Raw genomic sequence first — 288,358 nt, 5'->3', positions numbered from 1 at the left:
ATGATTCAGGTAAAAATAAGAAAATGAAAAAAAATGAAGATAAGTGTTTTTCACATGATAGCGACGGTATGCTAAAATATAAAGGGTGTCGTTTTGCTGATTTCATTATAGAGAGCATAAAATAAATGAGCAAGCTCTTATCAAAACATGTTTTAAACCATTTCCAACCAGGATTGTTGTTGAAATGGTACTAGCATTGTTGACGCGTCTTGCATCTTCATTTGCCACCTATAATCAACACCCTTCCTCATGCAAAAAGCTTAACCTAATAATAAACTGTGCCTCACTTAAAGGGCAACATGTAAACATTGTAAGACAGCTACAAAATATTTTTTTGCTAATCAATCGAATAACCACATTTTAAAATAATACGACGAATTATATGATAGCTTTTCACCAGATGTCACGTCGGGATGAGCAGTCAGATTGTGTGCTTCACAGTTCTGAGGTTTGGGGTTCAAATCTTGACTCCAAAACCCCCCAAATATGTCTGAGGTTGAGTTGAAGACTCATTGTCCATCTGTTATATGTTCCCCGCGGCTGTAGCTGTCAGTCCAGGGTTTACCCCACCTCTCGCCCAAAGTCAGCTGGGATATGTTTCAGCTCACCCACAACACTAACGAGGACAAGTGGTATAGAAATGGGATGGGTGGATGCACAATAGCTGAGGAAGTCCTAAGCTTGACAGGCCAAATAGTTTGCTGCACAAGTTTCATAAATCATTCAGTTAATGCAACAACAAGAAGCACTACTGTATGAGTCGTTCTGAATTTTGGAAATCACGGTTAAGTAAATAGATGGTGAATTAGCCTTTTTTAAGAGACGTTTACAGCGTTAACAAGTAGTTGTGTTGCATTCTCAAGCCCACTTTTCAAAAATGGGGATGGTATGGATCTGCCACATGGCTCCTCCCATTGATGTATAGTATGCGCAGAGACCATCTAAAAAGAAATGAGAGAGTGGCTAAACAGTTTATTGGTAGGTATCAGGGACAAGGTTGATGAGAATAGGTGGAAACAAAACAACCCCAAAAAATCCAACAAGCAAGACAGAACACAAACCACAAGAAAACAAGAGATAAAGTGAAAGAAAAGAACATATAATCGAGACAACAAGACACAGATCATGACAGTGTAGCTGTGTCTATTTGAATGGATACCTTTCTTCATAAAATGCCAGCATCACACATTTACTTTTCCAGCAGGCTGCCTACTGACTGCTTATTTTAAATAAAAATCCTTACTTTCATCAATAACAATCAAACAGACAGCATTAAAAAAAAGTAAATCATATTTTGGAGATTACATACAGCACTTCAATTTCCATGAATCCAACTGCTCCTCAAGTTTCATATACAGATTCACATCAACATCTACAGTAAAGTTTATTCCCACAACTTGGGAAAAGCATTGAATACGATGACAGTGGCTTTACTTTACTATTATTTTGGCAGTATGTCATGGGAATAATCCCCTTTTTAATTTGGGATGCATGTACTGTAGTTCAAAGTGCAGTTCCAGGAATTCTGTAGAGATGGACTAATCCCTCAAAGAAACATATACTTAATTGGATATTTGGTTCACATCGACTACTCTACCTTGCACATTCTAGGCTTGTTATAATTTTGAAAACGTGCAGAAAATTATCTCATTCTCTTATAGAGACCTAAAATATACAGAATATTCAATTTGGTTTAAGTTGCTGCGCATCAGTAAGGAGATCAAATCGATTGAAAACTGTGGCCATCTCCATTAAAATGCCAGAAAAAAAGCCTGTTAAATATTGCATATTTGGATGTAGCAGAACATTAACTGAGTTTAGTACTGCTATAAATAGGAAGAGTGTGTGCTTGTGTGTCTCTCGTCAGAAAAAAATGGTTAAATTAAGTCAGAGTGCTGAAATGATGGAAGTAAAATGAATAGCTTGGATGGAGAATGCAGATGGCATGTACTCCTCCCCACCTCATTCCCTCCTCCACTGTCCATCCAGCACGATATTGCTCTCACCCTACATTTCCTGCCACTGGCCCCTAAAAACAGTCCGTGCCATTCTGAGATGAAGCTTTTAATTGCATTTTCATGTAGGTGTTTTCTGAGGGTGTCATTCCCCAGGCAGAAGGGAGAGTGCTCCGAGACGAGTTTTACATGTGCACAAGCACAGTCAAGGCCCACTAGGGGAAGTGTGTTGGAGTGGAGAGGTACTGGAAGTGCAGACCTCCCTGTAGGGACACTTGAAAAAGCCGTTACAGCCACAGTATAAATAAATGCATGGCAAGAGCATTTTTCCTCCTGGATGAAAAGCCTTTAACATTTTAGTCATCATAAAAGCAGAAATTGTTCAGTGGCATTTAACATGCAGATGCTGCTATTATTTCTACAGAGATCATTTCTGGCTTTTCAAATTGTAAATCACAACGTCATTGAATCCTAGCAACTTATTTCACGTCCAAAACGTGTGAATGTGTGTGTGTGTGTGTGGGTGTGTGTGGGGGTGTGTGTGTGTGTGTGTTTGGGCGGGGTGGGGACGGTGGTGGTGGCGGGGTGGGGCTTGGGGGTTTTCACCAATGGTCCACCTGTGAATATTGAGCCACTTTGTTTCTGTTCAGCAACTGTTGTGTCATATGCCCAAAAATTTGTTGTAGACCCAAAACTGTGACATGAAACTGGTGTTTAATTCCATCCATCAACGTTCTTCCGCTTATCCAGGGCCAGGTCGCAGGGGTAGCGGCTTAAAGAGGGAAGACAAGACTTTCCCTCTCCTCAGCTACTTTTTTCAGCTTTTATATATACTGTATACAGGGGCAGGGTAGCCATTGGGAATTTCAGGAAAATATGCAAATATTTCTGTAAGGCTGGTGTATTTCCAGGCCGGTCCTGGCAATCAGCCGTACCGTCCATGAACCCCACCTCCCCAATTTAGCTCCACTAAACTTGTAATGCTTGATCACCTGTGTTCGTAGAAAGCATAACAAAATCAAAGGAAAATACTGTAACATTTGGCACAAACTGTATCTACAATAATACACATATTGTTGAGCTAGAAAGAACATTACACATCAAGTGCGTAAGAATTCTGAGTGTCTATGGCTAACCCAACATGCCAAAGCAAGAATTTCCTTGGGGACCATAGTATATACATCACAGCAATTCTTAGTGAGCAAATTATGCCCTTGGGAACTTTAAGCATTATAGGAATGACATTAAAAGAAACTGTGGAACAATGTCAAGCTTTTCTAATAGTAGTCTTGTTGATACAACTCTTGTATGAGATAGATGGTTTTAATTTTGAGGGGTTCTGTTAGCCTTTGGATTGTATTGGGAAAAAAAAAACATCATCGTATGATGTTGTGATTCAATGGCATGTAACAAATGGAACAAACATTTTTTATCTACATTTGAGTGACAAAATCTGCTTTATAAACACTTTAATCCTAAGTAGATGGTGGATATTCAATGTGAGGAGACAATGGTTGTACCTGAGAAGTGAAGGGAAAGCAATCACTCCTCAAAATAGTTTGAGCGGTATTACTTGTAATGGATAAACAGTGGCTGAAAAAATCAACCAGCCAGTTTCCCACCCATTGATGTGAAAGAACAGCTTCGGGGTGTACATCAATGTGACATCACAGATCATACACGGGATCTCTGCAGGCTCATTTCTAAAGCTTGTATACACTGAAGACCCAAAAACTGTGCACAGCAGTTTCCAATCTCAAGATCTGAAAGAACAGAAGTGGGCCCATAAGTATCCGTGGAGAGGGAATACATTTCAAATTCTGAATACAAAGAAGAGACGATTGAAGAAATGTTGGGAACAATTTGTTCTGTTTAAAATCATACTGACAGGAAAGTGTTCTGATTTTTTTCAGAAATTATAAGGTTCACAGGCATACAAGACATTTCATGACTTAGCTTTTAATGACTCTGTTAGGATGATCGCTTTAAGATGAGATGATTAAAATGGGTGTGCAACAGTACTGCAAACACTACAATAAACATGTTGCAGTGTTTTAAATGCTAAAGGCTATACATTTGCATTCTAGCTCTATAAGACTGCAGGTCATGCATTGGCACTTTGTGAAGCAGCAGCAGTGGGGAGCAGGTTATGGCGCTCAATATTTATTAACAGTTTTGCACTGGAGTCAATCTAATTTATTTTAACTGACTGATTGCCAGTATGTGGAAGATGATGATGGATCCACCGATTAGTCTAGTTAGTTTCTTAGATTTGTAAGGAACTATTTAATTTTAGCTGCATCATGGACTCTTAAACTGTGTTGTAAACATCCCGCCAGTGATAGGATCTGAAGTTGTTACTTGCAAGATAAATAAGCAAGGGGTTGTTTGAGGATATACATTTCCCTCTGAAAGTATTGCGAGAATGACGGCAATGCCTTTATTTTTCCTGTAGAAGTTTCACATCAAAAGACGATAATGATACGGCAACATTTTCAGATTTTATTTCCAGGAAAAGTGGTACCTTAACTTATGAGTGACCCACTTACAAGTTTAACGAGATACAGGCAATCACTCGGCTGATATTTTCAATAATTTGAGAAACAAGGTCTCGATGGTGGCAACAAATTTAACTCACTTCATAACAAACAGCAATCTTGCATATAGTGAAGCGTTTTTCCAAAAACAAGCTTCAATTTTTTTATTACGACTCTCATTTGAAGAACCACACATTGTGTATTTAAAATAACCAGTGGTATCGATGTTGTCTTATAGCCATTTTAGCAATTTGAACACAAATGGTAGCAATACAAGGAGACAGAAAATGAAACAATACTCACAGGCCTATATAATCTTTATCCTTTGTGAAGAACGATGAATATTACTGCAGTTTATTGTGGCACTTAGTTGAAAAACTCTTCTTCGTTTGTGCCTTTATGTATGTATTCTAATTCCTAGTGGCCAAAGCGCACACACTAGAAGCACACTGTGGGGCTCGCATTTCCATTAATGGTTGCTTTGAGACGTGAGCGTGGTCATGGAATTACATTTGCATTTTACAGAGCCCCTCAGGAGCCCCTAAGGGGGCATAGAAGAAAAAAAAAAATAAAGTTTGGAGAAGTTTGGGAGGAAAAAAATAAAAACAAACTTTGCAAGATCTCACATTAATTTTTATTTGCATGAATGTACTTCGGAGTCAACTTTCAGGTAAATAAACAAACTGTCCAAGGTGCAGGGGCTTCTCTAGTCACCCTTTTGGTAGACAAACTCAGGAACTCACACACTTTTAAAGCGGATGAACTGACTCCTTTTATTTATTTTTCGGTCACTGTTAGCTATTTCCACGCCATCCTTGTACCTCACTCTCCAGATATGAACAGCCGATTTATGCTGCACAAAACATTTACGATAATAGTACATTAAATTATGTACAGATGAAGTTAAGACTTAGTACACCGCTTCTGCTCTGAATTTGAATGAATGAGGGGAGCTGCTTCCATTGGCCAGGAAACAAGTCAGCTGGGTTCACTCCCACCACAGGACAAACACCCCTTTTTTTAATCTGCGCTCAGCTACACCAAACGAAAGCACACCCATGTGCGCATTTTTAAAAACAAAGTGGGGAAAAAGATTTGTGGGCACGGAGACGGTGGCGATAGCGCTATATTGTCAAATAAGAAAATAATTCCTATACACTTATGAGATTGTGATGCATCAGCTTTATATATACTGTCATTTTTATTCAAATAAACATTGACATTTCTGGATCACTAATTAATTTGTTGCAATGGATGACCAGATCTTAATGGAGTTGAAACCACAAATAGATCAATGACTGTGGCTTCACAAATGCCTACTCTTTACAGATCCAAATATGCTGGGACGTTTGCTAACACAAAACATGTTTTAAGTACAAACACAATTATTTTCGGCCCACCTTTGAGAATAACTTCAATTCTGGCACGACTGCTGAAAAACATGTGGTTGATCAACCACATTCGCTGGAATTAATCATGAATTAAATGAACCAACCCTGAGTGCACTCACTGCACTAGGACAGCTTGCAGAATAAGTAAAAGAATCATCTTCCCACACCAATTTTCGTTTAATGGTGTTTCCAAAGAAAAGTGTATTTTATATCATCATCATCATCATCATCATCATCATTTTCATTGTCAATAAATGCAAAAGGGAGGGAGAACCCTGTGACCAGATGTGCGGTTCTACAGCTCGCAGACCATTTAATGTAATTGAAAATGAGGGTCTGCATGGATAATGGATTTTCTGCTTCGTACACCCTGTAACCAAGCATACCTCTAAAGACAAACAGACATATTACAGAGTTACAGAAATGAAATTAATCTGTGATATTTTTGGGGAAAGTCAACAAAGTAGATGCCACATTTTGTTTTGATTTAACTTTTCCCGAGTCTGTGGCAAACGAATAAACCACACATCCTCCATAAGATTACAGTTACATTGTTTTATGAATCACTCACCTTAATCCATAGGAGACATCCGATTTGCCGACGTTGACTGTAATGGAGGGAAAATGCTCAAATTCGCCCTGTTTGTCAGTATGCATGTACCATGCATCGTGTGGGCCATGTGTGTGTGATATGTTGTTACTGTCTTTTCCATCTGGTGCTCCAGATACAGCGAGAAGTTGGCTGTCCATCACACCATTACTTGAAACATTTACCAATGTGTGCTTCAGTCACACTTATTACGGCCTCCCTGTGTGGAGTTTGCATGTTCTTCCCGTGCTTGCGTGGGTTTTCTCCGGGTACTCCGGTTTCCTCCCACATTCCAAAAACATGCATGGTAAGTTGATTGGACACTCTAAATTGCCCCTAGGTGTGATTGTGAGTGTGGATGTTTGTCTCTGTGTGCCCTGCGATTGGCTGGCAACCAATTCAGGGTGTACCTCGCCTACTGCTCAAAGACTGCTGGGATAGGCTCCAGCACTCCCTGCGACCCTTGTGAGGACAAGCGGTTTGGATAATGGATGGATGATTATTTATTTGTTCAATATGGGCAATGTAAATTGATGAACAGTTCAATCGTTCCAAAAAAATGTACTTCTAATGCACTTCTATTACAGTCATAAGGCTGATTTCCATAGTTAGTCCACCTGCCAAAATGTACAGTCTGACTTAATAAGAGAAAAAATATTGCGATTTGAAAACATCACATTCAAAGACTAAATATAAAAAAATAACATATTATCATCATCATCAAAAACAAGACCAATACGTTTACAGTGTTTGGATTGTCAGTAAAATTCCAAGAATACCCGAGTATATTCATCATGAAAAAAATATACAGTTTTTTATACAGTGTCGAATACTATTGTTCGGACTTGCAAATAAAAAAAAAGGAGCAATCTCCTAGGCAGACGGAATAATGAATAATAACATGCTTTGTGTCATTAAGGTGCTATTGTTTGCTGTACTCAAACTCTATGCTGTCTCTGACAATGTGAGCAACTTGGTCACTTATGTTCTCTGCCTCTCTGGAAAGTCTGTGCCTACATCCGCCGCACAAGACTCCAGCACTGCATTTTGTTGTTTTGATCTCACACTCCCTATGATTTTTCCCACATGAAGCAGGCGATCTTACAAGAGTGTGCTCTATATGAAATAATGCTCCTTCCTCTCAGTGTTTGTCAGGTCGTGTGTGCGACTCCCTTTGATGCTTGCTCTGAAGAACACTGAGACATACACTTGTTCTTTTTTTGTCTTAGACAGATTTAAGTTTTTTTTTTTTTTTTTTAGTTTTCCTTTCACACAGAGTGCACTTTCCCCTCTGTGTGAGAGGGAACAAACGTTGCTCAATGTCAAACAAATGGTAATAAATCTTTGTCGCATTTCTGGATATTGTGAAAGGGTGCTGCAATGTTTTCTGACTTCCCATTGTGTTTCTCCAACAATACCAATTCTCAAAAACAGGGTTGTACTTCATTGTTTAATATTACACTGTTTTCATCAGTCTCCAAATGTCTTCTTACACTTTTGTGAAATGTGTAAAGTGAGGGATTAAAACACATTTAACAAAGAGCATTGCAATGATCTCATGAAGCAGTACAAATCTACACAACTGCTGTCAGGAACTGAGAAACTTTTGTGGTGTTGGCAATCAAAACCAAATAAACAAAAATATTAATCATGAAAATTGACCATTTTTGATAGAGTTACTATAATGGATATCAGTTGACTGATGCAAGCGGTTGTAATATGGCCGGTCGCTGTGTAGCAAAGGACCACATACAATAATGATGCCAGCAATTGAGACGTCAGGCTCATTTTCGTTGTTGGCTGTATTATATATATTTTTTCCATATTAAATTGATTGAACTTAACTGTGTCGGCGTTGTTCGACCTCCGTGGGGCATGTTGCAGGTAACACTTCAAACACGTTAACACATGTAAGACGGCATCACCCCGATACAGTTACCAGGGGTCGAAAAAAGAAAGCCGCTCAACATCAACAACTTATCCCCGCTACTTTTAAGCACCCTGGAGATGTGAAAGCAGTCAGAGCCAAAAATATTAGTAGCAATCGACACACACATCAATGCGCCTATATGCTTTAGTCGAGGAGCCGGGCTTCAAACATTTATTAAACATGCTGGAGCCCCGTTACAATGTTCCATCCCGGGCGCATATTAGCATATACAAGAGCCGTGTTGGAGCATGATCTGTTCTCTGCTGAGCCGTAACTCTTAATATGAAGTCAAAAGTTACTAGTTGGCAAGTGCTACCTGACTTTATCTGCAACCTCATTCTATCTATACAAAAAAGGGTGTTTTCCTGTGTTTAATCTTTTTATTATTATTATTATTATTATTACTTATTATTATTATTATTATTATTTGAGGTTTGTACCGAACCGTTTTGTAAACCGTTACACCCCTAATATATATATATATATATATATATATATATATATATATATATATATATATATATATATATATATATATATATATATATATATATATATTCAAAATTCACCTTTTCATCTAAAAGCAAACACGATAGAAAACAACAGAAACACATTTTCTATAATTGTTTTCTCTTTTGGCACTTTTGTGACGGAAGTGCAATACACACACACACACGCGCACAGGCACACGCAAACTACATGTACCTACCGTAGTCAATAATAGACATCCTCTTCAGGTATTACATGAGGCATAAAGTGCACAACCTGTCAAATGAAAATAATTGCACTCTTCAGTGTCTTTATTTCCCTCATGTATTCCGACTGTATAAGTGATGAATTGACTGTGAAGCACAAACAAGCCGTGCCTTCTCAAAGGGGCTTCAGAGAGGTGCCAAGCTGTTTTCTTTTCACGTTGGGAAAAAAACACACTCTGGTGTTACTAGTATTTATTTACTTAATTTTTTCAAATTATAAGTAACTAGACATTGTTTTGATATGTTTTCTTTATTAAAAGTAAACATATAATTCTTCTGAACAAGAATTATATGGCAACAATAGATCTTACAATAATTACAAAAATTAATTTCTATTAAAGGTGAGTTATGTTGGTTATGTTTCCAACCTTAAAAGTGTGCTTGTTTGTAACAATTACTGAATGCATTCAACAGAAAGGAAAGGAAAAAATATTCCTTTCAAATAGCCCAAGGATGGCACTGGAGGCAGGCGGACCACTTATTCCACAATATTTCATTCAAACACACTCAAGGAAAGGCAAAACAAATTAAATATTTGTACTTTTTTTTTCCAAAAGACTCAAATGTGGTTTTCCAGTTGGATGAATATTTTAAGCAGAATGGCTTTGATCGAGTGCATTTGAGAGTAGGTGCATGCTGCATCACAGTACGATGCTTATGTCGGGCTCCATGCTTGGAGCACTTTGGAAGCCGAGTGGAAGAGAAGCTCAGAATGGCCACCGTCCAGCTGAGATAATGGAATTGGTATGTTCTCCCTGAGATGTGTTTCTGGCTGGAGTTAATTCCGTTAATAGCAGCGACTTCAATATTCAAACCCTTTGCTGAGGTAGGTAGTAATCACAGAGCACAAGAGGTGGCTTTTGTAAGGTTGGTGATTGATATATAATGGATTGGGAAGTGACACACAAAGCTTTCAATTTTTCTTGAACCAGCTAATGTGTAATCATAAAAAGTATTGCCTCTTTATATTTCATTCATGATTGGTCTATTCATGCAAGGCATCACAGCCCAGCGATGACAATTTTTATTGCACATTTTTATAGTCAGTGACTTTTTGCTAAAAGCCACTCAATCAGTCGTTTGGTAGCCACTGCAATTGTTTTGACGTAAGCCTAATTTTAATACACTCTATATATTGCTCATGAAAGAAAATGTAATTTAAGAAGTTATGCTACTGTTTATGGGCCATTCTCCCTGAATTGGTTAAAATTTAGACTTGGAAAATGTGTGAAATTTGTATATTATTTCAGAAAACCTTTTACTGTATTCATGTTTCACCACAACTAAGGGGCACATATACAGTAAAAGTACAGTCAATTTTCAAATAGTATTTTCTAGTGTTTGCCTTATATCTTGCCTGTCCTAAAATTTGTTGGTTGATAATTCAATGTTGTTAGTACGTCAAATTTTCTTCTAGTCAGGATTTCTCCAGCCCCGCTCTCTGTAGTTACTTTGTATTTTCGTTGATACAACACTTTTACTTTTCAATGTCTGTGTCACCCCTGCTATTGGGTCCAAATCCGGCTCCTCACGTGACATGGCAATTATATTTTTTGCAATTAACATTTAAGTACAAAAACATGAAATGTTGTGACCTATACAGGAAACGTATATCTCTCAAGGTAGACTCTGCTTTAAAAAATAAAAAAGCAATAGAAACACAAAATTATCCTTTTTTTTTTTTATTTTAAAGTGATAGGTTCAAAGATTGCTGAAAAAATTAACAAAACCGAATCAAAGATTGTTTCTCGCACAATGATGCAAGCACAGCAGGGCAGATTTGGACATGCCACAGTCACTTTTTCGGGGGGTCGATTAGACCTAAGCGTTGTTGGTGTCTGTCTTCACTAGAGGTGTTATGTGGCGAGGAAGCCCGGCAAAACAACTCCATCTCTCTCTGTTTTTTAGAGACAATAGAGATAGAGACATCCGGTGGTCTTGTCCTTTCTTCCATGCTCTTCTGACTTTCCTTTGCTCTATGCTGGATAATTCATTGGTAGACTTCAGCTTTCCTTCTTCCTTCCATCTCTTATTTCTTTCTCTTGCCTTTATTAAATATTCTTCGGATTTCACTGGGTCATTCTAACCCTTCGCCTCTACTCTGTCTCTGCTAGGCTTTTTGGGATTTTGGTGTTTTTTCCCTTCAAATAAAGACAAAATATGAAATAGAATATTGTTAAAATCAGAAAGATCTATATACGACATATGTTTTTATGTATTATTTAAAGCTTACTTTATTCAAAAATAAACATCATATTGTCACTACTGAAACCATTATGTCACAACTGAAACCTTTCTGTATGTTTCGGTAGTGACTGTTTTGGTAGTGACGTTTTATGATAGTTGTTAACAATGCTCATCAATGCTAGGCACAATGTGGCTAGCACACACAGTTTTGAGCATGTGTCCAGAGATAGAAAACATAACATTTAGCATCAAATCAAAAGTGCTAATTTTATTGCAGAAATGAGGTGTTTGGTAGTGACGGTCCTTAAAACCACATGCTGATTTTCAGACTTTGGAGGGCACATACTTAATTATGTTGTAATTACTCGCCATGTGGCCATTGAAGAACACAAAGGCAATGTCTCTTAGTGGTGAGATTTTGGGGGATGTGGCTAAAACCAAGCCCATCCTACAAATACTCTGCGTTCCACTAGTGACATGAAAAGTTGGGACAGGTTTTTTTACATAAAAACTTCGAATTTTAAAAAAATCGACAAAACCAATGTAAATCTTTCACCATACATTTAAAAGCAACCAAAATGTTCTATTAAAGTAAAATATTAATTAATTAAATTGGCAAAAATCTTCTCCATTTTATTTTCATGAATTGAAATTTAGGAGTTAGAGATTGGGACAGCCACCTCCCAATAGGAAGTGACATATAAAAGATGACTTTTTATACATTCAGTTTAATAGTATCTCAATTAACGTTTCGTGATAAAGTAGATCATAACAAGATATGACTAAATATGCAACGTCTGAACACTACGTTGTTTTTTAAAATTTGATTTTCATTGTGGGACAGCAATTTCAACCAATTCGGTAGAATGGCTCATACAGGCATGAGTGACCTGCATAATGTAACTGACAATGAAAACTAATAATGCAGTTTCGAATACACAAAGACATGCAGGATGTCTTTTTTATATCTTGTCAGTGTCTAAAGTGGTAAATGCATTACAGCAACTCATTATTAAAATATCTGTATAAAATATAATGACATAGAGTACATTAAACACAAAAGCATCAAGTAATGTCATGTCATGTCATCATGTCATCTTCCAAACTGCTTATCCTGTACAGGGTCACGGGGAGGTGCTGGAGTCTATCCCAGCCGTCAACGGGCGAAGGCAGACTACACCCCGAACGGGTCGCCAGCCAGTCGCAGGGCACACACAGACACCGTCACTGAGCGGGAATCGATCCCATGCTGCTCGCACACAACTCAGGCGTGTGTACCACTACACTATCAGTGACCTTCAAGTAATGTCAATAAAGTAACATTGCTGTTTTCAAAATATCTTAAGTTTTAAAGCATGACGAGGACCAAGTGACAGTCTGTCAGCCGTTATCCGACCTCTGTTATAGTAGGCAGATGGAGACCCGTTGCCTTCCGGGATTCATTTACAACTATTTGACACATCTAAAGACTGGGGATTCATGCACAGCTGAACTTTAGAGCCGCATGGAAATATTTGCTTTTGCTACATCATGCCAACATAAAGTGGGTATAACAAGATAATCCTTGATACAACATCTAAACTGTTGAGACAAAACAAAACAGGGTGGGTGGAAGGTTTTGCAAGGGGCTCACTGAGGACATTATGGGCGACAGCAGGGACACCAGGGCCAACCAAGATGCCTGGGCCAGGCAATAGATCCCAACAGATGGCAGCCGCAGCATAGAGCAGAGGACTGAGGAAAACTGGCGAGGCTCTGACCATGGTGGCGGAACAGCAGCCTTACTAGTAACTAAAAATATGGCATGCAGTACAGCGCAAGCCTCCGCCAAAGCTGAAGTGGGACAGCTTGTGTTTGGCCATCTGTTTTTTAACTAACAGACTACTTCTTGATTCATGTAGAACTGGTCTGTAAAGCTGGGAATGAACTTTGCAACGTAACTTTTCGGCCCAATTCCGAGTCGACCAACTCGCTTTTAAATCATTGCCGATTTCAAGTTTTGTTGATTAAGTCAGCATATCGTGAAAATAGTTCTCCAATGAGTGTACGACCATCAGAGTACATTTGTGTTAAAATTGTGGATGGCCTTGAGAATCTTGCACACCAGAAGCAGAGTAAGGACTACATTTTCAGATACATGTCTTTTTCAGAGCTAACAAATCCAATTACCAAAAGTAAACCATACCTACAGTGAGACATGATAATGGCAGCATTAAACTTCCTGACTTCATTTTAAGCTTAACCCAAAGCATAAACCACCAAACACGAAATACATAGCTTCTCTGAGGAACCTTTAACTCAATCAAGGAATCAAATCTGTAAAAGAATGGCTTCGCTACAAAAAGAAGGTTCTTTTAGAATGGCCCATACAAATCCACCACATGTATCTAATTGAAAATCGTAGCAGTGACCTAAAGAGGGCTGACACAGGAGGTGCCCTTACAACCTGAGAGATTCAGATTGCTTTTACAAGAAGGATTGGGCAGATAAAGCCAAGTCAAGATGTGCCATGCCAATAGACTCCCACCTGCAAATCATAATATGTTTAAATTAAGTGCTTGTTAAGACAAGTTCAAACTTGGTTATATTTTTTTCTACAGTAGTTCAAATTTCATGATGTTATTCAACTGACTCGTGGAGGTGTTTCGCCACATTAAATCACAAACAGCACAGATTTCCAGATTTCCTTTTTTTGTGTGCACTTTTTGTTGTAAAAAAATCAGTTAGCACTGTATTCAGGTGGATTGTCATTTAAATTGATATATTTCCACTAGTTATCTGGAATTTGCAATTATAAATGTGTTGCTACAGATGAGCCCAATCTATTTGAGTGCCTTGGTATCACAACAACAGTCATAGCAAATGTGCCCAAATTGATATTTGTATGAAACAGAATGTGCTATTCAGAGGGATTTTAGATCAACGTAAATTAGAGCTGCTATGGCTAGTGTTTGAGTAAAATTCTCGCAAGTGACACACTCTCATTTCTGGCTGATTTAAAACTACAAGGCTAAACAGAAACTTCTGCTTTTGAGTCACTGCAGGATTTCAAAACTTAGAAAGTTGTCTCAAGTTAAAGGGAATTCCAATATATTCACTTATTTGCATTGTAAAGCATAACCATATACCCAAACTAAATTAGCATTATACAGGTACTACATAGTATTGTAAAATAACCGAGTGAGTTTGATTACAAAAACGTTATCTGAACATTGAAATTAAGCTCATTATGTTTGCCTTGTTGGTCAAAATGTGAATTCTACATGGTGTGTAAAGAGTAAATCTCTAATGATCTTCACCTTGAGTTAATTACTGCCGACAAATATGGATCACTAAGGACGTTATCACTGACTGCTTCAGGAGGCTTGGCCCAGATCTGATATGATTTTAAGCACAAAGTAATCTCCGAAACAGAGCAATTTGTTTGCCCTGTTGTGAAGTATCTCTTTTTTCATTAGCCAATATGAACAAGGTAGACCCCATCCCAATAATTAACTGCAGTTATTACTGTGTGATGATACAGTATAATTTGCTCTCAACAAAAGGCCTTCTCCTTGGCCCTACCTCCCACATTGTTCCCATCGAAATGTTTCCTAGCACCTATATGTTTGACATTAGCAGGAATGTAATACGTACATACTAGGGCTGCTCGATTAAGCGATTTTGAACCGAAACCGAATTTTCTGGATAAAACTATGTTAAAAACATTCAAATTGGCACGTTCAAATTTTCTTTTTTTGTTGTTGTATCTAAGCCACCGTAGTTTCCTCTACATTTCCGCTTCCTCCCACGAGCGCGCATACCGGAAAAACTACAACACCATCCATGGCTACCGGCGATTCTGCTATTTGCTCAGCCAAGTGAGCGTTTGGTTAATAAATCGGGCAAATATAGGTCTGTAGTGCAGTGTGTGCCCCGCATGTACAATACAACCCGCGAGCAAGTAACTCAACATCTGAAAGGCGTCCCTTTTTTTTCTCCTCTACAACGGACCTCTGGCCAGCCGGTGCAACCGTACTTTTATGCTTGAGAGTGCGTTGTATTATTGAGTGACAGTTTTGCACTAATCATTGATTTATGCTTAAGTAACACCAGGGAGAAAGGTGAAAGGCTAGTCACTAGCTGGTTGGCAAAATGACTTGCTGACAGACTGTTTGGTCTACAGAATTGACTGTCTACCTTCTCTCATGTTGATGATTTAGTTTCAGTTGGTATATGCACTTTTTTCTTTCATTGTTGGTTTAATTAAGAACAGATCTGAAATCTATTGTGTAAGTAAAATGCTGTTAATCCCAATGGATTGTTCTGTGTGTATTAAGTTAAATTGACTGGCATTTTGAGTTCAAAGAAAGAAAAATTAAGTTTAAATAAAAGACATTCAAAATACTTAATTTTTAATATTTTTTTTTATTTTATAAAGAAATCGTAATTGTAAAATCAGGTTTGAGAGAAAATATTCTGGATTTTCTTGTTAGGCAAAATCGAACAGCCCTAGTACATATTGTACTGTATTCCATTCAAGATAGCACACAATAACAAAGGGAGCTATACAAGACCAGTCCTGGCGTGCCAAGTTATATCCTGCTGATCACACGTTGTTGGAACGGTGACACTCAAATCTTTCATCATCACAAAACTTTGAGATTGCTGACTCAACTTGTGCCCATCTCGAGAAAAAAAAAAAAAAAACTCCATTTTTAAAATCTCATTGTCAATGCAGAGAAAGCACACAAAACTAAAAGTTTTTTTTCTTGGTATAAAAGAATATTCATTCATTCATTCATTATCCATACCGCTTATCCTCACAAGGGTCGCGGGGCGTGCTGGAGCCTATCCCAGCTGTCTTTGGGCAGTAAGCGGGGGACACCCTGAATTGGTTGCCAGCCAATCGCAGGGCACACAGAGACAGACATTCGCACTCACAATCACACCTAGGGGCAATTTAGACAGTCCAATCAACTTACCATGCATGTTTTTGGAATGTGGGAGGAAACCGGAGTACCCGGAGGAAACCCACGCAGGCACGGGGAGAACATGCAAACTCCACACAGGGAGGCCGGAGCCGGGATCGAACCCACGACCTCTGAACTGTGAGGCGGACGTGCTAACCAGTCGACCACCGTGCCGCCCATAAAAGAATATATCACTCAAAAAATATTCCTCTATACGTCAATAGTTATAGGGAGGTGGCTATGGAAAAGGCATGCCTAAACTTGCAGATTTGAGATCTTATTGGTCTCAGAACACACTTTGCACTGCAGTTTGTCCATGGCTTGTTTAAAGTCTTGCCTCTGGCTTTTTAGCTTGGGTGGGTGGCAGAAGGTCACGCAAGCATCAGTTCTCTGACCAGATTTGCTGCAGCCTAAGCAGCATCCTTTCTTTGTTGTAGACTTTGGCCAAACACAAACCCAGGTGTTTTTTTTAAGATGTAACTCATATGTTTGGATGCCTTGTAGCCTTTCGTCCACACAATAACTCTGTTTTAGGTCACAGAAAATTGAAAAATACATACATACAAGTCTGGCAGCAGTGGGTTTTTTATAGTTTGTTTGTTTGTATTATGCATTCTTATTGAAAAATAACTTCATTTAAAAGTAAAACATAGCAACTCAAATTTGAGCCAATTTTATTATGTGAGATGACAGAAATATGTTTGTAAGCATATATAAGAAGATACATAGTGTACATACTCTTAGAATCCACAACAAAAGTAGTTAATATTTCAGTGGGTGAATTATTTTAAATCCCAGAGTGGAGAACAAATTATCTGTATGCATGTCAACTTAACATTACAGAAAAGAAAGACAATCGTATTTCATAGATAAATACGGTACATAGATCCATACATACACACATAGAGCCTACATATACATATATAAATACATATGCATCAATATATACATATACATACACATACTAAAACATACAGTATAAACACATACGTACAGTACATACATATGTACGTACAAACATACATATATACTGTATATACACAAAGTCCATAGATAATTCCTCTCCAGCATTGACTGTTTGGATTCCTCCAGGTTGTGCCCCCATCCAGGTTTTTGTAGCCACATGGCATACAGTCGATTGTTGATTTGACTGTGGGGGAGGGAAAAGTGAGTACAATGGACCAAGCAAGTACTGTATAGCAACTCACATCCCTTTCTTTGCTCCTTGCGGCTGTTATTGTATGAAAGTGCTGTCGACAGCTTTTGCACGACGATGTGCATTTTCTAAAACAATAGAAAGCTCACCTGCCTTCGTGCGCATAGATTTGATGAGGCCTGCAAAAATGAAAGAGAAAATCCATATCAGCAAGGATTAAAAATGACTATTTGATTGGATAATAAAATACAGCTAATTACGTTAATTGGAGAACTTTGATTTGTAATAGACTCATTTTGCTATCAGTCAAAGCACATCATTGGTATACGCACTAACTAATGCTGCAAATGAAGTATTTATACCAAATGATGATGACTCTGCAGTTAAAAACTCTTAATGCAAAACAATTCAAAGGTGGTGCACTAAATCCAAATGGCATTCAAATAACACTTTTATTCTAGCCTGGATGCAAAGCAACTTTTTATCACCTCAAATGTAATACATCTGGTATGGGATTTACTGGTCCAAAATCCATTACCAAACACACCAATAACTTTTGCCTTTCCATCAATAAAACCACCCTGCTTCCTCATCTTTGACACCAACTACTCCTTCAAGAGCCACATCAACCACATCATAAAAACTGCTTTCAAACATTGACATCATTATTATTCAGGATTTACAAAAAATTGCATACTGCTGAAATGTTATCACCATGATATGAATGTCACTCTGATGCTCACACTGGACTAGCTAGATTATTTTTTGGTCCGGGAGGCCTGTAACTTTCTGATATTTGCTCTGTTAAAACACTGATTTGCTCACATAAGACTTATTTTCCTGCGAGAGCGAGATAACACTTCATTTTATAAAATTCCATCGTCTTGTGCCTTTTGTGTTTGACCAAAAGTACTGAAATAAAACACAAGAACACAAATCAGCACAACATGTAAGAATTGGTAAACGACCATGGTTATATTTTTTTAGTTGCCATAAACTGTTATTTATTTCACAAAGTTTGAGTCTTAAAACATGTAGTTATATGGCTATGTTTTAAAGGCGATACAAAATGGGAAAATTACTTTAATTGATAGTCTATGCTTACCCATCACGTATGAATTACAAGTAAGTGAATTTATTTTTAGCTCCCTAGTTTCACATAACTGTCATAATGTATAACTTCTGTGAATTTGTCGAGGTGGGGGTTGTGTATTTGTTTTTGGCGGTGTGTCCACTGCACATGACAGTAATTGACAAGTGTGAGTCTGAATCTAGATGCAAAAGTGCTTCCGCCATGGGTTAAGTGGTCTCTTGCTTTTCTATTCAGACACTGGGCTGTTTGACAACAAGCAGCCACTTGCCTACTTGCAAGGCCTATGCCTACGGTTGTCATGGTAACAACAGTTGTATTCTGCATTGCCCACACAGGCGGATTGAGCCGTGGCTCATTAGCTTGAGACAGGACCCCCAACACACACACACACACACACACACACACACCCACACACACACACACCCACACACACACACACACACCCCAACACACACGCCCACACCCCCCCCCCACACACACACACCCCCCACACACACAAACACACACACAATTTTATTATGACCAGGGTTTTAAAATATGAAGAAAAAAATAAATGTCCACTCCACCCCAAAAAAATACTTGTGTACTTACTACATTTCCTCTAGAAATAAAATAGAAATGCGTCACAATTCCCCAATTTTTGAGGGGGAAATATAGTAAAGCCGAATTTGTGAATGTACAGGCAACAGCTGCGCTTGATCTGTGGACCCAGATGGATATACAAAGATTCACTCATCTTTTTTTTCTCCAATGGCTGTCCAGATTGTACAGGATTAAGAGATTTTCCCTGTGTCTTTCCACCACAATTCAAGCCTCATAGCTAATGTTGCAAATCTTCTCTGCTTTCTAATGTTCAGCTGGAAAAAAATGCATTTTACATTATTTCAGACATGTTAACAGATACTTATTTGCAACTGGTGGGAATTAAAAAAAGAAAACAGCAATGCAGCCAAGCAGCAGGGTTGACGATACAATATATTTATGGCCTTTGAATTCCAGATATAAACTGCTGTCTCACGCCTTGGGATTCACCTCCAGCCTCGTCACACCATCAGTGCCGCCACCCCCTGAGCAAATGTGGCCATTGATGGGCTGTCTAATGTGAGAATCGCGGCCAGGCCTGGAAGAAGTCGTCGCCTCGCCTCATTTGGTCGCTTCATTGCACTCTCTGAAATATTTCATGAGGTCTAAGTGACTAAAACACATAGTGAAAATTTTTCAAATATCTTTACATTTTAATATGGTTGGGACAAAAGTTCAGTTCAGGAAAGAATACGAAGGCCCCCAATGTCAGTGCTGAGGCTACTGGGTGAGTCAATCACATACAAATTTCTACAGAATGGATGTAAGGGTGGCACTATTAAATTACTTGGAACTTGTGGTTCAGGGCTAAAGTTTTATCTGGGTTTAGCACTTTAGGCCTGATACACATGAGGATTTTTCAAATCATATTGTTCGTTTGTTACAGACCCCACACAAAGATAAAACCAAATCCCTACGACCAAATCAATTTTAGTACTGCATGAACAGAGCAATACATCACTAATGTGCGCAATCAAAAATAAATACTAACTTTAATGGTGCTTCTGCACATGCAGGAGCATCCAAGGTCCCTCCCGCGGGTTGTTGAGAACAGTCACTTTGTATAATCGAAATAACCAGACTGACTCAAATAATGCCTATATATAGCACAAAGGTTGCAGTGTTGCTTTGTCATATCACGACATGCTTAGGCCTTGTTGAGTCTAACTCAGTGTGAGTGCAGCACAGTATAAGACAACTGGCCCAATGTGAAAGCATCCATAGACCCTTGTTTTTACGAAACAGTTGCTCCCCGACTTACGAACAGACCATCCCCAATTATTTTGGTTATTTTGTGATACAATCCTTAATTGTCCCAAATCGCCGTTCGAAGTTGGCCCGATGACTGACGGGCGGAGGCCTAGCAACCTTTTTGAAACTAAGAGATACTTCTTACAGATCTATTTATTTGAAGACACTGATCATTGATTTCTCACAATCATGAACTTATATTAATATTATAATAAATTAAAATTCATAAGTCAAGGTACCGTTATCAACATCAGAATCCGATACACGTTGCAGTATGAGATAGTAATTTTTGTTTATGTAAAGTGCGGCTAACATGTTATTTTATTTACATTGATTATTCAAATATTAAATAGCACTAAATGCAAATTGTGACGATGAGAGATAATCATTGCATTGAGTTTGGCCAAAGGCTCTAAGCCACATATGTCAAAGTCAAGGCCCGCGGGCTGGTTGTGGCCTATCCGTTTTACTTCACATTATGTACAGTTCATACAATCTTGCAGCCCGAGTCAACCAGAAAATTGTTTCCAGTTTGGCAGGAGGAATGCAAACGGAAGTGACGTACAAGCTGCCTCGCAAAAGTATCAGTAATGTACTTTATTTTATTTGTTATTTAGTAACTCCGAAGATAAAAACACAACAGCCAGCGGGGTGACAAACATAGACGCAAAGAAATATATTACAGATATATAAAGCGTGACATCATCAGCAGGCGCGAAGGACCCGATCCAATATGGACATTTAAAACTTCAATGAACATACTATCAGTCTGGCCCTCGGCTTGTCGCAAAATTTTGTATTTGGCCCTCCGTCCATTTGACTTTGACACCCCTGCTCTAAGCCAATACAACCTTTTGGAATATCCCGGAAAAGAAACCACTTGGAACGGATGATGAATCTGTAGACCGAGGAAAAGTAGAGCCGTTTGTGAGAAAAAACATTTTCTGAGATGTCAAAAGACCCCAAAACAACTGTTTACTGACATCAACAGCAACCTCCAGAGGCTAGAAGTGATGGTAGCACAATCTATTGTTTGCAGAAGAAAGTACAGAGCATAAAACAGAAGATGCAAAATAATTAGCCAGAAGAATAGGAAAGCCAGGCTAGAATTTGTCAGTGCAGAGACAAGCCTTAAAAATTCTAGAAGAAAATGTTTTGGTCTTAGCAAAAATATAAATGCTATGATCATGATACCAAACATTCTGGGAAAAGCTCCCGAATCACAATTTGTATTGACAACCAACATGACGGTTGCAGCAGTCACCTGAGGAAACTGCAGAAACATTTTGTCTGCTAATTTGAAGAAGGATGCAATCAAACTAATTGGAAAGTCCTTCATCTTGGTGCAAGGTAAGGTCATAAGCATACAACCAACCCCCAAAAGAAATTATCAAGGGAAATAAGTAGAAGGACTTACACCTTATCGAGTATGCATAATATTGCATACGTTTTCTGATGTCAGCGGGTCAAATGCTGAAAGCAGTTATCACAAAACATCTTTTTTAACTAGTCTTATTCACCTTTGTCTATTTCAAGCCTGGCTAGTATTTATCTACAGTGCTCAGCGCAAATGAGCAAACCCCCTTTGATAAGCAATATTTTAAACAATATCTCAATGAACACAAAAACAATTGCAGAAATTCTGCCAAGACCATGTTTAATCTGTTTATAAAATTAGAACATGAAAGTAAGGTTGTTAATTTAAATTAGATGGCACATTTTTCAGTTTGACTCAAATAAGGGTGATGCTGAAATGAGTACACCCCTCAACAAAAACCTCTACATCTAGTACTTTGTATGGCCTCCATGATTTTTTATGACAGCACCAAGTCTTCTCTGCATGGAATAAACATACTGGCAACATTGTGTTCCATCAATCATTTCCCATTATTCAAGAATGACCTCTTTTAGTGTCTGGATGCTGGATGAAGAGTGATGCTCAACTTGTTTCCTCAGATGTCCCCGTAGGTGTTCAATTGGGTTCACATCAGGAGACATACTTGGCCACTGAATCTCTTTTAACCGGTTCTTCTTCAGAAATCCCACAGTGGCCTTAGATTTGTGCATAGGATCATTGTCATGGTGGAAAACTGCACGGCGACCAATTGCATGGAATGATGGCAGCATCTCGTCTTTGAGTATGAAGCAATGCATCTGTGAGTTTCTGATGCCATTAATGAAATGCAGCTCCCCAACACTACTCTTGCAACCCCAAATGAGGACACTGCCACCACCATGTTTCACTGTAGGCACCATGCATTTTTCCTTGTATTCCTCACCTTTGCGATGCCATACAGTTTTTTAAGCCATCAGTTCCAGAAACATTTATCTTGGTCTCATCAGTGCAGAGTATAGAGTCTCAGTGGTCTTTATCTTTGTCAACATGTGCCCTGGCAAACTCTCGGCGCACTTTTTTCTGGCTGGGCTTTAGAAGAGGCTTCCTTGGTTCACGGCACCCATGCATGCCATTCCTCTGCAGTGTATGCCATATTGTGTCACGGGAAACAGTCACCCCAGTTTGGCTTTCTACTGACTTAGATAACTGCAGTGAACTTGCACGCCAACTTTCTTCAACCTTCTCATCAGAAGACACTATTGTCGAGGTGTTAACTTCTGCTGATGACCTTGATGTCTTTGTGAGATGGTAGCAGTTTTATCTTTTTAAAATGTTTTTACAACTTTTAATACAGTATTCTGACTATATCGGTAAAGCTTTGTTGATCTTCTTTTAGCCTCCAACTTTTAGGTGAAAATGAATTTTCTTTCACAGGTCTTGTGACATTTTTCTTCCATGTGATGCCATTGCCAACGACATGAAATGGGAAAGGATTTTCTTTAAGTAACACCCATTTATAGTCAACTGTCTGATTGACACCTGTGTAATGAATAATTAGACGCATTTGTGCACACAAAATCTAGCATTGCTCCAGAGTCTTTCAGTAGGGTGTAGCTACTCATTTTTGCATCACCCTAATTTGAATAAAGCTTAAAAAGTTGTTCTCCAAGTTATATTATTGACCTTACTTTCATTTTATAAATTGAACACGTTATACAAATGTAATCTTGTCATCATTTTTGAAATTGTTTTTGTTGTTATGGACATTTTGTTTGGAATGTTATTTTTCAAAGGGGGTGTATTCATTTATGATGAGCACTGTATGTGTCATCTCATTCATCTTTTGACATCAAAACTAAATGTTTTTAGTTTACAGTGGTATTAAAAAAAAAATGGCCTGAATGTTCCAAACCTTTGGATTGGGGTTTGGATCATGGACCCCAACATTTACATTCATCCTCAACGACTTAAAGTCATGAATATACAATGACTTAATCTATAGCAGTGGCACATGCTGCACGTATAATTGAAGTTGTTTCAAATCAGTTGAAATGGAGATCCAAACCAGTTGACGAGAATCATATTTAAGAGGCAATCAGTCCAGGATTTGGATATCATCAGTTTATTAAATCTCCATTATTAGTAGGAACCAGCAGCATACGTTTTTGAGCCTTATATTATAAGCAACACGTGCTCTAAGATTATGAACAGATGGGAAAAAAATCATGAATTACAGTACATAGAGAATTTAAGAATGCACTCAAACACAAACAAAATTGATAACATACATGCTCATATATGAATAATGAAACAAGCACACTTGAGTAATCATACTTCATGAATATGAGTGGATATTGTCTTTAAATGAGATTAAAATACAGAATATATGATACTTACAATAAAATTATGATACAGTTATGTATAATGTATGTAACAACCTTTGAGCCCCAGAAATTCCACTCTCGCAACCTGCGATTATGTAATCAAAGCGATACCAGAACAATAACAGGTAATTAAATGCACTCATATCCGGCACATAGGGTGCGAGCAGACTGCCTTGGTGAGGCATAAGTATTAAAGCAAACTGCTGATCACTGGCTGATCAGCAGTTTGATGCCTCCAAATGGCTCTTAGAATTATCATAAATTTTCCTCCCATATGACAGACTTCAACTGAATGGTAATTGGGGGGGCAGAAAAAGTCAAATTAAGCCACAAGCAGGCTATTGTTGCGATTATGATACACGTTGTCCTCTACCTGTTTTGATGTAGATATTATGCCAATTAGTGTGTGGGGATTTCAAGGTCAATTCTGAACCTAAATAGGCATAATGAAAGGAGCAAACTTTCTGTTTGATTAGGGAAATTGAAATGATAGGTGCTGGGGGCTGGTTTACTCCATCATAACAGGAAAAAAAAAAACAACTGCAGAAAAAAAGAGAAATGTATCTTTACTATACTGATCTGATCATTTGTCACTGAGATTATACACTCAGAAGGTATACCAATGACTCTGTATTTTGAGAACATACCTAGCTTACTAATAGTGCAGGAGGTAGTCATTATGCACGTTCAACACAATGTTCTAATATCGGAAAACTGACATTAGAATGAAACAGTTGTGGTGAAAAGTAAAAGAAAAAACTTCAATGCAGCATTGCATTTAAGCTTCAGAAATGTGGGGCAATCATTACTGCTGGGCACTGCTTGAAATGTGACTTTGATGTGTATGTGATGTGCAAGTAGAAAGGGAAAGAAGAAATGATGCAGGAACGGTAACGACATAGCACACAGTCGAAATCCTGTTAAGTGTACCGGCACTTGTTTTTTTTTTTTTTTTTTCACTCACACTCCAATTACATGACTGTCCTACATGGACATCATGAATCATAGAATAGATCATGATGCTTTAATGAAGACAATGGATTACTGACAAGTCGGCCCGGTTGTTTTCTGATCGCTCAGTGATGTTAGGAACAGACCTGAAATTATTATTTCTTCCAACAAATTAAATGAAGCGAATACAAGTATGCCTTCATCGCAGACCTTCGGTATAATTGCAGGATGGTGAATGATGATGCTGGGCATATCCTACTGCCAACGGCATTAAATAAAATCCTGGAGTATATCAATTTTGTGATAAGGTCCTTTAGAAGTTCCACGTATGTTTGTGCACTTTTGCATGCGGATCACACTCTACCAATATTATCTGAAGCACAGCCGAAAATTAAGAGCCCGTCAAATGGTTGTTCAAAGAACAAGCACCCATTGAAGAATGTCGTTATTGTAGTGAATATGCCTTCATGTGGACCACATTTTCAGATTATGAGACTGATTCAGGCAGATGTCAAAGAAAATTTTGTGCATTTCATAAGGTCCTCCAGCTGGCTCTATAGTCGCCCTTACGCTCACCTATCAGACGTCCCCTTTTTCCGTTCCTCCCAGTTAATTTCAATGTTTGTTTTCTTAATTTTTTCTTCATTTATTTAGCCTTGCTATATCGTAGTGTTTTCTTGTATGTTAGAATAGGTAAAAAACATTGTCTATATACAGAAGTCAAGCGTGAATTATGTGTGTTTGGGTCAAGGTATTAACCTCTATTTTCAATGCGTTTTCACACATTTGAAATATTTCTGTCACTATTCTAAGGTTTTTGTATTTTTAGTGAATAAAAATAGTCTAATACAGAAATAATGTTATTTTAATACAAAAATGTTCATTTTCATCACATGAGGATTTGGTGTTGTAATAAAAAAATACATTACGTATGAACAGTGTGTTGAGTGTATACACTGTATCTGTCTTGTGTCTTTTATCTTTCCATACCAATAACAATATAAAATAAATAAAAATATGGCAAATTTTGGAGATAATTCGATTAATTACGATCAATTAGTTTTTAAATATGTGATGTGAAAATTGTAGCTCTAATATATATATATATATATATATATATATATATATATATATATATATATATATATATATGTATATATATGTGTGTGTGTGTGTGTGTGTGTGTGTATATGTGCTGTATATAGGCTACCTGTTATTTGTTGACAGGTAATATCATAGAACACATTTTTTCCAGTACTTTCATCTACAGATTATTGTCCACCATTGCATAATGCGTTCATCTCCTCCTGCGCTCTGAGGATTATATCACCATAGACATGTTTTGTGTATTGCTAAATCCCTATAAATATGTCAATATGTGCTAAACTTGTTTTCCAAACGAAAGAAGTTACAAACGTTTTTTGAGGTCCCTGGACAGGAAAGAGATACAATCATTGACCAAAATGTTATGACTGCTGTGTGCACCTGTGCGACACTGAAAAAAAGACCACAAAAAAAACAAACTGTGAAGACTTTCAATTCTCATCTTTCAGGTTTTCCTGCAATAACCACCTGTCATGTCCTGAAGGCAAGTAAACAAGTAAAAAACAGTCTAACTAGTCAATCTTTTAGTTAGGGATAATTCACCTGAATTAATGTACTTTCATATTTTTATACCGTTATTAAACTTAAAGTGCGGTAATTTAAATAGCGGCAGACAGTTGGTGTGGGTTGGTGTTTAAGTAAAGGACCAGACATCTGCATGCACAGGAAGGAGAAAATCTACGAATACTCAACCTTGTGTAATGCTTGAGATAAGGTCAAATTCATCTGTAATGACAAATCTTGATGATGGGTAAATGTTTAAGTGTAGAAGTGCATGATACTGAAATTTGGAAATAACATGATATACTATCCAGTAAAACTGTCCATTGCTTCCTTAGGTACCGAAAACACTCAAAGTTGCAACTAGATCAAATCTTACTGATAGTGAGCGAAATCCTCACAAAGAGAGTTTGTTGGGGTTTAAGGGGAAGCTGTTCGAATCAGGATTAAGATGGTGGTTAATGGTGGAAAATACTGGGGTTATTTCCGTAGCCGGTGATAATTTTGGAGGAATATTAATTTCTTGAATTACTTACAGCATTGTTGTAGATTTTAAGATTCTTGCAGAAAATTTGACGATTCAGTCGTTTTTTTCTTCCATTTTCTCTTTCATTTTTTTTGTGACCATCACCAGCTTTCTTGATAATGCTATCGAACCATTTGATAAATGTTTCTTAAAAGAACTAAAATTTGAAGTATACTGTTAAAGAATAAAGTAGTTCCCTACCACATAGTGGCCCTCATTACAATTGCATACAATCTCTGGAAGTCTGTGTCTACTTGGCAAAGGTTAATTTCAAACAAATGATCTGCCAGCCTGACTTTTTGCATACCTCAACCACTCAATAACATGAAACCTCATTACAAATGGGACCCGTGCTACATTTTGCTCGCTCCACTACTTCATGGTTGAATCTTAAGAAACACCACCACCATAGAGCCTCAATCCATATGCTGCATCTAATTTTGCAATTTGTGTCTGTTCTCATACCAGAATACTTGTGAAATACTATGTTTTGCAAACATGCCATAATCGGAATGAGTATGAGATCTTAGTAATGTGATTTTGTTCGGTTTATCATGATTAAAAATGCTGATGCAGACCTAGTGGGTCACTTCCCTGACCCCAGTTCCCGCTTCACAGCTGAGCTACGCCAGTCACCCTCTGGTCCTCTCCCAGCTGTGCAGCCCGTCGGAGCCCCGCCACCCTTCCATGCGTGATTTCTCTGCTTCGAGGGCACAAGACCAGCAGCCGCCATCTGATGCTTTTACGAGAGCACAAGACCTGTGGCCATAATCCATCCTGGCTCGTTGGTTTGGACTTCCTTGTGTAGTTTTCCTGAGACATGTGAATTCCATAGAAATCCATTTGGAAAATATATCACACTTTAAAAGTGAAATTAATTTGCATAGAAGATCCAGAAGTTATATTGATTGTCACCAGTGACGTGTATACAGCTAAGCTAACAGGCTACTTTGAAGGAGCATTTGTATTCTGTTTTTAATAAATAATGTTAAAGTAATTAAGTCAGAGTACTCTGATCATGAGTGAATCAGTATAAGGAGCTGTTCCATTGGTAGAAAAGTGATTGAGCCGGTCGTTGTTGAAGTGTCACTTCTAAGGATTTCACGATTGGATATATTAAATAAAAACAGATGATTCAAAATGTAGCTCGCTATTCCCACTTTTACAACGACTGCAGTTGAGAGCAGCGCTTTCGGACAAACTCCAAGTCGCCAGCACTAAATTGATGGAGCCGCTCTGTCACCAATCACTTTTTTGGTTATCCTAAAGTCATTGCAGGCGAGTTCAACCTGCCAGATCAAGCGGATAACACGCTAAAGCATTTAGATTTACATAGAAATGCATTCTGTGCTAGATTGTAAAATAGATACAAGATAGAAGTCTCACGTTATATCAATAACAATTTGTTGATGTCTTTACAGATAAAAGTTAAGACAAATGCGGTCTGCTGTTGCTTTTCTACAATACAAAATTCAAGAGCAAAAATAGAAGCACAAAAATAGTGCTGATAAAAACTCAAGACATGTTAACATTTTTTTTCATTTTTTTTCAAGGATTTGTTTTAGAACCTGCACAAATTGAACACTTTGAAATACCTGTCAGTGATTCAGAACTTCTGCCTCAGGGAATCACACTCCTGTTCCTGAGCCGAATTCTTGACTATAGAGGCACCAAGTACAACATTGCGCAGTGGCAACTGACACAGAGAAGGAAAAGCAAAGAGCAGGAACAACAAAAAGGCATGATTTGATAAATAATGAATAAAAGCCTGTTGACATTGGCAGGGAGCTGTCACGACAATAAATTTCCATTTCTCTTTCTTTGTCAAACATCTTCAAGTGGAGTACAAATTATGGCAATACTGTATAGCTCATACACTTTAAACTGAAAGCCTACACACCTATAAAATATGTTTAGCTGTTGTGACTAACATACTGTTTCAAGTGATGCTGTTCTCTATGATAGTGTTTCTTTTGCCATGCGCATTCTGTGGGGAGCAGAGCATTGTGGTTGCACCTTGACAAGCTCATCCATCAGCACAGCGTGTTCACGTCCTCATCAAATGCCTGCACAGCACCATAAAGTGGAGGAGGAGAAGTGTCACTCCCTAAACAGGATATATGGCCTCACACTGAGACAGAAATTAGACAGTAAATACATTACAGTGGAGGTACATACTTCCCCCAGTAACATGTTTGCACTGCTGCTGGGCCAAAAAACAACACTACGGAACCATTAAAGGAAAGCTGTTCTCCTATCAAGAAGATATACGCTGTATATCTATATGTGGGTCACTCATCTCACTATAGCATTTATATATAGGGAGATCATATATGCAGATGTGGGCATTTAACAAAATTTTGCAGGTCCGTCATTCGTCATCCATTATGTACCCGTCCGTCCGTTGTTCGTCATTCCGTCATTTTTTGTGACGAACCAAAATGTAACCATCAGTTGTTCAGTTGGTCAATCAGTGTCAGAAGTCTGTTGGTCCGTCAATTGGTCCACCCAAATAATCAGCAAAACAGGTGTCCATCAGAGACGGACTGACAGACTGGGCCATCTGGCTGAAGGAATGCCCACCTCTTCTTATATGCATTCTATTATACTAACTTGTGATTGGAGTCCTATTTGTGACATTTTGTAAAATCTTCCTCTCACACAGCTGTGAAATGTTCAGAGCCTGACATATGGCAAGAGCTTTACTTTAATCCACTGCAACTCTACCCGGTTGCAATATACCTATGGGTATCCATTCTCGCATATCCCATGTCTAACACTTGGTGCACATCACAATTAGTTTTCTCTCAAATGACTCCAATATCCCTATATAACTCCACCAAGAAGGAGGAGTCCCAATTAAATACGGCAAAGTGATTTGTTGATGTTCGTCACTGCAGCAGCAGGAGCACAAACAGCCAGAGGTACCTCGTGAGCTTCTGTAATTAGGACAAGTGTTTGGGCCTTTTCTCCACATCATGGAGAAATCCGGTTTGCTGTGATAAGCAGAGTTATGTATGAGAAAATTAACCAACCTGACATGCCAGATGGCTTGTTTTACAAGAGTGTTTCATAAATCCATCTGGGATAGTCCTAATAGAAAAGACATGCAAATTAAGAAAAAAAAAAAAAAAAAGAGGAAGCTAGGTGATTTGACATCTTGTCTGTATCCATCGTCGTCAATCAGATCAGGGCAAATATGTCACGGAGCAAAATTTTCCAACATTTGCGATTTACAAAACGATATTCGCACAAATCATTGCAATGGAAGGTTATTAGAAGCTTCCTCAAATAACTTCTCATGAGTTATTTTCTTCTGAGTTATGCAAGAGTATTAATGCTCGCTTGTGAAATGTGAAGAAGACTAACCACTGCATGTAAATATGCGTGTTGCAATAAAAGGACATTCAAACAAAACTTTGAGCTTTCCCTGGGAGAATTAAAACGCAACAGAAAAACAATCCATTATGGAAAAGCCTTGAAGGATCTTGCTGGTCAGAGCTTTGAGTAAGTTTAAAAACTATTTACTGTCGATGCATGAATTAAAAACAACACTGACACATGGAACAACATTTTAGTGTAGCATTACACTCTGGGCCAAGTTGTATTATCTTAAAGTTAAAAGTTTTCTCCTTTCATCGCAGACCCAATCTTACATTGTGCATGCAGGCTGCTTGTGTGCTGTGTATGTTCGGAACCCTTCATTCATGTAAACAAACATTCACCATAATGAGGTTCAACTACCATTTCACGGATCTATCTGAGAGACAAGACATCTCCGTTTTCAAAGGTGTATGCTGTCAACTCTGCAATGTATTATTACAGGAGTACTGTAGTCATCGCATTTTCATTGTTGTTATTTCCAAATGAGAAGAAGAATATGCAAACAAATCACAAGGGAAAGTCATGCCCAAAAAGAGGTACTGAACACAAAAACAAGGTGGAACAAAAGTGTTATTAAATTAGTATATCCGAATGAAACAATGTGGGACGAAAGCTTTCATGTGATTCATTTTCAGCAAAAATAAATATCACATTTACACATAATTGATTGATTGTCAGAAATGTGGGAAAAGTCAAAACATCATTATGGTTTACGTGCTTGGAAAAGGTTTGTATCTCTATAATGGTTTCTGGCTGTTATTCTGAAACAAACACGTGGTCCATTTTGAAATGTCACAAACAGGAGTTACTATCCTCTGAGATGGAAAATGCACCACTGTTGATCCCAAATGTCCTGCACAGCCATTTTTGATGTATTTTAGATTATTTATTTATCAACGTATGTGTTACTTTTACGTCGTGGAACATGTTGAATGTGACATTTGAATGTTGAACATTTGAATGGTGACGGTTGAAAGTTGCTCAAATAATATGACAATGTTGCACAGAATATTTGTACGATACATCCCAAAACCATGAAATTCAAACCTGACTTCCAATAAAAAAATACTGCATAATTCAATTTTCTGAGATTTATTAATCCCAAAATAATATTTTGAAACCTGATTAAGTAGTAATAGTAGTAAAAACCCTTAATTTGTGTCTTTGAAGAACCTTTTTCTAGGAATTTGCAACTACAACTGTAAATCAAAGGCGGCACGGTGGTCGACTGGTTAGCACGTCCGCCTCACAGTTCAGAGGTCGTGGGTTCGATCCCGGCTCCGGCCTCCCTGTGTGGAGTTTGCATGTTCTCCCCGTGCCTGCGTGGGTTTTCTCCGGGCACTCCGGTTTCCTCCCACATTCCAAAAACATGCATGGTAAGTTGATTGGATACTCTAAATTGCCCCTAGGTGTGATTGTGAGTGCGGATGTTTGTCTCTGTGTGCCCTGCGATTGGCTGGCAACCAGTTCAGGGTGTCCCCCGCCTACTGCCCAAAGACAGCTGGGATAGGCTCCAGCACGCCCCGCGACCCTTGTGAGGAGAAGCGGTACAGATAATGGATGGATGGATGAACTATAAATCAAGAACTGCATTATGCTCCCGTTTATATTAATATTTTATGTTTTAAATGAAGCAACAGATACCAAAAAGCCCGGCTCTTGCCTCCCTGTGTAGAGTTTGCTTGTTCTCCCCGAGCCTGCGTGGGTTTTCTCCGGGAACTCAGGTTTCCTCCCACATTCCAAAAACATGCATTGGACACTCTAAATTGCCCCGAGGTGTGATTGTGGGTGCACATGTTTGTTTGTTTCTGTGTGCCCTGCGATTGGCTGGCGACCGGTTCAGGGTGTACCCCGCAGCACAGTGGTCACTACAGTGGACAGCTAATCATGAATCGCTTTCACCTATATTAATTAATATAAAAGAAAAATCTTCATATTACAAATAATATCATATATATACATATATATATATATATATATATATATATATATATATATATATACATATACATATATATACATACATATATACATATACATATATATACATACATATATACATATACATATACATATATATATATATATATATATATATATATATATATATATATATATATATATATATATATATATATATATATATATATATATATATATATATATATAAATAATATATAGTCTTAGTATTACATGCACAAGTTAATTCATGGCCACAAATTAACATTTTGTGCACACGTTATGGTTATATTTTTTTCATGTCATCTCCTGGGCTCTGTACAATAGGAAAGGAAATGGAAACAACTGTTCTCAAAAAGCTAAACATATCATGCAATCAAACGCTGCAGTATGCTGGCGGCCTTTTAAATATCTTCATCAATGTTTTTTCACATCTTGTGTCTACAAAGTCACTGCAGGACAATGAAGTCCTGTCCAGTGTTCGGTATCATTAAATGATATATTAAATCTCAAAGCAATTGACATTCCCCCTGTGGACCTCAGCATATGACAGTGCCAGCTGGTTGACAAGTCCAATTAAAACATATCAAATGCCTCTCATGACACATTACACCAGGACGCTCATGTATACTTTGTCTGCACTATTAAAAAAGTTGAACACACAATATAGCTTGGAGGAAACAATTGTTTCCAAATGTCATTTTTATGAATTAATTTGTAAGAGGATGTGATTAGAAATAACGTTTTCTTAATTCATTACAATTTGCATTGAAACCATGTAGCAACCGTTAATAAGAAAATACTGGACCAATTAAATGCTAAAAACTGAAATGATTTTCTATTATTCTTTCATAATTTATTATTATTTTAGTTATTATCCTGATTATTATTTTAGTCACATATACATCAACTTACTGTTTAAAGTACACATTTTCACTCCAATTTGTGGATGCATTAAACGGCCCAGCAATTTCACATGGGCTCTCTGATATTTTTGGTCGACTCCAAAAGTGATACATACCAGCAGGGGCACTGCCATCATTCCAGAAGTTGGGCGGAGGGGCAAATTGTTCAGGATTAAACACATTTTATTTTACAGTTCACATGTTAATCATCGATGTGTTAGACTCAACTAAAATTATAGAAGCATAAATCTATATATCATAATCATATAATCATAATAGTATGCTTAAATCTGAATTGCTGTCTTGCCTGTTCTTTCACTGTGGTCACTATTTATAGCATGCAAAAATGCAAGAATAGAACTGCAAATTGTTATCAAAGCAGAGGTAACACATCTGTACCAAATTGCCCCCCCAAAAAACAAATTTAAAAATCCACATTATAATTTATAAGTGGGCATCTGTTTAGTACATAAACACATTTTATTTAAGTGGATTTGATTAATTATTTGGCATCAATATTGTGTAGATCTTTTTAATACTTTGTCTAAGTGGTGGGTGCTATAGCTGGTGGCTGTTTTGTATTCATAGCCCCCCCCCCTGGTAAACAGCTATTCAACTCATGATATGAATCTTTTTTTGGCAGCTTGGCCATGCAGCTTTGCATGATTGGCTCTCTCCCTGTCCTCTCACACTCCCACTGACTTGCATTTGATTTGTCACCAGCATCCAGAGTCTTAACAGAATAGTGCAAAGAATCTCAGAGTAAATGTTCTCTTGGCAAACTTCAGCAGCACAGAAACTGACTATTCAGCTGAAGGATCTTCTAAGTACCTTTTTTTTTTTTTCCAGACGAAGAGGGTGGGATTACAATGCACCACAAAAATAAAGGGAATGGATGATGTGAAGATGACTTGGCACATAAAAACATGCAGGCCATGATACGTTATTATCATATGATAAGACGCCCATTCCTTTGAATCCTTTCTTGTGAAAGGAGGGTGAAAGAAAATAGGGCAAACTTAAGTAATTGGCTTCAGAAGTAGCAGCTTTCTCCTCTTCAATTCGAGGTTGACTAGAAGTAACCTGCCAGGCTTGTCAAATCTACAGTACTTGAACGTTCCTGTGCCGGGTAATGGTGGCCGCTGTCTTCAAAGTGTAAGTGAAAGTACAGTGAAGTGTGAAGAATAGGTGTTGTTATCTTATGTCATATTTGCAGCTCCCAAAATGATATTTTTAAATTTAGTGTATGCAATTTAAAAATTGCCACTTTCCAAATCACTAATTATGGAACACTTAACTCAAACTTAATTCTGATTTAGCAACAATGACTTCCAGACAGATATGATCTGATGGTCGAGTTTACACGTGTAATATTGGCAGTCCTTAGCCCATGTTATTAATCTCTTGTCTCACAAGAGATAGTGTTACAAATTATAGTGAAGGTGACAACATTTAGAATTGATAAGAGATGCTGGCTCAGGGCAATGAGTCATGCGCATCAAAAAAAGATTTGATTTATACTGTGGAATCAAATAATCTCAAATGTGAATGTGTCCACAGAAAGCACGTCCAGTGCAAACACCTCTCCCTATCTCGCTTACTGTCAAAGTTTTCTAAAGCCCAGTGGCGAAAACACAACAAAAAGAGTCAACACACACACAGGCTGTGCTATCATTGCAAACAGGCGCACATTATTTTAAAAGGTTATTTCTTGACGGGGCATATTCCGCTTCTAGAAAGAGAAGGACACAATATGTTGTTTTGTTATGCAACGTGACCGCTTTAGTAGAGAACTATACAAAAATATGATGCTTAGCCAGAACTACAGCAACATGGTAATGTTTACAGACATGGACACCGAAACAATGGGGATACATTTGACAAATTCGCACTCAGCACTGAAAACATTATATCCCATTTTGGCAAAGGAAGTCTCATTTTTTTAAGTCTTTTGGGGGATTTTGGGGTATCATTCCAATCAAACACTTTGCCAGTATCCTAAGACCTACATTTTGTGGTATTTAAATGCATTACTTTTGTAAGAACTACTGCTAAATCATTGTTATGACAGGCACTTTGCAAATTATATGTATGAAAAAAGAATGTTCCAAACTGTTCAAATCAATATTTTGAGTAATTATCTGTCTCTAAGTTACCTGTAGTTAGTTCCTACTCTTATGTACTATTGCCAAGCAGACTCGACACACATAGTTGGACTACTAGACACTTGAGAGACAACCACGTCTTTTCTTTTGCATGACTTGGCCATGTAGAATTTATTGCCGAGTTGGAGGAATTTCCATCATTGTTTTGCTGCACCTGAGAGTGCTCTGTATCAATAGTGTGAATTACACATTCACAGGTTTTCTAATTAAAATAAAGGCCTCACCATTTTCACATGATAGAGTTGGTTTTGGAGTCTATCCAACAGAAAACCACCTGGTGAGTGACTTCACACCGTGTTATTAACGACTACACGAATGAGTTCCTTTGAGTGAGGGGATAATGCCATGTCTTTACTTTCCAGGTAGCTGGCTTGAGTTGATCCCTGGCACCATGGCTGAAAGCTGCTGAGGGATTGTTTTCTCCATCTCCTCGTCTCAGAGATTGGATGTATCAGAATACCCCCCGCCAGACCCGACCTTCTCTGTCCACCAGGAGAAAGCCCTTGAATTGTCAAGGTTTTTCATTAACCAGATACTGTAATTAGCTTGTCCAGGCTTGTTCGAGCCGAGTTTGTGTTGCAGAAAACACACAGCTGTCGTCCATGTTACGCTTACCATGATTACGCCAAATGCAATAAATCAATAAACCATTTGGAGTGAGATGTGAGCTTATAATTTGGCTGCATTTAGTTCTCTAAGACACTTCCTGTACTGGAGGATACAAAAAGCCAAACTGGAGTAGGCTTTGTGAGCTGTTATCTCCGTCTAACATGCAGATATACTTTACCATAGCCCCCATATCGCCGCACACAGCATGAAGCACAAACTGCCGGGGAGAAAGATGTACACCTCCCACAAATAAACAAGTGTTGTCAGCGAGCTTCATTTAATAAAACCAAATTTAAATTCACGTCACATTTAATCACAGCAAGAGATCACGTTATCGCTTAGACTCCTGCTCCTTGGTGGAAATCAGCAGGCCCAAGCAGCTTCAGAATACACACAAACCGAACACCCTCAGCAACAGTTTATAGTGATTGACCATAATTTATTGAGATGTAGGGAAGTATCTGGATGCTCGATACAATACAAGCAATATACTTCTTACACAATGCTAAATTGTATGTATATGTAGCTGAAATAATGGCAAATGACTTGCATGACTGAAGAACAAATGGCACATTTTTAGTGTGAACTTTTTTTTCATCCAGACATATTGTGCATCAGTTACCTGGAGTGGTGGTAAACGTGATTCATTTTATTGACTAAAGTTACCCTGAGTCACTCACTAAAGTGACTTGAGTCACTGTTGTTGATGTTTGGCGCAGCAATCTCTGGATCCAGATTGTGACAGTCTGTTGCTCATCAAGTGAACACAAAAACTAGCCTGTGGGTCTTTAAGTTGCTTCAAAACAAACGTGCCTCCTTTAACTTAGTTTGCGAGGAGAGACTCCTTGCTGGAGTGGAAGTTTCAGTGAAAAGGTTAATCATGCTTATTAGTGACATCACTGGTTTTGGTGAGCTTCAACAAATGATAGAAGTTCCCACATTGGTGTGAAATCTGCAAAGCCTTCTGGTAAATTAAGTTTTGAGCAGATGCCTTTTGTGGTCTTATCAGGCTTTTAGCTGGCTCGCAGGCTGGATGGCCACAGTAGGAACCACATCTAGTCATTCAAAATGGATACAAACAAATACAAGAAATTACATGCAACAAAAAGTACACTTTAGTAGACATTGAACAATATCCAATTCAAAGAGACATTCAGCCTTCAAAAAGTAAAATATGATGAGTTTCTACTGACACCGGAGAGGCATTATGCTGCAGGTTTATTATTGTAGTTTGTCATGAAATTTTCAGCAACACAACTGCAGCACAACCATGGCATGTCATATTACTTTGAGCATTACTTCTATCTTGAAAGAATAGATAATGCTGTTATCATAATTCCCCAAACTTGTTTCACTGTTAAAAGCAAGGCCATACTGAAAGAATAAGCCCAACATCTTGAATATTAGTTGTGTTGTAAATGACACTTGCATTGATAAGTAACAGTCCTACAAACTATATACACACATGGTATACCATTGAGCAGACTGTATAACTAGACTGTGTATTTCTGAAAGGGAAGCTTTAGGAATTGATGAAGGACAAGTTCAGCCTGCATATAATGCATATTATGAAAACGCAGCCAATTGAAAAGTGATCATACAAAAATAAATCCAGTCGGGTATTAAGTGACAATGTGGTGATGTGATAGAACTTAGATTTTGTATTTTAAGTACATTTGGAATGTGTTCACCAAAAAGAAAAAGTATGGAATTATCATAATCATATGATATTTAACCAGTTAGGAAACGTTAGGAAACGGGTGAGATTGCGACCTTTAAATGATGATAAGAGGAGAAGAAAGACCTTTAAAAAGTGAAGCAAAAGCGGTAGTAGATTCTAATTGGGTGGGAGTGGGGGGAGAACAAAACGTTTTGTGAGTGAGATCACTCAACTGTATGAGAATTTTCATTATAACTGAATGAAACACAGGGAGAAAGAATAGATAGTGTATCTTTTCAATCATGATGGGTGACATTTTATAGAATAAGAGATTAGCTCTTATGTTTCGCCAACAAATTAGTTTCCTGTCAATTTAATTTTCATTACACAGAGTGCTGTCATTTGGTCCCAGACCAGTTGAAGCTCACAACACTGCAAAGTGACAACTTTATTGGGCACAAGATATTTTCCTTCCTGGGCACATTTGGTAAAATTAGGGCACTCTACAACATCACTTGTAACCAAATGTGAGTAGAAGCACGCTAAAGGGAAATGTCAATAGAAATTGGACAATTTGGCACCAAAGAATTGTGCTGTACACTCTCAGATCAATGTATTTCAGCAACCGATTTAGCAAGATGGGCAGCTCTGCGTGGCTGCTCTGCGGCTCAGATATACTTGGAGCTAAATTTGAAAGTTGGACTCCTTGAGGCTGATTCACCAATATGTTCAAAAAGTTGTTTTAAAATAACAAAACAACAACAACAAAAAAACAAATCCCAAGGTTAATTCCCAAAGTACTAAACATGTAGGCTATATGACACATTATACTGCTAATTTCCAAAAAGCCATTGCATCACAAATCCATCCACCCATGCTCACGTTTCCAACGATAACCCATATGAAGAATTTCAATTTGAAAGCCCTGCACTTAATTGGTTCATTGCATATCAGTCTGACTGCACAAAATGTAATCATTTAAAATCATTCACATTCCCTCTTTCCTCCGGTATCCCCAAAGGCTCTGTCCATGGTCCTTTTCTATTTTTAATCTACATCAGGGCTAACCAATAGAGCTGGGCATCACCTAACCGCCACCGCTTTCCATCTTTCATAAAATGTTGATGACCCATGATTTACATGATCCATACTGCAATCATCTCTATCCTACCACCCATTTCTCCAACTGACATTATTTAAAAAAAAACTGTCCCGCATGCCATTAAATTTCTCACAGTAAAAAAAAAAAAAAGAGAGAAGAAATCATCCTCAATGACACCAAAGCTACCCTCTCAAACACCACCACTTTTTGCATTTACATCAATAACTCCTCATGCCCCCCCTCCTTACAGGTTAAGAGTGTGGGTGCCACCCTGGACATCACTCTAATTTAGTCACTCGATCTGTCTATTTTCACCTCCACATCTCTGTCCATCCTCCTTCCATAACAGGCCTTCCACTCTTATTCATACACTAGTCACATCTCATCTTGATTACTGCAACTCACTTCTCACAGGCCTGTTGAATAAATCCATCAGTAAAATGCAACTGGTCCAAAATCCTGCCACCCGCATTCTTATGAGATCCACCTCACACAAGTCATATTAGATGTTTTGGAGACAAAGTTAGAGAGAGAAGACTTAGATGGTTTGGACACTTTCAGAGGAGAGACAGCGAGTATGATAGTAGAATGGTGATGAGGATGGAGCTGCCAGGAAAGAGAACATGAGGAAGACCTAAGAGAAGGTTGATGGATGTAGTGAGGGAAGACATGAGCACAGTTGGTGTTAGAAAGGAGGATGCGGAAGATAGGCTTACATTGAAAAGGATGATGCGCTGTGGCCACCACTAATGGGACGATCCAAAAGGGAGAGAAGATGGTTTCCAACTTGTTGTTTGTAAACATAATGCATACAAATCATCAGAGGAATATCTTCAGCCCTAAATCTTTTACAATCTCCTTGAAACCGGGATATGAACTACTGACTTGCAACACCAGAATGCATTCTTGGTCATAGGACTAGAAGTAAACAGCTGACCACACAAGTGGAAAACCCAATATACGACGAAACCCTAAATAATTGACTCACCCAAGGAGCTGGACCTAAACTAGCCATCACTGGAGAGTAGCTGGACGACCAATTATTAAGCGACGCACAATTAAAGCTCTGGTGCCCTCTTGGCCGATTCTTCAGACTTGCTTTCTGTAAATTTGCTTTCTACACTGATAGTCCCTGAGGATAAGGGTCAGTTCCTTCAAAAGGTTAGATTGCGTTAACCCATAGGAGGAAGGACATATTTTTATGGTGATAACCACAAAAGGTATTTGTGCCTGAATATTGAAGGGCTATTAAAAGGTTGACTATGTATAGTGTGATATTCAATATTCCAAATAGAAGCACAGTTCAAAGGCAATTATAAAGACCTTACACAGGGGGGCAAACTGAATTTTGACTTTCCCTAAATACGGTATTCTGAAGTTATGCAAAAATGTTGACTCACTGAGGGTGAATTTTAACATTCGGGTGCGATTTATTGCTCGAAACCCCTATCTATGTTCAAGGGACCCACATCTTGATATAACAATGTTTTGTCTCCCATTTCCCACACACCTAAAAAAAACAACGCGCAGACAACCAATTTGATAGGGAAATGTATGGAAGTATATCAGATTAGAGGGCACAAGTGTTTGACTCAACCCACGCTTCACTGTTGCTACAATGGCTGCCAAAAAAGATTATGTTTGCTGTCAGGACAAATCATTTCCAATCAAACCACACTTTTTGTGTGTTTTCTGGTATGCTTTTGTGGATCTCATAAATTGGATTTTTTTTCTCCTTCCTTTGGACTAAAATGCTGCAGACACTCAACTTCTTGTCTTGTTGAAAAAACAGCAGGGGGGGGCACTGGCAACTCAAAGTAACAAATGAGAAATGTGTGTCTTGTTCACACATGAATGTGCATGTTATGTAATTGCATCGGAACGCTAATTAATATGAATCACTTCTGTATGTAATACTGATATTCCTGATACTGAAAGTGTACCTCAGCAAAAAATGGTGTTCATAGATAAATGTTCTTAAAAAGTTCAAAGGATGTAAAGTCCACAGCCTTTGGACCATTTCCCAACAATATAATCGGCATATAGGTTAAACATTTTAGTGAGTTTCAAAAGGCTGTCAAAAGCATCAGTGAATTATGTGCAAAATCAACCTTGTTTAAACAGTTATGAGATTATTAAAAACTACATGAATGGTCCCATGGGCGAAATGTGCACGGACTAACTAACAAGCCAATCAATTATTGTGATGTGCTGGCAGTTGGCTCCGTTCAGTGAAGCGCTCAGCAAAGTTTTACGGCCTTCAAAATGGCAATGGGAGTTTCTTTTATGTACAAGACAGCCTCCACTGTCACCAAAACCAAAATATCCTCAGACAGGGAGAAACATAAAACAAAAAAGGAATTCCTTCCAAGAAGAAAGCAAACCACAACCAATTATTCTGTCACCTGGAGGCTTCTATGAAAGGTTGACAGATTGTGTAAGGCAGGTGATTAGTTCAGCTGTTTTGCCTATGAACTCTGTGCTTAGCGAACTATTATCAAGTTTAAAGGAGAGAAAACTAGTATGCCACTGAAAAAGTCCCCTAACAAGCTTGAACCTCAGTTGAAGACATTCAAACACTTGGAAGTGTTGAAACTGCTTTCTTTGTCCGATATCCTGAAAAAAAACTTTACAGTGAACAAGTAGTATTTTAATTTTAATTACAGTAGGAGCAAGATGTAGCCCCTCAGCTACCTGAGACCAAGCGACTGCCACATTTGTTGTTTGAAGAAGAAATAGATTAAAACAAATGATGAAAAATGGGGAGTGCGGGAGAAAGCATGGAGCTGGAGGAGCCATCTGCGCTATACAAATCAGCCGTTTGTATAGTGTATTGTATATACAGTATGGTATAATCAGCCGGGAACATTTTGGCTTCCGTACGGCGGCAATGGAGTGCAAGGCTGCGAGCGGTAGAGCGAACAATAACTGTGCCTTGGTGTTGTTGGACATCCGATAGGTATGTTGCAGGTACCACTTCAAACATGCTAACATCACCCCGATACAGTTACCGGGGGTAGAAAAAAGAAACCCGCTCATCAACAACAACTTATCCCTACTACTTTTAAGCGGGCTGGAGAAGTGAAAGCAGACAGAGGCGACGATATTCGTAATTACTGAAGCAATGGGCATAGACATAGCAACATCTATGCGCCCATATGCTTTAGTCGAGGAGCTGTGCTTCAAACGTTTATTAAGAATGCTGGAGCTCCGTTACAATGTTCCATCCCGGGCGCATATTAGCAAGACTGCGCTCTCTGTCATATACAATCGCACAAGAGCCGTGGTGGAACATGAGCTGTCCTCTGCTGCTTTTATAATGAAGTTAAACTTACTAGTTGACAAGTGCTACCTGACTTAATCTGCAACCTCATTCTATCCATACAAGAAAGAGGGGTTTCCTGTGTTTAATAATAATAATAATAATAATAATAATAATAATAATAATAATAATAATAATAATAATAATTATTATTATTATTATTATTATTATTATTAATGAACAACCCTAATGCGCAAGTTTTTATTCTATTTTCGTCCTTTTATAACAGGGAATGTTTTTTGGTTTATAGAAAATTTAATTGTAATTTGCTCTCTGTTAAAACTAAAAAAAACAAAACAAAAGAAATCCGAGTCTTATGGATTTGAGACTTATTGCTGTACCGAACCCGTACCGAACCGTGACCCCTATACCAAGGTACGTAGCCTACCGAACCGTGACTTTCGTGAACCATACACCCCTAGTTTTAACATTTAATTACAAATCTATCATAACGAAGCCAATCAGCCAACAATAGACTGCAATGCCTGAGGCTATGACAGTGCTTTACACCGCGTTAGCATTTTATTTCTGTGAGATTTCTAGGTTGTTACATTACAACATCCTGCTTCACTTGCACATGCATCTTGTTTCTTAATGAAGGAAACCACTCTTAAGTTGACAGGTTTACTTTTTCTACTTCAGTTGAAGCGTACATACTTAACAAACTTCAGATCTGCCAAAGGCTATGTTAACATTTTCCTTTTCTTTTTTTTCCTCTTAATTCTACAGAAATGTATGAATATAGTTAGATTGAATTTTATGCACTGTTTTTGGGAGGTGTTGCCAGCACTTATGTCTTATTAACCATTGGTTTATTAACCACTGCAACTCTTATGTTTCTTATTTAATTATTTATTTATTTATTTGTATTTATTTACATAGTGGATGCAGCTATCCTGGTGTGCTAAATAGAATACATTTTATAATAATTACTGTTTTTTATCAAACATTTATGCTACTTATGCTACATGTTTTCTGTGCAAAGTGCTGTATCTGAAATGCTGTTTAAACATCAGCCTTCTTTTTTTTTTATATCTCAGTTAAAAAAATAAGTAGCTCTCCCAATAGCTGCTTATTGACTGGTCTCTCGACTGAGTGGTGCTGCACCCATCCCCACCCAAGTGCCACCTTGTGTGAGTGTAATGATCGATTTGAAATTTCTCGAGGGCAGCAGAGAAGGCTGGTGATTACATAAAGTGTCCCACATCTTCACTCCCTGCAGCACTTCTCTGAGTAGAGCTCTATCGGTCTTTGTTCGCATACTATATTATGTATAAGAAGGCGTGTTAAGGCCATTAGGCAATTTCAGTGTGGTCCAAATAATCCATTGTTTGTTTACACAAGCACAGAATTAACACCATGTCTTGGAATACCATGTCTATTCGATTTCTATCACGTGATTAATTTTGTCCATTTTGTTGTATTTTAGTAAAATCTGACTTTACTATTCACATGTAGTCATTTACAAAACAAGTTAAATCATTTAATTTATTTAAAAGTTGCACAACTTCTGTCTTATATTATCTGAACCCACAGGATAAATTTTGAAAAGTACTTGTATGAACGTATAAATCAACAGAAATTTAAAAAAAGGAATTCAACTATATATGTGATTACCCCACATCTGCATCTTATTTACTTTTTGAAATAAAGCAAAAATAATCAGCTTGCACAGAGCAGTCATTTTCTACCAACAGAACAAGATTAGAACACTAAAAGTGCATCCGTTCATGTACGTATATGAATAAATAAAATAAGTAAAAGACTAAAACAAAGACTTCCACGGCCACATACTGCATATTAAACTAGTCGAGAGCAGTAAATTGCTAATCTGCAGCAGCACTATGCTGATTATAATTGGCAAGAAAAAAAAAACAGTAGAAACATTTTAACATATCTGTATGCTGAATTGATATTAGGGAAATTCTGAATGCCTTAATAGACTATAAGTGCTGCCTCATTAGATTATTCCTTAAACGCCATGTTTGTAAGGTTCAGAAATAATGAAAAGCATCAAAAGTATCATTCAAGGCTGCATTGAATATTTGTCCAGCAGCTGATTACGAGGTCATGACGTTGATGTCTGATTTAATTCAATTTGGATCACTAACAATATAATATGTACAAGATTAACATCAAACTTTAATGAATATTTGCAGTGTCGTTTAAGCAAGGAAGTGCTTTCAAATGACGACGGTATTTGGTATTTTCAACCAAACATCCAATAGTTGAATTCTTCATCCATTTATTCACATTTGGATTGAAATTCCCTGTGACAGCTAGAGTATGTAAGTGCCTCTCCATTTAAAAGCAAGGCTAATAGCATTCCAAGCACCTCTCACCTGATCAGACAGCCCACTCCCGCCTTCACTACTTTCTGGCCTTGCTTTGCCAAGCGTACCAGCTGGGGGCAATCTTCAATACAACACCTGAGCTGCATTAACTCCTCAGCGCCAATGGAAAGTCAGCAGGTGCACTTTGGGGAAGGTGCTGGGACCAGCAGATGAGACATGGCTCGTGTCAAAGGAAAGACAAGTTGTTTAATATATTTAATGAGATGCAGATTTGGGGTGTTTGGAAGCCTTGTGTAAAAGGAAAATTAAGCAATAAATACAGAAGGGAGCGACATCATCTGATTATGTTATAAGTCAAAGACATCACACGTCCCATTCTTCTTAGAAATTATTCCAATGTTGATGGGTTATAATTTTTTATTTTTTTTGTCATTATAAAAGAAAAAAATACTCCCACCAATGATCCAGTAAAAGCAATTTGTGCAGGTAGTTTCCATGTACACTATACTACAAATCAAAGCTCCTGTTATTTGTGGAGGAGTAATAGCAGTTGTTTTTGCTGTCTTTTTTAGGCTGTAGATTAGATCTTAGTTTACTCTGTCATTAACTCACAATTATGTCTACATTGTAGACTACATAAAGTACACAACCTTTAAACGGTGATACTCGACACACCGATGAAATATAAATACATGTACCAACCGGTCACGTTGGAAATATTCCTGTGTCATTCGCCAGACATTGTCATTGTCTGGAAAGTCTCTTTGAGATTGACATTGCTTGCTGCTTTTTACCACTGGCACTACTGTATTATTACTTGCCATTAGACATGATGGATGGGCTAATTGTATCTCAATAGAACACGAACAGCGAGAGCCCAAGTTGGCGTTGTGGGAACGGCACAGTGTTTGGCAAAGCATACAACTTTCTCTAATTCTACTCGGACAACGTTATCAGAATAGTTGCCGTACTGTAACACTGCCAGCTACTGGCCCGGCATGGACATTGCAGCATTTTCAGTCATTTCTGTAACCCAGTCAAAATGGCTTTATTATTTTTGTCATCTCAATGCAAAACCTATTAAGTTCCATCCATCCATACATCCATTATCTATACCGCTTGTCCTCACAAGGGTCGCGGGCGTGCTGGAGCCTATCCTAGCTGACTTCAGGCAGTGGGCGGGGGACACCCCGAATTGGTTGCCAGCCAATCGCAGGGCACACAGAGACAAACAAACATCCGCACTCACAATCACACCTAGGGGCAATTTAGAGTGTCCAATCAACTTACCATGCATGTTTTTGGAATGTGGGAGGAAACCGGAGTTCCCGGAGGAATCCCACGCAGGTACGGGGAAAACATACAAACTCCACACAGGGAGGCCGGAGCCGGGATGGAACCTACGACCTCTGAACTGTGAGGCGGACGTGCTAACCAGTCCACCACCGTGCCGCCACCTATTAAGTTACAAAAAGAAAATATTTCCATTTTTGATAAGATTTCACACTGTGTTTTAGAGAAACATTTTATACTGCTGAAATCACTGACATGCACATATTGTGTCAGACTTTGGAGTAATGGTTAAATATGATGTCAGTTTAAACATCAACTCATTTACAGAAACATACATATATTTTATTTTACATGGTAAAAGGAGGTTCCCACAACACACTTTACAATCATGGTAAAACAAGTGGCGCTAAAAATGAAAACAAAAAACATTTATGTATATTAATATTTTGTATACCGGTATGTATTTATAGTGTCATATACTGTACAACTAACACTTCCTTGAATGCATTTCCAAGGATTCAAGTGATCCTTTTGTTATTAACCTCAACGTCATTCTGTCTCTTACATGTAAAACAAATCATTACAACAATCTCGCCAAGAGCCGTCGTGTCGCCACAGACGCTTCATCTCATTGGTGTTGTGCTTCGTTTGAATTAATGTTGAGTAGCATACAGCCACTGGCTCCATTGGGACAGTGATTTATTGAAGTGAGGATATTGACTTGGGAATTAATTTCTGAGATGTTTATAGCGAAGCCATGAGTGACAGCTATTATTTTTATATTACTGTATTTTTCACAATGCTGCAGTGTTTCTAGTCAAATAAGGACAAAATAAACATTTTCTGTGTAATGATGTATAGCTAGATAGGGGATTCAGTGAATAATTGGCTCATCTCACAAAGTGTATTTTTCCTACATGAGCAAACAATGCTATAAAAGGTAATGGTAAAAGGATTACATTAATATCCCATTTTTCCATTGCATTTATACACTGCTGGCGAAGGCAGTAGCAGTGGTTGGGTGGTAAGCATCATGTTCAAGGACACAACAAAGCCACTGCAGGATCAAACCATGAATGGTCTCATTACAGGATAACCCACTCCACCTCCTGTGTTGCAGCTGCACATGAAACATATCTAGTGAATATCTCAAGTGCATGTTCCAACTTAAAGCAATGTCATTCACTTCCTCACCAAGATTTCCATCCGGTAATTAAAGTTAAAATATCTAATCGAATGACCCTGTATTCATATTTTGTTGAACAGAAAAGGCCATTGACGGATGACAAAACATTTTGTTTGATTTCTTACACTAATACAATACACACATAAGGAAGCAGTTTGGACTCGATCAACCTTCCGTTCAGTGAAATCGTTTTTTTGGGAGCATTGATTTACCTATTTACAGTATGTGCATAGTGCAGGCTTACAAACGCATTGAGGTAAGTAAGACAAGACATGTTCCAGCGGTATTTACAATGTTAAAACATGTAAAAACACAAATAAAAGAAAACATGGATTTTTGAGGTAATTCATCAATATAGCAACCACTGTGCAGGCTTTTAGAAACATAGCTCCCAGTTGCGTGGTTGATTATATAGAGAGCAGATGTAGCTTGAAGGAGCATTGCTATTTGAAAGTATTTAATTGGAGACTGCATTTCAAGACAGGCAGGCCTGCCGCTGGTTTCATTCTAATTGCCAGTAGCAATGCACTTAATGAAGCGAGTGGGGAAGAGTGTGGGTAAAGGAGTGCAAGTGACCAGGTTTCCAAGGCAACAGCAGCGGTAGCCAAGTAGTGTTTTCATCTAGACGAAAAGGCTACAGGAGAGCAGTGTTTCCCTGCTGTGCTTCCCAAAGCTCAATAATAGATGCCTACAGTAATTGTTATATTTGTTCAAATGTTTCAAGGCTGAAAAATTGACATATAAACCCTGACGAGTAGCGTATCAAAAATCAAGAGAATAAACTGTTTTCTGCAAAATTTGAGAGTGTGGCGAGTTGAAAAATTACCCCTTGCCATAAGTGCTGTTGGTGTGTTTAAAAGAAAAGAAGGCAGAGGAATGCTGGCAGGTGTGTTTACAGTGTACTCATCGCATTATTGACAAAGTTTGTGCTCTTCAATTGTGCACACTTCTGTGGCATCCCAGTTTAGAAGCACCGGTTACAATCCTCAGCGATTCTCCAACGCTAGAAACAATTCCCCTATTTTCAACTCATTTGGCCATTCCAATTTTAAACAAGCAAGATGTGGGTTGCTACTTGGTAGTTCATTACCGGTACAATTTATGTAGTTACATTTTTAATGTACTGTCAATTTTTTGTTTTTTGTATGGATGAGATCTGCCTCATCCAGGTTTATATTATTTGAAATAAATCCTAATGGATTGCTTTGCTAGAAAAATAAACTTTTCACTGCACTCATTGGTTATTTTATAAATTATTTATAAAGTTTCATTAACAGTAGACAATTATTTTTTTGTCATTGAGTAACAACATGCAGACATACAGTATTATTTTTGTTTTATTCAAATGTGAATAGAGAATTTGCACGTCTGGTTTTTATAATGTGTAAAGTAAAATTGCTCAGGCATCATCTCACATGTTCGGATGTTTTATTGATGTTCCGGAAGAAATTTTTCCCTCCCTCCTTTCTACTTTAAAACATCGGCTACTTTAAGATTATGTTGCATGAATTTATTATCTTGTCGGCCCAAATGCCCCCTGCCTACCTCCAGCTCAGTCTTCGTCTCTTGTGAATTACATGTTGTTAAGGTCTGCCATAAGTCCGCCGGCTATAATATTTGATCGATGGAAGAGTGTACCCTGTACATGCAGGAGGAGTTTTCCAATCAAATAGTTTGGGTGTGTTAATCCAACTTTTAAAGAGTCAAACTCAGTCAAACAAAATCCGGGTTCAATCGATATAATGCAGCAGTTTCATATTGTTCTTGCACAATCAGATGCAGTAAGGAAATGACTCCATAAACAGCACAATAAGATTTCTGAAAATTAATATCACAATTGAACGCTTCTTCAAACTTTCATCGTTTTTTTCTTGTTTTTTCTTTACCATACTGCAATATGAGCTTTACGTTCACATAATGCTTAACCTTGCAGCAACTTCACTTCTTACGGCAGATAATGCTTGCATACAGCCTACACAGTAAAAATAATATGAGCTGTAAAACATTAGAAGCCAGGAAGCTCTAGAGTTATGAGCTGGATGTATTGACTGGATTTAACATCTTTAATTTATCATCAGCCCAGCCCATCTTTATCGGATTGTCGATTATCACATGGACCTGGGTCTCCCTCACACAATTCTAGGAGACTACCGAGAATACAAAAACACTTCCATGAGTCAAAAAGCAGATAATAACCATAATACTGAGACAGCACATCCCTCATGTGAGAGGGTCTCCAAAAGAACATTGGCACATTAATAATTGATAGATAGAAAGCCAGCAGTACACAGCTATTCTGAGGAGCCTGGTGCCTATCACAGGAGAAATTCCCAGCAGCCAATAGGCACCAGTTATGTCATCCTTTACTACACATATGTCAAAGTCAAGGCCCGCGGACCACATCCGGCCCGCGAGAAGGTTTTCTACGGCACGGAGATGATATTGCTTTATTATTAGATCCGGCCCACATCAAGCCGGTGTGGGTAGCAGAAGTGATCGGGTCCTTCACGCCTGCCGATGACGTGTCGCTTTAAAATATATTGTAGCATCTTCCAAGAACACAGACGTAGTTTAATTATCTACGTGCAGACTGAAGACTTCACGCCACTGTTTCGTGGCTTTCAGAATCGGATTGTGGTGAAAAGTTATTCGTAGTAAAATACGCTTTATTAAGAAATACTTCATGGTAGAAAGCCCATGTTGTTTGACTATTAGTAATTGTTGGCGTTTGATAAATTCATTGAGTTTGGATGCAGTGCTGAGATGTCCCACACTGCGAGCAGGCAATGAACGCTCCTCGGGCGCTAAGTGTTGATAGCGAGTGACGTTTCTCTCCTTTTTCCTCCTTCGACACAGCTTGAAGTTTGTTCATGCCAGCAAACTCAGTAGTTGCAGATTGCCCGTGTTTCACCACGTTTGTTGTTGTGTGTAAATGTTAAAAGGTGAGTTTAATCATTTAAGTTCGTTGTTGGCAACTGCTGCACATAATAGCATAGATATGTTCTCGTGAGTGATGTCTTGTTGATGCACACTAGTTAGTTATTTCGGCTAGTATGCTAACTATTTTAGTGATGAAACGTGTGAATGTGTATTGTGTGTATTGTATGGCTGTTTAATTGCTTAATACAGTGAATTGTAATGTTTAGGCATATTGTTAACTAATGGATGTGCATTGGATGATGTTGCTAGGTTATTCATTGTCTGTGTTGTTTCAGACCACAATAAATAGACGTGTCAAGTGGAATATGGGCCTGTGTTCTCTGACAGGATCACCCACATCCATACCTTGCCACTCTAAAATAGAGTCAGCTGGAGACATCATACCAATCATATGATCCTCTCCGGTTTTTTTTATGTACAGTGCATACAATCTTGCAGCCCGAGTCAACCAGAAAATTGTTGCTAGTTTGGCAGGAGAAACACAAACGTTCCCGCTGATCTTGTTTCACAAGACGGGCAGTGGCTTCTTCTCGGGTCATAAGCGGAAGTGACGTACGAGTTGCCTGGCAAAAGTAGCAGTAATGTACTTTACTTTATTTTTTATTTAGTAACTCCGAACGTAAACACACAGCAGCCAGGGGGCTGACAAACATAGAGGCAAAGAAATATATTCCAGAAATATAAAGCGTGACATCATCAGCAGGAAGGACCCGATCCAATCTGGACATTGATTGATTACAATACATTTTAAAATACAAATGTCTTGCAGAAGGAACCATTTTGCTTCAGTTACATGACCCACCAACCCTCCGACCAAAATGTTTTGTTATTAACAGAAGTAAAATACATACATAATTAATTAATACGTTTAGTTTAATGTCAAAGTGTCTTACCTCTGTACATTACTGGCTTGACTTAGCTCAGCTCTGCTCGGTAGGTTTTCCACTTCAAGAAGAGTGAGCGAGACTGAAAACAACGCTGCATTGTTGAGAATGCTCACAAAGGACAACAATATACAATATACTGACATTATTATACATACTACAATATACTGGAGAATAATTGTCTTCTGTAATTATGAATTATTTTAATACCCTAAAGAAGAATGAGTGTAGCAACAAAAAAAGCTACTTCAGGAGCAAGTGGAGACTGTGGAGTAAACATGGTTAGCAAATGTGTTTGACCAATGACTAACCAGAAATTCAAGTCACCCACATGGTATGTGACTTTTGGCACGTTTGGCACCCTAACCCTAACCCTCACATGAATCTGAAACGTAGGTGTTCAATGCGGTTGCATGGCATGCTGCCCGTCCTCGCCGGTGGAGCTGGAGTTGGCTGCTCCTCTTCCAGGTGTGCTGCAGTTATACCCACTTTCTCTTCATCCTCTTATTTTCCATTCTCATCAAAATTATAACCATCATCATCAGTTGCTCCACATACCTTTAAATGTTGGCGGATTTAGTACATCGCTGTTTTCAGTCCACCCTGAAATCTTGTACTGTAGCAGTTGAGCATTTCTTTGAAATTGATCATGTAATCGGGGTTTGCGTTGCTGGTCCTCTCAGTGGCGGTATACTCACTAACAAGAGCAGTGCACAGAACACATGGTCAGCAGCTCAACGGGAATTGTATGTCGAAGCGATTTTATGGCTAAAAATATGCTTGCCTCTTGAAACTCAGCGATGTTTTCTGTAAAACATGCTTTTTGGACAGAAACGGTCAACACTGTTATCAACGTACAGTATGCGCACAATAAATAAATAATTTTTTTGTCTATATCAGTGTTAGTTATGCCGGAAATCAAAACTGAAAATGATATGTTCAAACCGGATTGCGCAACCAAATCCAAAGTTGATTATTCCCTCCCCAAAAATATCAAATTCAAAGTAATACTTTAATATAATACCGTGTTGTGGACCATTCGGCTTTGCCATTAAATTATGTATGTTATTGGCCTGCTGACTGTGGTTTGAGTAGGCTGGTTTGAGTAGGCTAAAGCTAGCTTTAGTTTTAGCGTGGGTAACGTCTGCCACACCAAAAACAAGCAAAGTACACACAAAACAAATGCAAACCCCTGAAATAACAGGTTGCTTTTGACTCACCGATGAGTTGAGAGATGTCAAAGGGTAAACCAAGAGTGTCCAGGGGTTTATTGAATGAGTGAAATAAACAAGCATACTATGATGCGGATCAACAACCTTTGAACAACTCACCGGTGAGTAGAGGCTTTCCTAAACTCACAGCAGGGTTACTATGAAGCTGTTTTTAATCAATCAAGCATCTTTTTGCTAGTTCAAATGTTTTAAACTAAGCCGAGCCAGCAGCAGCGGAGCAGGAAAATCAAGGCAGTGGGCTCTTAAAGAGACGTGCTCACAAAATCAGAAACACAACAGCAGATTTTAGTTTACGTGGTTACATTTACACGATATTGATTGGGTTTCTTCCACATCCTACAAAACAAGGTTGACTGAGATAAGAAGTGCTTGCTCCTTATGCCCTATTACTTGGATGAAAGAGAGACTAATTAGACCTGAACTCAAGTGGTATGGTAATACGCCTCTTAATTGCATCTATAAGTCCAGCATTGTAAATGTCAGGGTGTGTTGTGTTGAGATACCTTTAGTTGTGCTTAGTTGTCTGATCCTGCCCTATACTACAATGTGAGTTGGCCTAATAATTTTTTGCGGTTTTGGAATGACATGCAGGACAAACATAGTACCTAAATGATTATATACCTGTATAATATATTGAATATTTATATAATAATTTACTAATATATCATTAGGGCAGCACGGTGGTCGACCGGTTAGTCTATAAGTCCAGCATTGTAAATGTCAGGGTGTGTTGTGTTGACGCAGACTGTCAAATCTATATTCCGCTAAGCAAAAAAGAGGCTTTCTCCTTAAGACCACTTTTGTCCTGCCTAGAGGACATCAAAGACTGGATGTCACTGAATTTCCTGAATTTCAGGGAAAAGAAAACAGAAGTTATGGTGTTCGGTCCCAGTGGCTCATCTCCATCCCTCCCTGTGGACCTGGGCCCCCTGTCTTCATACCTAAAGCCATCAGTCTCAAACTTGGGTCTTATAATGGACAGTGATCTTAAATTGGACCAGCAAATCAGCACTGTTGTATAGTCAAGCTTCTTTGACCTCAGACAGCTGGCTAAGGTAAAGCCCCTCCTTTCCCATCAACACTTAGAAACAGTCATCCATGCCTCCATTACATCTCGGCTAGATTATTGCAATCCACTTTATTTTGGAGTCAGCCAGTCCTCCCTCAAACATCTCCAGTTGGTCCAAAATGCTGCTGCCCGCCTACTAACTGGAACTCGGAAGATCGAGCACATAACACCAATTCTGGCCTCCCTTCACTGGCTCCCAGTGCATTTCAGTGTTCAATTTAAGATTTTCCTATTTGGCTGTAAATCATTAAATGGCCTGGCCCTGGTGTACCTCTCTCTGCTCCTCCACTCCTACGCACCTTCCCGCAGCCTCAAGTCTGCAGACCAGGCGCTGCTCAAGGTGCCGAGGACCAAGAGGAGCCTCAGAGGGGATCGAGCCTTTTCTGTTGCTGGTCCTTCCCTCTGGAATGACCTCCCATTGGTTGTTAGGCAAGCCCCCTCTCTGTCAATTTTTAAAACCCGGTTGAAGATACATTTCTTTTCTCTGGCTTTTGATCAGAACCGAAATTTTAAGCTCTTTTCTGGTGTCAATTGTATATAGTGTTTTATGTTAATTTATTGGCTTTAGTTATTCATATTTTTATTTGCGTTTTATATTATTTATAAGGGCGGCACGGTGGTCGACTGGTTAGCACGTCCACCTCACAGTTCAGAGGTCGTGGGTTCGATCCCGGCTCCGGCCACCCTGTGTGGAGTTTGCATGTTCTCCCCGTGCCTGCGTGGGTTTCCTCCGGGTACTCCGGTTTCCTCCCACATTCCAAAAACATGCATGGTAAGTTGATTGGACTGTCTAAATTGCCCCTAGGTGTGATTGTGAGTGTGGATGTTTGTCTCTGTGTGCCCTGCGATTGGCTGGCAACCAATTCAGGGTGTCCCCCGCCTACTGCCCAAAGACAGCTGGGATAGGCTACAGCACGCCCGCGACCCTTGTGAGGATAAGCGGTATGGATAATGAATGAATGAATGAATATTATTTATATCTATATTTATTAATACGTGTATCACAGCCTTTTATTGTTTTTTATTTATTGCATTGTTTGTAAAGTGCTTTGTTACAGCTCTAGCTGTTATGAAATGTGCTATGTAAATAAAATTGTATTGTATTGTATTGTACTAATATATAATTAGGGCAGCACGGTGATCGACCGGTCAGCACACCCGCCTCATAGTCCATTGGTCATGAATTCGAATCCGGCCCCGGCCTTCCTGTGTGGAGTTTGCATGTTCTCTGCGTGCCTGCGTGGGTTTTCTCTGGGTACTCCGGTTTCCTCCCACATTCCAAAAACATGCATGGCATAGGTTGATTGGACATCCTAAATTGGTGTGATTATGAGTGCGAATGTTTGTTCGTCTCTGTGTGCCCTGCGATTTGCTGGCAACCAATTCGGGGTGTCCCCCACGTAATGCCCGTAGACAGCTGGGATAGGCTCCAGCACTCCCGTGACCCTTGTGAGGATAATGGATGATTGGATAATGGATGGATGGATAATACATAAATAAAATGTTATGTGAATAGTTTTTGGTGGGAAAAAATTGCACAAAATTCTTAATATTTAATGTTGTTTTGCTGTTTTGCACTGGAAGTTGCCAATCGCTGACTTAGGGGCAGAGACGGAATCCACCCTGGATTGGTTGCAAGCCAATCGAAGGGCAATGTGGTCTTGTTTCCTTTTAAATCTGAAAGTAATGTCAACAATTGTTATTACTGAAATAAAGGTGAAAATGAATGTGACATCATCAATCCACTGGTCTGATTGACAGTACCGGTAGCTAGCTTCACACTATCTCTGCAGCTGGCAGGATACTATGTCTTGTTACCCCCTTGTAGCAGAGGTGACTTATAATTTGGATCCACTCTGTGCTACTCACGGGCATTTGGAAAAACAATTAAATATTTTGCAAGATAAAGTGACATTTGCAATTAGATCTACATTCTGTGTTCATGATCTATAGCGGAGAGGCTTATTAGCTAACAAGCCTTCAAACAGAGACAGGTGGTGCACTTTTGTTTGGTGCATGATTCCAGGAGCTGAGGTGCACAACAAGATGCGTGTTCATCTTCGTGAGAAGGTTCAGCGCAAAGGATAATAGAGGTTGTATTGTCTAACAACCAGTCACTCTCGGCATATGCTATCACTCTATTATTGCTTTGTGGGGTTGATTTCCAATTGACACAATAACTACAATCCCACATTCCCCTTGTTTGTGTTTTATTCTTAAACGAATTATAATTCAAAGATAGCAGGTTCTGCAGAATGAAAAAAAAATAGAACTAAAAAAGGATTTTTGCTCTCTTGGTTCATTACACTCTCTTCAGGGTGAACAAGAGATGAGACAAGCACAGACATACTCCATCCTTCATACCAAAACCATTGGGATTTCTTTGGGTTGAGAATGGTTCACTTGGATGCTTTCATCATCCATCTCTATTGGGGGAAACCATGCATCGCAATCATACGCTACATTGCTCATTTGGAGGTTATTCTCTTGTCTGACCAAACGTCTCATTGGTCAATTGCCAGCAAAGCTCTCAATGGGAGAAAAATAAAGTGCTAAAAATGTCGCCTTGCAGAAGAAAGGCACTTCATTTGCAAGCAGGAATGCCGTTATGCACAATTAATCATGTACAGTCAGTGAACCTATAAGTGTTATCGTCTGTCGGAAACAGTGCGCAACATTGAAAACGTGTAGATTTTAGAGAGAGCTGTGCATTTATATTAACGTTACAGCCTTTCAACCACACTATGTACACTTGCATTATTTGGTGAAATCAAATTTAAGAGCTGTATCAGTAACTAGAGAAACAACAATCAGAGTCTGTGTACAAAAATCTGAGAGCTGAAAACACACAGGATTTGCCTGTGCTTGAGCTTGAGGGAAATTTCATACAAATACCCAGGGTGATCTTTCTTTCCCAAGAGCTCCACATACATACACTCAGCCTCCAACTACCATAATCTCCTAAAAAATCCACAGTAGATTGAATCGCATTGCACCTTCACTACAAGCGGATGCCAGTGGAGCTCATCAGTGCACTGGGATCATTTTTGTTGCAAGTAGCGAAAGAGCCAACACAAAGGCAGAGATAGCAAGCCGGAGCTACACGCTGAGCTAAACAAGATGGATGAGCTCAGAGGCTCGGAAACATCAGAGCAAGGCGACATGAAATATTGCATTCTAGTTTTGAAAATGGCTTAACTGCAACATTTCCAATGCTGCCGAAGAGCTTGCAAGCAACACACTGCACAACACATAATGCTGACTTTGTGTGTTCAACTGGTGTTGACAGACTTTGCAAACATACACTTGTAAAGAATCACTGTCTGAACTCTGTAACACACAATGCATTTTTAAATGGCACCACCTACTTACATTGGTAAAATCCAACATCATGTACCTCTAGTCACTTCTGTGACACTCATCGAATTTATATTTTGTTGACTTTCAAAACATTTACAATTTAGATCAATCACCAATTTTTTTCAGGGGAGGGTGGTGGCGGGTGGGACAATTTAAGCAAATTTTCAAGATGAGCTTTGAAAGTGTGATAAATGGCGGATTCTGTTATTGTATGAGATAATTTATTTCAGATTTTAATCCCCCGGACTGAGAAGATTGACCGTAAAAAGGTGGTACGTCCGTAGGGAACCTCACAGTCACCTCTACTCATAGCAGTGGTGTTTCTTCTAGTGGTGGTAGTCCAATGTATAGGCATCAATTGGGCAACAAGTATTCCCACACTTGCTGGGCGCTTCTCTCTGATGGCAACTCCAGAGGGGATAAGAATCCAACCCCTTTCAAGAAGACTAATTCAGATCTGTGTGTCAAGACGAGCCCAACTCCATCTATTTGGAGTGTCACACACCAACTCAGACTCCTCCCTTTGTAAGAGAGAATTTAATCACTACTCTGAATTAATAGAATAGAAGTCAAAACAGAAAAAAATAGAAAAACAGGGAAAACTGAGGGCCTTGTAAAAAAATCACTGAGCCTGAATATCAACAAAATCAGTGACATGACTGTTTCAAACAGCAACAAGATAGCTGGATTTGCTATTTCTGTGCAACTACTGTAACCTCAGATTCAAACACAACAAACTGTAATGGTGTGACTGAAAACAGTGAGTGTATAAAAACATATTTAAGAATGTTTTGCCCTTAAGGTAGCTTTGAGGGTTTTCTCAATGGAACATTTGGGAGAGCACTACAAGTGCAAAATTAAGTTTAAATCAATGGAATATATAGTTTGCGGGAGAAGCAAAACAAACAGATTACCGAGTTACGGAAAATAAATCTGCTACTTTGGTATTTTGGTGGAAACTTGACAAATGCAGACAATAAACTGCATGGGAATTTTGTGCGTTTGGCAGATGACACAATCTTAGATGTGCTTGGATGTGATTGCGTGAGTATAGTCAGGTTTGTGCCTGTTTTTGCACATGCAATTTCTTTGTAAATCAGGCCCATCGAGTTCTCAGTAAACCCTAAACCCTTTACACTGGCTCCCAATTAACTGTAGAATAGATTTTAAAATGTTGCTACTGGTCTATAAATCACTGAGTGGTTTGGGTCCTGATTACCGTATTTTTCCGACTATAAGGCGCACTTAAACGTCTAAAATTTTCTCCAAAATGGACGGTGCGCCTTATAATGCAGTGCGGCTTATGTGTGCACCAAGTTCCAATATCTGTGAATGTTATGTGACTTTTTTGAGCGCTGCGTTTGACTAACTGGTAGCATTTGCTGCCAACACGCTGGTTGTATAGAGAAAGGGCGGACGTGAATGAGGACACCAAGCGGACGTTAAAGGGAGAAGGGTGGGCGTGACAGAGGACGCTAAAGGCACGCGCAGTAGGTAGATAGTGCTGGCATTCATTGTGCATAACAACATTGAAAATGGCGCCCACGAAGAGACACTCCATCTATACATCCTGTTAAAGTGTGGGTCTTTTGAATAAAAAACACATCCAGCTTCTTTGCTTTGGCCCAACTCGGTCGGCATTTATTCGAACATGCAGTTTATCAGCGTCAACAACCTGTTACACATTCAACTTCCACTCTCTCAACAGTGCATGATTGCCCCCTACTGGCGTAACTAATAACAACAACAACAACAGATCACATTGTTACACATCCCGGTCAGGACCACCGTGGCCCACGCAACACCTTCCGGCGGATTACAAGGAAGAGCTGGCCATCTTCCGCTCCTACTGTAGTAAAAAGATTGCAGACAAAGGCATCCGGGCCAACCACATCATCAACATGGACGAGGTGCCGCTCACTTACGACATCCCAGTGAGCCACACTGTGGAGAAGAAGGGGACCAGCACGGTAGCGATACGCACAACGGGGCATGAGAAGTTGGCTTTTACTGTTGTGCTTGGTTGCCGTGGTAAAGAAGAGAAACTGCCACCTATGGTGATTTTCAAGCGGAAGGCGCTGCCTCAAGAAAACTTTCCGGCCGGAGTCATCATCAAGGCCAATCAAAAGGGCTGGATGAACGAGGAGAAAATGAGAGAGTGGCTGACTGATTTTCCCCAAATAATGTATTTATTTCTACCTCATATCTAATCGCTTCACTGTATAAATGCCCCGTCACGCTGGACCACATTTACTTCCGCAAACACATCGGGAGTAACGTCGTTGCGCATGCAGGTCACTTTCGTGATACAATGTGTTCATGCAGCAGGCAAGACTGAGGTCGCATTTAACATGTAATATGAAAATTTACACAAAATAATCGGATTTAAAAAAAAAAAACGGATTTAAAAAAAAATCTGAATTGAGCACTAAGACCCCGCGGTGTGAAACTAGCCAAAGAGATCGGATGTTTTTTTGCACACGTCACCATTGTTGTTAATCTGTGACTCCATGCGTGCACATCTCACAGCCGCTGTGAAAAACCAAGTGAAGCAAATGAACTCCGAGTTTGCCATTATTCCCGGAGGCTTAACCAACAACTGGACATCGGCGTCAATATGGCGTTCAAAGTTGGCATGGGAGCGATGGATGACGGACGGCAAACACAGCTTCACAAAGACTGGGAGGCAGCGCCGGGCAAGTTACGCTACAAGTTGTGAATGGATTGTGGGTGCTTGGGCTAAAGTGTCTGCTTGCACTGTTGTGCAAGCTTTCGCAAAAGCCGGCATTGTTTCTGAGGAGCCGCACGGCAACGAGACTGTTTCAGACAATGACGAAAGCGAATCTGGCATGTTTAATGGAGTTTGCCCAGCTGTTCGTTGCGGATACCGAAGATGAGGACTTTTATGGATTTGTGGATGACAGTTATCCATCCATCCATTATCTGCACCACTTCTCCTCACAAGGGTCGCGGGGCGTGCTGGAGCCTATCCCAGCTGTCTTTGGGCAGTAGGTGGGGGACACCCTGAACTGGTTGCCAGCCAATCGCAGGGCACACAGAGACAAACATTCGCACTCAAAATCACACCTAGGGGCAATTTAGACAGTCTAATCAACTTACCATGCATGTTTTTGGAATGTGGGAGGAAACCGGAGTGCCCGGAGAAAACCCACGCAGGCACGGGGAGAACATGCAAACTCCACACAGGGAGGCCGGAGCCGGGATCGAACCCACGACCTCTGAACTGTGAGGCGGACGTGCTAACCAGTCGACCACCGTGCCGCCTGGATGACAGTTAATCACTGACAATTACGTGAGTACATTGTTAAATGTTTCAATAAAAAACAACCGAACTCAGTTTTGCTCCCGCTGCTTTTGTAAAAATATACGTTAGCATGCTTGCTAGCATATGTTTTAGCGTGCATGCATGCTACCGTGTGTTTTAAGCTATAGTATGTTTTACCATGCCTCCGCGCCCAATAATAATATTGGCCTTATGTGTAAAATACAGAAATAGCACCTGTAACTGAGACTGCGCCTTTTAATACGGTGCACCTTTTGGTCGTGAAAATACGGTACATTAATGAAATACTGATTGAATATACACCCTGCTGAGATCTGCAGACTTGGTTTGATTAGTGGAACTCAGAGTTCAAGGTAAACATGGTGGACCTGTATTTAGCTGTTATGCTGCACGTAAATTGGAATAAGCTGCCAACAGAAGTGAAGTCAGCCCCAAGTGTAAATCCAGGTTAAAAAACGTTGCTTTTTTCTCCTTTGAATAGGGTTCTTTAAACAACTTTAAATCTTTTTTTTCCTTTTATATATTTTAGAAACCCATTTTTATTTCTTTACTCTTAAGTGTTTTTAAAGTTTTCTGTGAATGTGCTTAAATGTTGTCAACTTACATTCTAGTAGTTTTGTTAGCTATTTTTTTTTTCTCGATTTTGCTTTTGAATGTTGTTAAGTGTTATGTTTGTAAATGCTTGTAGGTGTTGTGCCTTTGCTTGTGTGAAGCACATTGAGTTGCCTTGTGTATGAAATGTGCTGTATAAATAAAACTGCCTTGGCTTGCCTATGAGCAGATAAATATTCTGCAGAATGATTTCCAGAAAACATACATTGGTAAAGAGAAAGTTATTCGCAGTGGTTTGTGAATGAAGCCAAATGTATACTTATGGAAATGATGGAAACATTTCACACAGTTGAAAAATGCAAGTACTGTAGTTCATGTTAGAATCCTAGTGAGCTGCTTTCATTAGATACCAAAGTACTTGTCAACAGTTTGGATGACATGACTTTGATGTAGTTCAGTGTACTCTATTTAACACTTCCTGAAAGAGATTTATGACTTGTCTCTTCCTGTTGTGTGCAACTTTCATATCGGCTCGGTGTGCCAGACACATAACTGGATGCAGATTTGAATGTGAAAAGACAGTCTTTACTTACAATACAATACAATTTTATTTTTATAGCGCATTCCACAACAGCTAGAGCTGTAACAAAGCACTTTACATATAAACAACAAAATATCCATAATACAAGTGAAATCAATACATTAACACAAAACACTATGTACAATAGACACCGGAAAAGAGCCAAAAATTTCAGGTCTCAAATCGGATCAAAAGCCACCGAATAGAAATGCGTCTTCAACCAGATTTTTAAAGTGGACAGAGAGGGGGCTTGCCTAACATCCAATGGGAGGTCATTACAAAGGGAAGGACCAGCAGGTGAAAAGGCGCGACCCCCTCTAAGGCTCCGCTTAGTTCTCTACACCTCGAGCAGCGCCTGGTCCGCAAACCTGAGGCTGCGGGAAGGTGCGTAGGAGTGGAGCCGGGGTAGTATCGTTGGTCGATCTCGTGCTGGGAACCAGTCACGCCCCTTTTATGAGTGCCTGTGGGTATGTAAAAAGCCTCCGAGTCAACTCATATCTTTGAAATGATGCGTCTTTCTGCAATATAGCTGCCGATATGGCTGTGTTGTTTCATTTTTAATTTGTTATGAATGCTTCTGAAAAATCTGTGATGCACTGATGGCGCGGAAGTTGAAGCGCGAAGTAGCGAGGGATCACTGTACAGTATTCTAGCTGAGATGTAACAAAGGCATGGATGACTGTTTTTATGTGCTGATGGGAAAGGAGGGGCTTTACCTTAGCCAGCTGTCTAAGGAGAAAGAACCTGGACTTTACAACCGCGCTTATTTGCTGGTCCAATTTAAGATCACTGTCCATTTTAAAACCCAAATTTAAGACTGTTGGCTTTAGATACAAAGCCAGGGGTCCCAGGCCAACAGGGTGGTATGGAGATGAGTCACTGGGACCATACACCATAAGTTCTGTTTTCTTTTCATTGAAAATTAAGAAATTCAGTGACATCCAGGCTTTGCTGTTCTTTAGGCAGGACAAAAGTGGTCTTATGAAGAAAGTGTCATTTTTGCTCAGCAGGACATAGATTTGACATTTGTGGAAGGAAATCCCATGTTTCCGAAGGATCGAACCCAGGGGCAGCAAATACAAAGAGAACAACAATGGCGCCAAAATAGAACCCTGTGGAACACCATACGATAGGAGGGCAGAGCGGGACTCAGAGGAACCTAGGCTAACAAAAAAAAGTCCTGCCAGCCCAATAGGATCAAAACCACTCTAGAGCACATCCACTAATGCCCACTTGGTGTTGCAAACAAGTCAAAAGAATACTGTGGTCTACCGTATCGAATGCTGTAGGTCAAATCCAACAAAACGAGACATACATAGTCTACAGTGTCATTTGCCAGGAGGATGTCTTTAAAAACATGTAACAGAGCTGACTTTTTACTATGCATCTTGAAGCCTGACTGTAAAACCTCCATAACATTATGCTCACCCAAGAAAGATCTTAACTGTGAGTGCACCACTTTTTCCAGAATTTTAGAAATAAAAGGCAGCTTGGAAATGGGTCTAAAATTGGATAGCACAGCTTGATCAAGGCCAGGGGATGCACTATAGCATGTTTAAAATGTTGGGTGACTACACCAGAAGACAGGCTGCTGTTGATAATGGCCAAGACTAGTTTACCAATACTAGGGAGAATCTACTTAAAGAAGTGTGGAGGAACGGAGTCATAAGGGGAGCCAGATGGCTTAATATGGCAAACCACATCCTCCAAACATGTCAAGGAAACCGGCTCAAAGGACTAGAACACGGCTGAACAAAGAATGTGGACAGAGGGGTCAAATGTGGCATTCCAAACAAGAGCCCTAGCTGTAGCAACCTTGTCAACAAAAATCTGCAAGAATCTAGAAGACGGGCCATCTTGACAAAAAACAAAAAACAAAAACAGAACAATGTGTTGGCTTTGTGTCGGCAGTTGAGGACAACGTGATAGGATGAACTGTATAAAATGAAAAGGTTCTGTTGGCCTAATTAATTTAACTGCAAGCACTCTATTGCCAATATAATGTGGCTGGTTGTCCTCCACTGCTGAGTTGTTTTAGCAGTGAAGCTATTCGGAATGCAATGCAAAGTGTTACCATTCAGAAACTGAAAAGACACTTTCACTGAGTGCTAAAAAGGAAAAAAAAATGCTTCGACCCAAGACAAACAAGCATCTTAAAATTAACATCACAACACAGCGATGCTCATTGTGGAGTTGGGGCCAGCTCATCAATGCTTTGTAGAATTGCTCTCCAATTAGGCTGAGTGTAGGATGAGGATTATCCACTTCTAGTACTTGTCTTTCAAGTAATAGAAGTTCTAAATGCAGGTCCTGGGACTGTCTTACTTGAGGCCTGGGATCTGTACTTTCCTAATATAATGGATCTGTCTTCACAAGGAAATGAGACGTACTTCATTTCTTGTTCAGAGAACAGTCTCTCTATGTGCTTGTTTTGTACATTCTCATGAGGATGAGTAGGGAATTGTACAAATGTTCAAGCATTATGCCCACACTTGTACTATTTTAGGCCAGCATGAGAAACGTTGTGGCAGCATGGTGGTTAGCACGCCCTCCTCACAGTCAAGAGTTATGGATTATAATTTTTTTAACCATGAATAACAACAATTACCTGATTAGCATCCAACCAGTTATCTATTCTATGTTATCCTGTCCAGATTCATGGCATGCAGGGACTTAACCCAGCTGATTCAGGGCAAATGTGCAAATTACACCATATCTCTGGTCAATATCATCGTGGTTGTGAACAGTGAGTAGGAATCAATTCTTACCTGTGGCACAAATGTCAAGTATGCATACCACTACACTTGTGTATTTGGTCCATTTCTCCAGTCTTACCTTTGGTAAGACAGCGGATACGAGAAGAACAATTACAGACGTTTTTTTTTTTTTCCCTGAAGTAATTTTATTACAAAGTTCATGAGGACAGTATTACAAGAGAAGTTGTCAACATGCTAAAACAGAACAAATTTGAACACAGGAGTTTAACAAACTGGTAAGATAAGACAATCCACTGTTCACAATAAACATAACTTGATTTAAGTCTTCAGGAGGTGGGAGCCAGTGAATGACTACAGTGCAGGCATAGAACGGCCACATTCACACCGACTCAGCAAAGGTCAATCGAACCAAGGCAAAGATGTGCACAGCTCAAGAAAACAGGTTACAATTTTTATGTGCCATCGGCTTTTCTCAGAACTTTTAGAAAGCATCACTTTTATGTACATAAAACTGTACAAAAACATGGCATCACAAGCATTTTTCTCCTATATAAATATACCAATAATTAGGATAACAACTAGATTCTCTCTTGCAAAGACATTCTCAAGGCAATTGTCTTTGTTTTCTATGGACTGTGAAAAAGATGAAAATATATGTGCAGTTAAATTTCTGTGGATAGGGCATTTTTGAATATAAACCAGCACTGACATTTCAGAAACTGAAAGAAAAGAAACATTAAACAGTTTCAACCAATTATCTTTGGAATTCATGCGAAAATCTCAGCCTGCTTTGACAGCAGACGAAGGGTTGTGATCTATGTACACTAACACCACCAACAGATACTTTTATTTTTAATGTTTTCTTTACACAACCACTTTGCTAAGAGTCTTTGACTGACACAAAAACAAAACCGCTTGCCAATTTCAGCACAGTAATTTGTCCAGCTGAAATGATCACTTTACAATACAGACTACAGAGAGGCAAAAATATACTCAAGTGAATTCAACATTAAAGCAATGCAAAGTACAAATTAAACATTATTCAACATATTTTAGGTGTATATCAGTGCATTGTGATGTGACGTCCTATCCTTTTGATCAGGGTCAACCCCACTCTTCAGAGGGGGCGTTGGGTAAGGTGTTAAATCAAAAGGTGACATGTTGGTACATTTTATTCCATTGTGTTGGCTTCGGTTTCAGGGTCTGACTCATTGAGAGAATAAAAACAGAACTGTTATGTTGTGGAGGATGCACAATAAATCAGCCTCCTGTTATTCCATTCAGACCAATGCCTGGCCATCCCTGCCCCAATTTGGTGATCGAGGAGGGGATACGTTTCAGATAGGTGCCAGCGATAAGCATGTACTTAGGCTGGAATCAGGTTAGGATTAATCCCAGGAGGGAAAAAAATACTGACTGATGCAAAACAGTGCAGGTCCTAAATGAATGAGTCAAGAAGACACAAACAGATAAAAGTTGTGACTGAGGCGATGTGGCATTGGCTTTATCACTCCTTGCCGTCTTTCAGTTTGTCGTTAATTCCAGGTCAGTGATCACACCCGCTGCTTCCGGGCCATGAAGCGGCTATCCGAGGGGTACTCATGAGGGTTTAATCACAGTGCATCATGGCTGTTGTTTGAATTTTATTTCAGTCACTAAATGGCTTTGAAAATGGCACAATGCGCTCTCTCCCCCTCCAGGCAGGATAATCGCCCACATTATTTAATCATGGCCATGTCCAGTAATTTCCATATGTATTCAGTTCAATTACTCTAAATGCAGTTTTCAATGGCGGCGTGATGAGGTAAGTGCTGATCCTTTTAACTGATTGTGGTGCTGTGAGTAGATGTGCATTATTTGGTGGGTGCCTTGTCCTGGGGAGGTGCCTTCACACACACGCACATGCCAAAGCTCAGGACTCATTACTCACCCTAATTAGGATGCATCTATTTGCAGATCTTTCTTCCTTACTTAGAGACAATCTCACCATGGAAATTTGGCTCCAGAGGTGAAATGTATCTACAAGTCTAATCAAATCAATGTTTGAATCAAAGACACTGCCAGGCGCTGCACCATGTTGCAAGACAGGCTAATGTAGTCGTTACTAGCTTCCAATTACTGACTAATACAACATGTCCTTCAGGCATATCCTTCAGATTGACTTGGAAAAACTCCATTAGGGGAAGCAAATCCCTACATTTTGGACGCAAAAGGGAAAAAATATCACTGATGTATTGAGCATGCTGGCTTGAATGCAAGTCTGTTTATGTTATGTTAATGACAAATTACTTGAAATATGTTTTTCAAGGACCAAGCGCCTTTCTCCATTAAGTGGATACACAGGGCACTGAATTTACCTCTGAAAACTGTGAGAGATATAATAAGATACTTTGAAAAAACAATGAAAGTGCTCAGAATGAAGAGGACTACATCAAGTGCAACATGAACTCCAATTTTCCACTTAAGATCCAAGTGTTGTTTTTTTGTGGTAAATAACATTACATATTCATAAATTCTAGAGATGTCCAGATGTTGTGAAGGGAAAGCCCTAGCAAGTCGATTGTCTGGATAAGGAAGAGCTTAAAAACAAGAGAAACAAACCAAAAAAAGACACACTGGTATACTTTGAGTGAGTCACAAGGATTTGAGGCAAAAAAAAAAACAATCCCAATTTGGTCATTGTGACTCCAGGGGACTATGGCCAAGTCAACCGTTTTGATGATAAACTATAGGTCACAGTGCTGAGAGTCAATGGAACATAATGTCTGTTCAAATGTTGTTGCAGAGCTTTCTCCACCCACGGTGAAACTCCACAGGGAGCAGAGGTAAAGGCCATTTTGCTATGATTAGGGGTTGAAGGTGTTTGTGATTATATGGCGCGGATAAATGCTTTCCACAATATTGAGCTTCTCTACCGGAGATGTTTTCAATCAAGTTTTAAACAGCAGCAGCAAAAGAAAACCTAAACTACGACTAAATTCTGAGCCAAATTACTTAAAAAAAAATAAAATATATCAGCTTCTGCCAGACAAAAATATATTTAGAGCACACCATTCAAAACATATTTACAGCACTGTACAACAAGAGAACATTTCATTTGATTGTTAGTTAAAAACATAATGCCATTTGATAGGGCCTTAATGGCTGTCTATCAAAATTACCTAACAATGGCACAGGAGCACTGATCACAAGTTTCAAATTCAAAAGATCACTTGACAGCGTTGGACTTGGCTAACTACAACAATTAGTTACTACTAAAGTAGTAATCAATGAGCAAAGTCAATTTGATCCATGTCTTTATGAATAAATAAAGTATAGACCATATCAATTAGCCTTGTGGAATTTGTAATAAATCTCTTAATAAATGAATAGGAAGTGGAGATGGCAAATGACTCAAATGATCACGCCGGAAATTTAATGCATGACTGTCTACTGTTAATTTCAACTGGGCATTGGCATTGGTAGGTTGGCAGCCTTATTTGTTCTACTGCCAGGGTTGACCTTTTCTTCATTTCTGCACTGATTAGAGGGCTGATTTTCACAGATAGATTTCTCTTTTAGGAGTGTGGGCAGATGGCGTGGTGGGTGGGAACTCCGAGGTTACACTGAGCGGCATCTCCTCCAAGGGGCAGTCCTGACTGGCATCGTGAGCGCTGCTAGTATAGGCACTGCGAGAGGGTGGAAGGCGTGACCGGTGCTCTTCGCCACCCAGAATGGCGCTGCCATTTGCCAGGCGTCCCAGACTCCCTCTTTCCTGGTAAGGCACAAAGGTGGAGAGTTTCGGGGGGTTCCTCGTCCTGCGTACGGGAGAGGGATGCCCGGGCATCCAACACGCATCTGAGTGGCCCAATTCACTGCACTCAGTTGTACAGTTTCCGGTCATTGCCACATCAGGCAGTGAGCGAATGTCTGTAGGCAGAAGAGAGAACAAGGCATTGTTAGTTTGTTTTGAAATATCAGGTTAATCAAACGCAAGCATTTATAAACCTTTTTTTTCAAATCCATATCCGATCAGAAATGGTGTCATCTGCACACAAAGAATCCCCCCTCCCTCCCCTCTTTTGAGGTCTTTGCAGCTGTTGCTATGCAGTGAGCAGCAGTTGCTATGTAGCTGTTGCTATGGCTGTGTAATGAGCACGACTGTGTGTAGTCCACTAGCTGATGTGATACGTTCAGGAGATGGCGTGCTGTGTCTGTGTCATTTAGGAGTATCCAGCAGCAGTTAGTCTGGCATGCTTGAAATACTAGATCGCTGAGCCGTTAATAGTTAACAGACGCATATTGATTTCAACCACTTGCGATTTGTATTCTGAAAAAAAATGTATCAGCATTAAAAAAAATAATTCCGAAATAAATAAACAAAAGGAAGACATACAGAACAAGCATTGATTGACAGCACAGAAATTCTCTCCACTTATCATCCACATCAACTCAACTATACCTAAATGAATAAACAAGACCATGAACAGTGACCATGTGCAAAAAGCCCCAAAATAACTCCCGATGACAAAATAACTAGTGCATATCAATACCTTTATTAACCTGCTGATCCAAAATCCAATCATAACCAACAAACTAACCAATTCATTAACTAACTAACTAACTGACTAGCTAACTGACTAACTATTACTTACATAAACACAACCATACATAAACTCAACAATGATTTATGAACCTTTAACTTTTACTAACCTCAACCAGAGTGCCAAACAAGTTTCAAAACAATCAATACATTGGTGTAGCATTCAAATGGATGTTTAAGCATCCAAATAATAAGCAATATATAATATGTTGCAAACATGTATTTCTATTTGAAATGAATGAACTAATTTCAAATGACTATGAATTTTGCAAAATGACCGTAAGTAGGCTACATAGTTTTCTGTACAAAGAATGTACCGTCGCTTAACTCATTCACTGCCATTGATGAATGTACTTGTCTTTTGACAGTACAGCCATTCAATCCCAGGAACTTATTTATATATTTTTCTTTTTCTCAAACGTTAGGGTAAAAGAGGGTCTGAAAATATCTGGCAGTGAATGAGTTAAGTGCAACAGGCAGTCAGCTGACTTGTCAGGCAGCCGACCTGTTGACAGACTACACTTTTGGCTGTGGTTAAATGGAAACCGTTTGGAATTTGTCTTTGTTATCCCTTCATACTCTGACAAGGACAGGCAATCAGTGTCTGTAAAGCAAAGAACAGACAATATCAGTCTGACAGGAGCCATGTGTACCGTTCTGATCGCTATGATAAACACATTAGTGTGATGTCATGTCAACATTGCACATACAATAAAAGAGCATGCACATCAGTGATGCCTTGTCTGTTCTTGCAGAAGCAGCGTAGTATTTGAGTGAATGTATTTGTGAGGAATGCATAGAGCTTGGTGTTTCAGGGGTAAAAATGATGTTGCTGCATGTGACTGATGCAACCGAAAGAGATGGCGTCCCACAGGCAATTCAGGCAGCCCAGAGAGGAAACGCCATCTTAAGAGAGATTCACCATTAGTATAGTATTCTTGACCAGCAGCAAGATAATGACTTCACAAAATGTCAGACCTCTGTGGCTGGGATTTAGTCTACAAGGGTTTAAATCAATCAAATGGCTTGTGTTGTCCAGGCCTTTTAGAAGATTTTGAGTACTTTTGTAATCATTTTTTAAACCCATGTCGAGTTTTACATCTGAAGTATCCGTTTAAAGTAGAAATAGCAGTTATGAAAATACATTCAAAACATTTCTTGTCAGTGCAATTGCCAGAGATTTTGTCTATAGGACCTTGGGGAAATTTGACAAATGTTTGAAAGACATTTGCTTCTGAACAACCCCCAAAATGATCTGACTATTTGGTCAAATTGTTCTCTGGCATGAGTAATAAGCTCTCTGCAGAGGGCATGTTGCGTCACATTCATTTTTTTTAATTCCTTAATAAATCTTTTGGTTGGAAACATCTGTTGAATACCCATTATGTAACTGACTTCAAGCTGCAGGAAATGGAAATAATATGAAAAAGCCATGCTGGCGAATGCACATGCTAAACACTAATAGAATGCCATTGTCATAACATTGTTTTGAAATAAAGTTTACTCTAGCTCAGCGCACATTTCTGAACAGCATTGCTAACACTGATGCTATTGCTAAGACGAGGTGTCCCAGCTGGTCCGCTGCTCAGTATTATAGACCCCAGGTGTAGGTGATACACGGTTACCATGGCAATGACAGAGATGTTATTTCGTTACATCATAAGCCAGTGTACCATGTAAATGATTAAGATGTTATTTTAGGGTCAAATGATCCCACATGTATACAGGTACAAAATAGTCCATGGTGCGTGGCCAATTGTTTGTCACAATGATAATTACTTTTCAAAGGCGGGTGCTCTATCTTTTGTTGCCCTTAATCTCATTGTACCCCTAATCCTAATTGCTTGTTTTATGGTGTCTCAAGGCTTTTGATTCACAAGTAAGCAATGCATTATATATTCTCGCTTAATTATATAATTCACTTACAATTAAATTCAATAAAATGCTACTTTTTAAATGAATTCAACCCAAACATATGCCGTGCATACACACAAAATGCATAAATGTAAATCTTTGATAACAGTCAAGAAAACAACAAGAGACTGTGTGCATATCTCATACATGATGGAGTTTATTTCTCATCTCTTCCAAGAATATTGTCTGTATGCATCACTTTGGTGAAATGGACCCCTGCTACAAAATATGTTCAAGGGAGGAGAGTTGAGTGAATTGTTGTGCGCCTGAGCGTGAGCACACTTGTGTAGGCAAAGACTCCAAAAGGATTTCACACTTGATTAAAACCTCTCCACAGCTTCCAGGAGGTTTACTCCACACCAAGCCGCTTCGTGTCAAATTCTGCATAGCTGCAAGACCAAAAATCATTTACCACGTCTTTATTGAAACCCGTTTTTTTCTTCCATGCTGAAATTAAGAATATATTTTCCTTACTTCTGCATGTGTAAACACATTTATATTTAATGTCCTCATGAACTGCAAAGAAGGCCCAAACACTGATTTTTTTTTTTACTGATTGTCAGTTTTCCTAATTGGCTTAAGTTTTGAAGGCGCTGGAAATGTTTAATGTAACCGAAAGAAAGCATGCAATGCATCCTGATGCCAAGGACCACTGAGTGCTCATCAACAACATCAACAGCCATAAAATAAGCAATGACAGCTCATAGCCTGCCAAAGTCTGACATTTTCTTCTCGCAATGTCAAAGCGCATATTGCACTGTACCAGGAGACAGCATAAATGTTCAAAGAGCAGCTATTTTCATACTCAAAAGTACTATCTCGATTTGTGTTTCATCTCAATTTTCACATGGTTTTATTTGTGAAATAGCGTTGATAATTAAACAAGCAAGAGGTCTAAATTCGGGTACTGCAGCCTGCCGTGTCAGAGTTGTTGCTGTCATGAGTATGCATATCATTTCAAGCCCATGCACGTCATCTTACAGCAGTTGTCAACGTCATGTAATAACACTAATGCACATGCTTGTATGATCCCCCCCCTTTTTAATACACAGAAAGAAATGAATAATGTACTGTATTACAGAGGTTGACTGAATCTGAAATACTCAAAAGAGCATGATCTGCTTGTCTTTTCAAAGAAAACTCCTGAGTTGTTGATCATAAAGGTTAACATCTGCTGCTGATCATGAAGTAAATGAGCAGGTATGGGGTGAAAAGGGAGTATAGAAGGCCAAGCTCAAGCTTATTCTGGAAGCAGCGAGAATTAACTGTACAGAAAATAAATATGTGGCTTTAGTTTGCAGTAATGTGCAACTACACTGCATTGTATTGGGAGATATTTTTGTCTAATGTAGCCAAATAAAATAGTAAAAATGTCAACCGTTCATTTAAAAACCAACCAACAATCAATTATTTATATGTATTCATAGACATTAACTGTAAATTGATATTTATGGATTAATTACTCTTATCAAGACAGTGAAAAATGCAATGTTAATTTCTTTGTGCACAAAAGCAAGACATTATTTTGCTGTCTGTTAGGTTGTTTGAACGTGTTATATTTTACGAAAGTTACTCTTTGGATAAATTGTGCTAGTCAGAGTAGTTTCGATGCAACACTTAGTTGTACTTTTATCAATCTGTTATTGCTTGCGCAATCTACAGGATTTGCTTTGGTTTGTCAGAGTGGTTTATGCCTCGGGGGGGATGTCACATGACCCTGTTCCACCAACCCAACGTAACCACTCATGACATCTGACTCCATTTCACCAATCAAACAGGGCCAGGAAATCACATTGCTGCCCGCAACGTCTTTGTGGCCCCGCACAGACGCAAAGTTTTTGAAGTGACTAATTTATGTGATGCAAAACACTAGTCTCACATATCATTTCTGTTTACCTTTAATACCCCAAAGAGAAAAAAAAACAGCTACATCATGCATTGAGCGGGATTGTCCCTGTTTGTACCTATATTTTTTGCCTACTGTGTTAATTTAAGACACCTGTTTTGTGGCTAAATGTGCTCTAATTTTTGTTATTTAACTTAATACAATTTAATACATGATTACTTTAGGTGGTGGTAAGCAAAATTTTTGTAAATATCTGAATTTGCACATTATTAGTTTACATTTTTGTTTATTTTTCATGTCTTTGTAATTTTTTCTTTTAATAATTTATGTATCTATTTTTTATTTTTTATTTTACTGAATACATACCTGTACCTTTGCTCAGGTAATTATTTGAAGGACTATTTTTTTCTTCTGTGAGCTCTATCATTCCAAAGTAACAGTACTCTTACTTGGGAAACTTTTTTTAGCTATTCTTACTACTGCTGGTTAGTAAGCAGGATTATGCAGACATTTTTTCCTGTTTGTGAAGTGGCATATGTAGGAAGATTTTAAACCACTTTTCATACAACTCCTTGTAAAAGCACAAACAGATTAATTTGTATCATTTTTTTAAAATCATGATGGCTGAGTCCATCAATTTATCATTACGTGAACCAATTATGCACAGGCAAACAAACAAATAAGGCCTGCCATGATATGTTTAATGTTGTTGTAGGAATTGTTCTCTGTGTTTATGGTTTAAGTCATGAGTGAACCCTTTCTTCTGCCTTCGAATGCAAAATGACACAACAAAAAAGGCACATTGAAAAGCTGGTCGCAATTCATTTTTTACACAGTGGGACTCAGACCATAAATTTGATACAGCCTTTGTAATGAATCTCATTAGATTGTGCATGTACCTAATGTTGTGGCTAGTGAGTCTCTTCTTGAATTATTTAATGGAAGGAGCGTTTAAGAGAAATGATGATGGGAAATAATTGCAGCTCTATTTTGCGAGTGGAATTGGCTGCCCGATTCCGGGGGGTTTATGATTTGGCTTTAACGAGGAGTTGTATTTCTTCCAATATGTATGCGCCAGAAATAATGCTCTGTCTCCAGCATTAGAAGCAAATGTACCTGTAGTATTCGCCATTTATGTTAGCTATGTCTCATGTGCAATCTCAGATCATGCATCACAAAAAAGTCATTTTCTTCACATTCCTCGATCCCCACCACCGTATTAGCAACTCAGTTTGGACCTTTGCAAAGCTCTTAAAAGCACCTTGAATGCAGTGGTGTAACATGCCCGTCGCAGCGCAGTCACCGGGGTAGGGATATTCACGCAGTTTAACCCCCCGCCCCATACCCACCCCCCGGCTGACTGATACATGTGAAGGGTGGGTTTGCATGCTGCTTGCATCAGGGTGCCAGTGGGAGGTGTCGAGTGTCTGAGGCTGGCTTCCTCATCGTCTGATCCCCTGCCCAAAGGCATTGGGAGGTGGTGGTGGGGAAGATGCCTCTTCCTGAGATTTCACACTGCTGCTCTCCGTTTGATTGCAAATGCTGCGTCTCCCCACCGGCTGCTTTCTAGTGCGTGTGGCACACGGCTATGATCGATGGTGGGAAAAATATGAGAGCCACAGCTCATAGAGGGATAACAGCCACTATCGTTTGAGAGTGTGTGGGTGAAATTAATGGGTGTGTTTGTGGTCCCTGCAAACAGTTTATGTCGCAAATGACTAAAAAAAAAGTTCTAAGAAGAAAAATCCTCCACATCTGAGCAGACATTAGCGCCCGGTTCTGGCTGTCGGTATAATAACTGGCTGTGAATGCATACGGTGTTTGTCATACATGGAAGAAAAACAACAAGAGACCAGGGTTTTGTATATCTTTAGTTGTGACATGTCAAGCTTTTTTTTTTTTAAGTGCTCAGAGCAGTTTCTCACAGCAAGCTGAACCAAAAACAGCCTTTTGTTCTCCAGAGGGGTGCATTTTTTAAGAGACGCAAGACACAAGCAATGCAAGCACACACACTGTGTTGACATATATATTCTCCTTGCAGAATGATGGAACACACAAGAAAACAAGATGGAGTTAGGAACCTGACACTTGTACTTTTACGACTCGCAGACATGATTGGGATGTTTTCGGTCAAAGAGGTTGTCACCTCAATTTGAAAGTCAAGCAGCCATTTACCTATTTGTTACACGTTTGTAGTGTTACGATGCAGATAATTGTATGCATTTATTCCAAAACATGTTTTTTATACAGCTACTCAAATACAAAGCATCATCTGCCTTTGACAGCTTTTTCGGGGTAGAGTCTATTTTTAAAGCTTCAAACATATGCCTGCACACTAGCAGCTTTCCCTACTGGTCGTCTTATATCTTTACATTTTGTATCAAAAACAAAAAATACAATTTAATGGTATAAATGTGACACTAAATGTAAATGATTCAATGTTTTGGCAGAAACGAGTTCACAATTAATTTTCAGTCAGTCTTGTACGAAGTGAAGGAGCTTGCTTGTTGTTTGGAGAAGAAGTTTGGAACAGAAGTAACTCCGTCTGGAAGGACACGTGGCCAGTTGTGCTATAGACCAAATTACTGTGTATGGCTTTGGTGCAGATCCAAATAAGTGGATTACCGCCAACCAACCAATTTTATAGAGCTTTTAACCTAATATTGCCATTTCAATTCCCTGGGAAATCAGGAGAAATGATGAAAGTATAATTAAAAGTGACACAAAATCCTGTATGTTACTTCATCTCAAGCCTCTTAGTTTGCACTGGAATTGGTTATATTTCAACCATCAACAACTACAACAATAATGTCACCATCCAACAACTTCCTAAGCAAAGCCAATGTGCCTTTGAGCAAGGCACAAAACCCACAACTAAGCCCATTTCAAGTTTTCCTAGCATCTTTAAGCACACAGAGGCAAAAGAGGCAACTGAAAATCAATTGTGTATAGACATCACTTGATTTCCCAAATTAGCGTTAATTCAGCATTGTTTTAAGAACGTTTTCAGAATGCTAACGCTTGCATTCTGAGTCCACTGAAATATGTTCTCGATTCATTTGTACAATTGGAGCTCTACTGCCCGGACGTGCAGCCCGAGTAATAAAGTCACGGCTCTCAGTCGGTCTGCATAATGTGAGCTCCTAAATTGTTAGTGGTGACTTACAGTGCAAATTGGTATTAAATACCACTTCTAAAATTCCATAACTTGATTGTGCTTGTTTGTGGATTCTGACTCCATTTAGAGTGGCTCCTCTTGAGGGAGTAATAAAAGGATTGCTCATCTCCACTTCATGGATGTAAGTTTGAAGTGTCCGTCTCCCTTAGCAGGTAAGGCCACATGCTGACAGCACCTGATGAGCGGACATGACGGCCAGCGGAATGTCAGGAAGAGCTGCTGTGGATGGTTCACTGAGTGACGTTACGACTCCTGTCAGTTCTTCCGACATGCACAATTTTGCCCAAGAAGACTTTAATTTTGAAGACTGCTTTGTGAATGGTTGCGTTTGACAGTCTTATCACCTTCTGACAGATCACGCTATGCACGGGCTCCTCCAATTGAGGAGGTGATATGTGATTTGTTAGGCAACAACAGTGTTGGGCAAGCTACTTGGAAAATGTTGTGAGCACAGAAACACGTTATTCCATATTAAATGAAGCGTCACTAAACTGAAGCTACCCATCGGAGAAGTCATTATTATCATTCCTGTTTAAAGTAAATGAATAAATAAATAAAATAAATATGTCTTTTGGCATGCACTGAACACTAGCTGAATTGAAATAACTTAATATAGTGGATACAGCTACTGCTTTTTTTAAGCCAAAACCCTGTTTTTTTTAACAGCTACTGCTTTTTTTTAAGCCAAAACCCTGTTTTTTTTAACAGTGTGGGAATTGCGGCCAGGGTCAGGTCCTAAGGAGCAGGAAGCCATGTTGAGGTGCCAGTTGAAGTGTTCGGATACAAGAAACAAAAATGAGGAACAAAAAACATTCACCACACGTTATTTTAAACAAATAAAGTAAGTAGACTATCATATCCTATGCCTGTTGCCTGTTGATGAGATGTAGCAGTTGATAATTTTGATATTAGAATTATGTCGAGTAGCTTTCATATACTTAATATATCTAATAAAAAATTGAGATTCTACATAGACAGAAATAATAATTAAATAATAAATGAATTATTTTTATGTAAAGGAATTGTTGTTTATAGACGAGTTCATTCACAAATGTTAAAATAAAACATTTTACATTTGGCATAAAGCCTTGTTTGGTGAGTGGCATTCCAGACAAATAACATTATCATCATGTATGCCTAGTGTTGATCAGGTAGGCTTTTTTTTTAACACTCCAACCATCCATCCATCCATCGCCCCAGTTTCAAAATCCCATCTGCGCCCCTGCTATTAATTGCAAAGTCAATACCGCAATAGATTTTAAGTTCAAAACATCACATTTATTTGACTTTTTGACAGCACTAATATTGTACCTTAAAGTGCAGCAGAATAAACCAAAAATATACATTCGAGAGGTTTATTCCTGTTAAATTCTGCCACAATGCTTCAACGGAGTGTTTAATCACCCAGACCTTTGCTGATGAATGTGACATTTACTCAGAGAGGCCAAGAGTGTCTATTCCTATCTCTAACCAATGTTGTTGTTTTTTCTTGCAGTGTTTCTTTAATGGCCTCTGCCTCTGAAGCATTTGAAGCTTTCAGGCGTTTTATGTTTTCATTCTATTGACCAGTGTGCCATAGTGGCATCACCCTACGGTCCCAGCAGATCAATGATGCCTTAGTGTGCAACAACAATAAAATAACCGCACATACGTATATTAAGGCCTACTGTTAATGTGTTTTTTTTTTTCTTTGAACCAAACATCCCACCGACAGTACACAGAAATAGATTTTTCTAGTCAAGTCGCATTGGGTTAATGTTAATTTCCTCCCATATAGTGCTTGCATATAACACACACACGCACGCATGCACATTTTTCATTGATACGAAAATGCCGATAAAAAAAATCAACGTCAGCAAATATGCTGTCAAAAATGTTGCTTCTCGGATTCTAGGGAACAAAATCTGTCCCCTGCTCTGCCTATCATTCAATCATTGATCGTGTTGACGTGTAAAACAGATATCCTCCATGAGCCATTTGCTCCCCCCTCCCCTCATATTGATCGCCATGTATCCCTTGGTTAATTCTATCTTTGATCGCAACAGTGTGAGACACCATGGATCTACCAACCAACATAGTGGTCTGAATGGAATACAAGATGAAGAAGTTTATCATACAGTCAGAATCTAATACAGGTCCATGCTTTGTGTGTACCAGATATAACACAGATTAAAGTCCAATTGAAAAGGAAAAAGGAACCGTTTTTTGGGGAGAATGCCTTCACTGAGTCCTGGTTTGGAAGTTTGGGTCTATGGGGCACGAGACCAATGATTCCCCATTGAACGTTCCCCATGGATGGATGAACAAATTATGACACTTGCATTTTAGTCCACATGTCAAGCAGCATTAGAATGGCAATATAAATGTTTATCAGATTATAATACTACTAGGTTACAGACCATACTTTTGCAGGTACTAAAATGAACCGTTAATAAATGTATGCATACGTTCATGATCATGAACACTGTATGAGTCTGTTTTGCTCATAATCGCGGAATTTCATTATTTACATTATGAGCACGTCACAAGCATGAGGGCCGATTAGTGGGCCTGACTAAAATCCACTTCCGGCCATGCTTAGTCCAGCCATTTTTTAAAAATGTGTCATCCCCCACCCCTCCGCCCCAAAAATGGGCATCCGGCTGGGCCGGAGGGTCCGACTGGTCCGGCCCAGGGACGGACTGCCCAGCTCTGGTATTAGAAAATATTTATACCTGTAAATTGTGGTATTCAAATACATATATGCAATAAGATTTTCATGATGTAAATTTTCCTCCCCCCCAAAAATAATCCCATGCAACAAATGCACAACATGAGTAAACATCATTCTTTTTTATGGCTGTACTTGCCATCTGTTTTTCAGTGCCTGTGTATGATGGCTACCTCATTTCCCTGCCAGACACAGTTTCAAAGTAGATATCTCATCAAGATGAGTGACAAGTGTAGATGCCTTGCAATATATCGCTTCAAGAGTTACAGACCTCTGGTTTTCACCGGTGAATTGTAAGAGCTACACAAATGTCTGATAGAAACCCTCACAAATCAGTGACAATATTCCAGTGGTATGGAGTTGACTGCCTAATTAAAGCAGACATTCAGTAGAAAACCGGCATGGGAAGAAACTTTCATTATAGAACATTTCTATCAGGATCCTTGAAGAACAAGAGCTCTTCAGGGACAACTCATGCAAAAAAGTGTGCTTTGAAAGACAGAAGTTTCAAACAACGGGAAAGGGATTAGTGAGATTTGACACTGTTCAAAAGAGAATTGTGGCATTTTGTTTTAACTGCACAATAGGGAAAAAAAAAAAGTTACGGCACCTTTGATGGATAACACCCATGCATGCAAGGCACAAAGACAAATGTCCTCTGTTGATTAAAGAATGTTGAACATAGATACATTAACGATATAGACTAGAGTAAATTAGGAATTGATCCTTTCACAGGGAGGTTATTGTCATCTTTGAGGAACTGAACATAACCATACTTCTATATTGCATTACTTTTCACTGTGTATAGTCATCGTTGCATATGGATTGGTCCTTGGCTTGCAATGAATGTGGCAATATCCTCAATTGACAGAGAGCATCTAAAAGACACTCCATTCTTCTGTAACTCACTGAAAATCAAGGAATTCACGTCAGAGCAATACAGTGTGAATCCAGTCCCTCGGGTTCTATCCATCATTAAGGGTCAGAGCACTAGTGAGAGGGAGTTTCAGCAGCTCTTGGTAGCCAACATCGCAGCATGGCGGGACGACCCCTCGGGGATTTTCTCTGATGCCTGCCTGAACTGCTTGACGAACTGAGGTTGAAGTGGGTCTGGTCCCCTCACTAGTATTGCCTCCAAGATGCATAGTACTCTAACCTCGTCCGCATAACACATATGCGGTGACACTTAAAAAGACCCCACCCCAGGCAGTCGATTTGGCAGACCACGCTGTGCCATGCTGGATATACCGGCAAACTGAGGTTGTTTTCCTTTACAGGCCCCCATTATGCCTGACAATTTGGTGACTGAATTTAGACTAGACTTCAGACCAGCTCGGAGCAGGTCTAAGTTGTGGTGCAGGTGGTGTATCGTGATTTTGGTGTATTTGATCGAGGTGATATATGTGTTAATATTTTATTCAGAAATCTGACTATAACATACATTGAACGGAATTGAATGCATTAGTATTATCATCATCTGTATGTGTTTTTTAAAACACCCCCTGGGCACTGGCACAGCTTTGCGGGAGATGACATATGGACACCGTACATGAATGATCAGGGTGGAGGGCGGTCTCCAAGTGCTCACTTCACACTGGTGATCTGTGATCACCCTGGCCTACTTTACATTATATACAAGTGGAGATCTTCTTGCAGTTCTTTGTAAATGTACTTTACATGCGTCGATCACCTGCATGGACTCCAGCAAGTCTCTTTCTGCTTCCGCCATGTCAAAGACTGCACTATTTAAAGGGAATAAAAGGGGCTGCTTCCATTGACCGGTAAGCAAGTCGGCTTTATCCATTCCCGCAATTGGGCAAACTCCACTTTTCTACCGCACCCATTTACAAAAATGTCAAAAGAAAAACAAATAACACCACCCATGTGCAGACTTAGACTGTGCTTTGGGATAAATGTGTGCTGAGTATGAAAATAGGGCTCATAGCATCAATGCCCTAGCACAATCTATTGATGAGCCGTCACTGATGAGCCCGTTTTAAGCTTAGGGATACTGACCAAGGCACCTCTTATTAATTTTATAAGACCAGCGCAAAAAAATATTTAGCAACAATGGAACCGAGTGTCTGTTGTACTTTTCTTTTTGACAGTTATTTAGGACACTAATCAGGGTTTTCATTTCATTTTACTCATGGGTTGGTAAAAGCCTGTGTACATCTAAATTTAAGTAAATTCTGCCCCAAAATGTCATTTCAGAAATGTCTTAATAAATTGTGTTTTTCTTTTAATTTACCTTTTATTTTTATTTTTAAAACAATATTCCATTCATGTGCTATACATAGTGTTTTCCCATAAATATAATAGTAGGTAGAGTAAAACCCAGCATGTCAGTTTTTTTACTGAAAAATATGATCATCATTATTGTTATTCATGTCAGCAGGACACAATGATGAAACTAGAGAGAAATCACTTTAATGTGCAAAAGAAGGTGAAATGAAATTGGTGGGTGTAGATTTATTGAGATAATGGGGTTTCTATTCTGGTTCCTTCTAGATTTCACATGTGGCTGTAATCTCCGCTACTCTGTTAGATGTCAGCTCATATTTAAAATCAGCCAATTTTATAATTTGTTTCAGTTGATAGTCTGTGTCTTATATTACCCCGTTCAAAGATTTGCACGTCCTGCTGCCGTTTGATAATTACGGTCTACAGTCAGGACCACATTGTCAGTGTGTAGTGTAGTCGCAATGTTTGCGATCACATAAGCAACTTTTTTTTTTAATATCTAAATATTGCAATGACTTGATACATCATTGGTTCCATTTCGGATACAGATGCAGTGTTCCTTATAGGCCCCCGGTAAAATAGGGTGTTGATAAGCCATTGTCTATCTGTGGTGTCAAAGCCTAATCCAGGTTAGAAAGTTTAATTCTGCTCCAGTTAGGCTCTTCCAGTGACCTATTTGCACTGCAATAAAATTACAAACAAGCGGGGGGTAACAAACAGCAGCAGCACAATGCGTGTGCTAGGATGATCTCAGAATTATAGGCGTATTACTCAAGACAACTTGCCGCAGGGGATCACTTCATGGGGCTTTATTCCCACAGCCAACTCTTACAAAAAAAAAGTCAGATGACTTCTTTCTGGTAGCAGATCCAGTGGTTCGTACAGACAAGCGTAGTCCACTCCAGTATTAGCTAGAAAAACCACATGACACCTGTACAGGGACACCTGCACCTGTGCATTAATGTAATATTATGGCACCAGGCAGGGGCCCAAGCTTTGACTCACAGGCCAAAAAGCCTCATTAAGTTGACATTCTCTCACTGCACTGTCTTCCCACAGAACTCTTTAAGATGTTTCCATCCTTTGCTTGTTATTTTCATAGCAATACAAAACAGATTTTTGCCAGGAAAAGGCAATAAAGACTGAAAAGGTTGATCCCTGCTTGACACTGGCATGGCAGTCATTAAAAGCAGAAGAAATTCCCTGACAGGATTTCAAAAAGAACAAACATTTGACACTACAGTACGTGCATTTTTCTGAGAGATCTGAGGCTGGAATATCAGACAGCATTTCTAAAGAACCTCATTATCATGCAAATGGCATTCATGCCATTTAATCTCACCCTACTTGGTGTCCCACATGGCAATGAGTCCGCACAGAGGAAGTGACAGTGAGACCGCACACAAAGCAAGCGTCCATATCAAAATTCCTCCATCTGTGGATGTTATTAGTTAATTGTTTTTTTTTTCCAAGTTTGTTGTAACCAATGATCAACAGGAAAGTTGTTATGACCTTGTTTGGAGTAGCTATGACAGAACTGGCGGTCAGTGTAATGCCCCAATAACAGAGCAAGCTCAATTATAAATCATACACAGTGTTCAGCTTCTGAGCAGCAAATCTATTAACAATTGTTGACAATTTGCTTACTGTAAAAATATGGAGCATATATGGTCAATAAATCAGTTATTTAAAAAATATTAACTAATGTTTCTTATTAAAATCATGAAAAATACACAATTTCTGTCCTTTCAAGTGTGAAATGTAAACGTGCTCTGATAAAATTGGTTCTATGTTGTGTGCAGCATCCAAACCACATTTGTAACTGTTTCATGAATCATGGCCTACTCAATGGACACAGAATGGTCTGTTCAACATCGATCTTATCACTTTGAAGGTTGGCCGGATCCAGCTGGCATGTTCCAAGAATGCAATTGGTGTTCAAGGGTATAACATTGGGATTAAAAGTAACTAAATGTACCTGATATTGTGAAGTGTACAATCGAACTGTATAACCACATCTTGAGTGGCTGTATCAGATTTTCCCTTCACATACATTGACATACCATGCAGTGTATTAGAGTGGCAATAATCCTGGCAATAATTTCTAGCAAGGACAGTAATTTCAATGTTCATGTCCAATAATCACTATGCAGGGTCTTGAATGTGGATGGACTGATTGGAAAGAATAAATAAATCAGTCATGCTTTCATCATTCAAAGACAAATCATTCTGCTTGACAACAATCAGACATACAAGACTGAATGTCACATGCTATTCAATGCTAATTGTATAAACATAACTACTGAGCTCAATGATTATGATACGAGTCGATTCAAACAAAGTATAGGGTTGTGCACCGATATCGAGTGGAATCGGGAGTAATATTCCAGGATTCGTTCAGCTTTTAAAATGTTCGTGCTAAATTTCAATTCCTACTTAGCCGCGCAGACGAAGCATGAACAAAGAAGGATCAATACAAAATGTGTGTGCACAACTTCGCACCACATCGACCGCGCCTAAGTCAGAATCGGTAAGTACGTATGATGCCAGCATTGAGCCAACAAGTTAAAATGGAACTTAAACAGCACAAATGCAATTGCACAGCTAATATTTAGCTTAAACCGTACAAAGTATATGCATACATGCATATACGCATTGAGCGTATGTTTACGTAGACTTCTTAGATCAGGGGTGCCCAAGTCCGGTCCTCGAGAGACCCTATCCAGTCTGGTTTAAAAGTCTCCTTCCTCCAACATTCAAATGATCATTATCGTTATCAGGCTTCTGTAAAGCATACAAATGGTTACTGCAATCAGCTCTGAGCATCACCAGGTGATCAGATACGGCGGAAATATGCGTGACAGCAGCCAGTCAGAGTACAGCTTTTCCTTCTCTACTTTGGTTTATAAGTTGAAGACGTAAACAGCAAATGTTTGGTGTTTTGAGCCATGCTTTGTCTGGTCTCTCACATTGGACCGGTTTGCCCTGGGTGACTCTGTCAGAGGCAGGAACCTGTGGCAGCTTTGCTTCTTGGATCATTAGGACACACAAATACCTCCAACACGATATGCAGATGGCTCATTGGGAGGGTGAAACAGACCCTTGCACAGTTTTCGAGTGAAAATTGTAACACAATTCCAAGACCTAAATGTTTTAGCTCTGACCGATGTCATTCATTTGCATCACATATCACGCTTTAATGGGGGCCAAAGGCAGTCCGCATAAAAAACTAGCTACTGTTAAAGTTCATCTTGTATAACGGAATACACATATCGGTCGATATTAGCAGGGCTCAGAGATTCAAAGGGGGAGAGTCTGAGGTTCATACTGCGTTTGATTTTACTTTAATAGAGTGACACATCATGCTCCCCGCATCATTTTATGCCTGCCAGTCATCTCCACTGTGATGAACACAACCCTGCACCAGTGCAGCCTGTCACTCTGTCACTCAAATGCTTAAAAAGAACTTCACGTCACTATTCAGGTGGAGCTGGGGAGAATTTCAGCTGTCTCTTTTGATTTTTCTGTCTAAACCTTCCTTTTATCTGAGCTCTAGGTTATCTCCCTGAAGTGGGAATCACTTTTTAATTAGGTCTATCCTTGGTTAGCGGTTCATCATCACAACCCCCCCTGTCCTATGTGCATGTCCTATGGGTTTGCATGTCGGAGACTCTTAGTCCCCACTTCCTGTCACAATCTAACATCTCCCACATCTTGTGCCATGTTTTCATTCTGTAACGGCTCCATCTCCATTCACAGTCAGGCTCTCCTGCTGCTGACAACAAAGAGTGCCCTGTCTGACTAAAACCTGCATTCTGCAGATGGGCAAAACAGGAGCAAAAATAGAAACTAAAATAAGGAAAAAAAGCAGCTATCATATGGAAAGGCATAGGTATTATGCTGCAAACACAGAGTCTAGATGTAAGAAGAATAAAAGTATAAAGCTATCCATTGAATATAAATTCACAATGATACATACATGCCATACATTGCCACTGAAACTTGTGTCAGTTAAAAAGGGGACCATACACACACACACACACATACATACATATATATATTCATATATATATATATATATAAAACACGCAGGAGTGCACATATTTTTTTTCATGTGGTACTCGCATGAGTACCAGGAGATTGTCTTTGGTCACGGATTTTGAGTCATCGTTTTTTTTGTATGAGCAAAAAAAAAAAATCGAAATTGCATTATGTCTTCATTTATTTTATAAAACACTATAAAAAAAAATCAACTCCTAATGTCTAATATGGCCGTTTAGGATTTAAGAACACAATATAACACAATTTTGTAAGTGGTACAGTGTATACATTTCAAGCTAACTTATTAGGCAAACGTGTTATGAAAAAATAAATGTAGACAAAGTTTTTTTTTTGTTTTTTTTTCATAATGAAAAAGACTTGAAGTGCAATTTAAGGCACCTTTCTTAAAACATGGACAGCACATTACAAAGTAATCTAGGTCCACAGTATAGAAAAATAAGCTTAAAAAAAAAAAGTAATTGGTGTCATATGGGATTCAAATTGACAGCTATCTCCCATCACTAGAAGTGAACATGGTTTTACAGTATAATGAAACTATACATTACCACAAATAAAAAAGGAATGAAATATAGCATGTGATCTGGTGAGACACAATCGCGTAAAACCAGAAGCACATTATGTGAATCAGTGTTACAAATAATATTGAAGAGCTAAAGGCGATATATTATCATTATTATTTTAATGACAGTTAGCTCACAGAATGTCAGTTAAAGCTTTGGCTTTGAGGGGTCTTTTAATATTGACAGATTTGATGCTCAACATTTTTTGGGGCGGGGAACAAATGTGGATTTTGCGTCCAAGAAGCAAGGGGCTACTGATTATGAGAACAGTATCATCTGCACAGATGTCATGGTGAATTTATTTAGAGGGCAAATGCTCCATGATTTGGCTTTTTAATTAGCACTCTTGTGAAAGAGGGTCATTAAAGATGCCTGACAGAGGGCATACTGATGAAGGGAACAAAGACCTGGCTAACTCCAAATTCGATGCTATGTTCGAACATGGGTTTGCACACACGATCAACAAAACAGCTGAAAAAAAGGAAAGAATCGTGGAGAGCTTCAACTATACATGCCAACTTAACATCGAAGGTGCCACAACATTTCAACTCTTCAAATTGCCAGGGAGTAAAAACAAACCTCACACAAATGTCTTCAAAACACGAGCTAGCAAAACCCCGTAATGGAGCCATTTGCATTTAAATACATATTCATAGGAGCAAGAATGACAAGTGTACCATTTTCAGGGTGTTCACTCTCTCCAATGCTGCCATCTGGAGTGGTTCGCTCATAGTGGTCTTCAGGCAGGGTCAAGGGTCCGATGCGAGGGCCAGACGATGACTTGCTGCTGGGTGTCTCTGATTCTTCCAAACCGCTGTCATAGTAACTGTGCTGGGAGGCATCCTGCAGGTCCTGCACAGGGTTGGCGGTGGAGAAGGTCACTCGCCGATGGGGATGCTACAAAACAGAGACATACAGTAGACACATGATTTTTTTTTTTTTTTCACAGCTACGCTTATTCTTTTGTTTGCGTGCTCCACTGAGAGAAACAACAGGTTGTGTGCTTGCAGTTATAGATGAAATACAGTGCACAGAAAAAAGTATTGGTACACTTTGCTATTGCACCTACAGGAACTGAAAACGGAAGACAATATCAAGTTGTTGTACCCTTGGTGGCTATAACAACTCACGTTCTTCTCGGATGACTTTCTGCAAGATTTTTTTTAGGTTGAAACTAAGAGGTCTGTCTAAACTTGTGATTGATTAGTTAATTTAGCAAATTGAAGGAGTTTGTCGCAATACCTTTGACCACATGGGGTATTTGGAATATTGCTGAATGTTATTCTCTCTAGGGAATTATGCTTTATGACAATGTCTGTTATAGTGTATGAACAGCAGTAGAAGTTAAGATAACTGGAAGAAGCATACGTTACTAAATGGAACCTACCATATGAAATGTAAATGTCTTTGTATTTAAGCGTGCTGTGTAAGCCGAGCAGTGTTACCACATGTAAGGAGACTATTAGCAGAGCTGGGCATTCCGGCTGTGTGACGGACCAGTACGTCTATTCGCCTATGACGGGCGCCTGTTTTGCTGGCGGTTGATGAATGACGGTAACAATTTTAAAATAGACGGACTAAAAAAAAAGCATACATGCATGACATTTTAAACTCATTAGCAGGCTAATTTCCTATGCACATCCACTTACCGACTGGCAGTATCGTGAGTGGATTGAATTGTTTACAACTGTTGAACTAAGATAGCTTGCGGACTGGAGTAAGCTAGGGGACATCATGAGAATATTTAACATTGCGTAATAACACAATTCATTTTCACTTTTTATTGCGTTATTTCACAATAGAAATAATTATTGCAAAATAAGGCCATGTTATTTTAGGTTATCTTGTTTTTTTCCTTTGTCAGTGAAATGGGCATCCACTAGAGGGCAGACTATGCCTATGAGAACAAAACTGCAGGCAGGGAACGCACGTGAAAAATAGCTTTCCAGTGTTGCGCAGGCTTAGCAAGGCAGTCTTGCATTTTAAAATAACCCAACACAACCCGTCAGCCGGGTCTTGACCCGGTTAGGGACGCTTAGAGGGACGGATGAAAACCTTCCTCCGTCCTTGCTTACTCCATCCTTTTTAAAAGAGTCCCCCTTCCGACCGTCCACAAAATGGGCATCCGCCCGGACTATTCCGTCCCTGGGATAGAATGCCCAGCTCTGGATATTTTAGCTTGCTGTGTGCATGGAGTCGCACACTAATTGACAAAGTGTAATTCAGCAGCTAATGAAGTGGTGCATCCACGAGTGAATATTCGATCAACATTTTATGGGGGTTCACCGAATGGGAGGAGTTATGGTATAATCAGACAGGGGTGGCTTCACACAAAACATGATCTGATATTATGGAAAAATAGTTGCTAAAGGAGTAAAAAAAAAAAAAAGTTGCTAGGTTTCAAAGTTGTTAAGTTGGCAACACTGATTACTCTGAAAAAAATTTGGTGTGTTAAATTTACTCAATTTTATCTCGTCAAATGAGAATGAAACTGGACTAAATGAAATCCTCCGGATCCATCTAGATCTTTTAAGTGGATGTTATAGTCTACTTAAAATAAATGTATCTGTGTCCAAATGTTTTTATTTTGTGCAACCACTTGATGAAATAAAATTGAATAAATTCAACATTATTTTTTCAGTGTAGCTTTCACTTCTTTACACTATTCAAAACAGCACTCATTCTTGCAATATTAATTGTACATCCATGTGATTTTGTTTGTATATCTTACTACTTCAAAAAACATTCACATGACAATGATGAGTCCACAAGCCCCAATGAGATTCTAAATCCCCGTATTAGCATACTTTTCCACAGATTGTGAAGTTTAACAAAGCAGAAAAGGAAGGAAATATGACTGTGATTTAGCGGAAAATTAATCCTTACGCTCTCCACGCTGGGGAAAAAAAAGAATAAAAAAGAGCATCGCAATTATACTTTGTGACAGTCACTATTTCCTCGTTACATGCTGATGAGATTTGATGAAAGAATAAAAGACCAAATGCATGAATGAGAGTGCCGATGGAATCTTGAAATCAATGCCTTGAGGAGGAACGGCACGGCAAATAATAAATCATTCAAGATCACACCCTTTATCAAATTGAATGGATTGTAAATACAGTTAGGGGACCATTAAATTCTTTCTTCTAAAGATCAGATTACTAATGGCGACTTACCGCTGATCGACAACAGAAAGATGACTCTGTATGCTGTACATGTAATTGAACTCCCCACCCCCACATGTGCATCTCCTATAAAAGTCAGGAAAGCACTGAGACAGCAGAACAGGTCTGCCTTGGCTAGACCCGTCAGCCTGGATCGATACTGGCTCTCTGCTTTCCACCGTGTAAACCACTTTTCTGCCAAACAAAACCCCTGCTGGAAATCACGCAAATCAACATCCTTTTAGTGCATACACGCCAGATACGGAAAAAAATGCTTTTAGAGTGTTGGTAAGTGCTACGAACAATGTGCCCTTAATATAGTTAAGGGGCTTCAAAATGTTTTCTGTTCATCTCTGGCGATCTCAACCGCTCTTTTTCTTCTGTGTTGTACTGCTGCATCTCCTCATCTTTCATCTTATTTGAGTTTTAGTGTGCATCATATTTTTTTCTGCAAGTAGTGCTGTTACGGCCATACATCAAACACAGCATGCAATATAAAACTGTCTTCGGCATATCCGTTATAGTTTAATGGAAACCAAGGTGGATTTCCCAAAAGAAGTGAATGATTCTTGACCAAACAATGGCTCCTTATAGTCCTTATGATTTGTATGCATGGTGCAACATCAAGAAAAGGGAGTAGGGGTTCATATGGACCGATAAGAATAAACCATTTGTATTCCTTCAATTAAATAGGCTCTTTATGGGGAGTACAGTTGAATAGCAACAACTCCTAACAAAATCCCTTGTTGGTGCTTGAGCGAAGCCTATTTAAACGTGTCTCTTACAAAAGTGAATCTCTTACAGAAGAACCACACTATCAATATTCCGATAACATACCACAGTTCTCCCAAAATGCCCTGTGATATCATTGTTTTTTTGTTTTGTTTTTTTTTGGTGATATTTAATCAAACATCCCATGCAGCTGACCCAGCAATATGCACTATATTTCAGTGGTGCATTCTTAATATGATGCTACGGCTCAGTGACTATTTAAATGTGAATGTAGCATTTAGTTGTTCAAATATGGGTTCTTACTTAAACTTATCCTCAAGGCTTCACTCCAAAGAGTCAGCGTGTTTCCAGGGTATGATAAGTAGCAAAGGCTGCCGAGATGGGAAATAGATTCTCTTTTTAGACTGAGCGCAAATCCTTTGCCAGGCCTCAGGGCTGCAGGGATGTGGCAAGACAGAAGGATTGGAAGGGGAGGCCGGTCAGGAGTAGAGAGTTGGTCAGGCAGACAAAGACAACACTTTGGCTAGAGGGGACAAGCAGAAGGATTGGATTCTGGGAGACTGGAGGCGGTCGTAGGGGATTGTTTGGACATTGTGGCTAGCTATGGGACTTAAGACTGAAAGAAGGATCATTTATAATGACAACTACACTCTCCTCCAAAAGTATTGGAACAATGAGGCTAATTTCTTGATGCTAATGACTCACATGCCATATGCAGTTAATGCAAGCAAATTATTTGAAACTAAATCACTTTAATCTAGTTCTATTTGTTCCAATCGGTAATGTGAAGTCAAGGCCTGTAAAGTCTACTCTGCTGGCCTAAACACAATCAGAAGCACTGACCTACATTTACGACTGAATGAATGAAATTGTATAATTGTTCATGTTATACTCATTTTATAGCCATTCTCTTGGATAGCCAGCTTCCAATAGCGTGTATGTAATATTTTCTTATCCAAACCAACTCTAGCTTCTCTGTGTTGCCGTGTCAATGTAATCTGCCTTGGACCTACAGAATCAGCAGTAGTGACCATTGACCCCTACACATTATCTGCAGTGACTTTTGTTAAAAAAAAATCGGATTTAAAATTTCACCATTCTTTGCCTTCACAAAGGCTAAGGGTGGTGTTGGCATTTTTTAAATTAGGCTTGAGCTCACCACAACTCTTAACAGGATACGAGGTATAAATAAAAGGATGGCTGAATGGCTATCTTCTCACGTAGTTGTTGATCAGATCCATAAAGTCAGTAGATAAAAATGTATTGTTGAGCTTTTGTCTTATATGTATTGTATCATGTAAATTCAAATACAAAGGAATTTGCCTCACTGTTCAAATACTCGTGTAGGAGAGAAAAAATGGACACCTCCAATTAGCCTGAGCTTGAATTGTTTCATTGTTCACGTAAAATTGTGATCATAAAGCAGGTAGAAGCATGTTCTTTTCACAAGGGGGCTAAGACACATTTGAAAGTAGTAATAAACACCAATCATGCTCAGCCTCCTACACAGAACTCCCACAGCATTTAGAAACCATTTTTCAGGTCACACTGGCAGGAATTGTAGCTGCATCCTTTGACTTTTTTTTTTTTTTTGGGTACAAACACATTTATACTGTCTTTCACAATGCCAAAAAGATACTGGCTGTAACAATTATTTTAATGTATTATTATGCATGTTAAGGCCAAGTGCTAACAAGCAATCACATTTTATTTTCTAGCACCTGTCCACCCCACTGCATTGCATTAAAAAACAGTCACATTGAAATTATTGTAAACTCTTCCATTTTTCTATGTCATAAATAAATAGCCCTTATCCTATTTTCTGCAGCATCACTTCCAAACATAAATACTTTTTTTTAAAGCAACCTACAGTTTTGCACTAATCAACTTTACATTATAGTTAATTGTACTGTAAATGTGAGGAAAATTAAAATAGAGTTCTATCTCATTTTAAGATTGAGCCAATTTTAGGATTTGTTGTACTATGAACCTTTCGCCCTGCCAGTTTTTTTTTTTTTTTTTTTTTGTCTTGTGTTGTGAGCAATCATTTGAGACCTGACCTTTCGGCAGCCATGGCGGCAGCGAATTTCACAACATAAGCAACAGTTTGACAGGTAGCAAACACTTGAAATAATAAGGCAAGTGTGCTTGCTTCAAGCTGTTTATTGCCACTCCCAATTTAAGAGACAAAGAGATTGAAAACATTCTGTATTCAACCAAGCCAAACCACAAAAACATTACTTGTATATTAGTTGGATTAAGCCTGGGTCAAGTAGGCATGCCTGCTCTCCACTCTTTCAGGCATGACCAATCGACACACTTAATCCAACTGTTACATGGGTCGAATATTTCCATTAAGTGGCCAAACCACACATGTTCGACCACAGAAAATGGCTACAAATCTTAGGCAATAAATGTTCCCAGTGAACAATGTAGCAGGTGTTTTATCGGGATACAAACACAGGAGAAGCTAGGTCATATTGCTTGTGTTTATTCTAAAGTAAAGTTAAACATTTTCTTTACATTATTATGTTCTATGCGAACCTGTGAGTTGAAACACGGCCTTCTGATTAATATTGTGTTTGTGGAATATGAATTAAGCAGAAACATCCACCTGTTTTTCATCTAGACCGTGCACAGTGTCAATGAGAGGAGAAAGTCCGATTTCTGGGCCACACACTAAACGAAACCATTTTGGTGATTGTAGAGAATCTGTGCAGCGTCTGCTGATTTGCACCACTAGTCCCGAGTGGGACATTGGACGCCACTGCTGCCGTGCTTTCCCATCGCACCAACTATTCAGTCCACTTTTGACTGCCCCAGAGCTATCTGACACCACTCTACAGTCAGGTGCCCTGTCACTGAGCCAAGCCTCACTGATTGCCAGCACTGAGCTGCCGGTACTTATGCAGATGCGAAAGCTTTTTCTTCAACTCCATCACCTTTTCACTTTCTATAGAGTGGTCGGTGAGGTAGACTTACATTTGCATCTCTCATGTAGATGGGACTTGCTGTTGAGAGTCAGCAGTGTGAAGTATCTGGAAGTACACATTGTTGATCACCTAGCCTCAATTACAAACAAAACAAACTAAAAAATCACAACTGTGGCTCCATTCACTCCATAATCTGAAAACTGTTCTTTCTAGCATACACCACTTGGTACGGTAGTATAGCAAGCACCGCAACCATGTTTCACTTCCTGGTTTGAATGCTGTAGCGTTACCTGTACAAATCAGCCAAGTAGAATAGTTTGGGCAACCAGCAAAAATCTAGGCGGCCCGCTCAGGGAAGACAGCATCAGATCCAAAACCAGCAGCAAGCTCAATCTTCCCCCGAGGTTGTCAAACTCCTCAACAAACTGTGTCAGCGCCCCGTAACTGATCGCTTACAGCTGATCTGAGGTACAGAGAACTCAATTTCTAGATTAAAACTAACTTTTACCATTTCGGAATATAAAACGCACTAAAAAATTCTTTAATTTTCTCAAAAATTGACAGTGTCAATTGTAATGTGATGGGCCCTATGTATGGATACATGTCATCTTATCAGTTTGTAGCCTTCAAATTCCTTCCTTTTACATTCGCGTTGTCATTCTCATCCACTTCTAATCACAAGTAGGCATCTGTATGTTTTCATCATACCGAAACTAAGGCTACTTCCTACTTCTTTGTCTCAGAATCACGGGAAATAGTCCTAATAGCCTAATGCGAGCTATTTTTGGTGGTGCATTTTGAATTTTACAATGTGGAACAATATCATTGCAGTGTGTGGGACCGAGAGGTAAAGTTAACATAGGAAATAAGTTTCCTTCCTATTTACTGGAACATTCATGTTTCCATTCTCATTCTCATCTAATCACTAGCAGGCATTGGTTTTCATCATTCCAGAACTAGTACTACTTCATGCTTTCGTGTCTCAGAATCATGGGAAATGTAGTCCGACTAGCTGGTTAGATCCAACATAGGGTGAGCTTTTCTGGTGGCATATTTCCAATGATAAAATGTGGGACCGGACCGGCGCAAAGTAAACAACACAGACAACTTTAAAGAGCTGCCGGGACCGAGCGAAAAAAGTTGGATAATGCTAAGTGGATTGACTTGTTTACAGCCGTTGAACTGTCAACCAAGATAGCATTTAGCATTAGCCAAAGTAATAACACCACCACCGGACACCAGATTGACTAGCGATGTTCAAACATTTCTTTTGTCTGTCGGAGGATCCGCTCCTCTGCTCAAAGTAAACCCCGTGTAGTTGCAAGCGAGACACGCAGCGCTACCCAATGTTTTGACCAGTCTGTACCTACCATAATTGCGCTAAATCTATCAAATAAACATATGGTACAATTATCATAAATTATTTAACAGACAGTACAATACTTCCAAAAAATAACGCGCCTATTAATACGCTGCGCCTAATGGTCCGTAAAATACGGTGATGGTTTTTATGCTCATTATTATTTTTGTTCTCTTCTCTACTGTGTTGTTACCTTCAGGAATAACAACTGCATTGAACTATGGTTGAGAAACAGTATGCATGTATGAGTATCTTATTTTTCTTGCATATACCTTTGTGCAATGACAACGGCAAATAAATCTTGAATCCTGTCTAAGGTTTCGTGTTCTGCATTTTCTGTCTTGGGTGATGTGTAAGGGTTTGCTATCAAGATGGCGAGACTGTGTTAGTAGAATTTAAATTACTTCCACAGTGTATACTGTTGGAACACATATGGTGTTGGAAATAGTATTATGGGTCAGTTTCTGATCCTAAAAGGTGCAACCTCCGCGGCATGTCGATCAACTTCAAGGTTCAAGGTGCCGTTTGCTCAAAAGTCAAGAGTACAAGGGGCAAGCAAATGCACCCCCAATATTCAATGTAATGCCATACTTTTTTTTGTATCGTCTTTTTCCAGATATGGCTGTATGCTATTACATTAATCCACAACATAACACACAATTTTATTGTATCATACCATGGTATCATACTTGTATACCCTTTAAGGCCTACAAGACAATTCAAAACTTCAAAAAGGCTATACGCTTGAAGACATGACATAGTCAAAACGGAAGTAATTTTTTTGTTACCATAGCTCACCAAATCATATTCATACACAATTTAAATGTTTTTTTTATTTTTAATATGTTTTATAATCGGTTAGAGTGCTCAAAAACTCTGTTTTTTGCTTGTCAAAATGGGTGTTATGACATATATAGCCACATATTGAATTGGATTTCATGACTTATGTTGTTGGTCCTCACCATGTTAAAAAGATGTAATACAATTTGCCATGCTTTTTTTGTATGTCCTTATTAGAATCTTAACAAATCCTTATTAGAATTTTAACAAATCTTATGCAACGTTAAGTGATACTCTGTATGCTGAAAACACAATTTCAGGAACATGCTCAAAGCACAACAATGTTTAATAACTCTGAATAATAACCAACTCTGCAAGTGAAATTTGCAACTGGAAAATATAACTTCTGCATAAACAGCTTCGGAGCCATATCTTTTCTTCAAACAAAATTAAACAGGGAGCTTTAAGATTTGAATGCGTCAAGTTTGTATTACTTCACACAGTTAGACAGGTGGATGTATAAGATTCTGAGCACTATATGTTCCTGTGCAAGAGAGGCACTTTTTCTTTTTCTTACACCAAAAAAGTGATATAGTATACTCGGCGTTAACACTCTTAAGATTTCAAACTGGAGAAAACCTATATGGCCCTGTTTATCTACCTTTAGTTGTGCTATATCCAATGTGTACTGGAGCTGGAAGCCAGCCATTTTCTAGTGAATCACCGTTACGTGTCACTCAGATATTATGAAATGCGTTTCCTGCCCATGTTAAAGGAAACGGCTGATGTCTCAGTGCCCCCCATGATATGAAAAATTCAATTTAAAAGGATGAGAGAAAGAATGGTGCAAAGGCCTATTTTCATTCGCCCCACACTGAGAGATATGACAATGATGGTATATTGTGCGGAGGGAGTGATGCCAATCGTACTGCAGAGAAATTCCTTCATAATTCAATTCAATTTCTTCAAAATCCCAGTGGCAAGCTCCTCTGCCAAAGAGAGGCGGCATGATGGAGTCAAACAGGGAGGGCTGCAGACGAAGACAGAAGAAGAGGGTCTACAGACTGAGACTGAAATAATGGTGAAAATAGCAGGAGGGTTGCAGGGAACAGCCAGACTCACTGAAAGGTGAGGCTTGTGACACAAAGTGGATAAGAAATGGACAAAATAAATCATTTTAGCAAAGGTGAATTTTGACCATCGGCACAATTCTAATAAGTATAATTATCCATCCATCCATTATCTATACCGCTTATCCTCACAAGGGTCGCGGGGCGTGCTGGAGCCTATCCCAGCAGTCTTTGGGCAGTGGGCGAGGGACACCCTGAATTGGTTGCCAGCCAATCGCAGGGCACACAAAGACAAACATCCGCACTCACAATCACACCTAGGGGCAATTTAGAGAGTCCAATCAACTTACCATGCATGTTTTTGGAATGTGGGAGGAAACCGGAGTACCCGGAGAAAACCCACGCAGGCACGGGGAGAACATGCAAACTTCACACAGGGAGGCCGGGGCCGGGATCGAACCCACGACCTCTGAACTGTTCGGCGGACGTGCTAACCAGTCGACCACCGTGCTGCCAAGTATAATTATTAGATGATTATATTATTATTATAAGAATAATTACATTTGCGAAGCATCTGACATCCGTAGAGTATGTGAATCAGTTTTTGTAGATAGCTTATTTTCAACAGTGGTTCCGAAGCTAATATTTTAGTGGGTATGAACAATTTGCAAATTACATCATTGTTGTGTATGCCTCTTTTTTGCCATGGGTACCACTGTTTGTTGTACATGTACATGCAATGTTTTAAAACATTGAAGTGGAATTGCCTTTAATGTCCACTGGAGGACACCATCATACATAATAGCTTCCTAAGAGGTGTTCATGCTCCTCTCAAAATATCGATGACTCGTGCTACAAACATCATGTTCATTAACCAAATGGCACACTGGGTGTATTATTCTTCACCATCTTCAAAACAAACTATAAACAAAAACATAAATATGGAAAAGTTGGATCCACACAGAATATTGCATCTTTTACTGTGAATGTAATTAGTCATTGAAATTCAAAGAGTGTAGGTATTATTTTACTTGATTATGACAATTTTTCCAGTACTACAGAAAGTAATTTCTGATAAGGCTATAATACCATTATAAAGGGAAAACAGTTGTGTTTGCGCAAGGTGGTAGACAATGGTAAAAATACAGACGTTCATATGGAGTTCACCAGAGCTGGGCACAACATGTATGTGATGGACGAGTCTGTTGGTCCTCACTGACAGACGCCCATTTTGCTGACGGTTGATGAATGACGGGACAAATTTGAAAATAGTAAGATTAAGCATGCACGGAAACCCCCTTTATTTAGTTTGCCATCCGTCATCTGGGATCGTTGCGATCAATGAGGTTCCACCGAAAAATTCCACCAAAAAAGCCACAGAAAAATTGGCTCAACCAACAAAAATTTACAATGAAGAAGTGCACTCCTTAGTGTATCCAGCAAGCATATAATCCCAAAAAGAGAGACTTTTTTCACAGGAAATGCATATATATATATATATATATATATATATATATATATATATATATATATATATATATATATATATCCATCCATCCATTATCTGTACCGCTTCTCCTCACAAGGGTCGCGGGGCGTGCTGGAGCCTATCCCAGCTGTCTTTGGGCAGTAGGCGGGGGACACCCTGAATTGGTTGCCAGCCAATCGCAGGGCACACAGAGACAAACATCCGCACTCACAATCACACCTAGGGGCAATTTAGAGTATCCAATCAACTTACCATGCATGTTTTTGGAATGTGGGAGGAAACCGGAGTTCCCGGAGAAAACCCACGCAGGCACAGGGAGAACATGCAAACTCCACACAGGGAGGCCGGAGCCGGGATCGAACCCACGACCTCTGAACTGTGAGGCGGACATGCTAACCAGTCGACCACCGTGCCGCCATATATATATATATATATATATTAGGGGTGTAACGGTACACTCGGGTGTATTAAGACGTTTTGGTATGGCATGTTCGGTTCGGTCCACTTGCGTTCGGTTCGGTCCACTTATTAGCGCGAGCTTACACACGGACGCTGACTGTTGCATGCAGGAGACGAGAGTGACGGCACAAAAGAGAGAGCTAGAAAAGAGCCAGAGCTCGAAGGTCCCCGCCTACACTGCAGTCTCCTGTTTGGGAACATTCTGGCTTTCCTGTTCCCCATCGTCGATGGGGAGAGGTGGTGGATAAGTCCGAAAGTTGTGTGCCGCCATTGCTACATGAAATCGGCGGCTATGTTGCGGCTAGCACGTCTAACATGCACGGCATCATCCGACTGTGAATGTTTCTTAGACGAGGAAGCAAGCAGTCTTTTTAGCCCAAAACGTCAAACTTAAAGACCAAGATTTATCATATTGTAGCGTTTTCCAGGAACACGCCGTCATACGTAGTTTAATTATCACGTTTTTATTAATTCAAGCACAACTGCTCACGCTCTTCTTTCTTCGCCGCTCCACTCGCTTCACGATGCATTCATGAACCTCGGAAACATCACAACTCAGCAACACTCAAATCCGACCACAACACAGATAACCCAATTCGTTACAATATGCAGTTGAACATTCAAAGATTTCAATGCCTGAAAAGTGTATACAATTTCAAAAAGACTTTTTAAAGTTTTTTCATTATATAAGAGTTTTAATATGGTTAGCAATAATTGTAACTGTTATTGTCTGGGTTTTTTTTTTTATCACAAAAAGTGTATACATGTACTTGAATGACAACTTGTCTTTAACTTGAATACTTTGGTGTGTCATAGGCTTTTGCTGCTGAGTGTTTAAAGATTTCATCCATCCATCCATCCATTTTCTGTACCGCTTCTCCTCACAAGGGTCGCGGGGCGTGCTGGAGCCTAACCCAGCTGTCTTTGGGCAGTAGGCGGGGGACACCCTGAACTGGTTGCCAGCCAATCGCAGGGCACACAGAGACAAACATCCGCACTCACAATCACACCTAGGGGCAATTTAGAGTATCCAATTAACTTACCATGCATGTTTTTGGAATGTGGGAGGAAACCGGAGTGCCCGGAGAAAACCCACGCAGGCACGGGGAGAACATGCAAACTCCACACAGGGAGGCCGGAGCCGGGATCGAACCCACGACCTCTGAACTGTGAGGCGGATGTGCTAACCAGTCGACCACCGTGCCGCCTTTAAAGATTTCAGTGTCTTAATAATTTACTAAATTAAGAGATCTTTATTGTTAGTGTATTTTTTATTCTGGTGTAATTTTTTAGAATATCACCAGAATGATTCGCTTTATTTATTTTTTTTCTAAAAAATGTACCATTTACTTGGCATCTTTTCAAAATAAACATTTTTTTTTTAATCTGTTTTTTTGTACCGAAAATATACCGAACCAAAGTTTCCAAAAAACCGAACTGAACCGAAATGTGATTTAGCGTACCGTTATATATACATATATATATATATATATATATTAGGGGTGTAACGTGTGTGTGTGTGTGGTTTTATTTATTTATTTATTTATTTTCATTCCGCCATCATGACCACATCCCTTCTACTGCTCTCCTGCTTCTACTTAGACACATCTACATGCGCTCGCACACGCACACACACACACCCGCACACCCCACACCCACGCACACACACACAGTTGTTTTTTTGTAGGTGCAATAGCTCGGAGGCAAGCAGTGTGGAATTGGAGTCTTCAAAGAGTCTTGGATTATCAAAGAGACACAGCTACCAGAAAACTAGGGGACACGCTGCAGAGGGGGAGGGAAAGAACATAAGCGAGAGGCAGGGAGGGGAGAAGAGTGCAGGAGAGTCAGCATGGGTTTGGGTGGAGGATGAAGTGATCAGACAGGGGAAGAGGAAAGGGAGGTGGATAAAGACCAGAAGTCCCTTTGTTCACATACTGTTAATGGAGAGAAAAAACGGCCAGAGTGAATGCATTAAAAAACAATCACATAGGCCCTAATGGTCTTGATAGGCAAGACTGAATTCACATCCTTCACTGTCTGTGTCACCTATTCTGGAGTGCTTTTTTCCATTCCCTCCCTCCCCCAAAGAGAATTTCATTTCAGTGGAAGCACTGGCCTTGAAATACCATAATGTTGTTACAGTAAAATCAAGTATTACTGCAACGGGACCCACCAAGTGTGAATATAGCTGCCACATCTAATGACAAATCGGAGTGTTCACACCATTCCATATGACAGTATGTGGGAGTGCTGCCGTGAATGCATCACCCTTTGACAAAAAGCTCTTCGTCAGCCCCTCTGTCCTGCAATGAGCTATGGATGTCTATTCTCCATTACAAGGACACGTCTCACTGTGGAACACATTTCAAGCTAGTGTGGGGAAAATATTCTACTTGGTTCACTGTGGTGAGCTGCGGGCCATCATCTAGTAATGATTTCGGCTCCCCTGCTACAGCTAAATCGTACAAACCTCCCAATGATGGCAGCTCGGTTTGAAGGAAAACATAATACATATTAACTGCCTGATCAATTGTGAAACGCAGTATGTAAAAAAATAAAATAAAATAAAATCCATTGGTAATATTCTTGTCTGTACGAATAAAATATACAGGGGTTTCCTGCGTGAACATCCTTCTGTCTGCACATTTGGAAATGTTAATGAAGGCCATGGTATTGTTTGTTCTGACACAGGCAGGGCTGCAACACGTGTTAGCCCATGAGATGTTTTGTGTTGTTCCGTGGCAACAGTTGGTACAAGAATAAAAAAAAAAAAGACCAAAAAATCTCAACCAGTATATTAAACAATTGTCATTGTCTTTCAATAAAATACATGAAAAGGGATGCCCAACCAGTCTTTGAAACACATTCAAAAGAAATGTGGCGACTCAAAATAAGGTTGAAAACAAACTTGAATGCTAATGACCGTTGCCAGACAGTAGATGAAGTTAATAAAATGAGAGTTATCATATCGTCTTGCACAAAGTTGCAAAATACAAAAACACTAACATACAGGACATTATTTGACCAAGTCAGATGACTTGATATAGTGTATACCTCCCATCAGTTATTCCATTTAATGTATCCAATAAAAAGGGTATTCCATATGCATATGTATGTCCTGCATTTTTTTATGTCTTGTTGGGATTATACTGATGTAACAACATAACGGTATTGTAGGACAACGCTGCATAGTATATTACAAACTGGCTTGCCCAAGATTAGATTCTAATAATGAGTCTCTTTAGGTGAAGACACATTGTGGTTAAGAGTCAATTAAAAACATACAAAATACATCAATTAATATTTCCTCTGGCAAAATGAAATGAGATGATGGAACGTGGTAGACAAATATAATGTGCTTTGGTGTCAGGGGAGATTGGTGCTGTCAGCTTTTGGAAAATGGAGAAAGGATCAGTGGGAAAACTTAATTGGGAAGAGCATAGGATTAACATTTTGATTAGTTTTTGGGTTAAGAAAATGAATTCCCTTTTTTTTTAAAGTGACCCTCATTTTCTTTAACAGCGGGGACCAAATATGCTTATCTGAGCCCAAAGGACACGAAAAGTCATTACTTGGTGTTACTTGCAGTTTGTAGGCATCATGCCAATATATTCCCAAAAAAGATACCTCTTGAATGCAGAGACACAAAAGGTAAGAGGGCACTGAAATGGATGACAAGATGGAGAAGATAAATGGAAAAAGGGAAAAATAGCAAAAAAGGAAGCGCAAGAAGCCACTGTCTGCCAGAAAAATCAAGAGAACTTGACAGATTTCCATGGTGAAGTGAGTGAGAAACTATTCTTTCAGACAAGAGATGTTAAGAAGAAGTCCAAATGAATACCAAAAGTTTTGCTTTTCCTGCTTTGAATTTGAACACAAAAGTTGCTCATAACTTAGACCCATACAACACGAGCCACAACACTTAAGGTCCTTTTTAAAGAACAAATTGACACCATAATAATTCATATTCAGTTGAATCGGTGAGTAAAGATTCCAGGAAGAAAAGGCAAGATTTGAATACTAAAAGGGAGTTTAGCTGCAACTTAAAAATAAATAAATACATAAATAATACAACAATCTAAATGTATATGAATATAGGCATAGAGCCGTAGACGAATGTTCCGGTCCTGTAAAAAACAAAGTTTAATCCAAAAATGAATAACATGTGGCATACACGAGCAAGCAAATAACAGTTTAATCTCCTCGATAACTGTCCTGAAGGTAAAACCCAAATGATCCAGTATTATGAAATGAAAAAGATGTATATGCTTGTAGCCAAAGGGAGAGGCAAAGTTGTCGAGTTAAACGAGTTATACATCCAAGGTTAGGCTAACAATTATTATTATCACTTTTTTCTTTGCTTGATAGGCTGGCATAAATCATAGGGTTGTACTGGTTAATTCTAAGAAATGTGGGTTCCAATTCAAACAACCACCAAGGGCCTGATATACCTGGTATAATATATACGATATACTAAAACTTGTGCATGCAAGCAAATGTAGAAGCTGCTCTCATGACTCCTATCACTCAGTCACATTACAATCAACATTTAAGTTAGCCGGCTGGTTGTCCTGTAATGTGTTTAGAAATTCAATTAAAAAAAAAAAATGCCAGCTGGGATTTTAGGTTCCGTTAATTCAATCATTATTTTCAAGCAGAAGTTGCGCAGCCATAACAATGTAATGGCTCTTTTTTGGTGCGTATACACTAAACAACATTCAGCGTGTTCATGTCAGCAAGCTTAACTGACTTCAACAAGGCTCACTTCAAGGACCTACCTGAAGTATGTACTCGTAGGAGATTTCTATTTAGCCTCTTGCACACCAATCGCTCAATTTACTTTGATATTCCGAGAAATTAATCTTCCACACACACTGTGGAAAGAGTTAATAATGCCAGTAGGGAAGTAAAAACAAAGAGGAAAACGGGCTGTAAAGAATCAGACATGAGAGAAATTAATCCTCGATATCCTCTCCCTGCTGGATACCTTATTGCATCTCAAAGTTCCCAACGTCAGAGCTAATAACTACTGCTGCAGCATCTGGATGAGAAGCATGCATACACTTATGTTTTGTTTGAACTAGAACATAATTGGATTGGGGAGAAGGGATAAAAATCCTTCAACCACGCTTAAAATTTCGTTTTTCCCCCTCTAATATTGTCTGCGTGTGAGTCACAGTTTCATAGTGCGTGTGCATGCCTATATGCCGGGCTAATAATAGGATCTTTAATGGTCTTGCTTGTCAAGATTTGCTAGACCGTGTTCCGATAGGCAATACATTTCCAGGGTTGGATTATTTTGAAAGAGTGTGTGTGCATCTCATTCTTGCACTCAAAGTAATTATTTTGATGCAACGAGATGGGGAGGTCTCACGTTCCTCGACGTTATCAAGATGCTGGAGAGAAAAAAAAAAAAAATCATGCGTAATTAGATTGACAATAACCTTTTTCACGTCTGGCTGTAAGCGTCCAGTCAATGCAGAAGCAGGATATGTTCTGGAAATTCCAACAGTCAAGAGGAATCCCGCGACGTGAATCGAAGCAGAAAAACAACTTGTCAATCATCAGATGAAGAGATTAAGCTGTTTGAGTGAGCTGCTTTGTGTGTTTAGTTTGTGGCCTTTAGGAGTGAGAGATCTGTAATCCAACTACTGCATCTGAAATCATCTCAGAAAGGCAATAGAATATAAGCACGGAGTCATGCCCTCTGCCTCACTGTCTTCATGCAAATTAAATCCTACTGCATTTCTCAGTTACTGCCTCAAATCACTTCCCCCTCTTGGATCCAGCTACCCTGCTTCCCATCACATACAACGGCAGCCAACAACTTGCAGCCTCCATCCCTCGTGTTTAGGGAGTTAATGAACACATATTTGATGTATGCCCCATATTGCCTTAGATTCTCAGCCTCAGCAAAACAGATACTATTATTAATGCCACATTTATCGCAAAAAAAGGGAAATATATTAAGACATCTAAGTGAATAGCCTTGAGCATACGAAAAGAAGCTCTCATTTTGAAATGCTGGAAAAAAAAAAAAAGTGAGCAGATCACAGACCATCTTTAGCTCGGATACTGTGAGGGGGATAGACTAGATACAGTTGATACAGATATGGTATGATATTGATGACAGATCTGATTAATCTTCTGATGAATTTTTGGCAGAGTCTTTCAAAATGGGCTTTAGACAAAGCCCCAAAGCAAAAGCATCTAGCATGAATACTCCATTGCTATCTCCTTTCAGAGCCCATTTGAGTCAAAACTGACATATTTATGGCTCGTCGTGTCGTATCGTAGACATCACAGTACAAGCACCATGAACCATTTAAATACTCAGGGCAATGCTGTCATATCCTGTTAGTAACATATGTCTGAAAGATGCATAAGAAGAGGAGCTCAACTTGGTTCCTCTGATTGTGTTCCACAAAAAAAGACATGTGCATACTCTCAGTGAATTGACTGTCAGGAAATGATTTCATGAGGACTTCTACAAAGCGAAAACAACCTTGCTAAACTGAATAGACTGCATTAGTGACAGGTACAGATATAGCTATACACATTCTAAATTGTCATCTGGATATAGATTTGTGCGTTTTTTCTTGAAGAATTACAGGTTAAGAGCAGCACCCAAGAAATATATAATGAGCCTTTTGTGTGCACCTTAATAGAGTTGCTTGGCAACAGAAGTTGAGCTCTGCACTGAATTAAGGGGTCAAATTAAATACATGTAAAATGCCAAACCAACATGGATTAATTTTACATTCTTGTTACGCAACCCTTCGCAATGGAAAATGAATTGGGAAAAAAAAAAGAAAATATTGTAATTGAATGATTTTCCAAAGCTCTTATGAGATGCGTATGGATAAAGACAAATGAAAGCCAACAAACTAAAAAAAGTTTAAAATGCTCAGCCTTAATGAATGTGGTATACGCAGATATGGAATTAAGTATATCACAGGCGGGGACATTGAGGTGATAAAGTATGATAGGATATAGATTAGCACCACACCTTTGTCTGAATTATTGATTTAGTCAGCTGCTCTCTGAAAACACATCTCCTGTTTGCATACAACAACCAAGAACTGATTGATATATATCGCTTTAAAATGGGTTAGTATCTAATGTCTACTGAATCTAGATTGTTTTGTGTATTTACAAGATTGAGAATCTGCTTTTGTTATTTTCTGCTAAACAAATTTAAGATTTACACCAAGGGACTCAAATGAACATCTAATGGAATGGCAGAATCAGTACCAAACAAGCCTCCCACTCCCACATATGCAACATCAAACAACATAAATCGTAGTTCCTCTTCTATACTCCGTCTATGGGCGAAATCATAAAAGGAAAGTATGTGGACAAACTTGCATAGCCATCATGCACAATAATACACAATGTACCCAAATCCTCACAGGACTGTGAACGAACAGACCCTGCCCCCTTCATCGTGGTTAATACATCAAACAGAATTAGCTTCCGAGATTCCTGAATCTTAGACAGACATGATTCTGACAGCCCATGATTCCCCACTACTTGCTGCCTCCTCCCTACAGCATCCCCAAACTCTGTATTCCCTTATTAAATCTGCTTTAGGTCGTTAGAGGACTTGCTGCCAAAATACATTCCTTTATATGCTACCTTCTCTTTTCATACGCTTGTATAATATCATGTTTGAAAGACATTGCTACGATAGGATAAAACTACAGTGTTTATTTTAAACAAACAGTATAAACCCATGAGAGCTAAGAGTGAGGACAAATGAATGTTCAAATCAAATAAACTTTTCTATAATAGTAATTTTTTCAGCATGCTGTAGAGGAATTGATATTTGAATGAAATAAAACATAATGATTTGTTTTGCTTCTGATAGTGTATTTATGGTGAACGTTTGACAGATGAGAACATGTTGATGTCCGGATTAAATTTCAATTGGTGCCAAATGTGTGACCTCAATCCGAATCTGAATTGTATCATGCATACAATTTTACTTGTTCATACGTCATACAATTCATACTTGTTTGTAAGAAGTTAGAGGGTAAGAATATTTGACTGTGATGTAATATAACTCAAATTTCGTTGACAAAAAGACTGTTTTTAGTGTAATCTGGTATGATTTCAGTATCACATGGCCCAATAATGCATGCCTCATTCATAACAAGGGGAATGGATGTTTGTATACAGTTCTGTCACAAGCTTTTACTCATAACTGAACGCACTCAACATAAAGCCACTTGACGGATGACTTTACCATTGCATAGTTTTCCAAAGAGTGTAGGCTCAAATTAAATACGTACAAAATTAAAATTATTGCCCTGCACATGTTGACAGCGCACTGGACCGCTGATAGTGAGGCTTAAGTGCAGGGAAACTCACATGTGATCTGCTATACTGCAAATCCTCAGAAAGAGGATAAAGAGGCTTTAGAATCACATTTACAGCACAGGAACAGTATCTTGCTGATAAATACAGATCGCGGTGTTTGACCCTGTCCATCAGCATACTGAAAGGCTCAACACTGCTACTACATGATCCCAAACTAGTTGGTATCACTTACAGGCACACGGCAGCAATGAATCAAGAGCACAAGTTCACATTTCTGTCAGCCCTTAGAATGTATCTTGTTGGTTATCACTAACATGTTCATGCTTAAGAAAAAGCAAGGTTAACTTCTCAATAGGTAAGAGGACATTCTGGTATTAACTCCTCTATCTAACCTCTATAAAAGTATGTGGGTTGGCTCCTGTCCCTCCAGTAGTCACAGCTACATAGTAATTACAATGTGTGTTTTCAAAGCTAAAGCTCAAGCGGTGCAGGAAAATGCAATACTTTCCCATGTCCAATTGTGACCTCATGTCTAAGAGAAAGTTATGACTAGGATCGCAATTTCTTGTCAGGGGAAGTTAAATAATTAAATTACATTGTAAAATGCCATAAATGAGCTGACATGTACTGTTAATACATTTTTTATGGACCAGATATGCTGCAAAGGCAAAGGATATTTATTCCCTCTAGCCATCCATTTTCTATAACACTTAAGAGTCATGGGTAACTGGAGTCTATCGCACCTGACTTTGGGCGAGAGGTGGGGCAAAGTCGCTAGTCAATGTCGAATAAAAAACAAATACATTTTTCAATGGGTCAAAGTTCCATTTCATGGCACCTGCAATAGTGCTGTAATATTCAAAACAAAGTGTCGTTTTCATTCAATTGTGATATAAATAAAAATAAACAGTTGAATAAAACAAAACATGACCCCTGTTATGAAAGAATAAAGAAAAAAGGCTATCAAGAGGGGGTTAAGAACCTTTGTTTTTTTCAATTTAAAACACAAAGAACCACAAAAAAGGAAATACATATTGAGAATGCACACTTTGAGTGTATGAGGGTGTGTGTGTGTGTGTGTGTGTTTGTGTGGTTTTCATATGATAAATAATAATAGTATAAATAATAACATGTATACTTGCAAATGACATCAATCTAGAACACTGCTCAATATGTAATTTACACAGGTAACAAAGCACTTCCTGTATTATACACTTATTCTCAAAGACAAAGCATACTACCTACAATAAGGGAAATGACTAAGCAATCAAAAGATGGTTAAGTTTTATTAATTAAAATCGAATAAACTCATATAATGCTTTCTGTTGCAACAAGTAATGGCTGTTGCAAAACATGGTACCTACAGAAATATTTTGCATTGTTCCTCACTTTTGTCACTGACGCACACAGCCGAATGAATGTCACTGTGACATTACTTCCCATGCATGAGGCACGTGAAATGGACCGCTCAAAAACATAAATACTGTATACCAAACACGAAAGTAACAAACATTTAAGTCACCTCTATTATTGAGATTAAAATATTTCCCGAACAATGAATGAGTTGCGGGGGCATTTACTACAGGCTGTCTGTGTATCGTTGGCATGGTGATGAGTCCCGGCCAATGAGTGCTGACCCAACCAAAGCAAAATAGTGACGAAAAACATTTTTCAATTAGGGCTCGCCTGCCACAGAGTAGGCGGCGAACCCATATTGACTACCCCTGGTGTATACACTACAGACGTGTTGCACAAAACGATATAATTTCAGCAATTACCTACTGTCTTAATTGTATTTCTGCTTTTTTTTTTACATATAATATAAATTACTTTTTTTGTTGTTTTTGTTTTTACTAAATACATGTAATAGCTGGATGAAAGCAAACATTGACAAAATATCGATCAAATGACCATGTGTAAATCCTGCTACACCTGACACTCTAAGCTGCAATGTTCATATTAGAAATCTAAATTGACCTGAAACCAATCACTAGATATGCCTGGTTTGATAACAGTGTTATTTGACAAAGATAATGAACAACTGCTGCAGGATTTTTCTGCTGGTCTCCCCGCTGCAAACATTATCATCTTATTGAGAAGAAACAGCTCAATTTCCCCAGTGACATTTTAGTGACATTTTGATGTGAAGCCTCTCTGGTGATTTGAGCAGAAATCTGGTGCAGTATTTTTACATGTTCAAACACGACGTTGTTGGTGCCTGATAACCATCTTGTATCATCTATTTCAGATCAATGGCTGGAGCCGAAATCAAGATGACCACTCTAAATCAATAAAATGGAATTAAATGCATGCCTCTTATCTAATCTTTAAACCAGGTTTCCACCTAAGCAAAGAGGATTGTGTGTGTTGTGTGTGTAATGGTGACTGCCTCTGTTCTTGGTATAATGGAAGCCGTTTTGCGATTATACAGGGAAAGCAGCTTTCTACCATTGCAGTATAAAGGCTACAAATTATGTAAATTAATTTTGTGTGCTCCCAGCTACCTGTTTTGGGTCAAAACGGCCATCAGAATTTACCTTAATTCATACATTTTACTTCCACACTGTATGCATATCTTCACATGGAGATCCCTCAAAATGTTCAGTTGTTACAGAGTAGATTTGTAAAGGAATGCATGTTTTTTTAAGAAATACAACTAGGGACGGGAATTGATAAGAATCTAGCAACTCCAATGGCATTATCTGCATTTTCACAAACTAACCCCTTTCAAATGATTTATTTTAAAGTGCAATGTTGGAGGATGATCTTAAGTATTACAGAGGGGAATCAATATATGTGAGTGTTAGTCTGATGTTTTTTTGCTATTTTTTTTTTTTTTTTGCATATCCATCCATTCTTCCATTATCTATACCGCTTATCCTCACAAGGGTCGCGGGCGTGCTGGAGCCTACCCCAGCTGTCTTCGGGCAGTTGGCGGAGGACACTCTGAATTGGTTGCCAGCCAATCGCAGGGCACATGGAGACAAACAAACAGCCGCACTCACAATCACACCTAGGGGCAATTTAGAGTGTCCAATAAACTTACCATGCATGTTTTTGGAATGTGGGAGGAAACCGGAGTACCCGGAGAAAACCCACGCAGGCACGGGGACAACATTCAAACTCCACACAGGGAGGCCGGAGCCGGGATCGAACCCACGATCTCTGAACTACAATGCTGGGAACCAGTCCGATTCTAAACATAATATAAATCTTATGTTTTGCTACAAATTTATGCTAAACATGTTACTCCATCAAAGTGAGCTACTCAATAGGAGGTTTTTGGTGGTTTAAAATGCTTTTGCGCATCTCGAAAGTGAATGAGAGCAGACCTGGATGACTCATTGGCACGACAGCAGTTAAGTTGCTGCTTTATTTATGAGAGCTGGCGGTTTTTCTCCTGTGTGTCTCCAAGGCCCAGTGATTCATGAATGGACTAGACTGACTGAGCCTTCAATAGTAGAGGTGCATAGGGAGCGGTAGATATTCAGGATTAATTTATTTCGTGTCGTACTGTTATTTGCCCCCACACCTTCTCCCACCCATCAAACCCATCGCTCTCTGGCACCCTATCTGCTATGCATTTCCCATTTCTTGGTTTAATATTGCACGGCATAATTATTTGTCCAGTGCTTGACTAATGATATGAGCATTATGTTTCCCTCTGATATTCTGCAGTAGATATTTGGCCGTTGCGGAGTAATGATTTTGATGCTACCACTTAAATTGTAGGTATACTGAGGCATACAGGATTTCATTACCTGCATGGTGGGTGAAGACACTGATATATTGCTGGGCAAAGTGATGCAAATTGATGGTTGAAAGGATAACTGAAACTGAGGATCTGGTGAAGAATGCTAGAATAAATCATGTCGTGACTTCGCCATCATTGTTGAGGCAGTTCTTCATGCAGTCACTAAATTGCATTATCCTGGTGGTAAAGAAGGGAATTGCCCACTCATTTGATTGGTTTAAACAGCCAAATTCTACTGCATTCTGTCACAATAGGAATTGTTTGAGAGCTAACTTCAAATGTAGCCCGAGCCTCTAGTTTCAGTGTCACAGTAGGAGTCCAGAGGGCTCTTTGAAATAGATGAATATGTCCTGGTTTCAACAGACTATCTCCCTAGATATTCCATTTTGGCACATTGTTAAATATTCCTTTCTAAGTGATGTTCCTTCTGCATCCTGACCCACAAAAATCAAACCATAAAACAAACAGCTATAACCCCAAATGGGGTTATTTCAGCAGCTGTTGACGATTGCTTTGTTGCTGACATGCCAGTCAATCACAACAGAAATAGTCTGAACCATACTCACAGCATCTGAAACAATGCCCGCTGTCTGCTGGGAAGGGAGTGCTGACATTTTGCATTTCACCTGACAAAAGACAGTTTGTTTTGCAAACATCTCGAGCTAGAATTCATTTGTCTTTGCCAGTTGCATTGTGGTTTTATAATACCCAACAAATTACAAGGTTGAAATGCTTCACTAATCTAAGTGCATGTGTCAGTTCAATGAGAGTCTTTAAAAATAAAACTATAACCAGGTGCAGTTTTGTGTACAGGTATCTATATTATGACACCAATAAAATCCAGCAGCACAAAAAAAAAACAAAAAAAAAAACAATCCCAGCAGACAAAAATGGGGTTTGCAATAACTGTAAATGCAGCAAAGTGCTGCTAACTTCAAAAGACTGATGATGCTATTTTCTCCTGGCTGTCTCACTGTTGTTGTAGAATGGCTTCTTGCTAGATCAATGTGCTAACTTGATTTATAAAGAACAAGCGGTATTGAATTTTGTAATTACCAAGGCTTGAACAAAATAACTGCAGAGATGCTCTGAGCACACCCTCAAAAACCTTTTTTTTTTTTTTTTTTTTGGGCTACCATTGTTGACAAAAAGCACATTGTACTGTGTGTTCATGCACATAAACTGCTATTTAAATATTTTGGACCATTTTCAGCAGTTACTAAACACACAATTATTTTAGAAAATTATTTTTGTACACATCTGCTTCATATTGTTGAACTGCCAGAGAGAGACAGAAAAAGTTTAAAATGCAGTATTCAAATAGACATTTCAATCACTTTTACATTTGTATGATAGACTAGTGGAGCTAACGACCCTAAAAACAACACATTATGTGCCTCTTTTTTTATTCCATCATGGTGAAAATGGAATTCAACTGGGCCTGTCAACTGTCGACATTTTGCTGGGGTGTTGCATTGCTCAAAGAGGACAAACAGAGCACAGCACATCACTCTCAGAAAACTTTGCCCGCTTGGAGGAGTGAACAATTATCACCATGATAAAAAATGTCAACGGCAGAAGTGGTGAGACTATCCCTGTAACTATAACAGGGAACATTTGCTTCCAATTTCTCAAATGATGAACATTGTCATTTGCCATTAAGAGCGCTAAATGGACTGTGTTTAATTTGTCAATTCTCAACATCACTAAAGTAAAAAGCACTTAACGTTGACTGACTACTTCATAGTCACATTTGTGATACAGGGAGCTTGGGGGACGCGGGGCTCAGTTAAGCATAAGTGTCAAAAGCTACTACAATTAGCACCTGGCATGATTTGAAGCAACTCTACAGCTCTGGTGTGTCCAACTGTAAAAATGTTAGAATCAAGCACTGTGATTCTCAACCCACATTGGTAAAACCTTTTTCAAGTTGCAGTTTTGTTTTGTTTTTCTATAGTTTTACACATTTACACATCTCTCTTTTCTTGGGTGTGCTGTGTTTACAATGTGTGTATATTTGGTGCAGTGTTGATAACTTATTTTATTGACATTTTACACACGCAGTTATGATCCTTTGTCAGTGCACTGAATGCAGAAATGTGAAATAACATTGTGTAGCCTTATTTATTTGGTTTCTTTTTTAGATTGAATATGAATTCACTGAAGTGCCTTCATAAAGTGCCCTGAAAATCACTTTGTACATGCAATTATGTGTATTTGTGTTTACAAATGTGTTTTTTATTTATTTTTTTCAATTGTTTGCTTGGTTTTACATCGATAATAGTGGGTCACAACTTAATGAGAATTTGGGTCCCAGGGTGAGAAACCTTGAGCTTTAATGTCATGCTTGGACACCACTTTTGCTTTAGGCATAATTGTGTGTATTGGCCATTGGGGGTGTAATGTAGCTGATTTTTACACAATTGCTGTGGTATTAAATCCCACCCAGTGCCCCACTGACAACCACCTTGTGATTGACTGATGACCAATGGCAGGGCCCATCATTCAACCCAAGTCAGCTGGTATAGGCTCCTGCCTGTGACTCGGAACAGGATAAGCAGAACAGAAAATGTTTGGATGGATTTATGATGTTATGGCAACTCACGAGTGTGAGAGTAGAGGTTATACATGGGTTAAAATGCCCTCTGCTCTCATCCTTTTCCTTAAATGTTTAAAAAAAATGACAAACTATTCTTTGGTTGTTGGTTGAATTTAAACATTTCAAGTCCTATTTCGGACTTAGTCCTTAGCCTCTCCACTAAATTACACACTCACTATAATCTTTGATTAAAGTGTGGGTGGTAATTGCTATTGCATCCTTATATTTTTCATCAACCCAGTGCTTTCTTGCATAAACAAAAGATACGACACATAAAATAACTAATTTCATTCACTGGCTTGGGTTAAACAAAAAAGAAGCTTCTGAGCTTTCATTATTTATCTTGCTACTTCTTTTTGCTGTGCCGTCCTCACTGAATTTGCAATGACTCCCTTGTATGGTAATGCTTTGAAACAGCCTTTTCTGAGATAGAAGCAGCTTGCTAACAAAATAAGGCTGACAACGTGCCTTTCACTAATGTGAATAAAAAAACACATGCGCCCATTAATTAAGAGTGACATCTTTACAGCTAGCCATGCAAGCATCTTCCGGCAAATTTGTAACGTAGCCTGTGCATTACATAGCGAGCATATTTGACTGAACTCGGCCTTTACACGGATCATAATCGTCAGCAAATATGGACGATTGGAAATCTGCTGAGGTCCAGGACAAGATCTGTATCAGAAACGGAATCAGACATAATAGTGATATTTACATAGAGGTATTTATGATTATGATTATTATTATTGTTGTAGATTGCGAGATGGTCCTAATGTTTGGATATTTGTAGGTAGCTTGATGATAAACAAAATATTAGATGTAGCTTGATTGCACCGTGCTTAATATTGCAACCAGACACTGCTGTGGGAGTGAGGGCATCCGCTGTGTGTTCCTATGCGATGACATTATCGAACATACAATATCGAACATCTAACAGTTTTCAACTTGATTGATTCTATAACATTATCAAATGTCCTGATTGTAGTTGTAATTCTATCATAATTGGGTGCAAAAATGACAATTCATTCTGGTTATTCGTCTTCACAAAAGAAAAGGTTTATGGTTCAGCAGATTATAATTTTTGTTTTCTTGTCTATTCCCTGGTTGATGATGCTTCATTCCAACACACGGGTGCATTTAAAGCATTGTTTTGCACCCTGGGGGATGAGAGACTGTGCAATAGAGCTGTGCATTGTTATCCCCTCCAGTGTGGGAAGGATTGTATTCTTGTTCTGTACGGCATGAACATAATATTGTACAAAAGCATTGTTACTTTACTCCTTGTTATTGTAACAACTGAATTGGATAGACAATCATCAACAATGACGTGTTTCATAATGTGTCAACATGGTCTGATTAGTGTTACTCACGCATGCAGCAGGTGCAACAAATTTAGCCTGCCATGGTGGCATCAAATAACAAAAGATTGCATTATACAGTACATGCTGTAGCACATATGCATCACAGTTACAATCTGCAATGACACATTTATTTGCACTGATGATGAAAAGATTCCTCATCAAGAGAACAAAGTCATCCCTCTAATTCAAATTTCCTAGCCCAAGTGATCCTAGCTTTTATATAATGTGTTGCATTAGCAAATTATCTGTAGATACTATAAGACATTCTACTCAAGAGAAAAGTCATTTTTTCCTCAGTCTGCCGTCAGACCCAACTAAAGACCCCGGAGGGCTTTGATGAGAAAAAAACCAACAGGACTTGGATAGCCCTGAAGCTAATTCTAAGTTTATCATAAGATACATATTAGATCAAAAAGAAGGAACAGCATGACCTTGCTACTCTTTCTCATCATGACATCTTCTCTGCGGCAAAAATAATACGTTTGGATTTTCTGTCTTCTACTTTCAATGTCTCACTCACTCGTCTCTGTGCTCCATCACTCACTGTCTGCAGTCTGCTGGGTGTAAGAAGGGATGCCTTGACATATTTCCATTAGTGAGAAGACTATTCAATTAACATGGCTCACAATATCAAAACCTTGCCAATTCTGAATGCAATTTCAGAGATGTGATAAGATTCTCCGCTTGACATGTTGGTTTCATTTGCTCATTTTACACACAAGTGGAATTTCTTTGTTGCCTCATTGACTTTTTTTTTCCATTTAAGGTCAACATTAACAAGCAGTGGCTCATTTGTAAAGCTTGGGTTTTGGAAGGGTAAATGCTCAAAGTCTCGCTGCAAACTTTGCAATAAATCACAGGCCAGTGGTGCATGCAGTGCAGTTTTTTCCACCTAAAGATGTCATTACAATTGTACATATTTGCAATCAGCACAATAAACTGTGTAATTTGTGTGATTTCAATCAAGAGCATGTTAACTAATTCCCTGTATCCTGGCAACATTGTCTGCACTTTAAAGACTAGTAGTAACAGCAGCAACATTCACACACAATCCACCCACTCTCTGAGCCCACTCATGTCTCCATGCCCTCTGCACCTGCCCTAATCCCCAGGTGAGCCACTACCGCCAATCTCTGACTACACTTTCTCTTCACCTCAACCCACTCACTGCTGTTCTTTTCCTTCTGGTGCTGAAAATGTAATGTGTTGCATCACAACACCCCCCAACCTCTCCCTTCCCTCCAAGTGTATTATATATGACTATATAATACTACTACTACTACTAATAATAATAATACATTTTATTTTCATAGCCCTTTTCATAACACTCAAAGATGCTTCACAACAACAATAAGTAAATAAAAATAAAACCTACAGTTAAAACAACAGAGAAAAAAATTAATTAAGAGATGTTAAAAAGCATGGCGGAATAGGTGAGTCTTGAGGAGTGTTTTGAAGAATGGGAGGTCTGCGCAGTTGCGGATGTGTTGAGGAAGGGGGTTCCAGAGGATGGGGACGGCAACAGAGAAGGCTCGGTCCCCCCAGGTTTTGTACTTGGTCGTCGGGATGGCAAGGAGGTTTGCATTTGAGGAGCGAAGGGGGCGGGAAGGAGTGTATGAGTGGAGAAGATTGGAAAGGTAGAAGGGACCCTGGTTGTGAAGGGCTTTGTGGGTGAGTAGGAGGAGTTTAAATTGAATGCGGTGGCGTACGGGGAGCCAGTGGAGGTTTTTAAGGATGGGAGTGATATAATCACGGGAACGGGTGTGAGTGTAAAGGCGGGCGGCAGCGTTCTGGATGTATTGTAATTTATTAAGGAGTTTGGAGCCTATGCCATAGAGGATGCTATTACAGTAGTCAAGGCGGAAGGTAATGAAGGCATGAATGAGGGTTTGAGCGGCAGTGAAGGCAAGTGAAGGGCGGAGCCAAGAAATGTTCCTGAGGTGAAAGAAAGCAGTTTTGGTGATTTGGGTGATGTGTTGAAGAGGACACCAAGTTTGCGACAGTGACAGGAGGCGGACAGGGTGGAGTTGTCAAGCGTAAGGTTAACGTTGTAGGAACTTTGTGTAAGGGAATTTGAGCCAATTATTAGCAGGTGGGATTTAGAGCAGTTGAGAAAAAGAAAGTTTGTTTGCATCCAGGATTTAATATTGGAAAGACAGTTGGAGAGAGTGGAGTGGATAGTGGAGGTGATGGATTTAGTGGAGATGTACAATCGGACGTCATCAGTAGCAGTGAAAGCGGAGACCATGGTGACGGATAATTTGACCAAGGGGGACAAGGTAGAGGATGAAGAGGACCAAGCACAGAACCCTGGGGGACACCATGGGACAGGGGGTCAGTGGATGAGGAGCAGTTGTTCATGTGGATGAATTGTTTCCTGTCTGTGAAGCAGGTGTGATGCCAGGTGAGGACTTTGTCAGTGATGTTGACAGATTGCAGGAGAGAGAGTAGGATGGAGTGGTTGATGGTGTCAAAGGTGGCGGTGAGGTCGAGGAGGATGAGCATGGAGAGTTGGCCGGAGTCAGAGGAGAGGAAGAGGTCGTTGGTGATTTTGAGGAGGGCAGTTGCAGTGCTGTGTTGTGTGCGGAATTGTGAGAGAAATTGACAGTTACAATGATATACAGGAGGGAAATGTGAGAGAAATTGACAGTTACAATGATGTCATGTTCAAAAGTTTACTTGTTTAATACTCCACTTGTGATATTTAGTTGAACTCACCCACTCAGTTTCCATCTTAGTAGAATGTGCTGTGTAAAGTGTGAAACAGGATGCTGTTAGCAGTTGACAGTTAAACCACCAACAGTTGCAAAGTGCAGACAAAGAGGAAGTACCTCTATTGTCATGTGTCTGTTTCTCGGAATGTATGTTGCTTGAACTCAATAAAATGAGAACGAGGGGGGCACAGAGGCTGACAGAGTGGAGGAGCAACCACCTCGAGTGACCTCCACTGTCCCGCGCGTAAGAAAAGTCAATCTTGGCTGGTCTAAGTTGCTTTTACAGTCCTACTACTCGGCTTGTCTCGGTCTTCCCTGACAGGAATCCAGATTGAAATTGTTAAAAGAGTTGGTTATTGTCGAGGTGGGCTTTGATTTGGGATGCGACGACACGTTCTATGAGTTTGGACAGGACGGGGAGATTGGAGATGGGTCGGAAGTTGCTCAAGATGTCAGGGTTGAGTCCAGGTTGTTTGATGATGGGGGTAACAGCAGCAAGTTTGAGTGAGGAGGGAACGGAAGGAGAGTTAAGGGAGGAGTTAACTATGTTGGTGATGAGGTGAGAGATGGTGGGAAAGCAGTGTTTGACGAGGGATGATAGAATGGGATCCAGTATACAGGTTGAGGATTTCATTGTTGAGATGATTTTGGTGAGCTCGGCAGAGGAGACGGTGTGAATTTGGAGAGGGGCGGGGTGATAGGAGGGACAGAAGTAGGTAGGAAGAGAAAGGGAGTGCGAGTGGTGGTTAGTGAGGAGTGGAGGATATCGACTTTAGATTGAAAGAAGGACAAGAATGAATTGCATTTTTCGGTGGTGAAATGTTGTCACAGGGTTTGAGGAGTTTGTTGATGGTACTGAAGAGTGCCTTTTGGTTACTGGAATCAGTACGAATGAGTTTGGAGTAGTAAGCGGAGCGGCCAGAATTGAGGGCTGTCCTGTATAGCTGAAGGTGATCAGTGTTGGCAATGCGATGGACCTGATTAAAACCTGATTCTTTACAGAGTCTTTCAAGCTGGCGTTTGCGGGTTTTTAGTTGGCGGAGTTCTGGGGTGAACCAAGGGGCCGAGTGAGTAAAGGAGAGAAATATTTGGTTTTGATGGGGGCCAGTTGATTGAGACAGGTGGAGAGAGTGCTGCTGTAGTAGTTAGTAAGGACAGCGGGGTCGTGGGACAGTGGAGGAGTTGAGATGGACAGGTGGGTAAGGATAGAGGTAGTGAAGTCAAGTGGGGAGATGGATTTAAGGTTTCTGAATGATATAGTGTGCTTTTCCTTGGGGAGGGGGGTTGGGAGGTGGAGGTCCATAGTAATAGCCATGTGGTCAGAAATGTTGAGGTTAGTGCTGGGTAGATTTTGAATGGTGAGACCGATAGAGCAGACCAAGTCCAGAGTATGGCCATGGACGTGGGTGGGGAAGGTGACATGTTGAGTGAAGTTGAGGCAATCCAGAAGGTCCAGGAACTCAGAGGCATGGTTGCAATTGGTGACGTCGATATGGAGGTTGAAGTCGCAGAGAAGCAGAGTGGAAGGTGAGATGGGTGTGAACTGTGTGACGAAATCGGAGAACACGGAGAGAAATGATGGGTTGAACTTGGGGGGATGGTGGATAACATAATAATATAATCCGGCAGGGGGGAAGTACTGTGGGGTGATAGAGTGGAGGAGGAGGAAGCTACAGGTGTGTGATTTGTAGTCATGTGGAGTAATGAACAATGTGCCGGATGTTTGCTGCCAGTATGCTGCTGCCAAGTTTGTTGGGGTGAAAACCGCGCATCTTTAAGAGGGATGGATGACCCCAAAATAAATTAAAATTGTCAATGAATCCCATACTGTGCATCCTGCAGGCTGTTTGGAGCCAGGTATGCAGGAATGAGTGAATCAGACCAGACAGTGGCTCCGGGGATACAGTGTGTTGTTGCGTTAAAGAATCTAAGATTTCGGGTGGTGGATTCGCCAATAATCAGGGTGGTCGGGGGAAAAAGGGGGTGAGGTCGGGCAGACGGGGTTGGGTGATGGGAGAGTGGATTTTGGAGTAGATTTCGGTGGCAGTGAGGTGGAGGGAGGAAAGCTGGAGGAGAGACCAGGGAGAGTGCGCTGCGGAGCCGGAGTGGGCTGAGGTGTGGAACGACCATGAGCCATGGAGGAAAAGGAGTGCATAGGATTTTCAGAAGGAGGGAGCCGAGAAGAGGATTTAGTTTTGGACTGTGTGGTGGAAGGCGGAGAAGGTGTAGATGTTTCAGCAAGAGGAGGAAAAACCCGGGGATTGAGGATGTCATAGGTGTTTTTCAGCTGGATATTGAACTGCAGGGTGTGGGGGTGGGCAGCGGGGGTAATGGCGCGTGACTCTCCCATGGTGAGGGACAATTGACCAGGATACAGGCTCGCGTGGGGTGGAGCTGGACATGGATGTGGGCTTGACACCCAGCCGCGTCCAGGTGACGGCGAGCAGCGAGGGGACTGCAGCAGCTGGGCCGGGAGCAGTGACGTCATCAGCCAACAGAGAAGCAGGTTGAGCAGCAGTTGTGTCGGTGGACGATGGAGACTCTGGTTGACCAGGACCGAAGATGATTGTGTCCATCTGCAGCTTAGCTTCGGGGATGTAGTAGAGTGTGGAGATTCTCTGCTCGTGCTCAGAGATTCTCTCAGCGAGGCGGGACGGACGGAGACGTAAAAGGAGGCATGGGTGGAGTGTGGCACGGGTAGAGTCTGTCGATGTTAGTAATAGTACTATTGTGCCGGTGATGTGGAACGGGATCTAGGTAGTTCGTTGCAGTTAGCGAGCTAGCCGGCTGGGCTGGTTAGCTTGCTAGCCAATGGTGTGTTGCGGCAAACTCAAAAGACAGACTATGACAAATGACGATCAGTCTTATGCAACGTAATGTCGGCTACTGCGATACAAATTAAGTCAACCACATAGCGCATATTAGAAAGGTTGATTTAATTAATAAAGATGCTACAACCCAAGTATGACATATATTGCGACCAAATCAGCTTAACATGATAAAAGACACACAGTAACAGACAATAATCCACATGCTTTAAAGGGGGCGGGGGTGTCATCAGACGCTTTATGCGCAACTGTAATCAAATGTTGGTCTTATCACACATTTGCAGCACGTTGATCTAACGCATACAATATGCTTATCAAGCACATACAGAAACACATATAAATGCATGAATTTATTCAAACCTTTTCTTGGATAGGGCTTGGTTAGGCTTTTTTTTTTTTTCTTTTTTTGCAAAACCTGTTGAACCGTTTCGTTTCCTGTAGTGTGAGCTTATCCGTCTTTGCAGACTGTCTTTTAACATCTTAACAGGGTGGAGAGACAAGTTAAAGGGTGCACCGCTATGTACGGGCGGGCATACACTTTCTCTATCAGATAACGTTTACTCTGTAATGGTTTATTTTGTGTTGCTTAGGGAAGAACAGTAATACCTAAGTGTGTACCCTCGAGACATGGTGGAACATTCCAATAACATTTTTTTATAATAAAGCAATGAAACTGCCCATGTTGGGGCACTATAACTTAATTACTAAAAATGTGCTGATAAGTGGTGATCCCTTTGTGAGTTCATTGTAACCGGTACTACGTTTGTTCTAGGCGCAGCTAACATGAATGGCCTCAACTGTAATTGGTAAAATGAGCTTTCTGTGTGAAATGTGCTTAGCACTCAGTTCCACCTGATATACTGTATTCTGTTGATTTTTTTTCAATTAATGCAAATCCAAGGCTAATTTACACAGGCCTCAAGCTTGGTATTTCAGATTTTGTTCACATTCTCTCAGTTCCCATTCATTTTACGAGGAGTGTTATGGACACTCAAAATCAAAATGCCTGTGGCCAAAATTGGACTGACCAACAAAGAAGAAAGAGTGGTTGATTATGCTGAACCTTAAACAAGAATTCCGGTTAAGTAACGGTTTTTGTATTCGTTCATACGGTACGGGCTTCACGGTTCGATGCATGCGGTCATATGACGAATACATCTGATGGAGAAAAAAACTCAAAGCCTCAGACCAAGCGACCGCCACATTTGTTGTTCAAAGAAGAAATAGATCAAAACAAATGTAGAATAAAAATGGCGAGTGCAGGACAAAACATATGGAGCAAAAGGAGCCCTCTGCCACTACACAAATCAGCCATTTGGGAACATTTCGGCTTCCGATTTGAGTACGATAGAGTGCGAGCGGTGGAGCGAACAAGAACTGTGTGTCGGCATTGTTCGAACTCCGTGCGGTATGTTGCAGGTAGCACTTCAAACATGCTAACAAATGGCATCACCCTGACACAGTTACCCGGGGTAGAAAAAAGAAACACCAACAACGTATCCACACTACTTTTAAGCAGCCTGGAGACGTGAAAGCAGACAGAGCCAAAGATATTAGTATTTACTGAAGCAATAGGCATATACATAGCAACATCTATGCGCCCATATGCTTTAGCCAAGGAGCCGGGCTTCAAAAGTTTATTAAACGTGCTGGAGCCCTGTTAAAATGTTCCATCACATATTAGCAAGACCATGGTCCCTGTCATATACAATCACACAAGAGCCGTGGAGCATGAGCTATCCTCTGCTGCTCTTATAATGAAGTTAAAGTTACTAGTTGGCTAGTGCTACCTGACTTTATCTGCAACCTTGTTCTATCCAATCCTTCCTGTGTTTAATCTTTATTATGATTATGATGATGATTATGATTATAATTATTATTATGATTATTGTTATTATTTATGAACCTAATGCAACCTAAACCTAACGCACAAGTTTATATTCTATTTTGTGATTTTATAACCGGGAATGTTTTTTGCTTTACAGCAAATTGCATTGTAACTTGCTTTCTGTTAAAACAAAATTAAAAAAAACAACCTAGTCTTATGCATTTGAGACTCATTGCTGTACCGAACCGTACTGAACCGTGACCCCCATTCCTAGATACGTACCAAACCGTGACTTTTGTGAACCTTTACACACCTACTTAATACCAATTGGAATTGCTTTAGTTGGAACAGTCTGTTTTGGAATGTATTATAAACGGGAGTTAAGTCCAGTGGTCAGTTTTACTGAGCAGAATTACAGTTTGTATTGTGTAGCATGTGACACTGGTTTCTCCACACAAGAGTCAACATGCAGCTTGTTACAGTGATTATACATTGAAATGTAAAAGACGTTCATGTTTTCAGGTTTCCTGAATAAAAATAGGGTTATTGACCAAGTATCTCATGTTTGTTTTACTTTACTTTGCTTTGATACATAACATAAGGCTTGAATTGATCAGTACAAGATTTCTCTCTGGCACAAAGATCTTTGTTCTCCACCATCTTCGCCAGAGAGTTTTTGACGTGTGATACAACCAGACCAAATGTTTGCTAGTCTGATCAGCCTAATTTTCTGCTACAACGGTTGAATGGTAGACTCTATGAATGGTAGGATTTGGCACAAGCGACAACGTGTGCATCTATCTGTTCTTCAGTCCGTTCTTTTTAAACATGACAGCTCAATTTACTCAAATGGCCTCCATAGTCACCAGTTGTCAATCCAATTGAGCACCTTTGGGATGTGAGGGATAAAATATTTGCATCATAGATGTGCAGCCGACAAATCTGCTCCAACCGCATAATACCATCACATCAGTTCTAGCCTGTTATTGAATTTTATGTCAGAAAGATTTAACACGACAAGAGTAGTGTCCAAACATGGACAAGCAAGGTGTGCTTAATTAAGCGTCTGGTATGGTTGGGTTCCTTCAACAAACCAATATTCCACATTCATTTTTTACCATGTGTTGTTTTTTAACTGTATTATACGCCATGTATCAAGGTATATATGAAATACATGTTTTTATTGGAATGATGCACGCCCCTAGCCTTTTCAAACTGCATTTTTAATTAAATGCTTAACAGTGGTGGCTGGTCAATAAAGTGGGCATGGACACCGCTCTACTACTCAGCCGGGTTAAAAAAATTAAAAAAGAATGAAAAGAAAACATATCATAGTATAAAATATTACAATAAAAGTATTGCAAGGTCAACATATTTATTTTTTGATTAGCAGACTAAATAGTATACAGTTAATGATCAGTAAAATGTAATCGTTTATCCCCGGCATCTCATATATATATATATATATATATATGCAGGCAGGGTTGGCAACGAAAGTCTAATCCACAGAAAAGTGATGGAGTCTCATACATGGATGTGTAGTGAATAATTTTGCAGTGAGTGAGTGATCAGGAGCGCCTTAAATAGGTGGGTGTGGCACTGACACAGTGAAGAACTGACTGGAAAAACAGCGATGGAACGCACTGGTGACTCGTGGTGCACAAAAGTGACAAAGTATGCAATAGTGAATGCATCCTGGACACATGTGGTTTGATTTGAAGTCCAAATCAGACAATTCTGTTGCAAGGTGCCTTGGAGCAATTGTAAACCATTTGCCATTGGGGCAAAAAGAGCAAAGAGCAGTAAATGCAAACCCACCCCAAGTGTGCCACCAATCTTCTATAGAGCCTTAACCAACTATAAAATGTTCCGGGTTTTAATCTTGACTACACCCATGATAGTCAGTCAGAGACGTGAATGCAAAGGATGCAAACAGAAAAAAATCCATAAAAAAGTTCCATAAAATGGCACCATATGAGTTACGGCGTTAAAATAAAAATTAAAATTAAATTATCGCGAATAGGCCTTTAGATCATACCTTTCAATGAACGTTCAATTAAAAAGAGACAAGCCTCACATCTATCTGACTTTGTGAAATAAAATGTATTAGAACAAAGCTTCAAAAATCCATGTGACACATGGTTACATCGTTATTGTAACAAGGCAGCTAACAGTTATTCTGACCTGAAGACAGAGACACTAACAGTAATTCTTCTGGCAAATAATTAGTTTTATCTCGGAAAGACATGGGTCACCCGTAAGGGGCTCAATTATAATGCGGGAACAATATAAGAAAATGTGCAGCTCAGAGCTCTCAAAGGGGATTGCTTCTTCATATCTCGTCAAATTTCAGATGACATTTCATATGGCTGCAGCCCAGAAACAAGCCTTTTCCTATGTGAGTCACTGCAGCTCGAGAATCATTATGTTGAGGGCTGAAATTTCTCACTGCACTGCTTTAACACATTTGTATTGAGGCAGAAGGAAAAATTAGATCAGATTTGAAATCAATTATATGAGTATAATATTTTAAAATAACGCATTTGAATCAACACAAAATATTGTAACTCTATTCAGGCATTTGGCGCCTGATGCTTGCATGTTCAGCCGAATGGAAATATTTATTTGAGATTGTATTATTTATCACACTTTCCATTACCAGCTGCATTCTGTCCTCTTGATAACGCTCCTACATTGTGTGTGCACAGATGAATATGGCGTGGTAAACATTTTGCTCTTATTTCGTTTTCGACTCGACTCCAATGTGTATTGTGTTGACCATGCGTTGAATAGTACAGTCCACTTGTTATTATTCCAATTACATTCAGCACACTATATTTCTTAGCGCTGCCTGACGGATTTGCACTCATTTAATGTGTGCTATGTACTGCTGCTTAACAGACTCACATTTGCATCATAATGATTTAGAAGACCGATGCATTTTTAATATTCATAAACAGGAATGTGTGCAGCATTACAGTAGCATTGAACTGTTCATGCTGTTCCCATAGTTGTAGTAAACCTTTGGTAGGATATTGCTGTCATAGGACACTAAAATATAAAGGTTATCATATTGTTATCATTAATGGACCACATATGATAAGAATATACAATTGCCTTTTTTAAGAAGCATCTAATTAATAGTGGTCTTATCACTCCATTGGTGGCCTGAGGTTTTGATACCAATTGCCTTTTGAAGGAACTTGGGTGATGCGTTTTTCAACATTTTCAAAATCACACTGATTAGTTGTTTCCTGCAAGCAACACACAAATTAACTGCACACAGCAGCGATCAGCGAAGTGATGCACATTAACAATGCACCGAGCGTTTTAGATGCAGATCGGCCCATAGGGGGAGCTTAGGCCTTTCATATGATAATCTACTGTAGTTATTAATAACTTGTCACTAAACCTCTCGATATTGCACAGGGCAGGACAGAGCCAGTATCATAAATCTACGGCAGCTGTTTTTAGCCAATGTGACAAAATATTTAGGCTGGAAATAAACACTGCCAAGATTCTTCTAAATGTGTTCAATACTGTACAGTTAGTATACTCTAATAAAAGCTGTATGTGCCATTGTGGACCTAGTATATAGTAGGCTCCTATTTGATGTTTCCTCCTGTGTATCAAACAGCAGCACTGGGACACCTGACTCAAACAATGCACCCACAATAAATTCAAGATAGAGAGATGAGTGTCTGAAGGTATTAGGGTGCCCCTAAGCCTTTATCTTATCAAGTTTCAGCCCAATACACACAGGGATGGGGGCAGGGACAAAAGGAAGCCAAGCAATTAATTGTCTTCTCTGCTTGGCATCTCATTTCAACAGCCCAGAAGGTCTATTACGGGAGCAAGACAGTCATTAAACCTCAACAATAATCACTGCTGAGCTATTCCTTCATCCTTTGTGCTACTTCACCATCTCCTGTTTAATGCCACTCTACTGTGTCAATTCTACTCACCAATACAAGTTTTGATACACGGGATCAATTTATAGGATATAACTGCCATGTCAGTCGTATCAGTGCCATAGAACACAACCTGGAGAGATCTAAACACTTTACTGAGCAATAAAGAGCAGTTATTCTGTACCGTATTTCATAGAACCACATTACCAACGACTGTTATTTGACAGATTTAGCACCAAAAGCAGACGTGATTTCAAAGCAATCATTATATGTTGTGTGTGTACATTAAAACATTTTTGTGTTATCACTTTCAAACTCATAACTTTTAACGGGCAGTAAAATTAATACATTTGCAATAAAAACAGCAACAAAACACCTTTTGTCATAGTTTTTAGAACTGCTGAAAAACTGACAGTCAGTAAGTTGTTCTGTGAAAAAAAATCAGCCCTCTCTGACCCAACCTCTAATTAGATTTTTTAGAAACCACAATGGCTGTGGAAAAACAACCAATCAGAGAGACAAGGCACGACCAAGGAGATTTCAATCACTTGCTGTGCAACCCTAGGCTTACTCATAGCGGGGACACTCCCACATCCTCACATTGACCTGTTACCTGGGGCTTCAGGAGCTTTACTACCACAGAATATTCACCTATAAAAACTGTTAGTCACAGCAGGAGGAATTTGGAAGTCTGCAAACCATTTGTATGGTAATTTACTAAAATATGCATCACCAACACAACAAAGGACTTCATCACAGTCAATTGCCGGACCTGAACCCAATAGAGCATGCATTTTTCACCCACCGGATGAGACAAACAAGAGAGGCTACAGTAAAGGCCTGGAAAAGCATGTCAAATGAAGAATGCAACTGTCTGTTCTGAGTTGTTTCACACATCTGGATGTGAATACCATGAAATATTATTATACAAAACCTTTGTGTGATATTCATCTTTGGATCGGAAACCTAAATGTCTTCAGTATACAAAAAAAGAAAGCAATTGACGTTCCAATACTTTTGGAGGGGACTGTATGTTAACGGGACATGCAAGAGGCTATCCAGCATGGCCCATCTTCTGGTGCAAGGTGTTCCAATATTTCACAGGCAAAAAAGAGATGGGAGGAGGAGTGTTGATAGAAGGTAGAAACGTGAAAGAGCACCACAGGATGTACAAAGTAAAAGTTAAAAATACGTTGCACAGAGTGGAGACTAAAAGCTGGAAAAACTCTCAGTAGGAAAGAATAAAGAAGACTTAAAGGGTTGAGAGCACCCAAGAAGAAAATAGGGAGTGGGTTGGGAAGAGACTCTTTGAGTTTGAGAGCATAAAAGTGGCAGTTGGGGACATGGAGTTGGTTCATTTGTCACTGTCACATCAGTTAGTTTCTCCTTCATAACTGCAAGGACAGGATCTGGCCCACGACCCAGGCCTTGATCCCCTGCATCATCTTCCATCCTCCAACCTCTGCCAGCACCTGCCCTGTCTCCCATCACTGGGGATAAACCCATGCAACACTGCACTCTGCACTCGCACAATTTTGTCTGCCTGTGTGGACATGTTCATTGAGCTTAATCAAATACATGTCTCAGCAGCGGTCGCAACATATAGCCTGAAGGTAAATTATCTATCCAATGGCATGCCTGAGTGATGCTAGCATTTATTTTATGGGATACTTTAGTGTGAAATGTTTGTCCTTTAAAAGACGGCGATCCGAACCGATAAGCTGTATTAATGCGGTATACAATATGATAGCGTGTAGTACACAATATACAGTAACTTATCCACAGAGGCAGTTGACAAAGTTGTAGAAAAGCTTTTATTGGCCGGATGTCTACCTCAACCAGGGGAATGTGATGCATACTACGGTGGTGCTTCCTCAGTAAAAGCCACTCAAAGGTTTTAAAATGCTCTTTAGCTTAAGAAGCATGAAGCTGTTAGCAATTATTTTGCATGTTTGTTCCCCTGTGGAAAATCTGAGTATGCAAGTGTAATTAACATGAGTTGCCTATATAGGTAAGACCACAATTGTTGCACCCAAGTGTGTTTTTTTTTTTTTATATGTATGTATTTTACTGCACCAGCAGTTATCTGGCAACCAGTTTCCAAATAATAATCTGTTTTTTCGCCCCCAAATATAACTAGCCGTTCGTCTCTTTATGAGCATACCACGCGTCTTGCTTGAGAGTCTCACTTTACTTTGAGGAAGTATTTCCTCCCGAACTTACCTTTGCCATTTTGACAGCAGGACTATTCATTCAATAAACTTTCATTTCTTTTTGCCATCACTTCATATACATTGACATTAATCTCTGCTGCTGGTGATTTATTCACTGCTTATCTTTTATTTACCACCAAATGTCAATAACACAGCTACGGTCGCTCTATTGCTTGGTAACAGGAGCTTGTTGATTGAAAGGCACAGATTTGAGATGAATTTTGATGTGCCAGTTTGGCAAATTAGTTAGCAGCTCAACATCAAACTGCTAGATGTAGAGGTTTCTATTTGTTCGGTATTTCATTCACTCAGATGATGTTCATGTTCAGTATTTCATTCACTAGGATGATGTTCATCACTCCAACTTCCCCACTCACTTACAACTCCTACCTGCCTAACCACTCACACTCACACCCCCACGCACACCCCCACACACACCGTCATGAGTGTAGAATAGTTTGTCAAAAACTTTCCGATTGAAATAATAAAAACTCATTTTGTTAGGCAATAATCCAATACGTGTTTTGATGTCAGCATGATGCATATTGAATTGCTTCAAAACAATATATGCATATTTGTAGCTGTTCTGACAATGTTTATTCATTTCATGTCAGGAAAATATCCCCAAACACCCAATGGTAGACAGACGTCAAAAAAGGCTCCCAGAAACACCCCATCAAATCATATTTGTCGCCAAGCCAGGTTTTTGCTCTTGAGCTGATATAGGGTTTAGATTTTAAAAGTCGCTTTGAAAAATGTGTCGGTCTGTGGAAAATTTGGGTCAAGCTCATCAAGCAATAATAAGCAGTGCGTCAGTCACGGTGCTGAAACCTCACAGCTGCATGCAGTTGTTCCCAATAGAGGAGGTGACCGAGCTGGCATTTGCTAAAGAGAATGCTCGGAAATTATGAAAGAGTGCATGAAATCTCAGATGGGATCTGTTTAAGCGCAATGATTCTTGCACTGATTTACATTTTATGATATTGTGAATTATGTACTGCCTTTCTAATGAGAAACATAATTTAATGAGTCTATAGTTAAAACAGCTGCCGCCAAACATATTTGATTTTGGAGTGATTTTGACCCAACAGTTGCATTTCTGAAACTAAAATGCTTTTTGATAAACTACTACTGACACACCGTTGGGTATAAAGATAATACATGGCATTTTAATGACGAATCAAATACGTTTTATACCATCTGTAACCATGCACCTTTGAGGCTGACTGGCCTTACAGGTGTCTGTGGACCAGAACGCTTCCCTAATGGACCTTAATGGGTTTTATAGTGCGGTGCAGACTTCTAATGGGGCAGTATGTCTGACGGGGATGCTCCTCTCTAGCCCTCCTGGGCCATTTCTAGGTTCCTAATGTGACCTGAAGAGAAGGATACATAATGTATCAGTAAGTTCTCTCAGTGAGAGGGTTAAATAAAGTGGAAATTGTTGTGGGAGTGAAAACACAGAAATGGAAGGTTTTGAGAATTTGTAATACTGGAGTCGGGGGGGGGGGCACCTAAAGAGACATTAAAACTGCCAGAGGAAGAAAAATACCACAACGTATTATTGAGGGACACTTTTGTGCTAAGCTGCTTATTGATAAAAGCAGTAATCTGCCTGGCAAGAAGGTAAGGAGGCTGGGGTGTGTGGTGATATAATATCGCAGCTGAAGGGCACGCCATCAGAAAGCTGAGCTGTCACCCAGCTTTACCTAAAGGACTTGTTCATATATATATATATATATATATATATATATATATATACACAAGCCTGGAAGCCTTATGGTTTATGTAGGAGATTTAATTGTAAGAAAAGAGAGCTTGGTTGCCGTTTTTGATGCCTCTCATTTTGTGCTTTAATTATTCTATTGTCTCAATGCCGTGAGTATACAGCTCCAACTAATAAACTTCAGAAAAACCCATTGTTTAGTCAAATTTTGGCTCAATGGTATTGGACCAAAAGCCCAAATGGTAGCAGATGCTATTTTACATATTTTGTTTCTAGAACATCTGTGAAAACATTGCTTTTCAGTCTGTTAAAATCACAAAATACACAATCAAACAAATGTAATACTATTACTTTTATTATTATTCAACCAGCCATTGCTCCACTTAGTCCAGTTAGACATTGCTATTCAAATCCAACGTTTGGAACAGGCGACTAGTTGGCGTGGACACACACAAGCGCGCACCCACACGAACATCCACTTTCCATCGTTTGATTGTCTTCTCCCTCAATGTTCTTATAAACTTTATTTAAAGCGGAAGTCAACCCAAACATATTTTTTTCAAGAATATGTTCCCAGCAGGCCCACTAGTTGGAACACGGCATTCAGATTAATTGTGCGTTTGTGGAATATAAATTAAGCAGCAAAATGCACTTGTTTTTAGCCATCTCTGGGGCAGGCCATTTCGTCTTTTGTCGACTGAAAATGACATCACAACTGCTCACAACGATCAATCGCAGCTGACCTGTTTTCTGAATCTGAGCCGATTTTTTTTTTTTTGGGGGGGGGGAAAAAATGTAATATGCTGAGGATACCAGGCGATCGTTTGCATAATAGACAGTGCTCTTTATATCATGAAAAGACAGAGCCACAGTTGACGACATCATTTTGCATGACTCAAACGCACGCCTTGCCCATCTGTCCACAAACTTCAAAGAATGTTTGGCAATGCTATGTGATATTTTGGGGCTGATCCAGCTGCATTACAGACTTAAATATTTTCTTCTCACTTGGCATGCTTGCGGTGGTTAACTATTGGTAACATTGCAACACATGTGAGTTGTAGGTGGAGATTATTGAATTCAGATAAACAGCCTTGAACAAGTTCTGGGGGGCATGTTAAACTGTGCTCATCCAACGTAATCATTATAGCTGCCATAGAGAACGACACCAAAAGATTTTTTTTTCCCTTTTGACATTCATCTGTGAACATATTGAGTAAATGATGTATTTTCTGTGACTAAAATTGTTAACATAGTAGACACTGCTCACAAAAAGTTATGGAGATTCGGCGTTCGGGTACAGTTTCAGGATGAACATATTGTACATGCACATTAAATGTTACAGGTGAAATTAATTCCTAGTTCAATAAGAATTGATATTTAAAATGTCACATTCCTTATGATGTTCATATTTTGACATGATGAAACCAAGACAACATCTTTCAATTGATCAACAGTATAGTTGGCATGTGAGTGTTGATTTGTAAGTGAAATAAGTACATTATAAAAAAAAAAACATTGTTAAACGCCTAATTAGCTTGCAGATTTGTTTATGCGATTACAATACTCTGCACCACTTCCCTGTACCCTGACTAACTTTGCTGCTGTACATTTCTGAAGTAGGTCAGGCATTTGGATCCAGAAACATTTCATGAGTAGACTACTACTAGATCTACTTAAAAACAGCAACTGTACAGTAAGAGACATTTCCACCCAGTTTAGACTGTGCTCTGGGTTACTGGGATCCTAGCCTACAGGAGGGGTGCACAGGGTGCACAGTGGACTGCTCAGTGGAAGGGCAAATATACAGTAGACAGATATATGTTCTTACTCATTTGGTCAATTTACAGTCTCCAATAAACATGCATGTTTTTAGAGTTACACTAACGTCCTTCTTAGGGGATTTATTGCCATAATCAAATGGGGGCAGGTATACAACACCAGTCACAACCCAATGAATACTCCTTAGTGTAAAATGATGGCTGTTTTTCAAAGAATGCACAATGAAGTACCTTGTTTTGAAGCGATGAGACAGTACTGAAGCAATTACAGGAAAGGGAAATTATTTCAGATGAGTAAATCCCACATTTTGAGTTTGGACTTGCTATTCTGGACAATCAAGTTTCAGAAAATGTGCACAAAGAGCTGCGGATGTCTGCGTGGGCATGCTGCATGCGTGTGTGTTATGACTGTCTGAAAAATACTGAAAGCCGGATTGATTGAAGAGATAAAATAATGGATAAAATGTTCTGCCTCATTTCTTCTTGCATTGCCAATTGTGACAAAAATGAATGTTTTCGAGGTTTCTCTCAAGTCCACGTCAGGAATAAACGCTTGAGCCGTTGGCAGAGGTGGGGAGTAACAGGCTACATTTAGTCTGTTATATTTAACTGAGTAACTTTTTTTAGAAAGAGTTAAATTGTTCAACTGTACTTGTCAGAGGAGGTTCACTGAAACATGCCAAATGGCTGCAACAACGAATCGATAAAATTGATTTAAAAAAAAAATCATATTTAAACGTGTCGCCAACAAATTTCATGATGGACTCTTTGTGAGGAACTGTTAGCTCTTTGCCAAACTACACTGAGAGCCGGATGCTTAGGGAGGGCACAATTACCTCCGCTGTGTCGTGCAACGACATGCCATAAAATGATTGATTAAATTTAAATAGAAATGAAAAGATAAAAACCATCTTCGAAATCAAGCAAAAAGGGCAGTACTACGTACTACAGAATAATCGGTCATGAAAACTCACTATACCGCTGTGCTCTACTGACTATAGTTTCTTTTCTACAGAAGCATACTGTCCACACAATAAATCAGAAGGAAAAAGAGAGATGAATACAGGCTTTTAAATGTCAGTGTTGTGTCATCCTGAATTTCCCATGTCACAATATAATGAGCACTGTCATTTTTTCCACAGTAGGCCTATTGGGCAGTTCAATTTTGTGTCTGTTATTCTTTATTTCTGTTGAATGTTTTGTTTTGTATAGCATGCCACCTGAAGTTGTTTAAACATGGTGTATAATTCACTAATAATTTAATGAATACGCTTCAAATGTTAGTGTTGTGAAATATTTAACTTTTAAATGAGTGGGAGCAAACATCAGTGGTTCCTTGATGTTAACTAGCCCGTAGAAGCTCGTCAATGCTCAATCCTCACGCCTCAATATACATTCAAGACAACTGATATGCTCCTTAATGTGGCAGCTTGGGAACAAATTGGTCGTCATGGTCGAAGCATCCAGAAGCAAGGAGCAAGGTACGTTTCAATTAAGAGAAATGAGATCCACCCTGTTTTCCAAGTGTTTCAAGCATGGCAGAAACAGGAAAACATCAGTGTGACTGGCAGTCAGAAGAGTCAGCCTTACACTCAATTTGTATTTATCCTACATACTATAAAAAAGAGCGGCTTTGTCATGTCACTTGCATGGTGAGTCTGCTGTTTCACGAGATTAAACAAAGAAATATGCTTGAAGAGCATTTCATGCGGCTACATTTGCCTTAATTTGTTATTTTATTAAAGTCGTCTTCAAAGAAAGTACTTGAGTATAATTTTGGCTCTTCTACCCGTCTTTGGCCGTTGGTCTAAATTTGATATGATGCCATTTTAAAGGAATACCTGAAGTTCACAAAGTATGGACCTCGTTAATAATAGGCCAGATTAATTAAGACTCACTCACTCATTATTTACCCTCTAAGGCTCTGTGAAACCTCTGGATTTGCTTTAGGCAAGGAAATCAGATGAATATCCAAAATGGAACACAACACTTTGACTTCTGATTTTAACGGCGCCACATGGAACACATGTTTAACACAAATGTAGAGATCTCATTAGAGGGGTGTGAAAAAAGGTGCAAGCGCTAGGACCCAACAGGGCTAATTATCAGCTTCTAATTGCTGATGTGAGTCACATGTTCCTGCAGCAACCATCATAAAATATCACACGTTCAAATGTGACAAGAGAAAAAAATTGAAGTTGCACAACGTTAAGAGGATGTCAGCCATCAGCTTGGTTGGTAAATCAGTTGCTTCGGATGTGACTGCAAAGCAATGGTGTGATAACCTCATGTGACATTTATTTTCCATGATGACTAACAATGAAGTGCAATTTAAACAAATGCCATATAAAATGAATCACAGGTTCATTTTTAAAATAATCCCTCAAGCTTTCATGTGATTAAATTTGAATGAGTCACATGCAGACAATTTATCAGGTACACCTGCACACTAATGATATAAAGAAATTCAAACTTTCTGAGTATAAAAATAGCTAGACATTGACAGAGAGGTGCATTGCATCATCAGTACTATTTATTCTGCACAAGACATGCATTGTACATACATATTTACACATAACAGTATAGGGATAACTAGTTCCCATATGCATTTATTGGACATGTACACCCTAGTGTAAAATTCTTATCTACAATAGAGAGTTGTTTACCTTGCCAAGACCTACGGAAAACTCCCAGTGTCCCCACTTTAATTAATATTACCCTAACATAAAGTACGCAGAGGTGCAGTATGGAGAAAAACATCAGTAGACCTGACTTACTTTAGCAGCAAATCAACAGTAGTGTGCTTGATGCATTTCAGAGATGTTTAGTAGAAAACAAACTTTGCTTGGCTACAGATAAGTATTCTATAAAACGTATATTAATTGTGTATTTAATTTACCCTATTTGTCCACTGGCTCTCTGATTTCAGTGTTGACACATACCTGTATAGTACATATGCATTGTCATTCAGTGCAATGCATTCCCTTGCAAAGTGTATATAAAACTTCTATTTAAAACCTTGTAATTTTACATAAGTATGGGAATGTATTTAACAAAACAAAGAGTCTAACTAAACCCTCTTTTGAAAGATGTTGTATAAACAACACGATATAACATAGATCTAATCAACATTTGTAGCAGGTACAAGCAAACATAGCGATGATACAAAAGCAAATTCAGTATAACAAAAGCCACCATCAAGAGCAACAGTTAATATTAAGGTGAAAGGGCACCAGGCTACATCTGTCACCGTTACTTGGCAGTTACTTTAATTATCTATTTTAGTCAATCTGTTCTTCCTGATGTGAGATGAGATGGCGTACATGAAACAACATCTGTAGAGTTATGTCATAGAGCTTCAACATCTGCTGACGTTTCACAGCCTGTCAATCATTGGGTATTTCTTGTATGCCTTTATGTTATCATATTGAAAATGTAATGTCAAGTGCTGAGAGCTTACATCTGTGTCGCAGTTTCATCTCTCGCTATTATAACAAGAGACACATTTACACGCAAAGGCTGACACTACACACGGAGACACACCCTGTGGCTTTTGTTCCCTTATGTTGTCATTCAAGGTGACAGTGGTGATTGTTCGCTAAACTGACACCATCCACAAAGGCTTATGATCGCCTAAGATGTCAGGTGGCATCTGCTGAGAGTATCAACCAAGCCAACAGTGAGACTGGGCTATTGATGTCTTCATTAAAAAAAACAAAAAGTGCCATTTCTCATACATGTCTATTGTCTATTTTTATGTATGCTATTGTTTTGAATGAATAATGCATAGAAGAACTTCCAATAGATTTTATTTATGTACAGTATTGCATAAAGTTATACAGTATACTATTTAGGGGGAAAAGAGCTTTGATTGTTTAGTGCATGACTCGGCATGTGCTATATATAAATGGCATTATTGGGAAAATCGAAGCAACTCCTGTCATTCTATTTACAGTCAGCGGATGAGAGGTGTAGTCCTTGACATAGGGAAGAAGAAACTGATTTACTTGAGTCCATGCAAGAGGTCCAAAGTACAGTAGGCCTACATTTAAACAGAACCGAGACCAGACAGGCTGATGTCAAATTAGCCAGGTCGACCACAGATCTTCATGCAAGATTCAAGATCACCTGGCGGGCTGGTACCAATAGTTAGATGTGGTTCCAGCTGGCATAAAGTTTAGATAACTTCCAGCCACCAAATTGTCAGGTGCGCAGCGCGCATGTCAAATGAAACGACCTTGGTATGCCAGAACGTCTACCATGATGCAAAGCAGTCTGCCAAATCCCAAACAGGCGAAACGAGGCTAGCACCGGCACGAAAATCAAAATGCGTCAGTCTTTACAACTGCGCCGTCTATGAATATAGGGCCAATAAGTGAATGTGATGACATAAATGGCACATAAACACAGAGCTACACAGCCTTTAAAGCCCAAGATCATACTACTTTTCATTTTGTAAACCCACTGAGTTTATTTCTATTTCCATGGTAATTTGCACCAAATACTGAATAGATAAGTGGACATAAGTGCAAACGGACAAAGGAAGTATAAGCATGTGACGCAAAGAGAGCAGAATACTAGAGCGCATGCAGAAGTTAAGTTAATATATGGTATAAAAACATTAATTTATCCATTTTCTGTACTGGTTATCTTAACAAGGGTCACATGTGAAGTAGAGCCTAACCCAGTTGACTTTGAGTGAGAGGTGGGTACACCTTGAACTGGTTGCCAACCAATGCCAGGCCACATATAGACAAACAACCACTCATACCTACGGACAATTCAGAGTCTTTTACAAAAGATGTTTTCAGAATGTAGGAGGATCCGGAGTGACCGGGAAAAACCCACGCAAGTCAGGGAAAATATACAAAACCTAGTGGCCAGTGCCCCAATATCAAGTCACCGCTGTTTCCAAGTGAAGATGACATGGTTGTGTCAGGGAACGCACAGTGTCAAAAACAAACAAATCGCGCAAGTGACTCGCTCTGGCGTCACAACAACGTGACTGAAAACTCTAACCTGAAAACTAAACTGACATGGCTGTAACATGTCTGCCATATATTTTTAAATTGGCAATCAATAATAATAATAAAAACTTTCCAGGTATATTGTGAAAGTACTGTTATTTAAATAGATAGTGCTTCATTACCATGTAGGCAATATACTAGATTAATTGTTTCTTAAAGAAATACAATAGTATATAACATGCATTTATTCCACTGACGACTATAGCTGTGCTTTTCAGAAGCGCACACACCTATTTCTGTCACAGGGCATCAACATTGTTCAATGACCTCACCTGTCTGTTGTACTTGGGTTGACTGGTCTTGTAGCTGTAATCAGAGTATTGGTCTGACCCAGTAGAGTTGTCATCTCCTCCAGTCCCGACAAAGGTATTGGTAGCCGGAAGGTCCTGGACTGCCTGATGTTTTTGCGAGCCTGAGGGTGACTGGGCCTGCAGCTGAATGGAGGGCAATGGGGAGTTAGAGCGATAGTGCCGACCTATATCAGGGCTTTCTGGTGAGTAAGTCAGGGGCAGATGTATCCTTGGGCTATCATTGACTGCATCAAGGTTGAACTTGAGGCTTTTTTGGAGACTGACCTCCTCTTCTTCCCCAAGTGGTTTCTGCGATTTCTGAGGTTTTCCTTTCCTACCTCGTTTACATTTGGCATTTTTTGGTGCCTGTTTGGGTGCATATAAGTCCTTTGTTTCCTTCTTGCCAGGTTGATATCCACTCTTGGTTTCTCTTTGGATGCGGTGACGAATGAAAACCACCACTAAGATGAGCATAACAACACCTGCTACTCCAGCAAGGCTTCCGAACAAAATGTTGCTCCGTTGTGTAGCAAAGCCATTGTCGGGATCACCAGCAATGTCCCTGTCTAGTGGAGTGCAAAGACTGTGTCCAACTAGATTTTCAACTAAGCTGACATTTGAAATGGTTTCATTGACGTAGATATGGACCAAGGCAGTGGCATGACGTGCTGGCTTCCCTCTGTCATTCACTTTTACCACCAGGCGATGTAGTCCACCATATTTTGGGGCCATCTCCTTTGCTAGAGTAATCTCTCCACTGGATGGTGAGATGCGGAATAATTGGTAAGGGTTACCACCTGCAATGCTGAAGACCAGCTCTGCATTGGGCCCGCTGTCCAAATCTTCAGCTTCCACGATCTCCACATGACTATCAGGGGAAGCAAGGGGTGACAAAAGTCTGAAGGAAGAATTCGAGGGCTTTGTAACAACCGGATCATTGTCATTTTCATCCAGTACATTGATGGTAACACCCACATAAGAAGACCTAGGTGGTTGCCCTCCATCCACTGCTTTTAGACGGAAAGTGTAGCTGCTCTCTTTTTCTCTATCAAAAGATATGCTTGATAGTATGGTGCCAGTTCCATTTTGAACAACAAATTTTCCCCCATCGGACTCTACTGACAGGTGGACATGGGCATTTTCACCTTTATCGACATCCATGACTGTTACCATGCCGACCGGGCTGAGAGGAGGCATGTTTTCTAAAACTGAGAAGCTGTAGCCACTAAGCATGAATTTGGGGTCATTGTCATTGCGGTCAAGGACTTTTATTAAAACACTTGCTGTTCCTTTATGGACAGGTGAGCCTTTATCAGCTGCGGTGACCCTAAACTCATAGTGTTCCTTGTGCTCACGATCAAGTGGGTCCCGGGCTCTGACTTCCCCTGTATTTGGATCAATCTCAAAGAGACCCTTGATGGATGTGTCTGCCACAATGTTATAAAGAAGGTCTGCATTTGTGCCGCTGTCTGCATCTGAAGCTATAACATCCAAAACCTTTTCTCCAGGTTGGTTTTCTTCAGCAAACTCTACCTCAAACAAGGTTGGGGAGAACACTGGAGAATTATCATTCACATCAGTTACCTGTACTTTCAATGAGTTGGTACCAGACAAAGCTGGATTTCCAGAATCTACAGCCACTATCTCCACTCGATAATCCTTCACCCTTTCATAGTCGAGGGGAGTGGTTGTTTGTAGGAAATATTTCCTCTTGTTGTCACTGGATGAATCACTGATAGGGCGAAGCTGGAAGGGCACATCCCCTGCAACCACACACGTGACCACAGCATTCTCTCCCTCATCCTTGTCAGATACTTGTACCAAAGCAACAGCTGTTCCGACAGGCATGTCTTCTGAAATGTTAGCTACTCCTTCACTGTGTGTCACAAGACCAATTCCACGTATCTCCACAGCTGGTGGATTGTCATTTTGGTCAGTCACCTCAATGGTGACAAAGGACTTGGAGCTCTTTGGTTGTGGACCCTTATCCCTTGCCACCACATAGAAGGACAAGCTGTCAATCTCCTCTCGGTCCAGTGGTCCTTTGACATAAATGATACCAGTGGACCGATCAATTCGTAAGAGTTTTGGCACGGGGTCTCCTGCTTGATGAAGTGTGTATTCAATTTCTCCATTAGGGCCCATGTCAGAGTCATTTGCTTTGACCTACAACAACAACAGTAAGAAGAACACACAAAAATGTCATTTAATTTATGTTAATTATGTGCAAAAATGTGCCGCCAAAAAATAATTATTTGATCTGGCAAAGAAAGAATGAAACCATAATCTAACAATATAGAGTCATAGCACAATTTGTGAAAACAATTCGTTTTAATTTAAAATGGGCTGCTAAATTGGACAAAACAAAATTGTTTCATGGAATTTAAGACTGTGTCTTACCTGCAGCACCGAATGTCCCACTGGACTATTCTCCAACACTTCCGCCTCATACGTTAATTTTTCAAACTTCGGTGCATTGTCATTGACATCAGTGACGACCACTCGCAGCAAAGCACTGCTGTAGCGCTGTGGGTTTCCTCCATCCACTGCCTTGATGGTAAGGTCATAGGAATCCTTTAACTCGCGATCTAAGTTGCCCAGAACAATAAGCTGTGGGAGCTTACCACCCCTGTCATCTGCCACTTGTAAACCAAACAGTGTTGCTGCATCCTGTCCCGCTGTCAGGGCATAATCACTCACCCCATTCCTATCCGAGTCTCTGTCAGTTGCTAAAGGTATGGAGAAGAGTGCCCCCATGATCGTGTTCTCAGGGACAGATATGGTTAGCACAGAAGAAGGGAACTGAGGGGTGTTGTCATTGATGTCCTGCACCTCAATGCGTCCTTCAATGAGTCTTGGGCTCTGATTTTGTATCAGATCTGTTACAGATACTTCAAATTCCAGATAACAGGGCTTACCCCTAACAAGCAAGCGGCAGTCTCTCAGTGTCTCTCTGTCGATGGGGATCTCAGTGGTGAAAATATCTCCAGTCTTTCCATCGACACGTAGATAAGGGGCACCAACCTCCAGCTTGTATAGATGGCCTGAGTCTGGCAGCCCCTGGTCTGCAGCCAGACTACCAATAAGAGTGTTGGGAGGTTGCTCCTCCTGGACCCGGTATAGAATGCTGCCTTTAGCAGAGCTGCAGAGCAGCAGAAGGAGCCAAAACAGCATCACTAGTAAATGTTGTTCCATGGGGTCATGAGAAGATCTTCCTGTAAAACAACCAAGACAATGTATGTCAATGTTTACTTCCCATTCTATTCACTACAGAAGCATATTGTAGCAGTGAGGTGCATTACACATACTCCATAGTCAATCTTTCTCTCTCATACGTACATAACTCCATGTGTTCTTTCATAGCTTTGATGGCTTCAGTGAGAATCTACAATGTAAATAGTCATGAATCAAAATGACTTGAATGAGAAGTGTGGCCTGTACGGTGCATATATATATATATATATATATATATATATATCATTCAAGTCATTTTGTTTCATGACTATTTATATTGTATATTCTCACGGAAGCCCCACATATATATAAATATATATATATATATGGGATGCAAAATTACTGAATAGAAGGTTTAGGCCTGGTTTACTAACGTCCCAGGGTGCTAAATTATGTGGCCATTCAACAGACTGCCCGCGCTGTTGGCGGGCGTGTTGCATGTGATCTCCTAAGTTAGCGCCTCAAGGGCTTGGTTTAATAAGATCACAACGCCCTCTAAATTGGGTGTTCACGCCGTCTTAGAGATTGTATGCGCCATTGGCAACAAGTGGAAAAGTGGTGGACACCACCGTATTTCAAAGAGGGGTTTGCACTTTTTTAAATGACTGTACTTATCCTGAGTGTGTGGGAATTAGACATATTTTTACATATGCTGAATTAATCCATTTGAATCTATTTCTCTCAGTATTTTGCACATTCACATAAAGAGAAAATGAACTGTGTGAAAATGTTGCCTATTTGACAGACGCATTGCTGGGCGCACAAGGTTGGTAGGTCGGCTTCCACATCTGTTTGCCCGAGGAATAAATGTTCACCTCTTTTTGCAAGTGCAAACATTAAAATCAGGCCCATTACGTTTATATTATCCTAACAGATGTTGAGTGCTATCACTATTTCAAAAAAATGTTGTCGCTAGCCTAATAGAATTGTATTGAATGTTTTCTGAAAATAAGAAAAAAAAATCTAGAAAGGACATTTTTATAGTTTTTATTATTAATTTGTTAAGACTTAAGAAGGACTTTAGAAATTATGCTATTCAGTTAACTGTCCATATAAGTTTTGAACTCAAACATATATCCTTTCAAACCTGACATGGTATCACAGAGTGTTATAGTACATATTTCATTTTGAGTGTGACCCATGATAATTTTAAACCACTGGAGGTGTCAGAGCTTCCTCTTGTAAAGATTACACACTATCATATTGGTGCTTAGCTCGACTTGCCCCGTTGTACAATTCAAATGTCTTCCCATGCTCCACTGCTACAGATAAACTCAGACACTGGAATAATTTTGTTTGAATTCTAACCTTTCAACAATTGTAATTACAGCACATTATTTGTGGGTCTTTGATCCACTTTCCCTCCAGCATTCTTTTTTTCCACAGTGCAATCATTTTTTGTGTGAGTGAGTTATTTGTATAATTTAAGTAAGAGCACACTTTGGGGTTAAGTATCAGGGTCCTGGGCTATGACAAACTTAGGTGGGTGAATTTGCCGCATTTATATGTGCTTGTGGGCTATCTAATCACTAGATCATTACACTTGATGGCATTCCAGTTGAGCGCTATATGTTTGTGATGCAATAATCATTTAAACGATTGTGTGGGGGAAATAATCAACCAAACCATTTTAAGGACAGCTTCTTTGTCAATGATTAGCCAAAACTGCAACACTGCTGTCTTTTCCTGACAGTTTTGACTCATCCACACAATACAATTGATTATTTTTCAGGTAATGAAAATACAATTAATGGGATGTTATGGGATGGATTTTATTAAGATGCGGGCTTAATAAAATGATAATAATTGTAACTTTAACACACATCTATAACATTGTGTCTTGCTATAGTTTTCCCTCTAGTGTGACATAGTTGTCCCCATTTTTATTCCATCTATTTACAGAACTAATAGGCGTGCCTTGATTGTGACATGATTGTTATGGTTGATGACACTCATGACTTAATATCTTCCAGTTGGCCTCTTGCCTGTCTTCCAGATGGCACCATGCCTTGCAGTCACAGCAAATTTAGCTTATTTTCTTTCCCTTTGTTTACATTTGAATTCAACATCATGTTGTTTGTGAAGTATGCTTACACTGTGTTAGGTTTTTCCTCAGCTATCTCACAACTCTTTTACTGAAAGCATGAAAGTCCTATTTTTCCCAACCTAACAGCAGAGGTATTTTTGGTATACAATTATGAAACATAATGCAAAATGGCAACATTAAAACTGCAGCAACTGCAAGGACTACAATTTCCTGCAACTCAGCACTTTATTCTCCCTAAAAATGTGATTATCATCTGCCGACCCAGATGGTGTGGTCGACCTGAACAGCTACAAGCTGATTCAAGCAGATTGTGCCACATTACTCAGCATATATCTATATATTGTTTTTTTTTTCTTTTTTTTCAATTGTTTATAAAGGTTCATAGATTTGCATTACCACAGTTTTGATAAACTGTGGTAATGCAAATCAGTAGAGTACATCAGTTACATCTACTGATGATTGACTTCAGTCAAACATCAGTTAAACATTTAATATCTTACTAACTTCAAGCTGAACGAACCCCAAACAGCCAACAAAATACATACACAGAAGCTGAAGAAGCAAAGGCAGCAAACACTCACAAAATCTGCATGTATATAACCTTTTCTGCACAACTCACAGCTTTAAACAGTAACACAATAATTGATGCCAAGTTTTGTGTACAGGCTAGTCATCCACTTCACACAAAAATTCAGCAATATTATCTGTGGTTCCCATGGCAATTAGATAAAAGCTATGCTCGTTAGTACTAGCCAGTCTATTTTATTTTAGTGAGAATTTTTTGGGGAGGTAAAATCACTAAAAAGTTATTTATTTTTTATCTGATTTGATTATTGTACTAAAATAACAAGCTTGCACCTTTTCTCCTGCCCCGCTTCATTTCTTTCAGATATTGTTTTACCACTTTTGCCTTTTCCTTCATATATCAAAATGATTGGTGTAGGAGGGATGCCATGCACTACATGACTTTCAACATCCAATCCTAAGATTTGCACATTTCCAGATCATTGTTTAGCTTGGCAGATAAATTTCAGTGCCAATGCTCTAATCGTATGAGGCATGAGGTTAACAGCGACCCGAAGAACTTAAGTCACAAAAAGGAAAAATGGCTTACTGTGCCAAAAAAAAAAACAGAAGAATAGGATCATATGTATTGGTTTTATCATACTGTATAATCTCATGCTGTGATCATGCAATGGTCCAGATGATTCCTTCTTGGCAGAAAAAAATGTGGAAGCATGCTGGTGGACCCTTAAAGTCAATAACTGCCTAATCGGTGTGCTATGTGCTCTATCTTTTGCAAACATGTTTAACTTTGCAGAAAAGAGTGCAGTCGAGGCTAAAAAAATAATCAGCACTGGGGTTTAGGACCCTGAGGAGGGCAAAGAAGAGGCTTGCCACGCAGAAAGAACAGTACCTGGCTAAAAGCCATCTTATTAAGGCCATCAGGGTGGCAAGCCTGAAGAGAAAATGAGGCGAGAAAGGCTCTGTCGCATGATTCATGCAGAGCACAACCATCACTCCGTTGACCTACAAGTCCCAGGAGAGGGTCACCCAAATACACCCTGTCACAGATCAATGACCTCAATAGATAAGGATCGCTCAAAGTGGAAGCAATGTGTTTTCTCGCTCCCTTCCTATGTGTCACTTGAGAGTCACTGGCCACTGATGAGATTGCATTTGATGCCAAAGACTAAACACTTTTTTAACATAATATGCATGAATCTAATGATTTGTTTATACTAGTATCTGGCCAAAGTAGAACATATCTCAGTAACAGGGTATAACCTACAACTATTAAATGTACATTCTGGACAATACAATAATGATGGTATACAACGGAAAAATATTGGAATTTCATGGAATTTGATATCATTTTTCATTATTATCCACATTTTTTTTACTGATTGGAAAGTAGGTAAGTCCATTGTGAGGTCTTTGTTGAGTTACCAATATGGCTCCTTGTGGAACATGGTCAAAATATTTTTTGATTTTTTTTTTTTTAGGAGAACGCACAGAAGGTTATTTCCTTTGCTGTTTCTTCCAATTACTTCCAATGTCATTTTGAATGACAGTGAACTCCTCCATTCCTTTTAGCATCCGACCGCAAGCCTCCATTTAGGCAGCACTCCCTCAAGGCTTCAGTGCCTTCAGTGCCATTACTAACAGCTAAGCTTCTTGCAGCAAAACATCAGTTTAACTGCAAGGTGATTGATTCTCACCTGGAGCCCTCTCATAGTGCTTGACCTTTGCGACCCCAGGGTTCAGGAGCAAATTTCAACTTCTACAAGTCTATTATCAACTTTTAGCTATATATCGGTCCGTGCACAGTTTGTGTCCCAAAAGAGCTACACTTTCAAGGCTTATTGTACAGACAGTGCTGACCTTAGTGATAACAAGGTCCTCTGAAAAGGACGTTCCAGCCAAGTTTGTAAATAGTACAAACCCTGCATGAATTGGGTATCTGTAGCACTTTGGCACCTATAGAAGGGCATTTTGACTTCTATACAATCATATTATCATGTGACAGCTATCAAATTGCACGTCAAATATTTTGCAGCACATAAACTATACACTGTCATTTAAGGGTGGGGGGACAGAAAAGGTAGAGTGGGCAAATAACAATGTAGTTGTACAATGTAGTTGGAAATCTAAAACATACATCGACCGCCAATTAAAGAACTATCCCACAGAACAGAATGATAGCTAATCAGGGAGCAAAATGAAGCTTGCGCCGTGGCTATGCATCAGAAATGGAGTGCCAACCTGTTGAGTGTTTATATAATGTCTCTCTCAGGTTTTTACTATCATACAAATGACAAGAAGGTTTTGCAAAAACAATAAAAAATAAAAATAGCCACTGCACCAGTGTTAAGATACTAGATAGGCAAACAGCTAGCCTAGATTTGTCTTTTTGCATCAGTCTGGATGCCCTGTAGCGTATTGCTGTCTGTCATAGGTCGATTCTGGCCATAATGTCAGGTTGCGTTTGCTCATGCAAGACTTCTGGCTTGGCAGACATGACTCTTGATTGTTGGTGGCTAGTTGTGCTCATAATTTTACATACCCTCAGGGACATACAGTTGTGCTCATAAGTTTACACACCCCTAGGGTGTGTAGTCCTAAACTTATGAGCACAACTGTACATTGTTAAGTGTGCGTTGTACTGTGTGGCTCATATCACGTACGTCACACAATTAAAGAGTAGTAAGAGTGCCATGCATTCGTTTTTGGTGTGGTTTGTCACATGTTTTGATTGTTCTTTATGTGTAGCAGGCTGTTCTATACTTACATTGTGCCTTCAATTTTAAAACGGCGTATTCTATAAACTAATCATAATCAAACATGTGCAGCTTGTTTTGTTTGAGACAATAAGAGAGGTATTAAAAAGAAAGTCTAAGATAATTATGCTGCAGCCCCTGTGCACCTGTCCTGGTTACCATAGAGACAGATGATCTACGACTGTGGACTGAGTCAACACAGTGACCGACTGGCTGACATTTGCTGTGCTACAGGTACAGACAAAATGACTCAAGCAGAAAATCAGCCAAGGCATGTTGGTAAATTAACAATAAGCCGTTGCAAAGGGAACATTGGAAAATGTCATTAAAGGAATAAATTAATCATTTTTTACTTTGGTGCTGCTTTAAAGCAGCTGCATGAGAGGGGGACACAGCAGTATTATGGGTTCTCGGAAAGGTTCACTTGTTCCAAGCTCACATGTTTTAGTGGGGGGTCTACTCCTCCCAGGAATTTTATGATAATGGACAATTTTATGTTGTTGTTTTTTTCAAACAGAGTAATTTTTTGGGCTGCCTTTAGCCTGTAAAAAATCCATTACCCTCTCCCACACATACTTTATAATGGCTGGTATCACATGGAATGACCTCATTTGGTTGGTCTTTGCAAAGAATTGATTTCGAATATGTTTTTTGAGACTCTGCACAACTGTGTGACTGTGTATTTGAACTATTTATGTAGGCCACTCCATGTAATGTCATTTCTAAACCATGTTAAGTGTGGCCAAAAACAATGCTAGTCAACACGCCTAAAACTTATTTTTTCTTTTTTGCATTCGAGTGCAAAAACAAATGTTAATTAATTATTGTAATGGCAAGCAGTTGTAATGGCACATCAAATTAAGCTGAAAGACTTTCCCACCCTTATCAAAGCACGGCCAAATCTCATCTCTCAACATGCCCACTGCCTTGAGCTCTTCACAGATGAGATCACCATTGAGAGGGCTCGTGTTACAGGCAGTTTGTGGGATATGAGCTAGAACGCTTTACAACCCTGTTGTGTTTGTGGACTGTTTTGACGGCCTTGTACACACGTTGTGTCTAACAGACTATTAAAATGAGCCTAGCGCTCGGTGAAGTGGGGGAGAAACAACACCCAAGACTCTCACTTGGAGCGCGAGGGGGAGATTTCCCATGTGGACGCGCACACTTCCACTCCTCTTCGAATGGACGCACAGCCATTTACAGACCAATCATTTATTTTGCGCACCAATGTTACCCATGAGGAAACGCACCTAACTAATACACGCAATTAGTGTGAGATTTGTAGCTAAAAAGAACGGAAAGGACCGCAGAGAAATGTTTCAAATGGATCACATTTTCTGCTTCACAGAAGCTACTAAAGAATGCAATTACCGCATAGCGTTCTGTGCAATTGACTTGTGTTCTTGAAGCTGGAGTGCAGCGGTATGCGCGCATGCATTCCTGTAAGACCTTGGGTATTTTATTTATTTATTTTACACGCAGTGCATCTATCAATCATTATATTCTAACATCTAGACGAGATATAATCCAAACAGATGCGTAAGTGCGCCGCGTCGGGCAACTTGTTGTTACCGGACCTTCGAGAATATCTTCAAAATACGCTTAAAAACATGACAACGCATAGCTATGTATTTAAACATGGTTATTATTATTATTATTATTATTATTATTATCATCATTATTATTATTATTATTTGTGTGTGATTGTGTGTGTGTGGGGGGGGGGGGGTGCAAGAGAGAGAGAGAGCGAGTACCTGAACGAGACACTTGAGTGGTCACTATCCGTCCAAAAGCTGGTACATCCGCCAACCCAGAATATCTCCTCCAAATAACTTCAGCTGTCGCTCAATCCGTTTATAACTTTCCTGCATTAAAATTCAGAAGACTGAAACCTCGTCTGGTCTCCCGACAGTGGTCTAGGGAGACTGATTTTTTTCTCCCCCTCAGCCGAAATATTCTAAGTTTGCGGTTTGCTTTAAATTATTTGACGATTAAAGTGGGAAATGAGCGGCCTCATTCCATTGGGAATTGCGTTCTCGTAAGGCATCTTCAGTCGTCAGCGAAAATGCACTGGCTGGCGCATCCTTTTCGGTCCAAGTTTGTCCACCAGAAAGTAGCCTGGCGCGCACTCTAAAGACACACCAAGAGGTTAAATGAGATCAACATGTATGTCACCCGCGTGGAAGGACAGCTTAAAAAAAAACAAAACAAATAAATAAAAGAGCCCCTCTGAAGCAGTTCCAGAGAGCAAGTGGTGGGGAGATGCTGTGGCTGACTTGCTCCCTTCGCTGCCTCTCTCCTCTCATCAGAAGGTGGGAGGAGGAGGTGGGGCTCCCATCAGCTGCATAACGGAGCAACTTCACACTCAACATCACGTTATGCCCGGGCTGCCTACCACGAAATTGTTAGATTCCTGCCGTTTAACGAGATCCCATCAAAGTAGGTCACCTCAAATGGTCAAACGCACTTCATTGAAATCAGCACACTAATTCACTTGGATGCGCCTTCTTGCACGCCATTCAATTCATGTATGCAAAAGACCCACTCGCGGTGTAACGGAAATGATGATGCCACTTGTTTGGATTTGAAATAACAACAGGTATCATGCACTAACAGTTTACTTGTTGATATGCATTCCATGTTAAACATGAGAGGACCGAAAAACGAAGCCACTGGCACCGCCTGCTCTTTATTCATTTGGCGCCACCCTCAGGCGGCTATTATAAGGAGGCCGCACACTGATAAGCTATAATGTTATTGCACAATATAATGTAATTCAATACAAGAACTTCGTCAAAAAATGCCTCAACCAATATAGCAATGTTGGGATTTCATTTACACTATTGGAGTGGTATTAATCCAACATTATATTTGTGAATGGGGTTGTAGAGATATCCTTCCTCATGAGATCCCCATGCAACCTTTTTCCAATGTTTGGGTCACCCTATTAAGCAGGTTCAGTCCCTACTCAGTGACCATGTTATTGTAAATGGTCGTTCTGTGTCTATATGTGCTCTGTGATTGACTGCCAACCTCTCTTGTATTGTGCCTTTCACCCAAAGTCAGCAGAAATGGGCCCCATCTCTGGTAGCAGTAAAGAAAATGAATGGATGTATGCATAGTTATCTTGATCATTCATTCATTCATTAGCGACACAGCAGTCAAAATATTCACCACAGTTGTCAATATGATGTAGTGCAGATGTACACCACCGCAAACTGCACCCACAAAAAAGACATACTATTGGAGTAATACCACGGACAGTGAAGATCAAAACTGCACATTACTATTGGGAATACCTCTACTGAATTTCAGACTGCAATTGGTAGCAATGTAATGTTGTGTCCTCGTTCGGCGTATTGTGCACTTGAATTGATCTGAGTAAAACGGCAGTGAAATGGGTTACATTCTGGGCTCACCTACTTTGGGATAACTTGAGATGCAATTTCAATGTTTTGTTACTTTACTTCCACATAAAACATTACACGGCTTATAGCACCTTCCTATCTTGCCGATCTGTACTGTACGTTCTGACCTGAAACTTCCTTCACTACACTCTGGTGTTTTGGTGATTGTGAGCACCATAAAGAAGCCTGCAAGTTCCAGAGTGTTGGCTATTTGGGCTTCAGTACTCTGAAATGCCCTAATTGTGAAAATTAAAACTGATTGTTATACTCTTGCATTTTGTAAAAACGCATTTATGCCTGTTTTCCTACTGCTTCTCCTCTCTTTTCCCCCCTCCTCTGCTGCTTGGAGGAGGGGCTAGGTAACAATGACTGAATGTGATGTTGTTTCTGGATGGATTCTACAGCAACCGACGGACACAAGATCTAAATGGTGCCACTTACCTCAAGGCGTTGCTTTGGAGAATTCTGCTTCGTCTGATCAATCAGGCCAGATCTTGAGGGGTATCCACTTATACGAAGGCGTCTTCCTGCGGAACGTCATCTTATTAAATGACTGAACTCCCATGTTGTCCTAGTTGTATAGTACCATTTTACAGTATGTGTTAAATGTTGCCCACTCGACATCCATCGCAGCCTGGTCATCCTGGAAGGGGGATTCCCCCGTACAAATCCCCACCCCTTCTGTGGTCCCTTCTCTTTTCCCCCATTTGGGCTTGATGAGTTTTTCCTTGCCCAGTTAGGGAGTTCAGATCAGGGGATATTTGTCATCTGTGGAATTGTGAAGCCCTTACAGACTTTTCTGTGATGGAGGGCTACACAAATAAACATGAATTGACTCGTTAGTTCGACATTGACCAAACTCGCACAAGCCGAAAGGATAACAACAACAATCATCAAAACTCTATACGGTTGCTCAAGACTAAAATTCAACATGGCTCTACAGGGAGTGAAAGCCATCCCACACCACATTACTCTCTCTTCCTTTCCTCCAAAACACTAATGGCAATGATCATGAATGCTTAGTCATAAGTAATGAACTAGCAGCAATGAGACAAACGCAGTCTTTTGCCACAATGCAAAAGCCTTGAGCGGTGCCCCCTGGAGAAAATTTGATTTTCTATCTCCCCCCGCGATTCTGAAAGTTTTTCATAGGCTTTTCTGTCTGCAATTCTTTACCCCCCCCCCCTCCCCATCTCTCATTAGCTGCAAACACACAGCTGTTGGGTTACCTCTCCAGGGCTCCCATTAAGGGCTGCCACTCAGGCTTACCATGTCCCCGAGCCAATCATATTAGAGCACCCACCTACACACTACTACTGCAGAGCTCCTCCGAACCAGCTGTATTAATAATATTAAAGCATTTTACTCAGATTGTCCATGCCTTTGTCTCAAAAGAGTAATGCATGTCAGAAAGTATGATCTGTCTCCCTACCATCTACCATCCAGTTATCATTTATCTGTCAATCTCTCTGTCTGTCTGTCCGTCTATGTACAGTGTCTGTCTTACATACAATGAGTGACAACACTTTTGTTTCTCATAAACTAAACGCCCAACTTAACGGGCTACGGTCTTACTCCCCAATGACAATCAAATTAGCAATTTCAGTGAAAAGACATAAATTATTATTGCACTGTTGCTGTGTAAACAGTTTTGTGTCATCCGACTGTTTCCAGCAGCATTAATCAAAACAAGATGTCAAGGTTGGTGTTTTAATGTAATTAAATTTATATGTAGAAGTCAGGTGCCACTGTTTCAACAAGAGTGTCTCCGACAAGTGGTATCACTATAATTATGTAGGACAAAATATTTGTTTGTTATGTAACCAACATATTGATCTCCCTGAAGCAACAGGACAACAAATTACTTGTATCTCATTTGCCTACAGTAAAATGTTTACTTTCATTCATTTTCGAAAGCACTTGAAGCACCTCTGTATATCTAGAAAACTGTACTGTAAGTAATAGCTGTGCACTTGTCGCTTTACAACACTAACTTCACTGTACACGACCCGCGTACGCTACAAGCAAGTGGCTTTGTTCGTATTTTTTTACAATGCTAGTCTATCAAATCTCATCTTTAAATTAAACCGGTCTGTGGCACGAAAAAAGTTTGGGGTCTGCTGTACCGTGCTAAAAAAATATCATTGACATGGTTGAGTAGCCATCTTCGACTCAACACATTAGTGTTGAGTGCAAAACATCTTTAGTTTCAAACCCTTACTTCCCTCACAGGTGTCAGAATGCTGCAGGGGATGTCAGTTCAATAGTCAAAACATATTTTGCCAAGTTATAATTTTTGAAACACATTAAATAATTTCAAGTCTATGATTTGTGAGCATTCTTAATTCACACGCTTGGAAATTTGACAAATACCACAGGTAGAATGGTGGCTCCGCCCACCCATGAAAGGTTTCCTTTTATTTGGGTTCAGAGTAACACACAATGTGGCTGTGATCTGTGCTCATTTGCATCTTTCTAACCTCTTATCACACAACACACCTGGAGCACATTGCCCCGCCTCCACAAACACACGCAAGGGCCACATGCATTGCATTTGAAGGCAAATTTAAAAAGAGGAGATAAGTCATCAGAATGTATGAAAACACACACAACTAAAACATGTTGTCCACAAACAGAAGACAAATCCACTATGAATGAGAATGTAACATCTGCTGCTGCATGGCTCTTTGAGGGCACAAATCTTCAAGGATGCATTCACAGCATGTGTTTCGCCTTTGACAGCTGATTGAAAACACCCACACTCACATCCCAAGGTGTGGCAAGACATGCTACACCATTTAAGCCAAGGGGAATCACTGTTCGACCTGCTATGTGATTTAGCACGGACATGGATTTACTTCTTAAGAGTCTGAGAAAACGTAAGCTTCTGAAAGAAGGGGCAGTCAAACAAGTAGACTGAACGAGCAATGACGTAAAGGAGAAATATTATATTTTTAACTATTAAGCACCAAGAAAGAGTGACCTCTTTTATGAGAAAAAAAATCTGTATTTTTTTCAGGCATGTTCTGATTTCATTACATTATTTGATGCAATGAAACCAGTGGTGATGTTGCATAGGGTGCAACTGGTGACAATGCACTACCAGATCCAAGTGATAGCACTGTGAAGAAGAGAAAAAAAGTACATTTTTCTCACAAAACACTATGTATTTGCAAATATAATGTGTATGACTAAACAATCTGAGTGTGTATTATAGGATCATCACATGTTGAGTTTAGAGAAATTACTCTAGTTTACTTCAATAGCATTCATTCCTTATCACAAAGAGCAGACAAAACGTTTACATGGTCAATCAATGCTATGAAAGCTTTGCAAATTCAAGCCTTTTTTTCTTCAGGCTGTATGTTCATAGTTTATTTCATTTGTAGTTAATTTTCCAAATTTACCCAATAATAAATACAGAAGTGAGCTTTTAGATAACAATGATTTGCAATGTATCAGTTCTGTGTGACCTCAACGGATGAGAAGAAGAAAAAGGGAAAAATATATGACAAATACATATTGTTTTCTCAGTTTTGTGCCACCAGCAATGCCTGCTTAAGAATAGAAAAAAGAGCAAAATTAGATTGCTTATGAAAGACTATCATCAAAAAAATAATAATAATAAAGAAAAAACAGAATAAAAAAAGTGGAAAAGGAAATGAGACCTGAAAATAAGCCTGTGGTTGTGATGAGCGGAGTTCAAATGAAGTAATCCTCTTAGTTACCATCAATGTGTCTTGTATGGTATTATGTGTCTTCATCATATTCAGAATGTTTATCTATGCAGTCATGCTCGATGTTTGTCTTTTAGGTATTGGGGGGTTGAGTGATTTTAACATTGCTTAGAGCTATGGTATAGTTTGCGTTTCTGTTTTTAGCTTATTGTTTGTAATAGCCACTGGGCTAGGATTATATCCACATGATCCTGACAGTTAGGCATGCATCAGCAGCAACAATAACATTGCTGATAGTGAAACAGTCGACTTGAAATTTTCCTGCAGTCATTTACTGCAAACTCTTCACCAACCAAAGTGAATAAAAAGGAAAGAGCATATTAAAGTGCTTCACAGTATGTTCCTTCATTTTAAATTGGATTAAATGTGTACAAAATCATAAATGAATCGGTAGGCAGAATCCATCGTCTTTCAGTCTAAGTCAGAGGTTTAATTAATTGAATTATTACTTGTCCTTCTTACAACTTTTGGGGGTTATTTATCATGCATTGTGTTAAACCAGTCAGTCGATTACAGGCTGCATTTAATGACAGTGCTTTAAAAGATGTTATCCTCTAATGATGTGTGAAATTAAGTTCCATGTGGTGTGATACCATATAATATCTTGTATAAAATTAAATGACTTAAAGTGAAATACAAGAAATGTGTTGCAAAGGAACAGGAGTGGGGAAGCACCGATTAACAGATACAATGCCTCAGGATACTTTCGTTCTCTTTAAATAAACATTATATTTGGTTTGGTTTGATACTTTTTATTGGGACATCACAAATGTAGATTGTGCTAAAATTTGGAGTAAGACTTCCCAGATTGGGGTGTTGATGTTACAGCAGTACATTTTTCCACACTGACCACACTGCATCTAAACAGGTAATATGCATGTTTTACACCTCAACCTAAAAAAAAACCCGATTTAACGGTACTTGAAATTTTAAGCGTTTGTCTTTTGAAATGTGTTGGTCTCCTGCAATCCTGTAATTGAAATTAACTTTCACCTCCGTTTTAGTTCCTGCAGTAGCTTTAATGAGCAACAGCAAAATAAGGGTTGTTAATTTGTTAACTAACATCATATTCCATTTGCTGTGAATTTTTAGAAAACTAATAAATACAGTATGTGACGGTCATATGGTGTTGTTCAGTTTTATAATTATCGGCCACAACATGATGTATTCCAGTACATAGTAAAATTGTTTAACCTCTCAGTCTAATCTATGTGGTTGTGTAAAACATAGTACCACTCAAATTCTGTGTCAAAATTCATCTCTGATTCTAATGTCAATAATGTCTTAACAACAACAGGCCAGCAAGTACAGAATCCAGAGTGACTACTAAATAAATAGATAAATAAAACTTCTTTCATTCAATACAATTGATATTAATCAAGAAAGATGCCAAATTCATTGACTGTCGTTACACAACAACAACAGTGTGTGGTATTAGACATTTGCTCACTCGCTAGACATGAATGCAATAAACATGTTATCGTCTTTTGAGTCAATATTCAGGTTCTAAAGGAGAAACTGTTTTATGAATAGATTTAAGTATGTGGCGACTGCCGCGGTTAGCAGCAGAGGGGAAATAAAAACTCGTCTGTTGTGTGTGCTTATCGCTAATAAGATACAATGTAATTTAAGCCAACATTTGTATGTTATCTATCAATGAAACGGTGGTTTACTATCATAGGATTTTGGTATGAGAATAGCCACTGGATGAAAGTGCAACATGCTTTTCTTGCTTTATTTTGAATCCAGCTTGTTGAAAAATGTAGAAGCTGATGGAAGCCAAATGTATTCATCAGGGTAAAGAGTGAAGGCATAGCATCTGGCCTCCAAATTTTAATTAGATTTAACCACTGGGAGTTCTTTCATTTTGCAAACTGGGATGAGCCTGATCCCAAAGGAATACTTGATAACATGCAAGAAATAATGTATACATTTTTAATATAAGGTGGAAAACTATGTTTTTATATTACGCAAAGACAAACAATTCTGGGAAATATGCAAGGATTCAAATGAAAGTATTCCATTTTTTAACGTAGCTTTAAACTTGGGATTCAGGGGACAATTATTTAGTCTGAGTTGGCAAAGTACAGAAGTGAATCGGTTTTGTCAGGTTGTTTGTTTGATTTGAAGTTTTATACGGGCAAATTAGTCCAGTTCATCTGAAGTGCAACTGGCAATGGAGCGAAAAAAACACATTTTACAGAACACTGGGAGGAGAGCTGCTGCTTCGCTGCCCTAAAAGGCTTCAGTGTTTTAAGCATCAATCTCTTCCCCAAGCTTGATTTTGTTCAGTCAATATTATGCATAACATTGCAAGACTGACAAACTTTGACCTTGCAAGCCCAAGAATGCAATACCTTTGCAAAGTAAAGTGGTGAAGCCGGAGAGCCTTGAAAATGCATACAAAATAGCTTCTTCTCGAACTAAAACTTTCTTATTTTTTTTTCTAAAATCATCTGACTGCATGAAACTTTAAAAGTTGGAAGTAACAAAATACCAACGCTCTTCAAGAGGCTACTTGTTAAAGTTTGAATTGTTGGAAGCATTGTCTCACATCAATTGTAAAAACGTCCTTGTCTCGGTCAGAATGATAAATGTTTTAAACGGCTTTTCATTTGAAAGGTTTAGTATAATGATACAGTATACATCAGCTATTCAGTGACAAGAAATTACTGGAACTTTTTAAATGCTCATGGTTTGAAGACCCTTTCTCAATGCAGTTCCTTTTAAACTGAAAAAAATAGTGTGTTGAATTTACTTGATTTTATTTCATCAGGTGGTTGCATGAAATAAAATCATCTGGATTAAGATACATTTTTTAAGTAGACTATATATCTACTAAACTCTAAATACAGATACAGCCTCTTGACAAAGTAAACGCGAGTAAATTCAACACATCATTTTTTTCTTTAGTGTATATGACTTGTATGTGAAAGAAATGTGCATTACGAAATGTATGATGAAACCTGAATCTCTAAATCGAATGGCCATATAACAGTGAATTAGCCAATAAAAATAGCACAAACCTTTGTTGATCCAGCTAACTCTGTAAAATGTTTCCCTTTGGTTCAGTTTGATAACAAACCAAAAGCTTTTGAAATAACCCCTCAAATAAGTTTCCAACCTAATTAGCAAGCTTGCAGTTGACATACAATGACTTGCAGTTGACGTACAATGAACCGCATTATCTGGAATAAATAAAGCATTACGATTACCACAATGGAACATCAGGTTTTATGTTATCTTGTGGTTCAATGGAGAACAATGCGTTCTTGATTGGTGTGATGGCGGAGATTGTAACATTGATGAGAGGGCAGTATCTACAAGCGCACAAGCAGCTCGTGATTAACAAGAGTTTCATTTCGACATCATCCATCACAGTAGCACAAATAAACAGAGCTGGGCATTTTACTAAAAAATGGCCGTCCGTTATTCGTCATCCGTCATTCGCCTTTTTTTCCGGGGGGGGGGAATAGCACCCGTCTATAGGCCGGTCCTCCTCTATTTTTAAACGGGCATCCATCGGCGAGCATGCCTGCTTGCTTTGACAGCCTGGTCCCTCACTCAAATCTGTCGCCCAAGCAACAACAAGTCACTATTTTCCTCGCTGCTGCCATCGGAACCTCGCCGCGAAAAAAAGACCAATGACGGACTGCTGACAGATGGCGGACTAACTAAAGGGGTTTCCGTCTATGCTTAATCCGTCTATTTTTACATTTCTTCCGTCGTTCGTCAACCGTCAGCAAAACGGGCATCCTTCAGTCACGGATAAATGGACCGGTCCGTCAGGCAGATGGAACGCCCAGCTTTGTAAATAAACAACCAGTCACACCCATATCCACACCTATGGGCAATCTAGAGTATTCAATTGACGCATGCATGTTTTTGGAATGTGGTAGGAAACCGGCTTACCCACAGAAAACCCATGTAAGCACGGGGAGACCATGAAAGATGACCTGAGCTAAGATTTGAACCCAGAACTGTTTGAATATGAGGCAGATGTGCTACCACCACAACACCCTGCATCATATTTTAGCAAATGTTCACATCACCGATACCTACAGTAATCAGAATAGAGAATTATGAATATTAGGGAAAGAATATGATTAACACTGCTCACTCTGGACATTATCAAGGAATAATGTGAATCTATTACATAAACATATTTGTTCTGCTGGTGTTTGATGATTGCACTTGTTATTTTGGTGCTCTATCGAATTCATTTTCCATGGATTGCAAAACTGCTCTCCCCTTTAAAGCAAGGTGGAACAGACTGGGCGGTTGATTGTCTGTGCAGAAACATGCTGGACAATCAACCATCACGCAGAAAAGCTTAAGCCAATTACCTGTCAGAAATCTAGGGTCGGCAGTGTATTAGAATGGTGTAAAGCACATTTTTTGTTTAAATCACACTGGGAAATACTCACAAACATGGAACTACAGTACATATTTGGGATTTTACATTGTTCAAAATGTAACTTATTTAATGAATACATCATACGAAGACAGTTGTCGTGAAGGATCTGTTCCATACCCATGGAGGGTATTTATGTGCTGGACTTACTTTGATCCATTAGATACGGTTGGATAGTGGACTCCTGTAACTATGAAGACTGTCAGTCTGGGCTGTTTTGAAGTACATGCCATGAAAGAGAGGAAATGAGAAGCTTTTCATGTTTAATTAATAATGCTAATGAAACTTAATTAGACCAGCTTATGAAAAATGCATTCAAATGAGAGATGGGCTTTATTCTTAAATAACAAGCCTCCTGTTCTAGATTGGGTGTCCTATTACATGCTAATTAGACTTCACTAGGGACTGTTAATGAGCATAGATCATTTCAATTTTAGCATAGTGTGACCCCCCCCCCCCACTGCCCAGCCCCACCCCAACAACTGTTAAAGACCATATCAGAAAAAAAAAGTTCTCTCTGCATGTGTATGAATAGTGATGTTATGCCAGCTGTTTTGGTTTGCAATAGAAAAATCATTAAACATTCAGATTCAAGCAGTGGTAGCTGGTCAACAGGGGGCGTGGGCTGCTGCCCCATTAAAATGTTCCTAATTAATGTCTCTGCATGACTGTACAATTTTAAACCTAGGCCTTGACAATTCATATGAAGAACGGCGCTGTGCGTTTTCAAGTTCCAGACGTTGTGAAAGTACCTTGAATGCACCATGTTTCTTGCCAGGGGTGGGCAATTCCAGTTCTCGAGGGCCGGTGTCCTGCCCGTTTTCCATCCCTCCCTACTGCAACACACCTGGTTGAACTGATCATATAATCAACACGTTCTGCAGAAGCTGGGTAACGATCCTGATCATTGAATCGGGTGGGTTTCAGCAGGGTGGCATGGAAAACATGCAGGATACCGGAACTCGAGGACCAGAATTGCCCACCCCTGCTTTAAGCTGTTCAAAGACATCCGAGTTGGAGTTTACTGTAAAACAATATAAGACAATACAATTTTATTTATATAGGGCATCTCATAACAGCTACAGGTGTAAGAAAACACTTTACATAATAAAATAGCAATAATATACAAGTGAAAGCAATAAATTAAAACACAAATTACTATATACAGTAGACACCGGAAAAAAAGAAATACAAACATTGTGTATTTAAATACAAAATGTGCTTCACTTTTAAAACATGCTAGCCACTAATGCTAAAGTCAAAATAAATATTTCATTGAAATGTTAACAGTGAATTAGCATAGACTTTGTGAGTGATTTTATTCATCCATCCATCCATTATCTATACCGCTTATCCTCACAAGGGTCGCGGGGCATGCTGGAGCCTATCCCAGCTGTCTTCAGGCAGTAGGCGGGGGACACCCCGAATTGGTTGCCAGCCAATCGCAGGGCACACAGAGTCAAACATCCGCACTCACAATCATGCCTAGGGGCAATTTAGAGTGTCCAATCAACTTACCATGCATGTTTTTGGAATGTGGGATGAAACCGGAGTTCCCGGAGAAAACCCACGCAGGCACGGGGAGAACACGCAAACTCCACACAGGAAGGCCGGAGCCGGGATCGAACCCACGACCTCTGAACTGTGAGGCGGACGTGCTAACCAGTCGACCACCGTGCCGCCTGATTTTATTCAAAAAATGTATATTCACACACAAACACTGTGGAAACACATAAACACGGGTAAGATAACACTACTCAAAGGCATATATTATTCCATATCTGTGAAACATGAGTTGTTTTACTAGGTTTCAATCGCAAATGTCAAAGTGTGTACTACATGCACGGCACCATGCACACTCCCCCTAAGAGGCCAGAATGCTCAGGAACAGCCGGTATTTGTTTTTTGGATTTTTTTCAATTGGTATTCTTGTTTTACTGTCTTACTAATTTATATTATTTTCTTTCTTTCTTAAGTTGAGTTTTAAAGGATTCAAGTAACTTTCCTTTTCTCAAAATTCAAGGGTATAAAGATCGAAATACTTTTTGTTTGTCCTACCAACACCCATATCAACATGACATGGCAAATAAATACAATCCCTGAGGTCCCATGTTAGCCCAGCACTTTTGAAAATAATATAAAATAAGTAATAAATAATACAACTATGATAAAGAGATAATGGCAATGCTTATGAATCAAGAAAAGAAAATACAAGAGCCTTGAATTTCACATATTGGTGTGCAGGTGCTAATGCATACCGAAAATATTACATTTATGTTAGGAGACGGCACTAATGAAATGTGCCAATAGATGTTAGCAAACGATGAAGGGGTTTCTTAATTAATGTTTATGTGACACAAAAACCTGCTCTGCCGGTGTTTTCATGAACTCTTTAGGCTTCCCAAAATGGCATTGGTTACTCCTGTTTATATTGCCGCCTGTGAAAGAGGTTTCACTGCACTTAAACTGATCAAACACACACAACAATGACAGACGGCGGCTTGAGCACCTTAAGAATACCAAATATTGAGTCTAAGAAGGCAAACGTTCTTGATATGAGAAACTATGTCACACAATTTGGAAACAGCATGCAAACAGGAGACTCATTCTAAATTAAACTAAATTGTAAAGATCTGTAAATATTAACAAAAGGAAAAAATAATTGTCAGAAATGTGTCTTTTTTAGACACCCCTGTTCATTTTATTATAGCAAAGATACTATGGTTTTCTAATTACCTGTCCAGTTTTCCATTTCTTTACATAAAACCCTGTTTTGGTAACACCAGTGGCCCAACAATTCTCCAGATCCTTGAGACACACAATAATATAATACACAAGTCCTTCTGTCTTCCTTTTCTGCATTTGTATTCTTTAAAATGTGTATTAACCAGGAACTATTCACAGTTCAATGTAGTCAAATAAATCATTTATTCAGGATCAAATTGAGTGTCATGAACAAGTAGTTTTTCAAAGTAGCAAACATTGTACATTCCATTTGATACAAGTATGTCCCAACCACATACCTTTTCCAGATCATGTTTATCTTATGTTAGATACATTTAATTAGGTAAGGGCTGTGTTATAGAATGTCAAAACATCTAAAGAACACTTAGCTATTGCTATAGGCTACATCTACAAATTAATTAAAAAAAAGAGTAAAGCATCCTACAATTACCACTGCCAGTTGAGTTGGCGGTTCAGTAAATACGATACAATACAATACAATTTTATTTAATAATGTCCCGCCATGTCCAAAAACCTAACTCTGCACCACATGGAAGCTCCTATCATGCGTTACAGCAGCCAAAATGAGTAGGCATACAGATCAATATATGAGCACAGTACAGACATGCATTAGTAATAACACAAGGGCAGCCAAACACCAGCTACTGGTCAATCGTGCAATCACCCACAACTGTAAAACTAGAAACACCAACCTGTGCACTGCCTGGATTGACTATGAGAAAGCCTATGACTCAATGCCGCACAGAAGATTCTGGTATGTAGTGCAGTTGCCCAAGATTGTAAAGCAGAAAAAACAACTGTGCAATACTTGGATTGACCACAAAAAAAGACTGTGACTCAATATGGCACAAATGGATACCAGAGTGCCTGGAACTGTTGAACATCAGGAGGATCCAAATAACCTTCATCAAGAACTCAATGAGGCTGTGGAAGACTCACAGCCAGTTGTACAAGCGGATATCAAAAGTGGCATATTCCAAGGAGATGCTCTGTCCTGACTACGGCTTTGCATAGACCTGAACTCGCTCGGTCAGATCATAACCAAGGGTGGCTTGGGGAACTAGTTCAGTATTGGAGCAGCAATCATCCACCTCCTCTAAATGGATGACATCAAGCTGTATGCTAAGAAAGCGTGGAAAATCAACTCGCTGATTCACATCACAAGGATATAAAGCAATGACATCGGAACGTCATTCGAACTAGATAAGTATGGGCGAATGATTTCTAGACAATAAAAAATGATCACATCCAAAGGCACTGAACTGCCTGAAGGCGCAGATGCGCAGGACTACAACAGCTTAAAATTCTACAGGCAAATAGCAACAATTTGTAGGCTGCTTGGAGGGCAGCCATAGCCATTTACCTAAAGAAGGTGAGGTAGATCGTGAATAGTCAGCTGAACGGCAAGAATAACATCCAGGCAATTAACACCTATACCATGCCGGTAACCAGATACGCCATAGGCATAAAACCCTGGTAAGAGATGTAAGTCATTGTTATCAAACCAGGAAAACTTCCTACAATGCACAGCGGATTCCATCCCAAGTGCAGCATTCTGAGGCTGTACACAAAGTGGATAGAGCGGGACAGAGGACTAGTGAGCGTCAGAGGCCCTATCCATGAGGAAACAAAGTCTCGAAGAACACATCAAGAAGCTGGACCTCAGGGACGACCTGTTTATTTATTGCTCCAAGGAACAGATGCCCAATATGAAGCAGTCAGATGGACAGTCATGGAAAGGCAAACCCCTGCATGACATGTACGACTGGCAAATTGAACAAGTGGCTGAAAACATACTAGTTACTGGAAAAGGCTGGACTGAGAGACAGCATGGAAGCACTAATCATGGCAGCACAAGAGCAGGCCCTAAACACACGATCAATAGAGGCCAGTATCTACTACATCAGACAGGACCCGGGTGTAGGCTGTGCAAAGAAGCCCCAGAGACAGTGCAGCATTACAGTATCACAGAAGGGTGTAAGATGCTGGCAGGCAGGGCATAACCAGGTGACACGAATAGTGTACCGGAACATCTGTACCAAATATGGACTGGCAGTTCCAGAATCAAGGCGTGAGACACCACCGAAGGTGGTCGAAAATAAACCAGGCAGAGTCTATGTGAGACCTCCAGATCCTGAAAGAAATCCCAAGGACTGAAGCAAGAAAGAGAAGAATTAGAAATATGTGGCTATGCCAGTAGTGATTAGGGCACTGTGGGCAGCAACCCCCCCAAGCTGGGTTCACGGTGCCAGTAAATACAAGGAACTAGTGTTCTCCCAATACCAAAATGTTGACTTCAATACTATACCTGCATAAAATACCTCTATACCAGTACTGAAACGATACCATGGCAAAATCTTAAAACATCAGTTAAAACACGTGGAATGATATCTTGCACCGAAAAAATGTCAATGTATTGTTATTTGTATTAATTCTAAACAATTACTTTGAGGACACTAAAAAGAAAACTTTTAATAAAATAAAAAAATTACAATTTTTAAAAACTAATAATAATTGTGTATATTGTATAATCAGTACCGTACAAAAGTATTAGTTGTCTATTATTTAAGACCCCCTCAGCAGTGGAGAAAACTCCACAAGACACGACTGAATTATAAGTACAGTGCAATGAATTTGCAGACACAGTTATGCTCATTTTATGTTTGACTATATATGCTGTGCTTACTATCATAACACTGATCTGATCATGCATAATCTACCGTATTTTTAATTGATAACGTACGTTTGCTTCAGGTGGAAAAACAACTCAAAATTCCTTTGGGAGTGCCTATTAAAACACCTTGCACACAGCAGGCTCACTTCACAGTTTCCAGATCTGGGAAAATTTTCTTCAAACAAGCATGCCTCATCGATTTGGCGGTCCCAGAACTGCATCCAACAGTAAAATGTAAAGTATGCAATGTATTATTTTTTAAGGAATTGTGTAAGTCAGTTGTCACAGTCATACAATTCAAGAGCAACAAAAGAAGTTGCTTTAATAAATGTCTTGTCTTCAAGTATGTGGATGTTCTGTGTGTTGAGAGTGGTGAACTGCAGGGCTCCAGAATCATGCATTTGCAGATGTATTTTTTGGAGGCGTATTGACTGTTCTTTGTTGCTGACAAATGTATGCTCCACACTTCATCCCATGTATCATTAATACATTGAGAATTAGAAAAATGTGAACATTTACTTCACAAGTCAGTTTTTGTGCACCCATAATTTCTTTACACACGCCCCTAAAATTTCAAGTTAAGGGCCACTGTGCTCCTCGTGAAAAAAAAAAAAAAAGTTATTCTGGAACACTACGTTGTCACCATGAATGTCATTTCCAGCTTTCTAGCAGCATACCAACATCATGACTCAATTATTGTATTTGCTTGTGTACGCTGCAGGTAAAAGTCTATTAAATCCTCCTACACTCTGATCCTGCTCCTACGCCTGATTTCATCTCAACCTGTAAGGCTTTTGGTCAGAAACACCTATTGCAATTTGCTTCTCCTAATACCCAAGATATGATCCATCCATCCATTATCGATACCGCTTATCCTCACAAGGGCCGGGCGTGCTGGAGCCTATCCCAGCCGACTTCAGGCAGTAGGCGGGGGACACCCCGAATTGGTTGCCAGCCAATCGCAGGGCACACAGAGACAGACATCTGCACTCACAATCACACCTAGGGGCAATTTAGAGAGTCCAATCAACTTACCATGCATGTTTTTGGAATGTGGGAGTAAACCAGAGTACCCGGAGAAAACCCACGCAGGCACGGGGAGAACTGACGACCTCTGAACTGTGAGGCGGACGTGCTAACCAGTCGACCACCAGTAGTTAATGACCACATATATATATATATATATATATATATATATATATATATATATATATATATATATATATATATATATATATATATTAGCTAATTAAGTATACAAGCTGTATTTTGCTTTAAAGTGGGTAGTCAGGGTAGGAGCTGAATGAACGGGTGGGTCAGCAGGCTCTCTTTTACACTGTCAATTTGTCAGATGCCTGTAGGGCCTGGGATGTTGCCATGGTGATATGCACAAGGCATGAAAGCCCAGCTAGGTTTGCTCAAAAGGACCATACTCTAAAGCACGGGATATACACACACATGCACACACACTCACACACACAGTTTATATAGAAATACTTTTAACGATAAGATACATTAAAAGCAAACATGCACTTCATATTTGATCTAAACAGATTTTTCATTCATTTGGGTCAAATGTAGACCGTGTTTCTCTGATGCAAAGAAAAAAAACAATATTTAATCTGAGAAGACAATTTTGTTTCTTTAAAATCTTAAAGAGATAAAGATGTAATCTCCTGTCCATATGTTGGATCTTATAAATGTTTTGGGCCTTGCTGCTGTACATAGAATTTCTTAGAAAATGTATTCAACACTGAGTGTGTGAGATTAGTGAGTTAGCGAAGTATGTTGAGCGTAAAACCACCAGGGCGTCTCTCTATTAACCCGGAGAGACCATCACTGTAACTTATGTTCCAAACTCGCTTCAGTGTAAAGTAGTTAATGTCCTGAGTTTTTCCTTACACTACCTATAAAAAAGCCATTGTTGGTTAACACCTATTCACTAACTTGAAAAGAGCCAATTTTTGGGGGTGAAATCCACTGAAGTCTGAAGCTTTAAATTTAATAGAATGTCGTTGGAGGAGGTAGTGTTGCATAAAATGATGAGTAAAACATCCCCTTTTGTGAGAGTGTGCACTGAGTTGGCAGCTGAAAGCCAAGACGGAAGCTTTAAGCACATTTGTGATACCAGTTAGCCCATATTGGGAGTTCAACTGAATCTGATAAAGTCGATTGAACTTGCTTTGTAGCCTTCTTTTCTAGAGTCACACACCACAAGGAGAAACGGTTTCTTACTGTACCCTAGATGCAATGTGTCATTAGGCTTTATAGTACAAATAATGAGAAATGTTTTGAAAGCAAATACTATGTCTTGCTTGTTATTTGCTTTTAACAGGAGCACAGGGCACTCAATGAAATACAATATCTGTCCCTTTGGCGACGTGTGGCTTTTTATCAAACATCCATCAAAGCTGAAAATATTATAACCTTCTAAAAAATATAAAGGCAAGGCCAAAGGATAGACTAGAAATACCAATAATAATGTCGTACCATCACTTCAAAGAACTGCATTTCAAAAATGGTGCAGTGGAATTCAGGAAATGCGGAATTAAATGCTTCTCAAAGAAAAATATAAATAGGAATTATTGTTTTGGAATTAACCAAAGTCGAGAACATTGTGTGTTACGATGTATGTATTTTAACTTGAACTTCACTGGTACCGTCCTCCATAAAACAACAGATTATCCATCCATCCATTTTTTTCTGCTTATTTGGGGTCGTGTCGTGGGGACAGCAGCTTTAGCAAGGAAGCCCAGACTTCACTCTCCCCAGGCACTTCGTCCAGCTCTTCCGGGGGGGATCCCAAGGCATTCCTAGGCCAGCCAGAAGACAGTCTCTTCAGTGTGTACTTGGTCGTCCCAAGGACCTTCTCCGGTAGGACGTGCCTAGTACACATCAAGGAGGCGTTGAGGAGACATCTTAACCAGATGCAAGAGCCACATCAACTGGCTCTTCTTGATGGAGTGGAGCAGCACCTCTGAGCCTCCAACCTGGATAGCTGAACTTCTCAGCCTATCTCTAAGGGAGGTCCCGGGCACTCCGCAGGGTCAAATCATTTCAGTCGCTTGTGTCTGCGATATTGGTCTTTTGTTCACGACCCACAGCTCGTGACCATAAGTGAGGGCAGGAACGTAGGTCTACCGGTAAATCAAACGCTTCGTCTTTCAGCTCAACTCAATTCTTCAGCACAACAGAGCGATGTAGAGTCCGCTTCAAGACAAACACTGTATTTTTTATTTCTCGCTCTTTTCTTCCCTCACTCGTGAACAAGACCACAAGATACTTTAATTCCTCCATTTGGCAACCTGGAGAGGGCACGCCACCTTTTTCCGACTGACGACCACGGCCTCAGATTTGGATGTTCTGATTTTCATCCCAATAACTTCACAGGGGACTGTAAATCGCCCCAGTGAGAGTTGAAGATTGCAGCAGCATCTGCAAAAAGTCTTCCATCCATAACGGTTATGACCAGAATCGGCAACAAAGGGCAGCCTTGGCACAATCCAACCCTCACTGGAAAAGAATCAGACTTACTGCTGGCAATGCGGACCAAACTCTATCCGTCTGACAGGGGAGTTAGCCAGATGTTCCCAGCAGACCTTTACATTATGTTTGTGACTGCCAGGTCAGACTGGCATCCAACCTCATCATCGGAGCCAACATCTCACCAGGTGGTGATCAGCCTGCAGACCGCCAACTTGTTGGCCCCCAAACTGTTAAGGACTTTTCAAACTGCACTACAGTAGTGTTGACCAACAATTAAATGTGCACAACTATGCAGTACCGTGCCGCAGAACCTGGCGGCACACAAGGTGGACACTAAACACTAGATCACCACAGCAAAAATCCAAGTTTTATGTGTTTTGATTTAGTCATTAAACCAGGGACGTGTCTACATGCAACGGTACACATGCAGCTGCCATTACTGAGCACACTGCTGCGAGAGCAGGTTTTACTTTGGTTTTTCTTGCACCGTTCAAACTGTGCATATTGTTGAGACTTGGCAACCTGCAGGAGCCTGTTATTTTTGTACACTTATTTTTAACAAAATGCACTGAATTCATACATTTGACAAATGTAGTGCTAACCTATTAGATTAAAATTGTATTACAATGAAAGCCGGCTGGCGATAATGTTCATCTTCTTCGTCTTCTGGCAATACGATGGAACAATTCTCATTAGTGATCTGCGGTTCTACAATCATTATTCCAGCTGACAGCTCTGTGCACCCTTTGGCAGAGCCTGATTCCTTTCTCATGCGTGAGTCTGATCATTAATTCTACCAGCACTCATGGCCTATAGCTTTCACAAAGGGAGAATAGGAGGTTAATGCCACCTTCCCTGACCGGGACACATTGACAAGAGTGTCTCGTTCACCCTGAGTGGCAGACACAAATATGAACACCCTGTAACAAGGCCACAACAGGACCTCTGTGGCTTCTCGAAAAGTTAGGAATTTGTAAGTGGAATTGATAATGTGATGTTGACTATACGACAATTATGAAACTTGCAGTTCTCAGAAGCGTTGGTAACTAAGACTGAATTTCTACAGCAGCTGTTAAAGCTCAGATTCGACTCAATGTCTGTTTCCAATTGTATTCATGACCATCTATTAACTGTATGTCTGGAGGGGACCTCCAAAGTTAAGTTCAACCAAGAATATGCCTGTAAAGAATGTAATATGGGTATGTGAATCTTGCGAGACTTGAAGGCAGTCTGCAAGTGCTCACCTCGCAGTGGCCAACTTTACATCATCTGCAAGTAGAGATAATCTTTCTGTTTCTTGTAAATGTACTTTGCATGCACCGATCTCATCCAGCAAGTCCAGTATGCTTCTGCCATGGAGACCGCGTACCTCTGCTGTGCTGAATTTAAAGAGAATGGAGGGATCCGCTTCGATTGGCCGGGAATCAAGTCGGCTGTGTTCACTCCCACAATAGCGCAAATTCCATTTTCTAAAAAGAAAAGAAAACTCCTCCTATGCACACAGTTACACTGCAGTTTGCACTAGATTTGTGCTGGGCACAAAAATAGGGCCCATTTTGAGTGAGAAAAGCCAAACATTTTACTTAATAAATGTGATGGTTTTATGGGTAGCAGGGAGGTACCATAACATTTTTCAATTTTAAAAATTGAAATTGAAAGTGAAATGGAGATGAAAGCTAATGCAAACGGGATTTCACAAACAAAACTTCCAGCATCAAGAGTGCGTACATATACTGTATTATCAGTACACATTGCTTGTATGGTAGGAAAATGTTGGATAAATATGTTTTTGTATCATATTTGTATGTAAAATGTATGTAAATGTAAAATGAATCATTCACAGATTAAATGTAATTGTAACAGAGTGTGCTGAATTCCATAAACACGTATTTATTGTTGTGATGATTCACTGGGACCGTATCGTAAATAGCAGAAATTTATTTTTTTCTTGAAGTTTTTGGGCTTCTCATATATTGTCACACCAGGTTGTTTATCCTCATCATTTTTCTTCCTGTGAGACCACACTTCCTTTGCGTTGCTCACTTCAGTTTAAACACCTGTGGTGTGAACTACCTCCACATGTGCAAATGCTCAATTAGAGGACTGCATACATCTTTCAGGTATTAAGATGGGCTGCAGAGAAGCCTTTAAACTTCGCAGGCCCTATTTTGGTGCCCAGCGCAGTTGTTTTTGCAGACAGGCAGAGTTAGAAATGCGTGTTTGTTGTGGGAGTCAACAAAGCCGACTTGCCAGTGGAAGCGGCTCTTCTCATTTCCTGTAAATTTAGCAATGGTGTGGCGCACACAGTCTAGGACACGGCAGAAGTAGAAACGGACTTGCTAGACTCCATGCAGGAGATTGACGTGCACAAAGTCACGGAAAGTCACTCAAAGTATGTTTATAAGGAACTGCAAGATCTCCAATTGCCACTGATGCTAAATTGGCAAGATTGATCACAGATGACCACTGTGAAGTGGGCAAAATGGATGCGCCAACATTTGAGTTGTTGAATATGTGTATTTTTTTTTATAATGCATACAGCACACAAACCAGGCACATTTCATTGTGTGTCATTATTTATTTATTTTTTTTAATCTACCAAGGAGCCATGGGATGTTGGTTTGAAACACACATTGTCAGTCAAGTCTTAAGTATGGACTTACATGTGTACTGTAGTCTCCATGGGAGCACCATATCAGAAAATCACATGTGTTTTTGTACATTAAGGCTATGTTCTGTCTCTCAGTGAAATAATCCATCTGTTAATTTTTGTCCTGGCATCAACTCCATTTTATGTACCTTAGAGGCTTATATTTTCCAAAATGGTATAAAAATACCTCTGGATTACTGCCTACATGAGGGTAGACCATATTTGATGGTGTTCCTACCGGAAAAGGTGTAGAGTACGGTTACTTTAGAAAAAATATGACTCAAGTAAAAAGTAAAAAGTAAAAAGGAGCCCTCAAAATAATTACTTTAGGAGGAATAAATGAGAACTCTGAAAAAACACTAAAATACTGAGTAACTAGATACTGAATAAATATTGCCCAAAAATATCACTTCAAACTAAAACATTAAACAAATGTCATTTAAAATAACATAAATTAAGGAAAATACAGCCAAATGATTATTATTTACTCAACTCGTACTGTAAAACAGATGTATTGGGTACAGTATTTAAAAGTGTGTTTAAGAATTTAAGAAAAAATAATACCGTACATCCCCATTCATTTTCTACATTGCTTGTCCTTGTTAGGGTGCTGTAGGCAATTAATTAATAATTACTAGGCAAAGCTAATATATTTTATGCTTGGTTACTTAAGAAATATATAACAATTTTAGAATGCCCACATTATAGCTGCCATAATTTTATTTGATTGTTTTTGTTTTTACAGTGTGCCTTGTTAGGGTCAAACATATGTGCACAGAGCTCATGCTACATTTACATTGAGTGTTTAGCTTTTTGGTTAATTGTCTACCAAAATCTCTGGAATGCAATTTCTGATCTGAATTGACAGTGTAACTGGATTGAATCAGTAAAAGTATTTGATGTTTATTTTAATTCTTTTGTTTCATATTTACATTGTCAAGATAAACCTTACCGGTAGTTGTGATTCCTACATTTTCTTTCTCCCTTACTAAACATCCATTAAAAGATTTCTTCGCAGAGAACAAAGATTATGGCTATGAATCATACACGAGAATATGCTTATGCCAAGTTTTAATGTATGATGATACAGAAAAATAGAACTTTCACGATCAAAGAGAAAGAGCAAACCCAAAGGAACATTTAATCGTTATTACAAAACGTGTGTTTGTATTCATCGTTTTAACACCACCACCACAAAACACATCTTACCTTCTACAGACTTAGCATGTACAGGTCTCATCATGCCAGTAGCGCAGCCTGCAGTTAGCGAACGCCACCTCATCCACATGGTTCTGACACTGCGTATGTGACACTAAAATCCCAGAGGGCATGTTCTCAACAGATGCTGCTGCCAGACAAGCTTTGCCATCTACAGTACCATTTTGAAAGGAGATAAAGGCAAAGAAAAAAAGCCCAACCTTTTTATATACCTGACAGCTCATTACTGCAGAAACAACCCTGCCCGGGTATCACTGGCCTGCCCTCCTCACGGGAGGAAACGAACAGTAAAAACTGGGTGTTGAGAGGAATGAGAATGCAATATTAAATACCCCAAATGGGTCCTTAATTAAAAGATAACTAGCTGCAGAGAGGGCTGCTTTAATTTTGGGAGCGACAACAGCAATGCACGTGTGCCGTTAGAGCTCACAAATGCAGTATCAAGTGAAGACCGGTTATCTGGGCAGAACAAACAGATGAACTCATTTGGCATAAATAGGTTCACTTGCTGGCTTCTGTCACGGTTTGGCACACTGATTGTTCATTTTAAGTCCTTTGTTCACATAGCCAAAGTAAGAAGGTGATAGGGTGATGTGAGCTAGGAAAGGATGTGCTGGAGTCATTCCCAGCATAGTCAGATCACAGGCAGCTCCAAATCGAGAGAACTTCAAACCTAGTGTAAGTCTGAACATCTGTAAAATCGTAAAATGCATGAGGGACAAAATTGGACGGGAGCCAGCCAACGGGAAAACATAATGCAGTTTATACACTATAGCATAGATGGTCAACTTAAATGATGGAGGGGACCATAATTTGTCATTTGTAATTCAGAAGTTTCGTCAGCGCTATTGTGGGGCCATTTAGAGAGGGATCAAACTTTTCCAAACCAGATGCATGAGAAAAATGCCATTTTAAATATAGACAAAATACAAAAATATGCAGTTCACTCTCATTGAAATGCATTAGCAAAATTGGAATTACAATTAAAACTTCCCCCATAGATTTATTTGGAGGGAAATGAATTTTTTTCAAAACACTTTTTTTAAACCACTCAGAGCTGCCACTCCCTGCTCTATATTTTAGAACGTGTCTGGACTGTGTAGGGGATCTAAAGTAAAACGGGCTTTAGAAAAAAAAACCTAATATCATTGTATAAATCTATCAATCATCCGGGCCAGGATGTCTGATGATTACAGACCTGAAACACCTTGTTACATTGTGTCCAAGCATTACCACCAAGTGTTTTTGAGCACAGATGACATTATTTGACAGTGACAAGGAATGTTTATTAGCATATTGATAACCTATATCTTAACATAACCACAATACTAGAAAGCATATTGCTTTATACCTTCATATCTGTGGTTGTACAGAGGAATATATTGAAGCCTTTACCTAATTTGTTGCTCTGTGCTTTGGAGGACGGCATGGAGAATAATGCAATTTTTCAAAACTGGAAAAAAACAAGCCATATTTCAGTACATACGGCAGACTATGTGCAAAGAGCCCATAGGCAGGACGGGAAAACATCACACATCACTGAAAGAGTAGTTTGGCTTACAACGCTCACATTAAGTGAAATACTCGCCGCACTGGGAGGCTAAATATCACCTCTAGTCTCTACATACAATGTTGATTGATTGATTGATTGATTGATTGATTGATTGATTGATTGATTGATTGATTGATTGATTGATTGATTGATTGATTGATTGATTGAACATCCAAACACAACATGAAAAACATGAAGAAAACAAAAAAAAATCAAAATAAAGGATCAGTACCTATCTTAATTTAGTAAAGTTGATATGTTCAAGGGGAGTAGGAAGAAGTAAAAAATGTGTCGAGTCCTACCCCTTGTTCACTAATAAAGTATTGGAAATCATGTTCTATTAATACGAAGGTGGGTTATTCATAAATACATACACACCCGAGCATAACCCATATAAAAACTAAACTAAAAACGCTTATTTTACATATATACAAAGTAAACACTATAAATAGAAACAAAAAACAAAAGTATAAATATAAACATACATGCCCCTATTATGCACGTGTATAGATAATCATATTCATAAACCAAAAACTAAAGACAGTTAATTAAGTGATTCATTTTCATTTCCTGTGTCTATACTTGATTTATATATTTTTGTAATACTATATTTTTAAACCTCTTTTTTAATACTGAAAATGATTCACAACTATTCAGTTGTATTTCATAATTATTCCATGAATTCACACCTTTTGAAGAAACACGCATTTGCTTTATGTTTTTTCTTGTCCTTGATTTTTTAAAGACGCTTGTGCCCCTTAACCTATAGTAACCTTTCTGATTTTATACAGTTTCTGGATACTGTTGCAAAGTTGATTATTGTAGGCTTTATACATTATTTGTGCTGTCTTAAACTCAACTAAGTCATGGAATTTGAGAGTGTTTAACTTAATACATAATGTAGTGTTGACCCTTTTGGCCTAACTCGGTTTGATTGCTTTAGGGTACATCCCACACGTGCAGTGATTCAAAAATGCACAAGGCACAAGCTGTTAAACCACTTATCTATTCAGAGAAGGTAAAACAGAATTTAACCTTCTACCCATATATAACGGTTTGGTATAAACTGCATAAGTGATAAAGTAACTGAATATTGAAAGAGGATTAAGATCAAACAAAACAGGATTCCATTGATAAATGTAGGTTCACTCAATGTAAAACAATGATATAGTCGCCCCAAAAGTATTGGAATGGCAAGATCAACCTTAGGCCTTTGTATTTGTTGTATACTGAAGACAAGTGGGTTACAGATCAAATAATGAATATGAGACAAAAGTTCAGAATTCTAGCTTCAAGCGGATGTCAACCCAAATATATTTTTTTCAAGAATGTTGAACCACGGCATTCTGATTAATTTTGCGTTTGTGGAATTTAAACTAAGCAGCAAAAAACACTCGTTTTTAGCCATTTCCAGGGGCGGCCATTTTGTCTTCTATCGACTGAAAATGACATCACAACTGCTCACAAGGACCAATCACGGCTGACCTGTTTCCAAATCTGAGCCGTGATTGGTCATTGTGAGCAGTTGTGATGTCATTTTCAGTCGAAAGAAGACAAAATGGCCGCCCGCGGAGATGGCTAAAAACAAGTGGATTAACACTTATTCCACAAACGCAATACTTATCAGAATGCCTTGTTTCAACTAGTGGGTCTGCATAGAACATATTCTTGAAAAAAATATACTTGGGTTGACTTCCATTTTAAGCAATACTAAAAATATGTAATGTACATGTGAATCAAAAGCCGACTTTCGACCATTCAAAAGATATTAGCGATGCGTAAATATGAAGGGTGACATCTGAATTTATTATGTTGTCCCGCCTTCAACAATGTCCAATCTAGAGAGAAGTTATGATTATACCACTGGCCAGCATTGTCAGCAATGTGATTCCCTTTGACCTTTCACACTGCAAAACTCCCATCCATATTTATGAGGTAAATGCCATGAGGAGATGTCTGAATTGGAGGTCTTGTGGACCAAAAAAAATCACATCATGCAGCTTTATCCTCTAAAGGGGATATGTTCAGTAAATAGTGCCTAAAGATCTCTGATTTTAATTCGCTTTGGATTACAGGCAGACATGAGATCGTCTTCATAAAACGCTATGACTTTTCCCCTTTTTTATGCACTCAATTTTTAGAAGATACCGGAGCAGTCAAAAGCAAATAGATCATGTTGTTTTTTTAATTAAAAAAAACTGACCCTGCTTGCTGGGCTACCAGTAATCCTTGTTTTGTGCGGTAAATAGAATATATCTACAAAGCCCAAACACCCCCCCAGCCCCCCCAGCCCCCCCCCCCCCCCCGCACCCCCCAAAAAAATCTACCTATCTATCTATCTATCTATCTATGAGGTGGAACGGTTCACTAACTCTACGATTCGGTTTGTAACTGGGTTTTTGTGTCCCCAGCACCCCGTCCCTCTCCGCCCTGCTCGTCCTGCAGTATATATGGTGGTCTCAGATTTAAAAAAAATGTGGCCATTTTAGCCCATAGTTTACACTAATGGTCCAAGTTACAACTGAAAAAAAAATCAAGAGTGAAAGAAGTGGCATTTGGAGTGGAATTTCAGGGTGAGCAGTTTCCTCGTCTGTCATGGCAGTGAGGAATCTGCTGTAAGAGATGACTGTGTCAGTGAAGGTCGACTCATCTGTATATTTCTCAGATTGCATGGTCTTCTTGTAAACAATGCAGGGTTGTGTGATTAAACATTTGGGGAGAGCTGAATCAGATTATAAGATATGCCTTTTTTTTTTCCTAATAGCAGATTGCACTTCCCTGGGGCTTCGTTGATAACCAGCCTGGGCTTTGAAGCCTGTATCAGAAGTACAGATGCAGTGAATCTGCCTAATCGGGTTTTCCAGGCAGACTCCTCTTCTCCTGAACAAAATTTTTGTTTAATCAAATTTCTGAGCATTTTTTTCAAGACCGCTTAGCACCTAGTTTGTTTAGGTTTCTGTTAGGTTGAATATTGGGCGGGGGTGGGAGGTCAAGTTATGATTATAAATCTATAATGTATTTGAAAAAGCTGGGTGAGATAGATGACATATATTTTCAAGGAAAGTAACTGGTTGACAAATACTGTGTTCGTCATTCAAAATGAAATGTTTTTCACAAACTACTTAGGGAGTATTTTTTTTTTCCATCTTCATGCGTATGCCATATTAACTCATTCAATGCCAGACATTTTTAGACTCTCTTTTACCTCTTTTCCTGGGATTGAATGGCTGGACTGTGAAAAGACAAGTAAATTCGTCAATGGCAATGAATTAGTTTAATGGTCGGAGTAGAAAATGAGAATCACAAAAATTACATTATTGGCCGTGCAGACTTGCTTGAAAGTTTGCTTTCAAGATTCAGCCTTCATAGCAACTGGAAGGCACTGTTCATTCTCTAATTATGAAAACATGTTTTTAGCATATAATTCACAACAAATCTCTGAATGCCGCAATGGACATTTTTCACCTGGTGGCCATGCTCCTATGAAAAAGTTTTATACACTCTGCTGAGTCAGACTCACATGGACAATATACTTACAGGATCTATGCTTGGTTTATGTCATGGAGAGGGGTATCACCCAAGATTTTTGAGTACCTTGCCACAAAGTGAACTTGATCCATGTTTTCCCATGTCCCATTTCCCAAGATGGAGAGGGCCAGGGTGTAGGAAAAGATGGGACACCAAAGCTGTAATCATCTGCAGTTTGTTGGCTAAAGCTGTGAGTGCTTGGCTGAAAACTTCAGGTGCTTGCTGAGTTTCCAAAGCTTCTACAGATAATCCCATTGTCTCATGTTGCTCAAGGACACCTTCAACCCTCTGCGGGTGACGAGGTGATAGCAGGCAAGCCAGCTCAACATCTATTGATCCTGGCGTGTCTCGTCAGAAAAAAAAAACAACGAGTTACTGCCATTCCCTCCTACTGCATTCAAAACAAAGTCAATTTATACCAAAACGGATGACCCGAGTTTCCTCAAGTACAAATGACTTGAAGGATTAAACAAAATGCAAAATAGTTTGGTGGCAGAATAAATGCACCAAATCAGGCAATTATAAAACGTCTCATAAAAACACAGCTGTATGAAATGTTTTCAACACACAAACTATAGATTTTTGCTAAATTAAATTAAAATGCAGGGCTACACAAGATTCTCTTGTTAGAGCAGTTTAGGAGTTGGAAGAATAGGGCTCTTCTTTGGGAGCGGAGCCAAAAAAGATTGGGCTGAACTTTCCATTGATGGAGGGCATCTGCACAATCTCGTGACCTATTCCGTGTTTTAAAATACTTTCACAACAACAAATATGTTCATTTTGATTGGTATTCATAATCATATGTTTATTGTTGTGGTTGGTGTGGTTGTTGTTTGCAGTTGCATAGATCGGGGGTCCATTGTTTGCATACAGTATTCGATATTTCCATATTGGGTTAGATGTGTGAGGCATTGGAATATCAATGGAAAACACTTTGCCCAAAACTGCAACCACAGTAATAAACATGTTGATAAATGAATACTGATTCTGACTCTGTCAATTCATTCTTAGGTTAGTCATAAAAAAAGACTCCAGTTTCATTTGACTTCAAATTATTATTGGACTCTGATCAATTTCTGGAATAAATTGTATATCGTCGCTGTCCTGAGAAAAACACTTATTTCCAATTTTGTAAAAAAAAAAAAAGAAAATGATTTGCACATTGGTGTCTGTAACGCAAAAACACCATTCACGTAAAAATATGAAAATGGAAAAAAATTGACTTAAGTGTTTTTCATATGACAGCGACAATATGGCACTTACGATACCGTGCAGCAATTGGAGGATGCCCAGAGGGATAGATGGTGATTCGCCACCAACCATGCTTTTATAGGTGTTGTATCTTTTCAAATACAGAGACACTGGTACAAGTCTTGTTTCGGACATCAATACTGCACTCTTTCTGTTACTGTGCCATTTTCGCATATAAAGATGCATACCTTTGAATGGGTAAATGGGTAAAAATTTTGAAAAATAGAGATCCGTTTTTCAGTTAACCTAGCAATCAAAATGATCTTACGACTATCGATTGAGCGCTGCCTGTGCGCACACTAAACAAACGACATTGTGAAATACACCATTATTAATAAATAATAAGAGGTGGATTGTGACCTAGAAACCAGACCAATGTTCTCTGAGATGCCGGCAACAGTAAACTAAGTATGTTGCAAGAATGAAAGAAGAAATATTCCGTGCCTTTTCTATTACAGAACTACATATGCAGTATGAGTGAAATGATTAATATCGCCTCCAGTGTCTTTTTAAAATCTGAAAAAAAAACAAAAAAAAACACATACACATTAATAGAAGAATTTGCAGACTTTTGCAACCAGTCTAAATGGCACTTTTCAACCATGTATGTACTTTCTGTGCCATTTTGTGACTAATGATGTGCCGTGATGTTTGGAGACATTGCATATGGACAAACGGTCATACTTCACTGCATTGCAGTTCAATCTTAGAATGTTTAATTTAGATAGCACAACATGTTTATTTTTAATTGTGTCCTCTTGAAGCATATCACCCTCTTTGTCTTATACCGTACTCAGCTGGCTGGCCCTAGGACAAATGCGCTATGGCTAACATCTTTTCAGTACATGATGTAGCAGACAGCTAGTTTTCTAAACATATGCACCAATTAAAAAATCCATTAACACCCATGATGTTATGTCATAAATCATATACTGTATCTGAGCAGCTGGTCTAACTGTAATTATTACTGAGCAAGAAACAGAATTATTTGATTAACTGTCCTTGACTTCCCTCATCCCTATCATTTCAGATTTTAAATAACACAAGGGAAAAATAAATCACTTCCATGTTAAACCTTCATTATTAACATATTTGATTTTGACATGGAAACATGCAGAAATCTGCTTCCAACTGCCATTGTGATATTGTTTGCAGTTGATCCGAACATTTCAATTCACAACATGTCAAATTAATATCAAACTATATTTCTGGGCCTGGTTGTTTTAACCACTGGTTAACCCTAACCTCCGGTTAAATTCTTAACCTGCCGCTAGCTAACAGACTTGCAGACTATGCTGACTGATGCCGGGTGGCACAACGGCTTCTTGGGAAATCAGTTTTTGTGCAATAACAAGCCCACGCAAAAATCTGCCCTGTGGAATGACAGAAAGCATATTACATTTAATGCAAACCCTATTATCAACGACACACACATAAATTATTAAGTGAATTCTAGTATTGCAAAGGCTGGTTCAAAAACAAATGTGAATAATTTATCCTAGAAAGAATGGGTTTCTATATATGATAAGTAAAAGGCACCATCAGCTCATCACAAATACATGCAGCAGACGTATAGTCAACCGATATTATAAATCAGAAGCTTAATGGGTTTATAGTTCTCTTTCATAGCAAAGGGGAGTCCAGAAGGTTTATTGATCTAAGTCTAGGGGTCCAGCTATTATTTTTCAATAGAGAGATCACCTTTTATGCCCAGGGATCAATGAAGAACCAGCAGCTTGAGTTTCCATGCACTTGATGATGTTATAACGACAACACCAGCTCAAAATATAGACTCAAATCCACGCCAATACAGCAGGAAACATAACCAATGTGCCAATCAATTTTTGTTCCACTCATGACGGTCAAATAAGATCTAAGTACTCCCTGCAATTATTACAATGCATCCTGTCCTAAACATCAGATAGTTTGAGAGGATAATCAACAACAATGTATAGGGGAGAATGGACCAAAATCCTATCAGCCAGGATGTGATGAAGAGAAAGTGGGGCTGGATTGTACGCTCTTCATAAAAAGTAATAGACAACATGACAACGCAGGCACCGGACTGGGCTCCAAAGGGGAAGAGGAACGTGGAGAGACAAAGACAGACTTAGAGAACATCAGTCAAGAGTGAAGCCTAGAAAACCAAACAAACATGGGCACCAGCTGGAGAAAACTACAAAAAAAGAGGAATTTGTTGGAGGCATGCGGCTGTTGTGATATTTTCCACTTTAGGAGTCTAAAGGAATGAGAGAACGCTGGTGACACAACATCCATTACTAAAACAGCAATAAAAATATGTACAAGTAAAAACAAAATGATCAACTTTTTTTTCTTTTTTTGCAAATAATTATTCTACCGCCAACGCGCAACTTGTTTGTTGCTCTTCAATCTGGGAATGGGGCATGTAGGATCAGTAACATAATTTGTATTGGCTCTGAAATAATGTGTTGCAGTTATTTTTCCTTGTCAAAGGATTAATAACTAGCTAAACTAATAAGGACTTTCACACATATACAATAATGGGCTCGGGCATGCATTGGTTTGGAAACTGTAAGTGTGTTTCCAAATGTCATCCTATAAACACATGAATAGAGGTTTGGGCACAATGACTAAGAGTGATTATTCCAGGTATCCGGGTGTTAAAAAAAATCTTACAAACAACAGTTTCAAGATGGTAAATGTGGCTTCTGCTCATTATGCGATACCTGGAAAACAAAGGGCGAGGATGTGTTTGCAATATTTCTTGGATTCTATTTCTTTGTTTTGAACAAAAACATAGCTCTGGCTATTATGATATTAGGTTAATGTATTCTCTTTGATGAGTGTAAACCAGAGAGTGGTTTGATCATATGCTGATTGTTGGGGAGACCCTTCGTTATTTATGGTAGAAGGTACTGGTGCTGGAACACCATTGTGCTACTTATCCTTTTCTCAGTTTTGGGTTTGAGGGTAAGTAATTAAAACAACTGGGTCAACTGAGTATCGAACATTTTACTTGCAGACAGCAGTTCATTGGTATGATCCAGTGTTATCTCATTCCTGTGTGTGTTTCATGATTGGAGGAGCGGAATAAATAAGTTGTGAGAAGGCTCCAGTTGTCCTACAAAAGAAATGCTATAGTTAAAAGACAAGTGGGTCATTTTGCATCTTAAATTGTGCCAGCAATTAGATGGTTAGAAGAAGAAAGAACTTATTTCCGTGCACCAAGTTGAAGAGGAAAAAATTATGATTGTCACCATGAGTATAAGGGCTGGTTCTGTTATAACAGCCTGACTTATCGAAGCCACTCATTCATGAAGAATCTGTCAGGGTGAGACATTGAGACTACTAGACATCCATTTTTATTGACCTATTACTCTGTTAAATGATGATGGAATTGTATCTCAAGGGAAACACTACACATTTCCTACCCACTGTTGTTGTGCCTGTATTTGATTTTTTTGTACTGTCCTTGCCTTCATAACAGGTGTCTCATTATTTCAAAGTGATTGATAAATACATAGCCACACATACACACTGACTGCCAGCTGAGTATGCAGATCGACAAAGAGGACAGGCAGATAGAGACAGCGACTTTAAGCTTCAAAATAATAGCCCATCCCTAAGGCGCAAAGCGGCTTCTTTTCTCTTTTACAAACAAACAAGCACTTACTGTACTTCTCTTCTCAGCTTCCTGTCTCACAGTCTTGTTTCCTAGGCAACCGTGTCAGATGAATCGAGAGGGCAGCGGACAACCTCCAGGGAACCAAGCCTCTATCATTCGAAGTTTGTCTCACTCTGAGACATGTGACAACTGTTCCCATGGCAACCAGGTACGACAGCAGCGAGGGTAACAGTATGATCAAGGGAAAATATCAAGCCATAGTTGAATTGAAGAGGGAATAAAAATATGCAAATGACAAAAAAAGATCATAAACTCATGTCTCATCGTTCATACATTAGATATGCTTAATTCTAGCAGAAACAAATAGTTGGTGAAGAAGAACCCAGCCAGGGAAAACAGACTGTCATTCCCGGTTAAATTTGTAGTAACTTTCCAAAGTTGGTAAATATTAGGTCATCAAAGCTTGAAGGTGGAAAAGGACATAATTTTAAAACTCAGCAGGTGTTTTCTTGTCCACTTGCAAGAGCATTAATCACCAGCAGCAGCAGAGTCACAAAACCGATTTAATTTTGTGAGCAGGTGCCCTTTAAGCATTAAAGGTCTTTTGGTCAATGATAAGCATTTGGACTTTTTAAGCCTTTGAGCACCCACAAACAAAGAACCACCTCAAACCTCTCGGCTGAACTAAATGGTTGACTTTTCCAAGCCGTTTAGTCTGGAAGGTATCCATCAGATAAGAGATACCAAATGGTGGCTTTTTGATAACAAATGTGACAGCAACCAAATTGACATTAGACAACTCACATAAGAAGACAGCCTTTGTGGTTTACCTTTACGTTGAAAAATGTGGATACAATTTGTACATTTCAGAGTCACTGTAAAAAAAACTAAAACTGTCAAAAGCATTGCCTCATTACAATCTATTTGCAGGACACTTAAATGTAGTGTAATGTGTAGTTTGACCACATGATCGAGAACTGGCTAACAACTGGCCATGAAAATGTTCAGGAAGCAAAATACACTACATTCAGTTCACGTTTGCCCAGTTTCGTTCATTGAATTTGGTCAGGTACAACACTGAAAACTGCTATACGTGAAAAGGGTATCCAGCCATAACCTCATAATATTAAATGTGCGATTTGCTCTCATAAACGCTCAAGTGCTCTTGTAAAATGTGTTGGATTTGGGCAATGATATTTTCATCATTTTTTTTTTTTAATAAAATCATTTTTTGACTGGGGAGGAAAAGACATGTTATACCAGAGGAGATGCTTTGAATGGGAGAATATTTACAAGAGTCTGTGTCGTTCCAAAAACTGTACAGTCTAGTCAGAAATCATCAAACGAGACCTATTGTGACATTTCTGATAATATACTGGTTTGTTGCAGGTGTGTGAATGCAGTCATTAGTGTCTACCAAACGGGAATCAAAGCTGCTTCAAGAGATGGGTCATTCTATGTAGCTCTGCTTGCAAACAATCAACTATGCAATTTGAGCTGATGCAGCTGAAATATTAACAACGCAGCGCAAAGACACAGACCCATGGTACAACAAAACACAGAAGGAAAAATTCTGAGCTAAATGCGGTACAATGGTAAGGGTCACATGATCGACCAACAACTTCAGAGAGTTCAATGTACGGACTACCAAGTAGGCACTGTGGTTTTAGTTCGTCTGTTCACTAATACCCAGTCCAGAGAGATGTGAACAAGCAAGACGTTGACCCCTCAATACCCAAAAGTTGCAGATCTCTCTGCCCATACCTCTCCTCATCCTCACCAAGAAAAATTACTTTTTATTCAGCATCTCCTTGTTTTACCCGCAGAAGAAAATAGACCCGCGGAAGAAAATAGCCACCAGAGAAGGGATTTAAGTGTGACCTTTGCATGATTCCTGGGGGGTTGACAGCGTTCATTTGTTCTAACCTGGGTATTATTATTTTTGAGTTTTTCATTATGCGTTTTGTTTCATTTTGACCAGTACCGCTTCCGCGCAGAAATTCCCAGATTATTCATGGTAGGTATGTCAAAAGTCTGGTTGGAAGAATCAATGTAGGCTTACCTTGAAAGTGCATAAACCAGGCAGGTAAAAAAATGTCATAAGCGCAAAATGTGAGGATATGGCCCTTAAGTTAATATGGAGGCTTTTTAAAACCAGGATGATGTAGATGTAATTCATATCCAAATGTTAGGTGCACCTCTTAAACTGAAGTACCAACAGTACGCATGGCAACAAAATATGATCATATCATGTAAGAGGTACACAATAATAGCATACTTCTTTATCAGACGTACTTAGCAATGTAAAACTCAACCTCCTGTTATTTTTAAAACATCAGGTTAAGTGACTACAATCTTGGCGTTTTTGTTTTTTTTTAATTGGCCTTCAATAATAAATGCACACTGCTGCTGTCCTTCATTTATACTCCATGAAGACAAAACTATGGTTGACTTACTTGTGACAAGCGTCTGTCCTTGGTTTAAGCATGACAGGCCATCTTTTACACCCTCCAAAGGAAGAGTAAAGACTGGTTGGCAAAAGAATTCACAGTATAAAATTCAGAATGTCTTTGCGACCACATAAATCCAATTCAGAGATTGACATGTACTCAGTTGTGTATTGGAGAGAGATCTTGGTTTGTTCATCAGATTTTTCATAATATGATAAGAGTCATTATCTGAAAAATCAATCACGATTTTTTTTTACGTGATATACATGAAAAAAATAACTTCCGAATTGGTCAATGATCAAATTTTGTGTGCATACAGTCTCTGCTTCTTAATAGAATATGTCGAAATAATGAGTTTTGACGGTCGATGATTCATTTTCATCTCTTGTTTTACACTGCTGTGTGTTTTCCGCTTTGAAATAAATCATGTACAGTATATTAATAAACTGGATAATTTGAAAAAAAAAATAATCTCAATGTTGTCCTAAGCATACATCCTCTTAAAAATGCCACAACTTATCCACTTGCAACCTATGCATTGTTGGAAATGCCACTATTTCCGGTCAGTAAAGATAACAAAAGCCCATCTCAGTCGAAGTAATTTCAGCTAGCTTCGAAGGATTAACAAGCATATCTGGTTTTCTGTATTTTTCTCCTCCATTTGCCATTTAAAAAAAATACATTTTATTTTTTTGGCAACATTTTTTCTAAAAGCCGTGGAGCAGTGAATAATATTGAATATCCACAGGAGGCACCATATTAGAGTATTTATTAGCATCATTGCCTCACAGTTAACAGTGAATGTTGGTGTGAATGGTTGTTTGTACCTCACCTTTCGTCGGCTGGAGGCTCAACCTCGCCCACAAAGCAGTATACAAAATGGCATGATGGATGGATGGAATCAGGCATAATCGGTCTCACGTTCCCAGCGGTAAAGAAGACTAGCGTCATCCAAATGAATTATTTTCCACTGTCATTAAATGTTGTAGTGCGTTTTTTATTTGGAGTTGATTGCTAATTCAGCCAAGTGGCTGAATCTTCCTGCCGGTGAGTGACATGAGGCCCATCTGTGTGTGCTGATCAGATCAAGAGGGATGAGCACTGAGTGAAGATCGATGTGAATTGTTAGGTTAGCTCCTCACGCTGCCATTTGCTTGTGACTGATAAACAAAAAGTGTTACAGGACATGCATCAGACAACGTCAGGGACTGGTGGTATATTTCAAACCCAAAGTACGAGCTAAGAGTTATCCCATTCACTGTAAGCCAGCACATCTCAAAAGACAGCCTGTGGCATTTGCTCCGTTCAGTACATGAGATGAGGGGAGCTGTGGCTGGACAACTCCAATCGGCTTTACCATGACAACCAGCCTGCTCACACATGCCCGGGGCATCTGATGGGTTTCTGGCTGAGAAGAACATCTCCATGCTGGAGCAACAGCCCTACTTACCCACCCTGGCTCTGTGTGATACTTTCTAAGCTCAAGGGGGTCCTCAAAGGGAACTGCTGTGAAGATGTGTAGATGGCCGTGACAACGGAGCTGCAGAGGATTCTACAAGGATCCATCCAGAACTGTATGAAGGTGTGGTACAGAAGACTGGAAATGTGTGGTAGACTCCAGGGAGGGGAGTCACTTCAAAAGGAAAAAGACATTACATTTTTTTTGTGACACCAGTCCTGAAATGGTTTTGACACACCTATTATGTGTGTTATGTTTTAACATTGCTTTTGGCTGATTGAAAAAGTGAGGCGTGAGATGCATTCATTTCTACGCCTCACTTGACATTAAAATTAAGGGAGAGTGTAAAGCGTTGAAAAGAGACAATGATGGGCAACAGTTCAGAATCAGGAACCAAGATTTTAAAATGTAATCAACCTCAATTTGAAATTCTGTTTTGGATGTTGCCCAAATCAAGAGAGTGACTCACATTTATTGCAAGCAGCTGCATGCAGGACACGAGGAAAGATAGCTTCTATTAAGGGTCAATATATTCTCTTGAGAAGTGGAAAAAAACTCAAAAAGCTGCTACAAAACAATCACCGGATGCTCAGTCTGGCAAACGTTTCATCAAGCCACAAAACAAAACAGTATGAGATATTGAGGACAGTGAAGTGGAACAATAGGGGAATTTGACTCAACATGGCTTTCAAATCTGACAATAGAGGTTGATGAGCTGAATCAATGACTAATTAAAATGCATGATCATCGGGGGAGAAAAATTGTTTCAGAAGAATGAGCCAGTCAGCGTGAATAATCATGACAGTCATGTGAAACACAATCATACAAAACAAGGGATACTTGCCTCTGTAACTCTTTTGTTGTTGATTATTATTTAGAGACGATTCATTTTGTTTTGCAATCTGGCTTCTTAACATGTCTTTTAACCCTTTCATGCAAAGTGGTCACTACAGTGGACAGCTATTTAAAAGTTGCTTTCGCCTATATTCATGAAACTATAAAATATATTTATATTTTAAATAATAACATTAAATCATAATTAATGCATGAAATGGTTAAAAATATATATATTTTAAATGTATATTAATCAATATAGGCGAAAGCAACTTTTAAATAGCTGTCCACTGCAGTGACCACTATGCATGAAAGGGTTAATGATTGTTTTGAATGTGACACATCCTAACAATGGATTGTTTTGACTAATCAGAAAAGTTCCTGAAGATTAAGTGTCTTAAACAAGACAGATAATATTAAGCTATACATTTAAGACAATACAAACACTTCCCAGATTTCTTAATGACATGTCTCTGACATGCTTTTGTCAAAGAACCTCAATGATTAAGAATTACAGCAATGGCAAATGTTTCTAGTCTCGCTCCGTTTGAAAGGGACCATCCTGTCTCATGCAAATGAGCCACTGCTCGCCCCACTCCCCTCCACTCCCGAAAGCACAATGGCTTTCGTTGCCATAACTACTGAGAACTGAGCCAGAGCGTTGCCACACTCAAGCAGCTTAGAGTGAAGAGAAAAGTGAGGCCCTTTAAAGATAAAGTCAAAGTGTAATTTTGTTTAATTTCTTAAGTTTGACACCAATATCATTTATTTTTCAACCCCCACAGCAACCCTATTTATTGGTAAATAAATAATAGTATAAATACTCCCATTATATTTAACATCTGTGTTGTGCCTGCGATTTTATTTTCAGGGTAATTAAATTAAAACCGCATTGTATCAAAAGCATTAAAACAGATTCATGCCTGAATAAACTCTAAACAACACATTTACATAATGTAATTTCCAAAATCTGTGATTCAGCACTGTTGTAAATGCGTCATCCTTCTCTGTCTATTCAGCGTTTTATTTTTGGGCACTGCATTCATACAAAGTATAAGCCCAATTCAATCTGCAACTTGGCATAAAATGTTGGAGCAAAAGTGCCCGTGATAAATATTTGAAACACAAATACAAACAACGGACAGGAATTTGATTACCGGTACACATTTTCAGTCACAGAAATACATTAGTATGAGTGTGCACAACACTCATTGACATGTATTGATAAAGCTTGAATTTAGTTATTTAACAATGACTGAATGGACTTTGCTTGATTGCCATTTGCTTTAATTTATCATTTCTATTCTGCGGTTGACTTCTGAGGGGAAATTTATTCCAAGGGCACCTTTCACCATCTACAGCACCAGTTTTTGTCCAAGAAAAACAAACATTGCACATAATGAGCCCCATTAAGAGGGCATATTCAAATGCTGTAGCAGACCTTTTTGGTCCTTTATGCAGCATTATAATTATGGTAGGGTTATTTTATTTCAGGGTATTTTTATTCATTTTTTTACTTTTAGTTACACCTACCTACCTACCTACCTATCTACCTAGGCAAAATGTTTCCATGTCATGTCATCTTCCAAACCGCTTATCCTATACAGGGTCGCGGGGAGTTGCTGGAGCCTATCCCAGCCGTCAATGGGCGAAGGCAGACTACACCCCGAACTGGTCGCCAGCCAGTCGCAGGGCACACATAGACACTGTCACTGAGCGGGAATCGATCCCACGCTGCCCACACACAACTCAGGCGTGTGTACCACTACACTATCAGCAGACCAAAATGTTTCCAGTCCTCAAAATAAAGCAAAAATAAAGGACTGACATGACTGTTGCAATGGAAGTTTAAACTTTCTCTATATGCATGAAGCAGAAAAACACTCCCCTTTATTCCAGAGTTTATGTTTGCTTACCCAGCACTCTAGTGTAACATTCTACTTTTCACTTCCCTGTGGGGTTGTAGTGAAATCACATAGGAAATACCCAAATTGAGGTAAACAGTTGTTCCACCAGCTGTCTGGGTTACTTGCACCATTGTCAGCACACTTACAATCAAGCAGACACATGGACCGAATTGTGACCCTCGCTGTGAGGATATATGTCAGAAGGAAGCCATAAATAATAGAGTATGCGAGTAATAAAGTAGTCATTATTAAGCATTACTGCCCATCTAGGAACAGGGAAGCTGAGGAAGACCTCAAAGGCCCAACAACAGCAAAATTGGTATTGCTACTGATTAATGGATGAATATTGCTTTCATTAGTCATTAGTTGTTGTTTTTTTTTGTTACCAAGTGCCTTAAGTCAGCTATCTGCCATATCAGTGTAAAGGGAAACTAGACTAGATTTAAACTAGACTGGACTTAAACACATGAATTCCCATTTATTAAGTTTAAAACCGGTTTTAAAAAAACAACAATTTTAATCACACCTTTTCATCTCTGCAGTCCAGGCAACACAGAACTTTTCTCACTGTCCTAATTCCGGTGCTGTGCATTGTGTCGCAGCCCAGGTAGGAGGCGGGAGGGAGTGAGAGGGAAGTTGGGGCTGAGAGGGAGAGAGAGATCATTTTTATTTATTGGTGTTCTGTTTGTTGCTGTAATGTCCCTTCGTCAAACCAAAACGAATTAAATCCAATTGAAAACTATAGTTAACTGTGTCCAAATATTTTCTTTAGACCAAACTGGCACAGTCCTCATGTTGGCCGTCTGCTGTTTCACCAGTGGTTTCTTGATGGTCTCAAGCTTTGTATAATTGTGGTCTGATTACTTGGTGGGTTAGGAGAGAAGAAATGTTGTGCGCTCCCTTCACATTGGCATACAGTATGTCCACAGTTTTAATTCCCTCTCGTCTACACGTTGAAGGCATTTGTTCGTAGATGAGCGAGAGGAACATGATTGAAGTGTCCACTGACCAGCATAAGGGCACTGGAATGCTGAAATTTAACAATCAGAGAGTGGTGTCACTCGCGTTGGCTTCAACAACTAATGGTTGAATGCAAACAAACAATTGCCGATTTCTGACAGTTCTTAATTTGTCCATTTTGTTGGTGAGTTACCTCACATTCTCCTTAACAATCAATGGATGAAATGGTTTAAATCTGCTGCTCTATTCAGTCCCCTCACTCACTTTACTTCGCTTTAGCACCACCATTCTCTCCATACTGTATCTCCTACAGAATTCACTTCAGCTCCATGTTAGAGGAAAGGCAGACGCTCCTTGCAATACGTAAAATTGAAATTGTAAATATGACACATTAGACCAAACCGGACCATTAAATAAGCAGAACTAGTGGAGTATAGCCTGGGCTATCAGCATTTAAGTTAAGAGAATGGTCCGTACAGGCCAACTAACCTTTATGTAACATTCAATAATACGTTTATGTATTATTAATATTGTGTTCATTATTATTCACATTTGCAAGCAAGTTGATAAGTTCTACTGATGTAGAAAGCTACTGAATTGACCATAGATACAATAATCACATAACAATTGTCCTTGGTATAAACTAACTGTAGAATCGTCAGAGTGAATATGACGGGACAAGAATGGCGCTCAAACTACCTCACGACACACAGGTATATGTTTGCTTTTCTGCAGCTCCCCCAAAAAGCTCTCCACAATAGAACAGGCGTAAGATTGATCGATGATTCGGTGACACGGCACTTGTCCCTTTTATAAAACCATTAGACTTCAACAGCTTTTCTCGTCTTTATTTCTCCACCGAGCGGTGTTTATACCAGGCTGCTGTGCTGCGCTTCTTGTCTGAATGCATAATAAGCTGTGTTAATTGTAATCGTATGGGCATTACTGTACAAAACAACAGTGACAACAACTGCTTGCACCAGCAGTGAATTCCTTGGTGGAAGCGCAGTCACATTCAAGTGTGTCTTCGCATCATTAAGACCTGCTACCATGGATACGGGGTAACACATTTAACCGGTGATCAATATAATTTAGATGCCTGCACCCAGCACAGCATTAATCGCAACATCTAATATGTCTGTGGCAGATTGAAAGTGATGCCATGCAATGAGGTGTGGCCTAATGAACAGTGTTACCGTGATGGGACAGAGAAAGACAGTAGATGTACATTTCATAGCCTCCTGAGTGAGATTCATTAACATTACAGAAGTTTTGATACAGGTCAGTAGATTTTCTAATCGTCTTTTTACATCAGTACAGAAAGATAAGTGTTCACACTTCACACTGATGTTCTGAAAGAAGCTACATTGTTTCTAAAAATAAAGGTTCTGCTCAATTGACAATGAATAATTGTTTCATAAGAGTGTTATATATGGGCAAAAATGTTTGACAATAGCTTTGTTGATACTCAGTAAGCAGTACAATAAGTTATGTGATTAGACACTGCTCCATTGTCTGATCAGATCAGTGATCATATTTTTTAAACTTGCGAATCGGCTCCAAAAATCCAGATCATGTAAAGTTTCATATTTACCAGCATTTTGGCCAATAATTTGTAGTATAAAATTAGTATTCTATTTTCCGTTTCAGTTGTTATCCCGATTGAGCGCTCAGCTGGAGCTGTAATAGCTAACGTTTTTCAAAAAAAAAAAAGACAAAATTCAAACCATGAAGGGTACGACATGAACAAATAATTAACTATAATTATTTTCATATTTAGTTCTCTGGTCTGTGTTTTATAAAAACCCTCATTTCGAATCCAACAATGTCCGCGATTTTATAGTCATAAATACGGAATTTGCATATTTCCTGTCCAAATACAAGGGCGAGATATGAATTGTGACCAGTGAGCAGCCTCACCTCCCCTCAAATTGCACAATCCCTAAGTCACTGTGTTTAATAGGCCTGGCTCTTTCTGTCTTCACATCTGCAGCGTAATGTTTCAAAACACCTTTCATATGTACTCAAATTTACCATAGTGATTATTCAATATATGTGTGTCTGTGTGTGTCACATATTTAGTCCTGCTGATCGCACAAAACCACAGCACTCTGACACGCTGAAGGAAGGACCAGAAGAGCGCACACTGCCACGTTGCTGCCGTTCTTCTCCTACGCAGAGACCCAGCCAAGCAGTACAATTAACTGAGTCAATGAAAGCCAAACATGGATGACATAACTATCCTTCAAAATGAAAAGCCAAACATGGAAGATTTAATTATCCTTAAAAGTGAAAAAAATAGTGAATTTATACAATACAATATACAATACAATTTTGTTTGTATAGCGCATTTCACAACAGCTAAGGCTGTAACAAAGCAGTTTACATACAAACAACAAAAGAGCCATGATACAAGTGAAATCAATAAAATGGCCGGGCCATTTAATGATTTATAGACAAATACGAGAATCTTAAATTTAACCCTAAAATGCACTGGGAGACATTGAAGGGAGGCCAGAATCGGTGTAATGTGATGTCAGCAGCATTTTGGACCAACTGAAGACGTTTGAGAGAGGACTGGCTGACCCGAAAAATAAAGTGCATTACAGTAATCTAGCCGAGATGTAACAAAGGCATGGATGACTGTTTCTAAGTGCTGATGGGAAAGGAGGGGCTTTACCTTAGCCAGCTGTCTAAGGTGAAAGAAGCTCGACTTTACAACAGCGCTGATTTGCTGGCCCAGTTTAAGATCACTGTCCATTTTAAAACCCAAATTTAAGACTGTTGGCTTTAGATATTAAGCCAGTGGGCCCAGGCCAACAGGGTGGGATGTATAAGAGCCACTGGGACCAAACATCATAACTTCTGTTTTCTTTTCATTGAAAATTAAGAAATTCAGTGACATACAGTCTTTGATGTCCTCTAGACACAACAAAAGTGGTCTTATGGAGAATGCGTCTTTTTTTGCTCAGCGGGACATAGATTTGACAGTCGTCCACATAGCAGTGGAAGGAAATACCTTGTTTTCGAAGGATGGAACCCAGGGGCAGCAAATACAAAGAGAACAATAATGGCCAAAAATAGAACCCTGTGGAACACCATACGATAGAGGGGCAAAGCAGGACTCAGAGGAACCTAGGCTAACAGAAAACGTCCTGCCAGCCAAGTAGGATCCAAACCACTCTAGAGCGCATCCACTAATGCCACTTGCTTTTGCAAACGAGTCAAAAGATTCGATACGAATGCTGCAGTCAAATCCAACAAAACGAGACATGCACAGTTTCCAGTGTCATTTGCCAGGAGGATGTCATTAAAAACACGTAACAGGGCTGTCTCTGTGCTATGCATCTTCTTGAAGCCTGACTGGAAAACATCCATAACATTTTGTTGATCCAAGAAAGATCTTAACTGTGAGTGCACCACTTTTTCTCGAATTTTAGAAATAAAAGGCAGCATGGATGTGGATCTAAAATTTAAACATTTTAGTAAAAATTTTGTTTTTGCATGACACTTAACAATTTAACGGAGTAGCCTATTGACTAAGTAAGAAACTGCAAAGACAAATATGTTCTTTCTAAACCAGTGGAAATGCAACGCGCATTAAGGCAAAACATTATGTGGACGTTAAGGGTTATTCCTTTTCATCCTTTTTCACCAGTTCTTAATGCCATTCTGCCATGACACACTGTTTAAAACATAAATTGATAACTACTGTACTGCGTCCTGATTACGGTTGAGGAACCCCTGAATAAGGTGATTTGCTTAATTTGGTGTCAAATACATGTAAAGCTGTGTCACCTAGTCTTTGTGAAAGGAATATACCTGCATGCATATTAATTAGTCAATAAACTAAGTGGTCATTTGTACATGACATTGATATAATATATTCATGCTGGCATAATAGGGTTGGTTCCTAAATTTATAAATCACTAATTGAAGATATATTTATAACATCAAAATGTCAACTCCATGGTGGTGTGTAGTGCATGTTTACATTCTGGCCCTGGAGGGGTATGGATAAAATATTTATCGAAATGTTTCATTACAATTTGTTTAGGGTTGTCTTCGTAAGACTACAAATTGAAAACATTCCAGTTTCCCTATACGGTAACCCCTCCCTAGTTTACGGTTCCTGTTTCGCGGCCTAAGTTTTTGAAAAAGTACTCATCAAAAGAGATTGTTGATTCGAAGACCGTACATACCCAAGGGCAGTACAAGGCACATGATCAGTTCCCGGCGCGAGATCGATGAGAGCACGGGTGGACTTATCCTGTGAGCTGGTTTGGCTGGGCATCATCACAGCCTCACCCATAACTTCCCTTGTTGTGTCTCGCCAGTCTCGTCCCCACGAATAAACGAACAGCATTTTTGAACAACATTCTGTTCAAAAACTCATATTCATATGTGCCATTTAGTTAGTCAGAGCAAAGCCCGGATAAGCGGATAGTAAACAGCTGTGTTCAGAAGTTGTGAGCGGAGCGCGCTCAGCCACCGACAAGTATAAGGATGACAAAACATCAGCATATAAAATGTTCAAGTGTTTGTTCATGTTTGTCTTAAAACAGTTTACCTTAACAGCGAACATTCCTCTCACAGAAGGCAGCTTGGTATTTACTATATATTTTGCATTTTAAAGTTAAATTTGTTGTTAAATTATACATGTTGTTGCACACCATGAGTTGAGATTCGGGTGATTGGGTGTATTACACAAGACTACATTGATAGTGTTAAGGATGAAGACTAGCACCTCTTCAACAAGTAGTTCTAAATTTTTTTTCAAAGTCAGAGGCCAAATAGATGAGCTACTGTCGCCCCTGTCATGCAATTTAACGGTGCATTTCAAAATTACATCCGGCTGGTTGTTTGCTACGTGATTGAAGGGTGAAATCTAATTAATGCAGTCATTGCAGTGCTAACTTAAGTGAAGTTATTCAACTTGTGTGGCTTTTTTCCACATCCTCATCTCACACACTTGTCTGTGAAGGTGTAAGCAGTGTGATCCCCTCTGCTCGTGGCATAGATTCTCTCGCTAAATGTAAACACCTACAGTGCCACTGTGCTCCATCTAATTAAAACTCTGTCTGTCTAATGAGAGACGTGCCTGTCAGGCCCCTCCACTACTCATTAAATCACTACTATTCAGGGCTGCTTTTACCCCAGTGCACATTTGGATGTATCAACTAATCTCCCGTGCAAGTGTTTGTTTCCAGTATTCTCTGGGAGAGTTCATTGCCTTCTGTTAAATGTAGAGCAACATCCCAAACGTCATCATCAACATTGTTCGCCATACCAATATCCGTCTAAAGTTTATTCTCCCTCAAGCTTGCAAGTGTGGTGAGGTACACCATGGATTGATCAGTGATCATCAATGGTTTGCCCCATTTTACACTGCCTGATGCAAGTGAAGTTGAAGTTTACAAGTTAGTTTAAAACAACAAAGTCATTGTGAGATTAACACTATCAACGACTGTTACGAATGAATATGTTTGAATGTCAATGTTCTTTCCTGAGATTATATATGATCGACCAACATATAGTATCAGGTAACTGTGTTGTGGGATGAAAATGATGCAGTTTCCAAAATTTTAGTCAAATGAAAACATGAACAATGTGGTGTGCATTTGCATTCAGCCCCTTTGTGTCAATAATTTGTAGACTCACATTTCCCTGTAATGAGTGTTTATGGGTATGTCGTTACTATCTTTGCACATCTAGACACCTACATTATTTGCCCCATTTTCTGTGTAAAATAAAAGCTCAATAACTTGACTATACTTCTATTTCACAGATAGAACTATGGTGATTGAGTATTAGCAAAGCACAGCCCTCGGGCTGAAAATGTGTTGTATAAACACAACCAAGAGGTTAGAATCTGCTGCATTAATTCCAACACCTATGAAAAAGTGTTTAAGAAAAATAAACCGACTGCACACAACAAAGGATGAATTAGTTCGCAAAGTGTGAGTATAATACATGAAGAGACAAAATACAAGGACAAGCAGGGCAACATGGCAAACTGGCTTGTGAAGTGTCTTTATAATGTGTGTGCTCTTTGAATCCTGCTGTTTAGGATTCAGATTCTTTCAAGTGATTGTTTCTGTGTCCAGCATACTAGCACAGTGTGTCAAGAGTGAATTTGCAGATGTTGTCTCTTGTGCACAGTCAAAGACAGGCTCTTTGGCTCGGCATGAGAGATTAAAGCACAATTCTAACTGCTACATTACCCTTTACCAGTGCTCTATGACATCATGACTATGCTAATGGGAGTGTGCGACTTCTGCTTTATAGTCACCATCAGGCACAAGAGCCATAAAACTAAAAAATGAAATTATACACAGCAACCTAATCCAACAGCACTGTCTACTGTTTAACTGTATAAATACTGTACAATGAAATTGTCCTCAATCTTTTACATCTACTTTTGTACTTCCGTGAAGATGCGATTTTATAACCACCATCATGCACAAGAGCCATACAGCTAAAAAAAAAAGAAATTATACACATCAACCTAATCCAACAGCACGGTTTACAGTTGAACTATACAAATACAATGAAATTGTCCTAAGTATTAGACACTTACCTTTGTATTTCTGTGAAGATGCACTAAATGACATGACGAGGAGACAAAGGCTAATTATTATTTTACTAGTCAGTATTTTACTGTCCACTCCGGTGCCCACACTCGTTATACAGCAAGCCACTATTTTAACCGTTTCATTTCCTCCATTCCTTTGAATCCAGAAACATGTGAACCCTCTCCCCTCCCTTAAGCCCCCATACCTGTGGATCGCTTGCAACCCCGCCTTTACTCCACTCCATCCAACAATTTGAATACTAATCTGCTTTTTCCATTCCTGCACACGGGCGTGATAGTTGGGAGCAGCTCCTGAAATACAAAGTTGCAATTAATAGAAAATAAAATAACAATTGTATTATTACTTAAAATCCATACTTACTGTACAAAGTGTATGTCTTGAGTGAAAATAGTTAATGTTTAAAATAAGCTAATGCAAGAACTGCAGGCTGGCAGCACACAGGTAGTAGGCAATAAATGAAGAATCAGTATTCACTGCGAAAAGAATGCCTTACAAATCCAGGCATGGGGATTTGACTTGACTGAAAAATGGTTTGGGCTCAACAGCCAATACAGACAATGATTGCATAGACTGACGCAAGTTTAAAAATATCTATTTAGCCAGTGAACTTCCCATCACTCCGGTAATATCATGGTAGGCTCAAATTGAGTGTCACGAATAAAGCTTTTAAAATGCTATGAGTTTTGCGCCAGAACATTTTAAGTCTAAAAGCAATTAAACACGTGGCATAGTTTTTATTTTGTGTGTGTGTGTGAGGGGGTGTGCTGGGGGGTATTGTTGAATGTTAAATGAAGTTAGGAATTGTACAGGTATATATTGGTTTCATTGTTACACTTCATTGATCAACGGAATGAATAAAGATGAATAGAGTCAGAAACTGATCCATACACAGATCTACAAAATAGCGCATCACATTGTGAATTGTGCCCTGCGACTGGCTGGCGACCAGTTCGGGGTGTAGTCTGCCTTCGCCCATTGACGGCTGGGATAGGCTCCAGCAATTCCCCGCGACCCTGTATAGGATAAGCGGTTTGGAAGATGACATGACATGACATGACATTGTGAATTGAAGGGAAAATGTGGAATGTGTTTCACCAGGTTCAGTTTCTCAGCGACACGTAGCATTGTATAATGAAAATAAATTGGCTAAATAACCTTCTGTCAATAAAGTCAACAACAGATTTGGAAGGAGAAAAGAAAGATTTTCTGATAACAGCCTGATGGGACATTAAGATTAGATAAGATATTCATATTACTAAAGTGAATTCCTTCTGGACCTCACAAGATATGAGGCCTAGGTTGTGTTGTTGCTTGAGGCTACAAAGCAAACTGCCACAGTCCATTTCTTGGAAATCTTGGAAATTCACATTGGAGAATAAAATGAATCACCATCACTGTCCCATAGCTCATTCTGAGAAAGACTTGAAGTATACAGGAGACCAGCAATCATCCACCGATCAGAAGCATCACTTCAAAGGAACTACGTTAGTGTTGGGTTCGTTCTCGTTCGTTCTCTTCAAAAAGAAAGAATCTTTTCAGTGAACGTGAGTGAGTGAACGGATCACTTTTGTTCTTTTTTTTATACCTTTGTTCAGGCAAAGAACAGGTACAGTACATAGTGATTCGTTCTTTCTCTGTTCATTTGAGCTCAGCCACACGCATGTCGTCAATCTTCGCAAACAACTAATGAGCAGCTGGCGTCAGATGGAGGAGGGATTTTATGAACATACTGCCACACTATCGGCGTTCACGAAGGAATCCGTAAGGTAACTTCCCGTTCACAAAGGAATCAGTGACGTAACTTCCCGTTCACGAACGAGTCAGTGAGTGAACGTACTGCATATATGATTCAGTGAGTGAACGTACTGCCATTTCCCATTCAAATACGATTCAGTGAGTGAACGTGCTGCATTTCCCGTTCACGAACGAGTCAGTGAATGAACGTACTGTACTGCCATTCTCGTTCATACATTATAGCTGAAACGTTTGATGGATTTGTAATATTAATAATAATACAAATGCACAAATTACAATTTCTGCAACATGAAGGTGAGGACAATAGTTTTTTGTTTTTTTAAACTCACTCCATCCGTGACGGAGGAGAGGTGGCATGTTCGTGTGTGGGTGGGCTGTGTGTTTCTTTTGGGGGGAGAACGATTCGGTGAACGAATCTGTTGAACGGTTCTTTTTGATGATCTGATTCTAATGATTCAGTTCACTGAAAAGGACTGTCATGCCCACTAAACTACGTAGACCACCGACTTGTGTAGTTTATAACTTTATAATAATTATTCAGTGCTATGTGTGGTAGTAGTGGTACAAACATTGCTGCAAAATGTATGTAGCGTTACAATGTTACAAAGATTTTTTTTTTTATAATTATTTTAGAATAGATATGCAGTATTAACCATTTGCTAGGATCCCTATTTTCTTATCTGGGTCTATTTCAATCAGCATAATCACTGCAAGCTTAAGTATCAATATAGATCTCTCCCAAGGCCAAAAAAATGCAACTGATACAGTTTGGTAATATGCAGTTATGTATGACTTTTCACCAAAACTGCATCCTGAAGCCCCAAAAGGGAACAAAAAAAAACCCTTTGGCAGTGCCCCGTGGAACTGCCCCGAACACTGCTCACATTCAAGCATCTCAAGGATTATTAAGAAACCTGAAAACAAGGTCAAAGACTTGAAGAAGAGCACCAAGCAAGTTAAACTTAACTTCCACTTTATCCCTCAGGCTCTGAAAATACTTAGAAGATAGTTGAGGCAGGCTCTATTGAAAGCTCCCCCGTTGGCATGCAAAGCTTTACTTTTGATGTTAATTCCTTGAAAGCTGTTTCTTTAGCTGGGGATTAGTGCATGAAGAGCTAGGCTTACCATACACCGGCTAATAAAGATGAAACATCGACAACACAGGTACTCATACGTGCACTCGCCCGGGAACTGTGTCTATAAGGTTGCCTTAATTATAGGGAGCTCACCCCGCTTCACTAAGTATAAGAATAGGACGACATGGTGTTTGAATCTACTGTAGCGTTAAATGAGGAGGTAAAATAATGAGTGTGGAACACATCACCTTAGTTCATGCAGTAAAGGCTTCTTGCAATTGTTGGTATGCTCCAAGTCTTACCGCGTGGGTCCCTCAACCAAAGAGATTGACAGTTATCAACAGTATCCATTAGAGCTGCTGATTAGCCGCCATGTATGCTTCGGAGTGAGCGACGCTGGTAGCTAATGATTCTGTGGAAGTGGGCATGGAATCACAATGCTGTAATTCACCACACAGCTAAAAATCTCTGTGATTAATAGTTTTTTCACGAGAACATTCACCCTTTTGAATATTTGAAAGGGTTCGTCCCATCACTGAATCCTCTGCTTTGACACTTTAAGAAATAACTTAATCAATCCCGTTGCTGCACTCATCCTGCTTCCATACACAATGAAAGCCTTTCCGTTCTTCCCTCATATGGCTATTTTCCAATAATCAACATTGGAAGGATTCTTTCCAGTAACCTTTATTTGCTGAAAGTACACTGGAGGTATTTTTGGACATGACTATACACAATTCCCCAGTCATCCTGACTAACCCTTGCCATTTGTGTGAAGGAATATATCCTGTCAAAAGTTTTATTTCAAATATTTATTGTATTACTGAGAAAATAATAATGAACCTAGTGGGATCAATATTGTCAACGTTTCATGATGGTTGTGGCTCGATGAATTGACTTTGTCCTAAGTACATAAGGTGATCTATATTCCTATAGATGTAAATGCGTCTGTGTTTTCTTTTTTCACTCTCACAATTCAACCTAATGACTACTGTTGATAGAAACTCCAAGCCACCACTAAGTTAAATAGAGGATGTCTATGGAAAGTTCAATATGTTTCATGAAGCACATTTCTCCAGGGCGATGGTTTATCATTTGCTTGATACTTCTGGAGTCCAGTGTCGCCCACTTGTGAATAAGATGCTCCATCACTGCAGTAAGCAAATCAAAATATACAGAGCAATACCAAATGCTTTGCACATGGCATAATTTATTTTTATTTTGCTTGATGTGGGTGTAAAAATCTAATTGTTTTGAAATTTATATTTTTCAACTCGGTGCTACTTTAAACGCACATAAGGAAATTACATAGTGATATTTCCTTTGGGTAGAATTTGTTTGTATAGTTAATATTTAGCATAATATGGCATTTTTGATTGAAGGTCAATAGTTTGAATGCAAAATAAAATTGTCCAGTTACAACTTTTACCTGCTGTGGCTCCATGTGATAATTTTACTTTCTAATTGCATTTGTCATATTGCTAGAAATTGCATCATCCTTTTAGATTAGAATGCATACTTGGACAAAATGGAGACAGCCATTACTGAATGATGACATCAGAAATGTTGGCACTGAAAGGCTTTGTTAAATTGTGGTTGCACGTAGCTATGTTACCTGGGGATCAGGGGTCTCATAATTTTTCCCATGACTTGCGTTGAGCCATTTGGTCTCTAAAAAGTGGCAAATGTGTCAGCTCAATATCCAAATCAACATCTTTATGAGTGATAAAAACATATAGAGCAGTGATTCTCACGTTTTATTGCATCAAGGCATGCATTTTAAATGTTACACCACCAAACGAAAATACTGAAGTAAACATGACCTCGTCTCATTTTACTCGCAGATTTACTGCCTCAGTTTTTGAACTCTGTGCCAGTATAATTCAACACAAAGCTGATATACTCACAGGAAGCCATGACTTAGTCTTTTGAATGAATGGGTGGATAAACAAGTTTATTTACAGAGCTGGGCATTTTACTACAAAGTGAGCCATTATTCGTCATCCATCTGCACCGTGGTTACCCTACCGTCATCCGTCATTCGCCTTTTTTACAGGGCATTGGTCGGCGATTCCGACTATAATTTTACTACCGGTATTTACAATTACAGTATTCATAATTAATAAATACGAATTGTCTGACATACAAAGCAAAACTGGATGATTTTCCATCCTTCCTCTGAAGAGTTGTCATGGCAGACTAGGGTGCATTGGCACCCGGCTTGGGAATATCTGATTAGAGTATGTTTTTTGTTTTGTTTTTCTGCCAGTTTATTGGGTTCACCTTTCAACAAAGAATGGTGCATATTGCCCACCTGACAGCAAAGCTGACCTTCATAATAATAATTGAATTTTGTTTGCGGACCAGAGGTGTATGTTCAGATATAATTCACAAGAAAAGGGCAGCAGTCATATTAGCAAAGCATCGAACACGATCTTAACCTACAGTGCATCCAGAATGTATTCACAGTGCTTCATTATTTCCACCTATTTTTGTTACAGCTCTATTTCAAAATTGACACAAAAAAAAACACTATCTACATGCAATACTTCCATAATGATGACAGTTTTTTTTCTTCAAAACTTTATTTAAAAGATACAAGAAATAGCTCAATATTTTGCTGATGCACCGTTGGCAGCGATTAAGGCCTCAATCTTATTTTAATGTGATGCCACAAGGTTGTCACACCTATCTTTTGGCAGTTTCGCCCATTCCTCCTTGCAGCATCTCTCAAGCGCCACTGGGTTAGTTGTCGAGCATCAGTGACAGCTCTTTTTAAGATTTCTCCAGAGATTTTTGAGTCTGGGCACCTCAACTCAATTTTTCCTCAACGCTCGCAAAGTAGGTTTGGCCCAGCCCGGCTGGGCGATAAATCCATATCAATATGTAACGCGATAGACACATGATGAATTTCAGTAGAATATATGTTTGATAAAATGTTGAATAGGAAAAAATGAGGAAGAAAACCCTGACCCCGAACTGCAAGACATTCTGCGGGATGTATGGCATTAGATTTGTGCCACAATTACGTGGCACGTAAGAGGACATTTTGAGCACAAAAGCGTGTTTTGACTGCACAAGAACGGTTCCTGTGTGGCGAGACGCCGACTGCTTGTCTGCCGACCTGCACTCGTGCGTGTGGTGTACGCATGGCAAACGAAAGTGTGGCTGAAGTTTGGTCATACAAGTGGCCAGTCGCATCAAATAAATTATTAACATGATGAGGCCGCTAACATGTAGCGTCTTCCACAAATTGCCATGGATGTAAACAACATTGCACATTACACTACATTACAATGTGCACAAAATCCAAATACATTCCTTGAAGAACAGTTTTACTATAGCAAATATTTTGAATGGTATTTGTCCTCTGGATAGTTGTTTTGTTTTATTTTATCCTATTGTGTTTATCTTGTTGGGAAAAAACAATAATTATCAACAGTGACTCATACTTATATCGTGATATATTTTTAACCCGTCCAGCCCATCTCAGCATTTTACACTTTTGAAACAGGACTGAAGAATTTCGAAGTGGATTCCTACATTTACACCCACATTTGAACTGACTTGCTGGGCTTCTCTGACAAGTCAGAATAATCAGGATCATTCGGAATAATGTCATACATTAGGATATGGGTATTTTGGCCCTCCCCAGGGATAATCAAAAACAGTCTTGTGGCTAGTGTTTCTCAGGACAATTACTGAGGCTGTTTTGGGAATGAAAATAGTACTAATCTACAACTATTACTTGTCTTGATTTACTATGAATACTGTATGTGTCGTTGGAAGACAGTGAAATAACTGGCATCGTTAGCCTTTAATTACTGTAAGACTCCTGTGTTGCGTATTGGAAAAGCTGATTGGCATCCATTAAACAAATGCTCATTGATTTCATCCAGCAGCTTCATGTCAGAACATGCATACATTTGCAATTGAAAGCTTCCACTTGAGGAGAAAGAAAAGAGAGCGAGGGAGTGTCCGTCGTTGTGAGTGTACCGTACATCAAGTTGAAAGGCGTAAGATTCATTGAGCTGCGGGTCTCTGAAAGTGGCAAATGCAGGACTCGACTCTATCATGGACATGTGCTTGGCAAGAAGCTGCAAATCACTGTTGCAGCTATGCACTCTGGATCCCAATCGTCTTGATTAAAACTATGGGGGAAATACACTACGGATAAGAATATATCAGATAGAATGTTAACAATTTTGATACTTATTTGAGAGCAAGGTACATAAAAAACCGGCGCATCTTCATTTTCGTTGCCGGTTGCAAGTCTAGTCTACCATGTTTGGGACCGCGTTTCAGTGTATTCTATTGCATTGGCACATCTGGCAATTTAGTGACCAAAAGTAAAGATTTTAGATTTTAGACCACGTGGCTCTCTCTGCGCTGAATTGAATGGAAGTGACCTGGGAACCGCTTATCCGGGAGTGTGCTGCATTCTCTACCAAAATGGCGCAAAAGCCCTCTTCTACCTGTGCTAGTCGACAAAAATACCAAAAGAAAGAAAAATACAATGATGCACGCAGTTAAACTGTGGTTTACGCTAGACTTGTACAAGGCAGGAAAATAGGCTGGTTGAGTGCCCCTTCTACTTTTTTTGATTTTTGTACTGAACAACACATTGACTCTTTGAGGAAGATGAATACTTTTTCATCTAACCTACTCCCCAGGCGGATGTGCATGAACAAAGTTAAAAATAGCATGACTATTGATGAGACGGGGTATGCTCAACATTTGGTCAATGGACATAAATTACATGTTCAAGGCCAGGGGCGATGTCCATTTTGAAGCAAAAAGGCACAGCATTTTCCATACAGTAATATAGTAGACAGCCTGATAACACAAATTTAAAGGGAGTAAATGGTATTTGACATGTGAAGTGTTAAAAGATGAATGCCCTCGAACTATACGTTAATGCATGTAACTGTTTGTGAGCGTGTGTGTGCCATTCTGAGTGTCTCTGAATGACTTTCTCTGGACTGGACATTAGCTTTCTGAAAAGGAGACACCACAAAGGCTAGTGATAAAAGTGAGCTAACACCTTCTCGGCTAGTTGTTTGTGGGTACTGTGCCCAATCAGAATAAGTGCTTCATATTGATTCTGCAGTACTTTTCAGCCTCTGCCGTTGATTCCACCCATTAACTCAACGAGGAAGTTGAACCCATTATCAGGATGCTTCATCTGGATAGCCACTATTTATTTCGTCTTCTTTGATGAAGCCTGCTGATGCACCAGATTGTGTGTATGCACTTGTCACACAATTCATTAAGTTCCTGATCCAGTAAAAGGATTGTGTCCCAATCTTGTCTTTACGGAGACTGTAATAGTAAGTACTTGCACTTGAAATTGTTAATTATAACATATAATGTATTTGCTTTAATGTGTTCAGAATTAATTACTTTGTATTTGGATTAATTAATTACTTTGTATTTTGACAAATTAATTACCTTGTATTTGGATTAATTAATTACTTTGTATTTGGATGAATTACTTATAAATTACTTTTATAACACTGAACACCGTTAGTACCTCAACCATAAGGACTTGGGTTTGGAACCGGTCAGAACAATCAAGGTGGCCTCGAGCAAGGCATCCAATCACTCCGACCACCTCCCCGCCCCTCTCTCATCTTAAGGGGTGCAGCAACGTCCATCCATCCATTATCGATACCGCTTATCTTCACAAGGGTCGCGGGGCGTACTGTCTTCGGGCAGTAGGCGAGGGACACCCTGAATTGGTTGCCAGCCAATCGCAGGGCACACAAAGACAAACATCCGCACTCACAATCACACCGAGGGGCAATTTAGAGAGTCCAATCAACTTACCATGCATGTTTTTGGCATGTGGGAGGAAACCGGAGTACCCGAAGAAAACCCACGCAGGCACGGGGAGAACATGCAAACTCCACACAGGGAGGCCGGGAGCCGGGATCGAACCCACGACCTCTGACCTGTGAGGCGGACGTGCTAACCAGTCGACCACTGTGCCGCCTGTGCAGCAACGTTTGTGAGTGAAATCCCTCCTTTGCATGCTTCCGTGTGCGTTAGGGTGCTCTTGTTGTGTGCAAGAAAAATATACAGCAGTCAAAATGAAATCTCCACTTGACGAATTCAATCTTTTACAATGACTTTGGAGAATAACAAATATTGAGGTGATTCAAACATTGATCTTAACAGCTTTCCATATGGTGCAGTTAAGCTAGCTATATACCACCGCAAACTACAACCACAATAAAGGCACGATAAATAACTTGAATTAATAGTGCTTATTACGATAAATGTGTCAAATGTGAGCATTATTTGATTTGGAATGGCTTCATCTTTGATGCAGTGCAAAATTTCGACCGGTGTTTAATGAACGAGAATGATGAGCGGTCTAATCCGTTTTTGATATTGAGCAGTAATTCCGTGAACGTTAAAAACTAAACCCAAAGAAGTGCGAGAAGTCGAAAACGAGTACAGTTTTTTAGCTGTTGCATCATAGATTTAACCAGTGGAAAAGCCTTCATACTGTACAGTATGTCATGTCATGTAATACTGAAGCTCCGAGATTTGAAGCTTCTGTCAAACTCCAGTAGCTCGGTGCAGCCCCAATACAGAAACAAGTTTGACACATTTTTTTGACATTGTGTAAATGTTACACACACCATCGAACACTCACATTCCATACAGGATTATTTCTCTTAGGACTTTGCATATTAACACATCCACAATATCTGGACTTAAATTTAACTGCAATTGGCAGACTGGGAATAGAATATGCTATTTGCAATAAAATGGCATGTGTACAGCACGTATTATTGTGTTTTAAGTTTCTTTTAAAGATAATATATTTGTCTAGGTAGAATATTAAACAGCTCCCGAGCAAATAAACAAAACAAAATTAATCCCTCATTAAGTAAGGAATTGCATGGATATTTGACGAGTTGTGTTAGGGCGTATCGTATGAATTGATAGCCTTGAAAGCCTTTATTCTGTCAAAGTCTAAAACTTAGAATCTCATCCTAATGTCCTTAGGCAAGACAGAGCCCATATGAATATTCAGCATGAAAATGTCTATTAGTTATTTATTTCTATGTGATTTTGGGGTTTGGAGAGTAACTATGATCTGTGATATATGATTAACTGTGTATGTAAAATTGGCAGTAAACAGTCACACAGGCATACAAGTGCACTGATAGATCCTCTACTTTTGCCACAATCCATTTTTCTTGCGGCAGGGGAAGAACTGCAGTGTGTTTTCTGAATGACAGAGTTATTGTTTGCCAGTAGCTCTCCACTGAACAGTCACCTCACAGCAGAGTAAAGAGGTGGGCAGAAGGGATTGCCTCCAATGCTGCCCACCCAGGCAATCAACTGTTGGAGCACTTGTGGGAGGTAGAATTAGTCCTTCTTCACTGGCTCTGCCTACTGCTTCGGCAGTTTCTATACCCAATGCGTGTCCGCCGACTGAGCCAGGCTACCAAACTGAAATACATCTTTCAACAGACTGACTCCATTTAAACCTTTATGCAGCACAAACACTGAAAAGGTGGTCAAAAGTATTAAAACGGTTCATAGGCTTTTTAAATCTGCCATTTAGTTCCAGTGTCTATAAAGTGCATGTGAAGCAATAGTTCATATGTTAATGTTAGGTACTCATGCTAGGTGCTTCATGACCTTAAACTATGGTAAAATATTACCTGAAACATTACTAATTTACTTATTTTTTAATGGGGGAAAAAATGATTAATAGTCCATACAAACTGATAAAACAGCCTCCGGAAAACTGTCCACTGAATATTAATCTACATAACACCATGCCCTTTGTTTCACCTAAACAAAGGTTTGGTTCAGTTAGTTGCTCAAGTTAATTTTGAAAGCTGCTTCACACCATTTATAATCCAGGCAATTAACTTGGCACATAGTGTAAGTGAACTGTGCAATATCATGTCATATATACGATATTATAATATAAAAATGTTAAGTCACAATATGGTTGGTGTTGCAAGTGATAAGAACAAACCTTCCTGTGTTTGCATGCACAGAGTGATGTCATTTCAAAATATCTCTTCCATGTTGTTTTGATTGAAAATGATGGAGATAAATGTATCTGTGGTTTATTTGAATCATTATACAACAAAAATAGGTAATGGTGCAGCATGTTTTAAACTGGATCATTCTGAAAATAGTTTTGATTCCTGATCTGGAAACTGGTGAGTCATTGAGTTATTGGAGTCTAAAAAAAAACAAAAAAAAAACAACTCAGTTTGGAATTCAGCCACCTAAATGTGACTCATTTTGTTGGAAATTAATTTGCAAGTTAAATTAGAAAGATTTGATTTATATGTTAGAGACTTAACCTGATCCATTGAACAGTTATAAATTTAGTCAATAATCCATTTTGGCATGTTGTGACATTGAGGGATTCCAGCTAATTATAACTGGCAAGATAAAGCACTTGTAGAACAGCTCTGAATGTGGGGTAGAATTTAAAGAGGGAATATGATGTCTAAAATAGCCTATAATACACTATATACAGTTTTTAGAAAATGGATTAGACCACCACCCAATGTAAGATCAACACCACAGATGCTCTAAATTAAGTGTTGGTCGGAGCTGGCCCAAGTATTTTTGCCCCCAACCCATTCCCCTACCGACCCCCCACACGCGGCTCTAGCATTGGTAATAACCAAATATCATTAAACGTTACTGCCAGACATTTTCAGACCCTCTTTATCCCTAACGTTTGGGGGAAAAAAATGAAAAAAATATAGATAGGTTCCTGAGATTGAATGGCTGGACTGTGAAAAGACAAATACATTTGTCTTTGGCAGTGAATGGGTTAAAAAAATATGTTTTACTCATCAGGCTAAATAGTATACATATACTGTATGTAATTATAATTAGGATGTTTCTTAATTTACTTTTTTGACCTTTTTTTATTGTTTTATAAAAAAGTAATAAGGCAGAATTATTTATTGACTTCAATAAGATAAGTATTTAGACTCTTAAACAGTTTGTTATTCTTGACTGATTTCTGACATTACACAGAAGCAGAGTAAATGAAATTCAGTTTCATGGTAAATTACAAAGAGCTCCTGAAATTGAAAGAGTGTGTTTTTAACAATTTCATGATGATGGACTCTCCCATTTTATTTTTCTGGCATGTGGTCTAATGTGTGTTTTGCACTGCATGTACTTTGTATACACAGCATGTCCTCTGTACCACTTGGTGTTTCATATCTCTAAAGAACACATTGTACTTATCTGGAATGTTATAGTGAGAATTGTCAGAATTTTTCTTTTGATGGGTTCTCATTAATTTTTAACTGGGATTGATTATTGATTCTTATAATGTCAAGATTTTAAATGACCTTGTTCTAAACGAATCCAAATAAATCATCTCAAATGATAAATGGCACTCAAGACGGGGCCGCTAAAGAGCGAGAGCACACATAAATATGTATTAGTTTAGCTTGCAACAATAAGGAAAAAAAGATAATGTTTTAACAGCACTCAGCAATTAGCATTTTAGTCCTAAACACTAATCCAGGTTATCCCAGTGCCCTGTGACAGTCATTTGCTTGTCAGTTAATTTCTATTTCAGATGAATATGCTGTTTGAATACAATATCCATGTGTCAAAATTATGATTGTGTTCCATTTTTCCAAGGAAGAAACCCAGTAAATGGATGTTTATTATTCTGTACAAAACATTGCTTCCAGCGCCGCATGTGCTTACTATTTGCATTTTGGGTTATGCAGTGTCAAGCATAATGGGCTTTCTGAATCTACATAATGTATACAATTACGTTACGTGGGATTTTCTCAGTTACACACTAGTGAGTAGTTTATAGGCTTCTTTATGACAAGTAATGCCTTAAAAGGTGCTAATGAAGTGGGATCAATATAAGAAGAAGACAGCCTAGGCGGCCAATTCGGAGAGCCTTATTTTTATTTTTAGAAACTGTCTCATGTTTTGTGCAAATTATAATACCACATATAAGAATGAATAATAATGATAATATTTCGTTTGTTTGTTTGCTCATAATAATGGGTTGCCAATATCTGTTTCCCATGTAAAACGGTGGTTTGTTAGATGGTGGAGAGTGACTATAAGATGTCTATACACTATCCATGTTCCATCATTAAAAAAAAAAAATTAAAAAAAAGATTAGATATGTGCTGACCTCTACAGGTACATTCCTGTCTTGCATCTTGCATTCATGACAGGCATCACTTCCAAATAAAGAGCACATCCCAGGCTCTTATTGATAATAGCCATCATAATGGGAATCCATGCAGCAGATATTCTGTGCAAGTATGCATCCATGGATATTTCACTACAGCACACCTATAAGTCAGATCATGAGGACATTATCAGAATTGGGGCACGCTGCCAAAATGAGATGGCAAAGCTATGGAGAAGCTGCAAGCTAAAGTGAATAACTGCGCTATCATCTACTGACAAACAACCAGAGGCTTGACTGAATTGGGGAAAATAGAGCGGAGGAGAGGTGCCTCATAGGCATCAGCACACAGAGCGGCGATGACAGCCTTTAGGACATAAGTGGCAGCAGTTGAGAGTTGGAGGAGGGAAAAGTTATACCAGTGCAATAAGCATTGATTGTAAAATGAACCATAGGCAGCGGTGTCATGCAAAATGTCCTCTTATGGAGTCCATATAGGGGCTTGCGAGTAAGTTGAGGAGCTAATGACGTGTTGTCACAGGAGGTTATTACGAGGGGCGTTGCTAGGCATAAAGCTCGACAGGGACACAGGCCCCCTACTATATCCCCTTGCCCCTGCACACACACAAGGCAACTACACGTTGCCCCAAGCCCACTGCTGCAATCTTGCTAAGACTTCTACTTTGGATATGAATGATTGTATGAATATAGTTATTTTAATAATTACAGACACTGAATATAACAGCAAAAGCACAGCAAAGGTGTTTTTGTATCACATTACCTGACCTCAAACTGAATTTTGCGCTCAGTGCTCCGCAACCAAGGGAATACTGTTGGGGAATGCAAGCTTGAATGGTGCCATGAGTTATATACTGTATGTGTATATAACGTTACACAGGGGCAATTCTTGACATTTGACATTTTACCACTCAAAAAATGTAACGTACTGTGGAGGGATGTCCTGGTATAAACTGTGGCTAAAATTCGGATGACTGTTACCGGTATTCTAATATGTAAATTATATATTTATGTATATGGAAGATGTTATCCCTTCATTAGGGAAAGTTAAGATTCACCTTGGAAGAAAAGCCTAATGAAAAGTGAAAATGTAATGTAAATGTATAGAAATATTGTCATAGTGTGTCTTTTGAGTTTGGTTTTGACCTTTTTAATTTCAGGTTTTTTCTTGCGTTCCTTTTGTCTGTCTCTCGTTAAGTTATTGAGTCTACCTGTGCTTATCATCCCGGTCCCAGGTGTTAGCCAATCAGCTCCCTCCTACCCTCTGTGTCTTGTCCAGGTGTTCCTCGTTGTATCGTCAACTTGTCTGTATTTAATTCCCCGCTTTCTTTCAGACCTTGTCGGTTAGTTGTCATTTGTCAGTGGTCATTTATCTGTTGCTGCAGTCAGTGTCAAGTCCGAGTCCTTTTTCCAGAGCATTTATTTAGTCCTTCGATCCTTGTTGTTTTTGGATTTCAACCTTTTTGTTATCCCAGTGCCTTGTTTCTTTAATATTGCACTTTATTTTTGCCTCCTGCGTTTGGATCCTCCATGATAAATATGACAAATATGCTGAACACTTGTTTGCATGTAAAGAATTACAGTATGTGATGAACTAATGCCTAAATGTGGTGGGTGGGACTATTCAATAGAAACTCGTTATACTCAAACACATTTTGATCAATGTGACATGGATAATGTCAGAAACAGCAGATAATTGTACATAATCATCAGCATGTATGTGCCGAAGCATTTTGTTCAGAGAAATCATAAAAATGCTTTGGGTATTTATGTTTGTATAATTATTATTACTGGTTGTGAGTCCGTCCCCGTGATTACTGCGCAGTCACTTCTGACACACGGCGCCAAAGCAAGCCAATTGAGCTGCATTCTATCAAACTGCCAGCAGGGAGCGACACTTTCACACAACACTATGCAAATTGATTGCATTAGTCTATTACTATGCTAACAAGCGTGCAATATGGAGCTGCAAGTCATTGACACACTAAAATAGTAAGCCCCTCAACTGAGCTAGAAATAAATCTCTTTTTTATTTGCCCCCAAAATATATAGAAGTGTCATAAGTTCAATGTCATTATTATTATTATTATAATTGTTATTATTATTGTTGTTGTTATTGTTATTATTGTAATTATTGTTACTATTATTGTTATTGTTATTGCTTGTTGTTTACTGTTTAAATCTGTAAATCCAACCATATTTGTTTAGAGTAGGTCTCTGTTACTACTAAGTCATGCACCTTGTGAGATCTCGTTTAGTGTATATTCTTTGAGACTCAAGTTGCTGGACTGCTTTATGGATATTTACATTCTATACTATTCTACCAGCCAAACCTGTATTTTACACATGGACACAAGAATGTACTCAACAGAACATGACCTGCAGCAGCACAGCTAAGCAGAGCAAAAATAAAGTACTGTATTTAGCTTTGCTTGGTTAACAATTGGTTGAAAATGATAGATTTTCTGACCTAAAGGAGTGCAATTTTAAATGGGTCAAAATAATAAGTTTCTTTTTTAGAGGGTTGAGAGGAGATACTGAAGGAATTAAAGAGTCTGATCAAAAGAGGATGCTATTAAGGCGATTTATACCAAAAACACATGAAAGTACACATTAGGCCCCATTTTCCTAGATAGTCGCCCATGCGTTCGGTGTAAAAACCGGTGCATCTTTTATTTTCATGCTGGGGCATCTAGTTTATTGTGTTTGGGAATTTGGCAGACCGTGTTGCGCCTCTATGGACCTTCCAGCGGCTAGAGCTGGTACGACTCTGGTGCCTCTGACAATTTGGTGACAGAAATTAGACTGCATTCGATGTAAAAAATAAAAATGAAAAAAAATCAAAACAGGTGCGTCTTCATTTTTTTGTGCCGGGGCATGTGTAGTTCAGCACAAATTTGCTATGCCTCGATAGGCATTCCGGTGTGTATATAGCCATATGTTCCAGCAGCCACCATTGGATTTAGACTTTCGACTTTGATTGTATGTATTTTTAATTCTACATCATGTACTTTTAATGATACATTTTTCATTACAACACACCAACATCATATTTCATATATCATATGTTATGGCTCTGGAAAAGTATAATCATTTAACATTAACCACAAAAAAGGAAACACCTGTGTACAGTTAGGACCATAGCTAGACAGGAGAACTTGACAGGCTGTAAAGCAGCGCCTTGTCTTGACAAAGAAGATCGCCTTAAAGAGCTTTTCTCACTGATACATCAGATTGGTGTGTTGTATCGCCGAGACATCTGTTTGTCGGCGAGTTAATTGTTTAGCCCCTGCATATCTGCCAGTGACCTCAATTGTGCTGTAATCTCCAGTCAAAGAGCGACTATGGTTTCCTCATGTGTAAGTATGTTTGCATGATCTGCTTTTTATGTGCTGCGCCTTGAGTACTAACTAGAATACAAATGCAGTGAGAAAAACTATGCAACTTAACAAGCAAGTAAACCATGCATGAATAATGTGTTGAATGAAATGTTTGGTGACAAGCCAAGATTAAAGATACATTGTACATCTGCTTATGGTACATTGTTTTCATGGTACAGACTGGGGACCCAAATGCAGAAAAACAAGCATATAAGAATGGATGCAAGGGAACCAAAGAAGTAGGATGTAGGAAGACAGTGTTCATAGCAGATGAGGGCAAAGACACACATGAGAGACTACCAGTAATAACGAGACAAGTCATGCAGAGACTAAGTGGCGCAGCCTAACCAGGAAATACAATAAACATATTGAGGTATTAAAACCTGCGAAATCGAGTCCATAATAATTTTTTTACTTCTACTTCCTACATTCGAAAACAGATGTATGTACTTTCTTGCTTTGTCAAAACATCATGGGGTGACAGCAGGGACAGCAGCTACATGGAGGAATGTGAACCAGACAGCGACAATGCAAGATATTCCCTGTTGGCAAAAATGATTTGTGGCTGATGCATCTTGTGCATGCATAAAATAAATCCATCAGCATCTGGCATTCAAACATTATCTTTTTAAACTGACAAAAAAAAAAAAAAAACACAAGTCCCCAGTTGGGCTACAAGTAAGATGTATTTTCTCAGTTCTTATCATTAGCTAATTTAGCATTGTTACTCTGTTATGAAAGCGATGGGAACATGTTGTTTTGACAGCATAAAAGTGAAGTTGAATCAGTACTTATACGTTTCCACTGTATTTTGTACGCAAGTATCTGTACTTGTACAGTACTTTTGCCACCTGATTAACTAGGGCTCTATTAAAAGATCACAATAAATGTCATTTTATGAGGCATGTCAGAAAAATTGAAGTTGGCAATTATGAAAATGTTGCAGACCCTTCAGTAAGGTTTCATAAGCTTCTTTAAGTGACCAAAAAGTACAAGTTTTAGTTGTATTATTATTTATTTTAAGCATTATCATGCAAACTGAGAAGCCATTATATTATATTGGGTTCATAATTTGTTAGTAAAAAATACATCATAATTGTAAATAATGTAAATTAATTTACTGACCTGTAAAGATGTGTTTTATTTCAAGTGACAATGTAAACTGTGAGACAACATCAATAAGAAGCGCGCAATTTCAAACGGAAAAATTCATAATAAAACAAAGCGTGATATTCCAACCATCAGTTTCCCTCCATGAGATGTAGCCAGGATGTGATTGTTTACAAAGTGCCTGCCAGCAGTGACAAATCACAATGTCATGTTTCACTGACATTGCCTCAAGTGCATTTTGATTTGCAAATAACAACAGCAAAAAAAAAATCAATATATGGTACTGTATATTACTTCTCATTCTTGACTAGAAAATGAAAAGGAAATAAAGATGTAAGGTCAACTCATTTTACCAATACTGTGGCAGTGGCTTCCTCGGAGAAGCACTCAATGTCAAAGGCTTTGAAGGTTATAGTAAATATGTGCCTGAAGGTCCGAGTGTGGCAACTCCAATAACAGATATACAGTATGTGTTTTGCCAACTTTCATTTCAGCCATCCATACTCTACTTCGCTTCATAATACAGGTGATGACCTCTTGAAAACCCAAGTAGGAGGTTCAAAGAATGATGGAATGAAAGCTTTAAAGCTACTTTTTGAAAGACAAGTTGAGTGAGCTGAGAATACTTTTCATTTCATGATGAACAAGATGAAACTGCCCTATAACAACTTTTGAGCAAGTTTCCTTGCATTTGATATACTGTAAAAAAACGGGGTAAAAATCTCTTAATGCAGGAAAGAGTTTAATCACAAAATTGTAGTCAACCAAGTGCAAGAAGTAATTGTTGATGTTTGAACAAACCTACTGAATGGCTGAATCCATTAATTAAGTTTATGTACAGATGCGAATTGAATCATTTTTTTTCTACTGAACACAGACCACGCTGTTTGTAACGTATCCATAGCCTATATTCAGTAGTCTCTATGCAGGTGCATAACTCTTAATCTGTGTTATTCGGCCTGCCTTAAATTGGACTTTTCTTATGTTGTCGCATCAATGTTTAATCGTAGCGTTGCAACTAATACATAAGAGGGAGCAGTCAGTGGTGGCAATTGTTATTAACCCCATAACCAGACCAGTCAATCATGTGAAAAGTACTATTTTGCTGATGGCATGTTCAGAGAAGGTAGTGCAGAAAATCTGGAGTGTTTTCCCCCTCTGACGTTAAACCATCCAATTCAAAATAATTAGTTGGCCTCAAAACACACGGCATGCCATTTAAACCATTATAGCAGAATGCAGATCATGTTTGATTTTATACAAAAAAACGATTAAGAGTAAGAATTTGCCACAGCCTATAGCTCCAACCTTTTTAAATCCCAAGGTTTTAAACAGAAAATCAGTTAAAAACAAAAGGATTGGTATTCTACTTTTGCCCTTGAGTGAGTGAAAGGGGGAGATTGTCAGAGTATGCGCGTGTGTTAGAGAGCGAGCAAGAGTGACAGGGAGATAATCTCTTTTGTATTTTTGATCCCTAAATGTGGTGGTCGTGTCCCCTTATCCTAGCTACTTAGTTGTGCAATGGGTAAGTGATGCCGTGCACTTAGGCTGTGAAAAGCAGGTCAATATGACCACTGAGAGGAAACCACATGTGCATTACATGGATAGCCTTGGGATTATTTCTCACAAAATGTCTTAATTCCTCTGTTCACTAATGATCCAGGGAAAATGCCCTCTAATCTCCATTCCATTAATTAAAAAGAGCATGAGCCTGTGGAAAACCTCGCCATCTGCTGCGGTTTCACTGCTGCAGACAGATTGTGTTTTCAGCTTTCAGCCAGGGTAACTGTGTTTTTTGGAGCAAATGGGTCGAGCGTGCATTGAGCAGACTCAAAGAGATAAAACTGCTCTGTTTAAGTGATAATACTCTCCGAAGTGTGCTTCTATATGTCCGCTTTCATTCACAGTCCACAACATTATAGGTGCAATCTCATGAGTTCCAGTGGATGCATGGTGCTTTTAATTACATGGCACCATTATTAAAGTGACACTTGGGTGAGCTTAACATTGGCACTTATATAACAGGTTTGCATGTAAAAATCAGTACTAAAGTGCCTCCCCCCCAAAAAAAGACTCTGTTGTGATTTAAGGTCTTTTTCTGTGATTAGATTTACGACAAATTGCCCCGCCCCCTGTTGGGGCGTCTCTTATGTTATGTTTTCGGTCTCAGCGGTCTACGTCACGGGAGGGAGGCAAGCGTGGTAATATTGCTCGCTTTGTCAGTTCTGTTGTCTAAAACGGCGACCGACTGCCACCAAAATGCAAATGCACATTAATACTCTTGTCCACTGCAACCTGTGAAACCTGTGTTCTGCACAATAGTTTGGATTTATTGACATAAAACGTGATCTCATCATGATCACCGCCACAAAATCAAAAATACCGTGGCGATTGCTCCTCCACTTTCACAAGCTCAAGCGGACAAGAGCATGAATGTGCACACAAACCCCGACTGGTTATATTCTGGACATTTAGCTACGCTAAACTTGTGTCAACTCGCAGGAGGGAGACGGTGGCTTGCAGCGAGCAGCAGGGCAGGCAGATTGGATCTTTATACCCCCATCCTCTTCCCTCCTAAAGGTAGGATAACGGGATGGCTAATAGCAACAACTAGCTTCAGGCCGTTAAAACAAAAGGTGTTAGCACAACAACATTAGCTCCTTACTGTCCGCCCAGCGTGTGGAGATGAACATGAGCCTGCCTCCCAAGCAGTCGCGTGCAGTGTCCGACACTGCTTGCAGCCGCCACCTTCTGCCTGAGTGAAGCGACATGAGAGTGAGGTAAGCCCTCATCGAACAAGCGTCAATGTTCAGCGAACAAAAGGTTCCAGCAAAGCTGACTGCCTTTTGGAACGTGCCATTTCGGCTGTCCTGTTCCAAATTGGACGGCGTGTTGTAAGTGGAAAAACTGGGGCCATTCCTCATCCAAATAAATGTGCACGTCTGCTCATTCCCACTTCAGTCTCTGTAAATATCCTATATATATATATATATATATATATATATATATATATATATATATATCGACATGCGTATTATATCAAAAATATAAAAAAAAAAAAAAAAACACCCCTCAGAATAATGCTATATTGATCGCTACCTCAATAATAGCGGTATTGTTCAGTTAATATCAGTTAATAATTATTATTATCTTTCTGAAGGTATAGTTCAAAATATCTGGATGGTGCAGGTATAATGAATGCCCTTGAATTATTTCCACTTGAAGCTCGAAACACTTTTCTTTTATTACCTGAATGATGAAAATTTGTTGTCATGGACCCTGAAGCAAGAATTATAACCACAACCTAAGCAAGACCATATAAGGATGTTCCAACTTGGTCATTCCACATTTTCACCAAGATATTAAGGATTATCATGCTTGTGTAAATTGAGGATTGTGGATCTACAATTGTGTTACCTGAGAAATAAGATTAATCAACACATCACCCTTCAGTTCCTCAGCATGTAAAATACGTGTAAAATAGCAAAAATACTTCTCTATTTGTAATGTCTCTGCTTTGATCAAATGGTCTCAAAGGTGAACCAAGCACGTTTAAATGCACTTCAAGCCTTGGGAGTGTGACATGAATTGGATCGGCCTACTGGGCAGTAAAGATTATCCAAGCAGATGTCGTTTTGCCTCCAATTGAAACAGTAGGGCCAATGATAGGAGGGCACACGCGCGCACACACTCACGCTAATCTGTGATAGCCCACTTGCGAGTACCCCCCCCCCTTTCTTTTCTCCTTTCTCTGAGGCAGACAGGAGCTGCATCAGTCCCGCCAATGTCAAGTTGTTTTATTGTTTGCCCTCCAAACTGAATTGTGCGCAATTAAGCCTCTGTCAGCAGTGGCAAGTTTTGATGGGAGTTGAAAGACAGCCTCCAAATGGACACTCAAGGGGTGAAGAGAAGAAAGGTGTGCGTCAAATGCTCCATAGTTTGTGGTTTTGCGTTGCTGGTTTGTTTCTTGGACTCGGCATGTGGACAGATTCGTTACTCCATCCCAGAGGAGCTGGAACATGGCGCCTTTGTGGGAAACATTGCAGAGGACTTGGGTTTGGATTTGGATAAACTCTCTGCGCGAAGATTCCGCATCGTTTCCGGTACCAGGAGGCAGTACGTGGAGGTGAATTTGGAAAACGGAGTTTTATTTGTCAACGAGAGGCTAGATCGCGAGGAACTATGCGAGCAGAGTTTGGCGTGTTCTTTCCATTTGCAAGTGGTTATCGAAAACCCTCTGGAGCTGTACAGAGTTGAAGTAGAAATTCTGGATGTAAATGACAACTTCCCGAGTTTCCCGTGGACCGAATTTAATCTGGACATTTCGGAATCTGCGTCGCCGGGGTCCCGTTTCCCACTTGAGAGCGCGCAAGATTTGGACGTGGGTTCCAATTCGTTGCGCACTTATTTGCTGAGCGTCAATGAGCATTTCACTTTGGACATCCAGACAAGAAGTGACGGCAGTAAATTCGCCGAACTCGTACTCCAAAACCCGTTGGACCGCGAGCAGCAGAGCGCGCACCAGATGGTTCTGACGGCGGTGGATGGAGGTTCTCCAGAGAGGTCCGGAACTGCGCAAATTGACATCACTGTTCTAGATGCCAACGATAACGCGCCAGTATTCGACCAATCTTTCTATAGAGTAAGACTGGCGGAAAACGCACCAAAAGGTGCTGTTGTCATCAAACTAAACGCGTCCGACTTAGACGAGGGCACCAACGCAGACATAACCTATTCTTTCAGCGGACACGCGCCCCTCAAAGTGCGCCAGCTTTTCATTGTGGACGCGCGCACGGGGGAAATCAAAGTGAAGGGGGTGATCGATTATGAAAAAGCAAGGATGCATGAAATTTACATTCAGGCAAAGGACAAAGGTCCTTCCGCTGTCGCAGTCCACTGCAAGGTGCTGGTGAACGTCTTGGATCGAAACGACAACCTCCCAGAGGTCATTCTGACGTCCGTGTCCACACCTGTGCACGAGGACGCGCCCCCAGGCACCGTCATTGCTGTCATCAGCGTCACGGACAAGGACTCGGGAGAAAACGGCAACGTCGACTGTGAGATCCCAAATTTGATCCCCTTCCAGCTGCACTCCTCTTTTAAAAACTACTACACGTTAGTGACAAGTGATTTTTTGGACAGGGAAACAGTGGCAGAGTACAACATTACACTCACTGCAAGAGATATGGGTTCTCCACCTTTATTTACAAGGAAAACCATTGTGGTCCAAGTGTCTGATGTGAATGATAATGCGCCTCTATTTAAACAACCAGCCTATACTGTGTACTTGACTGAGAATAATGCACCAGGGGCCTCCATCTGCTCTGTGACAGCACAGGACCCAGACTACGGCCAAAATGCATACCTCTCGTATTCTATAATAGAAGTTGACGTCCAAGGGATGCCTGCCTCTACATATGTCTCTATAAATTCAGATAATGGGAATATTTACGCCCTCAGGTCATTTGACCACGAGCAGTTAAAAAACTTCCAAATCACAGTGCAAGCTCAAGATGCTGGATTCCCACCATTAATCAGTAACGTTACAGTAACTATATTTATTTTGGATCAAAATGACAATGCACCTGTCATTGTGTCACCTCTTCCTCAAAATGGGACACCCCCAAGTGAAGCGGTGCCAAGATCTGTGGATGCTGGCTACCTGATCACCAAAATACGAGCAGTGGATGCAGACGCCGGTCAGAACTCACGCCTTTTCTACCAAATGCTCCAAGCAACTGACCCAAGCTTGTTCAGTGTGGCTTTATACACAGGGGAAATCAGGACAATACGACAGTTAGTCGAGAAAGACCCCACAAGGCACAGATTGGTCATTCTGGTGAAGGACAATGGCCAACTCCCCCTCTCGGCCACAGTTTCCATCATTCTGTCAGTGGTTGACAGCATGCCAGAATCTCAGCCCGATTCGGGTGACCTGTCACTGAGCCCCCATCACAGCTCCAACTTTAGCCTCTACTTAATCGTGTCTCTAGGCGCCATCTCCTTAACATTTCTAGTGGCTATCATCGTCATTGTTACTGTGAGGAGGCTGAAGGACAGAGTGTCCAACAAAGAGTCCAACTTCCCCTCCACGAACGTGTGCTGTTGCTGCTGTCGCTCGGTAACACCCAGCGGCACTGACATCTTCAAAAATTCCAATTTGAACATCAGAATGTCAACAGACTCGGTCGGATGCGCCGAGGCAAGCAGCAATGGCGCGCTCCCGCAAGCTTACTGCTACAAGATGTGTCTGACGCCAGAATCTTCTAAAAGCGACTTCATGTTCCTCAAACCCTGCAGTCCAGTTTTGTCTGTTCAACAGAATAATGCCAAAAGCACAGACTACTTGACATCTGGTTGGAGCACGCTGGACCGTAATGAGCTGGCCAACAACAGAACTTCAACTCAAAAAGAGGTAACAACTGTAGCACATCAAATACGTGCTGTATTCTCCAAGATGAGACTTTTAGATGCATAAACCTTGATGGTCCTCCTGGCAAGCATTGAATATATTTCCTTGAATTATCAATTAGTCCGATATGTGTTACTTTATCCTGGCACGTACCTTTGCGAGGCTGAATTTAGAAAAAAAAAACTACATAGTGTGACGACACCGGACGTATTATAAAAGTACAGTGTGACTCAGACTTTAACAATGACGTGATTGAACCAAAACAAAAAAGTGGGGCAGGAAAAAAATACCTCCTATTTCAATTACTGGATCTGAATCTTTCTGTTGATCTCAACATATATGCAGTATATATTAAACTTTCATTTGTGTAAATGTCATCAGGAGAATGCATCCAAATGTTGAGCTGTCCCTGATTAGCTGCGAATTGTTAAATTTGCAACCACATTAATTATTCATTCCATTAGTCATTTCATGCATCCCAAGTAGTGTGATACTTCACACCAAATCAATTTGTCCCTCATTACTTCAAGATGATCTCATTAGGGTTTGCCTTTTCTGACTCCAGGCGTATATGGCAAATTACAAACCTGTGAAAAGTTGTTGTTTTTTTTCCCCAACTCTGCTCCAGAGCAAATTACTATCAAATCCTTATTTACATATTTGTAGTAGGGAATGCAGCTGCAAACTTGGGTATACCTGAACAGCTTTTTTGAAAGATTTAGAATTGCACAACATTATGCTGAGTTTGTAATTTAGTCCCAGAAAATAAACTGAGCTCTGCGTAAAAACGGGCACATATTGTTTTTGCTGGGGCAAATCGTGTTTACCGTTTTTGTGAATTTGGTAGACCACACAGCATGTCGCTAGGCAGACGGAGGGCATTTTCTAATACACTCCCCGGGTGCATATCGCTATTTGGTGAGAAAAAGTAAATAAAATGTTAGACTACCTAAAACCATGTCTAACTCGTGGCGCAAGTGGGGTACCACAATTTTGGTGTATTTGATTGGAGTGCAGGCAGACAGATTCGGCGACAAGTCTGGTGGATGTCATTGTATTTCATTTGTAGAAAACAATTCATTTAATGAATTCTAATCATTAATATCTTAAAATATTTTAATAGCACTCCCCTGACCATACGGCACAACTATTATTGGGGGGTGTGGTTACATACAGACGCATGGTCGTTGGTGCAATTGCCCACGTCACATGATATGATTCTATTATATTCTATTTCTGTTTCTACCATGCCAAGCACTCCACGCTCCGACCGCCCTCATTTTAAAGCAAATGAGGGATGCCGCTATGATTGGCTCGGAGTGGGCTACGTTCCATCCGACAACGCCGCACGAAGGCGCAAACGGCACAGTTACGCCCAATTTTACCTGTGAAAGTCGAGCAAAATACCGAAAGGCAGAAAACTCCACCCATGCGCACAGTTAGATTGTGCTTCGTACTAGACTTGCACTGGGCGTGAAGAAAGGCCCCCCATGTGGTTTTGATTCTTTTGCCTGTCTTCTTCAATAAGATACAGACCCATAGCTATTGAATGTCAATATAAATAAAGGAGAAAAGGGCACACCAGTCAAGCAGAAAACACATTTGTTGTACTTGAGCAAGTTATTGATTTGCATTTGGTACGTTTCAACCTTGCAGCTTAAGTATTCCAGCAAGGACTGGACCTGGACCAAGAATCAACGGAATTCAGCATACAAGAGGTGAATACGTCAACAGAATACAATACACAACATGTACTACATGCACATGTATGAATTTATGCCGAAGTTGTACTTTTACCTCTTCAGGTACAGTTCTGGAAATATGACAGGCACACTATCACGTCCACAGCGGTATGACACTGAAGAGTATTTCTGCTCTGTGGCACCACAGTACTGGACCTGGGGAAACCATATAAGTGGTGAGTGGTGTCCTTGTAAGTGCAGATTTGCAGTTCATCAGTGTGCAGTTATCATTCTCAATGACCATGTTTACAGACTGCAAGATGTCTCTTCAAGATGAAACCAATCCCAACTTCGCTTGGACTCCAAAGTACATGCAGCCTCAGTCTGATACTCCAGACTACCAGCACAATGTGTACATTCCCTCTGAGGCACCAGACTATCAGCACAACGTGTACATCCCCGGCACCACATCTGGCTACAGCACACTCAAGCTTGCGCCCCGAGGTGACCTGGATGTCTACAACACCTTTTCTACTTTTGGGAAGAAAAAGAAATTAATCTCTAAATATGAACATCCGTATGACAAAGATGATGGGCTCATAAGCAGTGGTATTTTTAAATAAGACACCACACTGTTCACACTGTGTATGATGTATGATATATTCATAGTCTTCCCGTGAGAACTTTATACTCAAAAAGCAATTCACGGTAGTTAGAAGTAAAACATGCTTATTTTAGGGGTTACTTGAAAATGTTTTGTTTTCCCGAATAGTGTGCCCCAAGTTCATTGATTTTATGCTAAAATGTGGTGCATCCACTTTTCATAGGATTTCCTACTTATTTCTCAGCAGTAAACATTTATTAACTAGGTCATCCAATAGTAACAGTTGATTCATCCTCAAAACGTGTAGTATATGGTGGAAAGGTTGTTCCTCTGAGTAGTTTTCACTGTTATGTTTCATATCATATGCAAATAATAATACAATTCAGATGGAGAACACAGGTGATGGTCTTCCTGTGACAGTTATAAGATGCAACACATGATTACTTAAAAGTGTTGTGAAATACAGATTGTAATGTGATCTCATCTGTACTTATAGTATCCAGAATTCATCATTATTGTAGTACATGTTCATGTATGTGGGTAGAAATGTTAACTTTGTACAAAATATGTATAGCATATATATTATGTTAATAAAATTCACAATAAAGCTAACAGCCAATCAGAGTGATCAAATGTCCCGACTGGCGACGCCGATTCAACATACGTAAACACGCCCAAGACGCTTACAGACGGGTTACGACACTACGGCAGTGGCCACTACACCAAACAGACGGCGCATTCAGACGCCACGACGTTTCACGACCTCTGACGTCGATTTGGTCTATCAGGGCCTTTATACATGTTGTTTTTAAGTGGTAGGTTTTGTTTTTGTTGTTTACTTGTACATTTTACTAAGTTCATACGTTCAAACATGAATAGTGCAGTATGTCTTACAGGTAAGCATGACAGTGGGAATGGTGTGAGCATTTGTAATCTCCAATAATGTTGAGAAAAGTAAATTAAATATGTCAGGGGCTGGTTAAATTTAGAGCTGTGAAATTTCAAATTTTTTTTCACAGATGAGTCAGATCAAACCTACATACAGTATATTATGCATGTAACAGCAACATATATGAGTATACTTTCATACACCGTTTATCCTAAAGTATCTGAAATCCCTGGCATTTAAAGCAAACTGTAAGTAAATCCAAACAAATGTTGATAGACTGCAAACATTTATCCTGACAATTTTTACAGAGAAAAGAGGCAAGATTAAATATTTGACTGTATCACAAACAGTACCAAAGCAGCTTGGTTTCACAGGCAAGCAGAACACATGTCCTGTGTGCACCCAGGGGACATGCATTTGGAAATTTTATATTTAGTATACAGTAAATCATGGAGAAATCATTTTTTTCAATTTGATTTCATTTGGTGTATGGTGCATCATTTTGCCACTAGAGGACGTAACTCCATCACGGATACTGTACCTCTGTTAAAACAAGTTGGATTTTGAATTGAGTGAATCGAAAAACATTGTCTGTGCAACAACAACAACAAAAAAAGCTTCATAATTGGCATTGTCCTCATTGGTGTGTATGACGAGGAGTGCCATGTGCAAGACAAAATCACACCGCAGTGTTTCACTCACTCTACAGAGAAGGAAATTGGCTGCAACCTGCTCTCCCTTCAGCCATTGTACTCCTCCAGGACTTTGAGAGCAACAAAAGTCGTGGCTGACCCCTCCCACACTAGTCAAGAATTGTTCAAGTCACTTGCATCTGGCAGGAGGCTGAGGTCAATTGACACCAGAACCTTCCAGCACTAAAACAGTTCCTTCCCCCTTGCAGTCTGTCAACAAGACACTGAATTCATCCTAATGTTTGGACTCCAAACTAAAATATTGTTTGCGCGAAACATAACAATGTAGCCTATATTTCACATTATCAGGGGCACTTCATGGGCAGAAAAGTGATCATATTGCCCAATTTTAATTATTTCTCTTGCTTTGCTTTTGTACGGACATAATGCAAATAAATGTTTGTTTTTTTAATCTGATTACTCATATATTTTCAATACATTTTTAGTTCATTTTCACAGGCTTCTTAGTATGATGTGTTGTGGTTCTAATTCACTATTCGTGACAAGCACAAGTTACCTATTGTTAATTATAATTGCATTTCCCTTTCAATCCAAAGTGAGCAATAATATATCGTTCATACAGTGTATTGGATCTCATTGAATTGTGTGGCAGTACATAATGCAGTCTCAGATGAGTCGGTTTACTTTCACTTACTATCACAAAGTAAGGTGGTGGATAAAGCACACAGTGACAATTGCTCCCTGGGGACTAAAGGACTCTCGTACATCATAGATGGTACTCCTTGTGCGCGTGAGTGAGTGAGTGAGTGAGTGAGTGAGTGAGTGAGTGAGTGAGTGAGTGAGTGAGTGAGTGAGTGAGTGAGTGAGTGAGTGAGTGAGTGAGTATGTTCCTGTAAATCTTAAATATGTCACGAGACGGCGCTAAAAGACAATGAAAAGAAAATGGAGGCACATGCACCAGAAGGTCTCACAAAAAATCTGTGTAGTTATGCTCAATCACTAATGCAAGAACACACAATGACAAAGAACTAATGGTTGCCATGGTTACCTCAAAAGAAACAAAATTTCTTAAATTGTGCATGTGTGTGTAAAAGGGGCCTTTAAGTTCTATTTAATGTGAAAAGTTGAAAACATGCTTGTAAAAGATGCAAACGTGCTGAGTTGCAGTTTTTGGTAAATGGAGAGGCAATAAACTGTGTGATACGCCTTTTATTTACCTGATTTGGTAATAATAATTTGTGCTTACATGAGGATATACTTGTTTTATTTAGTCTTACAAATTTGATTTCTATATGTTTTATGCTGGCATCATTCACAATTTGAGTGATTCCATTCTGTATTGACATTTGTAAGACAGTCAAATAATTATTATTTTAATTTACTAATTCCCTTTGTTCACATCAATTCCCTTTGTTGCTGTTAATCACTCACAAACTAAATAGGCTATACGTTTTTAGAGGAGTCATTATTTATCATTCTACATTTGTTTGACGGTAGTACAAACCGCTTTCTTCAACCCCCCACTCGTTTTATGTGAACTGGGCCACCCGAGGCCAGCCTACACAAATGCTGCACACGCCCCTGCAGGAATCGGCTGTGCTGCGCGTACATGGACCGCTTGCTGCAGCTCCCACGCGTGGAGGCAAGAATGACACCGGTGCTTACTCGCATCAAGACAGCCTGAATATTAGGACGAATTTGTTCGGTTGCTCTACTTAAAAGGCAGCGTCATGGCGTCTCTTGTGGCTTATTTACGGACACAATTGCTGATCACCGCTTTTACATTCAGTGCATTATGGGGCTACGCGCTTTCAATCACTCGCTACTCTATTCCGGAGGAGATGGAAGAGGGTTCCTTTGTTGCCAACCTTGCCACCGATTTGGGTCTAGATGTTCGAAGCATGGTGGAACGGAAAGCAAAGCTGGATGTCATTCACAGCAAAAATTATCTTGACATCAACAAAGAAACTGGAGAGCTCATAATCCGCGAGAAGATCGACCGGGAAAGCATCTGCATGACTAAAACAGCCTCATGCTTTCTGAAAATGGATGTCATACTAGAGAACCCAATTCGTATTTTCAACATCGAACTGGAGATCATGGACATTAATGACAACGCGCCGGTGTTCCGGAGGAAAACCATTTACTTGGATGTTTCCGAGGCAACCCCTCCCGGTGAGAGATTCTCATTAACAAATGCTGTAGATGCGGATGTTGGTGCTAATTCAATCAAGACTTACTATCTAAGTGAGAGCAAATACTTTAACATTGACATACAAACTGGCAGCGATGGCTCCAAATATGTGGACTTGGTACTTAATGGCAATTTGGACCGGGAGACAGATGCGGTGCATAATCTGATTTTAACCGCGGTGGATGGAGGGGTTCCTCCACGATCAGGCACAGCCAGTATTATCATCAATGTCCTCGATATCAATGACAACGCCCCCTTGTTCAGTCAGCCGGTATTTGAAGTCCATGTTCCAGAGAATTCAGGGGCAGGGACTGTTGTCATGACCTTAAACGCAACAGATTTGGATGAAGGCACAAACGCACGGTTATTATATTCTTATACTCTCTACACTTCTGAGAAGACACAGGAGCTCTTCTCGCTTGACCGACATTCAGGCGAGATCAAGGTGAAGGGGGCTGTCGATTTTGAGGATAATCTGAATTTTGAGATGCACATACAAGCTCAGGACGAAGGCTCAACGCCGCTACTAGGACACTGCAAAGTGATGGTGTCCATTACAGATTTGAATGATAACTACCCCGAGCTGACCATCAAGTCTCTAAAAAGTGCTGTGGCTGAGAACACTGCCGTGGGAACACTGATTGCAGTGGTCAGCGTCAGCGACAGGGACTCCGGAGTCAACGGGGAAGTGGAGCTCACTTTAAGTCAGCACGAAACCCTCCCCTTCATTCTCAATCAATCTTCAGAGGGTTACTTCAAGCTCTTGGTTTCAAAGCCACTGGACAGAGAGATAAAGAGCAAATATGAAATAACGCTGAAGGTGACAGACAAAGGGACGCCGCCGTTAACTGAGAGTGAAACCTTCACTTTAGAGATTCATGATATCAATGACAATGCACCCACGTTTCCTCAGTCCTTTTACACGATCCACGTTATGGAGAATAATCTGCCGGGAGCATTGCTGACATCTCTGAGTGCGTTTGACCCGGATCTGAATGAGAACCAATACTTGGTATATTTCATAATGGAGAAAGAGATAGTGAACACATCCATGTCAATGCTGTTCTCCATCAATCCAGAAAATGGTGACCTTTACGCCTTGAAGACCTTTGATTTCGAGCGAGAGAGGGAGTACCTTTTCCACATCGAGGCAAGGGACTGCGGTACCCCGCCACTGAGCAGCAATGTTACTGTTCATATCATCATTCTGGACAAAAATGACAACACCCCTGTCATAGTGTCACCGTGGCGGGCACAAGGTTCTGTCGTGGAGCAGGTGATACCGAGGTCAACAGATAAGGGACATTTAGTGGCCAAAGTGATTGCCATTGATGCAGACTCTGAGCAGAATGGCAGGGTCACATATCAGCTCTTACAAATCAGTGACACGACCCTCTTCAGTCTAGATCAGTACAACGGCGAAATCCGGACAACAAGAATGTTCAGCTACAGAGACCCCCGGCATCAGCGACTTGTCATTGTTGCCAAAGACAATGGTAACCCTGCTCTCTCCACCACTGTCACCATCAAAATATCCACTGTGGAACACTCCATGGCATTTTCAGAGACAACAGAGTTGCCACTGGAGTATGATGTCTTCACGGACCTAAACTTATATTTAGTCATCGGTTTAGGTGCTGTTTCCTTCATGCTGCTCATTACCATATTGGTTATTATTGTGCTGAAGTGTCAAAAGCCAAAGCCAAAGCCCATCAAGATTCCTCCAGCTAATCGGAACAGTGTGATCAGCAGGAATAGTGTGATCAGCCAGCGGAGCTCCACTATTGCAGACTCCACCTTGATCTCCAGCGATGCCTACTGGTACAGTCTGTTTCTCGCAGAGACCAGGAAAGGCAAAGTCGTCGTGAGACAGCCCATAATTCCCAAAGGAGCTGGTTACTTTGTATCCAGTATACCCAGGAGCATAGGGCCAAGTGAGACCACAGAGTCAAGAGCATCCACACTGGAGGTACGTAGAATGTGCATTTTTTTACAGTGAAATGTCAGATAACAAACATTAAAAATATTTGCAATCATCAACAATAATAAATACATATTAAGTTAAGACTCAAAAGAGATTATTTGTGGAGACAAGACGACTAAACAGTGCATTGAGGGACTTTTTTGAAAGGCACTGGCGGGGCATAAAAAATTGAAAACAATACTATTGGCAGGCTAAACACATTCCTAAAACTCTATATTACTTGCAGATGTTTAATCAAGTCAAGTCAGGTCAAATCTATTTATACAGCCCCTAATCACTAGAAAGTTTCAAAAGGCTTCACATGCCCATAGTTGACAAAATATTAACGACATCCCCTGATCTTAGCCCCCAGGAGGGCAAGGAAAATCTCAAAAACCACATCTGGGGAAAAATGAGAAACCTTGAGAAGGGACCACGGATGGGGGAATCCCCCCTTCCAGGATGATCAGTTTACAATGGATGCCGAGTGGGCAACATTTGACACGTATTATGATACTATACAACTGTTGGTTGTGCAGTAAAGTCAATCAAAAGAAGTGCTGCAGGAAGACGACTTTGGTGAAGTGGGTCCCTGACCAGAAATCACCATAGCAGCGCCTCTGGGGATGTGATCAAGCCTCGATTTTGTAGCAGTCAGTTGCTGTGGAATCCTAACAGCAATCACCAATTCAGTCGTCATCACCACCTGTAATTCCCAAGCATGGGAAAAGGGGGCAGAGGAAAGAATAGAAGCGGCAGTAAAGGGGCCAACAAAGAGTTCAACTCATTGCAGAAGCATATAAATAAGTCTTTAGATGTGTTTTAAGCATTTCTACTGATGTTTCTACTAATCAAAGAATGACAAATTAAAGCCCCGGGACTTCACCTTTCCCATATGTCCACCTAAAATACATTTGTGACCTTGGACAAGCAGAAACAAAATTGGACAGGGGTGAAATAATGCAGTACATTCTCAGTAATGATGATGATTGACACAAAGACTCTGTGATGCTTTTAAATATTAGAGTACTGAAAGCGCCAACAAGCAACCACATTCAATAATTAGGTCAAACAAATACACCACATCCCGCCCCCCCCTAGCGCACGCACATGCACACGCACAATGTTCCACTGTTCAATGTCTAATGTAGTATGTAGGTCATTTATCCCAGATGCATATCACAGTAGTGGGTGGCAGAAGCGCGGGAATACTTCAAAGAGCGTAGACACAGAATGTTTCTCTTCAAGGACAAGATGTGCTAAATGAGCTGTATCATCCAAGGAGTCTGGCGGATCAGAAGCAGTTCATGCATATGTACAGTGGAGCTTCTAAGGTCAAACACCGCACCTTTCGGAACTTGAAATAATCTGCTCCAGGGTAAAACTGTTGCCATCGCAACACCGTTGCCGGCATTTTTTCGATTTCGATGGATTTCGCATCCATAAGTACGTGTGCTGTTAATAACCAGTATTGATGCGAGGCTCGAAATGAGCGGTTTTGCATCGCAATTTGCGAGGCAAAATTTGAGTCTCATCAAGACGCATAGAATAGCAAAACTCAAAGTCAACCATGGTCCCAAAAGGTTTCGCTTGGCTGGGAGAATGTGCATCTTTCACAATCTTTGCTGGGAGCAGTCAGAGGTCGAGGCTCACGTAGCTACTTGCTAGCTAGCTACTACAGAGAACGTTGACTTAATTTTTAGTTTATTACAGTAACTGTTTGACAACCTGCAGATTAAACTATAGCAATCGAGAGGTAAAACATATACAGTATGTCACTACAGATATACAAGTGTAGCATAAGCATGGTGACATTATTCACTTTTGTATGTTGTGTTTGACCTTCATACTCATTGTGCAATCTGTCTCTTTCTTTTGTTCTTAAGTATTCAAAATGAAAAGAAGTCCATTCTACAACTGAAGGTAAGATGGTTGCTATATATATGTCATAGAACCACTAACACTGTCTTTGTATTTTAACTGAAACATTTATTTTAATGTATTAATTAATTTGGTTTGGTTCCAAATCCCATGATTGACCTTTTCCTGGATGAACTGTTGCCCATGTTTGTCCACATGGGCCCAACACTGTTCGGTTTTAAATGCAACATTCAAATTGGCTCGGCTCTCAAGTACGAAAAGCTATCAGCTTACTGAGAGCACAGATTAGAGTGAAATTGGCTGCTGGTCAGGGTCGTGTTGTGCACATCTGGCCGTCCTAAATTCTGACCAAGCCTACGTAATTGCCAAAAATCACATTATGATGCCTCCTCCTTATGCATGCTTTGTCCACACTTGTGATTCATTCTTGATGATATTTTACATATCACAAGTTATTGCCCCGATTAAAATTTTTGCCACAATGACATTTCACTGATGGTAACCAGTCACGATCCACTTTTGCATGAGTGAGGACTTTCTGTAATCTTCAGCAATCTTCAGCATGTTCGTGTCAGGACTAATTCTGTGTTCTGTCTCTCAGCAGGCAACCAGAAGAGAACTGCCGTGATATAATCATCTCTTCCTGGCAGTCATTGACCCATACACAGATATAAAACAGTTTCCTTGAGTCCCCCCACGCCAACACTTCTATCCTTAAACTCTCCAAACATGTCATTAGCTAGATAAGCAGATAGATACTGTATACTTTATTCATCATGTGAGAGCAGTAAAGGAATCATCCTCAGTACATTCAGCCACATTATCCTAGAACTTCTATTTTCAGCATGAATCTGCATGATTCTAAAATATGTCTCATTTGGAAAAATAATTGAAAACATTATTCTGAACATGAGTTAAGTAGCTTAATGCCATTTCCCTTTCAATGCAACTGAACAGGTTCTGTTGCTTTTCTCTCTTTCGGGACAGAAACAGTAGTGCCGTGTGCAAAACATGCCTAATCAATAAGTCGGGGTGAACATGATTCTGCCGTAGGACTGATTTGCATACTAAAATGTATCGTATGATCTCATTCATTCATTTAAATGCTGTGTGGTTTCCTTTCTGAAATGACAGTTTGACCGTTTTATGTGTGGAGCTCTTCTCCATTGATGCTCCCACTGTCACCTAGTAATTTGACTTTCTGTCATACTCAATCATCACAAATGTGTAAAAATGAAATATCATGGGTGGGAAAAGGTTGTGTTGGGGTTTTATGTGTCTGTAGTCTACTGGACTTGATAACATTTTGAAAAGTATCAAGTGGATAATTTCTCGGCATTTGTACTGTTCTAAATAGTCTCAGTGGCCATGTAGTAGTATTTATCTGTATTTTGGGACAAATTACATGGCACAATCTTTCTTCATTTTAGAATTTACTTAGAATGCGGTATCAGGGAGCGTAAGTGTTAAGAATGCTCTCAAGGTTAATATTACATTTGAGGAAATATGACATTACGGACTTCAATGAGATGAATGTGGATTGTGCATTCAAACATACTGACTCATACACTTCTTAAAAAATGGCTGTTCATCTTTTTTCTATCAATAATATAAGCTGACAAAACAGGCAATAAAGATATGATCTACAAAAAAAACTTCAAATGCAGCAGAAAATTTATATTAATATTTCAACTTTAATAATAAAGCTATCAATTTATGTAAAGAAGAATATTGAACTGTATTAATCTTGGTCATGATTGAACCGAAGTCTGTACGAGGTTTATTATTTTTTGTTTTATTGCTAGGTTGTGTCTTAACTTTTAATGCTGCTTCTGTGGGCTTATTCAAGGAGATTTTGTGTTGCATACGTGTAGTTTAGTGGATTTGATGTTTTGGTATTCTGTAGTTTTGAACTGAGATTTGAAGATGCTGTCCTTTTCTTGACCTTTTTGACCTCCAAAATAGCGCCATCACACTCCGGCAAGGCACATGACATTTCTCATAAACAAGTGGCTGATTAAAGAAACTTATTTGGGTGCTTGGTGATCAAATCTGTTAGAGTTAAAGGAAGAGAGTGGTTCAAATTACAGCGCTCGAGTACTGAACATGCACTGCCGAACAAATGAGGATTAAGCATTACTAAGCAGAATAAAGTACTGCAACGTTTTAAAATGTGCACAAAATGTAAAGGCATTTGCAGCACTCTCAACAGTGCAATGAAGAGGATAATTTGTCCAGGATCCTACTGAGCAAGTCTTTTGCTTGCATTACATTAGACAACAAACGATAGATGATAAGGGATCTAATGCTGTGGAGAACACAGTCACTTCCTAAAGTGTGTAACTGCACATCTGATAAGCTTTTTATGTGCCTTCCGCATTGTAAAAAGATCAACTGCATGTGACTTTTGACGAATGGATTAATTACGAGCAGTATTGTAAATCAACAGGATCTTACGGGAAAGTATGACAATGCCTGTTTGAACTGGTATCGCCGTGCATCATAAGCGCATGGAATATATGCTTCGAACATTAAACAAAAAGACAAGTGTTGTATAATTAGCCAAAGAAAACGTTTAGCAACATTGTTAGAAAATCAATTGATCTGACTAAATTGTTGTTGAAATTTGCTCAGCAAAAATGATAGTTCCCATTATGAATATACCACAATACATTGCTCATACGATGTAGACATTGATAGATAGCGAGTCAGCCGTTTGTTTTCCAGAATGAGTAAATGCATTTACTGTAAATTGAAACACTTTATACGTGTGTTTTTTATAAAGTAGACTTTTTGATATCTTCTGTAATTTCACTGTGATCAAATGGCACAGGGGTGCTCCTTCTCGCTTGGTGTTGTCGTCACTTCTCATTTGCTCTGTTTTTTCTTCATCTGATCACCAGCCACATTGTACAGTGTACTTGAGAGTTGCATCAAATGTATGAAACTTCCATTCCACTTAGTGGATCAAAGACCGAACGGGAGAAATTGGCCTTGCTTTCTTATCAATCCAATTAATTGTCAGGTTTTGATGTTGCTTATTTGGACTTAATGTTCTGCTTGATCATGATAATTTGAATAAACTTTTGTTTTTAAATCAGTCACTCTGTTGTGCCTCTGATGGATAAAAAAGAAGAAAAATCCAAAGTTATCAAAAGTGACTTGTCGTGTGTCAACGACATGCACTCTCTCCCTGTACTCCTTCTTTTGCACACACACGCACGCACACATTCTGACCCACTTTCTCTGTTAAACGCTGTGTGCTCATTCTTAGAAACCGAATAAGGGAGTTGTGCTTCCACTTCATCTTGCAGAAGCGCAAATAAATGCTTTGTCAGGCTGTATTAAAGCCTAAAACGCTGTATATTTGCATAGTTTGATCCTTCATTACCATACATTAATTTATGTCTAGTCATGTACAAAAGTAATTTGTGAGGAATTTCAAGTGTTTTTGGTTATAATTGACTGCACAGAGTGAATAAAATTTTTAAAAAAACACTGCCCCAACACAGTGTTACTCCAAAAACAGTTCTTCATATTTTCACGTCCACTGACACCAGTAACTTCTATGTTGTTTAAATGAAACACAACTATACTACTTTTATCCCAATTAAACTTAATACTGCCCATAATGATTTTAAAAAATCAAGTACTGTAATGCCAAAATAAAATATTAACAACTCTGTTATATTATTAGACCGTGCAAATGAAAGCAAACTTGAAACTAAGATGTGTTGCACATATGGTGAACATAATGTTACTGACCTCAGCAGGACTTTGCATCCATTCTGTCCTCATTTTCTGATCTAGAGCTGGACTGACTTATTACCCAGCTGTGAGGAGCCAAGGCACCGACTTTGTCTTGCATGCCAGCCTGGTAGCAAGTCCTCAAATGACTCTGCTGATCAAACATTAACAAGTAAAATGTTCATTGCGTGATTGGATGTACATTAATTATGTTGTATGGGCAAACAACAAAACTCCTTGTACCCCACCTCAAAAATTTACATTTATGCACATGGTTAACAACAATTTATCAATGTAATATTAAAATCATTAAGGTGGAATAAGGGCATAACTAACGCACAACTAACAAAATGATCAGTTGCACGTAGACTTACAGAAGCCGCTTGGCTTCAGTATCGGTTTCACTATGTTTTTTTTTTGTGGATTAGGTTATTAAAAGATGTAGATTTTCAGATTTGGATACAAGCGGTTTAGGGGATTCCGAACAGATTATGTTGATTTGCCAATTTTATTTTATTTTTCTCAGCTGCTTCTCGGTGTACATAATGATAACAGTCAGAATTGCAGAATTGGTTTCACTGCTCTTAACATATTCTATACCAAATTGCTATAATAACTCTCCAGCATATCTGGAGACTCCCTGCTTTAGGCTGCAGATGGCAACAGCCCATTCAAGCCTTCGCACGGGCTGGCATTTTAGCAGAAACATGCTCTCTGGCTCCATCTGTCTGTGTCTTTAGGCCCAGAGAGTGGAAAGGATCAGTGTTCGTGATTCATCTGTGTCAGCAGAGTCTGGTACTTTCATATTTAATGTGGACACTTGCTATTATTACACAGGTCAAATATTTAACAATGGCAGGTAAAGTTTAGATATAATTAGAAAATAAACTGCCTTTTTGACATATTTTGACCTCAATCAATCTAGCATATTAAAAACAAAAACAAAAAATCCTAAACGAATGGAATAATGTTTATAAAGCAGGATTTGGACATCTGACCAAATTGTGCGAGGTATTCAGAACAGCGGGGAGGATATCTGAAACCCATGCACAATGAGGTCATAAGTCGTATTACCTATGGCCTCGGTTTCCACCATCGCTGGAAGGGGACAGTGAAGGGAAATGCAATTCAATTCAGCACTGTGATTTGCATCTCCACTTTAACTCGGAGGAAGAATGAGGATCTTTTTTTCTTCTTTTGAGGAGGGTCTGTGCGAAGAGATAAGTCAGTGGCGACAAAGCTGCAGAAACAGATATGAACACTTTGTCATTCTGATTTCAAAACACACACAGAGCGAGACAGGAATACAAATGTGCTCGTGCATCTGCAAAAAGAATGTGATGTGAAATGCCAGACCTCCGAAGACAACTTCTGTCATATCGCCTTTATGATACATCGCTAAGGCTTGTTGATGAGGAGAACGGTGCTGTAGATTAGAGAGAATTTTTACTGTATGCGATTATTTGATTATTTAAGTCTGAGTTTATATTTGAATAAGGAAGAGGCCTCATATTCCCAAAAGAATAAGGAACTGATGTTGTGTGTGTTGATCTTGTGGACAGTCTGACGGAGCAATATGATAGAGCTAAGTGCAGTGCAGCCAGGACTCCATCTTGAGTGATGCCTGTGGCAGATTATTTATGTGTGTGTTTGTGCCCTTGCCAAGGGGTCAGTGCTGCATTATGATGTTATGATGCCATTATGTTTTTGTATTATTTGCTTTTTTTTCTAAAAAAAAAAAAAAAAACACATGCAAACTGAATGTCTGCGAACATGTCACATACTCTACCCGGGCTCTTCGTCCAGGTAAATGTATGCACACTAATGAACTATTTTAGGAACTATCAAACTTCCACCTTAAAGTGAAAAGTCAACCTATAAATGTTCTTGACAATAATATGTTCAAAGTGCCTCCACCAGTCTAAACACGACATTGCGATTAATGTTGTGTTTGTGTGATATGAGTTAAGCAGCAAAATCAGCTTTTTTTAATCCATCTCAGCCGGCCATTTTGTCACTTTCTGTTGACTGAAAAAGACATCACCGTCGCTCTGACCAATCACGGCTCTCCTGTTTTCTGAAGCTGAGCCATGATTGGTTGTTGCCTAACCCTGGAAAAGCCAAAGAAAATGTTGGGGTTGACTTTCCCTTTAACACAGACAATGCTGTGTTTTGACTGACTTACTGTATGGTTGCCCCTAAATCAAGTAACACAAATAATAATCTAAGGCTTATGCACTGTAGATCTATACTACTACAAAATATTGTTACCTCTGAGTGTGCAACAGGATTTTACATAGCGATCTTTATAAGGGCAGAATGTGTACATTTGTACATTTCAATACAATGTGCAAGTATGGTCAGTGACAGGAAAAAAAAAGCAACCTATTCAAGTAGATATAAATATATCGGCCAAGCAACATTGGTGGAGTAGCACTGATTATAATGCAGGGTTTTGTGAAATAACATGTTGACAGTTCTATGTGGGGGATGTACATCAAATTTAGGACAGTGATCACAACTGGCACTGCAACATGCAGCAAACTGCGGTTGTCATGGAAACACAATGTTCTGATCTTATGCAACGGATCCCAAAATGATTTCTATAAGCAGAAAGGAATGCTTAACAATACACCTTGGAACAGGGAAGTCTATTGAATGGGGAGCTATTTTAACAACCGCCAGAACAGTGCTAATATGACTACCATTTATAGAGGAACACTGTCCTACTTTGAGTGACATGTACTTGCGGATGCTCTAATTGTAATTTTGCTGAAATTTACTGGCTCATACAGTATCTGCTTAGGCATCCTTTTAAACATTGCACAGATACTTTAGCTTCCAAGCAACTTGAGGGGGTGAATGACTGGTAAGAGAATATAAAATATACAGTCGTCTAAAATGGATTTAGCGGCCGCTTGTAGTGTGATGGTTATTCGTGATAGAAACATGCAACAGTCACAGATAGTGCACATCATGAAATTAAATTGATAATTTCATTTATTACCTGGTGTGACTGTGTAATTCATTTTAATTAATCTAATTAGATGTACAAGAAGAAGGACTGCGTTTTGCTCTCTCTGGTGGCACTAAAGGAAGCTGTCTTTGGTGCTGAAGGGAATTTTGTCTCCTACTTCCGTTAATGGGGGGCAGGGCAACATAGTCTACTAAACACTCGTTGGCCATAGGATTAAGTACACAGTATAAGACTTTTGATACATGTCTGGTAATTGCTCTAATTGGGTGGATCCACTGTTGTGGTTAATAACCAGTATAGTTCACCTTACATAATCGTTTTGCAGCAAGGACACCAGACAAAAACTCTGTCAGGTTATGATGTAACACGGATAGACAACCCCATCCCATTCACACCTGTAGGCAAGATAAGTAGTCTAATGCACCATGGGTAGCATATGTGGGAGCATAGCGCTTTGCACAATATGATATTCAAGGTTCGTTGAAATCATTGATGAATTGTTTTTTTTTTTCTTGCATCTTCCCTGCAAAAGTAATGTTATCAGTTGATAACACGTGATCTATTCTTAATGTAATGCCCCTTTAACACGTAGGCTTTACTTCCTAATCAGGCTGTTTACGAAATGAACAGCCAGACTCGGTATATATGTAAACCCCTATATCATGTTTCTCCCTGGCAAATGGACCAGAGAGAACATGATACTTCTGCTTTCTGGGGTCCACCACGGGCGTTTCCAATGCGATGATGTGACCTGACAGTCTGGGGTCTACCACTGACAGTGATCCATGTGGAGGGAAGGTTGTGATTGTCAGTGCAATGTTTTCTCCCTGCTGCGCCTTGCCCAAATGATCGTCATGCGGTAGGCTGCACCACAGAATCGCTACCGGCAAATTAAGCATCCTTGCGTTGCGACTCCAATACAGACAATGGGAGACGACGAACATAAGCAAGGTCTCCGAACATGTGTCTGCGCTTCACACATTTTCACGTTTCACATTTTCATTCAGCGTGGTAATTATGCTTCCACGCGCGCACAACAACAGGGGCAGTTGTTCGAATGGATTAATTGTATTTATACATTTTGCTCACCTTGCACGACACTCCATGTGAACGACATACATTGGCTATTATTTGGAATACATCGTAATTGTCATTAATATCACTGTCAAGTGACGATATGTGTGGCCGCCACGCTGTATTTTAGAGTAGCTTTAATAATTGGCCGTGTACAAGGCAAGCACTCCCCAGAACCGACATCGCATTGGCTCTTTGGGGGGAGAGAGATGGGTGGTGGGAGGGGGGGGTCGAGTCTGAGTGCGCGCAAGGGTGGGATGTAGCACTATAAAGATCAAGTCATCTGTATTCATTGCGCTATTTACCGGTTTTGGTTTTCAAAATAAGACCAATTGAGGGAATTTCGCGCTGCAGGGACATTGGAAATACACGTTGATGTTACAGACATCAAACTAAGCCCCCAATTCAACATGAAATTTATAAGGTTTGATTGAACAACACCTGCATATTCCACAAACACGTTGCACAATTGCCGTCATTTTATTTCGAAAGGGTACTTGGGGCATTATGGCTGGTTTGACAGACCTCACAGCTCCAGTGGCGAGGAAACACACCCGTCAGCAGCGCGCATTGGAGACGAAAAAAAGCGCATCACGGACAAAGGAAATATGGGTGAGCTGGAGAGGATTTGCCACCGCCGGGGCCAACAATGGATGAGCGACTTCTGTTTCATTCAGCCGGAGTCCATTTAGCCCACCTTAATGAGGTGCTGGGACGCATGGTACTGCAAGTTAAAAAGGCGGAAGGCTGCGTTTAATCCGTCTGCGGATCCTATGAGTTTGCGATGGCTGTTGCGGGGATACGCAACCGGCTAGGGAGCAATGTGCCTTTTTATTATTTTGTGATATTCTCCTTATTTTGTGGCCTTTCGTTTGGACAGTTGCGCTATTCTGTAACGGAGGAACTCGAAAATGGGGCACTGGTCGGTGATCTGGCGTATGACTTGGGGCTGGATATTCGAAAGCTGGCCAGCCGAAAAATCAAGGTAACCTCCAGCAGCAGCAGTAAACGCTACATGATTGTCAACCCTAAAAATGGCAAATTGCTTGTTAATGAAAGGATCGACAGGGAGGCGCTGTGTGATTTATCCAGCAGCTGCCTCATCAATCTGGAAGTCCTGGTTGAAAACCCTACTGATGTGCACCATATTGTGGTGGAGATAGTGGATGTCAATGATAATGCACCACAGTTCCCTCGGGATGAGTATCAAGTTGAGATCACAGAATCTGCATTACCGGGGTCTCGGTATCCAATTGAAAATGCCCAGGATCCGGACATCGGGTCCAATTCGGTTCGCATATATCAGCTGAGCACAAACGACCATTTTGCGCTGGTGTCCAACAAACCCTCCTTAAATACAAAGCACATCGAGCTTGTGCTCAAAAAGCCCCTTGATCGGGAGCAAACGCCTTACCACCAGTTAATTCTAAGTGCTGTTGATGGTGGGACACCTGAGAAAACAGGCACGGCTATCGTTAATGTGCGAGTCCTGGACTCGAATGACAACGTTCCCATGTTCGACAACTCTGTGTACAAAGTGAAACTGTTGGAGAATTCGCCCAAAAACACCCTGGTGATCAAACTGAATGCTACTGATTTGGATGAGGGCACCAATGGAGAGGTATATTACTCTTTTAGCAGCTACACCCCTGAGCGAGTGAGGCAGATGTTCAGCATGGACACTAATACAGGAGAAATAAGAGTGAGCAGCAACGTTGACTACGAAGAGACCAACTCCTATGAAATGTACATCCAAGCAATGGACAAAGGCCCCGGAGCAGTGGCAGCCCACTGTAAGGTGGTGGTAGAAGTGGTAGATGTGAATGACAACGTCCCTCAGATTGTGCTGTCATCCCTGTCGAGCCCTGTGAGGGAGGATGCCCGCGCTGACACAGTCGTGGCCCTCATTAGCGTCACCGATCGCGACTCCGGCACCAACAAGCAGGTGACTTTAGAGATCCCAGCAGGCCTTCCTTTCAAGATCAAATCCTTCAGAAACTACTACACCCTGGTTACCTCAGCATTCCTGGACCGCGAGACCACTGATGCCTACAATGTCACTCTGAGTGCCACAGACGGAGGAAACCCCCCTCTTTCCTCTCAGAAGACCATCCAGGTAGACGTGGCTGACGTCAATGACAACCCACCGCGATTTGAGCAGACGTCGTATACAGTCTATGTGACTGAGAACAACGCCCCTGGGGCCTCTTTGTGTACAGTGAAAGCTCAAGACGCAGATATCAAGGAAAACGCACGCATCACCTACACAGTTCTCAATGACAATAACCACGGCATCCCTGTCACGTCTTATGTGTCCGTGAAGGCCGATACTGGGGAGGCTTATGCCCTGCGAGCCTTCGACTATGAGTCACTGAGAGAGTTTCACTTCCAGGTCAAAGCCCAAGATGGGGGCATTCCTCCGCTTAGTCGCGTCGCCACCGTCTACATCTACATAATGGATCAGAATGACCATGCACCACTCATTGTCAACCCTCCGGGTAATGGCACACGCTCCTTAGAGACAGTTCAAAAGAACGCAGATCCTGGTGCTTTGGTGACCAAAGTGGTGGCATATGATGCAGATGCCGGTCCGAACGCCTGGCTGGTGTACGTGCTGGAGACTGCTACGGACCTGGACTTGTTCAAGGTGCATGAGCACACGGGTGAGATCAGGACCACTCGTAGGATCCTGGAGGACAACTCCACCTCATTTGCTCTAACAGTCTTGGTGAAAGACCACGGGCAGCCTGCGCTCTCCTCCACCGCCACCATCAATGTGGCTGTCATGGAGGTGCCCCCCAAGGTTGTCCCGGACCCCAAGAGGATCATCAGACCCCACAGTACACTGCTTTTCTCAAACGTAACCCTCTACCTGATTGTCGCTCTGAGTGCCACCACCTTTGTTTTCCTGGTCACTGTGGTGGTACTGGCCATTGTCCGCTGCCATGCCTACTGCACACAACCCGGCTCCTGCTCCCCTTGCTGTGGGTCACAGAAACCCCCTCCAGATGGTGGGAACAGTAGTGTGAGTGCTGGTGGAGGCGGGGCCGCTGGTGGAGCCGCAGGGCAACCTAATAACAATGTGGTACTGCGGAGGGACCTTAAAGTTGAGCCTCACTACATTGAAGTGCGCGGGAATGGATCGCTAACAAAGACTTACTGCTACAAGACCTGCTTGACGGCCACCTCTGGCAGTGACACCTTCATGTTCTACAACACAGGAAGGCCCATCAGTGGCACCTGGGGCAGCGGCGCCGATCGTTTCTTCACAAGTGGAAGCGGATTTGTTCGCAGGCTGAGCATGCCGGATGCCTCGCTTCAAATCTGCCCAGAGGTATGTCTTATATCGCTATCAATGTGTATATTTTACGACAAACCTTAAAGTACATACTTAACTTTAGTCCCGATGAAGGTGGATCCATTTATTTCTGGTAAAGCTGAGTTATTTCATTTTAAATGGGCACTATTTCTTTCCCCATTTGAGAAACATTCGTATTGCTCCCCTCCGGCATGGAGGCCAACGACTGAATCAGTGCTGGGCTTCGTTCGCTTTGGTTCAGTTCTCCCCTTATACCGTGCAGTCTCTCAGCCTAGCCCAGCTCAGCACTCACACTGCATTAACGTCATTCCCGATGCTTTTCGACATCCCTGTGTGATTTCTGATGATTCAGAGATTTGTGTCTCCATTTGAGGTTGTCATCACATCCACTCTCAGAGCGGGTCATGTTGTCTTTACCTCTTTGCTCTTGATATCTGACCAAGTGGGCTTGAACTAAGTGTGCATGTGTGCGTCTGAATGACGCTGAGATTTTATAGTTGGATTGGTGCAGTTGATTGACTCAGTAAAAGTTAGGCCTACTACAAGATGAGTTGTCAAGCAAAATTAAGCTCAAGCCTTTGGCTAATTTGCACTAAGGATGTAAGATGCAATTAGCAACTTAATAATGATTACAACAGGCACAATTTGAGATTCAGTTTTCATTGAAAAATTGCTTCAGTATATTTAATTTGATTATGAAGATTTTAAACTCCTGTAGACTTTTATACAGTTAATTGAGTGGGTTGACTAAATTTGACTCCATGTTTTACTGTTAAAAGCTAATAAAATAAGTGGTTGTAATTTTGGATGCGCAGTCAAAGAAATTCACATGACTGATAATCTTGAATCAATGTTTAATTTTATTTTATTGGCTTTTCCTAATTACATTCCAATTCCAAGAAGAAATGGTTTGCCCAAAAAGATTCTATTAAAAGTAAAATATTAAATGCTGAAGCTCTGATCTAAACCTCCTCACATTTGAATGCACAACCCAAGTAAACCTGACCCACTATTTTTTAGGAAAATATAGGAAGTATACATGTGAATGCAGCCTTGCAGCCTGGGGACCAGCACCCCAATAAAGGGATATTCAAATTAAGTTGTTGGATTGCGATTTAATATTGTGGGACCCTTTGACAGAAACATAATGTCTACCCTACTGAACCAAACCACACCACTTGGTGGAATTGGGGCTTTAGTTGTTATGTTTGGTCTTTTTTAGTTTTTCTGTGTCTGTCTCGTCAACGATTGTGTCCGCCTGTCTGTATTCCACCCCCTTGTGTTAGCCAATCAGCTCCCTCCTACCTTGTGTGTCCCATCCAGATGTTTCTCGTTGGCTTGTCAGTATGCTTGTATTTAAGTTCCTAGTTTTTGTTCTGTCCTTGTTCTCTGTCTCTGTCATGTTTTTTTGTTTCTGCCGGTATGTTGTTTTGTTTCTCTAGTGTTTCCTTGTTACATTGAGTTTTGGACTTTTCAAGATTTGTTTGTGCTGGTTTTTGGTTAATAAATACTTTCTTCAGTACCGCTTGCTTCTCCTGCCTCCCTGCATTCGGGTCCTCCATCCCGAAACCATGACATTTAGTGATTGTACAACACACCCTTTTTAATTCAAGTCAAATCAAATTCCACATGATAAACAATTCATAAGGAGATAAATGTTATGAATTGATGTCTCATGACAATCCCTATATAACACACTTTACATTTGGACAGGTATGGAGGTTTAGTTTTTTTTTTTTTTTAATCATTTTAGGATCACTATAAAGTGGTGTTACAGTTCCATTTCCTTATCCTCATTTGTAACATGTTGAGGAAATGTTGAGTCCAGTGTAGCAGAGGAAATTTGATTAACCCACAGCCTCTGTTGCTCAGCCCTGAAAATTAGATTTAGGCAAAGAGGCTGTGTCTATGAGCACAAAAATACTCCCTTGTGAATTGTAGTGATAGAACATTATGTGCCATCTTTATCTGGGACACTTGCTACTGCTTGAGCAAGGTGTTCTTGAGGTCTAATGTTGCTACGATCCATGAAGAGCTGACCCAAGACAAGTTTAGTAGTGGCATTCAGTCATGAATGTGTATAGTAGCACAGTTACTCACAATGAAAATTATTATGAAAGGGCCAAACAAACTTAATAACCGTGAATGAAGGAGCTCATTAAACGTATTAAACTATTCTTCACGGAACTTAAAGGCCTAGTCGTCTAAAAATATATGCGGCTTTTATAAAAGATACATTGACATGATTATTTAGCAAAATTAAGTCAAAACCAATAAGTCATATGTAAATATGTGCATAATGGGCCTTCGTAGGCAACCTGTCCATGCCTTTACTTTCAGTCTACAGGTGCAAAAGTTAGAAGAAAAGTAATTCACCCTATTTCAACATATTTACAGGACTACATTCTACCTTTAGAGTGTCTTGGTTGTGAGACATATCATGTATGACATAATACCCTGTTGAAGCCCTCTCTTCAGACCAGAGGCAAAGGGTGTGGTTACCGTGGAAATGATGGCCCTCGCGTATTAGTTTTATGGGCAATAATTTGCCACAAGTCTGCCGGGAACAGTACATACTCACAAACCTGAAAGACCAGAACGTGCCTGTCTGTTTCATTCACATCACTTTGGAGGCAAAAACAAAAACTCCAAAAGTCAATCAGTAACCTTAATTAGCACATTCGGGTGCGTTAGTATCTGTGCTCCCGTGGGTATCAATATGTATGCCTGTGTCTGTGTGTGTGCTCTGATCACATCCAGAGCAGGGATGTGTATCATTATTAATTGATGAGGCTCTAGCCTGGCCTGGCCCTGCACTGTATGAGATTGAACTAAACTCTCTTTGGTGTTATCTCTCTCCCCATATCTCTCAACCACCTCTCGCTATCTCCCTCTCATCTGCTTTCCCACTCACCTCTTGCACGCTCAGCCAAAAGCGCCGAACGCTGACTGGCGATATTCTGCATCTTTGAGGGCCGGGGTGCAGAGGTAAGTAACTGTTTGCAACTTTTACAGTCACCTTAGAAAGAAATCGATTTACACTCCTTTTAGTCATATCTTCTTCCACTTATTTTCTCAATAATGAAGCTCCAATGTAAGCATCTTAGGTTGTTTACACATGTATGTTATCTCCCCTAAAAACTCCAAAATAACAACAAACAGCCCTCCAAAGCCTGAATTACAGTATCACACCGCATACTGGAATCTGCGCCACTGTCAGGATTAAATAGTTGACCCTCAGAATCTCTTTTAACCCCAAAACCCTCTAACTCCTTTAAGGCATCTCTCATCAGCAACTGCAGTGAATCTTCTCTGCAGTGTAACACTATATAGGCCATTTACATTCTGAGCATCACATCCCCCAGTTCCAGCCTTTACGCAGGAAGCATGAAGGACAAATGAGTTATGACCTTTTGCAGATTAGCTGATGTACGCACACATCAGTGTCTGCACGTACAACTGCCCTGCACGCACTGTGTTTATTTATACACATTTTTTTTTCTGGAGGTGTGAAGTTGTTAACACAGACGACATGGGACGTTTCGGATTGCGGTTATACTTGCTAATGTTCTATATGGACAGAATTATAGGGACACTTAGTCATTATACCTAGTACAACTGAAGAAAACCATGAACAATACAGGTATTCCATTTAAAAGGCTTAAGTTCAGGGACATTTCTTAATTGAAACAGAGGTTCAAGGAGGTTAAAATGACAAAAAAAAAAAGTACCGCTGATTTGTTCATATCAGTTGGTGTGCGTATATGCATAGAATGGTGACGATTTATATTCAACAAGACTTGGAGTATCTAATCAGTCAGTAGTATTTGTGAGGTCAAATATCGCTGATGTTGCATCTGAGAATGCCTAGCTAAATATCTGCATTGTAGTTCATTTGATGGGATTGAAATTAGTGCTCTCAAATTCTTCCGCACCAAACTTTCAACTACCTTACTTTGTGGCGGGTGTGCTGGAACAGAACAGGGTGTTGTCCAAACTGTGTCCACGGTGCTTTTTCAGCATTCTGAAGAATTAAGAAGCATAGTACAAATTTGATGAAATATTTGCTCAAATGTGTCTCAATACTCAGTATTGTGTACAAAATACGAATTTGCATGCAATTTGTTTTTTAAATGATGTTTTCATTTTTGCTTTTCAACTTGAACAAATCCCAACACTAGTTTATTCAAGTATAATAATAATACAAGTAGACAGAAACAATGAAGTGCAGCATCATCAAAATATCTAAACTTAATTAGCCGCTCTTATTTCAAAATATTTTCAACGAACCCATTTCCAAGACTGCAGTTATGAGTTTATATAAGGTCTGAATTTAGAACAGAACATTTCTCCTCTTTGTCTGAGTAATGAAGGAATTTTCATGGAAGCATCTCATTAGCAATGAACCAAAGTATTTTGAATACAATTCAAGTTGTTTTCATCTGCGTATGGCCCTTGAATTTTGTAATAATCAGGTTACAAAAAGATGCAAAAATATATATAATCAAATGCCGCGCTAATGTGATACGAGGACAACTGGAACTAATGAGTTTTTTCCCTCCATTATGCCGCTCTCTTTTGTACTGAATTTTCATAATTTCATGCTAACAATGCTGACTGCTCTTTTGCACACTCTTCTGCTCCATCCAAGTTTACTTTAATTGGAAATTAGTGTTAATTTCTATGGCGTGGAAGTATCCTAATGTGCATCATGTCACCAGCGACTGTAACATGATGTGGATTAACAGAAACCATCACTGCAATTTGCTGCCGTCGTCTCGAAAATGCCATAGCCTGTAATGTTCATGGACAGAGGAGATGCTCTCATTAACACTTAACCCCAACACAGGCATACTGTAATCTTCTACTCTTTACACATTTTGCATGTAGCACCAAATTCACTGACCCACATTTCTGGAATAATCAGTAGGGGGAAAAAGACACCGCTTTTGTTGGTGCCATACGCTGACACAGTAAAGCATCACTTTAGCAAGTAAAACCATTCACACTCCTTAGAGCGAACATAGAACCGTTTTGTATTCACGCCACATCCATCCCCAACATAAGTGTTGCACATAAGAGATTCTGGATATACTGCATTGCAGAGGGCCCTGAAAGAAAAGGTCCACTTTTCTGATAACGTAACTAATTGTGTCGGTGCTGGATTTTTAAATTTCAACACATCTTTCTTCCAATGTTTACAGCCAAGCCACCGGATAAAACACTGAAATGTAGATGCTAATGCACCAGGAGTTTTGTTGCTAGAAATCTTTCACTGTGAAGCAGGTGCTCTGTGCTTTAGTGGAACCATATCCCGTGAAAAGTCACTGAAAGCAGCAGAACACGAGTAACAAGCAGCCGCCATGAGTAAATTATGCACATGTAGTAACATATAAAGGCATTTGGCCTTTTCAGTTGTCACACCATGGTCATCTGTAACGATAATTCTGGCAGCATAAACGCCTTGAAACATGCACGTGTTACAAAACATACGTGTTTTGTGTAACCTCATGCCACCAATAAGGAATGTACACGGATGTAGTGGATGTATTGGATCCAAAAATATTGTTTAGTCATGCCTACTATTGTAAGTGTCGTTATGCAGTTTTTAATGCTGCTGAACTCTTCATAATTGGTTAGAACGCCTAACCAAAAACATATGATTGAAAGAATATTCAATGATGAAATCGATTAAGAATGGACAAATGTCTTCTGTGTTGCATGACTCTCACTTAACGCGCTGTGCTTTTCAGTTCGGTCCACATGGAGGAGGCCTCTGTGATGCAGGGAGCCCAGGGCATGCTGGTCCAGAACTGGCCCACTGTGTCCAGTGCAGCAGGTGAGAGAGAGTTGAAATGGAAAAGCATTCAAAAGTGTAGCTTTGCAGAGTAATGACAGGAAGCTAACTGCTACTTTTGCATGGAAACCAAATTGAGTGCAACCTTTTAATACTAGAATCAATACCATTATCTATATTTTTTATACTGTAATAAACTGTTTTTGCTTAGCATACAGTAGAAATTGCTGAGGTCTTTGGCATTTGTAAGTTCATATATTTTCTTATTTTTCATTTAAAAAAATTCCTGCTCTATAATGGATTTCTCTTCCATGCATTGTGGTTGCGAAGGCGATTTATTTAGTAGGCCAGTGGGGTATGTCATATGATTAAGTGTATGCTCTTACACATATCAACACATACCAACAACTGCTGCATGGAGATTTTCATACTGACACAGATGTTTTTGTTCCTTTTTTTTTATCCAAATAGGAAGTGATTTGCACTGTGTGGGTGGTAAAGTTGAACATCTGCGGCAACACAAGCAATGTAAATAGTGTTGACCTCAAACATGACCTGCGCTTCATTATTTACAGACACTGGCTCAGCGCTAATGACTGAGAAACAGCTTTTGTTGGCTCAAAAGAGGATTTTTGAGGCTATTTTTTGGTACGCTGTGATCTCTTTCGCTCCTTCCTTCGGCCTATTACACATTGATTTTCTGTCTGACATTAGGAATTAGAGCATGGGTACACACTCCAAAGTGAGACATTTCATCAGTCACACGCTTGGTGAGTCAGTGGTAAAATATGCCCTGCTGTAGCTCACTAAAGGCATATTTAGGTGTAAAGAATTCTCATGGAAGAGAGTGTTAGAGATGCCAGATTCTGTATTGGTTTACTGAAGAGAAACATGCATTTATTAAATGGAAATCTGCTTCTGTTGACCAAGCAAATCCTTAAATATTGTATTGAAGAGTGCACAGTTTGCGTATCAGGAGTGCATTGTTGCATGAGCAGACTATTTTGTTAGTGGTGGTTCAGTGCAGAGGCATATTCATGCACCGGCTTGCAGGTTGATCCTTTTTAATATGCATCAAAAGGCAAAGCTTTTTTTTTTTTTTTTCTTTTAATGAAAAGTCTGCAGTGAATTGTTATCGTGATGAATTTGTCCAACATGGTGTGATGAATTTTAATTGCAGCCTCCTCAAAACGATGTTTATGTAACTAGCCCAGTGGCCCAAAAGAGGAGACATTTGTCTAATGCCATGAAGACGATGACAAAAGCTATTATCAGTAATATGAGACTGCAGTGAAAAAACAGACCTCTTAATATTGGAAGTAATTTAGGAGCGGAAGAGCTAAGGAGAGGTACAAAAGAGGGGTGGGGGGGTTATGGGGTGCCGGTGGGATGGAGAATGAGAAAGGTTAAGAGGATTGGCAAGTTCCTGCAGTAGCGTTGTTGCTAGGGAACACCATGTGACTTGTTGCCTGGCAACACTGTCTAACGGAGAGATTGCTGCAGCAGCCGCACCCTCCATCAGCAGGGAGTGGGTGAAGGCTGTTCCTATGGCAACCAGCCATACCTCTGAATGTAAGAATTAGAGACCAAAAGGAGGAGGATGGAGCGGTGACAAGGAGAGGTAGAAGGAAAGAACATAAAGAGGGAATATTGGAGAAAATGCAGAATATACATCTAGCCTGATACCTACTACTATATTAACACAGTCGTTATAAATTGCATGCTGCCCATCATGAAAAAGGTGTGTTGTGGACAGAAATGCATGATGGATGGGGAGGAAACTCACAGCCTTTTTCACATGTAGGGCATCAGGTTACAATACAAGGCTTCTATGTGCCACTCGTCAACATCAGGTGTCATGGCAACCACCTCAAGGACTCGGTTTATCTTAATCCATTTTTGATGTGCACCTTCTGTGAAATATAGGCAAGCGTGAACAGTGGCAGAATGACAAATACTTGTTTTTTCACAGGCTTAGCACACGCACAGCAATCTCGCTTATTTATACCTTTGCCTGAATTCTGGCAAGATTTGTTCCAGCCACCACTGGAAGCACAGGGACGTCTGAAGACACTTGGACAACATTCACTTGATTAAACTCGGCCACTTGACATTTTGCCTCAGTTGGTCAGGCATTAGAATAGAAATTGCTGCAGCAGACACATCAGAGGAAAATTGCTGACATAGCTGAAGGAACAGAGGAATTACAGTGTTGTGTGGTCGCTAGTGTTGTTACACGGCAGCACTCATGAAGGGGGTTATGACTTCAATATCTGTAATCTGTTATGTGTCCAAAAGTTAAATAGATGCTGATGCTTTTTGCATGTATTTGGCTATCTTTGTAGCAAAAACAGTATATAATGTGTCATGGTCCTTCTGCTTTCGCCGTGGCCATTTCAGGCAACATTGTATTTGGGAGAGCAAATTCCTATTCCCTGGCCATTGAAAAGCGGTTGAACAGGAGCCACAATGTTTTCAATGCTAGTGCCTCTTCCTTGGATTAATAGCTGGATTAAATGCATACCGTCAAATGTCATAATCCTCAAAAACGGAACAGCATTACTGTTTGACGGGACTTACTCGACTAATGGTGAGATAAAATCATCTAATCTGACACTGATGTGTCATTAACAAGCTCATTTACATGAAGTAATTAACTTACTCGCTCTTCTTTTTAGCACATTGTCGAAAATAAATACAAATACACATTATATTTTTCTTTCTCTTCAATATGTATCATTTTTATTTTCAGATTCTAAACGGTTTATTTGTTATCCTGTTACTGTACTCAAAATCCTACTCTTTGATGTAAAATTAAAATCAACATTAATTCTAATGCACTTCTTTTGTTCACATGTGCCTGTCATACCATTTCTTTAACTGACACATCCTATTTCATCATAAATATAAACAAAACATGTTTATGTGAATAGTGAGTTATGCTGGTACAAATTGGCGTCCACCCTTGTTAGGATTCTTTTTGTAACAATGTTTTGACCGGTCAACAATGCCAAGTTGTCTACTGTTGGCCGCTGGTATAAGTGCATGCATGTAATTGACTTGATGAACTCGTTAAAAATGTGGACCAAGATTTGTACCAGACCATGTGCAACAGCGTACTTCCCAGGGGGAGAGAAGTTGAAACCATTTCAGCATTCCAGTAATGTCATAAATAGCCTACAAAGAATAATCAAAAACAATCTTTTGGCAAGGGCCTGTTTGATCTAAATAAAATCCTGCCGGAAAGTAGGTCAGAGCAGAGAGAGAACTGGTGTGGGCCTGAGAGCACCGTGTCTGCAATGCCGCCCCCCGCCCCCATCTTCCTTACTGCTTTGCTTCTCGCCGTCTACATCTCACTGGATCTCATTGAACATTCCCTTTCCTTTTTTGTTTGTGCTTTTGTGACCTTTTAACCTCACTATCTTATGTTTGCTGTATATACCAAGAAAATGACAGCACTTTACAATAATCATCAATTACAATAACAGAGTGTAAATGTCTGATTTCTTCCAAGGTTAATGCTATTAATCTTGCAAATAAATTGTTAGATTTTATATTCATATTGGATTACATTGCATATTGGATTAAAAGGTTGTATATGGAGAAGTATTGAGATGATCAGAAGGTGCATTGCATCTTTGTCGATCTAGAGGACATCTACAACAGGGTACTCAGAGAGGATCTGTGGTACTGCATGAGGAATTCTGGAAAGGCAGATAAATATGTTAGAACAGCACAGGACACATATACGGGTAACAAAAGGATGGTGAGGTTTGCTGTTGGCGTGACAGAGGAGTTAAAGGGGCAGGTGAGCCTGCATCAGGGATTAGCTCTGAGCCCCTTCCTCTTTGCACTAGTGATGGCTGATGAATTTAGACTGGAATCCCCACGGACCATGATGTTTGCAGATGGCATTGTGGTCTGCTTTGAAAGCAGGGAACAGGTGGAGGCATTCACTGGGAAGGAGAGAAATGAAGATTAGCTGAAGTAAGAATATAGAGGAGAGTGGAATGGATGGATTCATATATCGGAAAAACAAACCACCATCTAAAAGGGCACTGGCCCTATAAGCACTTGTTACCCAAAAAAGACATGATCAAACGCTAAGTATAGGCCATAGCCCCACTCTAGATTGTAGCATGCAATGATTATGATATTGAAAGTACATCTGATTTGACATGTTGTATTTTTACATCTGTATAGATGGCGAGGGTGGCGGCGAGCTCTCCCCTCCAGTAGGCGCCGGTGTCAACAGCAACAGCTGGCACTTCCGATACGGAGCCGGACAAAGCTACTGCCCGCCGCAGGGCCTGAAGCCTGGCGAGATTCCTCCCGAAGCCTTCATCATCCCCGGATCCCCGGCCATCATTTCTATCCGCCATGACCCCGGCCCCGTTGACGATAAAGGGGACTTCATAAGCTTTGGCAAGAAGGAGGAAGCCAAGAAGAAGAAAAAGAAGAAGAAGGATAAGAAAGAAAAGAAGGAGAAAGGAAAGGATGATGGAGGGGATGATTAAAGAGGGGGTGAATTTAAGTTATTAAGATGCCATCCTGATTACAGGGCCAAAAAGCCAAATCAATATGAATGAAGGAGTCTCACAGCATATGCATTACAGTACATATTATACTCACATTGTACAGTTGCCAATCGCTTATTAGGCCGAGCCTGGCTCTCTGCACAAAGCAAACATGCTCAACAAATGCTCCTCTCTTCTATGGCTCATTTGGCCTTCAACTTTGACCAGTATAAATTAATTCTATTCAAATGTACATTCAGAAGGCTTTTGGGGGGATTGGTATAGCCTGTGAATTTCATTCCCTCCCAAGTTTGTATAATGAAAATCAAAATGCCATTAAAAAAAAAGGAATTTGTATCTGACTGTTGTCAGCAAAGGATGCCTATGCTGGCACCTCAGAAATAATGAACCTTACCTTCTTCTTACTGTCTCATCTAGATAGGTATGAAGTGAAAGCCAAATTGAAAAATATGACTTTTTTCATCAGTATTGAGTAGATATCTTAGAAATTCAGCAAATGTGGTCTTTTCTATTAACAAAAAATGAAAATATGAAAACGAAATAACTGATTTGCAGACAGTGAGATTATTACCATAAGAGAACAAGGTGGCTGAGACGAGCAGGACGACAAGAACACCAACAAAGTAATCCAGCAATCTGTCAATATAACCTAGCACATTGCCAAGATTAAGGACCTACACTGGGATGCATCAATTTTATGTTTCTTCCCAGGTTAATGTCACAATTTGTTTGAAATGTCCTACACTTAAGTGTACTACTGTATATATATTAGGATACGTTCTAAGACTCCAGCGTGTTTTAGCATTACAATGTGAACTAAAAATACCCAATCAGGAAACCAGAATCAGTTTGCTACATGGTCCAAGTCACTGTTAGAAAATTTGATTCATGGTTTGTCAATAGTCCATTATTGCAAATGAGATATTCTCGATTTATTCCATTAAATTCACGTTCAGTCTATCAAAGTCAACTCGGCACTTGGTCAATTGGTTGTTTAAGTCACACAACTTGATAATATGTACAGCCATTTAAAAAAAAAAAAGTCGTATAAATTAAGATCATTTTGGCCAAACTAAACATTGGCTGATGCGAGAATAAGTAAAACAAAAATAAAAGATAATCAGTGCCAGGATGTTTATTCTGTATTGAATGTAACTGAATGAGAACTATACCTAATAATACACTGAGAAAACAACTTGCAGAGATGGGTTGCAAACATTCGAAATGACTGCAAATCATTTAGAAATCCACTACAATGTAAATGAAAATCACATACTTTAATTTTATTCAGAGCAATTATGTGACTTGGTATCATTTGCACCAGCTTTATTGTTCGCTTGACTATTTTGTTGTTGCCTCTTGTATTCTTGTGACGCAGTGTAACAAATGTGCAGCTGATGCAACCGCCACCTGACCTTTGCCTCTTTTCATGAAACACAGCACAACTCCAATGGGGTAGTCTTAATCCAATCGTGCACGTCATACTCAATCTGAGACGCGCATTATTATTGTAAACAGACTCCCCGACATAAACTGTACGACATTGTTTTTTTTTCCTTCTCAGTGCTGCACATACAAACTGCTAAAATATTGAATTTGCACCCAATTCTTGAAGCTCCAAGTCTGAGGGTCAATGGCATTCTTAATGATGAGAGTATATTCTAAGGCTGTAAAGCAGGAACATTGCTTGTTCAAGCCTCTTCTTCTGTCTTTGAATGTTAAGTAGATGTTCTTCAAACTCATCACCACCGCTTCGACTGCTTCAGTGCTTGTAGGACGTGCTTTTGCCCGCTGCTTGTTTCCTCTCTCCTTCTCCCGTCTACCCGAATCGACATAGTCGGGAATAACATCTGTAAAGTCATACCTCTTAAATGGACTGTGCAGTCGTGTCATGTTGTTGCATATTCATAAACAGAGGACACTGTGCTACCTAATGTCAAACATTCACATCTTTCCCTTATTAGGTCATCAGAGGAAGTTGTGTTGAATACTTGTGTCTAATCCATTGCAATGTGTTACTAGAACATCGGAAAAGTTTGAAGTTGAAGGTAAGCTATATTTACCGTTAGCATCAACAAGAGTTTGAACCTTACAAGCAAAAAAAAAAAATCCTCTTCCTTTTACATTTGCTCGATTACTGCAAATAAGCAGTATTTTTTTAATTAGCTGTTTTTCTATTGTATAAAACATGTATAAAAAAAAGATTAACTTTATTTTGCCCTTACTTGAGGAATCTTGGTCTAGCATGGGAGAAAGTGTTTAATTTGAGCTGAAGGCAATGCAACTGGAAGTGTCTCATCTCTATTAGTGTTACTTTTCTGGAACCATCCTATTTCCAGTCACTGTAGGCACTGCTATCAATGCTCAAAACCAACCCTGCTCACGTTTCCTTGCCCCCGCCCGTCCGTCAGGTGTACTTCTGTGCTGTCAGATCACCAAGTGTTTGCATGTTATAAGCAAAGGAAACAGATATTATGAAAATACTATATATACCTATACTTTTTTTTCACTGGGAAAGGTGTATTGGAAACCACAAACCTGAATACACATCCATGCACACACAACACAATACAAACAGTACTGCAATTTGTGGCAAAACCTAAAAGTATCCCATTTTTTTAATCCTGTAAAAATAGCATTGGATCGTCTATATATTCATGATGCTATTGTGTTGTGCTATGATTTTTTTTTTTTTTTTTGCACATGGCTTTCATTGGTAAAATAATTTACCCTTAAACTTGTTAACCTTTGAAATGATCAAACAAACACTGTTGTGAACTCATGTGCACACCCTTCATAACTATTCCTTGCTTAATGAAGACAAAAAGGTTGAAAAAGAGGACCAAAAAAATCCAAAATAGATAAAATCTCAAAAAAAAAAAAAAATCAAGTTGATGTATTCTCTGCTCGTGTATAGTGAATATTTGTCAGTCACTGGGTGTGACAGTGGGTGCCACATGCTAGTCGACTGTGACAGTGCAGATCTGTTCATAAACTTATTTTGTACACCTGCTTATTGTTAAGGTGATAATAGTGGTTCTAATGAGTTCATCAACCTGGTAATGTGTTTTGTTAATAAGTCACAAATAAAGTTTTTCTTAAATATCTCATACAATGTTTTGACTTGAGTTTTGATTCTGTCTTCTGTTCATTGTGCCGCTTATGGTGAAACTCGGATTGGATTAGCCCATACGAACCGCCAGTATTTTTTTTTTCCTTCTTCTGTTGTATTTCCATCATGTTTAAAAAAGAACACACAAAATAAGAATTGGAATTTCAGTCTTTGATTTTCTGTAGAACACAATGTATACTATATTACGACTCCTTATCTGTAACTGTTCCCAACTCACCGTACATAGAGCAAGATAAATGATTAATAATTTACAGTGGAATATACAGCACTTATTTCTAAAGTGACATCAGTACATCAAAGAGTAACACCTTTCCTCACAATAATCAGCTGCAGTTAACCAACATCCAGATTACAGCAGTGAGAAAGACCAGACTTAAATAAACAGCACATACCTCTCAGCCACTGTGAATGAATGAATGATGAATGATTGAATGAATGAATATGTAAGTGTATAACTCAATTGTATTTATAGAACGTAGTGAGGCATTGTGGGAGACTTACAATTCCCGTCTGAGGGAGCGATATCATGTATGCGTTGCGTGGCATTTCCAGCGTGTTGACGACTTACGTGTCCATACCATACCACATAAACAGCAATAGAGGAAGGAGAGAGATTTGTGTTTTCAAGATGGAAAGTCACTATTTTGAGTTTCATTCATTCATTTTCCCAACCGCTTATTTACATTTACATAAGACAATAGAAACAGGTGGAAGTTTATTTTTATACACAGGTGTTTAAAATACTGTATACAGTAAATCGTGACATCCAATCCCTGATAAGAATAAGTCACTCAATCACAATAATCAATTTTAAATGCATGGCTTTCAAATAAATGATCAGCGTGTGCATATCAGTGCAAGCTGGTGGGTATTCAAGGACGCTGGTGCTCACATGGGAGGCTAATCCTCTCCTCCATTTGAACAATGGGTTTTCATGTTAATTACTGTCTGTGAGGGGGCGTCTACTAGTATGTGTGTTGTGGGCGCCATCTGTATGTAGACTGAAGAACATTCCCACTCTTCATATTATTGCATTGTTTTCCCCATTCTGCTCCTGCAGTCCATCTCTCCTACAATGCTGACATCTACTGGTGTTAATAATAAGTTTATTACTGTCTATTATTGGTATTCACTCTTGAGGAAAACTCATCTGCACTTTTATTCCTCGTGTAAACAATTTTAGATCATACATGTAAAAAAAAAAAAAGCATATTCATCCTGCCAGTGGTACAAAAAAATGCCCATTTACCTGTTAACAACAGCTAAAATGACATTCTACATTACAGATTAAAGAGGAACAATATGTAATTGTATTTTGTGCATATGCATGTACAGAAAGTCGTTTTGGTGGTTATTTATTGACTTTAAATGTTTTATTTCTTAATTAAGGGTAATTTGAAAGAGGTTTTTGTTCAGTTATTTTAAGAGATTTGAATATATAAGTCAATATTAACCATTCAAGTTTGAAATTGGTCCCTCCTCCTTTTGCGTGAAGCAATTTAAGTTACAAATGCATACATAATACATTTTCAAAACTGTCTAACAGGGGCGGAGCCAGAACGTGGCTATCGGGTGGGCCTGGAAAAATCAGGGTGGGCCTGAATATCCTCCTATCCCGACCCATCGTATAGTCAAATAAAATGACAAACTGAATATAAAGTTCGGATCTTCCTTAGACAACCATATTTATGCCATTCTTAATAATCAATAAAATAAAAAACACAACGAAACACAAATTAAAAACTAATCTAATAACAATTTTCTAAAACTTTAAACGTTTTTTATTTTCATGAATCTCACAGTCTGGGGCAGTCTGTCAATTTGGGTGGGCCTGTGCACACCCAGGCCCATAGCTCCGCACCTGCTTGAGGATCACTACACATCGTTCAAATTCTATTTTCACCTTCATCCATGTTCCTTGATCAGTGATGTGCAGTGAGGTTGACTGGTGAAGCACCCCTATGGAGTCTGATATAAAAAACAAATTGAAATCAAAATAGAACATTAGGCTGTATTTCAACTTTGACATAATATGTCAACCATTATATCCTTATGATATGCATAAATCCTCAATGAGAGGTTTGGTTAATAATGTGTCTATAGAAAAGAAAGAAAGAATGAACGAAAAACTGAACATGTAGCCTACTCCTCTAAAGAAAAACAAGCTATTAGGATGACTAATTGTGAGCCACATAAACAATTACAGACTGTAAACATTTACAGTACACAGTTGTATCACTGTTACATTATTACTGTATGTGTTCACCTTGGGGCTAAGGAACAATCTTCCATGCACCAAGGAAGGTTTATTGTTCCCCTCTTCTGTAGTAATGGAATATGAGCGGGCTTTAATGAAGACAACACACAAAAGTGCCATCTCCTGTAAAACCTCCTGTAAAAACTGCTAAAAACCACTAGCTAATTGGGTGGGTGCAGAGTTGATGTATACTTTAGTTGGTGGACGAAAAGGAAGAGGGAGTGAAAAAAAAAAGTGTTAGTTACCCTGAAAAAAACAGAACCTCAAATAGTTGTAAATGCAGCTGTAAGAACTGTTCATGTTCATATATTTCAATTGCCTCAATTACCCCCCAAAATTTAGCTGCTTTAATCGTGTCAAGAAATTAAATTAGGTAATTTCTGGTTCATTGGGCTTAAGGGAAGATTGTCTTATGGATAGGCCTCTTCCATTTGCATTCTAGGGCAGAGGAACAGTTCCTTTGTGACTCAAACCTCATTTGTATCTTCTTGTTCAGCACAGGACACCATTTCACAAAGTCCCACTGTTATTAGTTTTTGTATAATCCTAATAATTGTGATGAGAGGATGATTAAAAAACAACATAAAATATAGAACCCCAACCCTACAAGTCTGGCTGAGATGTAGGCTACATGTAATGACCAAATCCTTTTTTTTTTTTTTTTTTTTTAATATGCCTTGTGAAGGCATTTCCCATCTTTTTTGCATGGTAATTTAGACACGGTCCCTAGTATCCCAACCAATGCAAGTCATTTCCATCCTCCTTCCCTCTTTCTCTCTCTCTCTCTCTCTCCCTCTCTCTCTCTCGCTCTCTTTCTCCCCACCCCCCCATCTCTCTCTCTCTCTCTCTCTCTCTCTCTCTCTCTCTCTCTCTCTCTCTCTCACTCTCTCTCTCTCTCTCTCTCTCTCACATCACACACACACACACACACACACACACACACCCACTCTCCCTCTCCCGAGAAATCTCCACCCAGCTGTAGATCGGGATGCTGCGAGGTGAGAGGACTGTGATGGAAATAATAGAGAGGAAAGAGAGGGAAGGCGCAAGCCACTGGAGACCAAGAGTGTGTTGGAGGGCAGCATACAGTAGCATCAAGACTATGACACGAGCAAAAAGAAGTACCAACATAAAGTCAGGGTAGATTAAATTCGGAAATGGCTTGGCCTGATTTATGTTGTGTCAGTCAGAATTTTGATGTTTGAAAACAGGGTTCACGTTGCAGCAGTGGAAAAACAATTGAAAATGCTCTAAACTGCTCCACACGTCAGAGACCCGGGAGGACACCGAAGAAAAAGTGCAAACTTAGTTCTTCACATATGGACATCGATCAGGTATGATATCATAACGGAGTTTGCTATCTTAAATAAAGGACGCTGTAATGCATGAAGTTTGGTCTTGACTCTGCAAAGAGCTAGTTTACAGCAATGCAACCTTTCTTTAGTTATTCAATGACAACACATACATGTCACTTCACTGAGTTCAAGTAACGGCCACCCAAATTAATAGTCCTTAGGGATAACTGACTACGTGTTGTTTCTGCAGTTTTGACATGTCTGGATGGCAGTCAGTGATGAGGATGAAGAGGAGGATGAGGGTGAGAGGATCCTTGTCAGAATGTATTTATGTTCGAGTTATGACATGTATATCAGCCCTTGCAAGTGCACATTCTGTTTACACGTTAAATTTAGCAGACAAATCGCTGCTTGTATACAAACAGTTGTAAAAGGTTGTACTCTAGAACGCTGGTGTCATCTAGACAGCTGCGGTTCTCAATCGTTTTGCTACTTGTAACTACTATGTTTACCATTTAGGAAATATATATACTCTTAATAGTCCAAATATTCGTATTTTCTCAGTTTAACCAGTTAGGTTTTAACAATACTTGTCATATTTAAATGGTTTTCCATTGTCAGTAGCTACAAATATTGCATGCCAAGCGATACTCGAGTAAATTGACTGATGCTGGTATGCCAAGTTGGCATGATCGAGTCACATCAGAATTTTGAATTAGCCCAAAGCTAAGGCATTGAATAACTGGTTTAGTATGTTTGTTTTATTGGGGCATCAGTGAAAGTGTCGACAAAATCTCACATGACATTAATTTCTTGCAAATTATTTTGTGACCGCCAAGCGGTGACTCATGGACCCTTTGTTTTCCCTAAACTACAATTTGAGGACTCTTTGTCCAGAGAGACCATTCAAATAACAGACCTGACATGATCATGATAGGTGTCATGCACTGCATACAAAAACTGCACAATCTCTGTGAAATGTTACTTCCTATTAAATTCTCGTGAGTCCATACTGTTGGCAACACTATGGGCCCCTTTCCAAGATAAACTGAATGTTGAATGCAAGCAGCCAACCATGAAGGCGAGCGGGTTCTCCATAAGGGCTACGTGAGTGCCAGTCGTTTATTTTGCCAATAAATAATTCCGTTTGGTGTCAGACACAAAATCAGGATCTATGCATTAGTCTGAAATGCGAATATAGATATAAATGAGTTTCTTCTGCGACTGTTCCATTTTTATCATATCGGAAATCGGTTAACAGGAGGAGTCCTTTTATGTGCAATCTACTTTAACGAGCCCCATATGGATAATTATTCTGGGCTACAATGTACAAAACGTACACCTAATGATAAGTCAGGTGGTCAGGGTAAGTATTGGTCCACCCACTGATGAGCGTAAAAGAAATATTTTGCTGCAGACAAGCGCAAAAGGTATTGCTTTTTATTGTTGTAGCTTTCCATTGAAGGGGTAGAAATAATCTGTTGTATTTTGGTGAATAAAAATGTTGAAAAAGATCAATTTTCACTACTTGCATGGTGGTTCCTGGGCATCTAATCCTATATTCTACAATGTACATGAAGTTGCCTACTAGGTGGCTCTCAACCTTGGGCCCACACTTATAGAAGTTTAGCACAATAAGAAAATATATGTATGGCTATATCATATTTTTCCAACATGACCACACATGGTTACATGTTTAAAGTGCCTTTTTAAAAAAAAAAAAAAGTGCAATGTTTTTCCATCCGTGAATGGGGCATACCTAGGCAAGGGCAAGGCAGCTTTATATAGTGCATTTTATACACAAGATAACTCAATGTGCTTCACATAATAAACAATATAACATTTAACTGTAGTTACAAACAAAAGAGTTTTTTTAAAAATCAAAGAAAACTAAAGAAATAAAAAGTAGCTTACTAAGTTTACTAAAAGAATGTATAGTGCAAAAAGGAGGATTTTGAAATCTATATAGCTGACTGCAGGAGCCAGTGTAAAGCCTTTAGGACTGTAGTAATATGTTCTGTTCAGAAACACGACCTAGTGTACCTTTGCACCATAAATAATGATGCAGGAGCGTACCCAGGCAAGGGCAAGGCAGCTTTATAGAATGTAAAAGGCAAATCCAACCTGGGATGCATGTCAAATATTTCACTGTACAGGAAGTCGTCATATGACAGAATTATGCTTGTACGGCGTCGACTAAATTTGAATTTGTAGTTGAGTGAGTCCACCAACACAGTAGTGAAAATCGATATTAAAGAATTTAATTAGAAAAAGAAAGTATGGAGCTAAATTAGTGTGTTTTATTTGTGTTATTCGACCACATATTCAAACAATTAAAAGTTTGTAAGTTTGAAAGGTTGAATGTTGGTTACCTGTTCGAGACGGGTCCATTATCTACCATTTGAGAATCACTGTAGTAACTAGACAGAAAACATATCTTTATTATGTCGTGTTTTGTCTTTTTTTTTTTTTTTTTTTTTTTCAAATTGCATCAAGATTTAACTGTGAGCATTGTGGAGAGTTTTGCCTTTTGTATTTGTGTTGCTCCACAAAAAAGGCCATTTATTTCCAATCATCAGAGTCAATAAAATTCATTGTCAAATGTTCAGTTCATTTGTACAACTCTACCCTAAAGTTTTGCTGCCTTGAATAACTTGCTTCACAATAGTTCTACAGCGTTGTGCAATCCTTCACAGGCAGCTCTTCAGAACTGTAAGCGTTTTCCTCTTGTACTTCCAGATATATTAAATGGTACATAAACGATCCCTTGAATTGTGAAACGTTGGAAGCAATCAGCCGGAGGATGGGGAGACGAGCGGCTGACCTGACCACTCCCGTACCAGTTTTGGGCGTCCCAGCCCTGGTTGGAGCGCGTAGCTGGAGGACAACAGAAGACGACACAACCGGAGGAGCGCAGCTTCATACGTGGGGTCTTCAAAGCAGCAGCATTGGCGTGCAAACATCCCCAGGGATAGGGAGAGCACCTTCCGAGCGGTGCGCACAGCTCATGTATAAACTCCACATGCAATCAGATCATAGCGCCCGCACGACCAGCAGCTACATTACCAAGGAGTACAAAGAGATACTACTGCTAACAAACAGTGAAAGGGAAAACGGGGCAAAGAGTGGGGACTTGAGAAGTAAAAAGGAAGTGACTTTTCAAGAACTTGTAGGTGAGACCTTGGGGGATGTCGTGTGCGGTCAGGATCGTAGATGCCGCACTCCTAGAGCAATCAAGGCCACCCCACATTCTGCAAGGGCTGTAACCAATGTGGGGCCACGAACAAAACCTACTGTTCGCTACGCCAACGGTAGCGTGGTTGATTCAGAGGCGATGGGTGGCATTAGCATCGATAATGGTGAATCGACCCCAACTCACAGAGGACACCAAAAAAGAACGCACACCCATTACACCGAGTCAAGGAATGCGAAAATATGCAACCAGTGCGGAGGCAGACGAACAGCGGGAGTTGAGATTTTAGGGAAGAAAATTCTTACTGCTCCTGCTTTCCAAACAGAGAAACTATTTCATTCAGCCCACGATGTGCTTTACTCTGGCCATAATGAGACCGATATCCAACCAAGCAACCATCAACTCCCTGAGAATTCCCTTTACAGAGAAAAAGAGACAAGCCCTCAACAAGGATCACATCTTCATGAAGCACCAGGACATGGAATAACACGACACCCTGCATGTCCAGTCCATTCAATTAAAGGACAGTTTTTCACGCATGGACACTCCGCCGCCTCAACCCATTCTCAGACCATCCACACTAATGCAATCACTTCCACTAAAGCTGAAACAAAAAAGGATAGTTTAGATCCACTAACAAACACGCCCCTTGACAATAAAATCCCCCAAACAGGAAGTCTCCCATCGATCCCTCTTATGGCCACAGCTACTCAATCAAACTACCCCCACACACAGACTCATTCTAAATACCATCATAATGCCCTGCAAAAGGTGTGTGTGTCCGTGCATGCCACACAAGAAAACACTCCATCTCATTTGTACACAACATCCAAAGGAAACACAACAGGTACCGTCCCTAAAACTGTCCAAACCTTCAATAATACACTCATGTCCACAAAAAGTACTAACACTGTGTTTGCACACCATGAAACCATACCCCAGAATTCGCCACATGCTTCACAACAAATAAAAACAAAAGATGACTCTCAAGTATCTCCTAAATATCCCATCAAATTATCAGACCACCACAAATCAAGATCATACAGCAGTGTGGCTGTAACTAGCCCCGTCAAACATTATGCTAACTTAAAAGGAAATGCTAATGCATGTGTCAAGCAGAATCCCAAATTTTTGAATGCAAACAAACAGCCGGTGTCCTCAAATTCGGAATCAACACGTTGCGGGAACACAGCCTCTTTAAATGTATCTTGTGCAACCTTTGATTCTAAATTGGGGATGTCAGCTCCCATCTCCACAACTACTAATTATGCTTTGTTCAGAAACACAGCCCTGAGGAGCTCTTCAAATATTCACCCTTCATCTACTTTAAAAGTAAAGCAAAAGAACTCTAGCGTGTCATATAATTCCTTGCTTAAAACAAGCAATGTGTCACACCAGCACAACAAATCAATTAATCATAATACATTTCCCTGTGCTAACAAGCCTTGCCTGACACAAACAACTGACATCACATCCGAACCCATATATGTACCTGCTGTTACAAATCACAAAAATGTGTCAAAAACAGCTCAGACGGCACCGCTTGGCCTGTCAAAAGTGTCCAAAATCAGTCTTGTGTCAAATGTGATACAAACCACTCCAAACAGAACTAACGATTCAAGCAAGCTTAACAGTGAGTTGCATACTGATGAAAAACTATTGAGTAGTGATCAAATCAATGATTTACCATGGAATGAGTCGAAGCAACATTCAGCTATATCGCAGGACGCAACGCCTCAAAATAGCACTTGCCCAATTAAGTCAAACAATTCCTGTCTGCGGGGTTGCATGAACGCAAAACAACAAACGGGTGAACATTATCAAGAAAGCACAGTAATGGAACACAAGGGACATCGTGCTACATGCCCAACAGACATAACAGCCCAGCAGATGGATTCAAATACAGAAGAGTTTGCCTTGGGCACATCACCCATGCATGCAAACAGTAAGACTGACTCAAATGCAGATAAACAGACGCATCCAAATGATCCAACAGCCTCTGTCACAGCAAAAGGAAAACATGAGCCCATTATCTCAATGCTGGCAAAGAGAAATGTACATTATGATCTCAAGCACATGCAGAGGCTTGAGTCAAACAAATCACCGTTTGCACAATCTCTCAAAGGCCCAACGTTAATTGCACCAGCGCTGAGCTGCAGTGAGGGAGAACTTTGTACGCATTGCAATTCCGCATCCCTCCAACGCCTCAGGTCCAGTGAGGCTGAGGCAATCGTCAGCCTGGATTCAAAGGTTGCCCCCGAGCAGGAGACGGCGGACCTCATCCAGGCCCATTCCCACCCGGGTGAAGCAGCCCTGCTTCTGCCTTCGTCCCCTCAGTACTCGAAATCGGCAACCATAGAACATAGGCTTGAAAGTGTGGAGGCCAGTTTGGCAGCCAACAAGGACAGAATCGCTACTCTGCTGAACATCATCCATGACCTGGAGGCGAACCACACTCCTGCCTCTGGGTAAGAGGATGTATGTGTGTGCGTGGGGAGAGTGGTTTGCATGGTTTTATTTTTGTTGACCAAAGCATCATTGCCTGAGAATTTAACACAATGTTCATTTCTAATATAATATTCACATTCCAATCTGCCTTGTTATATATTAACATAATCCACTCTAGACAGGTACTCTAAAATATTTTGAGAATGTCCTACAGTGCTGCTCTTCTTAGGTCAAGTGAGTCATCATTTGCACTGGCCTGAATTCTGAAGAGGCTCTTTATTCAAATGCCCGACAACATGTTTCTCCACTTGAAGAAATGTTTGTGAGCATTTCTGCGTATGGACTTTAATGAATGTTAGAATTTTTTATTTTTTTTTAATTTTGGCGTGTTTCTTAATTATTTAATTAGGACATACCAAAGCTTAAATTGCCTCTGGCAATGTGTCTCTGTCAATCATTCTCATCCAACATGGAGTACTAATATGTTGTGACTGCTGTCTGAGGTCACGTTTCAAAGTTTAGAGTTGGTTATATCTCTGGCAGAATGTGTGTTTTACTATTCCTTGTTGCCAACACAAAAGTGTTTATAAAGTTGTTCCTACAAAAATCTTCTCTGCATGTTTTGTGTGTCTTTTACAGTCGTCAATTCTACAAAACGGGACAGGACCTCAAAAACTGTTACATCTGCCAAAAGACGGCTTGTATTGTTTACAGGTTAGTGACGTTTTGGACTTTTAACTGACTTGGGTTGCTTTTAAATGCAACAAATGAGGTCAACATAAAACCATGATAATGGGATACTTTTGAAAATATCACGCATGACCAATATAAAATCGAATCTGTTATATTTTATAAGATTAATTACACCATCAAGATGGAACATTGCGTCAGGTGGAGGCAATAGAATGATAAATTGTAATCCCCCTGAGCCAACTATTCTGTTTGTGGAAAGGAAGTTAAGAACGGCTCTGAAATCTAAAATTCTTCTGATCTCTTGAAACAGAAAAAAAATGCCTCATGCTTTACAAAGCAAAGGCTGAGACACCTTTATGCTGATGATGATGATGGTGTGGAAGATGAAGAGGCCGTCTCTAGGTCTATTCTATCTTAAAATGAAGAAATTGAATGTTGAAGTTGTTTAGTGGCCTCTGTTTGCAGCTTGTCCTTAAAGGGGGAGTTTGCAATTAAAAGAAATTATTAGTCACGTTTGTTGAAACTGGCCATAGTACATGATTAATATGATTGGTGATTGCCTGTTTTAACATGTTTGTCCATTCAGCGTGGAGTATGACTTCAGACAGCAGGAAAGGTGCTTCTTGGAGGTTCTTAATCAACACTCAACAAGAAGAAATAAAGCTTACCAAACTTTTGCGCTGGACTTCAGTCTGCTCAGAAAAGCCGTGAAGAACGTGAAGAAGTCAAAGAAGAAAAGCAAAAAGCTCTACAAAGTTCTGTTAAAGTGGCTGCCCAGGAAAATACAGCAAGTTTAGAACTCTAAACCCAAAGACTTTGGACACAAGACTTCTAGGACGTTCATTTTAGTCACGGCTAACTGATGATGAGTGAGATAATCTTTTACCCATTAATCCTCTATTATGTCTAAGTTTGTGCCTGAATTTGCTTTTGAGTTTTATGACTTTCATTTGGATAGAGAGAATAAGTTCTCTTTAAAGCACATATAAACATTATATGTACAAGTTTCCTAGTTTCATAATTCTCATCTTATGTGCGAACCGCAAACCAGACAAGGTGCGAAGGTGGATATGTGATATATATAGTATGAAAAATAAGATCTTTTTAACAAAGGCCATGGATGAAATAATATGGTTGAACTATAACTGCGTTCATTCATCCATTTTTTTTTCCAAGTAATCCCTCAATATATATATTTTTTGGAATACATTGTAGTACATTGTGTCTGAAATCTTACTAAAATCTCCAAGGAACAGGCTTATTCTCTACAGCATAATGAGGGTCTAATTTAAGATAATAGCCAAATGGATGAAAGTGACATCCTCTGATAACATAAAGGGCACATACTAATTCTGTATGTAGTTTTCCAATTTTCTAGCAGCTTCCAAAAAAGAAACATGGATTTCCCTCCAAACATCCTTGAGATTTATTCCAGCCACCATAGGCTTGAAACGGATATGTTTTTGTTTTTGTTTTGTTGAAGTTCCAAATATGACCACAATCATTAAAAAAATATATCAGTCACTGTCGAAAATATTTTTGTAATGCTTTTCATGTGCATGTCAGCATTGTTTGCTGAGGCTCGTGAAACTTTTTTTCTTTTCTTTTTTTTAACAAAAAAAAAAAAACTCTATGAGGTTTACCCTCTTACTCCTCTATTTATGGGAATGCTGCTGCCGGTTTGATTCGCAGACGCGACTAATGAGTCATTTTGACGTAGAGACTCACTGGCAGTGTTCCCTGGGGACGACGAAGGATGGAGGAAGGCAAAGAAGGGCGGTTGGGGTTTACTGTCACTCCGCCACCCAGGGTCAAGTGTCCTCTAGGAGGGGTTTTGGAGGAGCAGTAATCCACTGGAGATGTGAGAGATCAGCTTCTCTGGGTAGAAAATGTGATATGACAGGCCACAAAAGAAGAGACACAATGGTGAAATTTCAGACAGAGAAAGTGCTTGCCATTGGCCTTTATGGTAGACTTTAAATTTGCTTAATTTTATGGGTTGTATGGATAATGTAATCAGAGATCAATCAGTCACATTTTATCTATGTAGCACTTTTCATACACAAAAATGCAACTCAAAGTGCTGTGCAATAAAAACATCCAAAACACAAGATAAAAAGAAGACCCCCTCCTTCCATTCCTCCCAACATACACAAAGACATATATCCACCAGTACATCAGCACTCACACACACAAAACACACAACCTGATAAACTGTGTTAAAAAGACATGACAAGGCACAGAGAAACCATAGGAGGGAAGGGTACCCAAGGGGAGCTCATTCACGCTGAGGGGAATGACAACCCACGGCCACAGGGAGCGCCACCATCACAGAGACCCCCAGCCCAGATTAACTGGGTAGACCCTACATTTAGTGTAGAGGCCCCAGGTCACCCGGGCCTAAGGAGCCCCTGCGATGACGCACCCCGCGGGAAGGGCAGCCACCCCTCCCAGCGTGAATGCCCCCCTTGAGGAAACACTGGAGCTAAAAGCTAACAACAACCAAAATTAACAAAACTAAAAGACAAACCAATAATATAATCCAAGAACTAAAATCAGTAAAATAAGGTAAAAATAGTCCTCAATCAAAAGAAAAAGATAAATTATCTAAAATTATTTAAAAGTCATAGATATACTTATTCATTCATTATATTATTGGGAGTGGCGCTTGTGTTGTTGCATCATGCAGTTCTTTGTAATATTTGGGTTATAGTAGCAAAATATTAGATTTATTGTATTGAGTATGTACATACTGAAATGAATGACGCGTTCTACTATATTCTAGTGTAGTGAGCTTTTCATCAAAATGAACAAGTAATCCCGTTCATTCACCATCAAAACAGGATATGTGCAATACAGTACCCTAGATGTGAAAATGACTGTCCGGTTTTAGGAAAATTGTGAGCACTTTCCTTGCTTCTTTTCACTCTGCTATTTCGCTTTTATTTGGCTGTGATGTGAAAGGCGCAATTGCTGATTAAAGACCGCTTAGATGCTGAAGTGCAGCCAAAACATCAAGCAACTCTGGCCAACATCCTTGAAAGGCTGAAAATTAGCTTGTTAGTCACAAACATCACCTCAGGCTCACTCACGTCTCTCTCAACTGCGTGTAAGAGGATGACTGACAGTCAACACAGCTTGGAGGCCCCTTTAATTACTGTTGTTGTCTTATAATCAGCTATAGCCTGCCACAACAAAAACATTAATAATCATGATAAGCAATTCTAATGAAGTGTCATTAACAGCAGCATACTATGATGCTTAAAAATATATTTATATAAAGTACTTTAATTTCAACTAATCCCGATATTTGGCAGGCCCACATTAATATAAATTGGATTGAGTATTTATTGTAAGGCTTGCATTGCATTGCAATGTTAGTCGGTGTCCTCATTTGGGTCTCGGGTGAGGTGGGGCAGCTGTATTTAGGAGACCGGCAAAGTACAGTACACCCTGCAGATGCCTAATCCTACATAATACACCCGCTCAGTACTCACTCATGTCCAGCAGGTGGTGTAGTCACTTGCGATGCAATGGCATAAAACTTGGAAACTGCAGTACAGTACTGAACATTACAGTGTGAATAATCACATGCCTCTAACAATAAGTAATACAACATTAATATTGTATTAATACAGCAAACAAAGTTGAGTTGGCACACGTGGGTTACTTTTTACAGAAATGAAAGTTCTTCTGTGCTAAATATGCTCATTTTATGGCTTCCTTTTGGGCAAAGGATCACCAGCCTGTGTATTTGTGTTCTTTCAAAAAAAATCATCCACTATTCAGTATAACCATCTAGTTGAGTCAAGCTATAACTGGAGATGAATGTGTACAAAGTGAGTGTTGTTATGCCACATGCCCAAATTTGGGTAGGGAGGTTGATTTATACATGAGAGCAAACTGCAGGTTAGCCATACTTTTTTTTTTAATTTCCTGTGGGTAAAGTCTTCAGACATTCAGATTGTTTCAAAATGCTTAAAAACCTAAGCACTGAACTCAAGTTCAACTAAAATAATGACACAAAAACAAATGATATGTCTGAGTTAGAATATTGATAAAATGACATATTTCAAGTGGAAACAATAGTGACTGATTAATCCTAAACGATGAATAAGTATACCAGAGATGGGCGGGAGGTGCATGTTTGGTTGACTGCTATGACAGTCAATAAGCCTGAGAAAAAAAAAAAAAAAACATAGCGGGTGAAGTTCTGAAACGGAACAAAAGCGAGGGGAAAGCGAGAGAAAAATAACAAACTGCATTTGGCTGGCATTAGACATTATTTAGGATCCAGGAAGAAGTTTTTTGAACAATGTGAGGTGAGTCATCCCTTCTATTTTGTGGTGGTCACTGACAGAGATGGACAATTTAAATGCTGGAGGGGGCCATAATTTTTCATCAATGCTACTGTGGGGCCACATAAAATTCCACTTTGAATATGGACAAAATATGTGCATACATGCAAAATACGTGTTCTTACTTAGTCTCTTTCATTTTTCTTAATATATTTCTCAATGCATGTCCTGTAGAAAAGATCCACTATCTTAATACAACAACAAAGCAAACAACAAAACATTCAACACCTGCATACTTGTGGTTTGGCACCCACAGATTCTCATATTCTGAGATTTTTTTCTCAATTCAATATTTTCTCATTCTTTTTCCATTTGTTTTCCCAATTTCTCCTTTTTTTACTGTAGAAAACATATATTGAATATTCATCAGTGTTTTTGAAGAATTGTTTGGATTAAAAAAAAAAAAACGTGGTTGAAATCACAACCTTGAGGGGGCAATAACTTCCTCCCATGCAAATGATCACCCTGCTTTACTGCAGGCCATTATGTTACCATGACGACCATCAACAGAGCTTTTGGTTTGCAACTTAGGGAGACCGATCACGGCTGACCTGGTTTCTGAATCTGAGCCGTGATTGTTCGTTGTGAGCAATTGTGATGTCATTTTCAGTCGACAGATGACAAAATGGCCGCCCCCAGAAATGGCTAAAAACGACGGCATTTTTCTGCTTAACTTATATTCCACAAACACAAAATTAATCAGAATGCCGTGTTTCAACTAGTGGGCCTGCTGGGAACATATTCTTGAAAAAAATATATGTTTGGGTTGACTTCTGCTTTAAGTCTCTTTTTGCCTTGAATTTTCAGAAATTGGCAACTAAGAAAATATTTACAGTGCCTGTTTAATTTTTTGTTTAATTTCAAACTTGATGGGACACTAGGGACATAACTGTTTGTGTAAAAGCAATTAAAAAGTCAATTTTCCATAACACTGTATGTCCCCTTTGGCTGTCTTAATGGGCCATTGTGCACTGCGTTCAGTCAGTGGCCAAATAAAAGAAGAAAAGTCAGTCAGTCAGTCAGTCACAATGGAAACAAGAGTTTTTCCCTGAGGGGAGCCATTGACAATCCTTTATAAACGAATAATAAAATAGAGAATTGTATTTTAGAGAAATGGTGAGGCAATTGTTTAACTGCATAGCTGGAGGAACTCTTTATTTTATTGGGACTAGCTATTGCTTTTTACAGTAGACAAGAATATGGAATGAAAACGAACATTTGCAATCATAACCTGATCTACTTAAAATATATAAATTAACTATTGTAAAATGAATTTTACACAAGATAAGTTAGTTGGTAGCATTTTTAGTCCGGCTACTGCGTTTCTCGCTCCGAAAAGATCAGTGTAGCATTTAAGCTTCCAAAATGCATCCATTCAAGTTATTTGAAAAGCATGGGATTGCACTAACAAATCCTTCTGTTTTTTCCATCAGTTTCTTTTCCTGGTGGGATGAGGAGTTTCATGATGTCCTTAAACATCTTGAGCATGTTTGTTTTACTCCTCAGGCTTTGACTGGATGTTTTATGGTTGTTATTGTTGTTTATGCATAGAACAGCCCACGCTTATCTTATATTTGGGCTCTTGTAAAAATAAATAAAAAAATCCATCATTAGGAAGTTAATTTCCATCCCCAATGAGTATACAAACAGCAGTTTAATAGGTCCCTGTTCATTTTTCCTGGTGGTCATCATATCATGCATTATAGTGCCATGAAAAAGTATAGTTTGCTCCATTATTTTAACATTTACTACAAGGTCATCAAACAAATCTACAATAAATATCAACCATGATAACCATAGTAAACATAAAATGAAGTTTTTAGAGGGAGATTTTATTCATTAAGGGAAAAATAATCAGGTTTGTTGGGGAAGGGAAACATCTAAAACGTGCAGGATCGCACCCTCGAGAACCGAAGTTTGACACGTGTGTTAAAGGAAACCCCTACAGTGATTAAGATTCATGCATCCGTTCATTCGTGCAAAAATGTAGTGAATCTGAGTCGGAATGGTTGTTTATCTGTCCGATTCCTAAGTGGAAAATGAATGAATGAATGAATGAATGAATGAATGGATGGATGAATGAATAAAAATTGTATGGAAACTATCTTGGTGCAGGCCCAATCCCTTTACAGATAAGTGTGTGTGTGTGTGTGTGTGGGTGTGTGTGGGGGTGTGCGTGGGGGTGCGTGTGGGTGTGTGTGTGTGTGTGTGTATGTTTCATGCACACACACGTACGAATAGAATAAAAACATTTTTATGTGCAATCAATTTCTCCCCCGTTGGTGCCTTTTGCTGCAAGTGCAATGATAATAAAATTAGTTTGCTTTTCCTTCAACAGGGGCTTGTTGACCTCAAAGAATCACAGCAGGGAAAAGAAAAAAATACCAGTGCCTGGGAAGATTTTTCCATTGTGTGACCTATGAACTTCCCAGACAAGAGCAAGCGACTCCAAGACTTCAGCGTTGTTTTACTGACTCGGCGCAAGAGAGCATCATGATTTCTACAGCTCTTCACTGTCTTATTCTGGTGTCATTCATCATCCTTAACATTGGTGGGAATGTGCTGGTATGTTTGGCCGTGGGCCTCAGCCGCCGACTGTGGCGCATCGCTAACTGCTTTGTGGTGTCACTGGCGGTGACAGATCTCCTGATGGGCCTGCTGGTGCTGCCCTTTTCTGCCACTCTGGAGTTACGCAGTGGGAAGTGGCCCCTCGGAGGCACCATGTGTAACATCTACGTCTCATTGGATGTCATGCTGTGCGCTGCCTCCATCCTGAGCCTGTTGGCTATCAGCGTGGACCGATACATTGCCATCTCAGCACCCCTCAGTTACTCGTTAAGAATCACTCCTCCGAGGGTGACGTTGGCCATCGTCGCCATCTGGGCTTTGTCGCTGGCTGTGTCTTTTCTGCCCATCCACCTAGGATGGAACACGGTGGACTACAGAGTGCAACACTTGGACTGGCACATGGGGCAAGACCACAAGGAGGGACGCTATTGCCAGTTTGAATGGAATAACAACTACATTATTTTGTATGTCTTGTTCTCATTTTACCTTCCTCTGATGATTATGTGTGCAATGTACCTACGCATATTCAGAGTGGCACGCCAACAGGTGAGTATTTAGAGAGGTTGTTTGGAGTCCTTAATACCCAGTGGCCTGGAATCAGCAAGTTACATTTAGGATGTAATTCATGTCTTCAAAATTTATAACCAAAGAGAATTACAGTAACTTACATTAAAAATGGTTACCAGATCATAATGTCAATCTGACAATATAAATTCAATGATGACTCAATTTTGATAGTCCAACCACTTTTAAAAATCTAAAAATAATCATTGATTCCTTTTCCCATGTACGGGTCCGACGGGCTGAAGTACAGTTCTAAAAAAAATTAAGAGACCACATCAAAATGACCAGTTTCTCTGATTTCGTTATGTTTGGCTGAAATGAACATTGCTTTTTTTATTCCCAAAACTACTGACAACATAACTTCCAGACTTAAAAAAACAAATGTTGTCATTTAGAGCAGTGATTCCCAATCTTTACTGACTCAAGGCAAATATTTTAAGTGTGAAAAATCTCATGGCAAACCACCAAACAAAATGGCACAAGTCAATTATATACTTTCTGCCATCTAATAGAAGACCATTTATTTGTTCTGCCTGTCTCTTTAAGTCACTGATAGATAAGATTGGGAAGTATTGCTCCACCTCACGCAGAGGTCATGCATGCTGCCCTGAAAATGTGGGTGAACATCCAGCCTTTTGCTGCTGGGGTGTCTCATTTAAAAATAATAATAATAATAATTGTAACTATCCGTCTTTCTTACAGTATGATCTTACCGTCTGAAATTATGGTTGAAATTAAAGTGTCATTTTGATTGCTTTCTCAGGTGCAACGAATCCGCGCTGCCACGCCATCTTTTGCCCGCATGGCATCAACTGCAGCTATAGCCAAAGAGCACAAAGCTACCATAACACTGGCCGCCGTGCTAGGAGCCTTTGTCATCTGCTGGTTCCCCTACTTCACCTTCTTCACCCGAACGGGAATCAAGGAACAGATGAACCCCCCAACTACACTTCACTCGGTACTGCTGTGGCTTGGCTACTTTAACTCAGTCCTGAACCCCATCCTGTATCCCGCTTTGAACAGGGACTTTAGAAAGGCCTACGCAGAGTTGCTTTTCTGCAGGGGATCCTCGCGCAGAAAATCGCAAGTGCACAAAAGATCAACCCTCTCTAATGGGCAAAGGCATTCACAAGTCTGACCCTAACTCTAACCCTGTCTGATGACACAGTTAAAGAAACTGAGTTGATGAACTTCAATAAACGTATATAACAATCACAAGGCAAATTGAGAAACAGACACCCATTCATACTCACATTCACACCTTCACTGAATGCGAATTGAACCCACCCTGCCTCCAAGCAAGTCAGGCAAGTGAACCAACCGCGATGCTGTCTCTAACCAGCTAATTGTATCTATATCTCAAAGTTAATGATAATACGTTGTCTATTTATTGTATGTTCGAATTCTCCCAGGAGGAGCACAATTTTTGATTTGGGACTTGAGCTCAAAGCATTATACAAAAGGGCTGATTCGTGAGTAAAATTCACAGTGATGGTCGTATTCTAAATTCCAAAAGCAACACGTCCATTGAAGACACCGCAGCAACAGCCAAAACAACAGGAAATAATTGATAACTGTATTTGTTTCCCAAGCAGGCTACTTGGAGACATGAGCAGTACAAAGTTTGCAACTTTGATCTCTTCTCTCCTCAACTCTGCCAGTGAAGGTGAATGAGTGACCAACAAGTTGTTTTTAGTGTTTGGTATTCAAGTGCTTGACTTCAGAAAGAGAGTATGAATGACTGAAGCGATTAACTGCAGATTTGAAGTACCGTAGTTAACAATTTCATTATTTATTCGTCACCACAGAAAGTAACTGAATCATCAAATATTCAGCTCTCATACCTCGCTAGCTGCTTATGATTACATTTTATTGTAATAACAGTGCATACTACATAATATACAGTATATTTTCTGGTCCGGAATAAAGTTATACCTATTATTAAATAAACAACGGCTTTGATGATTGTGTCCTCACAAAATGACCACAAATATAAAGTTAGGCTGATAAATAGTTAATCTCTCAAACACTGGTTGCTACGGCACACCGCAAGATTCCTATTTAATGTTAATAATTGTGAATATTTCATTCTACTGGATACAAATAAGCCACATTAAGAAGTACAAAGTACAGTATAGTGTATATCTATCTGTGCACTAGATGGCAGTAACAGCTGAGGAAGTTAGTCACATCAATCCACAATTGAATGCTTTTGCAAAACCACTATTTTCAACACAGTTCCGAACATGTTTTCAAGACAAGATTTTTTTGTCATTATTATTTTGTTCACACACAGTGCTAATTGGCAAACATTCTCTTGCACAAAGACTAAAAGGGAAATAAATAATGTCAACACATTATGCAACCATTTACAGTAGGTGTATTTGTGTAGGTGGTGAGGGAGAGGAAAAAAAAATGTTTTAATTTCTCTACAGCTATTTTGGTTGCAAAAGGGGAGTTTAAATACTGCGACCTTGTGTTTGAATAAAGACAACTTTTGTGCTTGTAGAGCCCAAGCTAAGCACACTTGACAGCAATTGTCAATGATGATACAGATTTCTTCTTGATATGTGTAATGAAAAACGAATATATATATATATATATATATATACATATATATTCTGTCTTGACACTAGCTTGAACTCAGTAAATCGACTTCTCCAACCAAAGAAGGCTGTGTTGAGAAGTTCTTTCATTTCTGCCCGTCCTATCCCAATGACTCATCCAGGGGGGACTCTGGGACTGACATTATCCTCTAAATAAATTCACCACAATCTAACACTAAAAAGACAACGATTTGTAGTATGAAGAGGCGAGAGGCGAGTTTTGCATCTATCTCCCCCCCCCCCCCGAGATTTGTCACTTGATTGGAGAGCGAGAACAGCTCTCTCCTATCTCCACATTTAACCTGCAAGATTACATAAACAGTTTTGGAATCTCTCCCTGTTAGAACAGACTGTGTTTGTGCTCACTTGAATATAGCGCTTCACCAGTCGCAACTTTAGATACACTTACACAATTAAATGGCTTTCGATAAAAGAGAAAAGCTCCATCAAAAATGTTGTTTTCATAAATGCTCAGTTTAATTGAACACGGTTGACATTTTCTCCATCTTTTCTAGGGCTTCTTTCAGGTCTTGGTTTATTTCCAATTTTGGGTGTCGATGCCTTTTGTATTTGATACATTGATTGCACTAACTTTTTGAGTTATATTGTCAATCACCAGGACGTGAGCATGATTGGCCTGCACCGAATGATCATTTTGAATAATGAAGTCCCACAGGATCTTGGCTCAGTCCTTCCAAAGTTCATGATTGCATTGTATTGTCCATCTTATGTGCTGCTGCACAGTTTGTGTTCAATATGTTACTTAAATGTTTTAGCATCGCCGCATGGATATTATTTAGGATTAACATTAAGATTGCGGACTGAAATGCTATAAGCTTGGTGGTTGTTTTAAAAACACAAGGTATAATTATCTTTGTTTCATTATTAGTTTGCCAGTAAAATTCAACTTGGAGTAGCAATAAATAGCTTGAAGCCTCTTTTTTTTTTTTATAATTGTTTACTATTTGCCAAAGTGCTGCTTATTGCAAAGTGAGTTGAGTTGAGTTCATTGCCACCATACAGGGCTCGTAATATTTGAACATGGAATATTTCAGAGTTTGATTTATATTGTTCGTATTCTATTTCTATGATCTTGTCAAAGGTGTTATTTTTGCTGGTTATAAAGGGATTTTTGCTGAAAATAATTCAACTATCAAGCCACGGTGATCAACATTACCTTGCTCATATGTAGCCTGGATACTGGATATTATGAAAACAGACCTTAAAGACCGGATTTGACCACATGGAGGGAGGGAGTTCAGATGTAAGAGAGGAGGAGGGAGCATGTTGAGGTAGAGTGGGCGGTTAAGTGCTGTTGGCACTCTCAAGTCCGAAACCGTTACATGCACCAGAGGAGGGATCTTCCACAGAAGTCCATCGAGCCTGCTCCTATCACCACAATACAGTTCCAATAGCCTGGATATAAACGGGCACCTCAAGAGAGAAAACTAGTGATAAAACTAGAAGAATGTGAGTATAACATATGTTTTTTTTCTCTTTAGAGCAGAACTGCCTGAAAGGTTTAACTTTTCTAAACTCAGTCACATGAGCTGGCAGGGATATTAAAGTCAATTTTCATCATTACTTCTGAGCGAATTCGAGATTTTTGTTTTTTTTTCTTCCAGTTTTGTCTTCTCACATTTCTCCACAACGTGACCACAGTTTTTTGGGGGCACAGTGGACTTCATAGATGGAACTTCAAAAGAAAAAGCATTGCAACTGCATGAAGACATTTGCAAGTGTTGAATTTACACAGAAACAGTAATAATTTCTCCTTGAACTTCGAATGACAATAATCCTTTTCAGTCAACCACTTTGGAGTGGACTGTAACAACTACAGAAGTAGATTTCTCTCAAGTGCACACCCTGAAGTATTATCTACTAAAAAGACTGTGCCAGCCCAAATCCATTTTTTGAGGTACGGTGGAGGAAGCGGATTTTTTCCAGGCAATCCTCAAGCCCATCTGTTTGTGCTTCTATCCAAGGATGGCTGGCTGCACCACCCGCTGTCGACAGGGGGTGCTTAAGTTGATCCAGTCTGTTCAAAGATTGCTTTCAGGAAGCCTTACAAAAGGTACTTCACTCTTTATTGGACACAATTATGCAACACTGAAATGTAAAACTTTGGAACTTGATTAAATACGCATTAATCCCCAGAAACTTTATCAGAATGTGTCAGAACCTGTTGTTCCAGTGTTAAAAAACAACTAAAAACTTCACGAGAGTTTTATATTGTATTGTGGACTTTATCCAAATGTCCAATGTTTGTTTTTTTTGTCTGTGATTCTGTTCCATCTTTGGACAATTCACCCATGATCATCTTTTAGTGCAAGCCTCTGCATTTCTATGCTAGAATATGCATGGAGGAAAACATGGATACATTGCCAACACAAATGTATCTTCACACACGCAAACATGTCAGGCATACTATAAAATGTAAAGACTCATCTCCCACAACATTGAGTTCATTTCATTATTTCTTTTTTTCCCCCCTTGGGCCCTTCCACATACTGAGCATGCAGTGACGTGAACCATGAAACTCGGCTTAGTCACCTTTAAAATGCTCCACTTGCAAATGTAGCAGCATCCATATTCATCTTCATCATTTAAACATTCACGGCTAAAAAAGAGCTGGGCTGAGGGAGACTGTCTCACTGATACTTCATGACCCTGAAAGCCTCATCCCCATTTTACACTCCTGTTTCAGTGTTGTTCCCTTTAGGAGCGGGCAGCAATGAAGCTTTGAAATTGTTGCATTTAATACATTATATTATGTAAACATGCTATTTAAATGACAGTTATATCATTCTGTAGACTTGAAGTATAGTGATATCTTTTGCACGCAGACTTGGAATTGAATTTATAGGATTGCCGTACCTGGCCTGTATACCATATAACCCACCATCCATAAGCAAGTGACACCGTTTTTAATCCATTCCCGAGAAATTTAGACCACAAGTTTGGAAAACCTATACCTGACTGCTTGTGTTTTGTAACAGACCCTCTTTAATAACAAGAGCATTATGGCTATGAGCTCAAGTGTGCATGTGCAAACCCCACAATAATGAAGTCTAACAATGGTGAGTCATGCACTAGCATCACACTCCTCGAACACGGTGAACAATACTGTGCTGAAACACACTAAAAAGATGTTTCCGTAAATGTGGATTAGTTAGGAAGAAATATGCCAGGTGACAGAATCGTAGCACTAGAAGACATGCTTATTACATTTATTGTTTTGGTTATTATCAAATCTCTGGTGATTAAATAGTTTTGTGTAGGACACTAAATATACATCACTCAAAATGAAAGCTGTAAAAAAAAAATAATTTAAAAAGCAACTCATTGGCCGGTGTTTTTTTCACAAGGCCTACTACGCCTAAGGTTATTTGAAAGTCTGTATCGTACCCTTTATCATTTTATTCTCTTTTTTTTTTTCTGGCTCTGGTTGTGAAGGCAGTGAACTGGAGCAGTGGCTCACAGCTTTTAATTTTTTACATCACCTCTCGGCTTACTTTTATGTAACTGCCTTCGAGATGTATTTTTATCTTTGCCTTTCTCACTCTCCAGCATTCTTTGCAACACTCTGTATCCACTTTGCTTTTTCTGAAATGTTCATTTGGATTTGTTGCATGTAGCCTTATTGCTACTCTTACAATACTGCCACAGCTTAAACTACATCTCCACAGTGAGGCATACTCCTTTACAATGATCATTTTTATTTTGTAGTTCTGCAGTAGAGTAAAACGGCACTGCATCATACTGTGAACCGTTTGAAATATCTAAATTGCCTTCAGCTGCAGCACAGTAGGCCTATTACAGTACAGTATTATATCTTAATGAAGTGTATACACACCACTCAATATAAAGTGGTGCTCTGCTGCCACCGCCTGTTTAAACAGTAGAGTAACGCCACAGCTTTACTTGTACCAGTAAAATGGAAAACGTTTCATTGCTTGGGTTTGAACTGAGTTCACAAAATAATTGAGTCTTTAATTACATAAGAGTGTTATAGGCCCACCCATGTTGTCATGGCTTTTCTGGTATATTCAAAAGATTGAAAAATGTTTCAATTGCACCCTTTAAGAATTCAGCAAAGTCTACTAATTGTCAAATACGGTGCATTTTCAGATATGTATACTGTATTGTTTGTAGTTTTCAGCGACAGAATCATTTAAATCATATTTCTAATATTCTAGTAGCTAAACAAAGTAAGAATAAGGTGCAATCTGGCACAAATGCACACATGGGTACCCAGAAGTTCTGTAGGAGCTCTCCATACTCTCTGGCATATAAGGATAGTAAGTGCATTTCCCCCTATACTTTAGGGGCCACGTATTAATGCCGCTTGGGGCGCATTACTCTGAGCTCTGATCATTACCAAGCCCCAGCCTCTTTTCAAGGATTACTTTGCCTACTGCCTTGGCCGGCATGAACCGTGTAATTGCCATACGAACCCCTGGTGTAAATTAAACCACTAATAAAGTGGCCATTTTATCATTGGTGGAGCACTGCAGGGTTTTCCTTTCTCTTTATTCATTACTAATATATTTTTTTCTCTTTTTTATTGTTTTTTTTCCTTCACTTTGGTGTGATGGGGTGGGGGAAGTCCATGCACAGGCCTCTGTTCAAGGACATTTTTGCCACAAGCTTTCGTTTGAGCTTTCTTTCAATAGAACTTTTATTGACTTCATTTCATGCTATAGAGATAGCCTTTTTTCTGGCCATAACACACCTGTAAACAGAATTTAACATTTTTCCATTCTCGGACCATAAGAGCTTCTGGTTCAGCCATTAAACACTTCTCACGTGTCATGATTTGCTTCTAAAATGCAAGAGGTGATGTAGTGACTCGTGCTTTTTCCGTGCCTTCGATTCTCCGTGGCCCCACTGTGTTTTCCACTTGTGTGGTGCTGGGATGTGGGTTGCCAGCAGTAGCTCCATCACCATCAGTTGCCTTGTGTTTTATCACCCTGGCAATGGTCACTCCAACATTGGATTCGACATTCCTTGACTCCTCTGCAATATGCACCATGATATCGTATTTTTCATCACTTATGTCAATAACCTATTCTGTGAAAACAAAGTACAGCTTGGTAATGTAACCAAGAAAAAACATCTGGCCTTCAACTGCTGATCGTCCTTCTTCGTGTGCTATAAAAACCTTGATGACCTTGGGGAGTTATGTCCTGTCATGACCACATCTGTGTGGGGACCAGCAATATCTCTTGTTGCAAAAAGGTCATGGCTATAACGTCACCCTCCTGTCACCGGTTGAAGAGAATCATCCAATTGAGGCACACCTTTGACACCTCCATCCAAATTTTGGTAGGAGGGCTTTGAGCAAGAAATTTGCTGTCTGATGTTCCTCGGCACAATAGCAAAAATCAACTCATTCAGCTTTTCCTGGCAACTTCCACACTCACGTCACCACAAGACCTTCCTTGTAAAAGGTCTTTGAAAGTAGTAGTAGTAGTTGTTCCAAAACAATGAATTGGGTCTTTGAAATGGCACAGATTTTCAAAATCAACACTTGTTTTCATTATGCCAACACATACAAATGTCCCCACGACCTCAGTTCGCTGCCCAAAAAGCACGTCTCCACACCGCAAAAGGTCCCCATGGGTGACAGTGGAAACAGATCAATGCTGCCAAAACATGATGAATACAAACACACACACAAACACACAGAATAATGCATGCCCAGTAGAAAATATTATACAAATATAATGAAAATAACACATAGGAAATAATCATCCAATATTCTCATTGCCACAGTTGATACTTGATGCAGTGTTGACCTACTTGTCCTCTTATGTACAATCCTGCTTCATCTATCTAATGCTTATGAAGAAGGGTTGGGGTGAGTGAAGTAGTGAAGAGGTCGCCTGTGTGTTGGTGCCGTGTTGCAGCTCATGAGCTGTTGAGAAGCTAATGAAAAGATAATGAAGTTATAGACTGCAGTGCAGCAACCTTGGCACATCCCTGTGCAGGGTGTAATGCAGTTGGAGATGGCAAACATCTGTCAAGGGAATTGCACAGGTCTGTGCTAGTCTTGTGAATGCAGAACTTGATTTCCCCCCTAGAGCGAAAGACATAAGCTATAAAAACGTAGAAAAAAAACATGTCGTGCAAACACAATGGATGTGATTCTTATCTCGGGTCTGTTTTCTGTTGCTGGGGGGCCTTCAGCTAACCACACGCACCCATAGAACCCCACGGTGGCGACACTTTGCGTTTTGCATCCCTCAAATAAACATGTGTCAAGGTTTGAAGAACTACAAGAAAATGAGATCACTTTGTAGTCTTTTCACATGGTGACAATTTGCTCTTTTCAAGCCTCAAAAGGAAGGGCAATGCATACTTTTCAAGAAATAGAAAAAAACTATAAAAGCATTGAAGGAAAAAATATGTCTGCATGAATTTTTTAAAAACCAAGGGAGGTTTTCCGAAGCTGTCGTTCACTCCCACGCAAGTATAGTAAAAGGGATGGTAAAGAGAGGGTTTATTATGGTGTTTAGTCACGCCAATATTGAAAATTACCTTCACACTACACATCCAACACCTACAATTGAAAAAATAAAGGAATCTGACCATGAAGGCATCGTTTTTTTAAAAGCTCTTTTATTGGAGCTCATTAGATCGTGCAGACAAACCTATTTGGTGTGGCTGGTAGCAATTTTAGCTTAATCAACCAAGACATATGGGCTATACTGTGTGTGTACATTTAAGTCATTATTTTTGTCTACATATGTAGGAAACTTCTAGTAGTGGCTGCTTTAGTCGGAAAAAACTTTGATTGAATCGCAACCTATCAAGGATGCAAAATGCTTCTCACCCAGAGTCAGATCAGTAAAGCTTAAGGCCCCCACAATCAATATGAGGATAGGCCGTATAAAAAATGGATGGGTTATAGAAAATCAGGATCAGTCACAGCTCCCTTTGCTTCAAAGCAGTTGACATATTAATTAAAAGAATGATGTGTAACATGCATATTATTGATAGCCCTCTAATCCTCTGAGCAACAACATTCAGCATTAAAACAAAAACATTTATTTGAATCAAAATGAACTGGCTGACGGTGTCCGCAGTTATTCTCTTGCACGCATTAGGATGCGGTAACAGAGTTGATAATGACTTGCACCCGCCACATACATACAAACATGTGTCAGCCTCAGCTGTCCTTCACCTGCAGCCATTCACTTGCCCTTAGTGAGCACTGCATCAGTTTAGCAGCACGCCACAACAACATGAATCCATGAGGAGGAGGCAGGGCACTGGAAAGAGGGGGGACAGACTGACAGATGAGTGGAGGGATCCACAGAAAAGAGGGAGTGGCGCTGGAAGGCAGGAGCAGCTCATGTGTGGCTTTGAGAATGAGCTCAGAAATCCAAGAGAATCATCACTCCAAGGAGGGTCAGTGAAAGCTGAAAAAGAGGAAATCCCCTCCAAGATCCACAGCTGTGAAAGGAGATAAAAAGGGAGCCACGGACTGACATTGTTGGGTGGGCGGGTGGGGGAACAATTAAAAGGACTACTACAATCTGGACTGATTGGCCAGGCTGGTTGTCACGGTGACAACATGGGTGCAGTGGTGGGAACTTTGACCATGCAAACCAAGCAAAGAAGACCGACAAGAGGTATGTCAACATTAGACAAACCAGAATTGAGAGGGGGAAATTTATGGAAATCACGCTGTGGTTTTTGCTGCGCAAGTGCAACATGTGCTTACGGAACAGTGTGTACAACTGTGTGTGTACTCTATTTCTGTTTGAAAAGGACTGAAAATACAAAAAAAAAAAAAAAAAAAGCAGCAATTGTATTTTGTAGATTTACTGTATGAGGTGATAATTAATCAAATACATTTACATAGTAGATCTGCTAATCGCACCCTCTTCCTTGGACGGGAAAAGCAGAACACGTTCATTCAAACGAAAAGAATAGAATAAAATGATGACGTTTCAATACGAGCCACCCTAGCTGGTACTGTAACGAGAGTCATATCTCATGCGCCGTTGTTATGATGGAGAGATTATAGTGCGCCATCAAGTAGGCTGTCCTTGTAGATAAGTAGCGAGCAAAATCACTGTCATTGACTCTTTAATGATACGTGCACGGGGGACACGTGCACGCGTGGGTGCTTAAAAGGTAACGGAAGAGAGAAACAAGCGTTGCATGTGAATTAACACCCAGCTCACATGTCATACCTCTCTCCCGAGCCTCATGCATGAGAAGCCTGTTGTCATGGAGACTGGGTTGAAGGGGCATAAGTGAGTGAACAATAATATGTCAGGTATCAGGGTGAATGATACATTTGTAGCAGTATACAAGAGAAATATGAAGATGCACACTGACAGATTAGAGTCCGACACATGCAGTCAATTTGTTGACACTGAAGAGATGGAATGTCACTCAGGGAGTTTAGTGTGAAATATGCATTTGAAAAAATATCTAAGAAAAATAAAGTTGTACTGTATTCCTACAAGCCATGGAAGCAATAACAAAGTCAAAATCAATGGAAAAACAAAACAAAAGATAACATAGGGATCAATTATGATTGTCATTGTATAGTAAATATATATATATATATATATATATATATATATATATATATATATATATATATATATATATATAAATGTATATATATATATACACACAAATATATACATACAAATATATATATATATATATAAATGTATATATATATACACACAAATATATACATACAAATATATATATATACATATATATATATGTATATATAACCATATATATATATATATATATATATATATATATATATATATATATACAGTACATTTATATGATTATGTTGTATGCGTACTGTACTTTGGAGAACAACATAATCATCAATATTAATGCAGTGCAGTTCTACACCACTTTTAACGAGATCACAGGGTTAGAGTTAGGGTCAGGGTGTACCTCGCCTCTTGCCCAAACTCAGATGGCATAGGCTCCAGCTGTTGCCGTGGCAACGCACAGTTCGCCAATAAAACAATGCTGAACCTGAGGGTCTAAATATGCACGAAAACTCATGAAACTTTGAGCATACATCAGGCAAAATCATCAATATTTTATTATTTCATGGTACAAAAGTGGTTTGGTTCCGCCCCCTAGAAATGTTTAAAAAAGCAGCCCTGGTTGTGCGTTCCACCTAGATCTACAAACATTTGGTGGTATTTGTAAAAGGCCTAAACCTACAGAAAAGGTCTGTTGGAGCCATATGCTAAACCTAACAGTAAGTCAGCTTTTCTGAAGTTACTTTAAAGTTTGACATCGCTTTGGCTACAAAGACTGCCATAACTTGACCCTCATAATATTTTTTTCTAAAGATTTCTCACATTTGATAATAGTCCAGGCCTGGAGACTTCTACGAACTTGTTTTTCCATCAATAAAAAAAAACAAAAAGATAACATAGAGATCAGTTTTGATTGTCATTGTGTATTAAAAAATAGTTATTTATTTATATGATTATGCTGTAGTCCGCAGTAGCATTACATTGAATGAACCCCGCCTTTCGCCCAAACTCAGCTGGCATAGGCTCCAGCAGACCAGCAACCCTAGTGAGGAAAAGTCCTACAGAGAATGGATGGATGGATTTAGAAAATAAATAGATTGCTTCATTTTTTTGTATGGTTCACCACCTGTTTCATATGGCTTGCAAGTGGTATCAGTCAGAAGACAACAGACGTGTTGCTTACTGGACCCAACCATGTAAACTCAAAGCTGGACCAGTGGGAGCAGGCAAGATAAACACTCACTCGCATTGTTTGTGTAAACAGAGCAAGCTGGTGTCTTTAACAAGTGATGCCGTTTCCTCTGGGCCATTATCACCACCTAACACATCTCTAATTATCGCCATCCCTTTCATCCAAGCACATGCTCCTTGTGAGTGTGAGCAATCTGAACAGTCAGATTCTTTCCACAGGAACTGGTGATTATGATTGCTAATTGCCTTTGTTTTAATATGGACTATTGGCAAAGGAAGTTATTTCAAGACGTAATATCCTACAGGCAGTTTGACAGGAAATAACTCATCATGCTTCTGACATCAGTACAGGGTTTGTCACATGACCTTCAAGCTGTTATGTGTTTTCCTCACACTCCTTCTCTTTATTTCACCCTCATCTAATCAACACCTGCCAATTTCAATTCTCACTCGTTTTTGTTTATTTCAAATCATATGGTTGTGTGAGCACATACACGCTGGTAAAGAGAATACATGAAATCAATCATTACATTTAACCACTTAAAATGAATTCAAGGCTACCAACTTGATGACCAAAGTGTTTATTTCACCAACCTCTTGTCTTTCACCAACCTCTTGTCTATCAATTATTTCCTGCTCAATATTTTGATTGTTACTTGCCAAAAATATTCTGCTCCAACCCAAACAGTAATATCCTCTCATGGCTCTGTGTATAAAACACAAACAAAGAGCACAAAAACAGCACTGTATGCAGTTGTTTTCCCCTGGATATTTGTTCATGTTTGCAGATGTATTTATGTGTGAATAATGTGGCTGATGGATGTCTAGATGTTGGTTATTCCTGGACGCTGGAGACATCCACTGACATTTGCCCACAGGCGAGCCTGAGCCATCATGTCTTTATATTATTAACCACCGTCTTTCTCAACAGTACCAGACACTGAGAACCTTGTTACCGCTAATAAATTCCCTCAACTCCGAGGAGGAAAAATCGAATTTGTCAAGTACATGCAGTTTGACTCCATAGTATTTTTCCCCTCTATGAGCATTTTCTGCTACAGCCAAATCAGATTTAATGTGTGTTCACTGAGCCATATCTGTACCGTGTATTACAATTTCCATGGTTCTACAAATTCTTTAAAGCATAACATGGAAACAGTTAGTCCCGGATTGCCTTAAATGCTTGATGTTATGCTTTGCAGATAAAACAGATGATGAGCTTGAGATGACAACAGTGTGTCACAGGCCAGAGGCTCTCGAACAACTGGAATCGCAAACTAACTTCTGCAAGCAGGAGCTCCAGATTCTCTATCGTGGTTTCAAGAACGTAATCACATCTTACTTCTATAAATTCAGAGGCTTCCGTATATATTTTTAAAGCAGTTGCCTTACTTTTCCTCTACAGGAATGTCCAAGTGGAGTCGTAAACGAAGAGACGTTTAAACACATATACGCACAGTTTTTTCCCCATGGAGGTAAATCTTAGCGTCATCACCCATGTATTCCAGAACACGTCTCACATGGTTTTGTTTCTTCTGTTTCAGATGCAAGTATGTACGCACATTACCTTTTTAACGCTTTTGACACAACTAACAACGGCTCCATTAAGTTTAAGGTAATAGCTGTAAAAGAGATGCACCCGCATGGGGTACAGGATAAGTTATTTGGCTGTCCGATGTGTAGTGACACGTTGTCCTTTTGCTGTCAGGACTTTGTAATGGGCTTGTCTATCCTGCTGAGGGGAACCTTGAGGGAAAAGCTTGAATGGACGTTTCACCTTTATGATATTAACAGAGATGGATACATAAACAGGGAGGTGAGTATTCAATCAATCTGCATTTTGCGTAATGGCTCTGTGCAATCTACATAACTTTCTAAAAATCTTTGAAATTAGTTAGCAACACTGGTCTAATCTAATCTTAAGTGTGTCTATTTTCTCCGCATGGACAATCTCAGAAGGCTACTCAGTGAGAAAAGTAAAGTATCTGTTTTCGAGTTTTATGTTGTCAGTTGGTCTGTTTCCTTCCCCGGAGTGACCTTGCTGTGTTATATAGTCCTGACAGGTATTTTATTTTGTACCTCTATCATATCTCGATGGGGATGATAGTAGGTCAGTGCATGGGTGATATGTTATGACATGTCATTGAGTCCAGGTCAGTTGAGCATCTTTCTCTGGACTGCTTGGATAGCTTCAATATTACACAGGTCGTGTAAGGTTTATATGGCATGGCCATATTCCAGGGGTGATCAGGTTAGTCACTTGTATAGGTACTACTATATATTACTCTTTATCCTTAACTAGGTATTCAAAGACCAACAAAAATCCCATGTCATTTCCGTATGCAGTGTTTTAGCCACCAACATATTTTTCTCTCCCGTTGTCTGGTGTTCTGTTTCCCATGACATGTTAGTTTTAGAAGACATAAGAGGTAAAAGAGACTTCCTTTAAAGTGTTTATTAAGAAAGCATGTTTGGAGCATAGTTACTATAGGTTCTGCAGTGCATTTTGTGTCTTTTTGAGTTTTGTTGGGTTCTTTTTAATGGAAATTCTTGTCTAGTGTAAGGACACTGTTGCAGGAAGCATTTGTTTTATTTAGTTGCATTGAGGTATAATTTTGTAGCGTTTGTAGTGGTCAAAGAAATACAGTTTAAACAACGTAGCCACTCAGTGCTGAGTCCTGTGGGCAGCAGTAACTGTTGTGGATCAAAGTGTTCACAATGAAAAAAAAAAAAAACAGTTCTGACTTGCATCCACCAAAAATGTATGGACAATAATTATTATCAAATTATTGATCCCCCCCCCCATTTATTTACATTTAGAGTGGAATTTTAAATAATTAAATACACGTTTCATCTTACCAGTGACTGAAGAGGGGAAAATGCAGTTCATCTGCTTCAAAGTCTGTTTGTGCATCATCTTTTTTGTAGGAAATGACCGAGATTGTGAAGGCCATTTATGACATGATGGGCAAGTACACTCATCCTGCGTTGAAGGGAGATGTGCCACAGCAGCACGTGGATGCTTTTTTTCAGGTGAGTTCAGCAATTCATTTGCTAGGAGAAAAGTTCATTCAGGCCAGTTTTATAGTCAGCAGTGGCAAATCGTTAAAAAAACACTTTTAGAGAGCAGCAAAAACATGACTTTTGTTATGGTAAAACAATACAAGATGAGAACCCAAGGGCGATGAGGAGACAGTGGTAAAGGAGTAAAGTTAGTGTTTAATGGCAAAAATGTTGAACATGCGAAGAACTCACGAAGATGGCAGCGAGTAGGTGAGGTTCCGAGTGAGTCTGGGAAGCTGACGGGAGGCACACTTGATGTGGGAATCATTTCTCATAAGTTAACCATCATAACTTTTAATGTTTCTCACTTCAAACAGGGTTTTTATTTTATTATATAGTAAATACTGAAGTGAATACTGTAGGTGTTTTCATTATGACTTTATTAAGTTTTGTACAAGCTTACTTACCTTTACTGACCCGCATTATGTATTTTTGCCACAGAAAATGGACAAAAACAAAGATGGAGTGGTAACTTTAGAGGAGTTTGTAATAGCCTGCCAAGAGGTATGTGTTTTCTCAACAGGGATTTTCTTTTCTTTTATAGTCACACATAAATTAGGTCGCATGACAAGAGCTTTGTTTCCAAAATTCTACTCTATGCACAAAATTTCAGTTTAATTTACACTCTTACACTCTATATTATGTATTGTATATATACTGTGTATTATTGAGGTTGTTGGTATTGGAGTTGATGCCTCTCAGTATGATGTAGTACACTTTTACACCAGTGTAAACTACAACCCTCCATCCATCCATTATCGCAAATAATAAATATGTTCTTATATTAAGACGCAATTATGCCAATTATGTGGATGACTGTATTGTATTTCATTACTTCACAATGGCCATTTCTTCTCTCTCTCCTGCCAGGATGAAATCATGATGAGATCCATGCAGCTTTTTGAGAATGTGATGTAGGGCGTGAGGAGATGACATTGACATATTCAAAATCAGAGGGCTATGTGTGAATTAATGTGCGTGGATGCATATGTGCCGTGGATCCAGTCTCTCCTCTTGCCGTTATAGCCAGCTGTGGACTGAATACAGACAGGTTCCCTGCAAAGACTTGAATGGCAGAATTGGACTGGAATTGTTGTTGCAGAGTTTTGGGTGTCCCACAGTAACCCCTGAGAAAGGCATGGGAGTAAAACTGTCTTACGTTTTACAGACGGGCCACTCAAAGATAATCACATGAGTAATTGCTTGTGCTTATTTATTACTGTTGCCCAAAGATGCTCTTGAAATGTATGCTTCTCCAAAAGATCTTGATTTATCTACAAATATTTGTCAGATTTGTTGTATATGTGCTTGTTGAATCTGTTGTATGTTTTTGTGTGTCAATGTAAACTTCACTTAAAAGTGAAACGATCTTTAAATATTATGTCAGTTTTCGAGTCATGTTATTTTTTTATGTGCTGGTCTTAACGTCTATATAAGAATGATACTCTTGAAATACTGTATTTTTTCCCCATCTTTGATTTTAGTGTGCTCTTGTGTCTTTTGAAAGTGAAAAAACAGTATTGTGGATCATGCAAATCATGTACAGAATGTGTAGGTCTACAATGAAGCTATTGCAGTATCAGGAAGAGGATTTTATCTTCATTTGCACAATTATCTCATAACAACATGATGGCAGCAATGTTTCCTCTACGTACGTACGTATGTACGGCCAACATTGGCATAAAACCCTTCAATGGTGAAGCTTAAACTATACAAATGAATGGCAGCTTTGGAAAGGAACATTTTTAACCAGCATCACTGGCAAATATTGACACTGCCTCCTGCATCAAAAACTCAATCTGAGACGCTAATGCAAATATATGAGCAAGTATGGGGATTTCTCAACTTGCCTGCAATTGTAGTCTGTTGAGGTGGGCAAAGTGCTACTGTTGTTGAAAATGGACAGACCATAGTGGATTGAGCACTAAAATATGAATAATGGTTGTTTTCATTTTTGCAGGCAATGCAGCTTTTTGCTTCTTCATGTACAGTATAAATGGGACGTCATAGCCTCAGGTCTTGGTTTGCAATGGATTTGTCTTATTATCTCAAATACATTTGTAAGCCATACAAATAAAAATGTAAATTCTTAAATTCAGTGTGTTTTATTTCAGATATTTGTTTCAATCCTTTGAGGAGTTAATTGGATTAGAAGCTATTAGAAGTTTGCAGTCGGAATCGCTGACGAAAGCCTGTTTAAATTCAGAGGCTGCCTGGTCTATAGGCAGGTATTATTTACCCCCACCACAGAAAGAAAGGCAAATGACGGACGACGGAAGAGTGACCACACTGCAGACAGATGACGAATAACGGATGCTCAATTTTTGGTAAAATGCCCAGCTCTGAGAATTTAAGTAAATAAGTAAAAGATTTTCATTTTGTATACATTACCCTTTGTAATTATTGTCACCCTTGATATTAACACTTTGTACGACCCCCTTTTAATAACAAAACAACACCTAATTGTCCTATCACATTTCACATGATTGGTGAATACAGAGAGAGGGATCTTTGACCATTCCTCAATATCTCTAAATCATCCAGCAACCTCTGCACTCTTCTCTAATTAACTCCACAGGTTTTCAATGAGATTGAGGTCTGGGGAGGTGAGATGGGAGGATCTTAATTGGATGTCTGGTAAACCGTTTGTACAAATGCTTCTGCAATTTAAAGAAATAAAAATAAAAATCGAATTTATTCAAAGGCTTTTAACACGGGCCTTTAACCAGGGGTGCCAATAATTATGAATGGAATCTTAACAATTTAAAGTAATTTTAGATTGTAAACCAAAGCAGTAATTAATACAGATCTGTTGGTGGCGGTAGTGCGCCAATTCTGGATGTAAACCGCCGTTAAACACCAAAAGAAGAAGTAGCTAGGGGGGGTGGAGTTATACGCCAGTTAGCTCAGTACTAGTGCATAAGTGTAGCGTGTCTCTTTAGCGTCGATTGTCTTTTCTTTTAAATTCCTTGTAGTTGCACGGTTGCCGTCCCTTTATTTTGCACAATGAACGGTATTGACGAGGCACAAATAACTCCACAGACGTATCTCTATGGTGAGACCATTTTTATTCTCTTTGTCCCTTAGTGATAGGCAATATCAAATTTCTAAACAAAATTGAACAAGAAGTGACTCTCGTACGTAAAGCTTTGTACTGTGAATTAATAATTAAATAAGATAACTCGTTTAGTCAGGATGGGTGAGTGAGTGTGTTTTTCACACTGGTCCGGTGCTGCTACACACGTGTTTGGCCCAGAGCATGGCGTCGACCGTATTTCCACGAGCAGAATTGATATTAAAACACATCTACTGGGTTTTTACGGAACTTCTTCTTGAGTACGGTTTACAGTGATTTGGGCCATAGTATGACTTTAGTGGTGGTAGGTTAAATTGGTTGTTTTCGATGGTAACAGGCTAGTAGCCTCAACGTCGGCTATCACATGTGGATCACGGTGCTTTTTTTCCCCCTCGAATTTTCCTTTTCCTTGATGTTTCGCGATTTCGTAGTATGTAGTTCTCTCCCCGTGTCTCTTGTAAACATTTGATAACTCGGTGACGACGTTGATGTTTTTTTACGTTTCGTAGTGGGCTATGCACTCAACATAAAGACAATATTCGGAAGAGTCGTCTTTTAATTCTGCGCATCTCGCAAATTTTGTTTGCATAGTGTTTTGAAGTATGTTTATTGTTTGCGAGTTCTATACTTTTCCAATTGACTTTTCATGTCGGTGAGAATTTTTGCTGATAGGTAAAGGTTAGGCCAGGCCATGTGGGAATATCCACGTTGCTGCTGTGGCACCCCCATGCGTTCTTGAGATGTAGTACGGATTAAGTGACGATGGCGAACAATCAAAAAGAGCAAGCGTGGTCAGGCCTGTCGTGCAGGTCTCGGAACCGAAATTTCTTTATATTTAAATGGAGATTGAAATGTACTTATCACATAACTTTGTCTTCATCAGGTTGTGTGGTTGAAGCTGGAAAGGAAGTGACGTTCAACCCTGAGGACGATGGCTTTGAGCATCAGTTGGATCTACGGATGGTAACAATCTGTGAATTTGTTTAGTTAAATTGCAGGTGTTCTAAAGGACAGAGACTGAACTGAATTTTGCTACGTGCAGGCGTGTACTGACCCGGCCACAAAAGATGAGCTTCATCTTGTTGAAGTGGAAGGAAAAGACGCTGAGGGTCAGAAGGTGACGGCAGCACTGGTTTCTCTGAAGCCCTCCACCTTGCCAAGCGTAAGTGTCCAATGTACCTTTTTAAATCAGACTTTAGTATTCTACTTGTCCGAAAAGCAATGATTCCCATCTGGTGGGTCCAGACTCAAAAGTGTATTATGAACCTGTTATGGGTTGGTATTTATTTGAAAAGTATAAGATGTCCGTAGTATGGTTATGTTTAAGAATATTATATAGATGTTGTAAAAGGTTGTTTTTGAATGGTACATTTTCTCTATTAACTTCTATAAAAGTCATGACTAGTGATAATAGGAATATGAATGTTGAAAACGCTACCCTAAATAGCTAAAATGATGTCATGACTTGAAAGAACATAATTTTTGTGCAAATGACCAAACATATGAGGTGTTTTTTCTTATAGTTCAATTTTTCCCAGGTGTCTCTCGGAGGATTTGTCATTATGCCGCCCGCTGTTTTCCGTCTGAAATCTGGTGCTGGTCCGATCCATATCAGTGGGCAGCATCTTGTCAGTAAGTGTGTTTGTATGTGTTGCTAAAAAAAATTAAATTAGTTATGTCAAACACTGCTTGGATGTGCTATTTCTCCAACTCTTCTGAAATCCTCCACTGCAGTGATGGAATCCGAGCAGTCGTTTGAGGAAGATGATGACGATGGCGACGAGGAGGAGGAGGAAGAGGAGGAAGATGTCAAAGTGTCCAAGAAAAGACCCGCCTCCTCTCCTGCGCTCAAGTCTCAGGTTTGTTCATGTTGACATTAATGATTACACTATGCAGTCCGTTGTATGGTTTTGGATGGCCTGATTATTTCTACTCAGTCTATCCAAGCAAAAT

The 288,358-nt window shown here is 39.5% G+C and overlaps 9 protein-coding genes across 14 annotated transcripts in view; 8 read left to right on the top strand and 1 right to left on the bottom strand.

Moving 5' to 3' along the window:
- Window positions 1–63,866: 63,866 nt before the first annotated feature.
- On the bottom strand, window positions 63,867–147,750 carry pcdh1a (protocadherin 1a). Of its 2 annotated transcripts, XM_086013293.1 has the most exons (6): window positions 147,724–147,750; window positions 147,548–147,633; window positions 137,535–138,349; window positions 135,117–137,300; window positions 85,471–85,690; window positions 63,867–67,606 (listed from the first exon to the last, which is right to left on the bottom strand). In XM_086013293.1, exons 3-6 carry the CDS (start codon window positions 138,327–138,329, stop codon window positions 67,236–67,238), a joined length of 3,570 nt encoding a protein of 1,189 aa, XP_085869419.1. In that variant the 5' UTR covers window positions 138,330–138,349; window positions 147,548–147,633; window positions 147,724–147,750; the 3' UTR covers window positions 63,867–67,235. The 2 variants fall into 2 exon arrangements, with proteins under 2 accessions (XP_085869419.1, XP_085869418.1); XM_086013292.1 differs by lacking the exons at window positions 147,548–147,633; window positions 147,724–147,750 and adding an exon at window positions 145,454–145,976.
- Window positions 147,751–176,969: 29,219 nt separating this feature from the next.
- On the top strand, window positions 176,970–212,477 carry LOC147133160 (uncharacterized). The gene is made up of 4 exons (XM_086013178.1): window positions 176,970–176,992; window positions 178,062–178,176; window positions 212,190–212,267; window positions 212,364–212,477. The coding sequence occupies exons 1-4, from the start codon at window positions 176,970–176,972 to the stop codon at window positions 212,448–212,450; spliced, it is 303 nt and encodes a 100-aa protein (XP_085869304.1). The 3' UTR covers window positions 212,451–212,477.
- A 957-nt stretch (window positions 212,478–213,434) lies between these two features.
- Window positions 213,435–218,997, top strand: LOC147133159 (protocadherin-10-like). The gene is made up of 4 exons (XM_086013469.1): window positions 213,435–216,102; window positions 217,756–217,817; window positions 217,905–218,017; window positions 218,094–218,997. Exons 1-4 carry the CDS (start codon window positions 213,574–213,576, stop codon window positions 218,402–218,404), a joined length of 3,015 nt encoding a protein of 1,004 aa, XP_085869595.1. The 5' UTR covers window positions 213,435–213,573; the 3' UTR covers window positions 218,405–218,997.
- A 2,510-nt stretch (window positions 218,998–221,507) lies between these two features.
- On the top strand, window positions 221,508–229,067 carry LOC147133158 (protocadherin alpha-C2-like). 2 transcript variants are annotated; one of them, XM_086013088.1, is made up of 3 exons: window positions 221,508–224,090; window positions 225,971–226,007; window positions 226,570–229,067. In XM_086013088.1, exons 1-2 carry the CDS (start codon window positions 221,658–221,660, stop codon window positions 225,980–225,982), a joined length of 2,445 nt encoding a protein of 814 aa, XP_085869214.1. In that variant the 5' UTR covers window positions 221,508–221,657; the 3' UTR covers window positions 225,983–226,007; window positions 226,570–229,067. The 2 variants fall into 2 exon arrangements, with proteins under 2 accessions (XP_085869214.1, XP_085869213.1); XM_086013087.1 differs by having other exon boundaries at window positions 226,567–229,067.
- A 5,236-nt stretch (window positions 229,068–234,303) lies between these two features.
- Window positions 234,304–250,532, top strand: LOC147133157 (protocadherin alpha-C2-like). Its single transcript, XM_086012787.1, has 4 exons — window positions 234,304–237,097; window positions 240,012–240,070; window positions 242,836–242,921; window positions 247,083–250,532. The coding sequence occupies exons 1-4, from the start codon at window positions 234,548–234,550 to the stop codon at window positions 247,394–247,396; spliced, it is 3,009 nt and encodes a 1,002-aa protein (XP_085868913.1). The 5' UTR covers window positions 234,304–234,547; the 3' UTR covers window positions 247,397–250,532.
- Window positions 250,533–253,808: 3,276 nt separating this feature from the next.
- On the top strand, window positions 253,809–261,920 carry LOC147133156 (uncharacterized). Of its 2 annotated transcripts, XM_086012685.1 has the most exons (5): window positions 253,809–254,141; window positions 254,353–254,404; window positions 256,842–259,763; window positions 260,383–260,457; window positions 261,023–261,920. In XM_086012685.1, exons 3-5 carry the CDS (start codon window positions 256,906–256,908, stop codon window positions 261,231–261,233), a joined length of 3,144 nt encoding a protein of 1,047 aa, XP_085868811.1. In that variant the 5' UTR covers window positions 253,809–254,141; window positions 254,353–254,404; window positions 256,842–256,905; the 3' UTR covers window positions 261,234–261,920. The 2 variants fall into 2 exon arrangements, with proteins under 2 accessions (XP_085868811.1, XP_085868812.1); XM_086012686.1 differs by lacking the exon at window positions 254,353–254,404.
- Window positions 261,921–267,287: 5,367 nt separating this feature from the next.
- On the top strand, window positions 267,288–269,064 carry hrh2b (histamine receptor H2b). The gene is made up of 2 exons (XM_086013177.1): window positions 267,288–267,908; window positions 268,690–269,064. Exons 1-2 carry the CDS (start codon window positions 267,288–267,290, stop codon window positions 269,062–269,064), a joined length of 996 nt encoding a protein of 331 aa, XP_085869303.1.
- A 2,797-nt stretch (window positions 269,065–271,861) lies between these two features.
- kcnip1b (Kv channel interacting protein 1 b) lies at window positions 271,862–285,423 on the top strand. 2 transcript variants are annotated; one of them, XM_086012937.1, is made up of 9 exons: window positions 271,862–272,002; window positions 272,158–272,606; window positions 281,469–281,593; window positions 281,672–281,741; window positions 281,811–281,881; window positions 281,975–282,082; window positions 283,195–283,299; window positions 283,771–283,833; window positions 284,200–285,423. In XM_086012937.1, the coding sequence occupies exons 2-9, from the start codon at window positions 272,519–272,521 to the stop codon at window positions 284,245–284,247; spliced, it is 678 nt and encodes a 225-aa protein (XP_085869063.1). In that variant the 5' UTR covers window positions 271,862–272,002; window positions 272,158–272,518; the 3' UTR covers window positions 284,248–285,423. The 2 variants fall into 2 exon arrangements, with proteins under 2 accessions (XP_085869063.1, XP_085869064.1); XM_086012938.1 differs by lacking the exons at window positions 271,862–272,002; window positions 272,158–272,606 and adding an exon at window positions 278,066–278,172.
- Window positions 285,424–286,199: 776 nt separating this feature from the next.
- npm1a (nucleophosmin 1a) overlaps window positions 286,200–288,358 on the top strand; it is a 4,129-nt gene continuing 1,970 nt past the window's right edge. Inside the window, exons 1-5 of one of the 2 annotated variants that reach the window (XM_086012457.1) lie at window positions 286,200–286,384; window positions 287,289–287,368; window positions 287,448–287,567; window positions 287,929–288,037; window positions 288,140–288,264. In XM_086012457.1, the coding sequence (XP_085868583.1) occupies window positions 286,336–286,384; window positions 287,289–287,368; window positions 287,448–287,567; window positions 287,929–288,037; window positions 288,140–288,264 (483 nt within the window). In that variant the 5' untranslated portion in view covers window positions 286,200–286,335. The remainder of the gene's footprint in view (window positions 286,385–287,288; window positions 287,369–287,447; window positions 287,568–287,928; window positions 288,038–288,139; window positions 288,265–288,358) is intronic. The other variant, XM_086012458.1, reaches the window with a different exon arrangement.

Source organism: Filicampus tigris, chromosome 17, assembly GCF_054856515.1.
Source record: "Filicampus tigris isolate MCC_2025a chromosome 17, RoL_Ftig_1.0, whole genome shotgun sequence".
Taxonomy (NCBI): domain Eukaryota; kingdom Metazoa; phylum Chordata; class Actinopteri; order Syngnathiformes; family Syngnathidae; genus Filicampus; species Filicampus tigris.
The sequence above is the reverse complement of the archived record's forward strand: the minus strand, read 5'-3'. Positions and strand labels throughout refer to the sequence as shown.

What these genes read in the sequence shown, in the direction of transcription:
- pcdh1a (XM_086013293.1), bottom strand. Translation starts at nt 138,329, where the DNA reads ATGGAACAACATTTACTAGTGATGCTGTTTTGGCTCCTTCTGCTGCTC. An exon ending in TGGGACATTCGGTGCTGCAG is followed by an intron (nt 137,301 to 137,534) that starts GTAAGACACAGT and finishes TTGTTGTTGTAG; the next exon opens with GTCAAAGCAAATGACTCTGA. An exon ending in GAGTGAACACCCTGAAAATG is followed by an intron (nt 67,607 to 85,470) that starts GTACACTTGTCA and finishes TTCTGCCTACAG; the next exon opens with ACATTCGCTCACTGCCTGAT.
- LOC147133160 (XM_086013178.1), top strand. Translation starts at nt 176,970, where the DNA reads ATGACTAAGAGTGATTATTCCAG. An exon ending in ACTGTTCCCATGGCAACCAG is followed by an intron (nt 178,177 to 212,189) that starts GTACGACAGCAG and finishes GTCAACTCGCAG; the next exon opens with GAGGGAGACGGTGGCTTGCA. An exon ending in CATCCTCTTCCCTCCTAAAG is followed by an intron (nt 212,268 to 212,363) that starts GTAGGATAACGG and finishes CTGTCCGCCCAG; the next exon opens with CGTGTGGAGATGAACATGAG.
- LOC147133159 (XM_086013469.1), top strand. Translation starts at nt 213,574, where the DNA reads ATGGACACTCAAGGGGTGAAGAGAAGAAAGGTGTGCGTCAAATGCTCC. An exon ending in GAACTTCAACTCAAAAAGAG is followed by an intron (nt 216,103 to 217,755) that starts GTAACAACTGTA and finishes TCAACCTTGCAG; the next exon opens with CTTAAGTATTCCAGCAAGGA. An exon ending in CGGAATTCAGCATACAAGAG is followed by an intron (nt 217,818 to 217,904) that starts GTGAATACGTCA and finishes TTACCTCTTCAG; the next exon opens with GTACAGTTCTGGAAATATGA.
- LOC147133158 (XM_086013088.1), top strand. Translation starts at nt 221,658, where the DNA reads ATGGCGTCTCTTGTGGCTTATTTACGGACACAATTGCTGATCACCGCT.
- LOC147133157 (XM_086012787.1), top strand. Translation starts at nt 234,548, where the DNA reads ATGGCTGTTGCGGGGATACGCAACCGGCTAGGGAGCAATGTGCCTTTT. An exon ending in CGCTTCAAATCTGCCCAGAG is followed by an intron (nt 237,098 to 240,011) that starts GTATGTCTTATA and finishes TTGCACGCTCAG; the next exon opens with CCAAAAGCGCCGAACGCTGA. An exon ending in TTGAGGGCCGGGGTGCAGAG is followed by an intron (nt 240,071 to 242,835) that starts GTAAGTAACTGT and finishes TGTGCTTTTCAG; the next exon opens with TTCGGTCCACATGGAGGAGG.
- LOC147133156 (XM_086012686.1), top strand. Translation starts at nt 256,906, where the DNA reads ATGGGGAGACGAGCGGCTGACCTGACCACTCCCGTACCAGTTTTGGGC. An exon ending in AACCACACTCCTGCCTCTGG is followed by an intron (nt 259,764 to 260,382) that starts GTAAGAGGATGT and finishes TGTCTTTTACAG; the next exon opens with TCGTCAATTCTACAAAACGG. An exon ending in ACGGCTTGTATTGTTTACAG is followed by an intron (nt 260,458 to 261,022) that starts GTTAGTGACGTT and finishes TTGTCCATTCAG; the next exon opens with CGTGGAGTATGACTTCAGAC.
- hrh2b (XM_086013177.1), top strand. Translation starts at nt 267,288, where the DNA reads ATGATTTCTACAGCTCTTCACTGTCTTATTCTGGTGTCATTCATCATC. An exon ending in TCAGAGTGGCACGCCAACAG is followed by an intron (nt 267,909 to 268,689) that starts GTGAGTATTTAG and finishes TTGCTTTCTCAG; the next exon opens with GTGCAACGAATCCGCGCTGC.
- kcnip1b (XM_086012937.1), top strand. Translation starts at nt 272,519, where the DNA reads ATGGCTGGCTGCACCACCCGCTGTCGACAGGGGGTGCTTAAGTTGATC. An exon ending in TTCAGGAAGCCTTACAAAAG is followed by an intron (nt 272,607 to 281,468) that starts GTACTTCACTCT and finishes TATGCTTTGCAG; the next exon opens with ATAAAACAGATGATGAGCTT. An exon ending in ACGGCTCCATTAAGTTTAAG is followed by an intron (nt 281,882 to 281,974) that starts GTAATAGCTGTA and finishes TTTTGCTGTCAG; the next exon opens with GACTTTGTAATGGGCTTGTC.